Here is a 206464-nt window from a genome sequence, read left to right on the forward strand (position 1 = left end):
TTCAGATCTGAGCGAACTATCCCAGCCGCAGCAGCCCCTTATATAGGGCTGGCTGCGGCTAGGCAGCCAATGAAGGCGATTTGAGTTTGCCGCTCTTGGCAGGGCCAATCGCGGCAGCCCGTTTACGGGCCAATTGCATCAGTCTATGGCGACCAATCACGATCGGCTATTTGCGGGCCAATCAGAGTTGCAGGCTTTCGAGCCTGCTAGTCCGGAACACCCCTCCCCTCTCGGTTCCGTTTAAGGGGTGGAGTAATATAGTCTTGCAGGTAGGCAGGTCTTCGCACCTGTCTACCTGACTTACGCAATTCCAATTGTCCATGTTCAAATTCGGGTTCAGATGGACTGCTTGCTGGATCTAGCAGGAATGGTGAACCGGTGCCATGGTTAGGGCTCTCCTCTGGTGCCCCCGGGGTGATAGAGTCCTCAGCTTCATTGCTACTGCCATGGCTCCCCGGGCTCACTGAACCTGCCTGGCTGCCGTTTCTTGGTGAAGCGTTCGACTGCCCAGGCCCAAATACAGCTGGTGAGTGTTGCAAGCTATGGTGTGGTGATCTCGGTGTTAGTTCAGAATAAACAGGTGTTGGTTCTAATTCTGAGTTCACGGCTTCCCCTCCCCCCCTGGTGTCAAGGTTAGGGTCAGGGGTGGAAGTTGTGGTTAGTCTGGAGTGTAGCTGGTCAATATGGCGTTTCCACGCTCTGCCATCAGTGGTGCGTAGACGGTAGGAGTCGGGACCCGTAACTTGAGTTACTTGAGCAGGAATCCAGAGGGGATCCCCAGAAAATTTTTTCGCAAATACAAGGTCTCCTACCTTAAAGGCACGGTGCTTGCTGCTGGAACCCAGGGGCTTTTCCGGGATGTAGGCAGGATGCAAGCTGTCTAGAGGCGATCTGAGTTTCCTGGCCATCAGGAGTTCAGCTGGGCTCTTGTTGGTGGTGCTGTTTGGTGTGATGTGTTGCAGGAGCAGCATTCTAGTGACTTTGTCGTGGATGTTACTTTGTTCCATTTTCTGCAGGGATTTCTTTGTGAACTGAACCATTTGTTCAGCCCTACCATTCGCCGCTGGATGAGCCAGCGATGTGAGTGCGTGTCGGATGCCCCGTTCTGCTAAATATTGTTCAAAGGCTAAGGCAGTAAATTGGGGCCCATTGTCAGAGACCAGGACATCTGGTAGGCCGTGTGTGTCAAAGAGTCTGTTCAGTTTTTTGATGATTGCCTCAATAGTGGTTGCTTTCTTTTTATTGACCTCAAGCCAGTTAGAATACGCATCTACAGTTATTAAGAAAGTGTGGCCTCTAGTAGGTCCCTCAAAGTCAATATGAATGAGAGACCAGGGACCCCTGGGTGTTTCCCATTCTGCTGGTGGAGCTTTTGGTGGGGCTGAGCGGTTTTCCTGGCATCTGTTACAAGAGGCGACCCAGGTTTCGATTTGTTTGTCCATACTTGGCCACCAGGTGTAACTTCTTGCCAGCGCTTTCATAAGTACAATGCCCGGGTGTCCATCGTGTAGCATTTGCAGGACGTTTTTCTGTAGTTTAGTTGGTATAACAACTCGGTCTCCCCATAATATGCACCCTCTTTGTGAGAATAGCTCTGTTTGCCTGTTTTTAAATGGCTTAAATATTTCTTTAGGGTCGTAGTCTGGCCATCCCCTCTCCACCCAGCCAAGAACTCATGCCAAACAAGAGTCTCTTTTGGTTTCAAAGGCGATGTCCTGGGCCGTTAGTGGAGGTGAGGGAATTGTCTCGATTTTAAGTACTGGGAGCGTGGGAGCTGGGTCTTCCTGTGGCTCGGGTAGTGGCAAGCGGCTCAAGGCATCTGCGTGAGGAATAGATTTTCCGGGGCGATACTTTAATTGATAGTCGTAGGCAGCTAGAAATTCCGACCATCGCGTCATTCTGGGGGAGAGAATGTGTGGGGTAGGTTTGTCGCCTGCCAGAATGCCAAGTAGTGGCTTATGATCCGTGATAATAGAAAATGGTCTCCCATAAACATATTCATGAAACCTTTTAATTGCAGAGACAATAGCAAGGGCTTCCTTATCTAAGTGGCTATAGTTTCTTTCTGTTTTTGATAGAGTTCTTGAAAAAAATGCAATTGGTGCCTCTGAGCCGTTTGGTAGGACGTGGCTCAGGATGGCCCCCACCCCAAATGGTGAGGCATCACAAGTGACCGTCAAGGGGAGTGTCTCGTTATACTGAATTAGTACTGCATTAGAGATAAGGAGGTCTTTTACTTGCTGGAAGGCGTGTTCCTCCCGACGTCCCCAAATCCAGGATGCCCTTTTATCGAGTAGTCTATGAAGGGGCTCAGCAACAGTCGCCTTCTGAGGTAGGAAGATGTTATAGAAGTTAATAAGTCCCAGGAAGGCTTGGAGGTCAGTTTTGTTTTTGGGTCTTGGGGCATTTTTGATAGCTGTCAATTTCTTTTCTGTGGGGTGGATTCCTTGCTTGTCAAGGAGGTAGCCAAGAAACTCCACCCTTTCTGTGCAAAGCTGGCATTTTTCCTTCTTAACCTTGAGGCCAGCATCTTTGAACCTTTGTAGGACTGTTCTGATTCTCTAATTGAGTTTTTGTGGGTGCTGCTATTAATACATCATCAAAATAGGGCACGACCCCTTTTATACCTTGTAATAGTCTCTCCATCAGGCTTTGAAAGATGCCTGGGGCTACGCTTACACCAAACTGGAGCCTGTTGCATTTGAATGCACCCCAATGTGTGACTATCGTTTGGGCTTCTGCCGTCTCAGGATCGACTGGCAGCTGTTGATATGCTTGGGCGAGATCTAATTTTGCGAATATTTTTCCACCCCCAAGTGAATGCAGGAGATGTTGAACGACTGGTACTGGGTAGGCGCTCTGCTGTAGCGCGTGATTGAGGGTGGCCTTGTAGTCACCGCAGATTCTTATGGACCCGTCAGGCTTTATGGGGGTGACAATTGGTGTCTCCCATCGGGCGTGGTCAATGGGTTCTAACACGCCTTGTGCAATTAATTTGTCCAGTTGCTCGTCAATTTTGGATTTGAGAGCAAAGGGAACTTGGCGTGGCTTTAGGTGAATGGGTGCAATGTCGGGGCGAAGATTAAATGAAATAGGGGACCCCTTGTACTTGCCTAGGCTTTCGTTGAACACTTCTTGGAAGTCATGGATGAGGGCTGCCTCCTAGTCATCGTCTTCAGTATGATGGATGCCAGCCATTCCGATTCCTAATGGTGCGAACCACTGAAGGCCTAATAGACTTGGCCGGTCTCTGTCTACGATGGTGAGTGGTAGAATTGCATTATGTCCCTTGAAAGAGACCTGGAAATGGCGGGTACTTGCGACTGGAATCCGGTTGCCTTGATAATCTTTCAGTATGAGTCTCTGACTGCTGAGGTCTTGGCGTCGGATGTTGGGAATCAGCTGCTTGAGTGTTTTCCAGGATACCATGGATAGTGATGACCCAGAGTCGACTTCCATGATGCACAGTTTATTTTCAAGGGTGACCTTTACACGTATTTTTTTAGCGTCAAGTGATGAAGTGTGGCCGATGGTGATGGTTTGATGAGCCTCCTCTCATCTGGGTGTGCCATTGAACCTTCGGGGTCTGCTGTACTGGTTCCACTGGTTGCTAGGGCGGTCCCTCTGTGTGGTGGAGTTGCCATCATTCCTCTTTGGGCTGCTCCCTCTCCGTCTGGGGCTGGAATTTCTCTTGTTTCTGCATACCTTCGCAATATGCCCTCGTTTCTTGCAAAAACGACATATGGCGTCTAAAAATCTGCATTCGGATCGAGAATGGTTTCCCCCGCATCTGGCGCATTGGTAGTTGGGTTTACAACCCCGCTGGTCCCGTTGCTCACATTCTGACCGGAGTCTGTGGACTTCTTCCTCCTCACTATCTGAGGATGACTCGATATCTTCATGATGGGTGGTCGATGTGTACTTGTCTGAAGGCTTCCCAGCATCGTTGGTGGGTTGGCGGTTGGTTCCACTGGTTCGGCGCAATCGTGCTGCTGATTTACGAGTGGCTTCAGCTGCGGTGGCATCTGCTATGGCATCTGCAAGTGAGATGTCTCCCTTGGCCATGATCTTGCTCTGGACAGTTGGGTCTCTGAGGCCAAGGATGTATCCGATCTCTCATGGCTTCTTCGAGATTGGCGAAGCCGCATAATCCGCCCAGGTTCCTCAGGTCTGCCACGAAATCCCCAACGCTCTCACCTTCACGCTGGTCCCTCTGATAGAACTCGTGTCTGCGATTGAGAGTTGGTACTGCTGGGGCATAATGGTTGCGCAGGATGGGAGCAAGGGTGTCCCAATCCATGGTCTTAACCTCAGCTGGCTTCGCTAAGGCTTTAGCCATCTTAAAAATGGCTGGCCCACAATGGGTTAGAAAAACGGCTCATTTCTTGCTGGGCGTGGCATCTTTGAGGTTGTTGGACTCTAGGAACATTTGAAATCTGTCCATGTATGAGTCCCAGTCTTTGCTAGCTGGATCGAATGGGGTGGGTGGTATAGCGCTGCTGGCCATGTCGCCGTCGTTGCGCTCTGTCAGCCACGTGCTCCTTCAGCTAGTTCAAATCAGTAGACTTCGTTGCCTCCGCATCCCACCCTCGTCGCCAGTGTTGGATCTGGGAGGATGGTTCAAGAACGGAGGCAAGACTCAGATAGCAACAACAGCTCTTTATTAGTGACTTCAGATCTGAGCGAACTATCCCAGCCGCAGCAGCCCCTTATATAGGGCTGGCTGCGGCTAGGCAGCCAATGAAGGCGATTTGAGTTTGCCGCTCTTGGCAGGGCCAATCACGGCAGCCCATTTACTGGCCAATCGCATCAGTCTATGGCGACCAATCACGATCGGCTATTTGCGGGCCAATCAGAGTTGCAGGCTTTCGAGCCTGCTAGTCCGGAACAAAAGTCATGCAAAGTTCTCCAGAAAGCAACGAAGAACATAAGGAAATAGTTATTCTTTTGTTTTTTTTTAAAGGAGGATTGGTGTTTAGCTTGGAGAAAAGAAGAGAACGAAGGACTGATAGACAAAATTGGGGCATAATTATTCAGTTTGTTCCAGAAGACATGAAACAATGGATTTAAATTATGAAAAAGCAGATTTCTATTGGACATGAATTTCCTGCCAATGGGGAACTTCTGGTGGCATTTCTTTCGACGATGGATGAGAGATCGTGATCATGCGCAGCTTTGATCCATGTTTTCCTTGTTGGAAGGGTCCCCACAGGGCCGGAGTCATCTGACCCACCTTGGAGGAATGGGAGAAGATGGGGACACCACCAGCTGGGTCGAGGGGAGCCACATCTCCACTCCCTAGCTAGGTATTATTCCCCTGGAAGACAAGGAGAAATGGCAGGCTAAAATGGCTGCCCTGAAGATAAAAAGCTGCCGGGACCCTAAGTTTTGTGCTAGAGCAGTGAAGTGGTGAGCAATGTGTAACCAGATAAAAGAAGTGAATTTTTTCTTAATAACCCCAAGAAGTAGAAAGAAAGTGCCCTTGTGCAAAAGTATCACAGCGGCAAATAGAAAATAAGAAGAAAATACAAGGTAAACAAAATTGGAGTATAAAAAGTTACAACAAAATTAGAGACTAAATTTTGAATAATATAAATTGGCATTAATTAGGCATTGGATAAAATGCTGAACTTGCCTGGAATTGGTTATTTTTAAGAAAATTAATCTTGGAAATGGTTGGAAATTAATATTTAACATAATTAAAAGAGAAAAGAAAAGAACTTTGAAAAGTGGAAAGTGATACAGAGTGCCATCTAATGGTCAAAGACATTTTTACCCCTACAAAATCTTATGGAAATTTACTGGACTCATAACTGTTATGAAACAAAAGATAAATAAAATAATAAGAACCCCAGAATTAAAAAAAAAAAACAGGGAGAAACTCTACTAGGAGGATATACAATTGCAATTTCCTGGGACAGTTGGGTATTGATTGTGAAAGAGAGAAGGATTAATAATGGTTAATAATATGAGTTAATATTATATAAGATTAATGGAAATGAAAATATGACTAAGTACAAGTGTTATAATCTGGAAACATGTTGCTGACGTGAAAAGATGTATAAAATGTAAAAAATAAAAAACTTTTTACAAAAAAAAAAGAATTTCCTGACAATGGGATCTATTCAGCAATGGAAGAGGCTGTCTTGGGAAGGGCCTGTTAGTGGAAAAATTTAAATAAAGGTTGGATGGTTATCTCACGGGGATGCCATACAGGTAGTCCTTGACTTATGACCAATCACTTGGTAACCATTTGAAGATATGGCAGATTCAAAAAAGGTACTTATGACCAGATTTGAAGTTTCAAAGGCTGCCCCTGCCCCCACAGTCACATGATTGCATTTTGTGCAACTGTTCTGCGTTTATGACTGTTTGCAGTGTCCTTTGAAGGTGTGACTACAATTTATGACATTTCTTTTTCCATTTTTACTTCTGGTTTCCAGTCAAAAGCACCCATTGTGAACAATGGGTTCACGTAAAGGGGAAAAAAAGGTACAATCAGGTTTGTCATGAGATGACCTGCTTAATGACCAGCATGACTTACAACAGCAATTCTGGGATCAATTGCAGTCATAAGTTGAGGACTATTTATAGTAGTGGATTCCTGCACTGGACAAGAGATTAGACTAGATCAGTGACAGTGAATCAGTGCTGCAATGTTTTGAGTGACATGCCAGTGTTTACTAATACCTAACAACTATTCTTGAAAGCAGGCTCTATTTTTGCAGAATTTGCAGAGGCTGTAGGAGCTACGCAAGAATGGGGTGTGCTCTATCCATGGGCTCTGGAACTCGTATGGCCTCCAGAGTCTCTGAAAATCACACAAGAATGGGGCATGGTTTCACATGGCTTTTGGAAGCTGCAGAGGCTGCTGAAGAGCCCCGTCCAAAGCATTTCAAGAATGAGGGCCTCATGTGACCTGGAGCAACCTCCAATAGGCCATAGCAGTCTGTCAAAAGAAAGAGAACCCCTTGGAGGTTAGGTGAGGTGTGTGCTAGATCCTGGGGAGCACTGGGCTGCAGGGGCAGTCAGGCTGTTCTCCAAGACTCAGATATCTTGGGATACAAGATGGCCTTTTTGAAGGTGGTGCTGGGGCCCAGCCTTGGCACTGCCACTGAGTGTCACTGAGTGGCCTAGATAAAGAACTGGGAGAAAGAAAATTGTTTCTTTTTTATTGCAGGGAGATGAAGTGACGTGGCAGCAGAGTGAAGTTAGGCATTTCCCAAATGTTTGACACATCGAGCCCAAAGGGTTTGTTATCAGTGGATTAGATAGTCTCAGAAGTTATGTCAAATACCTACTTTCTATGATTCTATACTATAAATTACTGAATTATAAACATGCTTTTAGCTTCCACCTAGAACATGCCACCAAATCTATCATCTATAGTCAGGCTTTCTACTACAAGGATCCCCAATTCCCAGGTCATGGCCCATTCCCAGGCCTTGAGCCCTTTGGAACTGGGCTGTGGAAATGGTAGGCCAGCACGTGCATGCATCCCCACTCACTTGAGCAGTGAGCAAAAGTGAGTGTGCATACTCCATTTGAGCGAGTGGTGGCCACGTGTGCCTGCCGCTTGTGCAAATGGAGCTGCGTGCGCTTGCATGCTGCTTTCACAGAACCATCCCCATTTCTTTTTGGGGAATTCTGTTATACTATAGCCATATTTGTTTTGACCCACTTATCAGAGTTGCTCAACTGATGGAATTAAACCAGGCATTCAGGAGACTGAACTTCTCACCCAATGAGATGGATAGACGAATCAGTAGAGACAGATGAATTCCCATTTAGTAAAAGATAGAACACGAATGCCAACAGTAATCTTCCATAGCTCAAGCCACTCAAATGCTTTATTAATAAGCAAACAACCCATACAAAGCCATGGCACTTTCTCAGGTACTGGGTGACATACCCATAAATACATAAGACTAGAGGCCCTTTTACATAGTTTCCCCCTAATGTGACACATTTGATCATCTGCCTGTACAGCCCCTCTGGATTTTATGCAGGACAAACAAGCCAAACTTTGTGCAAGGCAATTAATGGTCACAAGTTCAATATCAGTACTTAAAACAAGGACAGAGTGATAGCAAAGCATTTTAAGCTCCCAGGATATTCCATTACAGATCTCAAAAGTGCTACTTTGGAGTAACAAAATTTTACCAGCAAAATTGGGTGAGAAACGGCATTCTCAGAGGGCCACGCTAAGACATTTATAACGCATTACAGCCGTTAATTGATCCGATACTTGTCATTTATCTCACATGAAAACTGCAATCTGTGTAACCACCCTACTTTCCCTTCAACTGTCTTACTTAAGCTTAGCTATTTCACGCATTTGACGAAGTGAGTTGTAGCTCATGAGAGTTGTATCTTTCAGTAAAATTTGTTAGCGCACAAAGATGCCACTACATACTTGATTTTTGTATGGTTAGCGCGCATGTGTGAACCTGGCCCCCAGTAAGAATGGATAACTCTTATATGTGCTAGCTGCCATAGCCAGACTATACAAACATGATTGTTAAATAAACACAACTACCAAAGCATAATGACAAAGATGCACACATGTGTGGATACACATGTGTGTGCGCGCGTGCACACACACACACATACTTTCTCTCTTTTCAACATGAACTTGCAGTCAGAAAATTTATAATGTGATAACATAAATTGTCTTTTCCTGGCAAAATCTTTTATGTCATCAGTGTTAAATACTGTGTATACTAGCTAGTACAGTGTTTGAGCTGGGCCATCTTCATTACCTTAAAAGAAAGAAAGAAAGCAGGGCCTGATTCAATTCCAGCTCTGGAAATTAAGATTTTTGTACATTTTCAGACTTTCTCAAAAGATGCTGGCTGGATTGAAGGATAGTGATTTTCTGTGTCATTGTACAGTAGAATCAAGAGTTACTTGTATTAATATAAAATACAATTCTTGATGATTCATCAGGAATCATCAAGACTTAATTGTAACTGTTAGTTCTGTATTAACATTTTGGGGAAATGATGGAATATTTCTTTAAAATGTTCAATAGATTTGTATTTTTATTGTATTTTATTCTTATTGTATTCATATTTTTGCATTGTTTTATTTTTGTTAATATTGTAAGCTGCCCAGAGACACTTTGAGATGGGTGGCAAATAAATTTACTAGAATAAAAATAAATTATTATAAATGAAATAGATACTGTAAAAATACAAATCTGTTACTTATTTTTTATTTATTGATATCAGGGAGAAAATTTAGGTTTACTTCCAAGTTTCTGAATGCAAGCCAGCCAGACACAGTTTGATTCTTGTTTCTGAGTAAGTTCTATTGTTCAGTGATTTTTGTTTCAGAAGAGATATAGCACTGTTGTTTTTCATCTTTTTTAACACACGCTGCCCATCAGATGCCACTTTATCACATGAATATGATTTATGCTGTGGCTATATTGAAATTAATTTTGGAATTATGTTAATTTACAATAGATTAAGTTGCCAAGTTTGCTTTCTCAATAGAATTCTTCCAAGTTTTTAAGATATTAAATCCTTATGGCCAATTCCTTGCTTGCATAAATTGTTACACTTCAAAGTGACAGCATACTAAATCTCTTGCTTTATGACTTTCTGCTATAGTCTTCAGTCACACATATACACTTTGTACTGGTTATATTTATGCAGGAGAGAAACTTACATCTAGACTGAGAGCTAGGCATGGCAGCTAAAAGAAATTGTTACATTCAGATTCAGGTTACATTCAGCTATCTTTCTTCTTCTTCTTCACATATACACTACCAAGAGCTCCAGATTTTATTCTGCTCACTGCTAGTTTTTCATATTCCTCTGTTAATGAAGGTCAACATTTAATACTCTTTGCAAATTATTGTTCATAAAATCACCAGAAAGTGAGTTCAACTTGCAAGAAAAATTACTTTTTGTTATTTTTTTTTTAGTTGTTGTGCTAGAAGAGTAATCCTATTGAATTTCATGAAACTTGGACCAAGATAATTGGATATTAGATTATAGCCTTCTGGTCAAATGTGCTGTCTCAGCAGCTAACATTTTTTTCTTGAACATTCAGTGAATATAATCTCTGGCTGGTCTGTAACTACTCATATTGAAATTAATTAAGTTTTGCTGTCTTTACTGGAACTTACCATTAGTATTAATCAAACTGGAATGTAGCACCCTACAATACCTCAACTTACATACAATTATTACCGAGTCCAATAAAAACGTATTCCTTTATACATAGATAGGTGTACATTTAGGGAGTGTTACATTACTTCAAAGCATCTTTTCAAAACCAGAGGCAAACAATTTTATCTTGGGATCTCAGTGGCCTTCTGGAGAATAATTCATACAGCAGTGCGTCAAGAATGATTTTGGAATTTAATTAGGATTGAGTAAATATTCTGAAGTAGATAAACAGGTGGCTTAGAAATCTAGCATAGATGGGATAAAGGAAAAAATATCAAAAATAGAATTGTATCATATAGTCATCCACTGGGAATATTTTCAATTTTGTATGCGTTATATTGTAAGCAATAGATCCAAGTATAATTGCAGCTGATGTACCACAGAGCAGTTGTTCCCAATCCAGCTTCCTGTAAATGTGGTAGACTGCAATTGCCAGAATACACTTCTAAGTCAAAGGCTGCCAATTTATTTTGTTTATTTATCAAATTAGATAAAGTGAAGTTTAATTTAAATTCTGAGAACAGCCATCCAAATGATTGAGGAAGGGTGATATTCCTAACGTAGATGATCGTGATATTTGGTGATCCAAAATTCATTGGGGAGCCATTTAGATGGCAAGCTGTATTCTTGTCAATAAAGTTTTTCATTGTGGGTTTCCATCTATTAATAGATTTGGATCCAAGTCAATCAGCATTTCTGGATAGTCAGCTTTATCATTAACCCTTCTGGATCCCATGTAAAACAATACCCCAGATTGAGCCAAGCTGTTCTGTTTTCAGATCTGTTTTTGTGACTTTATAGAACTTGCAAGAAACCACCAATGCTTGCTCTTTGTGTCTAATATCCAGACACAGAAAAATTGACAGGCAGGCAGGCAGGCAGGCAGGCAGGCAGGCAGGCAGGCAGACGCCTGCTTGCTGGCCAATACATACATGCCTCATCAGCCTCTCAGGATTTTATTTAAGAATTTTCAAAGAATTTAACACAGTTTAACTATTTATTGAGAAGGAAGATTGCTAGAATTTTCTATGTTCATCACAGGGGCCAACTACAATACTCTTAGTGCTGTCTTACCATGGGCTCCTTATCAAATGTATGTTAAGTATGCAGTGGTGGGATTCAAAAATTTTTACTACCAGTTCTGTGGCTGTGGCTGTGGCTTGGTGGCATGGTGTGGCTTGATGGGCATGGCAGGGGAAGGATACTGTAAAATCTCCATTTCCACCCCACTCCAGAGGAAGGTTACTACAAAATCCCCATTCCCTGCCCACCCACTAACCTGCTTTCCAGCTCCGTTCTCCTGTGCAGGGAAACGAAAGAAGACCCAGCCGATCAGCTGGGACTCAGGAGGCAGAGAATAGATAGGGGTGGGGCGAGACAGAGGAGGTATTTGCTGGTTCTCCAAACTACTCAAAATTTGCACTACCGGTTCTCCAGAACTGGTCAGAACTTGCTGAATACCACCTCTGTAACTATGGTCGTGCAAATCAGATCTAGTAATAAAATAAAAACTTTATGTGGTTGTTGGAGTTGATCAGGATGGTATCTCTAAAGTGGGCCTGATTCAATTTACACTGGTAAAATGTGTAGACAAGTGCTCAAGTTAGTCTGAATTGCTCAAGTTAGCCAGATTTGATTTAAACAATGATTTGTCCGTTTAATTTGCCAAAACCATAAAACATTTTGGATCAGTCCAAATCAAGCCAGACCATGGTGTATTTGCACAGACCAAGTAGGCAGGCATGGATTATGAGAGAGCATTCAGGACATCTTTTCCATAGCATTGGGCTGATATGGAAACCCTCTTATCTTTTCTTGCTATGTTTTGCAGAGATTTGTCAATAGTACCATTTGGAGATTGGGAAAAAAAGGGGGAGGGAAATCCCTCTCCTTGGATATGCTAGCAGATTAGCAGAATGTAAGGAAAAATAGCCTGTCTGCAACATCAGGGCTAAGGATGTAATGAAGTCCGTTTTTGGCCTCCCGGGGCCTTCGCATGACCCGTTTTTGCCTCCCTGACCTCTAGAAGCACTCTGTTTGCCAAAAATGGGCCATTTTTGGCCTCTCGGGCCTCCAGAAGGTGGGTGGGGGCCGGTGGGTGGGCGAGGCAGCCTTGTGATCCCATGCAATCTGGATTAATGGCTTTGGCGGGCTGTATCTGACCCGCAGGCTGTAGTTTGAGGACCCCTGGCTTGGTATGATATTTATCATTTACCAATGATGGGGGCAGCACAGTGGGCTTGTTGGCTGGAAAACTGGCAGTCCAGGTTCAAGAGCTGAGTGATGGGGTGAGCTTCTGTCCTGGCCTAGCTTCTGCCAACCTAGCAGTTTGAAAGCATGCAAATGCAAGGAGATAAATCGGTACCACTTCAGAAGAGAAGATAACAGTGGTCTGGGATGTCATACTGGCCACATTTACTGCGAAAATGTCTTCACACAGCACTGACTCAATGGCTTTGAAATGGAGATGACCACTGCCCCCTAGAGTCAGCAAAGGGTAGCAGAGTAAAATCTGCAGGGTCACCTTTACCTTTACCTTTAGCAATGAAGGCTACTTGGAAGAGATTGTACAGGTTTCCTATCATAGAAAAGAAACTGCTCACCTAGAATAGTAAATGAAGTTCTGGTCCAAACTGCTGTCCTACTGTAGCTCAAGGACTACATATTAAACTGGAGGTTGGTCCCATTGTCTTCAGAGGCACTTACTTCAAAGAAAAAGTAGAAAGATTCTTTGCTTTTGAGGATGCAATATTGACTAATGGATGTACATATTTTTTTCCATCATGGTCATTCTGTTGGCTACTTATTTTTAGCACGCAGTGCCTTTTTATGATCGCTTCATGTGCAATTTGTATGCAGCGATGATGATAGATGAAGTGCATTAGACAATTTGTAGACACACAAATATCCAAATGTACGTCAACTCAGATATGAACGAGATCAATTTCTCTCCTGCTTCCTAAAAGAAGAGGGATGGGTTGCTTAATTTCTCTGCTGATCAGTCATGTGACAAAACACTTCACCATAAAGCTGAATGTGAGCACAGATACACCATGTAATCTAAACCTCTCCATCAAGAGCCTGCATAGAATTTCTTTTTTGCTATGACATCTGCTGTGTTTGTAGCCTTTTTATAAATACCAGGCAGTGTTTTCCTTGTTGCTATGGTCCTTGTGGAAATGTAATGCAGCCAGAGGGAACATGTTCTTGTTTCCTTTGAATGGTGCAAAGCGAGTATTTGAAGGGGCTACATTAGACAAATATTAGCTAAGGCAAATGCTTCTCTCTGGCTACTGCTTCTCTGTTCATATCTCATTAAATTAGGAGTAACCTTAGTTTCATTTAGCAATCTATATATATACATTTATTTCCACATTTCTGACTTGCCCCAAAGAGCAATAGATTTCAGAATGAGGTAGAATCAATAAATGCTCAGTAGAATAAAACTGCACAGTCACCATACGCTATAAAAATGTTGTCCACTGTTATTATTACTGCTATTTAAAAAGTCAATATCCACAAACAACATGGCAAATTGCTCATCTTACAATCATCACATTTTTGTCATTAAAACCCAGTTCTTAACATAAGGTGGAATCTCCTGGAAAATATTTTCAAGGCTCACATAATGAATTTTTTTGCAGTAGCATGGTAAAAAAATTGCCTTCTTTGAGTATCTTTTTTTAACAGATCTAATTTTGTTTGGTGGAGGGATCTACCTGCCAGGTTCTAATTGGCTTTAAACCGAGTTTCAAATTAAAATGCCCTCTGAAATTTAAAATCATAACTTGGCTTCTAGAAGAAAGCATTCATTCCGTAACTCAGGGACCATAGCTGAGTTTGTCCTGCACTTCTTCAAAATGTTCAAGGTTTATTATCCTCTGGCAAACCATGGAGGACTTTTAATGGTATTATTGGTGCCTTGAATTTAGGTCAGTAGCATGCTAGCACCCAAAGCAGTTGTTCTGAAACCAGTGTTAATATATTTTGTAAGCTGTATAAACCTCGACGGAGTTTCTAAGTGTCACATTCTTCATTACTTACAGTCTCTGTCTTATTCCCCATAAGGGTAGTAGAAGTCAAGCACCGGGAAATCAGGGGATCCAGGCCATTCAAATATGTATAAAAGTTTAGTGTAAAATTAAGCTCTCTACAAGAATCTGAATTACTAAGGGTCAAGGCTGGAGTTAAGAATAGAAGGAATTCAAGATGGACTGGACTTAGATTTCTTATGTATGCAAAGGGACTCATGACTCATGATGTATTTGATTCCTCCTTCAGGCTCAGCCTGGTCATTTCCTACAGTAATTTTACTAATGCATTGTTGTAATTTGGATGGCAGTTGTCAGGAGGATTAACTACCTACTGAAGCCCATTCCAGCCTGGAGTGCTTATAATTGGCACATGAAGATCTTTGACCTTGTAATAATATATAGATGAACCCAATCTCTGACTTGTTTTTTTTTTTCAGTAGAGGTGCAAACCATTATAGTAATTTCTAGACTTGAATATGAAATTGCAGTATTGATTAGGAAAGTAGGATTCTTGTTTAAACTACAGAGTCTTATGTTTTGAGTTCTTTTCTTTTTAGTTCAGGTGTCACAAACCACCATAATCATTCTGTACAGATTGTACTCATTGTCATTGTTGCTCTTCCCTGCACTCCTTCTAGCACCTCAGCATCTTTTTTGTATTGTGGTGACCAGAACTGAATGAGGCATTGCCAGAATGATCTCACCAGTGTAGTATAAATCACATCCCACGGTCTTGAGGCTATTCCTTTGTTGATGCACCCTATAACCTATTCGTATGATGAACAGCTAAGAGAACCAGGTATGTTTAGCCTAATGAAGAGAGAAGGCTCAGGGGAGAGATGATAGCAGTCTTCCAATACTTGAAGGATTGTCAGAGGGAAGAGGTATTGATTTATTCTCCCTAGCACCTGAGGGCAGCACAAGAAGAAATGGGTGGAAGCGCATCAGAGGGAGTTTCAACCTGGAAATAAGGAGAAATTTCCTGACAGTAAACATGATAAACCAATGAAACAGCTCGCCTCCTGGAGATGTGGGTGCTCCATTGGTGGAGGTTTTCAAGAAAAGAGCCTGGTTAGTGGTTAGAGTGCTGTACTGCAGGCCACTTCTGCTGACTATCGGCTGTTCAAATTTCATCAGGCTCAAGGTTGACTTAGCCTTCCATCCTTCTGAGGTGGGTAAAATGAGGACCAAGATTGTTGGGGGTAAGAGGTGGGTTCCTTAAAACCAGTTAGAGAGGGCTGTAAAGCACTGTGAAGCAGTATATATAAGTCTAAGAGCCCTTGCTGTTAGTCTGGGATCCTATAAGAACTCCCACTTGGGGAAGGGAGTTTGACTAGAAGACCTCCAAGGTCCCTTCCAATTTCTATGATTCTATGCTTTCCTGTTTTCCCAGGCTAAGCTCAGTTTTTACTCACAGTTGTCACATATTTTTTTCCAAGGTTATCACTAGAATCTTCTACGTAGGCACATAAAGTTACATTCAAGACTAATCAATTTTTTTTTGGGGGGGGGGGAGGGACTGCTGCTATTTTTAGTATCTGCATTTCTAGGCATGTGTATGTATAGCTAGCAATGATCGTAAATTTTTGAAAGGGTTGCTTGCGTATGGGGTACGTATCTAATTAGGATGACTGTACCAGTTACACTTTATCTTATGGAACGAGGTTGGCTGTTACATTGCTGGGTTTGAAGAGTAATTTGATTTTAACTGTGTGAAATAAATGGCATTACAATATGCAACACAGCAAGACCTGAAGCCAAAAGCCTGGAGTGCTTTCTCAGCGAGATAAAAGAGGAAAATCAGTACATGCAACCCTTTTGGCCTATTAGAATTATTGTTTCTTCTTTTCTTTCCCCTCTTTAGAAAGAGCATTGATTCATTGCTACTGTTGATTTAATTAACTGGGTTAGTGCCATTTGGGTTGGCAGCCTGTCTCTTTAACTGGGAATTAATAAAATCACTGTCATCCTAGACACTGATCTGTCTAAATTTCTCATTTAAAAAAAAGGCTTTAACCAAGGTATTGTCACTATGGTACTCCATGACCCTGCAACCAACCTCTTAAAATACCAGGTTATTGTACTGGTATTTGATCTGCACAATTTTTTAAAGAAAAACCTTCTCCGTATAGATTTTACATTTGAAAGACCAGAGCAATGAGGCTGATAGCAATTTTAAAACCAGATTGCATATCTAGTTATAAATGTGGATAAGCTTATTCCATTTCAGACACTAATGGATATTTTGTGTATAGATAGGCACGCACAAAAAGGCACTGAATATTGAAAAAAACATTATTTACCTTGCTCATCCCTGCCCCCAGAATAAATCAAGGCTGTTCGAGAAGAAGTATGGTCTCATTTTCTCAGGTTTTCTTTTATAGTTAAAAATCATTTGTTTAATTCTCCGTTTGCTAGCTTCATTTTTCACATTTTGGGGTTTGTTTGGATTTTGTTTTATTTTTTGCTTTGATTTATTTTCTTTTTTTCCATTCATTTGAGTGGTAATCCAAGCATCCTATTCTCTTTAAGTTCAATGTTTTTTACCTAAGTGATGAAGAATTTTCTGTATAACCAGATAAATGTTAATATCAATGACTGACTGAAAGGAGAGCCGTTTAGGGCACCAGGCTAGAAAGTAGGAAACCATGAATTCTAGTCCTGCCTTAGCCCAGAAAGCCAACTGGGTGTCCTTTGGCCAGTCACTCTCTCTCCCACCCCCCAACTCACTTCACAACGTTGTGGTTAAAATAGGCAGGGGTGGGCTTCAAAAATTTCAGCAACGGGTTCTCTGCCCAGTTGTTGAGTGGGCGTGGCCATGGTGAGCATGGCCTAGTCAGCCTTCTGCATCATGGTGGGGGGCCGTTTTCACCTTCCCCGAGCCTCCACATGGGCCCTGCACTTACCTCGCATCCAAAGCAGGCCTCAAGGAGACTCCTGGGAGGGACAGGAAGCGGTGGGGCGGGGCTGGAGGGGCCAGCCAGGGGTGGGATTTGGCAGTTCTCTGAACTGACCATAACGTTAGCTATGGGTTCTCCCAAACCTGGGCAAATTCGTAGCAGCCCACCCCTGAAAATAGGAGAAATTGTGTTGAATATGTTCAGCACCTTGAGCTATTTGTAAAAATAATAAAGGTGGGATACAAATAAATAAATAAACACGTGTCAAGGTGCATGTGTCAAGGTGCATACAGAATTTGTTTGGGGCATTATATTCACAAAAATTGTATTGATGCACCCCTTGGCAACCGTTTAGGCTTTTCATTTTTAAGACGTGTTAATACCTCTTCCATGTGTTTCAGAGACATTCTTGATAAAGGCAAGTGGTAGATACATTTTGCCTAATTTCGACAAAGCCCAAGGCATGCCCAAGGGTGATCTTGCAAGTGAGTGACAGATCTCTAACTTTACTACTGTAAGGTGTGATGTCCCAAGTCATTCAACAGTGTTCTCATGCATGCTGTATTTCCATAGTTTAGTTCAGGGCACATTGGAAACAGTTTCTATTTAGTCTTGATATTTGACATTTCATGAGCATACTTTTCTTTTACTCATGGTTCAATGGCTTTTGGAATAAAGAGAACATATGTGTATATTCCTTCCTTCCTTCCTTCCTTCCTTCCTTCCTTCCTTCCTTCCTTCCTTCCTTCCTTCCTTCCTTCCTTCCTTCCTTCCTCCCTCCCTCCATCCATGCCTCCATCCTGCTGTGTTCAGTATGTTTTAATGCTTTACACTAACTGAGGATATACTCCATGATAGACAGGCTAGAAATGTTTTAAGAATACAAAAATGAACATTATTCCTAGTGTAATCATTTAGGTCCCATAAGCGACAATAGCAAAGGAAGAGCTGCTGACTCATAATTTATATGAAATGGTGAGACGTGAAGCATAAAATCAAAATCAAAACCATAAAATCAACATTAGCACTATAAAAGACAGGGATGATCTAGCGGCCTTTGCTATTTGTTGGTTTCAATATAATAGTTACGATGTTTTAAAAAGTTTCATCTTTAATACGCCACAAGTGTCTACTGTATGAGGAAATTGAGTGTATATTATAAAGTTCAACAGTGTTTGCTACGTAAATCATTCCTGAATTTGAATCTCAATCAGAGCCTTCACAGTCCTTTCTCTCTCCTCCCCACCCTGTTATGGTAGGGAGACAATTATATGGGCTTAATTGATAGGCCTGTTGTGATCCTATTTGTGATGTGAAAAATAACGAGAAAAATATTGTTGGATCAGGTCAATTGCCTGCCTAGCCTGGTGTTTTGTTTTCCACAGGAGCAATCTAGAGGGTAATAATAATTATAACAGTAAAACATTCAGCTGGTTCGCTATCCATGTGCTGTAGAAATTATAAACACAATGATGCATAGTATTTTCATTTGTGAAAGCATTTTGATTATATGAAAACATAATGTCATCCCCAAATAGGTTCTAGAAATAGAAGTTTCAAAGCAAACAAACAACCTGTTTTTTTTTCATAATCTATCTCAGAAGCTGATTGCGCTGCAAAACATGCCTTCTCTTGTTATGCTTTAAAGTACTAGCATAGCATTTATTTAAAGTCAAAACCAGCTGCTGATCTGATTCTGAGATCCAGCTAGTATCTCAGGAAAGAAAGCATGAGAGAGCAGACATATACACTTCCCTCTTTCAGAAACTTCATCTTTGGCTGCGGAGCTGAAATTCTAGGGTTGACGTCAAGATTGAATTGGCACTTGCCTTCAGGACTGGCAGAACAATTAGCTCTCTCTGTAGATTGCTTTTTTTTTGTTTGCACACTTAATGTTGCCGGCCCCTTTGGCCGGCCCTGTGGTTTTCAGCATGCCCTGCCTTTCTCCATCTCTCTCTCTCTTCCTTTCTGAAACCAGGCATGCTGTTATCCTGAAGGAGTCAGAGACCAGGCTGTGTGGCATTGGCTGTGTTTTTCAGCTAGTTAATCTGACAGTTGCCTACTGTGCTGAGTTGCTAGGAGAAGGTGAATAGTCGCAATTAGAGCATGCTCCTTCAGTGGCAACCTGTAGAGCTCTAATTTCCTTTGTGCAGGGGATGAGTATGCGGCTGCAAAAGCTGGCTTGCGCTCCGTCTATGCATTCAGCACATTTGTGCTACTTCTGTCCTCCGCAAAGCAATTCAGAGTCAACTTGAAAAGGCATAAGTGCGGGCACCAGGCAGATGTTCCTTTTCAGAGGGCGGGCTCGGATTTGATATTGGCCACCTGCTTCCTGATTGCATCCTTGCTTCATGAACAGCAGAGTGCAGGCTTCCATCTCTCTCCTGCACCACCTAGGCAATTGCAGTTCTTTTGCGATGTCCAAAAGATTCCGGTAGATTTTGAAAAACAGATTCAAACAGCCAACGACGTGTTCCAGTGCACAGAACTCTGGCAGTTAGTCTGTAGCAAAGGCAAGTAATGGGAAGTATGTGGATGCGTTTCAGGGGTGGGGGAAAGTCCTTCCACGGTTGGCTAGTGATACATTTCCTGCCTCAGTGGATTTAATCTTTGGGGAGATCAGAAGGGCTGCCTGCATGTGGGGCTGGTAATTTGGCTGGCCAACTGAATAGGCAACTAAGGTAGAAGTGCTTCTCTGCTCTGCAATTCTGATTAGGTGTCGAGAGAGAAAAACGGAGCAACCATCTAACATGTACGGATCTTCTGGCACGTGTGCTGGGTGGCAGGAGCTTTTTCCGTCCCACTGCTGAGCCTAATTTGAATTCAGTTGCTTGGGCCATGGGCTCCACAGGTCCAGAGGGAACTCAGAAAATGGACAGCACTCCTCTGAAGTATCCAATAGGAGGTCATACAGAGAAAATGTGGCAACGCCTGAAAGGGATGTGAGTATCCTGCCTTTTCTCTTTATTTGATCCTTTCTTTCTCAGAAAATTAAAAAAAAAAAAGAACTGTCGGATTTCGGAAACACGACTAATGCATTTCTGGGCAGAGCATTTCAAATGAAAGAGCAAGAATCAATAATGTTCTTTGTTTGGTAAGCCAAGCAAGAGAGAATATTGCATAGGGAAGCTGGATTGTATTTTTAATATACATAAAGTTGGTGATGGAGAATAAAGCCTGTAGCATGTATTTTCACAGTTAAGCCTCTTGATCAATGAGATGTGATCATTTCCCCATCACAACTAGTGCACCGTATCTTGGTGTCGGACCTATTAGTAGCAATCTTGCTAGAAGAAACTGGCCCTTTTGCAAGGAAATTGGGATAGTAGAAACAGAAAGATGAACTTGAACAGCATTTAATCCTTGAACTATGTATACTGTAAAACTCCCTTCCTTCCTTCCTTCCTTCCTTCCTTCCTTCCTTCCTTCCTTCCTTCCTTCCTTCCTTCCTTCCTTCCTTCCTTCCTTCCCTCCTTCTGCTAATCTCAGAAGTTACTTCGTGGATTCTGTTTCAAAACAGGCTTTCTAAGTGTTTTTTTTCCCTGGTGGAGCTGGATGGGGAAGAGGATACTGAAGTCACAGATTAAGGGAAAAAAAGACTTTCCATGAGTCAGTCACATAGGCACAAAGTAGAAGTATAGAACAAAATCAGGGCAAACTGGAGATGTTGGACAAAGGACCAAATTAACTTTTTTGGGATGGGGGAGATTGCAAAATATGCAGAAATGGCAGTGTTCTTTTCAGTATGGAAAAGAGGAAGTGCATAAAGAAAGCAGAAATTGGGATATTTTATCTCAAGAAAAGCTCATGAAGAAAAACAGCATACATTTTTTGTGCTATCTGCCCAATAGTGGGTGGTTTGTGAGTGCAGATGAAAACAATTTTGTTTCATACATGTTCTGATTTCTAATAAAGCAGCTGTTTTCAAAATGTGGTTTGGGAAACCCCTGTGAGTCCCCAAGACCCTTTCAAAGGTTCTGCCAAATCAAATCAATAAATATTTTAAAATTTATCAGGTTGAATTTTTAAGGTAGAAAATATTGGTACTGGTAGCCACATAAACTAAGACTCCTTGGGATCTAACATTTTTAAGAATATAAAGGCGTAAGAATCAAAATGTTTAAAAACCACTGTGATAATCTGTACTTGAGTGTAACTTCAGATCAAATCTCACCACATATCACCTTGCATGAACCATTTTTCAGTGGAACTATCAAGTGTGGAGAATCACAGCTATGGATCCAAACTACGGTTTGTTAGTTAGAGGAAGTCCTAAAGCTATAAGTATCAATAGCTCATTTACATACATTGTTACAAAGCATAAATCAAAAGATTCTGTGATACTCTGCATATTTGGAATTCCATTCCCAGTTCTGACATTGGGTTTGAGATGGGTTTTTAAATGCTGACTATTATAGGCTGAGACACCTTGTACCAATGGAAAGCAAATATATGTTTGAGGAGTTCAAGATGCTTCCAAAATAGTTTCTTACTAAGTAATTGCATTTTCCCATTCACAGAATGAAAACTCAAAGCAACACAGCAGCATATTTATAACTCTCCCTTGTTTTTATATCACATTTTCTATCTTCTTTCTTACTGCAAAATACTATGTAAAATAAAAAATTAAGATTAAATAAAAATTGCGTGTATAATAGGTAAAAATTAAAGGGAAAAGCTATAGATTATTTTTGGATTGGCATCTCTATGAATCCATTGCCAAGCACCCTTCGATTTGGTGTTTTAATGAAATATAGATTATGTCATCTTTCTTCATCTCCATTCTGTTCTTCTGGAAGGAGGAGAGTCATGGGCTATCTTTCCCTCTGTTTCTTCTGTGGCAAGTTCCAGTGAAGGCAACAGAAACAACAGAACTTAATCTTGGGAAAATATATACCCCAACCCTCCATAGTATGCCAAATAAAGGGTGTTACAATAGGCTGATGGATGATCTTTTATTGATTTAATTGGAACATATACCACGGAAAAGCTGGGATCATTGAAAAAAACAATAAATCCAATGTTATATTCTCCCCAAAGCATGGACTTTGTCAAGAGGTGCATGTCCATGTAGAATCCAAATATGTTGGACTTCCCCTCTTAAAGTTCTTATGAGTTCAACACAAGTACATCACAACAGTTCTGCTGGATCAGACCAACACCATTGTAATGCAAGTGCTCTGTCCTACAGCAGCCAAGCAGATGCATCAGGGAAACTCACAAAGGGCAATAACTCTCTTGTCCTATTGCACCATAGCAACTGTTATTAAAGACACGTAGCCTTTGATTCTGGAGACAGCAACCAAGATGATTTCTCATTGATAAGCCCTATCCTCTCTGTTTTCATTGGAACACAACTCACAGTTTGGGCTTCATTATAAGGGCAGCTAGTCTGTGGTGCTTCGTGCCCTCTGGATGGCATCTTTTGAGGACACAAATGCACTACAGTAGCTGATGTAGACATGTGTCATTGCTATTTGGTTGTACATACTGTACACCATAGTTAAGGTGTTGGATTAAGACTGAGGAGAGTCAGGTTCAATGGAAATTTCCCACAAATGGCTTCAAATGCCTAGAAGAAAGGCTTCAAGTCTCATTAGTATTTGCATTTTGAGTATTTTTCAGCATTATCATTATTATGTTGTATATCCATTTTACCATAAAATCTTTAACATATTCATCTTCCAGATTCATCTTAAGTAACATTTTATAAACCTTAGTCCAATTTAGATTTATCTTCTGAAAAAAACAGAACTTTTTAAATCAAGTTTAAATATTTAAAAAAATCTATAAACCAACCACAATTGAACCCTACACTTACTAATTGTTTTCTTGTTTTTAGTTTGAATGCCTCTTCTTCAAATATCAACAAGTCGTGATACAGTATGTCATTAAGTTCTAGTAACATCTCCTTTTATGTAATGCTTTATATGGTGATAACCATAAAGCTATCTTATCAGCCAATCTTCTTTTGTACTTCCACCATACATGCCCAATCAATTGCCTAATAGAATGATTTTTTAAAATCAGGATTAGTCTTATATCATAAATAAGCATGCCACCCAAATCTCAAAATAAAACCTTCAAGATCTAACAACCTTGAGTTTTTCAAAGTTATCCATTCTTTTTACAGGCTTTGTAATACAAACTAAAGCAAGCCAAGACCTCCTTTTTCTTTGTCACTTTGTAAGAGCAAAATACTTACTTGGGATAAAACGAAGGGAGTTCTCTTATATGGGCTGCCTCAATCACCTAGACAAAATTGATTATTTGATGAGGTGCCATCAATGTCAGTGTCTACTCTTAGTGACCATGCAGATAGAGTTTCTCCTTGATGATTTGTCCCTAACCTGGGCTTTCAAGTCTCCCAGTGGTGCACCCATCTGGAGAATAACCAGATATTAATTTAGCAAATAAAACAAATAATTTATTAGATAAAAGTTTTGTGTTTAGGAATTATGAGTTATATAGTTGAGCCGCATAAATATAAAGAGGTAGAATAACTTTTATTATGGTATGATTTTCATCCCAAAGGTGCTTTCACAAGAGGCAACTGGACTTTCTAGTTTTTCTTTGAAAAAGTTTTGCTTCTCATCCAAGAAGCTTCTTCAGCTTGAATGAGAAGCGAAACATCTTCAAAGAAAAACCAGAAAGTCCAGTTGCCTCTTGAAAAAGCACCTTTGGGACAACCATGACCTAGATGACTGTAAATCTCCATAGACCTTATGGTTTTCACTTTTCCTAAAAATATGAACAAAAGAAAACCCTATTCCTTCTTTCTCTCTTTCTGTCTTCTTCCTTTATTCTTTCTTCCCTTTTCTGCAGTGTATGTGTGCACTGAGTCAAAAGAAACATTTTCAACGCAAACAGTATGTCTCTTTATTGCTGTTTGCTGTCCTATTATTTCTGAGCTTTGTTTCAAAATGGTACACTCTTAAACTACACACTGTATTCTTGAAAAAAGAAAAAATTATAAATGTATAATATAATTAAAACAACAATCCATTCCAATTCAATTCTATCATTAATATTAATATTCATTAAAATCTTAACATTTTGCATGTTACTTTTCAAATAGATCTCATACTTCTATGGGAACAATTATGAACTTTCCATAGTTAATCCCCCCACTTCACTTATATTTTATAAAACATTGACTGATTAAAATGTTCCCGTTCCTTCCTAATTCAATTTTCTCATTTATTTTATTTCATTTATTTTATTCACAAACATTTCACTAAATTACACTAACTATTTTATTCCTCTTTTTAATCATATGTTGTTTCCAATTTTCTAAAGTTATTTCTATTACAAATATAACAATACAATCTTATGTGCCTTTACAGAATCCCTTTTACAGTTAGATTTTCACCCATTGTCTCTAAATGGGTCCTGTTTCTTTATATCTTGCTCCGGACCTTTGTAACTTCTTTTCCTTTCCTTCTTCCCTCTCTTCTTCTCTCTCCCCTTTTTACCCCTTTGTCTCTCTACCTCTATTTCCCTCTTCTGCATTCCCCTTTTCTGTTGCTTTCCAACATTATATTTATTTTTCAAATTATTTTTCTTTTCTTTGGTTGTTTTTTTAAGTCTTAAGTTCTCCATTCTCTTTCCCCCCTTTCCTTTTTCTTCTTCACATAGAGTTGCTTGTTCATTAAAGATGGCTTCTTCTTTGTCCCAGTCTTCTTGTTTTGCAGTCTTTTCTTGTTATTTCTCATAGTTCCAGATCTCCATTTCTAAGAATTGGAAAACGAAGCCAAAAGAGCCCTTCCCTTCTTGTGCATCTTCTTTGTATTTTTTAAGTTCCATTTTCAATTCATCCAAAAGTGATGCCATTGTAAAATTTTTAAACAACCACCCAATTAGTTTTAGTCATTCAAATATAATAACCAAAAATCCAAAAGTCACCAAGCAATCCAAATACACACAAGCTGTTTCTTTTTACACTTTCTTTCTTTTTTCACTTTCTCTTCCTAGGATTAGTATTTAGTTGCAAAGTTTCAGTTAAAATGTATCTTTTAGAAGTCTTATTGAAATTTTACTTTAGATTCTTTTAAAGTCCAGGCAGTCTCCTCCCTCTTCCAGATCCTGCCCTTATTCTTTTTCTCTCCCCTCCTGCTTATAGAAGAAAAAGTTTTTAACGTCCAGAAATCTTTATTGTCCCTTTGGCATTTAATTGTATTTTCAGCTTAATTGCCTATTGATGCCAAAGCGGATTTTTCCGATTTCTTATTTAGGTCTCTTAGCTGTCAGTGTAAGGAAGGAGAGAGAAGAAAAAAAAGCCAAACCTTTCCCTTTTCACTATCTTTCGCTGCTTCCGACTCTTCTTTGGGAGCGATGTTATCTTTTGTAAAATTTAAGTTCCAGGCTACCGTAGTTATTGCTTTTTCAACTTAACCCGGTCAGCCAAAACTTTCACTTCTTATCTTCCTCCTGCACGTTCTTTTACACTTGAGTTCTTCTTTGAGGTGGCCATTTCTGACCACCGCTCCTACCACCTTCGCGAAAGGGAGTTTGGCCAGCTGAGGAGGAGAGATGCGGCTCTCCTCGACCCTGCTGCCAGTCTCCCCCCTCTTTGCCACCTCTAAGGGGTGGCTTAGCCCTGAAACCAGCTGGCTCGGGGTGCTCCAGCGGTGAGCCCAGGCAGAAACCGCAACTTCTGAAGAGTAGCTCTTGAACTAGTATGACAAGGAAAAGTGGGAACAGACATACAGAATGTCAGAATCTTTACAATAAAGTATCAATTTCTGCCTCCAGTGGCCATCAAATGGGAGTTACTGTTTGCTTTAGCTTTTCAAGGGCCTCAGTTGAAAGCTTAAATTATTTCCTGTGTGTGTGTGTGTGTGTGTGTGTGTGTGTGTGTAAAAGTAAAAGTAAATTTGTGGATTTTTAATTCTTGGAAAGTATTTAACCACAAATCAGAATAAAAGCAACTTGTTGTTTTTGTGAACCATTTATGAGATTGGTTGCAAATAAAATAAAGGGCAGCCGGATCATGTAGATTTTTCTGTGGGTGAAATTGTATTTCCCTTAATAGCAATAGCACTTAGATTTATATACCACTTCACAGTACTTTACAGCCTGCTTTAAGCAATTTATAGAGTCAGCATATTGCCCCCAACAATCCTCATTTTACCAATGTCGGAAGGATGGAAGACCGAGTGAGCTTTGAGCTGGTCAGGATTGAACTCCTGCAAGTGGTTAGTCCTCAATACCAATAATGTGTCTTTAACATGTAGGCTTGCTTAGTTTCTCTAATTATTTTTTTTGTCTAATCTTTTTTTTTCTGTAGGTGAAATTTAAATTTATCTTGTCTTTCTTCTGAATAAGTTACAAGATTAAAAAATAAATAGTTAATTCATAAAGGGAGTTTGAGTCTTTTGAAGAAATGAACAGAGGTTCCAAAGCTGCAAACAGAAGTTCCCTTGAGCGAGGTCTGCTTGATTACTTTTTGACAAGAGTGAGTGTAGTTTATACAAAACATATTGGCCAATGTTATTAAATTCAGCAATCTACCTTGCTTTTCTCCAGTCTTGACGTATATTGGCTTTTTAAAATTCATGGTAAATGCTCATTAATGTAAAATACAGTTTTTAAAGACACAGAAATCATCTCTGCATCTAGGTTAGTGATGCATAATTGCTTGAATGTTAGGGCATAGCGTTTTTGTGTTGTAAACTGACAAGATTTCCTAGTGTAAGATTCTGAACAGATCTGATCCCATCTGATGAGTGTGTGTGTGTGTGTGTGTGTGTGTGTGTGTGTGTGTGTTTTAATTCACTGGCAGGATCACTAAACATTGTAGGTTTGCATGGCCCCAAAACCCAAGGTAAATCCTGCCTTTCCCAGCTTTTTAATCAAGGGAACAAATGACCAATTGGCAATCTTATCAGTGGTTAGCGATGTTAATAGCAGCTGTGTCCTAATATCAGTTTCCTCCCAGAAGTTCTTCAGTTCCTGTAATAGAGGACAATTTGATAAAGTAAGGTGGCTTTTTAAAAAGATTTATTAGCTAGCCAGGCACAATGCCATTTTGTCCTCAACTGCAAATGGGCTTAAACCGATTGTTTAATATTTCAGATTGCAGTTTATTATACATTGTGGGGAAATAAAAAATGTTGCTATCTTAAATGTCTAAAGACTTTACTGCTATCTATAGAAGGCCAATCTTAGTTTACTACTTTATATATGTAATTAAATCTTAGATTTAGTCCAGATAGATTGCTTGTTTTCGGCAGACCGGGTGATTTGTATTGTACCTGGATTTTTATTGTTGTTTTAAAAATCAATGTTGCTTTTACAATGGTCATAGGAATTAAAAATACACGATTCTATCTTATCTAGATTGAAATATTCTGTTACGATTTTATGAAACTTTCACTAGTCTCTGATTTTCACCCCAAAAGCATTATGGATATGCATGGATTTCTGTGCTCATTTTTCTGCCTGTACAGTCCTAGTCTGTACATTTTTGAAACTTTCCAGTGTAAAATATGGTATGTATGTATATATTGTAATGTACATATTTTTGTGCGTATTTTCATCAGTGCATTCAGAGTTTCAAAATCAGCATGTGCATCTGAAAATTACTCTCTGGTGAGGAATTCGGACATTTGTACTCATTCATATGGGTATAATAATGTTTCTGAATATTTCAATATTAATTCAAATGCTAGTAATTTATTGTATAATTGATCCTTTTTTGTGGGTAGTTAATTCCCCATGTATTTCAAATAGCTGTTCTTTTATAGTCCTTTGCTAGTAACTAAAATATTAAAGATGCATAATTAGCGATGAGTAACAAAGCTCCTCACCTGATGCTATTTTCTACAAAAATTTCCTTACAATAATCCTGAAATATGACAAATGCCTTAAAGGTATCTGAATCAGCAAGAACTATATCTCTTTCTCTTTCTCTCTGCCTCTCTCTCTACCCCACTCCTCTGTCTCTGTCTCTGTCTCTCTCTCTGTCTCTGTCTCTGTTTCTCTCTTAGATTAATTAATTTTATGCATCAGGTTGATCTAATGATTTGAATCAAGAATTCGAATCACCTACTGATTATATATACATACATTTATATCCATCACATTATTTTGTTTTAGAATAAACAGCATTACGAAAAATGAAGAAAATAAGTATAATTAATTTTAAAAGAATTTAGAAAATGAAAGGTATGATATCAGAACAAGAGATAATACCAAACCATTTTGCTATGACTTTCTATATCTTTTTATATCTGCAAACCATCTTTGCTTCCACCATCCACTAGTTTCATACATTGTCTCATTTGTTAAACTTTTCTCTCTTTCTGAGGATCTGATCCACTCTATCCATCCATAACTTTCTTGGTCTTCCCTTATCCTTCAGACAGTTCACCTTTCTTTCATATATTTTCTTTCTGATTGGAATTTCAATCATTCTTCCTACATTCTTCCTAAACCGCATATATTCATGTACTTGCTCTATTTTTCTATATTGATATCTAATTTGCAAACATTCCATTTTTTTTCCATCAAACAAAAATAACCAGAATTCTGTTATTTTAATGTTTAGAGCTGTATTCCTTGTTGCATCATATAATTTATCTAATATCTATTGCAAGTTGTTTCGTTTTCATACAACAGTATAGCATCATTGGTACACATACTTTCACATTCCCCAGATTGAACTTTTCTTTCAATCAACAAATATTTAATACATTTGTTTCTCAGATTCTACATTTTTCAGTCACTGCTGAAGGTCAGATATTTGATTTACACAATCAGACTAAAGATTCAAGCTGAAGCTTTGCACAGCACTGAAATATATGTTTCACTGCTAAAGATTTCTATACCATGGCAAATGTGGTATATTCTATAAAGTTTAAGCATGGCAGAAAATGACCAGTCCTTCAATCATCTTTCCTAGCTACATTCATAATGTTAGTTATGTCCCCCCCCTTCCCACCCCCCTCTATAATGTTGAGTATCTTATTGACTAATTTTAGGTGATGTTATGCTGAGGGAAATTCAGCCTGGGTTCACAGAGTCAGGCTATTAAGTCTACTGAATGAACACAATCGCTGTGGCTTGTAAATCAGTTTATGGCTTATTATTTTATTGAATGTCATTTTATTTAATTATTTATTCAATAAACAATGGTTGAATAAAACATATCCAGCACAATGGATGATCCATCAAAAGTATCTTAATTTTAACCATGGGTTTGATTGCAGCTTAGAGCAAACATAAAATGCAGTAGATGCATTAAGAATTGTTAAAATGAAGTATACTAAGAATTAAACCCCCACTCTTCCCCTCCCCCCCCTCCACATACATCATGGGCAATATCTTAAGTTTTTTGACCACATTCTGTGAACACCCCCAGTTTAAGTCACTCCCATCATGGACCAGCAGCAAAGGCAGATGAAATAGTATCATATTTAGGTATAAGGTCTTTGGTTTAATTGATGGACTGTCAAAGGAGAAAATCACAAACAAATAAAAGACAATCCACATCTTCTAGCAGAGATCAATTATTTGTCTGATTTGGTATAGTACATTCATGCAGGGTGCCTCATCTTTGCGTTGGTAAACAGCATTGGATTGCATCTGCAAGAATTGGCTCCAGATAGGTAGACCTGGTGAAAAAATTTAAACAAACATCTCCATCAAGCAAAAACTGGGGTGCAGGAAACTTCCATAGTGCAGTGTGGCACCCTTACACTCCCATCTGTTCTTCTTTTTAAGTATCTGCAGCATATCCTTCCTGCCAAGGAGTCACAGTATACTTTGCTGCTGCAGCTTTAGCAATTTAATTGCTAGGCATGCTATCCCTGCAGTGCTCTTTCCAAGTGTCACATCGGCTAGCTGTTCAAAATGCACCTTTTGAAATATCCTTATTTTTCTTTCAGATGTGGCTGCATTTGTACAATTGCAGTTAAGTTTTCCTTGTGTTGTTTGGCTTGTGGCAGCCATAATGATTGGGTTCATATGTAACCCTAGGCAATAATCCCTAGTTTTGCAAACCACACACATTAAACCAGAAACAAAGATTTGATGATGTAGTGGTCAGCGTCAAAGGGTGAAATGCCTTTGTAAGTAGCCTGTTTGCGGGCCTTAGGAGGTTCAGATGAAAGGAATTGGCAGAGGAAAAGAATTGATTTGATTTATAGTCAAAGCAGGCAATGGCCAAGACCCAGGATACCACACAGAGAAAAGGAGGGGAACAAATAGAAGAGAAACAGACTTAAAAGCACCCTGCAAGAACAGAGACTGGTGGACTAGGACTGATCCTGGGGATCAGTTGAATATATCTTTAACATGTTTTAGTGCAGGCTGTGATAAGTATTTCAAAGTCCAAAGCCAGATAAAGTTTCAGTAAACTTTGGCAGTGTCGCTATCTACTTTGATTGGATGTTGGTTAAAAAAGACCCAAAAGAGCTATCAAAAGCTTTTCAGATTTTTACTTCAGCTTCTTCTGCAGTGACCTTACTACTCCCACTGTGAGTCAAGCAGAGTCAATTATGGCCCAAAGAACTGCTTTTGGGCTAATTGAGGAGATTGGCATTCAGCTGTTAAACTTTTGCTGTTATCTGCCAGAGAAATGGAGCTGTTCCTTCTTCCACTTACTAGCTCAAAACCCAATACAGTATTCAATTGGCAGTTAACTCCGCCCCCCCATTCTCACACTTGATCTTTCTAACGCAACCTCATTATTCTTGTTCTGATACGGATATCTTTCGCTGTGCGAATGTTTATGTTGCCTTACAATTACCAAATTTGCAGTGTGCATTTTCAGATACCTCCAAAACCATTTGCCTCTTTCTTCCCTACCAATGCAGTTTTGCATAAATCAGCTGGATAATTGTGGACTAGAGCACTCAAGCATATAATAAGACAAGCACGGTAGCACTTTATAGTTTTGTGCTTTTGAATGGGATGGGCAACCTGGGATCTTCATGTATTTTGTGTTTCAGTTCCCATCAGCATCAATCAGTGTTACCAACATCAAGGGACAGTCAGCAACATATTCCAAAAATTCGGAGACTAGTAAAGTGTCACCTGCTGATTTACATGCTAACCTGAGGATATGTTTCATGGAACTCAACAGACTTCTTTTTGAATGGATGCATGATTGCCTATTATCTTACTTCATATTATATGGATATGAGTTGCTAGAATATACAGTATCAATAGAGGTTACTTTATACATAATTCTGACATTGAGGTTTCATGCCGTATAGGGCTATAAATAGAAGCAGAGAGTTAGTTTTCTGCTATCTAATGGATTTCTGGGATTATTGCAGTCTAGATCTGGAATGCCTAAGAAAAGACCAAGATAGCAATAAATATTGCCATAAATAATGCTTAATGCTTATTTATGGCTTCTGATATAAATGTCTTCTTTATTTATAAATAAATTTTAAAAAAGTAGTTTCTGCACTTTGCGATTGTGGTGACATGCAGACAACACACAAGGATTCCTGCCCTTCATCCCTAATCAATGACCACTTGAAGATCTCATGGCAGCAGAACAGAATGCAATCAAGGTTGCTAGTTTCTGGACAAGACCTAATTAACTTGAACATATTTCAATCTTGTATTTTATATTTTAAATTTTAACCTTGATACTTCTGACACAAATAAACATACATATTAAGCACATTATAGTGGTAGGGAAGTGCTTCACACAAAAAAGCCTGATACACAAATACTGTATACCAATATGAATTAATTCTCCTATTGTGATGTTTGCTGATCTTAAAATATGGCATTCCTAAATGAAAGATTAGGAGGTTATACTAAAGTATAATACTATAAGTATCATAGTAGTTTCAGGCTAGTCACAAATCATCTTCTTTTCAATAAGATGTTTAGATGATCATAGCAAAATGCTAGTTTTAGGTTCATTGACCTGCTTATTTGTAGGCAAACTTGAGCTAAGATCAAGGATGGGATTCAAATTTTTTAACAACCGGTTCTGTGGGCATGGTTTAGGTGGTGGGCATGGCTTGGTAGTCATGTGACTGGGTGGACATGGCTTGGTGGTCATGTTATTGGCTGGGTGTGGCCAACACAATATCACTCACATCGAGGCACGCATCTCCTCCCCTGGCCTCTCATGACTGTGGGGATGCTGCCATAGTCATAAGTGTGAAAAATGGTCATAAGTCACTTTTTTCAGTGCCATTGTAACTTTGAATGGTCACTCCGCACAAGCAAAGTACCAGCAAAGGAAGGAAAAAAAACTCCAGAGATATTTCTGAGACAGGAAGTCTAGTCCTGCCAAGAATGTAAAAAGGGTTAACGGACAGGCAGTTTCTGTAAGCAACACCAGAATGTTTCCTTCCTGCCTTCCTTACAGGATTAGGCCAGTAATTTCTTCTAACAATCAGTTCTCTGAACTGCTTAGAATGTTAACAACCGGTTTCAGAGAATAGGTGCAAACTGGTAGAATCCCCCCTGGCTAAGATCCTTTCCTTTGATGTAATTCTGTGCCCCTTCTGAGATTTATGAACAAGATGGTGGATGATGAAAATGTGAAAGCAAACTGTGCCAGGGAGAACAACTGGCATGAGCACAGCCTGATTTAAATGAGTATTCAATTTCAGTGTATTCATAAATATTCAGTTTTATGTATCATAAGTATTATGATAATACCTCATAAGTATTACCCTTAGACATAAGACAATACTTATTATCATCTTTTAACCTTTCTTATTACCTTCTCCCATCGGTATCTTATGATTATATTACCTTGTTGTTTGTATGCACACTGAGAGCTTATGCACCAGAGACAAACTCCTTGTTAGTGAGACAAATCCCACTTGGCCAATAAAGAATATTCTATTCAATTCAATATTCACTGAAAACAGCATGGCAAAGACAATATACTAGGTGCAGTTCACTTGATGTCTATACAAATGCAGTTGATTTTTCTGGTATTGTGCTTTTCCTCCAGGTCTTTGCAAACCAACGAAGAAGCTTCGAGGCTGCCAAAGACACTCAGTATTATGTTTACTCTACAAGATAGTGTCTCCTTGCATCAAAATATTTACAATGATAGTAAACTCTTACACTTTCCCAATTATTAAAAAAGAGTACTATTGTTTTGCATTTTAGACTGTCCATTCTACCCAGGTCCTATCTTTGAGGGAGTTATTTTCCTTCTTCATAAAACTGTTTTCTCTTCCAACACAGTACAGATTAATTCACGCTGTAATCAACACTTGCATCTTCCAATAATTTCCAGATTTTATTTTATCACCATATGCAAGAAACTAATTTTAGGAGTTGCTTTTGCATTGGCTATTGCTTCATGCAATTTGATGCAAAGTCCATTTATTTGATGCCAGAAACAAAAACTGTGTGTTTTTTAAAAAAAGGATTACAACTGAGAATCGACCAAAATTATATTTTAGAAATCAATCAAGTAATTTTACCAGACGTTGTTGCTTTTGCTAAAGATGTTTGTAGATGAATTTAGCATGATGTGCAGCATTTATTTATTACACATTTCCATTCCAGCAGATATTCTGTCTCTCAAGTATTAAAGGAAAGAGTCAACAAAGCAAAGCCTTAGCAAAAACAAAAAACAAAACAAAACAAAACAGAGGAGCAGTTAAAAGAGTAAAGATGGCAGTCACATTCAATCCATGCAGAATTTTCTGTGTTGTTTAGTGTCTGAGATCGTTCCAAAACAGGCAAGTCTAAGGGTGGCTTCTTTTTGGAAGGGATGAGCTTTCCTTCCATTTCTCCCTGCATCAGAAACTCTTCCCCCCTCTTTTTTTGGCATCCTCCCAAATGGGTTTGACCACAAGTTGTACCACTGCCAGCCCGCATGGTTTGGATTACAAGAATATACAGCTGATTCTAACTAGGATAAGGAAAAAGAGGGGGAAACCAGAGGTGGTATTCAGCAGGTTCTGACCAGTTCTGGAGAACCGGTAGCAGACATTTTGAGTAGTTCAGAGAACCGGCATATATCAACTCTGACTGGAAATTTTACAGTATCCTTCCCCCGCCACGTCCACCAAGCCACGCCCATAGAACTGGTAGTAAAAACATTTGAACCCCACCACTGGGGTTTCCAAACTATGGGATTTTAGGAACAATGCAGGGGTGGTGTTAGGGATACACCCTAGCAGAATCTGCACGGCAGTCAGGCAGGCAGGCAAAATATGTGAGATAAACATTTTTGTAGCTTACACTCAGTAAAACAGATACACTGCTAGTTAAATAGTTTATTCCAGCAAGAGTTATAGCATAGTCAAACAGTCCATATATCATTCACTAATTCAGTCTGTCCGGGGATTATTCAGTTGCAAAGTCCAGTGTCGAAAAAGAGGTCAGTAAACTTACAAATATCAGTCCAGTAATATATCTCCTTGCAGTAGAGATATGAAGAAGTCAAACCTCCTTTCTTCCTTCAGCAGCAGCATCTCAGCAGTAGGGAACATGCAGTTAGCAAATCATCTATCCCTCAAACCAGCAATCATCAGCAATTGTCAGCAATCCAGCAGGTTCTCTTGCTCCCTCTTATGGCGGTTTCACACCGCACCCAAAATTACATGCTTTGCAGTTTAAAGTGACACATATATTATTTTACCCAAACTACGTTAGGTAACCTATGTTATTCCTAACAGGTGGGATTCTACCTGTTCGGGTAAATTGGATGTTAGGTTTTCATCGGGTTCACCGAACCAGTATTTTAATCAGCTGACTGGCCCTGCCCACCCTGCCTTTCCCCTCCCAGGAGTCTCCACATGGCCCATTTTTGATTAAGGTAAGTGCAGGGTCCCCGCGGAGGCTCTGGGAGGGGAAAATGGGTCTTCCAGAAAGTCTAGAAATTGACCTGCTTCCAGCTTCCAGTGGGCCTCCAGAGCCTGGGGGAGGCTGTTTTCGCCCTTCCAGAGGCCGGGGGAGGCCTCCAGACCCTTGGTAGGGTGAAAAACAGCCTTCCCAGAAGTTCTGGTGGGCCATGCCCAGCATGGACATGCCCACCCAGTTGCTGGGATTTTTGAATCCAACCCTGGAACGATGTCCTAGAATGCCATCAACCATGGCAGCAATAAGTCAATGGATGGAGAGGTGCCATATGTCTTCCTTTGTAATGGGACTCCTCTTCCATCTTACAATTACTTTTCCTCTAGATTCCACTATCAATACTTCAAACCTTCCTCACCCTTTTTCACCATCTGGAAAAGGGTTTCTTTTGCTTCCCACTTCCTACCCTCTACTTTTAATATCTTTCTAGAAAGTGCAATGCTGCCACTTATACTGGCATGCTCCAGCCAGCCTCTGAAACCTGGATATTTTGCCAGGTGTTGGATACCCAGACGAATAGAACATTGGAAGTTTTAAAATGGGATATGCCTGAGAAAGGCCTGGGTGGATGGGAAACCTATCCTACATGTGGCCTTTGGTTCCAACAACATTACTTGAATGGCTTGGTAGGGGACACTCACCCCAAAGAAGCCAAGGCCAAATGAAGGAAATAGATGAAAGTGGATACAAATTTTACATTGTTTCACCTTGCTTTTGCCCAAGTCAAGACAGCATATATAAAACACCTTCTCCCATTTCCCCCCACAGTAACCGCCTTGTGAAGTGGACTAGGCTTAGAGACAGAGAGTGACTGGCCAGGATTCACCCAGCCAAAATTCATGCCTAAGGAAGTCCTAGAACACAGAACATCCCAGTTTCACCTTAATTACTACATCAAACTGATTCTCAAACAATTTTCTGTTGGTAAACCAGCAATTTTTGTGTGACAAAGTTACGTTATGTTGGAACCAAAGGCCACATGTAGGATAGGTTTCCCATCCACCCAGGCCTTTCTCAGGCATATCCCATTTTAAAACTTCCAACTTATTATTGTTAACTGTCAACGTGCATTGCAACAATACAGTGAGATACATTCAATGTTATTGCACGCGTATTTAATAATTTCCTCTACTGCCACATCAAACATTACAACACCATGTTGACTGCATCGGAAATTCCTGGAGTGATTGTGCATCTTTGAGATATAAGATTATAAACTACGAATGAATCATTCATATGTTTCTATATATAACATATTTGCTTTTTTATTAAACAAAACATAAAAACCAAAACTAATAAGAATTTTTTAAAAAGATAAGCCAAGAACAAGACTAAAAGCAAATTAAAAAGAAAAACTTGGAAGCGCACATGTGAATACATGCCAAGCATCCATACCATTTTAAGTAAATCAATTTGTATAGCTAATCTAGAAAAAAAAAAACCTAGAAAAAATACTTACTATGGATAATTTGTGCTCAAATTTGAACACATTTATCCTTGTTGTAGGATTTTCAAAATTTGTTGTAGTAAATTTTTCATTCAAAGCAACTCCTGAGATTTTAAATACCTCTATCCAGTGAAAGAAATGAGTCAATTTTATATTTTTTCACAAACAAAGGTGCCCCACTCACTTTTCATCCACAATTCGGTTCAGGTTTAAAGGTGTTGCTCCCAGCATGCTACTCAAATGTTAGGTGCAGCCCTCCTGGAACTGACTATTAGCACAGCTTAAAGGATGTGGATCCTCTTGGAGATGTCCCAAAAGTGTATTTCAAATTGTTTACATAGAACCAGCAGGATGACGCTGAAAAATGTATCACTAGATTGAATAGTGTAAGGTATGCCTATAACTTAGGCTGATACTAGGGTGTTACTAGGAGATGCAGATCTCTGGTTTTTTTTATTGTGATAACAATAAAACGAGATCCATAAACCTTCATAGGGGAAAATAAAATGCTGAGGTATTTCTATACCTTTTTTTATTCCCAGTTATTTTATACATACGAAATAAACCACAACTGCATCTGCCTTCTATAAAGTCCAACTGAATCTGATCCAATAGTGTTTACTCTATCTTGGGTTAACAGTTTAATAGAGTTGGAAGGGACCTTGTAGGTCATCTAGTCCAAGCCCCCACTCAAGCAGGAAACTCTACACCATCTCTGACAAATGGTAGTCCAATCTTCCCTTAAAAGCCTCCAGTGATAAAGCTCTCACAACTTCCAAGGGCAAGCTGTTCCATTGGTTGATTGTTCTCACTGTCAGAAAGTTTCTCCTTATTTCCAGGTTAAATCTCTCCTTGTTCAGTTTCCATCCATTATTCCTTGTCTGGCCTATAGGCGCTTTAGAAAATAGCTTGACCCCTTCCTCCCTGTGGCAGCCCCTCAAATATTGGAACACTGCTATCATGTCTCCCCTGGCCCATCTCTTCACTAGTGTAGCTATCCAAGGGTTCAAATGGATGCCCCATTTCTTCCTGTCTGGGAGATGCTAGGAAAAAATGAACGAGGGACCTTTGTCAAGAGCCACACATACTGTGTCACTGAGTTGCTGCTTTTGATTCCTATGAGGGGGGAAAAAAGACAAATGGACAGTTTGTCTCTGGCAAGGTTTTCCTTGCTTTCAGGTGTTTACTTTAGTTCTATAGGACCTCGGGGGACACTAACAGTAAGCTATGCTTACTGTCAGTGCTCTGTTCACGCACTGGGGAGCTTGCTTACGCTAGCTGTCAAAATCAATCATCATGAAGAAGAGCAAACATCTTAGTGAAAAGATGTGCATTTGGACAGTTACGTATTGAAAGTTGCTTATAACCTATACCCTATAATAGGGAAACATTTATTTAACTGAATAATGTATAGGGCTGCATATATATATATATATATATATATATATATATATATATATATATATATATATATATATATTCTTAAGTTATCGTGGGTACTTACATGTATGGTATTCAGCTTTGTTCGGGTGTTTTCCCACGTCATTATAGTTGTGCTTTTAAAGTTGTTGCAACGTTTCGGCAGAATCTCATCTGCCATCATCAGGCTTCTGTATTGTGTTCGTCTGTGAGTCGGACTTTCACAGCCGTTTCAGTTTAAATTTGGACTAGCCCAATGTTGCCAGCCAATCAAGACAAAAAAAGTCACAAAACAGACAGAAGATATTAGAAACACCAATCAAGCAGAACACAGTAAACTCCAAGACCAATAAACACAGACCAAGACTCCCAACCAATCTGGATGAAGAAAAAACCATTCTGGCACAGCAGTAGGCTAGCCCCAAATTTAAAACTGAAACGGCTGTGAAAGTCTGACTCACAGACGAACATAATACAGAAGCCTGATGATGGCAGATGAGATTCTGCCGAAACGTTGCTACAACTTTAAATACACACACACACACACACACACACACACACACACACACACACATATTCATTTAATATCTTCATACCACCTTCATAACATTAAAAAAAGTCTCTAGAGTCAAACTTAATTCTCGATTTTATGTAATTTTCTTGGCAATAAGGGTGAAGTGATTTGCCACTGCCACCTTCTGGAAAGATTTTCTGATTTCCTAACTTAGCCTACAATCCTAATATTCCCTGGTAGTTTCCTATTATCCTAGCCCTGACCAAGACATGATTAGGTTCCAGATGCAGACAAGTCTCTTTCTCTCTCTCTCTCTCTCTCTCCCTCCCTCTCCCCCCTCACCCTTTCCCCCTCTCCCCCCTCTCCCTCTCTTTTCCTCCCTCCCTCCCTCCCCCCTCTCTCTCCCTCCTTCTCTCCCCCCTCTCCCTCTCTTTTCCTCCCTCCCTCCCTCTCTCTCTCTCTCCCTCCTTCTCTCCCCTCTCTCCCTCTCTTTCCCCCTCCCTCCCCCCCCTCCCTCCCCCTCTCCCTCCCTCCTTCTCTCTGCAAAATAAGGTGGCATATATAATGTTCCTTCCTCCTATAAACCCCATAACAACAACCTGATGAAATGGAATGGGCTGAGTGAGAATGACTGGCCCTAAGTCACCACATACCATTGTAAGCAAACATACCATCTTCAAAACAAATGATTAAACAAACAAACAAACAAAAATTCTCTTTCATATAAGGAGAAGCCATCTCCAAGATTAGAAGGCTTAAACAAAACAAGAATGTTTTGTTGTTTTAAAGCTACAGAGGTAATAGCCCTAGAAGATATACTATCCAAAGTGAGGTTTTAGATAAGCTTTTACACTGAGGGTTTACTGCTAAAAGAAAAATATGGGAGGGTGGGGTAGAAATGAATGAGAATAACACCAGTAGAAACATGCTGTTGGCACCTGTACGTGTTTTCAAGGTCAACCAGAAGCATTGGGACCAATTGTAAGTTCTAAGGGAACTGGAGGAACGTTAATTATCCTCTTGGGGAGTGCTACATGCTGATTGTATAAAGCCGTTCAGAAACAATTTTCTTGCAGTCAAGGGTTTCCTCCAAAGAGGCTGGTAGGAGTGGAGTATTTGAGGAGTAATCTTTCTTTTTAAATATACCATGTAGAGTTTGATTCCACCTTGTAGAACCTCTACGTGTGAATTCGGTTAATGAGAAGATTCATATTAAAATGTCAGAAGCAAATTTCTGGGCAAAATTCTCCTTCTTCTGGCTGCTGTCTTAAATGCTAGGTAAGAAGATCTCTCACATTCGTGATTTGATTGTGGAAAAGAAGGCTGATCTCATATCTATTACCAAGTCCTAGGTCTGCCCAGAAAGAGAAGTGGTCTTTTCAGAGTTATGCCTGGCTGGGTTTCAAGGGTAGTGCTCTCTGAGAATCTGGCATAGGAGTGGTGGCATACAGTGATGGTATTCAAAAATTTTTTTACTACCGGTTCTGTGGGCATGGCTTGGTGGGCATGGTGTGGCTTGGGCATAGCTGGGTGGGCATGGCAGGGGAGCGATACTCCATTCCCACCCCACTCCAGGGGAAGGATACTGTAAGATCCACATTCTCTCCCCACGCCACTAACCTGCTTTCAAACTCCTGTAAAGGGCAACAAAAGAAGACCCAGCCAATCAGCTGGGACTTGGGAGGCAGAGAATAGATGGGGGCAGGGCCAGTCAGAGGTGGTATTCTGAACTACTCAAAATTTCCTCTACCAGTTCTCCAGAATTGGTCAGAACCTGCTGAATACCACCTCTGGTGGTATAGCAATTGTAGTCATCAGGGATCAAATAAGATGGTTGCAGTTGTACCAGCCTCCCTGCTTGAGCATCTTCAGATTAGTGATGGGATTTAAAGTCTTGATGGGACTTCAAGCTGACCAAATACAAGTTACAGCTGCTATTAAGGCCTGCCTTATAGTAAGGGCAGCACAGTGGTAAAACTTCTTTCTCTTATTGCATCAGCAGATTATTGTCCTGGAGCCCTGTTTCAGGTGACATCTTGGGCAAATGGGGCCCAAAAACACCTCTTTCAGGGACATGCAGAAATACTTGCTCAGCATCCAGTGGACAAAAATCACTCAGGTTTCCCAATTGGACACTGGCCTTGTTACAGGCCCTGAGGAGGCGCCTAGAGTGCAGTCTTGCGCAATTATTTGGGAACTGTTTGAACCTGTTGCATCTGAAGAACTGGACAGGGTACTTAGGCTTGCAAGCTCAACCACCTGCTCTTCAGATCCGTGCCCAGTTGGCTTTTGAAAGCAGCCCTGGGATATTGTGTGAATATTGTGTGAGTCCTCGTGGTGATTAATTCTACTTTGAGCATGTAGGAGTTATTGTTTTATCTCTTAAGGAGGCCTTGGTTCTTAAAGGAGCTATTGGCTGATACCAATAGCTCCTTTAAGTTAAAGTTATCCTATTGGCTAACTTTCCCCTAGTATCCAATCTCCCCCTTTTATTGATGTAGAGTGAAAAGATGGTTGTATAACAGCTTCAGAGGACTTCAGACAAAGTAGATTATCTGGATCCTTTTCAATCAGGTATGGAGCAGACTTTTTCAGACCTGGGCATGGATCAGAAGCAGCATTGGCCCCAGTTTCAGATGATGTCTAGCCTGACGATGAGGATGAAGATGCATGATAATAATGTTGATAATGCATGCATCTATCCTTGCCTTGCCTGACCTCTCAGCAGCTTTTGCTACCCACAAGTATGTCCAATTCAAAGTGACCTGTAAAGCCCTATATGGTTTGGGATCATGTTATTTGAAGGACTACCTCTCCCTGGTTTTATCTGCCCATCCCACCATATCCAATGAGCATGTTATATATTCTGTCATTTTTGCTGCTGTGGTCTCCCCTATAAAATCTCCTCCCCCCTCCCCCTGAGATGAGGATGGCCTCCTCACTCCAAGGGGCTCCAAAGATCTGGTTATGAGATCTGGGATCTGGCCATGACAGCAGGCCTGGGGATCCCAGGCGACTGGTGAACTACTGAGGTGGCTCCATTACTATTAACATCACTTTGTCTATTCCTGTTTCAGCTGTTTTTTTTTAGTTTTAAAAGTTCGTAAAATATTTGTTCATGATTTTAGATATTTATTGTTTTAGTTTTGTTGGACACTACCCAGTGTCACTTGCTTTTGAGGGGCGGGGGGGCTATATGAATTAGTTAAGTAAATGTAAATAAATAATCGTGCAGTTTTTAGGAACTTGATGTGAATTTTGACTTCATTATTGAGCCTTCTTATGTAATTGAACTTTATTTAATGTTAGGGTATGTTCATGTTATATCCTGCCAATTATGATTGGCATATGTTTGAATTGAAAAGACTTTGCTTTCTAAATCTGCCCAGACAGTACTTCTGTCTTTTGAAGTTGTTGCCAAGATTAACATTTTTCACATTTCCCCCCCCACGATAAATTCTGTCACTTGAGCAAACTAAAATGAAGCAGGTAAATTAAGGAAGCTTTCAGAGAATTAGCCTTATATGTATAGACTTAGATTCTTTTCTCTTAGAAGTTATAATAACAAATAAATTTTTTGTTTATTATTTATTTTATTTTGTTTATATGCTACCTGTCTCGCAGTTCAAGGCAACTCTGAGAGGCTAGTATGTAATATATAAGAGAAAATGCCATACAGTTTTGTTTTATTTCTCTTGCAACTGGAAAAATTAGACTCAGTCTTGTTTTTTCTCCCAACTTTTATTTGAACTTTTCATCCGTTTATTTCCTCATTGCTTCTTTTATCTGATATTCCAACTTCTCAAACTTGAATCCTCCTGTTTTCACATTGGGTCTCTTCTCTTTTTATAGTCGTGCTTTTTTGTGTTCATTAATAATCACCAAACAAGAGAGTAGAAGAATATACAGAGGTACTTTAAATTTCTCTCTGCTAATTTGTATACAGAAAAAATATGTGTATGATTTCTAATTTACAGAATTATGGAAATAATTTACTAGAAATTTCATGATATTATCCTGGTGTGAAAGTTTCAGAATACTTCTAAACAGGTAGCTGCTTTCTTGGCCTAATGTCTAACAGAAAGCAAAATCACAAGGTATCACACGGTTTAGCATCAATCCTATAACTGTGTACGTGCGTATCTATATCTCTGAGACACAAAATTACAAGAAAAAAGAAAACAGGGTTGCTGTAGGGGGAAAAGGAAGATGGAGGAGGTATGTTCATCACCTTCAATTATTTATTAACAAAATAACAAAGGTGGGATTTTTAAAAAAAATCTGAAAAAGAGAAATTTTTTTAAACAGCAGTGGCGTTAGAAATCTATAAGCTCTTGGGATTCCCTGTCGGAGTCTGAATCTGAAAAGGATGATGAACAGCCATCAGGGAGAAGGAAAGTGGCTCCGTTGGCTGTGGAGGAAACTGGGGAAGGGCAAAGTCAGGCTGGGCAGAGCAGGAAAGAGGTAGAACAAGGGAGAGGGAGTTCAGAGGAAGACCGAGTCCGACCCCCCCCTTCATCCTAAGGCATACAGCGAAGAATGGAGGAGAGAACAACATGGGTTGCATGGCTTACAAGGGAGGAAAGGGCCCTGATTCCCTTCACAAGGCACACCTGGAGAGGGAGTTTAAAGGAGAAATGGTTAGGAGGGGCATTTGTCAGGAACAAACATTGAGTTTATCTAATGTTGGCTGCTGTTATCTTAGTTTCTGGCATCCTCCTAACTGGTTGGATTTATTACTGTGTTACTTCACTTCTGGAACTTCTTAGCTTGCCCTGCCGGATTTATTACCTTATCTTGCTTTGTTGGATTTATAGTTTAAAGTTTTCTGTTTACGCTGTTTTGGATTGGAATATCTGCAGCCAAATACGATTGCAGGTTCCTGTGAGAGTTTTTCTCCAGACCGGAAGGTAACCGGAAGGTTACCGGAAGGTAACCAGGACATTGGGGGCAAAGTTGGAACTAATGAAGGAACTCATTCTTATTATCTGGCTGGGTTGCCTTTGTGCCATGCCCCGGGTCATCACAGCTCTTGTTGCTTGAATGCACATGGATATATAAAAGTGCAACTAAGGCAAAAAAAAAAAAAAATAACCAACAAAACCTTTATTTAGACTCACTTGATGATTTATGCACCTGCTTTCTCAATCTACAGGTCAACATGATAAAAACCATGCATTCCATTGTTAAGGTTTTTTGTATTTAGACTGGAATTAGATCAGGCTGCTTTTCAGTGAGAAGAAGGATAAACAATATGTTTTGACTTGGAGGGGGGTGGGGTTGTATCCTGCCAGGGCACAACCAACTGAGATTAGCTCAACAATCCTATACTTCAACAAACCATGGCTTAATGTGTGAACCAGAACTCTAAAACCTACTTCAGTATGTTTCAATAAAGTTCTATGCATGTGTCTGAAATACAGTTCTTTTTTCCCACAGAATATTTTTTTTAATGCCATGGGTTTCCTTCCCCACATGCCATTGTAAAGACCAGACAGACTTCTGATATTTTCTGATTTCTTGATACTTGACTGAATCCCATTGACAAATGAAGGGTCATTAAAAAAACAAAAAGCAGAGTTAGCACCTCCCATTTTCCAGTGTCTTCTTCACATACTTGTTTAAAAGTCATGAAACAGGCTTCTTTGTAAAGGAGAAGGAAGGATCTCATTTTCATGAAATCTGAATATAATTTTAGTTTTAAACAAAATTGCTCCTGGATTGTCAAGGAAAAACAGTGTATATTTCTTGAAAATGATTGCTTGCTAATGGGAAGGTGAACAACCTGCTTTGTGTACATGTATTTTGCATTTTACGAATTCCACAGAACATACATACAAAATTAGTAGCTGTCTGCTGTTTTAGAAGCATCCTTCAATGTCCAATACCTTTGATATCCTAGATATCCAGTGTATTATTATATCTGAAGGCAACCATCGGTTCCTCCTGGGTCATTTTTTCAATTCCTCCAGGTAACTTGCAGTGGAGGATCTTTGATGGTCTCCTCCTCAAGACTTTCCAGGTCTGATCCTACTTAGTTTTTTATGTTCAACCAGGTGTTGTCACCTACAGTACCTGGGCTAGCATATTTTATAAAAACCTCCATAGAGGTCTCTCTTTCATAATGTAACAGTCCCGGAACAGTAAAAAGCTCACCCTTAGCTTACATCTTGCCATACTCACCAATATTCACCAATACAAGAAAAAGAAAAAGCACACTTTGGCATTAAAATTGCGCCAATGTAATTTTGTGGGTGACTGCACTTACCAGATAAGCCATGTCAATCTGAGAAAGATACAGAGAGGTTGTCTGTGAATATCATACAGTGCAGTGCCAATGCAGAGAAAATTGGTTGTTGCAGATACTAGTGTCATTGGCAACCCTACACAGGATGTTGATGCTTTGCTCCGTCGTAGTTCCAGGAAGTATGGCTGCCAGATAGGATTCTTGGATTCTTGTGGGATGAGCAATGAGAAAGAAAAGAAACTGCTTGTCCTAATAAATAATTTTAATATACCTGATTTGTGAAAGTCAATCAAATTAAAGTGTGCATACAGCCAATTACTGTTGGAAGAGGCTGCAATTCTACTACATCCACCACTGACAAGTGTATAATTATAACAGCTTGGAATTATAAAATCCACCCACGTGCAGCACCCAGAAAGTACATATGACATATGAGATACTCTGAGAACAAGCCACTAGTATATTTTTAAGGAAAATAGGTACGCAGTGTTTTAGCAAATGATCTATCCAAATCTTATTCTCAATAGTAAAGTTATGCAGAATATTTATTGATTAAAAAAAATTATATAGCTATCCATCTTGCAAAACGAGCTATTCGGGGCAGCAAACAACAAAGTTAAATATAAGAGTTCATTATTATTAAAGAAAAATTATAAAACACAACTGAAAAATATTGAACAAAGAGATGTTAATAATATCAGAGCCTCCTCACTAATTCTCCAATAGCTTATCATCCTCAGGCCTGATGTCACATCCAGATCTAAAAGGATCTTCAGAAAGTCAAGAGTGATGGTGCCACCTAAGCTTGTGGTGGGGGGAGTTCCATAATTCTGAGGCCACAGCCAAGAAGGCCCATTGCCTAAGGCCTGCCAAATGTAGCTCCCTAAATGATGGAACCTGCAGCATTCCCCCATTCTAGATCTGGTGGGATGAGAAGATATAATGGAGAGAAGAACGTCTTTCAAACAACCTGGTTCTATGCCATGTAGAGCTTTACAGTCAAATCCCTACTATGAACTGGACCTGGAAACAAATTGGTAACCAATGTAACTCGCAGAGCAGAGATGTAATGTGTGTTCCCCAAGAATCACAAGTAACAGTCTGTGCCATTGCATTTTGCCCAAGCTGAAATTTCTGGATATTCTTCAGTGTATCCAGAAGTGGAGTACATTACAATTGTCTAACTGGGAGATGATTAGGGCATGAGTGATCATGAGTAAGTCCCCTTGATTAAGGGACAGATGGAACTGGCACACAATACAAAGTTGTGTGAAGCTCTTCCTAGCTACCTGCTCTTTGATCATGAATCATGAATCCAGGAGTACCCCCAGATTGCACATGGGGTCTGTTTGGGGCAATGCAACTCTATCCAGAAACAAAAATGGCATAGTTTCAGAACCAAAGGGTCTCTTGGAATCACTCAAGCTTTAGTTGAAGCCTGTTGTTTCCCATCCACACTCTTGCACCCTCCAGATACCATAGCATTGCTTAAATTGCCAGCAACAGAAATGAACAATTGCGTGTAAACAGCATGTTGATGATACCTCACCCTAGGTATCTCATAAGAGAGAAGATTCCTGCAGTAGGAATCTGCAATAGGTCGAGGGTGGTACCTCTTCTCCATAATCACCACCAACTGGAATAGTTGCTGGAGAAAGGAGTTTAACCAGCCCAGTACCATGCCACTCATTCCCAATCTTCTGAATTGATCCAGAAGGATACCATTTAATAGCAATAGCATGTAGACTTATGTACCACTTCATAGTTCTTTTTGGTTTGGGTTACTCTATTTTATGCTTTGAGAGCCTCTTAAACAATTTTATTCTTTGGCATATGACAAAATATCAAATTTTTATTATGTAATGTCTATGCTCAACATGTTCCAGAGCATTTGGTACATTTTTGTGCATATGTAGAGAAAGAGAGAGAGAGAGAGAGAAAGTCAGGAGAAAGCTAGAAGAATTCCAATTGGCTGAAAGAGTTCCTGTAGTGTTGGCAGCAAACCACAATAACACCAGAATAACAACGACTGATAGTAGTGTTTGTTAAGGTGATGAAGCAAGTTATTTTTTATCCCCCACTTTCTCCTCTGCAGATGCCCATCCCCATAAATGCATAACACAACCATATATTTCTTCAAGCTTATGCAATAATTTTACAGCATTCCCACTTCAAAAGAACCCCACAATGAAAAAATCTGGAGAAAATAGAGCTGAGATTGAAAAAGAAGATAAATAAACATTAAAGGAATAAACATTATTCCTTTACTCCCACGTGGTTTGTAGAGAAAAACAAGCAGTCTTGATCAATGCACTGCATGTGACATCAAGAGATTTGAGCAATTTCCAGCAAAGCTGTACTGTTCTGGACCATTGGTGCTGGCAGCTGAGAAGCAGACTATATCTTAATCAGATTCTGGGACTTTTAGGGAATTGGAAGCAGGATCATCACTTAGTTGCCAGTTTTAAAAGTCTCCTCATTTCCTGTAGCTCTTTAACATCAATAAAACATAAGAGAGTTCTTCTTCCTTCCTCACTTTTTTTGCTTTCTCTCATACAAGTAAACAAGTTCAGTAAAAATGGAAAAGCTGAAATTGTTTATTTCTAGGAAATCTCTCAAGAGCAGAAGTGGCAATGACAAAACATGACTGGCTCTTCATCAGTGCTGCATTAGACGAAGAAGAACATTGAATAATTTCTACATTCATATATGGATATATAAAGGGAGAGGCTGTATCATTTTGCTGACAGTTTTGGGGAGGCAGAGAGAAAAATGATGATTGTTCAGTGTTTAGTTTCTAGAATGAAAGCAATCAGGTTCATAAAGCGTTGCTTTGATAGCTGGGGATTCATAATAGGACAATAAAAATGGTATTATGCCATTTAAAAGCATTTGACCTTTCAATATTTACTCAGATATCCAATATTATTCTGACATAAGTACTTTGCCTTTGAGTAACTGTATTGAGAGAAAGTAGGAGAAAGCAAGAGGGTGAAGTGATTGTGCATCAGGGGAGAAATATAGCTGATTTTATATAAAAAGGAGTCCTAACTACAAGTCAATCAGTTCCGGGATAAATCATATTTAAAAAATAATAATCTTAGGATATTTTATACCCAATTAATCCCTCTGTGAGAGGTTGAACCTTTCAACCCATCTTTAATACCTGCATCATTTTCAGGCTGCATCAAATTGATCATGATAGTGTCATGGTGAGTTTATTTTGCAACTGGGTTGGCAACGCCAACCTCCACTGGACTAACAAAGAACTGGAATCAGATGAAAAGCTAGACTTGAGACCTGGTTCTCAGGATTCTGCTAATCGGTAGGTTGTGGTAACTGTAGGTACTGGGAACTGTGGATTAGAAATCTCTGGAGTGGCAGGTTTCATGGCAACATTTGGCATTCAATTGCAACTTTGCAGACAGATGATCACTGATTTCCTGTTGGATAAGTGGGCACTCCAAATCTGATTAGACAAAGTGGACATGCTCTAAGTTCCATTTATTAAATAATTCTGTCTTGCGGGATCTAGAAAGTATGCCTTCTCTTTTGCAATGTCTGCCCTCAGGAACTTCATATCCCCTGAAATTCACCAGGCCCTACTCTGCTGATGTTTCATAAGTCCTTGAAGACTTGGGGGTTCCCTTGGATACGCGGTCTGAAGCTTAAGTGAATCCACTGATGTGCTTGTTGTGCTTTGGGCTATTTGAATCAGCTGCCTTTATTTCATTATTAATTGTTGTTTTTATTTGCTTTAATGTTTGGTGCGCCACCCAGAGTTGCAATTGTGAGAGGGCCATTTATTATATGTAAACTGATGTAATCAATCACTGAAAAATAAATGAGAAGCTTTGCTGCCAAGAAGAATGCAGCCTTAACACAATAATTGACTCCTGCTCAAGCAGAAGAAGTCTTCTGCTCTTCTGAGTTAATTGATAATTGGCTGCTTGCTTGGTGGCTTTACATGGCTGGGATACATTTATATAGTGGTCTTTTCTCGGCTGCCAAGTGCTGTTTCCTGCCTTACTAATTTTAGTTCAGGTATTCCACTGCTGTATCGAAACCAGTGATGAGAAGGCCTGGTGGGGAAATAACTGTTTTTTCCCAATTTTTCTGGGTTTATTTTCCTCAGGCCTTCCCATCTCTAATCCCAACACACTAAACTCCAGAGTGGACACTTGGATCTTAATGAAAAATCCCAATACTAGTTTCAGAGATGATGTATTGGGATCTGTGAATCAAACACCAAACCCAATTGAAATTTGCCTTTCAATCTAAAGATTCAACTCAATTTGAAATTTGGTTTGAATAATCAAATGAAATGGATTTGATAAAAGTGTTTGTATGTGAGCATGTGTGCAAACTGTTATGTCCTGAGGACTCCAGGAGTTCTCACTCAGGTCCACTCACTTTGTGTGGGCGTTATTCCCCCATTCCCATTGGTCGGTTCTCCCCAGCAGCCAGCTATAAAAGCAGGCTGCGGGGTCCAACTGGCTGCTGATTGCTGCGAGCCAGTTCCAGGCTTGGCAAGCACGGTCAGCCCTTTATTTGTAAAATAAAGTACTGTTGCACTCATGCTCTGGTTCAGCCTCTCATTGCTCAAACTTAACACTGGCGACGAGGATGGGATGGCTACCAGAAGCACCTTGCAACCGCTGAGTCACTAGCCACCGATCTACAGCCCAGAGAGAGCGATCGGCTGGCGACAAGGGAAACGCTGATCCACAGCCAGAGAGAGCGGTCAGCTAGCGAAACGAGCGATCAAAAAGAGCAAACGCAGATCCGCAGCCAGAGAAAGCGGTCTGAGTCAAATAGTTAGAAGCGTCTGTAGCTGCTTGTTAGCCTCGCTACGGGGAAAGTGAAGCACTGCGAGCCGCAGCCGCTCTGCATTTGGCGCGAAATTCAAACGGGTGTCATTTGAATTTCGAGCCAGTAGGAATCACAGCACAGCGCTGTAGAGAGTCACTAACGCCCACTTTTTTGGCGCGAATCAAGACACCTCCAACGGCTAGCAGCCAACGTGGTAACCCAGAGAGAGAGAAAGAGAGGGTAGCAAAAAACCTCTCCAGAGCTGATATCACTAGTAACTCACGAGCGTTCGTAGTCCCAGAGAGATTCCTCCCGCAGGTAGCCCAGCCGTTCCAGCACCATGAGTTCCAATCCAGTATTCCCGGCGTTTAAACCAGACGAAGAGAAGTGGGAATCGTATAAGAACCGTTTCAATCATTACATCGATGCGGTCGGCCTGTCGGATGCGGGAGAGCATCGGAAAAAATCCTATTTCCTAATCTACTGCGGAGCCACCGTTTACGATACCGCTGCAGCACTCGTGGCGCCGAGAGAATTAAAAACGCCCGTGGTCCGTGGTCCTCACAAACCACTTGGTCCCAGGCCTTCACAAATCGCCAGGAGGTTCACGTTCGAATGAGGAAGCAATCAAGTAAGGAGACCATCAACCAATATATGGCCGCCCTCAGAACAGCAGCCCTGCACTGCGGGTTTGGAACATACCTGGAGGACATCTCCTCGATCAATTGGTTTGTGGGGTCAAGGATCTCAACCTACAGAGGCGACTGCTAGCTAAAAAGACCTCAACCTCGCGCAAGCGTAGAGGAGGCCCTAGCAGCCGAGCTAGCAACGAACTCAGCCACCGAAATTCAGGGCCCAAGCGCCAAGCTAGCAGCGTTCCCAGTCCATTCCGAAGAGGTGGAAGCGGAGGAAGGCCACAACGATGAGAACGATGTCCATCGCCTCACCAATGACAGACGGTCGCAGGTAGGGGCCAAACAAGAATACACGGTCCACCCAAGCACATCACCCTGTGCCTAGCCTGTGGGGATCACATCAAAGGGCCACCTGCAAGTTTAAAGGAGCCGTTTGCAACAACTGCCATAAGAGGGGCACATTGCGAGAGTCTGCCAAGCCCCCAAAGCGCTGCACAAAGACCCCGTCCTCGCACTCGGGACCACAGAGGCAAGTATTAAACTGTCGCACGCACCGCCTTGCCAGGCGTACTTGCCACTCTGTTAGTAAAATTTTCTCTCCGTTTCCCTAGAAGGTAAACCGTGCCACATGGAGGTTGACACAGGGTCAGTGCTCTCAATAATCTCATGGAACACCCTCAAGAGACTCCACCCCAGCCTATCTACTACCCGGCTTCAGAGATGCCAGTTCGGTCTGAAGGACTACCAGGGGAAGGCCATTCCCGTGATCGGCAGAGGCAAGTTCTTTGTCAGTTTTAGAGCTTTTAAAGGCCACCTACCTCTAGTGGTAGTTAACGGCAATCTACCCACCTTATTGGGGCTCGATTGGTTTCCCCACCTCGGCCTAGGGTTAACAGGAGTCCATGCTGTCTCAACCTCAGACACTGACTCCTTATTCGCTGACTACGCAGATGTGTTCAGCGAGGAGCTGGGGTGTTATAATGGAACCCCCATCTCATTCACCGTTGACCCCCAGGCAGTCCCAATCAGATTAAAACCACGTAGAGTTCCATTTGCTATTCGACCAAAACTAGACGCTGAATTGGATAAACTACTAAAACAAGGGGTCATTGAGCCAACAGATTTCGCCAAGTGGGAGACGCCCATTGTCACACCCCTCAAAAAAGATGGTAGCCTGAGAATTTGCTCGGACTACAAGACAACAATCAATAAATATTTACAAGTTAGCGCCTACCCGTGCCCGTCATTCAGCACTTATTGCACACATTCGAACCGGGCAGTATTTTTGCTAAATTAGACATGTCTCAAGCATATCAACAGTTCCCTGTTGATAACCAAACAGCGGAACTTCAGACCATCGTCACTCACAGGGGTGCCTTCCGATGCAAGCATCTCCAATTTGGCGTAAGTGTTGCCCCGGGTATTTTTCAATCCCTCATGGAGCGGATTTTACAGGGCCTCCCTGGTGTAGTACCCTACTTCGACGACATCTTGGTCTCGGCCAGGGACAGACCCCAACTCTTCCAGAGAGTGCGAGCAGTGTTAGAGAGGTTCAGACAGCATGGCCTCAAGTTAAAAAAAGAAAAATGCGCCATTGCCACTAGACAGGTGGACTTTCTGGGTTATAAAATTGACGCCTCTGGCATTCACCCCCTGGAGTCCAAGGTCAGGGCGATCCACGAAGCTCCCACACCGACCTCCAAAACGGAGCTACAAGCTTTCTTGGGACTCCTAAACTTTTATGCATCCTTTTTGCCCCATAAAGCCTCAGTAGCCGAACCCCTACACAGATTACTAGACAAAAAGTCACCGTGGCACTGGGGGCACAAAGAAGACCAGGCGTTTAACGCCGTCAAATCACTACTTACGTCAGAGGCAGTGCTCATCCAATTCGACCCCAACCTTCCTTTAGTACTGGCAGCAGACGCATCCCTTTTGGAATTGGGGCGGTCCTTAGTCACCGACTCGCCAATGGCGCCGAGGCCCCCATCGCCTTTTTCTCCAGGACGCTCTCGGCCACGGAGCGAAATTACAGCCAAATAGACAAGGAAGCCCTAGCAGCTGTTGCAGCCGTGAAAAAGTTTCACGAATTCCTTTTGGCCACTTCTTGAACTGGTCACCGACCATAAGCCCCTCCTGGGCCTACTGGCCGGCGACAAACAGACACCTCAAGTCCTCTCCCCTTGGATGACAAGGTGGACACTTTTCCTAGCGGCCTACTCATACAAACTTATCCACCGCCCGGGCAAAACTCTATCCCACGCTGACGCGCTCAGTTGCTGCCCCTTACCCGCTCCGGCTGAAGACCCAGCTCCTGTCAATGCCATTTTTGAAATCACCCAGTTGGACCTGCCCATCACCGCCCTTGACATCGCCGCCAAAACCAAGGCAGACCAAACGCTCGCCCAGGTGCTCGACTGGGTGAGGAGGGGGTGGCCGGGAGGCAATGTTGATAACAAATTCGCACCCTTTAAGACTCGCATGCAGGAGCTGTCCAGTTTGCAGGGTTGTCTACTGTGGGGCACTCGAGTGGTCATCCCGACCTCGCTGCGTACCCGAGTCCTGGAAGCGTTGCACGAGGACACCCGGCATTGTGAGAATGAAGGCGTTGGCATGCAGCTACGTGTGGTGGCCGGGTCTAGACGAGGACATTGTCAATTGGGTAAGTTCCTGCAGCATTTGCCAGGAATCCCGTCCTGCTCCCCCATCGCCACCCCTACCAGATGGGAGAGCGCCAGCGCCCTTGGTCTAGAATCCATATCGATCTGGCCAGCCCGTGCATGGAAAGATGTTCCTAGTGGTCGTGGACGCTTATTCCAAGTGGATAGACGTGGCGCAGCTATCCACGACCACCACACTAGCAATCACCAACGTGTTAACGCGCCTGTTCGTTACCCATGGACTACCCGACTCCTTGGTCTCCGATAATGGCCCACAGTTCGCATCAGTAGAATTCAGCCGTTTTGCAGCCAACCTAGGCATTCGCCACATTTTCACAGCCCCATTTCACCCTGCGAGTAATGGGTTGGCTGAAAGGGCCGTCAGGACCACCAAAGAGGCCCTCGCTAGGTTTGGCAGAGATGACTGGCACCACAAACTCTCACGGTTCCTGATGAGCCAGCACTCAACCCCCTGTGCAGTCACCAATAAGTCCCCAGCGGAACTTCTGATGGGCCGGCGCCTGAGGACTGTATTAGATAGACTGCACCCACAATACTGCCCTGACTCTCCCCTTGCTTCCACTTCGGGGTTAGACATTTTATGTTACAGGAGCCGATATTCGCAAGGAATTTCGCTGGGGACCCACTTTGGATTCCGGGCGAGGTCATCGCCGTCACCGGGCCGAGATCATATAGAGTCAGGCTGGAGGATGGTCGCGTCTGGAGGAGACACATAGACCAACTCAGAAGGCGCCTCAGCAACCTCGCAAACAAGAATCCAGAGTCTCCAGTCAAAGGGGAACCGTCCCATCCGCCACCCAGCCACACCGCACCCAGTGACCAGTCTGCGCCAGCGGTCGTTCCGGTCAGCCCAAACTCGGACAACAGCGCCCAGAGAGTTGACCAACCGGATCCAACCCACGAGAGTTTGACTCCAGAAACCAACCCGGTGGTTTCCGAGGATGCCCAGTCCAGAGAGAGTGTTGGCGACACTATGCCAGCTCAACCGTCACAGACTGATACCGAACAGTCAGACAATGTTCCCGAGTTGCGCCGCTCCGGGCGCCAACACAAACCCCCCATCTACCTCAAGGACTATGCGTGTTCGCATCTGGGGGGAAGGGGTGTTATGTCCTGAGGACTCCAGGAGTTCTCACTCAGGTCCACTCACTTTGTGTGGGCGTTATTCCCCCATTCCCATTGGTCGGTTCTCCCCAGCAGCCAGCTATAAAAGCAGGCTGCGGGGTCCAACTGGCTGCTGATTGCTGCGAGCCAGTTCCAGGCTTGGCAAGCACGGTCAGCCCTTTATTTGTAAAATAAAGTACTGTTGCACTCATGCTCTGGTTCAGCCTCTCATTGCTCAAACTTAACACAAACCATCATGGAAGTGTTCAATAAATTTTAAAGTAGGATGCAACAGTTGTATGGTAACGGGCACATTGCAGTTCAACTGTAATATGTGTAAAAGTTTTACACCTAGGCAAGAAAAACCAAAGGTACAAGTACAAAATAGATGAAACCTGGCTCAGAAAAGTAACCTGTGAGAAGAACCTTGGAGTCCTAGTGTATGATCACTTAAATATGAGCAGTAGTGTGTGGTGGCAGCCAAAAAAGCTAATACAATCCTTGGTTGTAAAAACAGAGGCATAGAATCAAAATCACCTGAAATATTAGTACTGCTTTATATAGCCTTAGTAAGGCCACACCTGGAATACTGCATCCAGTTTTGGTCACCAGATTACAAAAAAGATGTTGAAACTTTGGGACTTCTGGTTTGAGCTTCTTCAGCGACAGACTGAAACCTCATCTCTGCAAGGCTTTGATCTGTGCTCGCCGCTGGAGCACCCTGAGCCAGCTGATTTCAGGGCTAAGCCACCCCGTAGAGGTGGTGAAGAAGGGGGAGACTGCCAGCAGGGTTGAGGAGAGCCGCATCTCTCTTCCCCAGCTGGCCATTACTCCCTTCCCGAAGGCGGTTGCAGTGGTGGTCAGAAATGGCCACCACAAAGAAGAACTCGACCAGAAAAGAATGTGCAGGACAAAGATAAGAAGATAAAGTTTTGGTTGACCGGGTCAAACAGCAAAAGCAACAAATAAGGTACCCTGGAATTGAAACTGTTAAAAAACAATAACATTGTTCCCTAAGAAGATTTTTAAGCTGCGAAGGAGAGAGAAAAAGGGAAAAGATTTGGTTTTCTCCTTTTCCTATACTGATAGCTAAGAGACTTAAGCAAGAAATTGGAAAAAAATCCACTTTGACATCAATAGGCATTTAATGCTGAAAATAAAAAGTCAAAGGGATAATAAAGATTTCTGGATAATTAAAAGCTTTTGAAAACAGGAAAGGAGAGAAAAAGAATAAAAGGGTAGGATCTGGAAGGGAGGAGACTGCCTGGAATTAAAAAAGAACTTACAGCAAAATCTCAACAAGACTTCCAAAAGATACATTCTAACTGAAATATCGCAACAAATCCCCCAGGAAGAGAAAGTCGAAAAAGAAATAAGAAGATATAACTTGGGACTATCTAGATTACTTGATGATTTCTGGGTTCTTGGTTATTGTTTTGAATGACTAAAATCAATCGGGTGGTTGTTTAAAACTGTTTAAAATGGCTCCACTTTTAGAAGAACTGAAAATGGAACTTAAAAAGTACAAAGAAGATATACAAGAAGGGAGAGGTTCTTTTGGCTTTGTATTTCAGTTTTTAGAAATGGAGATTTGGAATTATGAGAAACAACAAGAAATGCCTGCAGAACAAGAAGATTGTGACAAAGAAGAAGCCATCTTTAATGAACAAGTAATCTTAGATGGGGGGAAAAAAGGAAAGGGGGGAAAGAGAATGGAAAGTTTAAGATTGGGAAAAACAACTCCCCCCCCCCAAAAAAAAATAGAGTGAAAAATAAGTATAAAATCAGAAAGCAACAGAAGAGGGAAATGCAGAAGAGAGAATTAGAACAAGAGAGACAAGGGGGTGAAAAGGGGAGGGAGAAGATGAGAGGGAAGAAAGAAAGGAAAAGAAGTTATAAAGGACAGAAGCAAAATATAGAGAAACAGGGCCTATTTAGAGATAATGGGTGAAAACTTTATGGAAAAAGGGATTCTGAAAAGGTACATAAGATAGTATGGTTATCAGAAGCAGAAATAATTTTAGAAAATATGAAACAATGTATGATTAAAATGTCTGATAAAATAGCTATCATAATTCAGTGGAATGCTTGTCAATAAACAAATGTAACAAAAGGTATATTTAATGATTTATAAAACATATGTGAAGAGAAATAAGGGAAAAATTAATTATGGAGATTATATTAGTTTTTAAGGAAGTATGATATTCAATTGAAAAGAAGTGTTAAAGATGTTAAGATTTTAATGATTATTAATGATAGAACTGAACTGGAATGGAATGAGGGTTTATAATTACATATATTTACAATCTTTCTTTTTTTTTTAAAAAAAGAATATAGTATGTATTATAAGAATGTACCAAGCAGAATTGGATTGGAAGTTATGTATTATGTATTATATTGAAGGTCATAACCTTAAGGTATATATTGAAGTTTAAGTAAGAGTTGAATGGATGTAATTAAAAGATATAAAGGTGTCATACTCCAATTAGTAATTACAGGAGAAAATTCGTTTAATGAGAAAAGATAGTATGAAATTGAAACAGAACAGACAAAAGTATAAATATAATGATTTGAATTGAGATGGGATAACCAAAATAAAATTGAGAAAATTAAAAGAGGGGAAAAACTATATAGAAAATGTAAAATAGTATAAGATATGGAACAGAATACAAAAAGAAGCATGAAATTGAGTTTTGTGTCTGTATAAAGAAATTCAACCCGGGACCATGCTATTTTCAAAAAAGATGTTTTACTTGTATTTTGTGTGTGAAAACCCAAATAAAACTTTATTTAAAAAAAAGATGTTGAGACTTTGGAAAAAGTGCAAAGAAGAGCAACTAAGATGATTAAGGCCCCAGGGACAAAAACATATGAAGAACTGTTGCAGGAATTGAGTATAGCCAGTCTGGAGGAAAAAAGGTCTAGGAGTGACATGATAGCAATATTCTAGTATTTGAGGGGCTGCCACAAAGAAGAATTTATTAATTTTGGAAAATTGATAAATTTATTTTCCAAAGCACCAGAAGGCAAGACAAGAAACAATGGATGGAAACTAATCAAGGAGAGAAATGACCTGGAATTAAGGAGTGACTTCCTAACAGCGAGAACAATTAACCAGCGGAATAACTTGGCTTCAGAAGTTGGAGGTGCTTCATTCCTGGAGGCTTTTAAGAAAAGGCTGGACAGTCATCTATTTGAAATGGTATAGGTCTCCTGCTTGAGCAGGGGATTGGATTAGAAGACTTCCAAGTCCCTTCCAGCTCTATTCTGACTGATTGACATATTATCCTCCTACTTTAGAAGCTACATTGGATCACCATTGATTTTGGAGTGTAATTCAAGAGGATGTGATTGTAATTTTAAAGCCCTTTGCAGTGAAATCCCATAGGAAAGTTTTCTCCAAGTCCCTATGGGAACTTGTTCATATCAGCAACCCTCCCTGCCCCCCCATATACATCCTACCTCTCTGAAAAAGGAAGTCAGACCCATTCTTGCTATTGTTCAGGAAAGCAGTCAAGACCTGGCTGTTTTGGAGGGCTTTTAGGATGGGATGGACATTTGAGTGCCTATTGCTAAAACAGCACTGTATGACTGTTGCTTATTTAAGATTATGAAATTGTTGCTACTTATGAGGTTTGGTGATTTGGATGTGTATTTATTTCACCTTATTACTGTAATGAGGATTATATGCCCCTCCATGCAACTTTTTTTTTGCAGCAACATATAAGCCTTAGTAAATAAAAATAAAATAAATTTGGTAGAGGAAAAAGTACATTGCAAATTGCTGTTAAACCAGTGATCTGAAATCTTTTGTTGATTTCCTGGAAAGATCAGTCTGACACATGTCTGAGATTGGAAGAGAGTAATTTTATTCCAGTTAAAAGAGACACATTCTAAGAGGAGATGAAATCTCTTTGATCCTCTCTAAATTATGGAGTGACTTATTTTCCACAGTGTACCTTGTATTAATCATGTTTTTAATTGACCCCTATAAAAACTTGCTATATTTTATTGAAATTAACTCTATGCAGCAGACATTTCCATAGCTTAGCAGTCCATATAAGACCCAGAGTAGAATTTCAGTCACATCATCTTCAAGACTTCTTTTTTTCCTATTCTCTGAGAAGCTAAAACATATAATCTTTTAAGGTTATAATGCTGGCAGTCACACATTTTGGATATGATTCAGACCAAACTAAAAGTGCTTACCTTTGCAAAGCTATGTTTGCTGATTTGGGACTTTATTTTGTTGAATTGAATGACATATTCCACTCCCCCCCTCCCACTGAAGAAAATCCACTTATAAGAATGTGTAGACTCTTTAGTTCAGGGGTCTCCAACCTTGGCAACTTTAAGACTTGTGAACTTCAACTCCCAGAATTCCTCAGCCAGCTTTGCTTGAAGTCCACAAGTCTTAAAATTGCCAGGGTTGGAGACCCTGCTTTAGACTAAGAAATGATAAGGAGTGATAGAGTGAAATTGCCTAGAAGAAAAAGCAGTAATATGTTCAAGTTTTCTTTCATGGGTGGTTTGCTACACTATTGCTATGGAATTTCCCACTAATATTTTTTGAACTCCATGGTGGTATGAAAATACTGCCATCACTTTGTTTCTAAGAAGCTTCAGGGTCTCTTCTAATTTCTGCTTGAAAATGACAGATACATCAACAAGTAGAAAACTGCCCATCAATGTTTCTGGAACTGAAGTTTAACTAGAAGTACAGATGCTTTTTGCATGAAGCAAAAACCAAATTGAATCTTACTGGGCTGTAGAAGATTATTTATTGTTTATTTATTTATTTCTCACCTTTGTTATTTTTGTAAATAACTCAAGGCACAAAGATATCCAACACACTTTCCTCCTGCTATTTTCCCCACAAATGAGGTAGGTTGGGCTGGGAGAGAGTGACTAGTCATCCATCTGGCTTTCATAGCCAAGGCAGGAGTAGAATTCATGGCCTCCTGTTTTCTAGCCTGGTGATTTGTCTGCCTTTTTGTTTACCCTCCTTACAAAAAAGATGGAACAACTCTGCTGATTGGAGGGTACAGCTACATATTCCTTGCCTTCTCCCATTTGTAAGATGTCTCAGCTATTAGTTTTGATGATTTGTGAACATCTATTTCTCTGCTGCTTCCTATTCAGCACCCAAAAATTACACATACATAATGAAACTACAATATGAACTATGATCATCATTCTTCTTGATAATTAAGAATAATACCTGTGTAAAAATACAATCCATTGAACTGAATGGACTTATTTCTATAAACAAAATGTCTCATCTTTCCAAGATCCCCCTCCTTGGGCAATTAAATTAGGTTGAATTTAAAAGGTTGGACTACTATTAAGAGGATGACTCTGTTGGAATACCATAGCCTGTGATATATTGGGACATTCTAAATTACTTTGGGAATTATATATTCTTCTGCCAAGAACCTGCCTTCAACTCAGTTCTGGGAACTGGGTGGGATGGACGGGTAGAGTTTTAAATGTCCTTGTTCCATATGTAGAAGGCTGGGAAACTCTAGACCATAGAAGATAGCTGTGTATAGTCATCCATAGGAAAAAAGTTTTAGGAAATGTTCTGTCTTTAAGCAGGTCAGGCAAAAATGCCAAATACTGTATATAAAGGTGTTCCCCTGAGGGGAAAAATGGTCTTCAGATCTTTTTCAGAATATTTTTCATTGCAGAGAGGGTAGTTTGAAGATAGCAACTTGTCCTCTTTGATTAAGATTAACATCTTTGATGTTAAGAATGTTTCTGAAAGCAAAATCTTTCCCATTTATAAATGAAAGTCACCTTCTTCAAAAATCTACTCTTATCTAAATTAGACAACAAGTGATTTATCATGATTGCAAACCAGCCACATGGTAGCAAATCCGTGGATGCATACACACACAAGATGTAGAAGTGGTGTTGGAGAGTGGTACTTGAGCTACCTGGAGCAGATGTGTAAACTCATGCCAAGACCTAAAACAAAATCTCTATAGCAAGAAGCCTAACCAAATTTAACAATTGGTTGATGCAACCTTATCTAGTCCAACTTACTAATAGCTCTCTGGCTGACAAAAGGATTGTGCTTCCCATTTTGAGCTCCAGAAGAAATCATTATTTCACACCAAGAGCATTTCCATATTTTAAAAAAGGCGTAAAAATCATCAGTCATCATGTGTCAGTAATAGCATGTGTGCATTTGTAATATTTACACAGCAAGAACTATACAAGCATATTAATATGTTGACTCACAGATGGCACAATAGCTTTTCCAGGGCTGGCCCTACAATTTTCTTAACCATTGAAGCAGTTGCCCAAAAGCAAATATTGAGAGCTGTCTCTCAGATTTTTCTGTTTGGGAATTAAATTTTCTTGATACACAGTTTATCCTCCACTCATTAAATTACCCTCACTCTCTGTAGTTGTGGTGATAGGCATCCCTCCATCTCTCTGACAGTGCTGATAGAAGATTCAACTGCCCATCTATTTGTTTCTAAACCAGAAATTGGAATGTGTAATCTTGTCCTTCCCTTAATTGGTTATGAAAAATTTACCTTTTCCCTCCCGGGAGATGTTTTATGAATGACAAGAGAAAGCAATATTGGAACTTGTCCAGCAGTTGCCGCTATGAAATAAAGCTTTGTAATATTGTAAGACTATCTTAGGGACCATATTGTCCATAATGAATCTGACCATCCCAACAGAATGTCTAAACATCTAAACATATGCTCTCCACATGCATGAGATAAGAGGAACATGAACTAGAAGGCAGATGTATTCTGTGATAGCTTCTATTGTAGAGTAGGACGGAGGTGACCGTGAAGAAAAAAAATCAACTATCATCGTGCAGAAAGTAGAGTTCCTGACTTGTATCCTGCACCATCTGTTTCCTGACCACGTAGATAGTCTTTTAATGGTCTAAATTACTTTTTGAGGATAGAGGCAGGGCATCTGATTTTATATCGGTTTTTATAGTTAGATTCTACTGTTAGATTTGAGGTAATGAGGAGATTTCTGTCTGAGATTCTTCTGTGTGCTGTCCAGAGTTATATAACTGAGGTGGCAAAAATGTTGCTAAATGTACACATTCACAAATATCAGAAATGATTGGAAACAAGCAGTGGTTAGCAATCAGGCCAGTAGTGGGATTCAATTTTTTTTTACTACCGGTTCTGTAGGCGTGGCTGGTGGGTGTGGCAGGGGAAGGATACTGTAAAATCTCCAGTCAGGGGTGGTATTTGCCAGTTTTCCAACCTACTCAAAATTTCCGCTACCGGTTCTCCAGAACTGGTCAGAACCTGCTGAATACCACCTCTGAGTCAGGTTAAGATTATGGAAATATGATGTTACTGGCAAAGTGGCAGATTTGAAACATTTATCCTCTGCTGAAAGCTATTATCTAGCAACTGCCTGTTTTACATTTTGGGGGTGGGTGGGATGGAGTGATCCTTATCTATTTACAAGTTCATCTGTATGATGAATATTGTGAAACACAGTGGGTCTTCTCAGATTCAAATTGTAATCAAATTCTAATCTCAGAAGAAAAAAATTCTGTTTGCATTGAAACAAGAGGTATTTTTAAAGTTACATAATTTTCTTTTCAAATATTTTAGGGTAAGTCAATAGATTTGGAAGAAGAACAGACTGCCAAATTTTTATTTAGTAAAAAAACCTAGAACGTGCAACCTTAAAAAAAAAAAGGACACTTAAAAAAATGATATGCACTGAAATACTTCTTAATTTAAGGCTATTGTATACTTATTTCAGTATCAGCATTTTTATAAATAGTTAGGCAGACATATAGCACAAATTAAAATAATATATTTTTTTAAAAAAGAACAACACTGCTGACAGACCATCAGACCTGATAAAACAGGAAGCCAGAAGATTTTGTATGTCATCCAAGAGTATAAAATTGTTCAGTTTTATGTGTTATTATGTATTTGATGCTAGGGCCTGGAAGAAATGCTTGAAAGTGCTTGTGGGATTTCCTGCCTGTGCTGGTTGTGGTATTATTCCAATGGCCTTGAACTCAAATAATCACAAATACAATTTGTTACAATTGAGTGGAAATAATAATAATAATAATAATAATAATAATAATAATAATAATAATAATAATAATAATAATAATTTGTACATCCTTTTTTGGTAGCCTTGTTTTTCTGGTTTTGCTTTGTAGTAGCATTTCATTACAGTGCGGTTCTCTGACATAGTATATTTCTGCCGCTTCTGAGGTTGTTCAGCTTCCAGTAGCCCTGCAGGGCCATGCTCTGGTTGCTCAACTATGGGATCCATGGCCTGTAGCCCACTTGTCGATGGATGCCCAGGTTCCCCAACACCCAATACGATCCTTGTTAACCCAGGCAACAACCGAGCCTGTATAGGCCTCGTTTGGTTGTGTTTCACCATGATTCATTGCATGGGTTGTTGGGTGCATTCAGTTCTGCTCCTCGGCCAAGACTTCTCTGACATGGTTGGACCCAGGGGTGGGTTTCTACTGGTTCTGTCCACCCCTGTAGAACCAGTAGCTCTGAAGAGCAGCAGACATAGAACTGGTTCTATGTCTGCTGATGTTTTTGCCCACCCATCCACCCAGGCTCTTACCTAACCTTTATTTCCTGATTTTTTTTCAACTTCAACTGCCGTGCGAGGCACAGCTGCAGTTTAAAAAGCAGGAAAAAAGGGCTTTTTGAAAGGCTGCTTCTCTGCACATAGCATGCTGATGACGATTTATAGGTGCACTCCGGCAGCATGCAGGGAAGTACATCGTAAATCACCAAACCTCATAAATGACCAAACTGGTAGTTAACCCTGTCAGATCCAACCCCTGGTTGGACCTTAATCTGCCAATACATCACACAGTCCTAAATGCTTGGGAAGTGTTCGACTAGTGGTTTGTGATATGAAACCCAGAATAGTTATCTCATTTGCTGTGTACACTGTTGTTTTTTGTTAATAATAATAATAATAATAATAATAATAATAATAATAATAATAATAATAATAATATCAACAAGAACTGGTTTATTAGCCTGGTTTATTAGCACTGACGCCTTGGACCAATGGATACAACATCTAATAAATTTTAAAAGAAGAAAATAAAAATTATTATATTATTATCTCTAGTAAATGTACTAAATAAAAAACTTTTAACCTTAAAAACTTATATATACATTTTGTATGTGAAACTTAGTTGCTAGCACCTCTCATCCCACATTCATTTACATTTTATGTTGATAAGTGTTTAAATTCAGAAGCAGTGTATTTGCCCATGTTATACATTTAGTTAAGCATTCTAAATATTGCACATTTTTTGACTGAAATGGGATAGAGGTAGGGCATCCAACTGAGATGAGATTAGGGACGTTAGGAACATATTGGAAAAATGAATGAAATTTTCTCCATCTTTCTGTATGCTTATTTTCATTGTTCTTCCTTACCAGAGTTTGTTCCCTCACACCTTGGAAAAAGCAGTGTCTATTTTTGAGCAATTTCTCTTTGATTAAATAGAAACAATCCTCATTTCCAACAGGGTCCACAGAAACCTTTTACTTGTTTCCCTTAGAAATAATTAGCACTTCTGTGGCAACAATGGAAAGTTTAAAGGAATAAGAAATAAACAACCTTCCGGAAAGTATTGTAACATGACTCTTCTAAGTCCAGCTACTTCACTATTGGTGGCAAAAAGAAAAAAGAAAGGCATCATGAGTGGTTTGAGCTATGCTTCTTTTGGTATGTTGGAGCTCATATGGACACCCAGCTCACTTTCCTCTTGTTATCCATCCTTTGTACTATGGACAAGAAACCTATTAAATTGTCAGTGTGATGAGTTCCTTGGATGCTGCCCCAGTTATCTCTTCAGGTGTCAGCTTGAAGGAAAATGAATCAGTTCCAGGCGAGCCTGGAGAGGAATTGGTTAATGGCTCCAAGCAACCATCTGAGAGGGAATCGGCTCAAACACAGTTGCAGTAGGACAGCCCCGAGGATTCAGGTGGGGAAAGCATGCAACTGTCGCCAGTCAGTGAGGAAGAGGAGGAACTGCCTTCTGCACCTGATCCAAGAACACATAGGGCAGAGAGAAGGCAGGAGCAGGGAAGGTCAGCCAGATTACTTGTGAGGAGAAAGCCTTGCCCTTCTTGATGAGCTGCATCAGAAGCCAGCTATTTAGCACAGCAGAGAGGGGGAAAGTGTTACTGGGAACAATGTATTCATTTTCTAGCTTTTTTGTGTGTTTTCTGGTCATTGCAATTCTTGCCTTGCTTTGGATTGACACTGTGCCTTAGGAATCCTCTTGTATTATGGATTTAATTTTGCCTGGTGGTTTTATTTTGATTGGGAAACTTTCAAGTGCCTTGTGGACTCCTTGGTCATTGCTCTGTGGACTAGCATTGGTCAGCTTGTGAGTGGACTTAATTGGGACAGTTCTGGGGTTTTGGTGAAGGGAATTATAGGAAAATATTAATAAACCCACTAAAGCACAGTTACACGTGAGTGGGACAGCATAGTCACATACTGATACGCAGTAGTAAAAGATGACAATCAGATGTTTCATGCATTTAAGGCTAAGGAAGAGAAGGAACCAGCAGTTGTCTTATTGATAATAGAGCTCTGATTACTGGGGATAGAGTTTTATATGTATGGGTGGGGGGTGTATGGAGTGAGGATGGAGATAAAGCCTTCTTTCATTCCTTGTTTTTCAAAACAGAATTTAACAAGTGTTTTGCACAAACCAGAGTGAACCAACCAAATCAAACTTGCAGACCGCAGGCCAGATGGGTCATGTGCTGGCCCTGCCCCCACCCCCACCCGGTTTAGCGAAGGGGAAAAAAAATCCTGATATGTCACATGATGCTGTCATGATGATGCGAGTTTGACACCCCTGAACTAGATAATACCTCTTTGGTGAGTTAATCAACTAATCAAAAAACAATTAGTGGCTGAATCCAGAGGTGGGTATTCAGCAGGTTCTGACCAGTTCTGGAGAACCAGTAATGGAAATTTTGAGTACTTTGGAGAACCGGCAAATACCACCTCTGACCGGCCCCTCCCCCATCTATTCTCTGCCTCCCGAGTCCCAGCTGATTGGCTGGGTCTTCTTTTGTTGCCCTGCACAGGAGAACGGAGCTGGAAAGCAGGTTAGTGGAGTGGGGAAGGAATGGGATTTTGCAGTAACCTTCCCTCAGGAGTGGGGAGGGAATGTAGATTTTACAGTATCCTTCCCCTGTCACTCCCACCAAGCCATGCTATACCCACCAAGCCACACCCACAGAACTGGTAGTAAAAAAAATTTGAATCCTACCACTGGCTGAATCCATCTTCTGAACAACTCTTCACTTTGGTGATAAAATACCTAGTGATCTCTTCAGGTGTGATCAATGGGAGGGTGCTGAAAGAGCATTCAGATGGCTTCTGCAGCTCCTGGAATAACAAAAACAACAACAGGTGTCCACTTCACACAAAAGTGAACTTAAATTAATGGCTAGCTTCCTCTCTCCTCCTCCCACATTTCAAACAGTCTTAACAGTTACTTCTGGGGGGAAGCCATTTGCCTGCAAAGGTCTTCATTTTCCATGAAAATTGCATGCCATTATTTTTGCAACAAATCATCTCCACAAGCGTTATAGCTACTTGTGACTACAGTGACAAGAGTAGGCAAGCATAGCTGTGATTGACCTGGATTGTTTGCCTGCTTACAGATCCTTGCAAGTACCACAAACAAAGCCAGCGAAACTGACAAGGATTTCAGTTGTTCGGTTTTATTTTGAATGACCGCTTTGAAATGGGATTTCCCCAGAGGCATTGTTTAAGCTGAATGTGAGGGGAGAGTAATGACTGCTCTGGCAATGTGAAGCAATAGTTAGTCCCAGTAGGGAAATTGTCCAGCAATTCCCTATTTTAAACATTTTACTAAAAATGCCTGTTTGGTTGAAGTCTCAGGTACACCACAATAGAATCAGAAATAAATTGATCTCTTCAATGCCACAGAAGTCTTGGGAATCATGGAGATTTTGGTGATGTTTACAAACTCTGAGACCTTATAACAAAGCACCTTTGTCCTTAATGCAGTTGCACTTAAATCCTACCTCTATTCTGTGAAGCAAAAATAGTTAAAGACTTGTATTACTTCTAGCATTTTTTTAAATTATGCTGCTCTGTGACTGTAATAACGATTGAATACTTTACTTTTTTTATTGTCCACCCCCCTATCCCACTTTAATGTAGGTAACAAAGGAATGGTGGAAATAGGAAAGTGATTCTTACTTATTTCTTCTTCATTTTTACTACACAAATTTTACATCTGCTATTTATGAAGCTTACAATCTTGTAGGCAATTTAGATGGCACAGAGTTACTGTCAATGCAAACCATGGCTTACAGTTCTCCCCTCTCCCATATCTAATACTTTTTAACATTCCTATTCTTTCTTGAAGTAAATGGAATTGAAACCTTCTCTGTTTTGCCCTCTCAAAGAACTGTAAAACCCTTCAGAGTAACTTTCACATTAAATTGGGTCATGTAACCATTGTGTTATCCTACTCCCTCATGGACACAGAAATAAGAAAGCTTTATGGAGTTTTAACTACAAGCAATTATAATGATCAGTGAACTGCAACTTCCAAATGGATGGACTTAGGAAACATACAAAAAAAACCCAATCCCCATAATGCACTCAACGAGCCTGAATTCTGTTCACTCGGGCCAATAACAACATCCCCGCTGGCTCCAAACCAAGGAATCCCATGTTTTGACTTGTGTGTATCCCAGAACAAATATAGCATCCTCTTAATTCTCAAGGGGACCTATTTCTCTGGTCTGTTTTTCTCAACATCATTCTTGGTTATTTCTCAATTCATCTTCATCGGTAATACCAAATATACAATGGTGGTTAGAAATAGTGCTTATAATGTCATTGAAAAATAATATTATCTGAGAATGAGATCCTACCACTGCTGACCCAGAATTCTCTTTTGGTCGGGAAGATGAGGTTGTTTTTTTTTTGAAAACAATTTTATTGTTTTTTTAACAGACAAACAAAACAGACAAAACATAAAAGCATCAGCTCTCTTCCATACTTATATACAAACAGTGTGTCGGTTGGTTCATCAGTTTTGTGCATTCATTTTGTAGTCTCAATTACAATTATGTTACATAATAACTCTTATTATCAATCCAAACTTATATATCCTCATATCATTATTTTAAAAAAAACATTTGACTATACTTTTATTCATTCATACTTTATGAGATAACTATAGTTTAAGTAATTTATTCTATAACAAATCATATAATCATACCAATTCTATCCTAAAAAAAACACTTTATAGATGTAGTGTCAAGTAGCAAAAGAGAAAAAAAACAACAAGGATATTCCTTATTACCTAACATTCTAAATATTCTATTTCCAAAAAAATGGAAGATGAGTTTTAAAGTTAATTAGCTAATCAATAACCTGAGCCATTCACCTCAGTACTGTAGTGGTCTTTTCTTGGGATTCTCTCACTGTCCTCTGGCATCTCTTGGTAATGCTGGGAATTTACCATTGGCCAATATTAAACTAGAAGTGGAGGACTGGTGATATTCTTGTTGCTGTCAGATTCCAATTCTTATCCTCTCTGATTATAGAGGACCATTAAATCCCTGGGTAGACAATAGTGACTTAAGATGCATGACTTGGAAAAGGTATATTGCAGTTATACTAACTCAAAAATAAGCCAATGGGTTTGATTCTCAAGGTGCATGCTTAGTTTTGCTTTGACTGAGCTTGACTTACTCTTCCCTTCCTTTGGTATCTGGAATTTCAAGAACTACACACAAAAATTCTCAAGCCATAAATCACCCAGCACCCAGGCATTTTTACAAAAGTTTATTTATGTAAATATATTTACAAAATACACAGGGCTGCCCTTGAAGAACACCCAAAAGCTTCAACTGATCCTAAATGTAGTAGCCTGGGCAGTTTATGGGTATACCTCAGTATGGACATGTAACACTTCTGCTTCAGAGATGCATTGTTTGACAGTTTGCTTCCAGGTACAATTCTAAGGGCTGGTTGTTTCCAATAAATCCCTTCGTAGCATAGTGGTTACTTGAGGAATTATTTATCTCTCAGTGTACCATAGTGGCAATTGGGTGGGGAGGTTGGGAGGTTGTTAGATGTTCCAGGTTCCTTCAGTTAAGTAATTGAGCCTGGAAGCATGCCTTGTCTATAGCAACACCTGCCCTCTGGAATGAGGTTCCATCCTTGGAATGACCCCTGTCCTATTGGTGTTTTGAAGGGGCCTGAAGACTAGACCTTCGGCAAGGATGACTGAAGCCTCCTTTTAACCTAGATTGTTTTCCTTCACTTACATCTGATTTTGTCATCCTGCCATCTCTTTTGTTTCTAGTTTTTCTAGTTTTAATGCTTTAAATAATTTGTAAATTACCCAGAGTTGCTGAAGATGTAATATATTTCTTATTAATGCTACTACTATTTTTTGTATTATTGCAAATGATATCTGAGGATCTTGGCTTCCTTCAATGATGTTATTTTGCAAAAGCCCAGCACGCTGGTCAATAAGAGGCAATGGATCAACTCAGCCAAATGCCATTGTTCAGTTACTGAGAGTTCTAAATGAATTAGAAGGAATGGGGCATATATTTAAAAATAGAAGGAAAAAGCCCCAAGAACTAAATCCAGCCATGGAAATATGAACATTCCTTCAAGAGAATCAGCCAAATATGATCTGACCTATTGTGGCAAAAAGCTGTATTGTATACTTGGAGATTTATTTTAATTGACTTAAATATAAGCATAAATTCTTGTCTATATGGTAATATGGTTATGCATGATGAAGGTAATAAGCAGTAATTAAGATGGGTCCTGGTTTTATTATTTAACTTATTTTAATTATATTTATTTTATATAGATGCACATAATATATAATAAATTAAATTAAATTAACATAATATTAATGTTCAGTATAGAGAGAAAGGTAGCATAAAGTAAAGTGAATGAGGGAATAAATGAATATATTTATAAGGGGGTTGACTCATCCTTTTGAATAAATCTATCAGGGCTGAAGAATCTGTAGGGAAAAAAATGAAGAGATTTGAACTATTAATCTTGTTTCTTTCCTTTTCAGTGGTGAAGTAGTTAGGGAAAGGTCTTCTCCATTTACTGTCTGATGGCAAGAGAATTATAGCTAGGACAGATAATGACCCTAATATTAATTAATAATAGATCCGCATAGATGTCACTTTTTAAAGAAGCAGAATTGCATTATTACCACAAGCAGCCGCACTAGAAATGCCCAGACTGAAGATATTATACTTTAGCCAATTAATCAGTCCTATGACATAGCTCTCTAGATGTGTTCAGTTACTTCTGTAAGCATTCATATTGACAGATGGTGCAAGAAAAATCAGAGCTTAAAGTCCTTTACAATTGTTCATAACTTCACTGCACAAACACTGGAATGGCTAATACTGTGTAGGCTTCCTTCCTTCCTTCCTTCCTTCCTTCCTTCCTTCCTTCCTTCCTTCCTTCCTTCCTTCCTTCCTTCCTTCCTTCCTTCCTTCCTTCCTTCCTTCCTTCCTTCCTTCCTTCCCATAGTGCCTGAATGAGTCATTGTTGCTTACATTCAATAGTTTCCTCTTTGCAAGCTTGGGAAGTCATTAGGTTAAGCTTCAAAGTGTTTTTTTCATTTACTGACGTCAAGACAAGGAAATAAATTGAGATGGTCTTACACATTTATGTGCTTCAAGTTAAATGTAAGCTTGGGAGTTAAATTGTAAGCTCGGGTAACCTTTTGGGACACGTTTCTTTCTTTGCTTTTTAGCTGATAAATACCCATGGAGACAAAACAAATTTACAGTGAAGTACAAATGAAGAAAAGATAGAGCGCTGAAAAATCATGAAGATATGTGTAGTAGTGTTTTTGCCTGCTACCAATTATGTATCACATGAATTTGTTCATTTGACTGACTGGTTAAAATGTCTGCAGTATTTTCTCATAATTAAAAACAACCTCAGAGTGGGATAGATTTGTCTGAAAACTGGGGGCCATTACTGCTTCTTGCAGTAAGAAGTTTTACAACTCAATAACTCAGAGGAGAGGAAGTTATGCCAAAGTCATATATATGATATTGTGCACTTCTGCACCAGAATTCTTTGACAGCTTGAAAGCTGTTCTGTACATTTGCAGTCAGTGGTGTTGAAGAACTGGGATGATTTATCTCCAGTTCAAATGCTGTATAGCTTAAAATGTGATGAAGCTAGGTTGTAGAATATGGGGCTCGGCTTCCCCATTGGAAGGAGCCATGCTCCTTATCAAGGTTCCTCAGCTTCAGGACTGCAAGGGAAATGCTAGCTGGATGGCTTTGCAGCCCCTACTCAATGCCTTAACAAAACGCACAGAAGTAAAAGTAATAAGACGTGCAAAACTGTATATCCTTTTCATTGATTTTCAGGTGATACAACTTGACGTATTTCAGTTTTCCTATACTCCCTCATCTCCCCACATTCCCCCTGCCCCCAGCATAGTTCGGAAAAAGAGTAAAAGGGTTTTTGTTATTGCAGATCTTGTAACAGTTCAGGGTAAGGTCTATAGACAGTCTCAGTCATCCAGGTCATGGTTGTCCCAAAGGTGCTTTTTCAAGAGACAATGGGAGTTTCTTGTTTTTCTTTGAGGACGTTATGCTCAGTGGTGGGATTAAAAAAAATTTACTACCAATTCTGTGGGCATGGCTTGGTGGGTGTGGCAGGGGAAGGATACTGTAAAATCTCCAGTCGGAGGTGGTACTTGCCGGTTCTCAAAATTTCCACTACCGGTTCTCCAGAACTGGTCAGAACCTGCTGAATACCACCTCTGGTTACGCTTCTCATCCACGAAGCTTCTTCAGCTCTGACAGGATGGTCATTCCTCACCATCCTATCAGGGCTGAAGAAGGTTTATGGATGAAAAGCAAAGCGTCTTCAAAAAACCCCCAAGAAAGCTCAGTTGCCTCTTGGAAAAGTACCTTTGAGATGTTTAGGGCAAGGCTTTAACTCCTGCGCATCTAATGTTGGTGAAAGACTTTGAAATCTGTATATACTGTATATGTATAGATAACAACAAATAAACAAGAAGTATTGTGAACCTTACCACTGCTTTAAAAAGAACAGAATAAGGATCCCAGTCCACACATTTCTATTCCCCACTGGAGAACAGGGAAAGTAAAATAAAATTTGAATTTGCTACTTCAATGTTTCTCAGCCTTAGCGACTTTAAAGCCTGCAGACATCCATTCCCAGAGTTCCCAAGCCACCATGCTGGCCAGCGAATTCTGGAGTTGAAATTCACACTTCTTAAAGTGGCTGAGATTGAGGAACACTGTGCTACTTTTTGGCTGTTAGAAAAATAATAATCCAAACCCTACATCCTGTCTGCTTTCCCCAACTGTCCAGGCCTCCAACCCCAAACCTCAAAGACATAACAATTGGAAGAGTATTTCATGTTGGACTCACTAGGTGGCGCCCTCTTCAAGCCCTGTTTTACTGCTTGCTTCTAACTATAGAGCAAAATTTAAGCTTGCTTCTTCGGCTTCACCAGCAGTTGTTGCTCTAAGCTTTCATCGGGCAGGGAAAAGTTGATAACTTTGGAATCATTACCTCAGAATCCTCGCAACACCAATGAAGGATTGCCTTCCTCAAAAAGATCAACACTAAAAATTTTCCCCACAATTCATCAGAAATATATGCTCTACTTGGCTAAACATTGGAGCCCAAACAATACATATAGATCCGTTTTCGGTAATTTTCTGTGGTTGATCTGAATTTTGGCCAATTCACTGACTTCTAGAGAAGACCATGGCTGCCAGATTTCATATTTGTATCTTCAGATAATCAATTCGATAAATAATTCACTCTAGAAAGGTACATTACATATTGGCAGAACTGTTTATAATGAAAATACCTCAACGAAAGGACATTTTTGTGTACCTTTAATAACAGTATTGAGGAATTTCAGGGCCATGGAGAGAGATATATGAGAAGGATTGTTTGTGGGCATACGTACGTATAAGAAATATGCTTCTATGAGCATGGCTGATTTTAGTTCAGGCTGTTGTACCATATCACTTTTTGAGGGAAACAGAAAGCTATTGGGAACTGATTAATATGATCTGTGATACCTGATAAGTGGCTATTTATAGTCATCTTTTTCATTGATTTGTATTCTTCTTCGTTCAGTGGAAATTAGAAAAGGCAAGAAAATATCTACTTACAAGAGTTCATTTAGTGACCACTCAAAATTACAACAGCACTGAAAAATGTGACTTATAACCATCTGTGGGCACACACAGTTACTTTGCAGCATTCCCATGATCGTGTGATCCAAATTTTGATGCTTGGCAACCGGTTCACATTTAATGATGGCTGCAGTGTCCCGAGTTCATGTCATCCCCTTTTGCGACCTTCTGGCAAGCAAAGCCAATGGGGAAGCCACATTCACTTCACAACTGGGTTACTAACTTATCTATTGCAGTGATTCACTTAGCAACTGTGGCAAGAAAGGTCATAAAACGGGGCAAAGCTTAACAAATGTCTCACTTAACAACAGAGTGAGCCCAGAAATGTTGGGTTCAATTGTGGTCATAAGTCGAGGATTACCTGTAGACATTTATGGTAAAAACATAATCTGGACACTAAAAAAGTAAAAGATGGAACCTAATATCAACATTAAAAAAAGTAAGAGATGGAGTCTTCTTTGAGTCAGGCTCAACTTTTAATGTACTAATGCAGGAGTTTCCAACCTTCTGGTCCTCTGCCTGGTACTAGTCCTTGGTGTGTTGGGAACCGAGTCACACAAGTGGCGGGCAAGCATGTGAGCACATGAAACTCCATTTGTGGGCACACACATGAAACTATCCTCTCTGCCCACTGCTGCTGCTGGTGGTCCACAGAGCCGGAAAGATTAGGGACTTGCTATCCTAATGAATACATCCATGTTGTATTCTTGGTTTTTTTTTCCTCTTCAGATTCAGAAGTTTTATTAAGAATGCTTTCTATTTAGTTTACTTTATTGTCATTGTACCTCGTATAATGAAATTAAATGCCATCTTCAGAACTATAAAAATTAAACACAAAGACACATCCTTTGCATTCTATACAATTGAATTGAAAACTCCTGATATTGCATTAATATTGCACTGTACAGTAGAATTCAATATAGTTACTGCTCTGGGATAGAAGTTGTTTTTCAGCCTATTTGTCCTTGTTTTTATTATTCTGTACCGTCTGCCGGATAGTAATAGTTCAAAAAAAAAGGGGTGCCCAGGATGAGATGGATCTTTGAGAATGTGTTGAACTTTCTTAAGGTAGCGGGAGCTATAAAGCTCTTCCAAAGAGGGGAGAGGGCAACCAATGATCTTCTGGGCAATGACGTTAAACCTCTGGAGTGCTGTCCTATCTGCCACTGTGCAGTTAGCAAACCATACACAGATGCAGTAAGTTAAGATACTCTCTATGGTGCAGCGGTAGAAGGTCACCAGCAGTTTTTCATTCAGTTGTTGTTTCCTGAGAACTCTCAAGTAGTATAATTTTCTTCCCAACTTATAGTTGTACTGCTTTCCTTCCAAATATTAACCAAGTCGCACCTCTGAAATCAGTCAAGCTTCATAAGATGCTGTAACAATAAGAAGGCATTTCTCAAGTTCTACCTATAACTTGGTAGCAAAACAAATATGTGTAACTCTTTAGTAGGGGAGGTGATTACAATTATATTATATTATTTGTAAGGAAGGCATTTGGAAAAGAGCTTCAGCAAAGATCACAAAATATAGACTGATATTGAAAGAGATGCTTCTCCACAAATTGGAATCTATAGCAATTAAAGGCTTTGAAGGTAATCAGTATCACTGATTTAGAAGTCATACTCAGCTTGCTGGCACTCAATTATATATACACCAAAATCAGCTCTTGTAAAATAATTCTAGAGCTTTATCTGCTGAAGACCAGGCAAAGATACCATAGAGAGAGTGTGAGATTGTTTGGCATAATCCATAAGAAACAGTTGTTACACTTCTGCAATGGTGGGATTCAATTTTTTTTACTATCGGTTCTGTGAACGTGACAGGGGACGGAGACTGCAAAATCCCCATTCCCACTCCACTCCAGGGAAGGTCATTGCAAAATCCCCATTCCCTCCCTACCACTAACCTGCTTTCCAGCTCTGTTCTCCTGTGCAGGACAACAAAAGAAGACCCAGACAATCAGCTGGGATTTGGGAGGCAGAAAATAGATGGGGGGAGGGCCAGTCAGAGGTGGCATTTGCTGGTTCTCTGAACTACTCAAAATTTCTGCTACTGGTTCTCCAGAACTGGTCAAAACCTGCTGAATATCACCTGTGCACTCCTGGGGATTATCTTCTGTGTACCTCCACAGTGAGAGGAGGTTATGGGAAGAGATCTGGAGAAAGTTCCAGTACAGGGGGAAGAAATGAGGTTTCTCCATGTCTGCTCCTCAGAAGATCTGACAAACTTAATCAGAGGGTCAATCGAATGGCTAAAAAACCAGTGATTCTGAAATGAGCCTTTCCATCCTGAATTCAGGTTGCAAGATTATCTTCTTCAAGAACCAGGACACCCAGATCTTGGGTTTTTATTTTGTTTCTTGTGAAGGCCTGCGGTGGTTGCCATTATTTATGATAATATTGATGCTACCAAATTAGATTTTGAGAACTTAGAATTTAGAACTTAGACTTAGAACTTAGAATCAATGTTGACTCCAGGCAACTGACCAGACAAGCTTCTGCAGTTTTCCTAGTAAGATTTCAGAGATAATTTGCCCTTGCCTACTTCCTAGGGCTGAGAGAGAATGACTAGCTCAAAGCCACTCAGCTGGCTTTATGCTTAAAGTGTCCAAGTCTCCTGATTTCTAGACAGATACCTTACCCACTGCATCAAATACACAGTAAGTGATTTCTTGTGAGATGGGTGGTTGTATAAATTTGAAAATGAAAGATGATAGATATAGATAAATTAAATGGCTGGCAGGCAGGCAGGCAGGCAGGCAGGCAGGCAGGCAATGCGTTATATTTAGAATTATTCACTTTTCAGTTTCTAAAAGCCATAACTGAGATGCCCAATCTAGCTTCTAACCGGGGGCTATTCTGAAATGTAGACACCATGATTTTAAAAAAAAATCTTTCTGCCTTCAGCCTCCCTCACTTCACTAAGTGTAGCAGCGTGAGAAATGGAGTGTGGGTGTTTGCTACGGATGGCTATTAAAATGTTTCCCAAAGATGATTTCAGGGCAACTTTAAGAAAAGTTGTTTCTCATTGCCACAGGAGTCATGGCAGAAGTCGTGAACTTTCAGAGTTCTACATGGGGGAAGTATTAAATTACCCTTCCACAATCAAAGTGTGACTTGCTACGTGTTCAGGTTTTTCAGCTGTTGTTTACTGTATCTCAGGGATATATTTGCTGGGTTCATTTAACAGGTCACCTATCACAAATATCAAGGTTCATTAGGGAGACCACAATGCTATTTTTAAGGAAAACTTTCCAATCCCATTGGGTTGCAATCAAGTTCCACTGATGTTTGAGGCAAATAATGTCAGACTTTCTTCTTCCTTTAGGGTTATTCTCTGGGAGAGGGGCTGAAGCATGGCCAGAATAACATCAGACACCCCAGTTAATGTGGGCTAATTTTGTTTTAAATAAATATATTTTTAAAAATGGGGACCAAACATGCGCAATGCCTCTTCTCTTCTTTGTGCAGTCCCATCCCCCAACTCTTCGGATTGGAGCCTGGGAACAAAAAGTCTACCCGTTGTACAACATGACAAGGTGGTTTATACTTGGGTATAATCCCCTATACAGGTACATGCGGGAAAAGTAAGCTGGCAGATCAAGGCAAGAGGTACATGAAGCTCTTCTCTATGATGTGTGGATTTTCTTTATATGGCTGTAGCTGCTAAAGAATGCCTAGCAGCTGCCTCTACTAAATCCAGTCCCAAGGGTATGGATCCCCTTCATTTCTATAGGACTATGAAACCAGTGATGGGAAGTATTGTGGAAGTATAATTCTTCCCCATAGGAAGTCCTCGTCTGTCAATCACACGTGGGACTGGCAACTCGGTCATTAAGTGAGGCAGTTGCTAAGTGAAACACAATGTGCACACAATCTTCCCTCAGCTTACTTTTGCTTTACAACAGACCACCAATGCAAAGATTGGTTGCAAAGGTACTTTTTTAAAATGAAGACTGCCTGTATTTAAAGAACTGTAACTTTGTAACCCCTTTGTCACCCCTGTCATAGAAAGTCGAATATTCTGAAATAATTGTTAGCGGTCTTAGAAGAGCTCCACCCTTTTAGTTTTTTTGGAAAGCCATCAAGACCTGGCTTTTTAACCAAGGTTCTGCAAGAGTGTAGTACAGAGATCCATAGTATGGAATGAGGGCAACTGGACTTGCTGTGAGGGGACAATTAAGGCTCAGTATTTTAGTTTTATTATTTTCCTTTTTTTAACAGTTGCTGTATGGACATTGGTTATGTTGCTGTTATAAGCTGCGCAGAGTGGCTTAAGAAGGGTGACTGTTTAGATCATCTGAACAAACAAATAAATAAATGATCTATGTTTTGCCACATGGCCAGAATGAAACGAAACATCTGACTTTGCCAATAAAGAAGCCCACTCCATTTTAATTTTTCTAACTCAAGGATAATGGCTCCTTGCTGTGTAGTTAAGATCCCACCAGTTGCAAACATCAGACTGTGCTTTGGCTGACTGTGGGCTCTGAGGTTGTGTGGGTGCCAAAAATTATGAGTGGTAGTTTAATGCACATAGTTATAGTCACCCATCAGCCAAAGTGAATAATAGCCAGACTGTAAAATAATTGCAGCAATGTCTTGAAGTGAAGCCAGGAATGGAGATCAGAGCCATCCGTCTCTGTTAATTTGTATACAGTTCTTACAACAGCATAGAAACATTTAGAAAACACTTGCAGAGGTTTACTCTGAAACAGCTGGACAACTTTTATTTTGAAGAAAGGGGAGGATTTTTTTTTAAAAAAAGGAAAGAATGAAAAAGGGAAGCCTCCCAATGGACTAGTCTAGTTCCACAAAGCAAGGCAGCCTTCAAGTTGAAGACTTTGACCAGTGCATTTTTAGAAGAATTCTCATGCCTGGAGTAATCTAGCAGAAGTTTATTTTTTTCTTTTAAGAGAAAAGTCGGTAAAAGTTCTTCATTTTCTTCAGGCAGCTGAAATCCTTCCAGGGGACTCTTCTCTGCTTTGCTCAATTTGTCTTCGGTCTCTGTGTAACAGCCTGCATGTTTTGGTGCTGCTCAGACTCTATGTGGTCTCTATGGCCTCATTTTACGGGACTGTCACACGGAGGGAGGTTTTCCCCAGCACCACAAAAAAACCTTGGTGTGGTCTCTTCAGCACAGTAGCTAAGAACAAGTTTCCCGATTGCTCCCAGGTTCTCCCAGGAACGCTTTTCAGGAAGTGGCTGTTCCTCCCCCACACTTAAATGGATGATTATGTTACAATTAGGAAAAAGCATCTTCAGAGACCTATCTTTAGGTAAGTGGCATTGTCGTTCCTCTGGATGCGAAGTTATTTTGAAGGGAACTTTTCACAACTCTTCCTGGCTTTCAAATATGAAAGCAAATAAGAGGCTTTCAGGAGCAGGAATCTGAAGTTAAACTTGCTCTGCCTGCTTGTTTGTGTGAGCGTGTGTGTGTGTGTGTGTGTGTGTGTGTGTCTGCCTGCCAGCAGAGTTTCGAGATGGACATTTTCATGCAAGTTGTAGTAAACTTTTGGAGGCTTCTGATACAAGATTGGAATTGAAACAGCAGCAACCTTCTGCCTAGCCAAACATCATTAACTTTATCCCAGACTCTGAGCTGGGATTTTGATGTTTGTGAAAATTCCCTGGAAATGAATTTATTCTTTTTAAAGCTGGCCAATTGCTCAGATACATTCTCTGTGCCTTACTTTGTTCAGACTCAGTTTAACTGAATGGGCCAGAAATGTAATATCTATTCATATTTTCTTGGGCTTCGTAAAATGCAGAATTTTTAACCAGACTTCTAGGAAATATTCTTCGATTGGAGTCTTAATAGAATGCTTGATTTGGAAACTAAATGCAACTGTTTTGCTTTAAAAAAATCAGCTACTCAATAGCATGGTCCTATTGACATGTATTCAGCTGTACATACTACTTATCCTAATAGATTTTAGTCCCTAGCAACTATTTTCAGATTTCAATCCAAATCATGATGATGTTCTCTTTTGCAAAGACTTCATGGCGGTGATTTTTAACGTGTTTCTTCTCTTCCCTTCCTTTCCCTTCCCTTCAAGTCAAACTTGACTCCCGGCAATTATTTGCCATTGCCTTCTTCCTCAGTCTCAGAGGCAGTGATCGGTCCAAGGTCACTCAGCTGGCTTTTGTGTATAAAGCAGAACCAGAATACAAGTTTCCCTACTCCAAGATCCACACCTTAATCATTAAACCAAACTCACTCTCTAGATTCTTTAGATTCCCATTAGAATATGCTTAAAATCCCATCTTAGAAACTAAATAAGGTTTACTTCTATGTAGACATGTGTAGAATTGTGTCATTATGCAGCATAGCTTTATGCTGTATTATATCGTAGAAAGTGATCATCACTTCAATCAAACATCAGGACCAATTTAAGAATTTTCCTATAAATCCAGTCTAAATATCAGTAAATACTCTGAATATATTTGATCTTTAAAACAATTAAAAAAAGACTTCTAAAAGTTATTATATTTGTATTATATGTGTATCATCTACTATATTTGATGATAAATGCCATTATATTTATACTCATCCATGCCATTTGGTTTACTCTCCTGTGATTATTTTTGGACCAAATGGTTTTCCAAAGTAATTATACTTCAGCCTTGCCATTGTACTGTGATAGTTGTATCATTTATCTTAGAGCTGTATAACACGTCTCAGAATAATTGCAGCTACTTCTATAAATGTTTTTAAAATTCTTCTGGAACGGATGAGGTTGCAAGTAAGAAATCTTGATCCTGAAGGGCTGATCAACAATGATCAACAAATATCAGACTACCTTAGTCCCTGGAAGAGTATGTTGAGTTGCATCTAGAAAGGACAAGAGTATCTATCCAAAAGTTAAATTCCAAAGGTAAAAGTGATTCTATTCTTGTTGGAACATCTTGGATCTTGTTGACTCACTGTTGAAGAAAATGTTCAGGATAGGATGAAATTTAATCTAGGCGTTACTATCAAATATATTAGATGATACACATAAAATACAAATGTAACAGCTTTCCAAAGGTTTGTGTGTATGTGTGTGTGTGTGTGTGTGTGTGTGTGTGTATTCATTTTCAGCATAAAAAGTTCTATATGTTTCATACTGATTATCACATGGTAGGGTTTTTTTTTCTTTTTTTTAGACCTGTAGTATTTAGAGGAAGAAATAATGTAATTTATTTGATGATGCCCTAACATTTATAATTTAGAAATATTTTCATCAAAATAAATGACTATAAATTTTAGTAGACTTTCCTTTCAACTCTTTCTTTAGATCTGTAACTCCTTTTATTGGATTGAATGAAATGTCTTCTGTTCCTAGAGGAGACAACTTCTAGAATGTCCATTTCCCCCACCCCCCCAAGGAATTCAGCAAAGTTTCAGGATTAACCCTAGGGAGAACGCTGTCATTTACATGCATTTCCCTTAAGATAATCGAGTAAAAAAAAATTCTGCACTGATATCCAAAACATGGAAACATCACTTTTTTTTGCAAATGTCTACTCTATTGAGCATTCACTTAGAGGTTAGTTCATTAACTTGTGTTTTGAGTTTCATTCCATTTTTTTTAAAAAAAATGTAGAGCAAACAGGGATGAGTACATGGAAGGAATGGCATATAAAGTCATACTTCAACTTCATATCCCAAAGGTGTGATTCTGGGGTTGTGGTGCTGTTGTCAAAAATCAGTTGTGGAAAAAGAACTTATTTTTCCCTTGAAAGAATTGCAACAGAAAGTAATAATGCTCCTGAAAACGAACAAAGAATTTAGGAGTACATTGGCCTATACTATTTTATTAATTAAAACTATAGATAATAGAATTTTACATTTGAAACCAATTTGACAATTTAATTCAAAGATGATTTGTTTACATTTTTATTTGATTATTCAAATAAATGGTAGAGTAGAGTAGAGTAGAATAGAATAGAGAATACAATAGAATACAATAGAATACAATACAATACAATACAATACAATACAATCTATTTTATTCTATTCTATTCTATTCTATTCTATTCTACTCTACTCTATGCTACTATGCTACTCTACCATTTATTTAAATAATAAAAAAAAATGAAACAAATCATCTTTGAATTAAATTGTCAAATTGGTTTAAAATTGCTTCACGCAAAAAGAAAGTATAGCTCAACCCACCAAAAACATAACTGTAAAAGACAGACCAGAAATAAAAGTTAAAATAAGCAAAAAAAAAAAATAGTAAGAGAACATCTGTCTGATCTTGATGAAAACAAATCACTGGGGCCTGATGGATTACATCCCAGAGTTTTAAAGGAGCTGGCAGAGGTCATCTCAGAACCACTGCACCATATCTTTCAAAAATCCTGGAGCACCGGGGAACTACCAGAAGACTGGAAAAGAGCTGATGTGGTTCCCATCTTCAAAAAAGGAAAAAAAAAACAGACCCAGGAAACTATAGACCAATCAACCTAACATCAATACCCGGGAAGATACTGGAAAAGACAATAAAAAAACAGATCTGCCTACATCTAGAAACAAGTAAAGGAATAACTAGCAGTCAGCACGGGTTTGTTAAAAACAGATTATGCCAAACCAATCTTATTTCATTCTTCAACACAGTGACTAAATTAGTAGACCAGCAAAATACTGTGGACATATATTTAGATTTCAGCAAGGCATTTGACAAAGTAGACCACAACCTACTTCTTAGTAAGCTAGAAAAAAGTGGAATAGATAACACAACCACCAGATGGACTCGCAACAGGCTGGCAAACCGTACTCAATGAGTACTCCTTAATGGGTCTAAGTCTACATGGAGGGAAGTAAGCAGTAGGGTGCCACAAGGTTCCGTCTTAGGGCCAGTAGTCTTCAATATCTTCATTAATGACTTAGATGAGGGAATAGAGGGGGAACTTACCAAATTTGCAGATGATACTAAGCTGGCAGGAATAGCTAACACCCGAGAAGATAGGCTCAAGATCCAGATGGATCTTGACAAACTAGAACACTGGGCCATATCTAATAAAATGAAATTCAATATAGAGAAAAGTAAAGTCCTACACTTAGGCAAGAAAAACCAAAGGTACACATATAGATTGGGTCAAACCAGGCTCAATAGCAGTAACTGTGAGAGGGATCTTGGAGTCTTAGTGGACAACCAACTAAATATGAGCCAGCAGTGTGCAGCAGCCGCCCAAAAAGCTAATGCAATCCTAAATTGTATTAACAGAGGGATACAGTCAAGATCAAGGGAAGTACTAATACCACTCTATAAAGCCTTAGTAAGACCACACCCAGAGTACTGCATCCAGTTTTGATCACCACATTATAACAAAGATGTTGAGACTCTAGAAAAAGTACAGATAAGAGCAACCAGGATGATTAGGGCACTGGAGGCTAAAACATACAACGTACCGTTGCAGGAACTGGGCTTGGCTAATCTAGTAAAGAGAAGGACCAGCGGAGACATGATAGCAGACTTCCAATATTTGAGGGGCTGCCACAGGGAGGAAGAGGTCAAGCTATTTTCTAAAGCTCCTGTAGGCCAGACAAGGAATAATGGATGGAAACTGAATAAGGAGAGATTTAACCTATCAACCAATGGAACAACTTGCCCTCGGAAGTTGTGGGAGCGCCATCACTTGAGACTTTCAGAAGAAATTGGACTGCCATTTGTCAGAAATGGTGTAGGGTCTCCCGCTTGGGCGGGCAGTTGGACTAGATGGCCTACAAGGTCCCTTCCAACTCTGATTATCTGTTATGTTATCTGTTATCTGTTATGTTATGTTTCCCAAAATGTCTGGAATGCCATATGGAGCCACAGTGAACAGATCTCCATGGTAAGGCTGGTTCTTCAGATGAGGCAATGATTATGTCATTAAACTCCCCCTGCATGATATATTTCATTGTTTCAGTTTATCATTTCTTAATATGCTGTAGCTTATAGCATCCTTTTTAAAATGTGACATGTGGAACTGGAGACCATTTTCCAATACAACAGGATTACTCTTTGGAACCAGGGGACAGTGCTTCTTTTAATGGAACCTAAATCACATTTGTTTCTATTACAATCCTGACAATTTCCTGGACTGAGCTGAAAATTACAGTTTTAAAGAATATCTTGTCAAAGAAAAAAGGAAAGGAAAGGAAAGACATAGAAAGTGTTTTTTTTATTTATTTAAAGTTATGGATATTTTATTCAGTCTTTCTGTTTTTTATTTTCTCTGAAAATATATTTGTATCACAATTATCTCTGTGTTTTGTTCTTTTTCCTTTCCTTTTTTGTTATTATTTTAAAAGCAATAATTTCTTTAAAAAAAACAAACCTACACAGCAAACACCCAATCACACTAATTAGAAATCAGTGCTTACATCATCCCTTCAAAACAGTTGATTGTTGCAACTATTGCTCTGGGATTTTTTTTTTTTTTTCAGGCTCAGATAAAGAGCCAACTATGCCCCAACTTTACTCCACTTTTTGGAAAATACTTGAAATAGAAATTTTCATCCTAGACACTGGAACAAAATCCACGAAATTTATGATCTGTCAAATCCTGCTGATTATCTAATTCCAGGAAACTGCATTTTATCTGATGTCCAAGGCATTATCACATATAAAATAATGCAAAACACTTTGCTAATTTAATTCTATTTTAATTTTAAAAAGCTATTTGTTTTGAGATAGAAAGACATCTTGTACAATATTCTGGATTGTATTTTCATGCACATAACAAACAATCCCAAAGCAAAAAGCAAGCCACCATTATAACATAATACTGTTTTTTTTTAATACAAACAAAAACACAATGCCCTTACATGGACTTTACTTCTTGTCTGAAAGGTCAGTTTAAAAAAGAGTTTACAATTACAAATTAGCCAAGAATTGTACCAATGCCCATGTTTTCAGTTATGTCTTAACTTGATTGGTTTTCTTATATGCAAGACATGTAACTAAAGTTATTTAGCTGAAATTAGCTTTGTTTAATTCTTGCTGGTTTTTATTGCAAAGAGCTTAACTGCAGCATTGTTTTAAATATGTACCTATAAGGATGTTACAAACTGATTCCTATTATGTTGTGTCCATTGATAAGAGGACTTGCTGTGCTTTAACAAAGAGTTCAAGACAATTGTTTAGAACAGGGGTGTCAAACTCATGACATGGCGGCATCACGTGTCGTATCAGGACTTCCCTCCCCTTCACTAAACTGGGCATGCATCCTTTTGACACCCTTGGTTTAGAAGATGCTTCAGTTATCTAGAGGTTAATAGCTCCTGGAATGACTAACATGCTTGGATAGGTGTTGGATTTTGGAAGGAAGCAATTGAGACATTGAAACACAGGCAAGGAAGAAAATTGGCATGTATGTTCTGTGGAAGTTGGGAAAAAGTTATATTTGAGAAGAATTGAACTCTACTTTGTTCGTTTTAGTTGAATTGCTACTTTGGAGGTGACAAACACGTATCTACACTATTTTGTCTCTAGCACTCTGCATTTGGGAAAATCAACCTACCTTGGTTAATGTCAGCATTTTCTCCTTAGAATGTGTAAAAATCTGCCCTCCTTCAAAAAAAAAAAAAATGAGCTCCTTTTTCTATTGCTCCCTTTTGTTTCAGGGAAGACAGACTTAAACAAAATTATCAATATCTTTTTTAAGGGAGATACTGATAAGTTTTCATTTAAAAGAACTCTCTGGCCACTCTTATATGTAATGAATACTCCAAGAACCATGAAATACAAAGCTGGCACCTTGTTTTTAAAGAGCAGAATACTATAAATTAGCAAGTGTGATTTGGTCAGCTCCAATGGTGGGATTCAAATTTTTTTACTACCAGTTCTGTGGGCGTGGCTTGTTAGGTGTGGCAGGGGAAGAACACAGTAAAATCTCCAAGTCAGAGGTCGGATTTGCCGGATCTCCAAACTACTCAAAATTTCCACTAGCAGTTCTCCAGAACTGGTCAGAACCTGCTGAATACCACTTCTGGTCAGTTCCTACGTTAAGGTGGAGCTTCTAAGAGGGCTGCAACAATCTCTCCCTTGCATAAAAGCCAATTTCATTGCTTTGCCCAAGGAGCCACCAATTATACCTTGCTAGGAGCTTGCCAAATAAGGAAAACGGGAAGCAAAATCAGGTACAAGCCAGACCACTGTTTTCCCCCAACTCTGTATTGTCTCTAGACTGTCCAGAGGCTTGCAAAATTTTCAGAATGGACTTGTCCTTATGCCAGAGATGGAACCTGAGGTCTTCTGCAAAAGAAGCATATGCTTCGTCGGTCAGTTGTGTCCCTTTCCTTAAATCAGAGGCAGGAGGGACATCCGGAGACCCCAGGGTAGCACGAATCCCCCTTTTGCAAGCCATGGAATTGTCCCAACCATTGCTACTGAAAACCAGAGTGCAGTTTTCTGCAATTCCAAAAGAGAAATGCATGAAAACACAAATGAATGCCTGAACTAGAGTTAAGTTTAAAAAGAAAGAAAGAAAGCAACCCAAACAGCTGACTCTATTTCCAGGTGTGCCAAGTTTGGCTCCATGGAAGATTTGACTTTCTTTAACATCTATGACCACCAAAAAATGTGCTCACCGTCACCTTAAGGAAATAATGAAACCCTAGTGCCATTTCTTTGCATTTGTAGTTGCGTGTGTTACAGAATTACATGACAACACGGCAAATTGTCCTGTGAAACAGATATGGTGACTCTCTCAAAAAAAGACTGTATGTAGTGGGGCCTTTTAAAATTCACAAAGGAAGGAAAGAATAATAATCAATCGACGGGTAGCATAATAATGTGATGATCTCCTGCTAAGGGCTTGGTAAATAAAACGAAGGAAGGTACAATATAAATATTTGAACTGAATCTATCTGCAGGCTATTTGGTGTGGAAAGGATTGCAAAATCCAGTTGAACTATACTGTCGACTGATCTAAGACAGAGATAACAGCAGTTTTTAAAGGAAAAGGAGCCGTGTAAGGGAATGTCCTTCATTTATTTTGGCATTTCCAACTCTTCAGATGTATTTAAACAGCTGCCCAAATATTTGCATCCAGGCTCTTCATTGTTCTTCATGAAGATGAATGGCAGAACAATCTCCACTGACATGCAAAGCAAAATAATAGTTTCAAATAGAATAGGATTTTATGCAAATGGGCAAAATAATAAAGCAAAATAGAGGCTATACCTGTTTTTGAAATGGCAACATTAACAACTATGGAGCACAAGATTTGTTAAGCACCAGGTGTTCCCTTGGGCTTGTTTAAGAAATGAATGCTTGCAATGACATTTATTACCTCAAACATTGTACTATGCCAATATGGATAAATTTTGGAACTAGTAGATGTGTTTTTTTAAATATAAATATATATACATATATATATATATACATATATGTACATACATACATATACACACATACATGTGTGTGTGTGTGTGTGTGTGTGTGTGTGTGTGTATATATATATATATATATATATATATATATATATATATATATATATATGCCAATTGTTGAGCTTGGCTAGTGATGACATACTTAACTGGATTGAGAATAAAGAAAAAGGAATACACAGATTTTTTATATTTTGACTGTGAGATAAATCAATTCAACTGCTGGAATAGAGTTTGCTAAAAACTAGCACTTTGGTGACAAAAGTCCAGTTTTTATCAAAATTATGAAATGTGTATTGTGATGTCACAGTACAAGCTCTGCTCTTTGTGTACACACACACACACACACACACACAGAGAGAGAGAGAGAGAGAGAGGACTCATTGACACTTGTGTATCTATTATTCTTTCATTCCAAAACTCTACAGGTCTTTCATATGGGTACAGGCCTCTTCCACTCCAAAAAGTGGACGAGTATCATCAGTAACTAATGACAGTACTATATAAACCAGGGGTGTCAAACTCTATTTCATTTAGGATTGCATCAGAGTTGTGTTTGACCTCAGGTGGCCAGGGTTGGGCATCGCCAGCTTGACATCTGTTTTAGCCCATGACAGCCTCCTTGCAGCCCTCTGCCAGCAAAAACAGAGCTCTTTTTTCTCTGGCAGAGGCACCACAGGCGGGTCCTTCACTGTTTCCAGGGTAGGTCCGTGGGCCAGATTGGAGTGGGATGCGGCCTGTGGGCCTTGAGTTTGACACTCCTGGAATAAAAGTTCCTTATTCAGAATCAAAATGGCACTGAAGATCAGTTCTAGGAAGCAAGAGAGTAAAACTGTTGCTCTCTGCTCAAGCTCTGGATTTCTCAAAGGCATGTAACTGAGCACTATGGGAAACAGATAGCATCTTATGTTCATTTCATTCTCTCATTCCTTCCATATCAGAAGATCTTATGGTTCTCTTCCATAACAGGAGATGGTTTACTTCTGCTAAAGTGAACAGGAAGCTCTTGTTCTATGAGTATTTTACAGCCCCTGCTCACAACTAACATGGGGACATTACATATTAATCAGGATTCATTGGATGTATTTAAGCCTAACCTTTAAAGTGATTGATGAATCCATGTCTCATCCAAGTATGAGTCATTAAAGGGAAAATAATATACCATGGGAAAAATGAAATCTCAAAGGGTTAGGTTACAATACCGTAAGGGCTATGGAAACGACAATAAAACTTCTAAAATGGTGCCCATGGGTATGTGCTTGTGTGTACGCACAGACATACATGCACGTTCATATATAAAACTGTTGAATCAGCTAGAACTCTGGCATACTTTAAATCTTAGGGATTTCTCCTTTTATGTCCATTTTTAAAAGTTAATCATGGAAAAAATGACACATGCTGTCTGGTCACCTAAGAATGGTTCTGTTAAATGAAGCATTTTAAAAGCCTGGAAAGTTATATATAGCACAGCACAGGGCATGAAAGAAACCTACATACAACTACCAGTTGCTGCCCTCTGAGGATGCAAACATTCACTACCAAGATTTTTGTAGTGAAGGGCCTAGAAAATCATTAGCAGGGAATATAATGCTATTAAAACTGGGGGGAGGGGGGGAGAGGAATTCATCCATTCTGTTTTTTCTATAGAGTTCAGAGTTCTCCCCCAGACTCCCAAATCCCAAGCATTTAGTCTGGAGTGGACAGGCTGTTGCTTATGCGAAGGCTGACATTTAATAGTGGAGAAGACCGTGTATGACCTTTCAGATGTTGAGCGTAATGCATATTAAATATGCCTTCTTTGTTGTGATTGGAAAGAGATGTGTGACTTTAAACTGGACAGCTTTCCTTGCGAGCGTTGAAGAAGGACTAAAAGACTCTGAACTTTTGAGGCAGTTGGGAAACAATTTAAGTAATAAACATTTATTTCATCCCTTCCAGGTTAATAATATGTATTTTTAATGCAGATTATTTTTCCCTTTTTTTTTAAAGAAGCAGCAATAGATTGTACTGTGAGCCATGTACTTTTCCCTGGGTCTTCTCCCATATCACGGACCAGTAGATTGTCATTCGTCTGTTGTTATAACTTTGGCTAAAGTTTCAGCCACTCTGGAATGTCATGAATTGTAGTAGCTCCCAGATCGTTCTTGGGATCCCAGGGGTTGAGGTTCACATGGCTAATAGGTGCTCATGTTAGTGCAAGCTGATATACAGGTCAGTTAATTTATACTTAATCTTAATTCATACTTAATCTTGATTCTAATCTACAGTACATTCAGTGGTAAAGTGATTCCTTTGGGAGTGAATTAAATGATATGTCATTTAATGGGTTTTGCCCAAGAGTACTATTAATGCATTGAAGGAATCCTTGGTAAATTAAGAAGTTTTGATCTTAGGGATTCCATTAAGAGAAATAGCCAAGGAAATAACGATGTTTTTCTTTTACACCTCTTTCCTATTTCTTCATAATTCTTTTTAACAGCCTTCCATACTCATTTGTAAAATTTTGGAACACATTCTCCAAATTTTGGGGAAGGGGGAAGGGCTAGGTGCAGTAGGAATGGTGGCAGTGCAGAAATGCCCTTTTCGTTCTTTGAATTTTATCCATAAGTAAAAGAGAGCCTTTGGACCCAGTCTCTTGCACAAAATAGCTATCTTAGAGTGATGTGAAAAAATACAGTGTTGTGGTAAACTTAAATTAGTACGGGCCACAGGACCATGTGCTTCCCCCATTATATTTCATAAGTGGATTGTAAGTATTGTTTAAAAGTAAACAGTACAGCTATCACATGAATATTCTGTGGAAAGAGTTCACAATGTTTAGACTATCAGCTTAGAGTTGGAATCAGAACGTCCCATGAACCTCCCTCCCTCCCTCTCTCCCTTCCTCCCTCCCTTCCTTCCTTCCTTTTTTGACAAGAATTGTGTATGAAAGGCCTAGAGAGTTACAATATTCTACTATTATATGTCTATATGCACACACACAACACCTATGTAATTTTTTCCTTGATAGAATTGGATCAACTGTCTCTTATTAAGGGAAATGGACAAATACAGGCATACAGGTTTGTTGCATTCATATTGGAGATGACTCTAGTAATAATTTCACACAATTTCATACTTAAGTGATTTATGGTAAATTAAAAGAATTAGGCTATGTGTTTTCTCTTCAGCTGACAGCACTAGAATTTTGCAAATATTCATCCTTGCTGAGCTAGATTAAAAAACAACCGTGAATATGCACACCAGGGGAATCAATAGCTATGGTACAGAAAACAATCTTTTCTAGTCTAGTTCCCATGTTATGCTTCAATTGAAATTAGCCCAGCTCATTATTTGACCCTATATTAAGTACAAGGGTGCAACTGTTCATTTCACCCCCTTGTTCAGCAGATGTGGATACCATTTTCATTGTTACAACTCGCTAGGTGCTTTGAAATCAATAAATAAAATGCAAAATGAAAACAATAGATCAACCACTATAACATAATTTATTTAAAAATGCAGAAAAGAAAGAAACCCATCAGTAAAATCATACATACTACATCCATGCAGGAAGGCATGAGTGAAGATGTTCTTCAAGAGGCACTTAAAAGATGTTGCCATAGTTGCCTCATGAATTTCAGAACAGAGTTACTACAAGAAGGTACACAGTCAAACCTCTCCCATTGTAACACCTTCAAAGTGTCAATGTCCCAAGCAAATAAAGTTCTTCAGATATTTTTTTGCGGGCTCTTCACACACTATGCCAAAGCAAAATTCAGCTAAGGCACATTGTACTTTAAGATGATAGGCAAACCAGAGTTTCAGACTGAGAAAGAAGCAGTCTGGAAATTGCCTGATGAGGTTTTGTCCCTCCTGGATAGGTCTTGTCCCTAGAGCTTCTTTACCAAGAGATTAACAGCTATTCTCCCTGTCTCCCATATTCTAGGGGAGTTTGAAACAAATGGTGTGTGTCATAATTAGTTGAATTTGTTCATGATCTTCACTGGGTTGTATTTTCATGTTACACTGAGCCCTAAACTATCTACAGATTAGCTTCGTGGGGCACACTAAGCTAAATTATGCTTGGCTAGCTGTATATATATTGCTGGGCTGTACCATTGTGACTGTGCTTACATATTGCATTAAGCTATAGCAATAGCACTTAGACTTCTATACTGCTTCACAGTGCTTTACAGCCCTCTCTAAGCAGTTTACAGAGTCAGCATATTGCCCCCAACAATCTGGGTCCTTGGTTTATATATTATTTTATAATATGATTTGATTAGTTTTGATGGGATGTGTGTGAGGGGCTGATGTCAGGAGACAGAGGAGAGAAACAGAAAATTAGTTTCTGAAGAACTATCCATTCTAATCCAGAAAGTCCAGGCAGTTGTTGGTAAAGGCTACCCCGAGGCATCAATGCTGTTACCAGACTCACAGACCCAAACTGAAAACCCAAGAGCAGCACTGGATGGAAACATGTACAAAAGTTATTTCTTTATTTAAATCTAGAGCTTCACCCTCTCCATAAACGGGGACCCTGTGGAAAATTCAGGGGGAAAACACAGATTTTGGCAAATCTCTCTGTCTCTTTCTCTCATTTCAAATTTCTGAATTGCTCCCAAAGCTGTGATAGAGTTCAGATTCAAAACACACACATCTACTTACTTTGGAGCAAAAATGACAGGGATTATTTCCTCCCCCAAATTTTGTAGCCTCTTTAATTTATATTATTTCCCTTCTAAAAAAATAAGAGATTTTAAAGCACTTATTGTAAAAAAAAAAACAGTTAAAATGGTTTAACATGCAAAGAGCAATAGCAAGCACACATAGTTAAGCTGAACTCTTTGTGAAAATACAGACACCACTATATAATTTTATTGGGAACAATGTGGAAGCCACTGTCTTCTGGGATTTTTTTTTCTCCCCCAACTTCTTTCAGTAGCCAACAACTTTGTTAATTTGTAAGTTTTGCTTACAAGTATTAACTAGGCCCAATGCTGCTAATTTGCTTTACTCAGGTTAAGGAAACTAAGTATTTGTACTTGCTGAGCCCCTATGAATAATAATCAATAATCAATAAAATGAATTATTTGATGCAACAACTGAATGAATCAAATACTTTAAAGTTTTCATTTGCCAACAGAATACTGATAAGAAGGGTGATATTCTTACCCAGACCTGAGCATGTTATACACACACAGACACACACGCACATGGGCCATGCCTGACCCTTTGTCCCTGTCTGGCTTTTATTTTGAAGGCAACTGCTATTTTTATTTTCAATTTACATATCATATGTGCGTGCATGCGTGCCTATGCATCTTGACAACACTCTTGGTCCAGCCCTCCACAGCAGTCCCAGTTTCTTTTACAAGGCTTCCATCCTTCCATAATAACTTAGGTTGAAAGACTATAACTTTCCCGATAAGATTCATGGTGAACAGAGTAGATAGATTTCAGAGTAGATAGATTTGTGGTGAACAGAGTAGACATAGATTTCTATTCTGCTCACCATAAATCTTATGTAGGGAAAGCTACGGTCGTTCCACCTAATCTAATTTTTGCCTGTAGTTTTCACATATAACTCTTAGTTTCACTCTTTAGCTCAGACCTGCATGTGAGAACTTGCATAAATTAGGAGGTTGCACAATTATGCTTATGGTAGACTGATATCTATACAACAATTAGTGAAGTTGCAATTCCAATCTTTTAAACTTTTTCCAAACTTAGAATTGAGTTTAAAAGAACCCTCCTATTTTTCTCCTTAAAGAGGTGAGATTTAATCTGCCTTTGGATCCAACATTTTCTAATATGCCATATGTATCAACCCTATAAGGTAGACTAGACTAAGAAACCAAAGCCATACATATCTAGATTGCTTTTATCATAACAGCCACAGTAATACAATATTGCAAGTTCCTCACTTTATCTTTGTGTAAGCAAAGGGGAATGGCTTGTCTGAGATGTTTTCTCAAAGTAGTTTCTTGGCCTGGGCTCAAACCCTGCTTATCTGGCCATTGCCTTGGTAGTGACTCTTCCTCCTGTCCTCCCAGGCCCTTGGCATCATGTTTATGTTACAGCGAGAACATTTGTTCCCAGATCTGCCCCCATGCTTTGCTGTCCCACACTCAAATGAATGCTGACAATACCTGGTGGTTCAAGCAAATAATTGTGTGCAGATTCAAAAGTGTATGTGGGCTCTCCAACTCATATTCTGTTTATGCTATTAGCTTTGAAAGACTTACTGCATCATCTGGCTGAACTCATCGGTACTGCAAAAGCAGATTACATTGGCATTTTTCAGTCTCACTATTTTGTTAAGTGAGAAATTGAAGTGAAGCATCTGTACGCTTCATAAAACACATGGTCTGAATTAGGTCTGTGCAACACCATTTCTAGAAGGGTAGGAGAGGCTTTAAAATGTAAAATTAGATTTTTAGGGCTCTTGTGCATTCTGAGGATGACAGGCTACAGTTATGTTGTTGAATCCATATCAAAACAAATCAAAAATATTTTGTTAAAAAGAGCATGAAAAACTTTGCCACTGATGTCATTTCCTAATATTTTTATTCATGAAACTACACTTGATCTTTGCCAAGAGGCAAAGAAGTTAAGTTTGCAGTCCCTGCACACAGTTATGACAGAGATAAATCCACAGTGTGATGCATCCTTGAGGAGGAATGCATAGGATCACCCAGGAATTCATAATTAAGACAGGGATGATCTCCCAGCAAAAATCAAAGCCAAGTGCAACTCTCTCCTCAATCCTTCAGTCTCTCCATTACTGGAATGTGTTAATTTTCAGTGCAAGAGGAACAAAGAATTATTAAATACATGAGAAGTCAGTTTAATTGTATTTTAGAAATTTAGCCATACAATATTTATATCTGTTGCCATAAAAAAAAAGATTTTGTTTAAGAGGATAGAGTGTGGAACTTAATGCAACTTGTTTAATTTCAGGTATTTCCCTCTAAATTAATCTGATTGCCTCTTGGCAATGTATCACATGATCTTTATTTAAACCAGGGATTGTTATTATGTTCCTATGTCACAAACTCATACATGCCCACATTTATGCTTCACTTCTCAGTACAGATTAGCTTTCTAACTGGGTAAGTATTTAAAATCCATTTAATAGAAGCATGCTTTACACAGATTTTGGCACAAAGTACTAGGGAAGCACTTACCCATACAATATTACAAATTCATCCAATCCTCGCTTCTAATTCCAAGCTTGAAAACAACAGCTAAAGCAAGGCATGAGTGAAGGAATTATTTTATTTTTAGTGTAGCAGTAATTTTAGCAAATTTATATAGCTGCCCATCTCACAAAATATGATCCTGGGTCATTAAAAATCATAAACACAGAAACGTAAATGTAAAAAACCAACATGGCAGGAGAACAACAGTCACTTGACATCATATTGGAGGCTCACGATGGGATCCTCAAGGATGAGGGAAGAATCCTGTTACGAGAAAGGTATTAGAAGATGGGGACAATCTCACCTTGGGGGACATGATGTCCCAGAGGGCAGAGGCCACAACCGAAAAGTCAGGCCATTTGGGTCCTGCCAGATGGAACTGCTTAGTAGATGGGACCCACAGGATGCCTCTTCTTCCTGACCTAATGGGGCAGCTAGATGTAACCAGGAAGAGACAGTGCCTCAAATAATCGGCTTGTGATCACCAGAAATTCAGCTTGAGTCAAGGGAGACATTTTTATATTTTATTAATTATAATAATGAAAGTCTGAAATGCATTATATGGAAAGAAGCAGAAGAATGTTATTAGGAATGTATCAAACCCAATGTATGAAGGGAATTTTTTGGGGGTCAGGGGAAAAGAAAAGCTGGAATCATTCAGTGGTTTTTTTTTCAAAAACAAAACCATTTTTATACATAGTTCCTATTGTTCTATAAATTTCATTTTCTTCCCATCTCCAGCACCCATATAGAGATCTGTAGAGATCTGTAATTCTGTGCCAGCTACAGAGGAAATTATATATATATATATATATATATATATATATATATATATATATATATATATATATATATATATATATATATATGTGTGGATCTTTGGTTGTTCGGTTTTCTCCCGAAGATTCAAGTATCTAGGCAACGTTCGATGAAGTCTCATTCATCATCTTCAGGCTTCTGTCTCCGGCTCTGTGTTTCTCAGAGTAATGTGAGATTGCAGCTGCTTCCTCCTTTTAACTGCCAGTGGGGTGGGACTTGATTGGGTGGGGCTTGGCTGTGTTCTGATTGGGTGGGGTGTGTTCTCATTGGTAGGGGGTTTGGCTGTGTTCTGATTGGTTGGGGGTTAGCCGTGTTCTGATTGGTTGGAGGCGTGTTCTGTTCAGGTGGGGGCTTGGTTGTGCTCAGGTTAGTCTTAGTTGCTGGGGATTTGAGCTGGAGAGTTGTGATCTGGCTGTTTGGCTTCTAGTTCGTGGTCCTGCTGCATCTTCATAGTGGGTGTGGATAGTGGATGCAGCAGGACCACGAACAGAAGCCAAACAGCCAGATCACAACTCTCCAGCTCAAATCCCCAGCAACTAAGACTAACCTGAGCACAACCAAGCCCCACCTGAACAGAACACGCTCCAACCAATCAGAACACGGCTAACCCCAACCAATCAGAACACAGCCAAACCCCTACCAATGAGAACACACCCCACCCAATCAGAACACAGCCAAGCCCCACCAATCAAGTCCCACCCCACTGGCAGTTAAAGGAGGAAGCAGCTGCAATCTCACATTACTCTGAGAAACACAGAGCCGGAGACAGAAGCCTGAAGATGATGAATGAGACTTCATCGAAACGCTGCCTAGATACTCGAATCTTACGCGAGAAAACCCGAACAACCAAAGATCCACATATATATATATATATATATATATATATATATATATATATATATATATATATATATATATATATATATATTGAAGTGAAGAATAGGTGCTTGTGTGTGTGTGTGTGTGTGTGTGTGTGTATAAACGCATGCACACATGCACACACACAAAGCACAATCTAACTTTACTTTACCCCTGTCTTCTCATGCACTTTTCAGGATGTAGTGTTCCATCTGAACTTTCTCAGATGAGAAGGTTTATAGTACACAGAGAACAAGAACTGCATGGGAAAATGCCTTCAGTAACCTTTTTCCCGTTCCTTTACTTAACTGTGAAAAATGTGTCTGCCTTGGCCTACGATTATTAATTGCTTAGCTGCTATCTTGACATGGATATGCAGTAGAGAATGGCTTCACAAAGTGACATCACAAAGTTTCCAATTTCAAAAAAGAAAAAAACTATAGGAAAAAGTTTTTTTTAAAAACCCAACAAACATCCCATTCCCAATAATAGAAAAGGGAACGAGTCATTTCCATTTCAGTTCTACAATCTGGGAACTTGCTGAGATTTAACTTGCTCTGCCTTGCATTGCGTATCCAGTAGACTCCTTGGTTTACTTAAGGCTCCCTGCTGCAGTTAATTCCCTTAAAATATGTTTCCCAGTAAGTCGTAACAGTTTTAATAGTTACATATTAAGCTGATTCCTGAAAGTTCAGACTTGTTTTTTTTAGACTGACTAAAAATGGAGACATGAATAGATTTATGGTACCATATCACACAACTCATAAATTGTTCCCAGTGCATCTTTTCTCTTCTATAATGGTGACTTGGATGTATCCCTGAGTTGTACTGAACCCACAACTCCTCTGTGCATACAAATGACAAGTGAATGCCATGAAGATGCTAAAATTTGGAGTACACTTACTCTCATGGCAGAAACCCAAATTCAGTTTACATAAAGGAATATCTTTTCACACGTGCTCCTTCTCGAATGATAGGATTTTATATTAGTTTAGTTCATTCATTTGCTCACACTATCTGTATACTGTTGAATCAGTAAAGACTAAAGTAAATAGAACCAAATAAAAAGTCCATGTTAAGTACTGTTAAATCTAAATTGCAGCCAGTATATCTCTCATTTATTCATTCCTTGTGAAATGAGAGTCCCTTCTCTTAACAGCTGCTGCTCATAAAGGCATAATGAGCCATCGCTGGAGCGACTTCCTTTCCCTGTGGAATGTCTTTCCCAGGGAGATCCACCTGGCGTATGTTTAAATGCCGCATCAAGATTTACCTCTTCTGTCAGACATTTAATTTTTAAAAGTTTAGTTAATTTTTCTAGCTAGCTTTTAAATTTTCTTTTGATTTTTATTGTCAGTTTTTCTTTTCTTTTAAATTTATCTTTTTAAGTGTGCACATTATTTGAAGACACCCATCAGCTGGAAGGAATACACACTATATGCACGGATGAAGTCAAATATATGTGTCCCAGGATACTGCTGCGGCATCCAGTTTGGGTTGGCCACTGGGACCAGAAGTTTAGTCTTCTGATCTTTCAGATTCGTGTTGGAGCTTCTCTCTACCAGAATGTGTCATAGCAGCTTGCTTCAGCTTGAGTCTGAAACCTCAGAAGACTAAACCTCTGGTCCTGTTGACTGACCCAGTTTGGATCCTGGAACGCTACATGCAATTCCATATGGATGGATAAACCCATAGCCATAAATAATGATGGGTTTCCCAGTAGCTGAACCCAGCTTTTCTGGTTAAGCAATGTTTATCTATGGAACTCTTTATCAAACCATCCCCAAGGAGTCTTGGCACAGGCTTTTCGCAGTTGTGGGCCCTTTATTTTTCAATATATCACCCAGATAGGCTGAGGTGATAGTAAGACTGTTATCCTTTTGGAATTAGTCTCCTTCTACACACACACACACACACACACACACACACACACGGTGTGTTTATCTTGCATGTGGCTTGTGATCTCTCTTTCCTTGTTTTTATATTTTGGAATGAAGTTATGCACTTGTTTTCTTCATCTCAAAAAATAATTTCCCTTGTTTTTTCAAAAAATGAACAGACATTAAATCTCTCAGAGACACTCCTGCTTCAGCCATAGTTAAATAAATCTGCTAAGGGCAATAAGAAGCAGTAATAGACTCAGTAAAAGCAGTAGGTTTGCCTGACTGGAATGATGAAAAGGACTTTGAAGCCAGTAAGACATTGACCTAAGTGTCAAATTAGTCTCTCTGCTGTAGCCATTTGCTTGCATCTGATGAAGATGTTCCTACAGGAAAGCATCTCAGAAAGTCCTCTTTCTGCTGGCTGAAATTGAGGAAGAACCTTCTTCTAGTTCCCAATTATGGAATTGAGTGTTAACTGTCTCTGCACTGCACTTTCAGTCAGTATCACAAGGGAATATTTCTATGTAATAGGGTCAGACACGTCTATCTGAGGTAGATCAAATGCATGCCTGGTGGGGAGAAACATCTGGCCTCCATAAAATGGAAAGCTATTACAAAGATAATCTCATGTCTTTATGTGATTTGAGCTGGAGGAGCAATTCAACCAGTAACTCATCTTAAGTGTAAGGACTGCATGAGGAATGGCATTTTCTGTTTTGTGAGGGATGAAACATATGTGCTGCATTCCAATTAAAATTTTTAGGGTATACAAGACTTTTGAATGCTGGAAGGTGTTTTTTTAATTGACTTTTCTGTCATAAAGAGTAATGCTGAATGAATTATAACTTGCATTCTTTGCCTTTTATCTTCTGCATCCTGAATGAGAACAGGGCTCCATGTCATCAATTAATAGTGAACCGAGAGATGCTGATAGATCACAAGATGGATATGGCCTCTGCGAAGCCACATCTTTTTACCTTCCCTATTGTCTGTATTTTGTTTAAAAATTATTTGTTTGGAATGATGGACCTAACCTCAGGTCATTCTTGCCTCTTGACCAGCATCATCTTGACTCCAGTTTTATTAACGTGGAGCTGACATTGGCTTTTAAGAATGAAATTTACTTTGAAATTTCATGATTGCATCACTCTGTTCCAATAACTGTGGCAGACTCTTTGCGGCTGCCTCCAGCTTCCTTAAACAAACCCTGAGAACTGTTTATACAGCATGAGCCTAGGTGCAGCCATGATAAAATCTCTTAGGTGAGAAGAATTTAAAAAAGAAGGCTTTTACCATGTTCCCCCCAGTAAGAAGCTTTTAGAAAAAACAGCTGGAGGTAGATCAAATAAACAGTTAGACATATGGAAATCATGTAGCAAGCCCGTAGAATAATGCCTTCAAAAATCCATAGCTTTTTATGATGCAACCAGTCATATGTTGACATCTTTTAAAAAATATTATTTTATATTAAAGAAAAAGATAGACTGCTTCATGTGAAGGAAATAAATCAATCTCCAACTTGGATTCATTCAACACTGAGAAACCTAAACAATTCAATTTTATATACTGTTGATTTTATGGGAAAGCAATAAAAATATGTTTTACTGTTCTATGGAGTACTTCAAATATATTTCACAAACACAACTAAATTGTTTGTTTTAAATTCATACCAAGTTTAACTAAAGAAATTTAAGCCTGTGCCTAACTTTCTTAACATTGATATGCAGATACCAAATTTTTCATCATTTGGAATTGCCTTGGCTCTTACACTTTCACTAATTTTAAATATCATTTTGGGAGCCTTATCCCATTTGCTTCATACATTTTCCTATGTCATGCAAAAAACAGATATATTTTTACATGCTTCTTGGCCTAGGATTCAAAGATGCTTTGTTCTAATAGCCTGTTATGGTCACTCTTGGAATTTTGGACAGATAAAAAAGCTTTTGTTTTTAAACACTGCTTCTTTTTTAATTATTCCAATTTTTAAATTTTAGATTACAAGCTGTCCTATGCTGGCTGTGTTTCAGCTCCAGCATATTAAAAGCTGGGTCAGAAAAAAATGAACCCCATATATTGAAAATAAAGGATTAGAATGCCTCTTTCTTGTTTCCTCCTGGAACTTTGGCCATCAATGCTATTTGTTCTTTTGATGTTGATGTGCAAAACAAGGACACTGGATTTTTGGCAAACCATGGATGTAAAATTTTCAGCTGGGATATGTGTCATATGCCAGCCCTGTGTTTCCCTTGAATTAATCATCTCCTGTATAATTAATTAAAGAAGATGCTATTTCTCATTGCTTCCTTCATATTTCAATTTCCTTTTCTTGATTGCATTCACAATTTCCCTGCCTTTATCCATTTTGGGGGAGAAGCTTCGTTTCATTACTTTTCAGTAATGGTATTTTAAACCATCTTCTATGGTATTTTAAACCATCTTCTATAAAGTTGCATTTCAGAGGCTTCTATTTTCTTGATTATGACTTCGTTAATTGTTTATACTCCATGTGAAAGAATCAGCAAGACATAATTTATTTAGTTTTTTTATTTATTTGATTTATCAATCACTTACAAAATAATACGTATAAGTATAAACATGAGGAGGAATACAGAAAATAAGTACAATTAAATGGGGACAATAGGACAGGGACGGGAGGCACAATGGTGCACTTATGCACACCCCTTACAGACCTCTTAGGAATGGGGTGTGGTCAATAGTGGATAGTTTGAGGTTAAAGGAGTAGGGGTTTAAGGATGTAACAACAGAGTCAGGTAGTGCATTCCAGGCATTGACCACTCTGCTGCTGAAGTCGTACTTTCTGCAATCGAGTTTGAAGAAGTTTAGATTAAGTTTGTATCTGTTGTGTGTTCTTGTATTGTTGCGATTGAAGCTGAAGTAGTCATTGACTGGTAGGACATTGTAGCAGATAATTTTGTGTACTACGCTTAAGTCCAACCATAGGCGGCGTAGTTCAAGATTGTCCAAGCCCAAAATTTCAAGTCTGGTGATATAGGGTATTACGTTGCGAGCAGAGGAGTATAGTACTCTTCTCGTGAAATACTTCTGGACTCACTCAATTGTATTAATGTCTGATATACAGTGCAGATTCCAGACAGATGAGCTGTATTCGAATATTGGTCTAGCAAAGATTTTGTATGCCCTAGTTAGCAATTCAATATTTCCAGAGGAGAAGCTTCGTAAGATTAGATTTACAACTCTTAATGCCTTTTTGGCAATGCTGTTACAGTGAGCTCTGGTGCTTAGGTCATTAGATATGAGTACTCCTAGGTACTTGACAGAGTGAGGGTCATCAATGAGATCATATCCACCTAGTTTGTATTTGGTGTACTGATTTTTTTTTTACCAATGTGTAGGACGGAGCATTTGTTGGTTGAGATTTGGAGTTGCCAATTGTTTAACCATTCAGACACATAATCAAGGTCACTTTGAAGAGCAGTAGCATTGTCGGTGGTGTTGAATAGTTTTATATCATCCAGGAAGAGGATGCATTTGCTTATAAGGTGATCGCAAAGGTCATTTATATAGAGTAATAATAATAGCATGCAATTTCTCAACAAAGTTTCCATCTTAATTTTCTACTGCAAATATTTATTTTTTCAAAGTGCTACTATCATCTGCTCAATCTTGGGGTATTTTTTTAATTTCCAAAGTATGATCTGATTGATCATTCAGATACAGTCCAATTATTTATATTGTGTAGTCTCTGCATTTGTTTTACTGTCAGCATAATATTTGGTTTAGATATTTTATTTTTTAGTAATGACCATTTGTTTATTTCTCTCTGATTTATATGTATTTCATATTATTATTTTTTATCAACTGATATATTTCAGTAAGTAAGGTTGGTAAACATTGCCATTGAGTGTATCAGCTGCCTAGAATTAGTTGTTGGTTATTACACCATTAATCTTTATGCCTTCTTTATATTTTTCTAAAAAATATTTAAATCTGAGTAGATATTAAATAGCAAAAGTGATAATATACACTATTGTCACTATGTAATGTGTATGTATGTATTTTATATGCCACCCGTCTGGCTAACATGCAACACTGGGAGGCTTATATATAACATTAAAACTTTAAAAGTTAAAGATAAAACTAATAAAAGCAAAGAACCAGAACACATATTTGATTGGCTTTGTTGCTTTTCTGACTACTTTATCAACTGCTGTGTGCATCCACTATAAATGCATTTATCTCTATTGTTCATCCTCTACTACCACTCTAACTAAGCAACGTGTTACATTCTAGTCAGTTTTCATAGTTAATCATATTCTCATGCACATACGCACAATGTTTTTCTAAAATCAGTAATTTTTCTATAAAGAAGTTGGTTAGTACATAATGCATTCTTTCTGGTGCTTTCCAGAGCACCAGAAAGCAAGACAAGGAACAATGGATGGAAATTAATCAAAGAGAGAAGCAACTTAGAATTAAAGAGAACTTTCCTAACGGTGAGAGCAATCAATTAATGGAATGGCTTGCCTTCAGAAGTTGTGGCTACTCTATCACTGGAGGCTTTGGAAAAGAGATTAAACAGCCACTGGATTACAGGTAGTCTTCAATTTACAACAGTTCATTTAGTGACCGTTCAAAGTTACAATGGCACTTGAAAAAAGTGCTTTATGACCATTTTTCACACAACCATTGTGGCATCCTCATGGTCACATGATCAAAATTCAGATGCTTGGCAACTGGTTCATATATTTAGGATGGTTGCAGTGTTATGGGGTCACAGGATCAGCTTCTGCGTCCTTCTGACAAGCAAAGTCGATGGGGGAGCCAGGTTTATTTAACAACCCTTGTCACTATAACTCAACAAATGCAATGATTCGCTTAATAAGCATGGCAAGAAAAGCCTCAAAATGGGGAAGATTCATTTAATAAACGTTTCATTTAGCAACATAAATTTTGGGCTTGATTGTGGTCATAACTCAAGGAGAACTACCTGTATAGGCAATTCCAAGCAGGATTGTTTATTGTGAAATCTTAGCTGCCAATATTGGCCCTCATTCACTCTGAATTCTTCCCAATAATCTAGAGTGTCGTATATGTGCAGATCCAAGCAGCATGGCCTTTTGCAATTGATAGATAGAAATTTTTGTCAATGTACAGATTTTCTAAGTACCATCCAAGATTTTTTGTTGTGGTATCCACTGGGACTACAACAGCTGGTTTATGCCATAATCTTTCAATTTCAGTTTTTCAGATTTTGATATTTTGTGATCTTCTCCAACATTTTATCCTCTATTCTACAGTCTTCTGTTATTGCCACATAAGCTATCCACAATTTCTTCTTTTCAACTACAGTTAAATCTGGTGTGTGATGAGCCAATACTTTATCCATTTGAATTTGGAAATCCCACAATATTTTAACCTGCTCATTTTCTCTAACTTTTTTTAAAAATTGTTCTCACCAATTTTTCAGTACTGGCATATGAATCATTTGGTGACTTGGTTATGTCACTGTTTATAATCAGTTTGTGTGATTTTGTTGTGCAATTATTATTATTTCCAGAATAGTATGTTCTACCATCACCACCATTCATCATAACTATTTGCTCCCATCCTCTCAAATATGTTTCACTTGTTCCTAGGGTAACTGTTTGCAATTTGGCCATCTCTTTCCATATTCATGCCTTCCATATAATGTTTTAACATTCCAGGTTGCAATCTTCAGGGCTCACAGAAGATTTTCTGCATTCTCTTGACCATCTACAGTCTGCCAGGGACTGAAAATAATTGGATCCTTATTTTCAGCCATTGAAGAGTTGCCTGGGAAAATGTAGTATAGTGGTTTTCTCCTGCCTTCTGTATTTTATTCTATTTTATTAAATTTGTTGGTCACCCAACTCAATGCGAGATCCAATACAACATTGGGTGATGGTATTTCATCCCCACCATTGTATATGCCATTACTACTCTTGCGGATGTTACACTTCTACTTGTAAGATGCTATTAATAGAATAACATTACTTGCATGGTCAGAAATTGTCCTTGGAGATTTTGGTCAGTCTGTGACATTCCTCATACCTTGCTGTGCTTTACTGTGTGTTATTCTGCTAACATTTTGTGTTAATGTGCTACATCCTGCTTAAGTTGTGACTCATTGTTCACAAGCTTATACTGCAGCTTATCGCTTTATCGAAGCTACCACAACATCTTCAAACTAGTAAGCATAATAATTTAGCCTAAAGCTCAGCTCTAAAAGTAGAGTGATTTTCTTTTTCTTTAGTCTTCATTCCTAAAGGCATAAGGCAGTAGCACATTAACTCGAACCATTTCCTTGACTTGTCTGCTGGCTGGATTATCTTCTCAGTTCATACAGAGCATTGGGCAGATATCTCGGCCTGTTTCCTTGTGTGAGTTGAAATCATGCCAGGTGTCTGCAAATCACTAAATGTTTTGTTTTAATTTTCTCATTGGTGGCAAAACACCTTCAATGAAATTCCCCCATGGAATTTAACATAAAATTATCTAGATTATGTAGATTTTATTAATATAAAATTTTCTATAAAATAAAAAAGTTTCTATTCACAACAGTTTATAATGTATCCAGACTTTGTGAGCATATTCCTCCAATTTACTATATATAATATTAGTATAAGAGTTAATAGAATCAAATAAATAAAGTTTTCAGTTTTCTCTTGGTAGAGAGAATGTTACATTAGAATATTACTACAGGTCTAGCCATTGTATTATTGAAAGGTGGTGGCTCAGCTCTTGGCTTATATCTGCTAAGAAGTTGTTATGATCAAATTAGATTCTTGTAAAACAGATCTTTGAATTTGATTTGAAATGTTTTAGGAAACAAATGATTATATCTAATCATTCTAATGCTTACACTGTATGCTGATCTACAATAAATTTGACCAAGTTAATGTCAATAACAGGATAATACATGATAATGAATATGGTTAGCCATTTTGTAAAATTCTGTAAAGCTAAATTTGAGCAATATTTTATGACTTAAAAATGTCAGCTGAAATCAATGGAGTTTGTATGACTTTTGCTGGGAGAAAAATTTGGTATTAAGTATTTATTTATTTATTATTTATTTAGTCAAACGATTATAAGATAACAGGTATAAGTAAACATAGTTATGAATACATGAAATGGATATAAGAATAATAAGAAAAATAAAAAGAAACAGTAGGACAGGGACTGTAGGCACGCTGGTGCGCTTATACATGCCCCCTACAGACCTCTTAGGAAAGGGGTGAGGTCAATCTAAGACAGTCTAAGGTTAAAGTTTTGGAGGTTTGGGGAAGAAACCACAGAGTCAGATAGAGTATTCCAGACATTGACCACTCTGTTGCTGAAGTTGTATTTTCTGCAATCAAGTTTGGTGCGGTTTACCTTGAGTTTGTGTCTATTGTGTGCTCTTGTATTGTTATGGTTGAAGCTGAAGTATTCATTGATAGGTAGGACATTGCAGTATATAATTTTATGTACTATACTTAGATCGGACCGAAGGCAGCGTACTTCTAGGTTTTCTAGGCTTAGAATTTCAAGTCTGGTGGCATAAGGTACTCTGCAATGAGTAAAATAAATAAACAGTGCTTGCAAAATAGAATGAATACCAAGAAATATAGTCTTGGTAAGAAAGAAGCATTGTTTTAAGGGATTTAATAGGTCAATAATGACCCAGTTTAGTGTAGTGGTTAAGGCACCGGGCTAGAAATTGGGAGACTATGATTTCTTGCCTTAGGCATAAAGCCAGTTACTTGACAATGGGCCAGTCATACTCTCTCTGTTCTAGGAAGCTGGCAAGGGTAAACCATCTCTGAAGTCTCAAAGGTGCTTCTTCAAGAGGCAACTAGACTTTGTTCTTCCTTGAAGACATTTTGCTTCTCATCCAAGAAGCTTCTTCAGTTCTGGATGACTGAGAAACTCCATAGACATCTCTGAAGCGTTGACAAGAAAATTGCAGGACCTGGTCCAGACAGTTTCCGGGAGTGAAGACTGACTTGAAGGCACAAATATTAATTAAAAAGTGTCAATAAGTGTCAATAACAATAGCAATAGTAGAAATTACCTTTCAGACCTGCTATTTAAGTAGAGTTTATGCTTTTTAAACAATATTTAAAGAATATTGGGAATTCATTGAAAAGTTTTATAAAAAATATGATATTAGCAGAAAATAAAAGAAATGGTAAAGTCAACCCAGTTATACTGACTGAGCAATGGGAGTCCAGCACATCTGGAGGATGCCAATTTAAGGAAGATGGCAATAGAGTTTCCTTCCTTCCTTCCTTCCTTCCTTCCTTCCTTCCTTCCTTCCTTCCTTCCCTTCCTTCCTTCCTTCCTCCCTCCCTCCCTCCCTCCCTTCCTTCCTTCCTTCCTTCCTTCCTTCCTTCCTTCCTTCCTTCCATCCATCCATCTTCCCTCCTTTGTGAATATTTTGGTTGTAGTCTTTCCCAGTAGACATACATATTCCCAGAAAACTTGCCTTATGAATATCTCTGTCCAGTTTTCACATTGCTATATATACTGTACTAGTGAGATAGAGAGAATGAAGGACTAAATCAAGATTGGATGATAAACTTTGTCATTGATTTGGTATTTGAAACATCTCTGTGATCTAAACATAATATTTTGGCAACAATACTAGTTGTGCTCTTTTTCTTTCAGAGCAAGTAGCTTATATTTTCATATTAATATTAACTGTAAAGAATTTCAGCTATTTGTCACTCCTAAGGACACTGTGATGAGCCGGGGCGTGGCACAAAGGCAACACAGTCAAATAAGCAAGGAGAGTCCCTTTATTATCTCCAACTTTACCCCCAATGTCCAGGTAACCTTCAGCTGGAAAAAAACTCTCCCAGGAACAGCCTTTAAGCGGAGGAAACTCAGTCCGAAAACAAAGTACATGCAAACTATAACAAAAAATCCAAACAAACCACACTGCAGTAACTAACTTGACAGGGCAGGAGAAAGAATCGCAGTCTTGAAAGTAAACACAGTTGGGAAGACACCAGGAACACAGATAAGCCTCGACGATACCAGATAATTCATGATTTGCTCCCAACAACTTGCTGTGTAAAATTGCCTTTTTAAATACTGTGTTCCCAGCTGCAGATAATGAAGGGAATCAGGGCCCTTTCCTCCCCTTAAGCCACACAAGTCACCTTGCTCCCTTCTCCGTTCCTCTCTGTGTGCCCTAGGATGAAGAGGGGGTGGGCCTAGGTCTTCCTCCAAATCCCCTCTCCCTTGCTCTACCTCTCCCCCATCTGCCCAGCCAGACTGTGCCCTTCCCCAGTTTCTTCCACAGCCAATGGAGCCACACTCCCACTCCCTGTCAGCTGCTCAGCCTGCTCAGCCTCCCCGTTCCACAGCCAATGGAGCCACACTCCCACTCTCTGTCAGCTGCTCAGCCTGCCCCTCCAAGTCAGATTCTGACAGGGGCATGATAGACACTATATTAAGAAATATGATTGTTTTGTAAGACTCAGGTTCAAAGAAACCCTTCTGAAGCTCATTAGTAAACTAACTAAGATGAAATTTAGCCAGCTGCATTTTCTTATGTAAGGGAATATACAATTTTATTTAATATTTTATTTAATCATGTTTGCTTTGAGTATTTCAAATCAGATGTTGCCCTGAAAATTTTAACAGATAGTAAACAACAAATGGCCAAACTGAGACCAGAGAATCATTGTTCACAATTCATGTCTTATGGAACTTGTGTGAACACAATATATCATCAGGAGAGACATTTTTTCCCCACTTTAATTTTCCCTTCTTAATTCCTGGAGGGTTAATTACTGTTTAACCATAACCTTTATTTGCGCACCATTAGGTAAGCAAACCCAAGTCACTTCATAGATAGAAGTAGAAATGTTGCTGTCACAGAGCTGTACTTGGCTTATTCCAGTAACCCCCCCTGGAAAAATCAAAGTTTTAACAAGAAATCTGGGGCTGACTTAAGATATTTTATTGCACCATCGAACAATTACAGACCAACAATTACAAAAGTTTGGAATCATATAGCATTTCTAGGCAGGCCCTCAGAGCCTTTGATCGCTTTGCCTGGTATATGAGTTTAAAAAAAGGATAAAAGAAATATGGATTTGTCCATCCTTGCCATATTTACTATATTAAAAGATTTCGTGTTTGGAATAGGAACTATTGGCAAGGGATTCTCCAAGTTGGAATTTAAAGTCTTAGTCATGGGACTTTGTAGATGGTAGAAGCAGCTCCACATCATGGGTACTATTTCAACTTCAGTTTCCTGATGGCTCAGGTGAACTTAGCCTCATGTACAATGATGCCGATAAGAGGCCTTCGGTTGTAAGGCTTTAAAAACCATTGGGATTTGATTAATTTTTGTGTGTCACTTTAATACAACCTTGTTTGAGAGGCAAGCTGAAAGAAAAAAAGGGTCAAGAAAGTATATTATGGTATTACATTTAACCCAGTTAATCATTTAATCAACCCTTGCTAATAAAACCAGCTTCATCTCCTTTTAAAAAAAGCCTTCTAGAAAATGTTAAGTACTTGAATTAATATGCGCAACAGGGCTGGTAAATCATTTCCATATCAGGGTGCATGTGCATCCATGTATGTGTGTGTGTGTGTGTGTGTTGTGTATGTGTCATATTTTGAGCAATTCTCTGCCTCCAGGAGAAAAACAGCTACTTTTGTTTAATACTGGCCAGCATTTGCATTAATAATTGGAATCTGACTAAGGGTGTGACGTTACTGTGCTATTATTTCTTGGTGGCCCAGGGAGTGAGAAGAAAGAATACAAGGGTTCATTATTCATAAATATACCTCTTCATAAATATACAGATAAAATATTAAGGGAAGTGGATTTAAAGAACAGAAAGCCTAGATGTGTTTTATCTTTTCTTACTTAATCATTTTTACATGATTTCAAGAAAAGAGCAGAGAGAGCAAGAACTGGTAGAGGCTCTCTGTCTTATTCATATTTACCCAGGGGTGGGGTCAGGGGGGGACACTATTTAGATTTCAGCAAAGCTTACAATTGAATAAGCATCCAATAGGTTGCAGCTTTAGATAAGTATGACCAAGCTCAAAGAATGAGGCTTGGAATAGTATTCTAGTACAGTGATGTATTAAATGCTGGAATGAGGATCTGTTTTGTGGCAATCTTCACACAGACTACTCGGAGATAAAAATGCCAGTACTGAAAATGTCAAGCAAAAAGCATGGAAGTAAAGGTGAGATATTTCTTATGCTGAAATTCAAAAGCTGGTCACATTTGTGGCTCAAAATCTCATGACTGAAGCAAACTAAAATACTAAGATGGAGACCCAAACAGTGTGCGATACCACCTATGCAATTTGCTCTCACTTTGGTAGTTTCTTAAAAAGTAGAAAATTGTATGGGGATCACAATCAAAATGTTGATGAAGGGTAGAATTTAAATGTGTCCTTCCCCCTTCCTAGAGAGAATCTTGACCACCTTGATGGGACCCTTCCCCCCTCTCATCTATCATCTGCACACACACACACACACACACACCTCAGAAGGTTAAATGCTCATAAAACATACAACAGAATGCATACAGGCATACATATACACATTTAGAAACCTATTACCAAGGGTATCTGTTATATGTATAGGTGTGCACATCTTCATGTGTATCAGAGTTCCTGGGAAAGTCAGTGATAGGTGTGGAAACTCTTTACTATAGGCCCCTTGAGTATCAGTTAAAGAACAATCTTACATATTTTGAAATAAAACATCCATGTCATTACTTCTCTTTGGGAAGGTTTATTGTGCGTGTACTTTCCTTGTGCTTTAATAGCCTGATACACAGATAGGGAAAGCTTTTTCTGTCCGTTTGTCTGCATGCCAGGAATAGCTTCCTTTGCTAAAACTTTTTGCAGTGGGCTGCTTTTCAAGGTACAGGAGCAATGCCAATTTTTTTTTTTTTTTTAGGAAAGAAAGAAAAAAAAGTTGGAAACTGACATTCTCCAGATGTATTAATGGAAAAATGCCTAAATACATACTGACACGCTGGCCCTTTTTTAAAAGGCCTTGGGATCTTTTCTTACTTTTTAAAATTTTTTTCTTTCATGGCTTGGTAAACATTCAATGCAAATTTTCAGTTTGAAGAGAAATACCTCCATTTTTTGAGTGTAAATGAATCACATTGTTCTAGAATGGTGCTCATTTCAGTTGATGAGAAGTCCCAGAATTAAAATAAGCAGATAAAAATCCCGTATGCCTTGCTTTAAAATACTATTATTTACTATTTAATTGATCTCAAAGCAACAAGGATAATGGTATAACAAATGAATTATCCCTTTCTTTCTTCCTTTCTCCTTTTATTTCTCTCGTAATGACAAAATGCAAACATGGCTAATTTCCCAGACTCTTTCAAGATAATTTTATGTCTACTCAACAGTGTTAGTGCTTGTGAAATAGGAATTTGTGCTTTGGCCCAGGAAACATATCTAAACAAAGTTTCCTAAAATACAATAAAGTATTTATGAGCATAAACAAACATACATATAATTTGACCTAGACTGAATGAACAACATTCTGAAAAACCAGTTTAATAGTATGGAGTAATGACTAGACAACTAAACAAAAATGATAAAGATCTCCAGTTTAATGAAAAGAAGGACTAGTGTGACATGATAGCAATGTTTTAATATCTAAGGAATTGCCAGAGAGAAGAGGGAGACAACTGGTTGATGGGAGAAGAAGCAATAACAGAAACTAATCGGGGAGAGAAGCATCCAAGAACTAAGGAGAAATTTCCTGACAGAACAACTAATCAGTGGAAAAACTGGCCTCCAGATGTTGTAAATGCTTCAATACTGGAAGGTTTTAAGAAGAGATTGGACAACAATTTGTCTGAAGTGGTATAGTTTTTCCTGCGGAGCAGGGGGTTAGACTAGAAGACCTCCAAGGTCCCTTCCAATGCTGTTATTCTCTATTCTAGGTTTAAAAAGACATAGTCATGGGGACAATGTTAGGGCAATCATGCTATCTTTGAGTATGGGTGAAGGTTGGAAATGGTGATTTCTTTAATTTTGTAATTATGTTTTCAGAAGAAAAGACATTTGATTAGATTTTGTGGCTCAGGTATGGACTGCTTGATTGTTTTCCAGTACTGCGTTCCTTGACAGAGGTATGGGAAATATAGGGGAAGGGCATTTGCAGCTCCCCCAATAATTCTGATTCTGAAAATAACATTGGTCTACAGTTGCGTAACATTTTTCATTCTTAAGAATCTTTTAAAATTAAATCTTTTCATTGTCCCTAACCCTACCTTTGCTTTGGGATTCCTATCCAAAAATACCGGTAAGGATACTGTGGATTATTTTAAAAGCACCGCAAATTCCTTGTGCTCTCAGATAATGCAGGAGAGAAAAAAAGGAGATTGCAGCAAGGTAGAGAGCTTTCTTTCATTCAGGGCCTAATTATTGATACATTGCAATAATTACAACTTATTAGTCCCTCTTCAGAAGTTAATTGTTAGCATTTGGTTTAGAGAACTGAATATAGTAGGTGGCGCCAGGGGTGGGATTCAAAAATCCCAGCAACCGGTTCGCTGCGCAGTTGCTGGGTGGGTGTGGCCTGCCAGAACTCTCCAAGGGTCCAGAGGCTTCCCTCAGGCCTATGGGAGGATGAAAACAGCCTACCCCGGGCTCTGGAGCCCCTCCAGAAGAAAGAAACAGGCCCATTTTGGGACTTCCGGAAGGCCCATTTTTCCCCCTCCCAGAGCCTCCAAGTGTACCCTGCAGTTACCTGTATCGAAAATGGAACGCGTGGAGACCTCTGGGAGGGGAGGGGCAGGGTGGGAGGGGCCAGCCAGTCCATTCAAATACTGGTTTAGTGAACCAGATCCAAATTTAACATCCAGTTCACCTGGACCAGTCCAAATCAGTAGAATTCCACCCCTGGATGGCACCCCTAATTCAATCTTGCAGGATATCTCCAGTCACTAACAAATACCTGAAAGAAGAATGTGGACAAGATCTGGTTCAACCACTCCTCTTTCATTCTCCTGTCACATTTCTTGTTCTCTCTGTTTTATGTCCTCATGCAAATGCGTCATCGTCTTCAGTAAAGCCACTCCTCTTTTATCAACCCCCTCAGTTAGCAACCGTTCACGAACACATTGGTAATAAATTGTACTATGCAGGTAGAACTCAATTTATTTATTTATTTATTGAATTTATATTGCCACCTATTCTCCCATGGTGACTCAAGGCGGCTTACGGAATATAAAACCACATTTAAAACGATAAAAACTAACAAAAAGAATCAAGTACATTAAAAAAGTACAATATAACAAAATCACCATGTTATGACCATGGTTGAGTCCAAAATTTCTGTTGGTAAGCAAGATCATTATTGAGTGAGTTTTGCCCCATTTTATGACCTTTCTTGCCCCAGTTATTAAGGGAATCATTGCAGTTGTGAGGTGAGTAAGATGATTGCTAAGTGAATCTGGCTTCCCCATTGACTTTGCTTGTCAGAAGGTCACAAAAGAAGATCACGTGACCCCAGGGCACTGCAGCTGTCATAAAGACATGCCAGTAGCCAAGCGCTCAAATTTTGATCATGTGACCACGGGGATGCTACAACAATTGTAAGTGTGAAAAAATGATGATAGGTCACTTTTTGCAGTGCCTTTGTAACTTCAAATTGTCACTAAATGAATGCTTGTAAGTTGAAGATTGCTTGTAACAATTTTTTTAAAAAAACCATCTTCCCGTGACACACTACAGGAAGTCAGGCTCAATTGTGGTTGTAGCTGGAGAACTAACTTTCTATACAAGAAACAAGAGTTTCTTGTATAGAAAGGACTTGTTTCTATACAGGAAACTCTTTGATGAGAAACTGCTTAAAGTTTAGTCAGTTTCAGGTAGAAACCTGAGGGGCTGGAGGGTTTTGGTCAACTAACTAAGGTCACAGAGTTGAACTTGTTAATTTGCAATTAGTGCTTTCCAGGGGAGCACAGTGCTTTGGAGAAAAGCAGTTTGGGAAGAAATAGCTTATTTAAGCAATCTCTTCACTCTGAGAGGAAGGAAAAAAACAGTGGGGGGAAAGGGTCAGGCACAGGACACTTTAAAGAGATCTCTACCTGAATGAGACAGCAAGAACCAGCCCTCCCTCCCTCCCTCCTCCCTCCCTCATACACACACACACACACACACACACGATTTTGCTTAGCAATTATTTTGCTTAATGACAAAATTGCTGGAATGGAACTGATCTGCTAAATGAGGATAGGGAGTAGATACATAGCTATCATTAACTTTAAGGCCTACCGTAGTCACACAGAAAGATCAGGATGAAGGGTTATGTTTAGCACATCCACAAATATGTCCCTTCTCTGTGTATTTTTACAGCAGAAAATTATTGTTGTAATAACTATATAGGTAATGTAAATAAATATGTAAAATATTACAATAAATGTAAAATAATTAAGTAATTAAAATACACCTACAAAATATATTAAAAGAGTTTGGAAAATTTTGAAATCAAAGCTTAATGAGCCATGATGGTGCAGTAGTTAGAGTGCAGTACTGTAGGTTATTTTTGCTGACTGCCGGAGGCCTGTAATTTGGCAGTTCAAATCTCACCAGGCTCAGGGTTGATCCATCCTTCTGAGGTCAGTAAAATGAAGACCTAAATTGTTGGGGGCAATAGGCTGACTCTGTAAACAGCTTAGAAAGGGCTATAAAGCACTGCAAAGTGGCATATAAGTCTAAGTGCTATTGCTATTAATTGTGGAAACATAATTAAAGCAATTAATACCTGCACAGTCCCTGTTATTTGATATATAGCATAAATTATTGACTGGACCCAGATGGAATTTGATAATTTGAATCAGAAGACAACAAAACTATTCACCGTGCACCACACTTTGCACCCAAAAAGTGATATTGATTGGCTGTATTTGTCCAGAGTTCAAGCAGGCAAAGGCCTCCTACAGATGAAACAAACTGGAAGACAGTCAAGAACTCTTACTGAAGACAGTCAATCAAGGAAAGCTCTTTAAAACAACAAAAGTGAAGGCTGAATATAAAAAAGAAACAACTGAAAACTAATTTGTTAATTGAAAGAACAAGCCAATGCATAGTCAATACTTGAAAGAAAAGCTGATAACAATCCCATATGGAATTGGTTAAGGTCAGAAATATTAAAGAAAGAAACTGAAGGCTTTATTTTAGCAGCTCAGGAACAAGCTTTGCCAACTTGGCAAGGTGAAAAATTCAACATGTATCCTTTGTAGTAAAAACAATGAAACAATTAACCATTTGATCAGTGGTTGTAGCAGGATTTTACAAATTGACTACAAGCAATGTCATGACCGAGTTGCCAGCATTATTAATTGATAACTTTGCAAGAGGTTTGGATTGAATGTAGTAAAAACTCCTGGGACTATCAAATTAAGAATGTTTTGAATGAGTAAGTTAAGATCTTGTGGAATATTAAGAACTAGACAGGCATCTTGTTCATAATATGCCTTATATAACAGCCATTGAAAGGGGAAAAATATGGTTCATTGATGTTTCTTTTCCAGTTAATGAAAAAAAAAATACCAAGACTTGCAGATCAAAGTCGAACTCTTATGGAAAAAGAAATGTGTTATTTCTTATGATTGATATTTTGAAATATCTGGAAATATTGAATTTATCAGACCTGAATATCCTAATTTTACCCAAAAAAATAAGATAAGAAAAGAAAGGAAGAAGAAAAGAAATGAGCACCCTGCTTGGAACTATGTATAACCTTAGATGCCAACTTAATAAATTTTAGGTCCTTGGTTAGGACTTGAATTATTAAGTTTCCACCAGTTTTAGGTTGTGAATCCAACTGTACATTATCCACTCATTGTTGATAAGAGTCTGGTTACAAAAGTTGCAGTACCTGGACAGCAGAAAGAAGAGGAATAACTGGAGAAAATCACAAAATATGAAGATATTTAAGTAGAAGTAGAACGACTGTGGCAAAAGAAAGCAAAGATAGTAGTAGTACCAATAAAATAATAGGCACTGTTGACAATTCTAAAACATCTGGAGCACTATTTGAACACAATTGGCACTGACAATATCACCATCAATCAATTGCAAAGAGCAGTTTAATTGGAACAGCTTATTTCCGGTAATGATACCTTTAATATTGATAAACAGCAACTCCCTACCTATCCCAGGTCCTTTATAAAGACTCAATAGCAGGACAGAAATGCCTAATCTAGTCTAAACATCTGGCTTGAATCCAACCATAACATTTTTTAAATATGTATGCCACCTGACTCTCAATGAAGCTCACAACTATCCGACAAAAAAATTACAAGAAATTACATTAAAAATAAAGGGGAAAACAAGATGGCAAGCAGGTTGGAATGAGGGCTGTCACTCTTGGACAAAAAGCCGGATCTTCATATTTTCTAAATACAGCAGAGTGGGGGCCATCTGGATCTCAAGGAGAATCTCATTGCACAGAGCAGATGTAGTTACAGAGAAGACATGCTTTTAGGATGGGGGTAGATTACGTTGTTTAATCAAAGGAACTTGGAGAGTAGCAATACTGCAGGATCAAATCATCCAGGCAGACATTATGGGAGGCAAATGGCCCTTGAAGTAACCAAGTCCTATGTCATATACCCATGATGGGGAACCTATGGCACGCATGCCGGAAGTGGCACCCAGAGCCACTTCTGCCAGCATGTGAGAGGTCACCCGGAAGAGGTCCATTGTACATACGCATGCGCCGCACACCCAACAGCTGATTGTCGGGTATCTGGTGCACATGTGTGGGGTGTGGGGCTGCGTGGGAGATGCATGCGCACACAGAGATGCACAAATTGTGGGGATCTCACGCACATGCACAGAGGTGCGTGGTGCACGGGGGATCACATGCGCATGCATAGAGATGCATGGTGCGCACAGGGAGAGGAGCCCGCAGGCATTGCCTTCTGGGTGCTGGCATGTGTGCAATTTTCGGCATGGGAGCCCAAAAAGGTTAGTCACCACTGTCATATACTATGCTATATACAGTTCAAACCTACATAACTAATGAGCAATAGAATCTGAGAGAACAAGAGAAAATTATAAAAAATGATACTCACTGTTTCTTCTATGCTCTAGTCCAAGGGTTCTCTTGTTGCAAATTATACTAAGGGAGTTTAGCTTTATAGTTGTTCATAGGACCCAAAATTCCACTATATATGGGAGTTTGGAAGTTGGAAAAGTAAAATAAATTAGTTTTTTTCCCTTTCCTTTTGGTTTACTTTAGTTTACTTAAAACTAAGTTATCTTTAAAAACATAATACCCAAAGCTTCCTTTGTCCAGCATTACATACAACCAGGGCCAAAGGTGGTATTCAGCAGGTTCTAACCAGTTCTGGAGAACTGGTAGCGGAATTTTTGAGTAGTTCAGAGAACTGGCAAATACCACCTCCGACTGGCCCTGCCCCCATCTATTCTCTGTCTCCCGAGTCCCAGCTGATTGTTGGGTCTTCTTTTGTTGCCCTGCACAGGAGAACAGAGCTGGAAAGCTGGTTAGTGGGGTGGGGAGGGAATGGGATTTTGCAGTAACCTTTCCCCAGGAATGGAGTGGGAATGGAGATTTTGCAGTCTCCGTCCCCTGCCACGCCAGCCAAGCCACGCCCACCAAACCATACCATGCCCACCAAGCCACACCCACAGAACTGGTAGTAAAAATATTTGAATCCCACTACTGACCAGGGCCAACCTACTGACTGGTGTTCAGTCACCTGGATTTATTTCAAAAGAGAAAGGTCCTTGGTATTATGCCAACATACTCCTTTACAACTTGTGAATAATGGTAACTTGAAGGGCTGTAGGAAAAGCTATCCTAACGATGAACAATTCCAAGATATTCGAGAGTCATTTGTTTTTATAATATTTTGAAAGACTATTTTAGCCAGCTTTTCCAATGGTGCAGAGATAATAGATTAGGGAAAGATAAAAAACAGGGTTCTATGCGCTACTCATTCATGAAGCTTTTGCTGTTACAAAATGGAGCTGGAGTACAGATCCTATCACATTCGCACAAGAGTGCTATTTTTGGTCCAAGACTTAAAAGTTGAAGGTCAAGCTCATTGTTACACTGGACTAATCTGCAAAGTTCAGAGAGTGTTAGTAAACCCTGCCAGTATTAATAAACTGTCTGTAAAGTTGACAGTTTGTTAATACTTCAAAGTAAAAACAAAATGGAAACTGATATTTCAGACTTGAACTAACTATATACTCATTTTATATATAAGAAAGTTAATTTGTCTAATATATCAACCATTTTTAAATTAAAGGGTTTAAATTAGTTTCTAGATACCTGTGAATAGATGCTGCTATAGCAGTTATCAATCCTGGATTGCTTTTGATGAATTTTCTGTGTGGTGAAGGCTGCCTGATGTTTTCTATTGTATCTAAAAACCCTTGATGGAACTTCAACTAACCTTGTTATGATGGTCAATTAACCTTGCAGTTAACATATGCTAAGCCATGCATGAAGATAAATTCATCCACTACAGGAGGAAGACCTCTTCACTGAAGGTTGTAGGTCATAATCAACCAAGCTGATCTAGTGAGAGTGGGCAGCTAGATGTATTTCAACTTCTAGTCTAGAGCTAAGAGAGAGTGATTACTCCATGTTACCCAGCAAGTTTCTATAACTAAGAGAGGGCTAGAAATCAGTCCGTCTAGCTTCTGTTTCAGTGCCTTTAACCATTACACCAAACAGACACCTGTGAATGTGTGTATATATACTTTTTCTCCCGTCCCCAGATAGTCTCCTCTTCAATTATTGTTTTTTCTCCTTTCTCTCTGGGGAGCGGAGATGCTGAATTTTGAAAGGAACACAAAAAGTACTCTTGAGAGTGTGTGATACAGCAGGAAACTGCAGCTCTTTCAAAATTCTGCTTCTCTACAAGTCTAATCAGGGGGATCCGGAAAGGAGAATCCATAGTGTCAACATGGTGGTGCCTCCAGGGCAACTGAATCCCTACCCCTTTTAACGTGCACGTGGGAAATGCAACCCTGGTTAAACAGGAACAAGGCTTCAATCGTCCAGTTGCATTCATTATTTTGAAAATGTGAACATTATGGTTCAAGAAAAGTGTCTCCTTAGAAGGTATTCTAAGACTGATTCTGGTCCTGTGGTGTTCCTGGTTCCTATGACGGGCCATCCTCTTGTGTAAAGGCTGCTGAGTTTTTTCAGTGTAGAGCTCTGAACACCCCTCACTGCACTGGACTGCATACACTACTCTTCTTACGTTATGGCATGACCTTTAGAGTAGACAAGCCTCTGTCTTAGTGTGTTGGTGGATTTGAAGAACACGGGTATATGGGTGTTTTCCAAATATCTGTTTTAACTTCTCTGATACACCAGCCAGGTTCTTCCATTGACTCTGAGTTGCAAGTCTGTCTGCCCTTCTTTTATTGGATATATCATGAGAGGAATGGCTTCTTCTCTCTTTGTTTAGTGCAATGCATTCACTTTTGATCTTCTGATAAGAAAAAACCAGAGTAGCAGGATTTTCTGAGCATTTCTCCAGAGGCAACAAATTCGTCCAACCTAGCCTTTGCCCCATTTTCATGTCAGTGTATGAGTGTCTCGCAACTGCATTCCTCATTGTATTATACTCCCCCATAGAGGTGAAACATGCTTCTATTGCTGGTCAATGCAGAAGGCTGAAAACCTCTGCTAGCTGATGCTTGTTCTCCCCTTGTGCAGTTGGGATTTGCAGCAAGGAAGAGGAAAAGATCAGGAGGAGAACAAAGGTGCCTTTCCCACTAACTGGGAAAGATGGGCAAAGTGTCATGTTGATTTGGCTTCAGGTGACTCTGAGGAGCAAAGAAGCAGGAAGAGGTAGGTGATGCTGCAATTGGGAGACATTCCACCTCACAGCGGTGAGAACATCCTATAAACCTGCCTTTGCAGCATTTCCACATAAGCACAGAGACAGCTTGTGTGAGATCCTTGCAAGCATCAACAGTGTTGTGTGGACACAGCAACAAAGTTCGGTCTTGAGTAGGGAGGTGGTTGTGATCAGATAAGCGGGGCTCGAGCCCATTCCAAGAAACTAGTTTGACAAAATGTTTCAGATAAGCCCCTCCGAAGTTCACACGAAGATAAACCAAGGAGGAAGGAAACATGTTCAGACTTGCAAGGAAACATATTGACAGACTAGACCACTTGGCTGTATCTAACAAAATGAAATTCAATGTAGAGAAAAGTAAAGTCCTACACTTAGGCAAGAAAAACCAAAAGTACACATATAGACTGGGTGAAACCAGGCTCAACTGTGAGAGGGATCTTGGAGTCTTAGTGGACAACCACCTAAATATGAGCCAGCAGTGTGCAGCAGCAGCCAAAAAAACCTAATGCAATCCTAAATTGCATTAACAGATGGATACAATCAAGATCAAGGGAAGTACTAATACCACTCTATGAAGCCTTAGTAAGACCACACCTAGAGTACTGCATCCAGTTTTGTTCACCACATTATAAAAAAGATGTTGAGACTCTAGAAAAAGTACAGAGAAGAGCAACCAGGATGATTAGGGGACTGGAGACTAAAACATACGAAGAATGGTTGCAGGAACTGTGGATGGCTAGTCTAGTGAAGAGAAGGACCAGGGGAGACATGATAACATTCTTCCAATATTTGAGGGGCTGCCATAGAGAGGAAGGGGTCAAGCTATTTTCTAATGCACCTGAAGGCCAGACAAGGAATAATGGATGGAAACTGAACAAGGAGAGATTTAACCTGGAAATAAGGAGAAACTTTCTGACAGTGAGAACAATCAATCAGTGGAACAGCTTGCCCTCAGAAGTTGTGGGAGCGTCATCACTTGAGACTTTCAAGAAGAGATTGGACCGCCTTTTGTCAGAAATGGCGTAGGGTTTCCTGCTTGGGTGGGGGGTTGGACTAGATGACCTACAAGGTCCCTTCCAACTCTGATTATCTGTTATCTGATATTCTTACTATATCTGTTATTCTTACTATAAATGTTACACTAAAGTTAGGCCTGATTCAGAGTATTTTGTTTCTTGGTCTGGCCTGCCTTGTAGGGCTAACATGGAAATAAGAATAGAGCTTGTAGGGTTTTTTTTCATTTTCCAATAAGGATGCACAAATTTATTAGCAATGCAATCTCATTTAGTAAATCAATTGATTTTGTACTCTGGCTTTACAGCTAAAATTGGCCAAAAATTGTTCAGTTAGTTCCACTGCCTAAATGAATGAAAGATAATATGTTGAGAGTCTTACACAAAAATGGAAATTGCTAAGGGACAATAAGACAATATTCTCTTTTGGTGTCATATTAGCCATCTGTAGAAACAACATCCTAGAGGAGCAATTAATACTGTAAAACAGTTTCTTCTAACCTTTATGACTTCTATTCTTTCACACATGTGTACACCAGATCCCTTGAGGCTTTCTCATTGTTGTAGGTTGAAAATATAAAATACATTTAATAATGCAGACACTTTGCTAGAATAAATTGAACTAATTCCATGACTGAATGGATCTCTGCCTCGTTACAGAACACATGGGAGTAAAATATGGAATTATCAGTTACTTCTTTATCTAGTGAAAGCATTCAGAAAGGTCACATTTTTTCCTAGCACAATTCTAATATCCATTACATCTTGGTTCTACATGAACAATCACTGTTCTACATGAAAAACTGCAGGCTTATGTAGCAAAGTGGACTGAACAGTTTTGATCATAAAGAGAATTTTGAGAACTAAATTATCTATTTTTTCACCTGGTAAAAGATTGCTTACTGTATACAGTTCACTGAGAATATTCCATGCTGTTATTGTTAAACAAGTGTTATTATATAGTTCTGTTGGAAAACAGTTTGGGGATCTCAAAGACCAGAGTGCAAACACTTTCTGGCCCAGTAAATGTTCTCAGACTAGCTAGACAAATTGTAGCTAGTTGAAATCCAATAATGCTTAAAGCCCCACAGGTTTCCTGTCAGTTATCATTGACCTTTGGCCCTTTCCATTTGCTCTGGAACATCTTGTTTTCTGCTACATCTTCATAATGTTGCATTCATCTTGTCATCAACCAATAGGTGAGACAGACTTAGGTTACCCTTAGCTGCACTGATGTTAAAAGTAATCTTTCCCCTCTTACTCAGACACCAATCAAGGACAAGCTCATGATATATAAAAGCTTTGTCACTCATTATCTTGGAGGAAAGTCAAGTGACTAGCAGTGACTTGAAAGAAGCAGTAGAGCCAGACCTGGCATCAGCAGTGGAGACAGCTAGTTTCATGCCAGCCTAAATTTCTGCCAATTCAGGAATGGGTGGAGAACACGTCAACTCAGCACTGACAACCTGCCTTATATAGTAAAGAAGGGTAGGATACCAATGGAGAAACCTCTTTCTACACATTTAGGAGGTTTTTTACTTGTTTGCTTTTCCTAATCCAGTAGTAGAAGTAACTGCTTTGCCTAGTCCAGTATTTCTTGTATTCATTGGCAAAATTTTGCTCCATAAAATCCCACTATTTTGTGGATGTACGTCCACAACTTTTTTATACTTTTTTATACAGCATAAATACACTTAGTTGACTACTATAATGTTCAACATGAATGTCATTTGAATTAAAGTTCCAGGAAGTTTAAAAAAAATACTTTACCAAGACCTTTTAACTTGAGGGATAGATGATTGATAGATAGATAGATAGATAGATAGATAGATAGATAGATAGATAGATAGATAGATAGATAGATAGATAGATAAGAAAGAAATAGAGAGAGGTTCAGCCATTCATAGAGTTATTCACTGTACTTCAAAGTTGATTCATTTATTTCTTGGTTAGTAATGGGCTCTTCATAACCCCAGCAATGTGCTTTCAAACTATCTTTAAGACAGGAAAACTGCAGCCTTTAAAGTGTTGTGTTGCCACACCTCAAGAAATGAGGCCAGCAAAGCTGTTACCCTCATACTAAGGTAGGGGCAGTGGGTTTTTGTTGATACTGTTGTTGTGGGGAGAGCAAGGATCAAGGATAGGGGCTCTTTTCTTTTCTGCCTCCATCGCCTGCACACCCTTTTCTGGTATGAATTCCTGACTGCCTCTCACTGTGTTGATCTCTACTTTTGCTGCTCTTGACATTAGTGGGAAGGGCAACAATTGCCATGTTCAGGGGTAACAGACAAAGAGTATTAACACATTTTTCACAGAGATTCCTCCTGGAATGAAATACAATCAAATCAGGGTAAATGGTTTGTTTAGTTGGCATCAAAATAGAAAGGGAATTCCATAAGCAGTCCTCGTTTAGACTGCCCCATTGGGAGTCCTCACAAATGTGACATCATCAAAACAGCATTACCCCTTTTAATAACTGGTCACAGGCATGGTAGTATGTACTTTGGAAGCAGTCATCCCTGCAATTTTATTTTATCATAATGCGTTGATAATTGTCACCCTTCTCATTATTCTATTTGCTAAAGAATAGGGGTTATTTTTACATGATTCAATAAACAGATATTCTACAAATGTGTGCTTGTTAATTTTTAATATGGAACCTTATAATATGGAATACTTACAACCTATACAAATAAAAACTCTTTTGGGATCCTCCATCATTTTTTAAAAGTGGAAAGGCATCCTAGGAGCAAGGAGTTTAAGTGGTCTAAGGATTCCAGCTGAATTTGTGGAAATCCTGCACTGTCTTGGAAAGTGGATTTCATTCTCTCAATCCCTTACTCCAGAAGGCAATGAGCTAAGTCTTTGGAAATACAGAGTTGTTTCCTCTCTATAGCCTTAAAAAATAGAATAGCCAGGTCAGCCAGATGAGACAGAATTGACAGTTCTGGATACATGTTGCCTAGCAACCAAATAACACTACAGAAATATGTACTGAAGCTGGTTATGAAAGAAAAGATGTAGGTTTTTTTTCTATCTTCTATAACTTAGGCATAAAGTGCTTTTGCTCCGTTTATGTACCAATAAAATGTATCACGTTTTTAACTCTGCGTATTCAGGAAGATCCTATTAACATCTCTTCCCACAGGTTTTTTTGGAGTTTTAATCGTATGTTGAAATGTTGGTTCAGTTCTTCTCCGAAGCTGGTGTGATACAATATTTGTTCAGTTATGCTTATGCCTGTGTAATTATCATTTGCATGTTTGGTTCTTTTTACATTGGATTTTTTATTATTTATTTACTGTTAAACTCTCTTGAGCTCGGAAAGATAGCAATAATGTGTTTTATACCACACAATGTTTTTATACCATACATTCCAGCATAAAAAGAATGTAACCCATAGCTTAGTTCAGTATTTCTCAAGCTTCGCCACTTGAAGAGGTGTAGACTTCAACTCCCAGGATTCTCCAGTCAGTCTTGCTGGAGAATTCTGGGAGTTGAAATCCACATCTGTACAAATGACCAAACTCGAGAAACACTGGCTTAGTTGGTGTGATGGGTGAGATGATGTAGGACGAGAATTCTGCAATCTTGCTTGGCTTGTGGGTGTACATGGCCAAGAGCCTTTTCCAGCTATGCCTCTTGGGAACTGATGAATTGTTTTTAAAGGAAATAATTGATTCTTCCTCTTCCTGACAAACTGTTTAGTGCATGCAGCTTCTGTTCCCAAGAGGGAACTTCCAGGAATTTGGTAGAATACATGGTATCATACAGGGGGTAACGCATTTCTTTAAAACTGATTTTGTTGTTGTTGTTTGGTATATTGTCTGAAGTGACGGAAAGAAAGAGAAGAACAAATATGGATAACAAGTATGAGATCTAGAAAATTAGACATTGTTGTAGTTTCCCACTCCTTTCTACCTACAATGTAGCTTGCTTGTTTGTTCATTTGTTTAAAAAAAATCATATGACCACCGACTCACATTCAGGGACTCTAGGTGGCTTACAAAAAATAAAAAACCCAATATACAGCCTTAAGAACAATAACTTCCCATGCTTATCTTCCTTCTTTTTACATCAAAGTTAATTCTCCTTTTAGAGAAAGCGAGGCAGCCATCTCTCAGGTAGACAGGAACAAACTGAAGTGTGTATGCCACACAGTCTAAAATGCTTTATACAGATTATACTATAAAGTATAATCTGAGAAAGAATGGAATGGAAGAAGTACCATCTTGTCTGTCTTCTGAGTACAATGTATTGGGATGGCCCAATGAACCAGGTCTTCACCAACCCCCCTGAAAGCTTTGATGAAATGTCCCCAAACCTCTCAAATGATAGCTATTGATAGGCAGAAGTTGAAAGCAAATACATAACTTGAAGTCAATCACACTAACCATACATGTTATCCAGGGCTTTTGTTAAAATTTATAACTCTCTTCTCTAGAGTCTTATCGTCTTTTTTTTTTGTAAACTTCAACACCAGACTCCAACTACTGATAGAAACCCAGAAGAGCACCTGCAATAATACTGTCCCATGCTCTTCCCTCTATCTTATCAAACAGGCTCAAAGTCCTTGAAAAAAAGTCTCAGATCTTTCTCAGCTTTGTCTGGTCAAGAGAAAAAAAAAAGAAATAGAATATTTCCAAGCCTCTATTTGGCAGTGTTACAAAGTTTCTTTTGGTTTCACTTTCCCCTTCCTTTTCCAAACAAGATATAATAAAAATTAATTAAAAAGAGGAAAAGATATTTAAAAAGATGACTAGAAGGGAGTCTCTAATCTAAAATATTATAAAGTCAAAAAGGAGAGAATAAAATAGGTAGAATAAAAAAAAAAACAGTCCAGTTTCAAAATATAAAATCATATATAAAAAATCCGGCAAAGAGAAAAAAAAAGTATTACTTTGACTTCCTGTTTAAAGATCACCACTCAGTCACTTCTGTCTAAAATTTTACAGATTCTTTCTTTTCCTTAGGGTGTCCTTTCAAATCTTAAAGTAAAGAAAAAAATTCTCACCAAACTGGCACACTTTCTCTTTCTGTTCTCTTCCGTTTCGGAGCTGTCCCAACGTCAGCAGCTTTAATGGCTGCCTCTTTGCCACTGGCAAAAAGAGCTTCTCCTGGATTTACCAGGGACTTTGCAATATCCCTGGGATTGACAGGATGCGCTCTTCACTTTCACCATCTCTTCAGGATGGTTTAGATCCGTTTGGACCATCCAGGAGCAAAGATATCGGCAGCGATCTCAGACCTCTGAGATCGCATGCTGTATCGTTGCAACGCCAGCTCCCCCCTCCTCCCCGCATGGGTTTGAAGTTGGTTCCACAGAAAGAGTAGTGGAAGCTTGGAACCAATTTCAAACCTATGGGGGAAGAACAGGTTTCAAAACAAACAGAGTAGATGGGAACTGGTGGATACAGAAACACTGGAAAATAAATCATAAGCAATATAGGAATGCACTTGTATAGCTTTATTCTTGAACACTGGATGTTTTTTCCCCCTTGCTAACAGAAGAACAGTTCTCTTTCTTCCTCTTCATTTGGACCAGAATTCTGACATGCTGAGAGCGTTGTACATGTTGGATTGAGCTTGGATAGGATTCTCTAGCTACCATTGTACTGCTTGCCCCACCCCTCAAAAACTTGCTATTTTTGATAGAATGTCTTTTGCATAATAGACATTTCAAGCAGTGGGAACATTAGGGTCATTTGGCTAGTTACAAATGTTAAAGGACTCTCTTATGGGCCATTTACAGAAGGGAAGAAGGAGAAATGATGCAATTAAAAGATAGAATCACAATTTTGAAACTTTAAAAAAATGTTTTAACATTTTTATTACTTGGCCTCAAAAGGAAGAGACTGCTATGGGACTATGAACATATGAGCAGAAGAAGTTAGTAGTAGAGAAAGAGATAGGTGTGTGGAAAGAACAGTAGCCATCCTGTTTTGGCAATGCCATAGTGGCTTATCCTGGGGTTAGCTGTATGACTGCAAACCCTGCAGGAGCTCAAGGGATTATCTGGCTGCAGCAGCAGATTAATATTTAAGATGCCAAGAAAAAGAAAGAATTAAGGACTATGCACAAGCAGACATATTGAGAAATTAAGGTTAAGATGGAAAGTTTAAGAGTCGCCATAAAAACAAAATGACATCTGAGTAAAACTAAAAAAGAAGGGTCAAAACTGCATGTAAAGTGTGAGCGGAGAAGGAAAAAATGTGACAGGCTCTCGGCACACAGCATTAGCAGCCAACAGGAGCAAAAAGCCACCACATCCTATAAATAAAAGCTCTCGCAGTCTCCACAGTGGCTTTTTCCCACAGCCTTTCTCTCTCTCCCTCCACTGCTGTATAGGTTGGTAGCAAAAAGCTGCAAAAGGCAATCAAATAGTACTTGGTGCAGCAAAGTGGAAAAAAAAACACCCACAGGTTAAATATAAATGTTATAAGATGCAAAAGGAAAGAGAAGGATTGGGCTTACCTGATTTGAAATTGTATTTTACAGCTTGCTGTTTGGTCTGGAGGGGAGCTGCTGAGAAATGGAAGGCTTTTAGAGTTAGAAGGAGGTGATTTGAAATTTGGGTGTTATGGATATTTGTGGTATGATAAAATCAAGGTTGGGGTGGTTTGCACTCGTGTTAGAAACACTGAAGCCCACCCAGGTTGAAAGGATTCACCATTGCCCTGGGGATACCCAGTTGGGGGCTCCTTTCATGTCCCTGGCAGGAACTGGAGTGGACAAGAGCTCAACCCCTCCCCATGGCAGCTCTCAGGTCTCAAATGTGGACTTGCTAACCTCCTGCCCAATGTCTCAACCATTTCAGCCACCATGCTCCCAAGCCAAAGTTAATGTAGAATTTAAAGATCACTTAGTTAGACGTAATATTTACAAATCCAGGTGGTGCCCCAAAACTTCATTGTGACATTCAGAAGAGGAAACGTTTTACAGATGAGAAATAATAGGCAAAAACAAATAGTTAACATACCGGGCATTACTAGAATTCTGTCAAAGGAAATGCAAAATTAAAATCAAGACAACAGCTGATGGCAGAAGGATATGGTTGTTAAAGTTTTTCCAATTTCCAGTTATTAGAAAGATTCAGAGTAGACAAAAGAATTAATGGCATTGAATGTTCTAAAGCTGCCTTTGAAATAGAATACATATGATGAACATGTGATTGCTAAAATGTGTAGATTTTTTATTGCAATTTGAAACAGAAAAACAAGTACAAATGGCAATCAAGCTATAGTAGTATCTTAAATAAAGTTTAATGGCATTTTTCATCCTGCTGTCTAATGCTTTTACGATGTCAATCATCTTAAATTTTAGCTCTTCCAATACTCATCTAGCTTAAATTGACAGCTTTTTACAAGGGCTAAATGTAATGGCAAAATGCTTTGAATACTTAGCTTAACATCTTGGTTAATTTAAGCAAATCAAACTTTCCAGATTCAGTTATTTTTCAGCATACCTAAAAGTGCTGGGTTATTCTTTTTGTATAGTTGCACCATTTACTGTAATTATTTCCTGAATAATTTTACTAGCTCAACATGTTCATGTAAAAAATTGTCACAAAGTTCAATTGAGTCAATAGAGATGAAAACTGCAAGAAAAGCACACTTTCCCTTTGACAATGGGCCAGGGGTTTTTCAGATTTTTAAAAAAGAATGGCTACAAATTTACTTTGAAATAATATTGTCTTTCTAGAAAAGGAAGGTCTGTCTCTTACCTTAAAACAGTATTGTACTCAGATTTTAATTTGTATATTTCCAGCCACATGCTAAATAAATAAATAATTTTATATTCCCGATTTGAAAACATACATAATTCAGTTTTAGCATGTCTATTTTGGCATAGCTTGAGGGGCTTCTGTGAAGAAATCCAAGTTTGACTCCAGTTTTGAATCCAATCCAAAGCCAGTTCTGAATTAACAACATTGACTGCTATTATAAATGTATTATAAAATTGATGAAAATTTTTCTCTAGAGAATTGTGCTTAACTCTAACATTTAATCTAATTGCATTGATCTTCTGTGAAATATAATTAATTACAAGGGTAATTAATTAGTAATTAGTAATTAGTAATTATTGTTAATTATTAATTATTAATTAAGCATTATAGAAGTGAAGATAGTTTGTTTAGCTCCCTTGCTCCATTGTTACGTCTATCAGTCAAAAGTATCAGAGTAGCAAAAAGAACAACTAAACATTCCGTGATCCATTCCAATTAGTTGTTTTCACCTAATCCACATTTCTGTTTCTATGATGTTTGCCAAACTCAAGTTTTGTCTTCCAGAAACAATTCATAGAAATGCAGGCATCTAGACTTCCGGTTTGAGCTTCTTCGGTGACAGACTGAAACCTCATCTCTCCGAGGCTTCAATCCATGCTCGCCTCTGGAGTGCCCCAAGCCAGCTGGTTTCAGGGCTAAGTCACCCCATAGAGGTGGTGAAGAGGGGGGAGACTGCCTGCAGGGTTGAGGAGAGCTGCATCTCTCCTCCCCAGCTGGCCATTACTTCCTTTCCCGAAGGCAGTTGTAGCGGTGGTCAGAAATGGCCACCACAAAGAAGAACTCGACTGGAAAAGAATGTGCAGGAGGAAGATAAGAAGAGAAAATTTTGGTTGACCAGGTCAAACAGCAAACGCAACAAATAAGGTACCCTGGAATTTAAACTTAACAACATTGTTCCCAAAGAAGATTTTGAAGCTGCGAAGGAGAGAGAGAAGGGAAAGGATTAGGTTTTTTTTCTTCCCTTCCTTATACTGATAACTAAGAGACTTAAGCAAGAAATTGAAAAAAAAATCCACTTTGACATTAATAGGCATCTAAGCTGAAAATAAAAGTCAAAGGGATAATAAAGATTTCTGGACATTTAAAAGTTTTTAAATGCAGGAAAGGAGAAAAGAAGTGCAGGATCTGAAAAAATGGAGGAGACTGCCTGGAATTAAGGAATGGAACTGTAATTAAAAGGAACTTACGGTGAAATTTTAACAAGATTCATCAAAGATAGATTTTAATGGAAACTTGGTAACAAAATAATAGAACCCCAGGAAGAGAAAGTGGAAAAAAGAAGCAAGTAGAAACAGCCTTGGATGGATTATTTGGATTATTTTGGGATTTTGGGTTTTTGCATCTAGATGACTAAAATTAACCGGGTGGTTGTTTAAAAGTTTTTAAAATGGTATCACTCTTAGAAGAACTGAAAATGGAACTTAAAAAATAGAAAGAAGATGCACAAGAGGGGAGAAGTTCTTTTGGCTTCGTGTTTCAATTCTTAGAAATGGAGATCTGGAACTATGAGAAGCAACAAGAAGATTGGGACAAAGAAGAAGCCATCTTTAATAATCAAATAATTTTAAGTGGGGGGGGAGAAAAGGGGGGAAAGAGAGTGAAAGGTTTAAGACTAGAAAAAACAACCAAAAGGAAGAACAATTTGAAAGATAAGTATGATATTAGAAAGCAACGGAAGAGGGGATTACAGATGAGAGAGTTAGAAGTAGAGAGACGAGGGGGTATAAAGGGGAGGGAGAAGAAGAGGGGGAAGAAGGCAAGGAAAAGAAGTTGTAAAAAACAGAAACAAGAAATGGAGAAACAGAGAAAAGATATAAGGATTGTAATCATAAGCTTGTTTAGAGATAATGGGTGAAAATTTAATTGCAAAAGGGATTCTGCAAAAGTACATAAGATAGCATTGTTATAATACAAATAGAAATAATTTTAGAAAATATGATGATGGATAAAATATTTACTGTAATGCAGTGGGATGTTTGTTAATAAATAAATGAATTAAAATGATTGAGAGAATTAAAAGGGAACATTTTTAATTATTAATAATGATTTATAAAAATATAAGTGAGAAATATGGGGAAAAAAAGAATTAACTATGGAAAGTTTATAAGTGTTCCCAAGGATATATGATATTTAATTGAAAAGAAATGTAAAAGATGTTAAGATTTTAATGCATATTAATGATAGAATTGAATTGGAATGAAATGTGTGTTTTATTTACATATATATATAATTTTTTCTTTTAAAGAATATAGTCTCTATTTTAAGAATGTACAAGCAGAACTCGATTTGAAGTTATGTAGTATATTGAATGCTGTAATCTTAAAGTTATACAGTGAAGCTTAAATAAGAGTTTGAATGGATAAAATTAAAGGATATAAAGGTGTCATACTCTGGTAACTACAGGAAAAAATTTGCTTAATAAGAAAAGATAATGTGAAATTGAAACAGGACAGACAAAAGTATAAATATAATGATTTGAATAGAGATGAGATAATTAAAACAAAGTTGAGAAAATTAAGAGGGGAAAAACTATGTAGAAAATATAAATTGGTAATAAGATATGGAATAGAATATAAAAATGAGCATGAAATTGAGTTTTGTGTCTGTATGAAGAAGTGATAACATGCTATTTTCAAAAAGGATGTTTTATTTGTATTTTGTTTTTGTGAAAACCCAAATAAAATTTTCAGAAAAAAGAAAAAGAAATTCAGGCATCTAGTAGCTGGAAAGATTATAGTTTTACCATGTAGCTTATTTAGGCCTCCTAAGAAATCAGTGTACCTTCCATTTTTATCAGCTCTTTACTTAAAGAATAGAATGTGTTAGAACTTTTTGTTGTTTTCTTATGAAGTTTTTTTGAATGAATGAAAGCAGTGATGTTTTTCAGAACAATCAGCTGAATATTCATGAATAATACCATTGTTTTTGGAGGAAATAGCTTTCTGAATATTTGTAGTGCAGGAAGTGAATTTGGGGACTTTGCTGTAAGGAATCCATGCTGGGATGTACTCAGGTCATAATGAATATGACCAGGATTTGTTCTTCTGTGGAGTTCTTGGTGGCCTCTAATATTGGTTGGTTGGTTGCAGACATTTTACTACCCAGCTGGATAATATCATTAATACTATTGATTGTGGGGTTTGCTCCCTGTTTATATACTAACTTGCTCTGCCAGTGGGTTTTTTCTTCTTGGAAGAGATTTCTGGTTCCTGCCAGCTAACATTTCTTGGCTGATGGGACTTGCCCAACTTGCTGGACCAGATTTAGACAGGTAGAAACTATTAGGAAAAGATGGTCTCTTAGGTAACCTGGTCCCAGTCATTTAGGGCTCGACAATCAGAACCTTGAACTGCACCCAGAAATATTAATAACCAATGCAGATTATGCAATAGTAATGCTACATGTATTGTATATCCAGCATCATTGCTACCTATGCAGCTGAATTCTGTACCAGTGGCAGCTCCATGAAGGATGCTTTGTAGTAGTCCAAACAAGAGGCATGGGCGATGGTGAGCAGAACCTTGGGTCCAGGAATAGGTGCACCTGGTGCACCACCTGAAGGTGTACAAAGGTCTTCCTAACCATGACTGAGTAGGAGCCATGAGTCCAAGAGTATCAAATAATATCAAATGCCACTGAGAAGTCCAGAAGAGCCAAGGTGGATGCACTATTCTTTTCTTGCTCTTGCCATAGTTCTTCAGATTAATTTTTGTTTCCTTCTTAGCTTTTTCATTGCCTCTTTTGAATGGTGTGAAAATGTTTATTTCTAATGTCTGTTGATGGCTGATTTATCTAAATGCCAAGCTTTCGGGTGTTCCCTACTGTTTTTTTTTTATTTAACTTAATCTAGGATGCTCACAGTTTCCCATTTGAAGCTAGGGTGAAACTTGTCCATGTGTTGCAAGATTAAGGAGTTTTCATCGTGTCTTCTGACTGTTAGTTGGTGTCCATGGATGTGCTCTGCAAGTCTTCTGCCAATCTGTCCTAGACAATGGCTGTTCATGAATTCATGTTTTCTTTAATTCCAAGGTGGTCTTTTATCATATAATCCCCCGTGAACCTGTTCAGGATCCCCATTAGGAAGATACTATGAGGACGTTCTCTCCTCTGGAGCCTTTTCAGATGAGAATGGGGAGGGAACTGGGAAGGCTGCAAAAGGATGATAAATTATAACAGAAAATGAAAAAGGCAACAGCCTCCATTCTCACCTTCCTGTCCTCAAAATAAGCTAATGCAAGTGGCAAAATAAACAAATAAATAAATAAATAAATGCTCTGAAAATGGGAAAGTCAACTGAGGCTTATTTCTCAAGGAAGAGAAATTTCAGCATATAGTGAATGCAAATGCAAGTGAACCCTTGTAGTTAAACAATAAAAGAAAGCTCCTCTGACATTTGTATTCCTGTTTCTTCAGCTGTCCCAGTGCCCAATTTCTTAATTTTTTTTTTGTGCATATGTTATGGATACATTTTGTTTTTCTGGCATGGTCAGTTCCTAAATGCCTCATTTTAAATGGCATTTCTGATCATTTAATTAGCTTTGTTGATAAGAGTAATCATTCCGAAACCTTAGAGAAGTTCTTGCTGGTTTTCAGAACACAAAATGCTCCCCACTGGCTGGCCTTAACCAGCTCCACATGATGTTTTCACTGATATGTCATCAAAGTTTATTAACTCAGGAAATGACAAACGCCAGCAGTGCCCCCTTACTTATGCATACCTTTTTTTTTTGCACTTTTGCATATTTTTAAAACCTTAGCTTTAAGACTCAAACCTATCCTTAGTTTATTTTATTTATTTATTTATTTTATTTGTCAATCACAAGATAATAGGTATAAGTATAAACATGGGTAAGAATACAGGAAATAGGTACAAATAAATGGGGACAATAGGACGGTAGGCATGATTGTGCACTTATGCACGCCCCTTACAGACCTCTTAGGAATGGGGTGAGGTCATGAGTTGTTTAGAACCTTTTTCCCCCTCCTGTGTGATACTGTAATCCATTAACATCCAGCTGTACTCTGTTAGTTCTAATTCAATAAATATCTTATTTCTGTAGTATAGTAATAGTAATCTCTCATTACTATTTCAGTTTCAAAATGTAGATGGGGAAATGAATGATTAAACAATCCCTATATCTAATTCTAGGGATGTGGTGGCTCAGTGGTTAAGACGCTGAGCTTGTTGATCAGAAAGGTCGGCAGTTCAGCAGTTTGAATCCCTAGCACCGCGTAACAGAGTGAGCTCCCGTTACTTGTCCCAGCTTCTGCCAATCTAGCAATTCGAAAACAGCTTAAAAATGCAAGTAGAAAAATAGAGACCATTTTGGTGGGAAGGTAACAGCGTTCCGTGTGCCTTCGGCATTTAGTCATGCCAGTCACATGACCATGGAGACGTCTTCGGACAGTGCTGGCTCTTCAGCTTAGAAACAGAGATGAGCACCACCCGCAAGAGCCAGAAATGACTAGCATATATGTGCGAGAGGAACCTTTACTTTTACCTTATATCTAATCCTCTCTGCCTGTGGGATCAGAGAGACAAGAAACATTTTCTTCTTTATCTGCAGTCTCTCTTCTTCTGAATTGCCTACTATGCTTACTTTCTGTTTCTCATTCAATATTTTAAATCCATGCTTAATATTATTTTAATAATAAATGGCTTCCATTTGCTTTTTACTTTAACATCAGTTGTGAACTGCCAAGCTCAAGGATAAAGTCCCTATTTGATGTTAGCTACTTCAGTCTTGATTTATTGATCTCCCCAATAATATTTTGATCTGATAAAATGTCACCACAATCTGAGTGTACCCCTTCTTGAAAGACTGGCAGCTGTAGGTAGCACTCATAAAATATGTTCTGAACCACATGTCAATGGAACATAGGTATAGATACGGTCAAAACAGAAGGTCCACAATTCCTTTTGAACTTTATGTGTTTCATAAACTCCACCTATCTTGAATCAGAATTCATTTCCTCCATCCACCTTGTCCATCTAACATAATCACAGACATTTATCTTAATATATTTTTCTATAAACAGTAGTTTCAAAGTAAAGGCTAGGACTGCAAACAATTTTTTAGAGAACCAAGATTATGCATAGGTTTTTCTGCAGATTTAAAATGCAAAATGGAGAACTCACTGAGCAAGCAAAGTTGCAGTTCAGCTGAAGAGAGGGAAGAGTGGAGGAACTGAGGACCTGGAGACTGCTGATATACTGTTGCTGCTGCTATTTCCTGATTCTTATTTGTTGTCCCTTGACTACTCTGATTAATCACTGTGCTTCTGATTGCTGCTGATGTGCATGGGACTTTGGAATATGGAGCATATAGAAAAACTCCAAACAATTACAAGTATTTGGACAGTGAGGAAAGCCTCATGGTGATCTACAAGGAACAGGCAATGCTTGGCCTCCTGTCTAATGAGAACTGTAAACCGAAGCTATTGGAAGTCCACGTTTGTGTCTTTCTTGGAGGAGAAGTAAAAAGGCTTTGAAAAGATAGGTTCTACACTACACCTTACCCAAGGCAGGTCAGAAATTCTGGAAAGGAGAGGTGAATTAAATGCTAGAGATCAAGAAGAAAACAAACAAAAGCATGTTTCTCTGAGATAGAATAGAATTAGGAGGTACCCAGTGCCAATGGAACTTAGTATCAGTGTCTTGTTGTAGAACTCAAACCACAAATATCTGGGCAGTCTTACCAAGCCCGGTTTCATAGAACAGGGCTGGAGATTTGCACCCCCACCCATGGGTCAAAGAAGCTCAAGGGCCATTTTGAGGAAGAAGAAATACAGTATGATGATAAGTCGGTGTTGAGAGAAAGACTTAAGACTGCAAGCACAGAGTTAGAATGTCATGATGGGATGTATATTGTCTTCCCAGGTACCTATGTCCAGGATTTAGGAGACAGATTGGCAAATTTCTTCAAAGCCTAGAAAATTATCCCTTCCTATTAATTCATATGGGATGAATGATACAACCAGAAGAAACCATGACGATTTCTCAGGAGACTATGAGAACCTGGAGAAGAAGGGAAAATACTGGAAACACAAGTAGTGTTTTCATCAAACTTTCCAACTGAAGATCATTGTACAAAAAAACTAACAGTGGAAGTGAACAACTAATTATATAGATGGTACCACAATGTGTTCCTTGACTATTGAGTTCGTATTGGTAGGCTTCTGGCAAGAGATAAGCTATATCGTAAGAAAACTAAATAGGATGTGTTTGACAAGTGTCTCACCAATTTCATTAGTAGGGTGTGATGACCCGGAGTGTAACACAAACATAGCAAAATCCAAAATGTAAATAAATGTCCTTTAATGCCTCCAACTTGGCCCCACTGTTCAATAATTCTCAGTTGGAGATAAAACGTACTCAAAAATAGTCTACAAAAGCAAGCAATACAGTCCGAATTTGATGAGCAGATAGAGGTGAAATAAAAAACCAAACAAACTACAATGATGAAATTTCCACAACGGAACAGGATAAGTAATTACCAAATTCAAGGAGATAACAAGGCACAGTCTGTTGGAAGGACGCCAACCAAATTAACTTCAGCCCAAGATAAAACACACTTTGCTTCTGGAAACACTGTGTTGTAATCGTCTCTCTTATATACCAGTCTCCCCAGCTGCAACCAATGAGGAGGATCATGGCCACTTCCTCTCTCATAAGCCAAGCTGTTTCCTTCTCTGTTCCTCCCTGTGTATCCTAGGATGCAGAGGGCGATGGGCCTGGTTCTTCCTCTGACTGTCCATCCGGCCTCTGCCCTTCCCCAGCTTCCTCCACAACTCTGGAGCTACACCTCCACTCCCTGTTGGCTGTTCCTCCTCTCCCTTGGAGTCCAACTCTACCAAGGGCATGTCAGTAGGGCACTGAGTAGAGCAAAAGGGAGAGGTCATGAAAATCCAGAATCATACATGTTACCAAGAACTAGGAGAAAATACTGGGGGGGAGGGGGCAGCATGAAAATTAAGGGAGCCACTGAAATTGGGAGTAAATTACAACAACGGAACGTGTAGGAAGCATTACTGAATCTCAGATGTTCCTACACCAGATGCACAGGCTATCAGAAACAAACAGGGAGAACTTAAATCCCTAACACAGGAGAATCTTTATGATGTCAAAGGCATCACTGAAACTTGGTAGATGAAACAGGAACATTGTCTTGGAAGTTATTCAAAAAGAACAGATTCGATAGAAAAAGAGAAGTGCTGTACATTACAACAAACAACCATGTCCCCTCACTACCTTACCCAAACCCTATAATAGAATAATAGAGTTGTAGAATATTAGGTTTGGAGTGGACCTTGGAGATAATCTAATCTAACTCCATAGCCAATGCAGGAACTGCCTAGCCTGCCTCTAGAGTCCAGTTCTGTCTATTATAGGCTGTTCCATGTCTAATAAGATAAATAATATGGGTTCTAATTATCTAATTTCTCTTTAGCCATTTAGCTGGACCAGTTAAGAGTCTGAGGTAGAGACAGAATGTATAAATATATAATAGCAATCGAACTTTGAAAATATGCAGAATGAGTAGTTTATTTCTGTGGATGAGGGTGATTAGTATTATATAGGCAAAAACTAATGGAATAATGGAAATGTTAATCTGTTTTTTTTTATTTATTGTATGTCACTATGTTGCTTTTTATATATTATGATTGTGCTGAATTATTATTTGGCTTTTAGTTTGCCCCAGGTTTGAAGGACAGATGTCTTCAACTTGGGATAGTTAAAAAGAGAATTCCAACTTTTGTTCGGAATTCAAAGCAGGGGGGAAATGGATACTCAGACTTTTGGCAGTAGGTGAATCTTTCCTCTGAACATACTCAAGTGGTGCAATAAAATTGTGCAAAATGTTATTTCTTACAACCCTCCCCCACCATATGTAGTGAAGTAACCATTGTAAGAAATGAAAAAAAAAAAAGTACAGAAGGCCCTTAAATAAACAAAAAAGAAAGAAAATAGAGTAATGGCCAGTGAACAAGGGAAAGTGTCCTCTCTTCCCTTCCAAAATCCAAGATGGAAATGGTTTTATTTTCTCTAAAAGAGACAGAGAAAACCATGCTCCATTTGTACATAATAATAGCTCCTACAAATGGCAGGCTCTCAATCTGTTCTGACGTATTATCACTTTCTCTTTCTGCCCTTTGGTCCCTTCCTAGTAAATTCCAGGAAACATTTCAGACCAAACATTCCGTAGAATTCCACTATCCATAGCTGAAATTGGCAAACGTGATGTTCAAGTGAAATTTAGAAGGTGTCTGTTGTATACATGGTGTTCAGGGTTAGATTATTCAAGTTTTGTCATGACTTATTATTCTATTCATCTAAGAATGTGATGGAATTCATAAGAGTTTTATTCCAAGCTCTTTTTCACTGTTCAAATATAGATTTCAATGTTGTAAGAACAGTCTCAGGTTAGATGAATTGCATGTTTAAAAAAAAGAGATTTTCTAAATTTCAGCTATGCACTGAAGTACATTTTTTCACAATTGAGATTATTAGTGTTAAAAGTTCAGATATAACTAAATGCACAGTATTATAAGATTTTTATGTTATCAATTAATCTACCTGAAATTTTATTGCAGGGCAAATGAACTGAAATGCCATTAAAATGGTATAAAATTATAAAATTGTGAATGTATTTTGTCATAAAATGGAACTTAATCCAGAAATATTATTCATGTTTTCTGAGTAGAAAAATTAGCAAACTGAAAGGTGGAATTGCACAATAACTCAAGGTTAATTTTTTGTTTGTCTGGAAATGGTTTCTCAAGCTTTTAAAAACAAAGATAGTTTTCCAAAATACAGCTTTGTCCAAACTAAAAACAGTGACTAAATTTATCTGGGGCTAGGGTAGATCCTTCCCATAGAATTTCTTTTTTAAAAATAATGATCTCAAAGGCACAATTATAAAAAGAAATGTTTATCACATGAATGTACAGATATGTGTACACACACTGTAGATCAGGGGTGTCAAACTCACATAATCAGGGCAGAGTCATTTGACATATCAGGACTTTTTTCCCCTTTGCTAAACTGGGCAAAACCTGTGACACATCCGGCCCAAAGGCCAGGAGTTTGACAGCCCTGCTGTTGATGGTTGTGGTTCCAGGCAGAAGCATGAGGATTTTTTCCCTAACTTTACTGTACTTTACTCTAGGCCTACTGACATTGTTGACATTGCTAAGTGAAAACTTTTTTGTAGGTGAGAATAATGAATCATAGCAAAACCAACCATTGTTCAACATCCAACACTAAGTAGCCCATTAGAGATCAAATAGATATATATGGGCAAACTATTGCACTCCATGAAATAGTTTATCCCAAAGTCAGTGGGATGGCTTTGGGAAGGCTTTGGGAGCACTCTTGGTTCTCTGGATTCCTCTGCTGATTTCATGGAGGAAACATTTTAAGGAATCATGTCTTGCTTTATAATCCAGTGATGCCCAAGGAATCTTATAGCTTGTTAAAATCTACTCAGCAATCCTTGATTAGCTTATGGCAGATATACTCTGCCCTTGTTTATGTGATCCAATTGATAATTGGGGCATGGGAGGAAGCACTGTGCAATTAGGACCTGGTAACCTTCCCAATTCTACACTGTTGTTCATGTGAAAGAGCAGAATCAAAGTCTAAGCTAGCAGTCGCCAACCGGTGGGGCCGCAGCCCACTGGTGGGCCATGAGAAAATTTTGGTAGGTCACAGAGAAATCTCAACCCCAGAGCACCCGCACAAAGCAATTAATTCAGGCTACGCAGAAACACAAGGGCTGCTCAGCCCACATGGCCCGTGGGAACCCTCCCCGTCCATTCACTCCTTACCCGGCAAACTTGCCTGCTAAATTGCTATTTTTCCTTTCTCCAACCATCATCTGTTCTGCTGTGCCCGGAGATTTAGATTAGCTAGGAAGCAGGAAATGGTTGGATTTCTTGCTTTCTAGCTAGTCTTTAGATCTTCGGCTCAGCACAGCCAAACCTCCCTTAGGACTGAAGTTTTGCTTGAAAGCAAATTCAGTGCAGACTCATGGCAAGCAAATTTGAGAGAGTGAGCTAGCCGATGGCAGATAGATAGATTACTGAATGATTTCGTGAGCAACTCAATCTGCCTGATTTGCCTGATTTTGGGTAAAAGTTACTCTTTTTTATAAAAAAATTCAATATTTACATGCATGGTGTGTTGTGGGTTAATTTTGTGAAGTTGCTTCCTAGCAAATTTTATGAGTTTGCTTGCAAGCAAATTTTATGTGACAGACTGAGCTAGTCAATGGCAGATAGATAGATCTCTTAATGAATTTGTGATTCTGTGAGCAACTCAATCTGCCTGCTTTGCCTGATTTTGGGTAAAAAGTTGCTCTTTTTTTTATAAAAAAATCAATATTTATATAAATATTTATAATATTTACATACAAACCATGCCCAGCCAGTCACATGACCACCAAGCCACACACACAAATTAGGCCACGCCCACAGAACCGGTTGGTGGTCCCTGGGATCTAAAATTATGAGTTTGGTGGTCCCTGAGGTCCAAAAGGTTGGTGACCCCTGGTCTAGGCTACAAGTTTCCTTAGTTCTTTCTTTTGTTGAGATAAATAGGAAGAGCCATTCACACAAAGGATTAGTACTGCCAATATCTCCACACATTTTACTCTTAAAATGTAAAGTAAGATGATGTCTCCACCCGTTCCATCTATAGAAAGAAACCTGACCAATACAAATTTCTTCAACACTAGCAGTGAGACAAGAGTTTTCCCATGCATGACGTAGCAGATCAGCTTAGGTGGTTATGCATTTGCTACCAATCTCCCTACCAAGGGCTTAGGGGAAGAATCGAGATGTCCCTACCATCACCTCTAGCAACTGACCATATTTGGAGATATTGCTTCCCTCTGTCTTATGGTAGGGCTGGCTTTTGCAGATTTACTCAGGGAAGTTGACCTGCAAACCTGAACTTTGGTCCTTTATATTAATAAATAGGCAGAAAGTGACAGTGGAAAGCTTCAGTGATATGGTACATCTGACAGTTGGAATATTAGGAGACATTGTGTAGATTTTTAATATTTCGTCTACAACATTTAATCAAGCTTTCTCAAATACTGAGCAAAAGTCTAGTGGAATCCTGGAGGAAGGGCTCGTGAGGCTCATTATTTTCAGTTAATTATTATTTTCTATCTAGGCATGAATAATGCTGAAGGGAATCCACCAGTGTAGCTTATTTTTTTTCACACAAGACACAGAAATGTAAAACTAATTTTCTCACAGGAAATTAAATGACCTCTAATTTTGCATCTCATTTAAAATGCCCTCTGTACCCCAGATCCTGTATGGTCATGATGCTTGAGCAAAAGTAGAGTTCTGGTCTTACCAAAATTAATAAAATTATACTAATAGTGTGACCCCTACCTTTTGTTAATTTTTTTTTCCTGATGTAAACAAAACTTCTGGCAAGGGTTCCACTTGGCAGAATGTCTTTTGACCAGTGTGCTATAAGAAGGGTCAACAGTCTTACCAAGTTCTTCAGCACCATTGTCCTCCAAATCTTCTTATATTGTAAATTATGATGATTTCTAGTCTACCTATGGGATGGTTTTGTCCAGAGGACTTGTTTCGTGTCGGGATATTTGAGTTCCACCTCTTCACCCAGTCAAAAAAGGTGATTCAGAAACAGCCTTTGAATAGCCAACCCATATATATGGAATATGCCAGGCTCATCTTTTCACAGAGCAACAAAAAATTCTCTTTAAAAGACCATGTGGAGATTAAAAGACGTTGTACAGATCATTTCTAACCTTCACATGTGTTTCTCTCACCTCTATTCAACCATTTATCACCTCTAGGAGAACAATGAAATAGTATAGGGTTTCCCGCCTGAGCAAGGGGTTGGACTAGTAGACCTCCAAGGTCCCTTCCAACTCTGTAATCTATTCTATTCTATTCTATTCTATTCTATTCTATTCTATTCTATTCTATTCCATTTCACCCTATTTTGTATACCATTATTATATATTTGTGTTTTGATTACCATTATATTATAATTTTTATTTAGATGTTAATTGCCTGGAATCTCTAGAGATGGGTGATATATAAATATAGTAAATAAATAATAATAATCCTCAGCTGTGGCAAAGATTTCTAACCTAAGGTGATTGAAAAGTATTTAAACAAAACCCAACAGTTCAGATTTTGTCAGCCACAGAGTAGGAAGCTTCTCTCAGATCGGAAAATGCCTTGGGCTGCCTTCTGTTTTCATATCAAAATGATAGACAGATGAGCAATTAGGGTCGAGAACAAACTAAAATAAACTGAGTCAAAGTGGAGCAAAGCTATCTACAAAGTAGCTTGAAATCGACCAGCTGCTTTATTGATGTAATAAACGAGCAAACTTTCCAACATTTCATGCATAACAATCATCATCATCTGCATTTATCCAGAAGTGGAGTAGAAAAGTCCCTACAGAATAGCAGCAGCCGTAGGCTGGAATTGTAAAAAAAAAAAAAAAGTTAGTTATCAAGATGCTTAGTGCTATAAATGACGTATCTCAAAGGCTCCGTTAACTATATACGTTCTATTATTTCTTGCTGTTTAAAAAAAGTCAAAACAGAAACTCCATCCAGAAAAATTGCTTTGCAAAACAAAATGCTGAAAGACTTTGCACCTGACCAAAATAAACAGAACAAAATTATACCAGAAGTATAAATGAAATGCTAAAGTGACAGCCTGTTTTGTTGCTTTATATAGCTGTGAATACAAACAGTGGAAACACCTGTAGGCGTGGAGAAAATGTTCAACACAGTTGTATAAATATTTTTTTTTCTGGAGAACAAACTAGATCATTTTAGTTCAAGTGCATTGTTTATTATTTCTAGTAAAATACTGGTGATGGTATTTCCAAACAAAGAGATACCACTGAACTTTTCTGCATCCAACAGTTCTGCAGAGTTGCTGTTTGTCAGCTACATCTCGCTAACCTCATATGGGAGGGAAGGATTCCTTTGTTTATTTGTACAGGACTGTTTGTACCACCTGCTTCCTTGGAATCAAGATTATTTGTAATCATATCAGATCCCTTGGGCCCAACTTCTTCTCAAGTTGGTGGTTGTGGAGGAAAATGGGAAGATAGAGCTTTGTATACCACTTCGAGTTCCTGAACTTTTAAAAAGTAGGATATAAACTAATAACTAGCAAATGACATTTAAAATATGGCAAAATCCAAATGCACTGCAGAATAATCAAGCCTTGAAAACCATCCTCAGTGTAGAATTAGGCTGGATCCACTTTGTCCTTCAGGAGACCAAATAGTCAGAAATGTGGCTGTCACTACTAAGAAAATATATTGTTGGAACACTCTCTTTACCAAATCACATTATGAAGTTTTCCCCTGAAATAATGGATCCAATAACAGGGCTTGACTTTGTCCCCATTGGGATAAACAGCAATCAATGTGAGAGAAACTAAAGGATAAAAACTGAAGAAGATCCAAAATGTTTCTCTACCTCATATTCAGTTTAAATTCAATTCACACAATTATATACATAGGGTGGTGCACTCTTTAGTCTCGGCTGTCAGTCATTTGTCAAGACTAAGAATAATCATCACGGATGCGCATACATCTTTAAAACCTCTAATGTTTCTCATTCATTTCTATAGAATGGGTAATTTATAAACTGTCCATGAAATAAATGGACACCATTGCATGCCTTTGGTGAAGGAAATCTACATGTATCTGGTTGGAGAATGTTCAAACTTGCAATATTTACTTTACTTTTACTTTACTTTTACTTTACTTTTACTTTACTTTTACTTTACTTTTACTTTACTTTTACTTTACTTTTACTTTACTTTTACTTTACTTTTACTTTCTTATTTTATTTTATTTTTTCTGCACCGTCAGTCTCACCCAAGTGACTGGGGAATCTATAACAATTTGAGTAAATATGTAAAGATTTTGTCACTAATTACACTTCAGGGCTGTTTATTTTGCATTCTTAAAAGGGCTGTTGGTTTTTGTCATTACTCATGTAAATTTTTGTTTTCAACAGACTAAGATGTTTAGTGAAGCAGCTGGAGAAAGGTGATGTGAACGTAGTTGAACTGAAGAAGAACATTGAATATGCAGCATCTGTTCTGGAGGCAGTATACATTGATGAAACCAGGTGAATTTTTGGAACTACTTTGATCTCCATTCATTCCTCCTATTATCTTTTCAGGGACAGCACTATGTTTTTTAAAGCAGGGGTCGCCAGCCTTTTGGACCTCAGGGACCACAAACTCATAATTTTTAAATCCCATGGACCAGAGACCCTGGGAAAATCCCAAAAACAGTGTGCAGGAAAGTTCCCTACCCCCATTTTCTTACCGATCGATCATTCTTTATTTGGGGTCACAGGATACCGTCTCCAGCTCCATTCTCGGGGGAGAGACTTTTGGCTTCATGCAAGGAAAGCAGCAGAAGTAGCAGAAGTCTTTTTCTCCCCCAAACTCCACCAGAAATGAGTCTTTGTGAGGGCTTGTTGTGCCCGCACAGCCTCTTGGAGCAGGATGCTTTGCAGGCTCCCAAAGACCTCATTTCTGGTGGAATTTGGGGTGGAGTTTGGGGAGAGAAAGATGGCTGCATGCTTTCCTTGCATGCAGCCAAAAGCAGAAGAAAGAAGAAGAAAGAAGCAGCCCGGTGGCCAGGCTAGGCATGTGGGGCATGTGGACGAGTGGGGCAAGTTCCCCCCTCTGCCCTTCCCCCCTCACTACCTCATGTTGTTCGCACTGCAAGCTACACAAGCCTTGTGTTTCCATGGGCCATGTGGTGGTGCAGCTTTGTGTTCCCACGCAGCCTGGATTAATTGCTTTGGGGGATGCTTTGGGGGTAACATTTCTCTGTGGACCACCAACATTTTCTCACAGACCAGCAGTGGTCCCCAGCCCATTGGTTGGCAACCAATGTTTTAAAGGTTTGTAGGGTAATACAGAAATGCAAATAAGGCAAAGAATGCAATTATGCTATTTTTTATATAGATATGTTTTGAATACTTACAATAAATTATTTTTTGTGCATCATAAATAAGGTGTGTTTTTTAAAAAATAAAAAAAAAATCCTGTCTAATACATATCTGAATTGTACTGAAATAATTTCACAGCCAGTTTCTCATTTCTCATTTATAATTACTTGAAATCAAGTTTAGGATGGCCCAGGAAACAAAATCTTCTTAGATGCCAGATCAAATTTGACCTAAGTTGTACATTCTGATATCTTGATCTTTAACATTTAAATCAGAACAAAATGTACTTTACACTATGACTGTTTCCAGTGTCACTTGGATGTTTTGATCCATCTGGGCCTATTTCCTTATTTAATTGAAGATCTGACCTTTTGATAATTCAGGCAGTCAAGTTTATTGAATTGACTATTATATACTTGTATGAATGCCTTATGTATATTTACATACTAATCATTATGCTTCTAGAAATAATAAACAGGAAATAAGAGGAATAAATACTTGTGATATATACCTTTATGAGAACTGAAAACTGATTTTAAAAAAGAATTCTATATTATAGTATTCACAAACAGTTGCATTCTGGAATTTAATTCTGCCCCAGTGAGCACTGTTCAAATATGGTCTGAATTTCCATAATCCCTTACTTTTGATGATAAGGTAGTTTGCAAGGATTTTAACTTTGAGTCAGAGCTAAGTCAGAACTATAAGCACAGCAGCATAGCAGTTAAAGGCTGATTTAGAGTTGCATGCAACTGCCAGTAACTGTCGCCACATACCTAGACTGCAAAGGGGTTGATGCATAAGTTGTAGATGGTTGTAGACAGGACAATGCAAAGACCTTCCAAATCCCAACTATGGAGATGCATGTCCTGCACACTGATTGGCCAATCTAACTTCTTGTTCTATGCTTTGCTGTTTGAGTATCCCCCAGACAGAACATTAAAATTCACAGACCTATGAATGCAACTGCCTATGAATGACAGACGCATAGGTTCCTTCCCATTTGCTTGACCCTTCAGAACAGATGGGAGAGCCCATTGCTCATGTCACAGGTAACAAAATAGTTACTGGACTCTGGGACAAAATGAGTGCTTACTGAATAGAATCTGAGAAGAAGAGGAAGTTGGTACGATAAGAAGTAGTTTCTCCATCAAGAGATACTTTGGGAAGAAGATAGAAGAGGGAAAACAATTGTTGGGTAATTCTTGTTGATTGACCATAAGTCTGGCAATGAGAAAATTAGTATACTGAATAGTAAAAGTATTGGAGATAATTGCATTCCCTTTTACAGGGTGTCTATTAATCAGAACAAATAAGTGTGACAGAAGGATCAATTTCTCAAGTCGTAGCATTTTCCTTAAATTTTGTTGTTGCTCATTTATCTTTAGCATGGCACAAAATATATTTTAAGTGGAATAGATGCATTGCATTTAACAAGAGTTGATTTTTAATATCAACCTTTTAAATTTTTCATTTTAGGATTAGGTTGGAAGAGAGTTTCAAAACCCTGTCACCAACATGTGGCACTTCAAGACTTGGAATGTTCCATGTCACTGGCCTTTTTTTAAAAGAAAAAAAACCCTATTTTTTTCCACATACTAAAACTATTAAAATATTTTCTGGAATACAGAAAAAACATTTAAACAACAAAACAGGTTTCCCAGTTGATTTGGGGCAACAGTTGGTAAAAATAAAAGCCAGAAAAACAAACATCTAGCATTTATATTAAAAGATGGCGGTTTAATAATTGTGGGATATGTGGTGAATGTTGAGATGTTTACTGGCAATTCTTCAGAATTTAAAAGACCCAAGGGAAAATGTTGGAAAATACTGACATTATAAATACATTTCAAAGCAGAGTGTCCTTAATAAATATTCAAAGGTTCATTCTCAATTCCACCATTAAACCATAGACAATATTTATGGTAATTATTTGCATATAAATGCAAATCTAAGTATTTATTATAAAACATGTTGATATTTTTACTTGACATAATGACCATGAAATAGTGGCATTCACCTGGTGTCTGCCATTACTTAACATATTAATGGGAACTTTCTCCTTGTAAAATAAGAATTCTTGGCAAGAGCAAAGGCACTATATAAAACATTGGGCAAGATTTTCCTTGACTGTGTTGCTCAAGTCAGTGTTTTCCATGCAGTGTTACATGAGCCACAGGTGATACACCGACATATTAGAGATGAGATGTAACTCTCTTCCCCAAATCAGGAAGGGACCCAAGAGAAGGGAAGAAGGGCAGGGTCACTCAGCTGCAGCTGAGTGCTCTGTGGTTAAGAAACTAAATATCTCGGCAGAAGAAGCAACTTTGGAAAGGTTTTGGAATCAAAATAAAATATTGGTTTGGGTTGAACTGGGTTGGTTTGGGTTGAATTAGGCTGAATTGGATTAAGTTGGGTTTGGGTTTGGGTATTTCACATTTAGGGAAAAATTCTCCCACAAACACTGCTTCAGCCCCAGTTATTCCTCCTTCATTTTATGGACACATTTTTTGGTTTCTGATGGAGAAGACTGTTTCCACAAAGATACATACTGTTTCAGCCCGAGTGAGCAATAACTCTTATTCTCATTTACACCTATGCTGTCAGCTGCATTATTGTGAGTTTTAATGTCCTTATTGTTTATTGTTAACTGGTAAATAGAGTAACAGAAAACTTTGAAACATGTATATGCCCTTTTTAAAAGTGCCCTTTGGATTTCCATCTTTGTGAAAGACAAATACTTCAGTACAGTTATTGGTGGTAGGAGTGAAATGTGAAAGTTTAAGTACGACTATTTTAAACTAAACTGCTATTTTTAAAGTAATCCACAATAATCTCTGTTTACTAATTCCAGTAATTCAGTGCCCTATAATAAACCAAATCAACAGCTTAAGCTTTTAGATAAAGCCTAGGTATGAGCTTGCTATTTCTCAAAATGTTAGAATGACTAGTTGTTTCACCCAATGTTCAGAGCCATGCACCTCACTATTCCTCATCAACCTTAACATGTCTTTTCTGACAAAGGATGAGCCTGGAATTCACTTTTTAAATGATGGAGGAAAGGGAACACCAGGCAGGAACATAGGATAACTGCTGGAGCGTAGAGCAGGTTCCATCAGTACTGATCTGTAAGACTCAGTTATAGTTTCTTGAGGGATTGGAATAACTCTACAGTGCCACGTCAGGTAGTAATCTGTGAGAATGCACTTTACTCCAAATCCCCTCAAACATAGAGATCGCACTCAAATGGGAGATGACAACAGTGCTGCTATTCCCTTGCAGAAAACTTTTCAGTATAAATTACAGATGGATTGGTATGGCTTATTTACTTGGAAATGAGAGCTGTAGAACTTTTTCCCCAAGGGCTGAGATCAGTGGTGGGATTCAATTTTTTTTTACTACCAGTTCTGTGGGCGTGGCTTGGTGGGTGTGGCAGGGGAGGATATTGTAAAATCTCCAGCCAGAGGTGGTATTTGCTAGTTCTCTGAACTACTCAAAATTTCTGCTACTGGTTCTCCAGAACTGGTCATAACCTGCTGAATACCACCCCTGGTCGAGATTATAGTTGAGCAGTACTTGGAATGCCATTGTCTGAAGTATGTCGAAGGTCTATTACATAAAGAAGTAAATGTGTAGGATCCCACATCTCACTGAGTAAAAATAGATGACAATTAAATTATTTGACCAGCCTAGACCCCATTAGGCATTTCTGAAATATATTTCACGTTTGTGTAGAAAGTCATAAATAGCTTTTGAGTAGAAAAATCAATAATATCTGATTATATTTTCTTTTTGCTGAAATTTAGGACGAAATGGGATAATGGAGAGCATTTAAATTAAAATAGTTCAGAAAATCAAATATAATATTTTTCATTAAAAAGTTTAAGATTTGGAATTCTAATCAACTTTGTATTTTACTCTTAAATCAAAAATTAATCTTTAATAACATTCTTTTTTGTACACTAACTTCTATTATGCATATCAGAGTAACTCAGCATAGTTCTGGTTCAAATGTGGACATGCCAATGTATGTTTGTTCAAGTGAGGAGAAACTTGTAAACAGCACCAAATATTGCATTAACTATATTAATGAGGACAAGCCTGTTATCTCCCTTTTATTGCAGTAGCAATTCTTCCACCCTGTTCAGATAAAGGAAGCAGTCAGATCTGTTTAGAAAATAGCTATTGATTATGAATTTTCTCATTTTAAATAGCTGAGGAAAATAGCTGTTAGAATAAATCATCAGCATAGTGGGGAAAAGTTGCAATAATTGCAGTTAGGTTATTATATACATAAAGGTGTAAGATTCAACATTGCCTGCATGGAAGAATGGATGTTGAAAATGATGGAATTTGCTGAGATGACCAAATTGACAGCTTTGATCAAGGAAATGACATTATCTAATTTTTATGCTAATTGGAAACCCCTTGTAGACTTTTTAAGGGAAAAAATGAAAGGAAATTATGACATATGGCTTTGATGATTAGAAAAAATAGATATAGAAAAATATAAGGCAAGCTTGAACCATAGGATAAAAATTTGTATCTATATCTATAACTGCTGTAAAGAAAACCAAAAGCTACTTCTTTATCATTTTTTTTTCTGTATTTTTGGCTTTTTCTTCTATTTTTTCTTCTCTTTTATTCTAAATATTAGCTTTGGTTAGTTTTTATCTTTTAAAAAAAATAACAAATATTTTTTAAAAAGAATAAACTGACAGCCATTTTTATTCTTGACTCTTGATGTTTGCAAAGTGATAAGGTGTTTCTCCAACAATACGGCCTCCACCAATAGGAAGACCAAGCATGTTTTCTAGGCATAAAATCAAATTAAGCCCCTCCCCCCAAATTTAGGCCTAGTTTAAAACATGCAAAATGGGCAGAAGGGTGGGGGGACTTGCCGTTAGGAGCGCCCCGCGGGCAGCAATTCCTCGCCACCAGCCGCTCCTAACGGGTGATCATGGCAAAGTCCAGAGAGCTCCCTACTCCCACCAAACACCTTTGCTGCAGACCCAAGACCTTTGGCACCTGCCGCTGTTGCTTTCCCTTCTTCCCATTCTGCCACCACATTTAGAGCTGCCGCTTCTGTGTTTGGAGCTGATGCCACCGTTTGGAGTGCTGCTGCCATTTGGAGCACCGCCGCCACGTTTGGAGCTGCCGCTTCCGTGTTTATAGCTGCCGCCACCACTTGGAGTGCCGCCGCCATGTTTGGAGCTGCTGCTTCCATGTTTGGAGCTGCTGCTGCCATTTGGAGCTGCCGCTGCTGTTTGGAGTGACGCTTCCGTGTTTGAAACTGCCGCTGTGTTTGGAGTGGCGGCGGCGTTCCAAATGGCGGTGGTGCTCCAAACAGTGGCAGTGCTCCAAACGCGGAAGCAGCAGATCCAAATGTGGCGGCGGTGCTCCAAATGGCGGCGGCACTCCAAACGGTGGTGGCAGCTCCAAACATGGAAGTGGCAGCTCCAAACATGGCAGTGGCACTCCAAACAGCGGCGGCAGGTCCAAACGGTGGCAGCAGCTCCAAACACGGAAGCGGCAGCTCCAAACGTGGCGGCGGTACTCCAAATGGCAGCGGCAGCTCCAAACAGCGGCGGCAGCTCCAAACACGGAAGCGGCAGCTCCAAACCTGACGGCAGTGCTCCAAATGGCAGCGGCACTCCAAATGGTGGTGGCAGCTCCAAACACGGAAACAGCAGCTCCAAACGTGGTGGCGGAATGGGCAGAAGGGAAAGCAACAGTGGCAGGTGCCAAAGGTCTTGGGTCTGCAGCAAAGGTGTTTGGTGGGAGTAGGGAGCTCTCTGCGCTTCGCCATGATCACCCATTAGGAGCGGCTGGTGGCAAGGCTGCTCACGGGGCACTCTAGATGAGGATGAAAGGGGGGGAATTAAGTCACCCCCGAAAAGACGGCCCAGCCGTTTTTTCGGGGTTAAAAAAAATAAGGCCCGGCCTTATTTTATGAGAAACACGGTAGGAAGATTTTGTAGGAATTAGTGTTTTGATAATTAATACTTTAACAGAAGCCCAGTGTTACTTCTGGGTTTGTTTGTTACCTGAAGTAGGGAAACAGTAGGAGCATGCACACTGATCCTTCAGCCATCATGGTGCATGCCTTCCAAAGTAAATCCAATTATTTTGGGCCCTGAGGCAGAAAATATCACAATATTTCTCCTGACCCCTTCTGTAAAAATGCACTTCTAAGAAATAAAAGAGTAAACAATTTGCTGCCCTTTCATGACAACTCTATTCTCTATTGAATCCCTACCTCACTCTTTCCAGTAAACAATATTCTGGTTACTCTGACACAGTGCTTTGTATTAGTTTTTACTATGTTCATTAAAAAGTCAATAAAATTATTTTTTTAAAAAGAAGTACTGTACATGGGTGATACAAGCAGCATGATGAGCAGAAGTTTGTAAGACTATCTGTTTGATTTACTGAGGGACTTCATACAATGTAAACACAAATATGTCTATTGGCCAAACAAAAACTCTTGTGAAAGTTATCACATTATTATTTTTTTCTTGCAACCAAGTAAGGCAAGTAATAACATTTAATTCCTAATAAATAGAGCTAGGATACATTTCAGTCTTGATCAGATGCTGAATAATAATCCATGTAATTTTTATATCAACCTTGACTCCATGCTTTCAGAACGGTGTCCTTCAGAATTAACCCAATTCTGAAGGACTCCGTTCTGAAACCAGGGAGTCCAGGTAGACAAGGAAACATGGGCTAATTAACTGGGGTTTCTCTTGATATTTGGCAATTTAACTGCAAAGATTTCTGCTCCCATTTTTTTTTTTCAAAATTGCAAGTGAATTTGTGGGTCATACTAATAACTAACCTTATAATAATTAAATATCGCTGACAGTGTTTCTCACATAAAATAAAATATCTGTTCTATTACTGCCCTTCAATGAGGACTGTATATTATCTGCCATGCTATTTTAGAGAACTGTAGCAGAAAGCCTGATTTACAATAAAGGACTCTGGAAATAATTTTCATGAAGGAATAGCCATTAACAAAGGAAAAATTATAACTCAGTCCTAGGAAAATTGATAGCACAGGAAAGAACTCAAAATAAGCTGAATTGATTCTGTTTGGTATAAGACGCTGTAGAGAGAGACTCCGACAGATTTTCAAGATTCTGTTATTGTACCCTCCAACAATAAAATATGATTCCTATCATCTTTTTATATATATATATATAAATTTTATTTGAGTTTTCACAAAACATAATACAAGTAAAATTTCTTTTTTTGAGAATAGCATGGTCCCAAGTTATCACTTCTCCGTACAGACACAAATTCAATTTCATATTCATCTTTGTGTCCTATTCCATATCTTATTACTATTTTAACATTTTCTCAATAATTTTTTTCCTTCCCTTAGTTTTCTCAATCTTACTTTTAATTATTTTATTCCTTTCTAAATTCAATTATATATATTTTTTCTAAGTTTCAATACCTTTCTAGTCATCATATTTATACTTTTTTCTGTCCTGTTTCAATTTCATATTTTCTCTTCTCATTAAACAAAATTTTCCCTTGTAGTTACTAATTGGAGTATGACACCTTTGTATCTTTTAATTTTTATCCATGCAACTCTTATTTAAACTTCAATTTGTGCCTTTACAATTATAACATTGTAAACAGTAGAATTCTGCTTGGTACATTCTTAAAATATGCGGTAAGTTCTTAAAGAGAATATATATATGTGTGTGTGTGTGTGTGTGTGTGTGTGTGTGTGTGTGTTTATGTGTGTGTGTGTGTGTGTGTATGTGTATGTGTATGTATGTATGTATATGTATATGTATATGTATATGTATATGTATATGTATATGTATATGTATATGTATATGTATATGTATATGTATATATACGTTTTCGCGGGTACTTACATGTATGGTATTCAGCTTTGCTCGGGTATTTTCCGACGTCATTGTAGTTGTGCTTTTAAAGTTGTAGCATGTTGGGAGATCTCATCTGCCATCATCAGGCTTCTGTATTGTGCAATACAGAAGCCTGATGATGGCAGATGAGATTCTGCCAAACGTGCTACAACTTTTAAAAGCACAACTACAATGACATGGGAAAATACCCAAGCAAAGCTGAATACTATATATATACATATACATATATATATATATAACAATAATAAATAAAATACTTATTCTATTCCAGTTCAGCTCTATCATTAATATTAGTTATATTAGTGACATCTTTAACATTCCTTTTCAATATGATATCATACTTCTAGGAACACTTATAATATTTCCATAATTTTTTCATGTTTCTTTCATATTTCTCTTCACTTAAATTTTTATAACACATAATAATTAAAATGTTCCCCTCCTTTTCTAATTTCATTCTCTCATTCTCTTTATTTCATTTATTTATTAAACATTCCATTACATTACAATGAGTATTTTATCTATCATTTTAATCACACTTATTTCATATTTTCAAAGTTCATTTCTATTTCTAAAATAACAAAACTATCTTATGTACCCTTACAGAATCTCCCTTTCAATTAAGTTTTTACCCATTATCTCTGTGTCTTGTACGTTTTTCCCTGTATCTCTATGTCCTGGTTCTGTCCTTTATTATTTCTTTTCCTTTCCCTCTTCTCCCTCTTCTTCTCCCTTCCCTTTTTGACCCCTTCTCTCTCTAATTCTGATTCTCTCTTCTGTAATCCACTCTTCTGTTTCTTCCTAATGTTATAATTACTTTTCAAACTATTCTTTTTTTGGATTGTTTTTTCAGATCTTAATTTTTTCACTCTCTTTCCCCCCTTTCCTTTCTTTTCCCCACATAGAAATACTTGGTCATTGAAGATGGCTTCTTTTTTGTCCCGCCCTTCATGTTCTACAGGCATTTCTTGTTGTTTCTCATAGTTCAGCATCTCCATTTCTAAAAATTGAAATATGAAGCCAAAAGAACTTCTTCCTTCTTGTGCATCTTCTTTCTGTTTTTTAAGTTCCATTCTCAATTCTTCCAAGAGTGTTACCATTTTAAAAACTTTTAAATAAGCACCCGATTAATTTTAGTCCTTTAGATCCAATAGCCAAGAATCCATAAATCACCAAGTAATCCAAATAATCCAAAGCTGTTTCTTCTTGCTTCTTTTTTCCACTTTCTCTTCCTGGGATTCTCTTATCTTGTTACAAAGTTTCAGATAAAATGTATCTGTTAGGAATCTTGTTAAAGTTTCACTGTTAATTCCTTTCACTTCCAGGTGGTCTCCTCCCTTTTTCCAGATCCCACCCTTTTGTTTTTTTCCTTCTTTTAAAAGTTTTTGAGAATCCAGAAATCTTTATTATCCCTTTGACATTTTATTTTCAGCTTAAATACCCGTTACTGTCAAAGTGGATTTTTGCCGATTTCTTGCTTAAATCTCTTAGTTGTCAATAAAGGGAAGAAAAGAAAGAAAAAAACCAAATCCTTTCCCTTCCCTCTCTGATTTGCAGCTTCAAAGTCTTCTTTGGGAACAATGTTGTCCTTTATAATTCAAATTCCAGGGTACCTTATATTCTTGTTTTTCCAGTTCAACCTGGTCAGCCAAAAACTTTCTCTTCTTATCTTTCTCCTGCACATTCTTTTCCAGTCGAGTTCTTCTTTGAGGTGGCCATTTCTGACCACTGCTGCAACCACGTTCGGAAAAGGGAATAATGGCCAGCTGGGGAGGAGAGATGCGGCTCTCCTTGACTCTGCTGGCAGTCTCCCCACTCTTCACCACCTCTGTGGGTTGGCTTAGCCCCAAAACCAGCCAGCTCAGGGCACTTCAGTAGTGAGCACAGATTGAAACTGTGCACAATCACAGATTTTGGTCTGTCGCCGAAGAAGCTCAAATCGGATCTCATGATTCCTATCATCTTTGTGGGGTCTGTTTCCTCATCCTTAAAAGATTAAAATATGCCAAACTTCAGATGTAGAGTTCTATTCATACATGTTGGCACATTTTATAAGGAGTACAGTAGATGTTGGCTCTGTCACCATTTTGCTTTTGGCTCTGTTCCAAATTTCAGCTTCTATTTTGAACTTATTTGCACTCTATTTATGGCTCTTGAGGTTCTAGTAAAAAAGCAAAGTACCAAAGTATGTAGTTCCACAAGTTTGAAGTGCTCGTTCTTGAAACAAATACTATAAAGGTAGATGAATCCTTGATGTGAATTGATATAAAGTAGCATTCTGTGCAGGGGTGTCAAACTGGCGGCCCATGGGCTGGATGTGTCACGTGCAGCCCACATCCGTCCTAGCTCCGCGAAGGGGAAAAATGTTGCAATATGTCACGTGATGGCATTGTGATGTCAAGAGTTTGACACCAATGAAATAGTGCAGTGGTGACCTGCGCTGTTGTACATTCATGGGGAAAGAATGTTACTATACAGATGCTGAGACATAATTCCAGTTAATTAAGAGTTTTGAATGTTTGGTACTTATTGCGTGCTGTCTTCTACATATGCATTTACAGGAGGTTGTTGGATACAGAGGATGAACTATCAGATATCCAATCAGATTCCGTTCCACTGGAAGTGCGAGATTGGTTAGCATCTACCTTTACAAGGAAAATGGGAATGACGAAAAGGAGACCAGAGGAAAAACCAAAATTTCGAAGCATCGTGCATGCTGTACAAGCTGGGATCTTTGTGGAAAGGTGTGTTTTATTCCTTTATTGATTATATGACAACAGGTGAATGTGTTACCAACTTCATCATCCTGATAAAGAGCCACAAGAAGCAATAAATAATTATTTTACTTTACAGTATTTGAAACTTGGTCTTCTTTTTCAAAACTGGTATTAAACAGCTAAAGTCACAGCTTGGATGCTAGCAACTGAGTATGAAAAAATCTGGACTCAAATATCATGCCCAGGGTGTTTTTTTTACATCAAAATTAAGATTAAGCATATAAAATATGTAACTATACAAATATCTTTGTGTAAGTGTTGTTTAGGAGAGCCAATTCAGTATAGTGGTTAAGGCGTCATACTAGAAACCAATAGAATGTGAGTTCTACCTTTGCCTGAAGCACAAAGTCAGTCAAGTGATCTTGGACCAGTTACTCTTTCCCAGCCCTAGGAAAGAGTCAATGGGAAACCACTTTGGAAACTTTACAAGGCATTTGAAAGACTTATTAACCCTCAAAAGGCAAAAGAAGTCTTGTTGAACTCAGTGAGGAATATTTAAGATAATGCTTATAAAAGTGCACTCTGTGACTATAAATTGCCATCAGACTTACTTAGGAATATGTGCCACTGATTGCATAAATATATAGAGTAATTCTCATATGCCATGTTCACACTGAAAACAATAGTATGAGTTTAAAACTCAGTAAGAGATTAGTGGTTTGCGTTTTTAGCGACTAAGAGAAGAGAAAAATAGTAAAAGAAAAAAAGTTAACTGCTAAGCAAGCATATCCTGATTCTGTTATTTATGGATTTGCTCAGTCATTTGTTTAATCCTCATTATAATTAATATTTGAAAGGTCTGCAATGCTTGTGTATATGAAAACAGAATATAATATTCTGCTTAAGTTATTCTTTGCTAGGCTCCTCTAGCAATAAGGTTTGATTGAAAGGGGATTAGCATTCATCCATTGATACAGATACAGAATAGATCTGACTGATTGACGGCAGGTTGAAAATCTATCTATCTTGCTTTGGAGAAAACAGTATTTCATGCGGTCTTAAGAGTTCTCTATATATGTATACGTCAGCAGCAGACTTCAGGAAAAAAGAAATATATGAGAAAGAGGAAATGAAAACAAAGCTAATTTCGACAGATTCCAACGGAAAAATTCTGGTTTTACAAATTTGGATTAAGTCAACCCCAATTCTATTATTAGTAATTTATGCCCCTAACGATAATCAAAAAGATTTTTTTAAACAATTACATGAAAAAATAGTGGGATTAGAAAGAAGGAATATTCGTATCTTGGGGACTTCAATGCCATTGTAGACCATCAGAAAGATCAAAGTGGGGGGAGGGGAGGAAAAAGAGAGAATTACCGAAAACATGTGAGGAAATGATGATTGAACTAAATTTGATAGATATGTGGAGAAAATTAAACCCAGAGAAAAAGCAATTTACATTTTATTCCAACCCACACCAATCATGTACACAAATTGATATGGTGTGGATAAATGGTGAGCTAGCAATGAGTTAAAAGAGATTGAAATTTTACCTAACGAATGGGCAGATCATAATCTAATTCAGATTGTGTGGAAAGGTAGGAAAAAGCCAAGGAAAGGGTGGACGCTAAATACACAGCTAATTAAAGAGAAAGATTTAATGAATAGACTTAAGGAGGAATTGGACAACTTTCTAAAAGAAAATAATAATGAGGCAACTATGAAGCAGAATATTTGGGACACAATGAAGGCAGTAATAAAGGGCACAATGATATCATATACTGCCAGGAGAAATAAAGAAAAATGTGCCCAACAAAATAATCTAAATCAAAGAATTAAAGAATTAGAAACGCAGTTACAAAATACTCCAAAGGATTGTAGATTGCAAAACCAGATGATATTAACTAAACACAAATTAAACCTGATTGAACAGGAAGGAATGGTTACAAAGTTGAATATAGCTAGACAGATATTCTTTGAACAGGCTAATAAACCGGGAAGATGGTTGTCCTATAAACTCAAAAAAGAAAAACAGAAAAGATTAATTTACCAATTAATAGATGAAAATGGGGATGCCCAACAGGGAATAGAACAGAAAAAAGAAATTGCACATAAATATTTTGAAGACCTTTATAAAAAGGAAAAGGAAAATGAGGATATGATAAGAAACTATTTGGGTGAAACAAAAGACAAAGTAATTGGAGATGAGATGAAAGAAATGCTAATTAGAGATATTACGTGGTCTGAACTGAAAACAGCAATAGAAAATCAGAAGAACAATAAAACTCCAGAAACTGATGGGATTCCAAGGGAACTCTACAAGGTAATAGGAGAACAAATAGGACCCCTCATGGTGGAAGTATATAATGAGGTTTTACTTGCAGCTAAAATGCCAGATTAATGGAAAGAGACACTGATTTCATTGATTCCGAAAGAAGATCCATGACTCATACAAAACTATAGACCAATTTCTTTGTTAAATACTGATTATAAAATATTTACTACAATTATAACGAATAGACTAAAAAAAATCCTGAATGAATATATACATAAAGATCAAAACAGATTTCTTCCCAATAGACAAATTAGGAACAATTTAAGAATAGTGTTAAATGTTTTGGAATACTACGAAGCCCATCCGGAAAAATAAATAGTCCTTGTATTCTTGGATGCACAGAAGGCCTTTGACAACTTAAATTGGCAATTCCTAATTCAACAAATCTACAATATGAATTTAGGCACTAAATTTGAAAACATTGTGACTTCAATTTACGCCTCACAAAAGGCGAATATTATAATTAACGGAGAATATACGCACTCAATAAAAATAGAGAAAGGAGTTAGGCAGGAATTTCCATTATCTTCCCTGCTCTTCATATTATCTTAGGAAACACTGCTCACGTGAATTAGACAGAACCCAGGAATAAAGGGATTAAGAATTAAGAAAGAAGAATATAAACTGCAGTCATTTGCGGATGGTATGGTCTTTTTCCTAGAGGATCCAACTGAAACAGGTCAAGAAATGTTGAAAGAGCTAGATCAATTTGGGAAAGTTGGAGGACTTAAAATTAACAGGGAAAAAATGAAATTAATAACTAAAAACCTAGCAGAAAAACAGAAATTAGAACTGGAAAAGGCAATGGGACTAAAAGTGGTAAAAAAATTAAATACCTAGGAATCTGGCTGACGGCTCATTGTAAAACTCTAATAGAAAATAATTATAGCAAATTACTACAAACGGTTTAAAAAGACTTAGAGTTATGGGTTAAATTGCAAATCTCCCTATTAGGGAGGATTGCTACAATTAAAATGACCATTCTCCCTAAATTTATTTATTTGTTCCAAACAATACCAATAAAAATACATAAAAAACTACTTTGTGGAACTTAAAAGGATAATCGCAAAATTTATTTGGCAAGGGAAAAAAAATGAGGATAAATTTAAAAGCAATGCAAGATATGAAGAGCAGGAGTGGCATGGCACTCCCAAATTGGGAATTATACCATAGTGCAACCTCTTTACTATGGCTGAAAGAGTGGGTAAACTTGTCAAATAAAAGAATACTATTCCTAGAAGGCCATGACTTACAGAGGGAGTGGCATGCATTTTTATGGGACACAGGAAAAACCAAACAGAATTACTTCCACAGACATATAATTAGAGACTCTTTACTGGCTAATTGGAATAAAATAAAGAAAAAACATTATCTAAAAATCCCAATTTGGATCTCGATGATGGAGGCAATGATACATCCAAATAATTTGGATCTTAACAAGATGATAAAATACAAAGACCTTCTGGATGCACGAGGAACTTTAAAACCCTGGCAAGATCTCCAAGAACAAGGGCTACGAGTAGACCGGTGGGTTTACCTGCAAATTCAAAATAATAAGGATAAGAATAGTTTCGGAATTTACAGTAAGCTACAACAATTAGATAAAATCTTACTAGGTCCAGATAAAAAAAATATAACCAAATTTTATAACCATTTATTAGAGATAGAATTAGAGGAGGAAGTACTCAAAGGCAATATGATAGTTTGGAGTAGGAATATTGGATGTAGCATTACATTATTAGAATGGGAAAAGGTCTGGATCAGGAATAATAAAATCACAAAATCAGCAACATATAAAGAAAATGCCTCTAAAATGTTTTATAGATGGCATGTCTCTCCTTCGAGAATAGCGAAGATGTCTCCTAACATGAATCCAAATTGCTGGAACTGTAAAAAGAAACACGGAATATTCTTTCAGATGTGATGGTCCTGCACTGAAGTCCAACAATATTGTCACAGAATCAAAAAATGGTTGGAGGAAATAATGGTGGAGCAAATTGAATTAAAACCAGAATTCTTCCTATTAGGGATATTTAATAGACAATTCCCTTAAAAAGCCAAATATATAATATTGCACATACTGCAGCCAGATTAGCATTTGCACAGTGTTGGAAACAAGCTGACATTCCAACAGAGGAAATTATTCAGAAAATAGCAACTGTGCAGAGATGGATAAATTGACCCTAGCACTTAAGGATAAAGAATCATCAGAATATTACAAAAGCTGGGAATGTTGGTATGACTGGATAGAACAAAGATAGAAAATATATTAATAAATATTGTTAAACTGTAAAGGAGGTAGTAATTACATATTCGCATTAAGACTTACTTGTAAATATGACACCAATAATGATAACAAATAAGGAACCACAAACTGTTGATAGAGGAATTGCTTGCGTTTATTTGTTTATTTTTTGTGGTTTTGTTTCCCACTTTTTTTCTATGTTGTGTATGTGTTTGTTCGTTATTTTAGTTGTATATTTAATAAAGTTTTTTTTTTAAGTGTTCTCTATATATTATGTCTGCTTTCATGACACTTAATAGGAACTGCTCCCAGAGAATAAAGACCATTTTAACTGTGAAGTCCTGTAATGCCTTATTTCATATTTCTTTCTTATAGAATGTATCGAAGAACATCTAGCCTGATTGGTTTGGCTTATCCAGATGAAGTAATAGCAACTTTTAAGGTTAGTTCAGTTCAGCTTCTGTACAAAATACACTCCATATCTCAATAAATTTATTGGGAGAAATAGGAATCAGATTTTTCCCCTTCCTATATAAATTGCATGGAAAACAATGTTCAAGTTCTTAATCTGGTTTCATAAGGAAATAGTTATAACATTGGCATTTCTATATTTACTTTAGTTTTGCTGCAAACACAGCTATTATTCTGCATGTTTATCCATTTCATAATGGTTATAGTGAATTATCTGATTTCAGCTGTTGCTAGAAACAAACATGGCTAACAGTCATCTCAGCAATATGATTAGTTCACATTAAATTTGGACCATGTACCTACTTAGACCATGAAAAGAAAGTAAAGTAATTCTTGTCTGGATTAATAGCAATAGCACTTAGAATTATATACTGCTTCACAGTGCTTTACAGCTCTCTCTAAGCAGTTTACAGAGTCAGCAAATTGCCCCCAACAATTTGGGTCCTCATCATTCATAATCAAATGAAATCAAGTTCATTATAGCCCTAAGGCTAGAATATCATATAAAATTATTGCATATATGTGTGTATGTGTGTGTGTGGCAGATAAACAAAGTGTAATAGAATCTAAAATAATTTAAGAACAAAGATAGTAAAATAAATCCAAATAAAATACTATTATAAGAAGTTGGTTTCAAATCTAAATAATGGTACTGCTGGGATTCACATTTTTTTACTACCAGTTCTGAGGGCGTAGCTTGGTGGGCATGGCAGGGGAAATGATACTGTAAAATCTCCAGTCAGAGATGGCATTTACCGGTTCTCTGAACTACTCAAAATTTCCGCTACTGGTTCTCCACCTCTGTTCTGTTGCTGCACAGCATTTTGGAACCATCAGTATGTCTCTAATAAACTTATTTTGGACAGTTTCAATAATATTAAGCTTTGCAGAGGAGCCAATTTGGAAGCAGTAAAGAAGCTGAGAGGCTATCTTAGCTCGAAAGACCGTGCAGACTGCAACAGCATTCATTATTTTGATAGATATTCCTGCATCCAATTTACCTATTGAATAATAACATCTTACAAAAGCCATGCAAGTAGGCTGTGCAACACTTGCTAGATAAGGAAGCAAGAAATTGCACTCCAAAGTATTTATAGGTGTGCACTTTTTCATCTGGAGTCCCATTTATTTTCCATTAGTGACTTTCATGATAATGCCAGGTAAAATAAGATTTTGGTTTTCTAATAATTTATTGATAGCATTTGTCCTACGCAAAATAAAGCTAATGTCCTATGTGCTTCAATTCCTCCTATGAAATAGACACAATAACAACATCAGCAGCATACAATAGCCCTGGAATTGCACAATCAGCCAGAGTGATTGGATAATGGGCTGAAAGAGCAAGCATTTTAATTATTGGATTTAGATATAAATTGAAAGTAATGAAGCTTATATATAACTTTATCTTACACATCTACATGTTAGGATTGCTTTAGATAAATGTCCCCAAGGAACACATCTAATTTTCAGGATTAATCAAAACATTTCCATTTAACTACATATATGGCAATTCCCAAAAGACTGTGATTGTGATGCTTTTTCTTTTTAATTGCAAGGTCATTTAGACATTATTTCAGCAATAAGGCTTTTCTGATTTGAAAGTTATTGCTTTAAGTGCTCATTACTGTTATGATTAACATTCTGGATTAGAATTCATTTGCAGAGATGGAGGTTCATTGTGTTTCTACTGTTTCCTTCTCCATTAACTAAACTTTTGTCCAAGTCATAACTTCTGCACCAAAAATGCTAAGGGTTCTCAAATAGAAGAAAAAAAAAACCCAGCAGTAATGGGATTCAGCCAGTTCACACTGGTTCGGGTGAACTGGTTGTTTAATTAACACACTCACACACACACACACACACACCGCTATCAAAGTGGATCCTGGGCACTGTGCTGCGATGGAGAAACGGGCAACTGGGATGAGGAAAGAGAAGGCCGCTTTCCTTCTTTCTTCTCTTGTTCCTCTTCTTTCCCTCATGCCAGCCATTCTATTGCCTGCTTCTCCATTGCAGCCCAGCACCCAGGATCCACTTTGACAGCAGGGGGGAGTTTTACTTTAACAACCGGTTCGCCCAGGATTATGTTGGCCGTCGCAGGAGGCTCATCCCACATATGTGGTGGAGATGGAGGAAGTGTATGGGCCATGCCTCCTATGGCAGCCAACCTGACCTTGGACGAACCGGTTGTTAAATTAATTGAATCCTACCACTGCCCAACAGGCCCTGCAAATCTATTTATTTATTTTATTTTATTATTTATTTGTGTCAATTGCTTACAAGATAATAGGTATAAGTAAAAACATAGTTGTGAATACATGGATACATATAAGAAAAATAAAAAAAATAAAAAGAAACAATAGGACAGGGATGGTAGGCACATTGGTGCGCTTATGCACGCCCCCTACAGACCTCTTAGGAAAGGGGTGAGGTCAATAGTAGACAGTCTAAGGTTAAAGTTTTTGAGGTTTGGGGAAGAAACCACAGAGTCAGGTAGAGTATTCCAAACATTGACCACTCTGTTGCTGAAGTCATATTTCCTGCAATCAAGTTGGTGGGATTAACCTTGAGTTTGTATCTATTGTTTGCTCTTGTATTGTTATGGTTGAAGCTGAAGTATTCATTGACAGGTAGGAAATTGCAATGTATGATTTTATATACTATACTTAGATTGGACCAAAGGTGGCGTAGTTCTAGGTTTTCTAGGTCTAGAATTTCGAGTCTGATGGCATAAGATATTCTGCAACAAGTAGAGGAATGGAGAACTCTTCTTGTGAAATATTTCTGGACTTTCTCAACTGTACTAATATCAGATATGTAATGTGGGTTCCAGACTGATGAGCTGTATTCGAGTATTGATCTAGCAAATGTTTTGTATGCTCTAGTTATTCGTATAATATTACCAGAGAAAAAGCTACGTAAGATTAGGTTAACAACTCTTAACACCTTTTTGGTTACGTAGTTACAGTGGACTCTAGCACTTAGGTCATTAGAGATGAGTACTCCAAGATCCTTGACAGAGTTTGGATCGTCAACAAGGTCTTGACTATTCAGCCTGTATTTTATTTTCTGATTTTTTTTGCCAATATATAGGACAGTGCATTTATTAGTTGAGATTTGAAGTTGACATTTGTTTGACCATTCTAATACATAGTCAAAGTCTTTTTGAAGGGTAGCAGTATTGTCTGTGGTGTTGAATAGCTTTACATCATCAGCAAAGAGAACGCAGTTGCTCTTGATTTGATCACAGAGGTCATGTATGTAGAATATGAAGAGAGTTGGTCCTAGAACACTGCCTTGGGGGACACCACTGTTGACAGGTACAGAATTTGATAGGATGCTCCCAATTTTGACCATTTGTTGTCTATTTGACAAGAATGCTTCTATCCAGTTATGCAGGTGTCCAGAGATACCGTAAGATTTTAATTTTAGGAGTAGTTTGTTGTGTACCACTGAATCAAAGGCTTTACATAAGTCTATGTAGATTGCGTCTCTTGCTTTGCCCTGATCGAGTTGTGTAGTCCATATGTTTTTGCCGTGTAAGAGTTGCAGATTACATGATAGTTTTTTCCTGAAACCAAATTGTTTATTAGAGAGTAGGTTGTTTGTTTCTAAGTGGAGGAGGATGGATTGGTTAATAACTGATTCCATGACTTTACAGGTGATGCAGCATAAAGAGATTGGTCTGTAATTTTCAACTAGGCTGGGGTCTCCCTTTTTGAAGATGGGGATAACCGTGGCTTGTGACCATAGTTTTGGCAAGGAGTTGGTCCTGAAAGATTTTTCAAAGATTATGCTTAGAGGTTCAGCTATGGCAGTGGGTAGCTTTTTTAAGAAGTAGGCACATATTCCATCCGGTCCAATAGATAAAGATGGTTTTAGTTTGCGTAGTGCTTTTTCAACATTGTCTTCTGTAAAATTGGTGTGTATTAGATCATTGTAGTTGTCTGTGGTTCGACTAGGAAATACTGGGCATGATCCATTGCTCTTTACAAATACTGAGCCAAAGAATGTGTTAAAGAGGTTGGCTTTAATAGTGTCATCGTTGCAGTCCTTACCATTAGGTCCTTTCAGGGGTGGGATGGACCTTGAGTCTTTTAGTTTGTTGTTTACAAAATTGTAGAAAGCATGGGTGGAATTGGTACGTAGAAGGTTTTTTTTTGTTTAATGTGATAATTGGTGCATTCACTTTTTATCTAGTGGCATAAATTTTTGTTTCAGCTTTTGAAGTTGGCAACGTGACCAGATTTGTTTTTCCACCAAAGTGATTTCTTTTTGGATTGAAGCTTCCTTATTGTTATGGGTAATTTGTTTTTTCTGGTTTTGGGAGTTGTTAATGGTACATATACCGTGTTTCTCATATAATAAGGCCGGGCCTTATTTTTTTTTGAGCCCCGAAAAAATGGCTAGGCCATCAGATGGGTGGGTAGCGACAGCTTGGATGTTGACCTCGGCGCTGGTGGGGCACTTCGTATCGGGGTCAATGCAAGCAGCACCATATCCGGATGTGCAACAAAAGTACTTCCTAACGGAAGCCCCCACCACCATTCCCCCCCATTTCGCATGTTTTAATATAGGCCTTAATTTGGGGGAGGAGCTTAATTTCATTTCATGACTATGAAACATGCTGGGACTTCCTATTGTGGGAGGCCGTATTGTTGGAGAAACAGGGTAATTTGATGACTCTTTTGAGTTCAAGTAAAAATATGTTGTAATGGTCTTCTACATTATTGCATCCAGAGAATAGAAATTGCCAATCAAGGGATGAGAGATCATTGTTTATAAGATCATAGTTGCCTTTTTTGAAGTTATAATTGAGGATTCCGTCGTTGTGATGATTTTTGCAATGAAGAAGGGGTCTCCTGTGAGAACTGCTGCTTGTTAGACTGCACATGTGTTCAGCAGTGAGAAGAAGCTGGAAAACAGGGGAGCCAGGCTCCTATAGATATATAATTGGTCTCAACATCATATACTACTAATCATCTTTCTTTTCAGTGCTTATATGGCTGAAACAGCATTGGCCATACATAAGAAGGAAATGCTATCTCCTGAGCAAAAACACCTGGGTGGGGAAGGAAACCTTTGGAAATGGCCTAATAGCAGCTGAATATATTGTCACAGAAGGGTGATTGGCTTTTTATTGCAGGTCCCATGTAGAGGCAAGACAGAATTATATCTTCTTCTGTGAAGCAAGTAACTCAGTGAATAATATAAAATAGAATATCGGTAGTCTTTGACTTTTGACAATAATCAAGCCCAGAATTTCTGTTACTAAGTGAGATAGGATAGTTGTTAAGTTACTTTTGCCCTACTTTATGACTTTTTGCCACAGTTGTTAAGTGAATCTGGCTTCCCCATTGACTTTGCTCCCCAAAGAGTCTCAAAATGTGATCATATGACCTCAGGACATTGTAACCGTCATAAATATAAACCAGTTGCCAAGTGTCTGAATTTTCTTGTTGAGGATGCTGCAATGGTTGTAAGGGTGAAAAATGGTCATAAGTCACTTTTTTAGTGCCATTGTAACTTTGAATAGTCACTAAATGAACTTGTAAATTGAGGACTCCCCAAAAAAGTCTGAAGAAAAATTCCCCACCCCGTTTTCCTACCGATCGATCATTATTTGGGATCGCAGGACACCATCTCCAGCTCCATTCTCAGGAGGAGAGAGAGAGAGAGAGAGAGACTTTTGGCTTCATGCAAGGAAAGCAGCAGAAGTCTTTCTTTCTCTCCCCCAAATTCCACCAGAAATGAGTCTTTGCTGGCACAGCGTCTTATGAGGATTACCTGTATAATCAGGCTTAAGCATTTCTAGATTTTTAAAGGAGGATATTTTAATAGCCAATTAATGAATACTTACTGAATGCAAAAGGCTTAGGTGTACCAAAATCATACCAACTCTCTCTCTCTCTTGTGCATGTGTACAAACCATTAAGTAGATTGGTGATACACACACACACACACACACACATACACAAAAATTGCTGAAATAGCACTTTGTATAATCTAATAATATTTAAGCAAATTATGAAACTATCTGAAAAATATTATATGGAAAAAAAATCTAAAAATCCATAAGCATCTTTCCTCTTCCTTATTTTTTAGGCTGTTGACAAATGGTCATTTGATGTATTTTCCTTAAATGAAGCAAGTGGAGGCCACAGTCTGAAATTTATGATGCATGAATTGTTTACTAGATATGATTTATTGAGCCGTTTCAAGGTGAGAAGCTTTCTCTACAAATACATATTTAAAAAACAAAGTGTACCTGGTCTTTCTTACTTCCTCAATAGCCTTGGTAAGTGGACATTCCCCACCTGTCTTCCCCTTCCCTCTCATATGCCTCTCTGGCAGATTTGAAGACACATAGCAATCAATAAGAGAAAAGGAAGTCCATAAGTAGTGATGTGCATTTGCAATACATTCTCAAATAAGAAAAGAAGTTAGTAATAGCACTTAGACTTATATACCACTTTATAGAGCTTTACAGCCCTCTTTAAGCAGTTTACAGAGTCGGCATATTGCCCCAACAATCTGGCTCCTCATTTAACTCACCCCGGAAGGATGGAAGGCTGAGTCAACCTTGAGCCTGGTGGGATTCAATCTGCCAAATTGCAGGCAGCCAGCAGTCAGCAGAAGTAGCCTGCAGTACTACACTCTAACCACTGCGCCACTGAGGCTCTTAGTTAATATGCATTCCATATGATTGCTTGCAATAGGTGGAATAATTTCTAAAATGATCAAATAGCGCAGAAAGAATGGTGAACCTGCTCCATCTATGCTATGCTTCTGGGCTGTCTTGCTAAGATGAACTTGGGGAGTGTAGCCTTGCCTATGTATCATGCAAGTTCAGCTGTCATGAGAACGAAGGAGCAGAATAGACACAAGTCAGCATCCAACATCTTCATGTGTGAGAAAGCTTATGAATGAATCAGCTCTAACATTGTCATGAAACAGAACCTGACAAAGAGCAGCATCTCTTAGTCCCCTTTCAGGTGCTAAGGTCCAATGATGGGTCAGTGCCTTGAATAAGAAGCTATGGTGGAAGCAAAGGATGGGAGGCAGCATTTTAAAAGGCCAAAGGCCAGGACTTTAGACTGTAGAAATGATTGGGGAGGGCTCTCCTCAGTAGTTAATTCAAGTGAAGTTCTGTAGGCTTTATCTTAGATAACAACACTTACTGTCTCCTCCTGTTCTTGTCAGGAAGATTATTTTTGTAGTTTTTGAAAGCCCAGCTGGAACTCTTTGGCACTCTATAATGATTGCATAAAATCATGACTGGTTTATTTCTAGCTTGTTCCATTCCAAAAGCTTGGGAACAAAGATATGGTTCTCTGCCTGTTTGGTGTGGTTTGGGTTTAAGCTATGGTATTGGTGTGTTTATTTGTTTATGATACAAGGGAAACATTGTTTTTTTAGTATAATTTGGCCATTGGAGGAAGAAGAAAGGGATTGCCTTTGCATCCAGGTGACTCAACCAGTTACCCTAATTCTTGTTTCCTTTGTCAGGAGACAAAGATAGAGATAATGTGAGAAAAAGATAGTGAGGTGACTCACTTCAGTTTAGCATAATGGCTTGAAAGTGATAGAACTTGGCCATTGGGAACTGGAAATATTCGCATTCCTGTTTCATCGGGGCAAGTGCAAAGTTGTCTTCAGACTATTCATGTACTTCTTCTTTTTTTTCTGGTGACATTTGGAGGCTGGACTGGCAAAATCGATTATGGATGAAACCTTTGTACCTGCATATTTTGCAGACATGTTGATCTTGGATATTCCTCCTTCTCCCCCATCTTTATTTTGCTTTTTGTTTTTTGACTGTTTCAGATTCCTGTTCCAAGTCTTATTTCATTTGGAGAAGCTTTGGAAATTGGCTACAGCAAGTATAAAAATCCATACCACAACTTGATCCATGCTGCTGATGTTACCCACACTGTACATTGCATCATGCTTCTGACTGGGATCATGGTAAGGGCAAAAGCTACAGTGTTAAGGTTCCTTTCTGGGAATATTGCTAAGAATGTGAAGAAGAAAAAAACCTATACAAGAGTAAGCTGTAATGCTCCCTTGAAGAAATTTAGGATTGTGCAAAACCTTAAATCTTAATTGGCAAGGGTGAACTATTTGTATTACAGATGATGGGTTTTGTTTTTCTTGATTAGCACTGGCTCACTGAACTGGAAATATTAGCCATGATTTTTGCAGCTGCAGTTCATGACTATGAACATACTGGGACTACAAACAATTTCCACATTCAGACCAGGTAAGCACGATGCTTATTAATTGCAGCAAAACTCTGATCTAGGAGCAGTCTGCCAAAGGATGGATTTGTAGAAGATTTACAGGTGAAGCATACTTACGTTAGTAATGCCAACAGCACACCGCACAAGCCTCTCTTACAACAGTTGCTGAGTTTTCAGAAGACAAAAAGAGTACTGAGTAAGAGCAAGAAGCAAAAAGAGACAAAGTAAATGGAGGGAATTAGCTACTGAGACAAAATAAATTGAGAGGATTGGTTATTAAGTACTTCAGATCTGCACGGTTCACAAAGAGAACAATTATTCTGGGTTTCTGAATGGAGTTGTCTGCCTCACTTAAGAGTGGCTTCCCATAATGGGTGGCTTATTTTTTTTTCCACGTAGTTACATTCTACCATTCCTCCCAGGGACCCATGCAGCAATCCTTGAAATAGGCTAACAAGGCAAAGAGAATGTGACTACATGTAGTCCTCAACTTACGAACACAACTGAGCCCCAGATTTCTGTCATTAAGGGAGTAACCCGGTTGGGAAGTGATATTGAGTTGGCCACGCCCACCCAGTCACATGACCACCAAGCCATGCCCACCACCTAAGCCACGCCCACAGAACCGGTTGTTAAACAATTTGAATCCCACCCCTGCTTCCCATGTTTCTAAATCCTGATCCTCAGCTGAAGAGCCAGCACCTCTGAAAACTGCACCATTCTGGACAAAATTAAGGGATAATATTTTAATATCTTCTGGCTACTTAGTGTTTTGAAACTTTTTTCTTTTGCAAGAAAAAAAAAACAGGGAAAAAAGGGGCAGGCACAGGACACTCTGAAGAGAACTATATCTGAATGAACCAGCAAGAACCAGCAGCTCTCTCTCCCTCTCTCTCCCCCTCCCTCTCCTTCTCTCCCCTCTCCCTCTCCCTCTCTCCCCCCTCGCTCCGTCCCCTTCTCCCTGTCTCTTCCCCCCATCCTTCCCCCCTGCCCCTGTCTCTTCCCCTTCCATCCCTCCCCCCTCTTTCCCTCCCTCCCTGCCTCCCTTCCCCTCCCCCTCCCCCTCCCTCCCACATCCCTCCCTCCCTCTCCCTCCCTTATATCTAAAATATATAAAACTAAATAAGAATCAGAAAAACAGAAAGGGACAGAGAGAAGGAGCAGATATGACAGAATCATTCATTTGCCAAGAAATAATATACACAGAAGAATTCTATTACTCCTTTGAAGAAATAATAATAAAATCTCTTTCATTATATCATCTCTGTTTATTGTATGTTTGGATCATACCTCTATGTCTACGAAGCATCTAATTGTTAACACTTCCACTGCCTGTGATATTATGGACCTCTGCAAAATAGATTCAATCTAATGTTCTTATCAGGGGAGATGGTCCTATTCAATCTATGTATTTGAATGAAAATGGAAGAAAGAAATAATACCATTTTGCCACCTACTGTAATAGCTTCGTTATAATATAGAAGCCCTACAGGAGCCAGAGTCTGTAGTCTCACATCCAACGGGCAAAGTTTTCATTTGGTTTCATTGCCACCAGCCATATTTCCACTTAACTAAGAGAACAGATGGATAATACTGTAGACAGGTTGTGAACTTCTGGCTTATTAGTTCCCTCTCTGCATTTAGGTCAGACGTTGCTATTCTGTACAATGATCGCTCTGTTCTTGAAAACCACCATGTTAGTGCTGCTTATAAGATTATGCAAGAAGAGGAAATGAATATTCTGGTGAATCTAACAAAAGATGAATGGAGGTAAGATTGATATCCTGATTAAGAACATCATTCATTCATCATTCATAACAATCAGAAATCTAGTACTTATTGACTGACTACTATGTCTTTATCAAAGCATGATATTATATCTTCTAAGGTTGATGATCTGTATCATGTGGACATTTTTAAACGTCCTACCACTGCTGTTTTTCAATAAACGAGTTACTCAGATGAGACGAGAGGCAATCAAAATAAGTTTAGTATTGTCTGGGATATAGTATTTGTTTGGTGAACTACTGTGACAAAAAGAAATCAGGATTCTGGTAGCATCTTTTCCAACTAATAAATTTCATTATTGTTTTTTTTTAAATATATATTTATTAAAATAAATTAATAAAAATAGTTAATCAAAAAAGTTGCTACTAGGTTCCTGATTTTGATAGCAGCTTTTAGGACTAATAAATTCTTACATTTTCTCTTACAAGTCCTACCGCCTGAATTCTAGTCTCAACTAAGGTAGCAGTCCAGCTAGTATCCTTGGGCTAGTTACACACTCTCTCTCAGCCCTAGAAAGAAGAAGGCAAGGGCGAACTACTTCCAAAATCTTGCCAAAAACTTCAAGGCCTTCTCCAAGTAGTTGCCAGAAGTCAACACTGATTAAAATGGGCCTAAAGAAAACTTACTTTTAAGGCATAAGCCTTCATATGCTTATGCTCACTTCATCAGATACATAATGTGACTTGACTTAGGTGGAATTATGAGACATAGAGAGGGAAAGAGAAAGAGAAAGAGGAAAACAAGGTAGTGAAGGTTTAGCTAGAACATTCATTCATTCGTTCAAATTTATTACAGCTGCCCAACTCCCATGGACTCTGGGTAGTGTGCAAAATTTAAAATGTGATCCAAACGTCATCTTTCTTGAAATGGCCATTGATTTGCTTCTTAGGAGCGCATAAAGTGACATAACCCTAATAATTACCTCGATGTTATTTCTCCCTGCTTGCATTTGGTATCATCCGCTGCTTCAACAGGGGCAGGATTATGGATTTTCAGGTGGACTTAACTGAATCTGGCTAACTAGCCATCTGTCAAACACTGGTTGATATTTGTTGTTGTTGTTAATCATGAAGTTGTGTCCAATCCATCGCAACCCCATGGACAATGTTCCTCCAGGCCTTGTAACTTTTCTTTATTATATAATGTTCCTTCGAAATCTCTCTGATATTTATAATTGAATGTAAAAATAATTCATGGGTGGTGACTGTACTGCAGCTACTTAAGTTTGCATTACATTTATCAATCTTTCTAGATTGTCATGAATGAAGGCAAATAGACATGTCCCAGGATAATGTTGCAGGATCCAATCTGGGTTGGTCTCCACAACCGAGGTTTAGTTTTTTGAGCTTCCGGATTCATGCTTAAAAACTTTTCTCTCACTTTTTCTAGATTGTATTGGATAAGTTGTAACTAAATGAACTTATACCACCCTCTTTATATCAATAGTTATTCTTTTTGCTTGAATGTTTAAAATAAAACTGAAAAAATACACAATGTTTCAATTAATGCTAATGTGACTTTATTGTTCATTTCCCTCAAAACATGTAAAATGATGAAGCACAACACATTCATTATTTTATGTTAACTGTTATCTGCTAGGTTTACTTCAGATGCAAAGGGAAAATTTCCATCCAGATTTACCCCAGAATAACAGACAAATCCATCGCATCCAAAGATGTCTGGATGCACCATTTAAAATAACATTAATTTTACTTTATTTGCATCCATTTAAATTATTTACATGATGAGATTATGCCTTACATCTTTTATAATGCATTTTATGTAAATAATGCAAATGAAATCATTTACATATAATTCATGTAAATCTGTCATTGCATAAATGATATAAATAATTATACAGTACATACACATATAAATAAGGGAAGGAAGTTTGCATTTAAAAATGCTCAGAACGTCCTTCTCCCAAATAGCCAATTAAATCAAGGTTTTACTCTGTATCTTTCTTTGAATCCATGATATCTAAAGTATAGGAAATAGTTTTGGCTGAAAATTTAAAACAGTAGATGAGAAAGCAAGACACTTTAAATGTGGATGCTTATTCACATTTAATCTCCAGGGTTTAGTTATGTCAACAAAACCATTCCTAGTAGATTATCCATGTCTGCACAAATATCTTTTCCATCTCTTTTATTCTGCCAGATTAAAAAAAAATACTCCCAGAGGTTTATATCATGAAATCTAAACAGAATTAAAATAGAATTTAAAATGGTAATAGAAATAATAAATATAGATGTTTAAAATTGGATATGTATCCTTAAGATAACAAATGGACTTATAAGTGCATTTTTTCTTTTTCTGTAGCGTCTTCTGTTTATTATGATGATAAGTTTGTCATTGCGATGTAGTTTAATGTGAGTTTTAAAACACGGGGGAAAGAACATTTATTTGATTTTCCTATGAAAAAATGCATTTTCCTGTAAATAATTCATTTTAAATGCACTTTTCAGCCCAGCTGCACATAATCTGGAGAGTTGCACAGTCTGAAAAGTGATGACATTTGATCCCATGTATTTACATGACAACCATGAATTAGTTCAGTTCATTGAAAAAGGCAGAGCCAGTGAAATTCTCCCACATCCCCAATGAATATCACGGCATGTTCAACTGCAGTCTCCTGTTACAGCTAACTGCAATTCTTCGGGGTATAAACAGATCATCTGAAGAGAAAAAATTGCATTTAGTGTAGAAGAGGATAGAGATTGTAAATGGAATGTTTGGATTAAGAGAAATTAATTTGTAGCCATATTCCAAAGAATTTCATTACATCCTATCCTCCACTGCATTACTCCTCTCTCACACGCACTGTTGCACGTGCCAAAACTTCAACCACAAGTTACTCTAGCTGCGCACAGTCATTTAGGAATAGCAATCCATTTAATTCACTAACTTTTTAAAACATTGATTCAGAAATCAATCAGTTTTCCAGCAAAGAACTTCCTTAAAGACTCCCTGCTTAATGGTGCTTACATGTCACCATGAATAAAAAGTAGATTTTATGCTGATCTTATTCAAGAGGGGATTTTAAAAAACAGAAAATCACAGGAGTAAAGGGTAAAGCTGAGATTTTTAGATTAGGAGAGAGATTCTGGCTGCTCTGACTCAAAAGAGCACATCCATGACATGATTATTTTTTTGCAAGGGGTGCTAGAATATGTTGAAATGCTGTCTTATCTTCCTCTCTCTAATACACACCACCACTACCATTAGCAACAACAACTACAAACAAGTGGGAGAGGACAACCCTTTGGGTTTTTGTCTAGAGATTTGTGGCTGGAAGTAGAGGGAAACTTTCTGCTGATAGCCATTGCCAGATCTCATTTACCAATGCTTAGAATAACTTTACTTTGGAATAACTTTAAATGTCACTTTAAATGTACACTAATTGACTTACATTAAAATGAAATTTCACTGCACACAGCTCTCAAAGGATCACTATCTCCAATATACGGTACATAAACATGACAAAAAAATTATGCATATACCATCATATATTATATGACACAGAGAAATAACACAGTCTAGTTCAGATGTACTCATGTACACAGTGAGTAAAACAAATCTAGCAAGTTTGCCAGATGGATGGCATTGGGAAAAAAGCTATTACAGAAACTTGTAGTCCTGCTTTGAAACCTGCTCCAAATGCTATTTGGTTACATTGCACTTCCTTTCCTCTTAAAATGTACAGAAAAAAAAATGACCTTGGGAAAATATGCCTGAACATACATGGTCCTAGAATATTCTAAAATCAAACCACTTCATATTACTTACTGACCAGCTCAGGCAAGATATGTAATAAGCTAGTATAAATGCAAGATAGCATAAGCTAGTATAAAATAACCCAATTTTTATTATCATAAAGCAAATTTATCCTGGACATTTAATTGAAAGGAAGTTGCCCGTTGCTAATCAATGACAGATGCTACAGTACATGCTTCTCTGTTTCCATAGAAAATATTTCTTTTCCCAAATGTGTTTGACAAATCAAGGTGTTTGGGGAAGATTGTCACACACAGAGTAAACACATTTCTATCACAAGTTTAGTTGCTGTACTCTTTCATCCACTACATCTACCTCCTCAGAGAGGGCTCCAACAGGGAGCCCTTTATGGTAGGGCAGTGATCCTCAAGCTTTTCGACTTGGTGGACCAGCGGAGGAGGGAGAGGGGATTGTTCCCTGCAAGGGGCAGGTACACATACTCATAAACACAGCTCCATTTGCACAAATGGTGGGCATGTGTTCCCACCACTTACACAAGCTTCACACACGCGCCCACGTGCCTCTCACACAGCCGTGGCCTGGTGGGGGGGGGGGGTTGGGGAACCCTGCAGTAGGGTATATTTTGGAAGAGGACCACATCCTCTAATTACATATTTTAATGTAGATCCAGATAGTTTATGTCTAGAGTTGTTGTTTTCTATAGGGTGGTGGTGATGTTATTGTGTTACTGGAACAAGCCTAAAATTTGAGGTCCATTTTCCTTCATTTGGAGGGAAGGTGGGATTTTTAGGTTGATTCCTCTGTTAAGTTCTTACCATACTTAATTACTTTTCTTTTTGCTAGAAATTTAACAGAACCAATTTCAGGCCACAAAAATGGCCTAGACATGGACTGTGAGGCACAGACTGCCCATTTCTGACCTGTTGGTTGCTTCTGTCGATGTTATCCAGTAAGATGTTTGGATAATGATGGCAGAATTATAACCATGTATAAATCTGCTCATTGCCATTGCAGACAAGTAAGCCAATCCCATTGTATCTAAATCTCTGGTCACTATTTTGAAAAGACTTGAAATAAAATTATAGATAATAATAGTATTAAAATTATGTTTGTAAAGCTGTCTAGCACAAAATTGCAGATTACTTACTATTCATTGTTTCAAGTAATGTTATCTCTTTCCTAATTTTGCTGCTGAGAAACAAATGAATCAGAGCAGTACAATCCACGTGCCTAAGTACAAAATTAATGCCACTCTAATCACTTTGATTGCCCACAGGGAACTGCGCAACCTCGTTATTGAGATGGTTTTATCTACTGATATGTCTGGGCATTTCCAGCAAATCAAGACGATGAGGCACACTCTTCAGCAAACAGAAGGGTAAGTGGCATGTCTTCACCTTTCCTTCTGTAGCCACAGGCTGTGTAGTTTAAATGGCGTCCGCAGTCTGGAGCAAAGCTTATCTTTGCAGAGAGATAATGAGAAAAATGTCTTTAAATTGACAGGATAGACAAAGCCCGAGCCATGGCCTTGATCCTCCATGCTGCTGACATCAGCCATCCGTCAAAATTGTGGGATCTGCACTACCGATGGACAAAGGCCCTGATGGAAGAATTTTTTCGACAGGTACTTCTCTCCAATGTATTTATAAACATTTCACAAGCCATGGCAGATAGCGCTAGCACCTAGACTTATATACTGCTTCACAGTGCTCCAAGTGGTTTACAGAGTCAGCATCTTGCCCCCAACAATTTGGCCCCTCATTTTACTGACCTCGGAAGGATGGAAGGCTGAGTCAACCTTAACATGGTCAAGATTGAACTGCTGGCAGTTGGCAGAGTTAGTCTGCAATACTGCATTCTCCGCACTGTGCTACCACAGCTTTGGCACAGTGGTTAGGATCAGTCATTTCCTCCATTTTCTTTCCTAACTGTTTTTACTCCAATCTTTTAATAGCCAATTAAAAGTGTAAGTAATGTCCTATATAATATTGACATAAATTATTGAAATCATAACAAAAGAACAAAATACAGGAGCAAACAACAGTTCAAACCTGAACTTTCAGTGTGAAAGAGACCTTTTCCCAGCATCTGAAAGTTGACATATTAGGATCAGGAAGGCAGGGCGGCTTCTATCATTGAAAAGATCCCCTCCCACTCATCTCCCATGTGATGATGGATATCTGGAGAAGGCTTTGCATGGATGCATGAAGAAAAATACAATCCCTTGAGCTGTTTTCAGAAGTGGTTATACTCACACTCAGATTCTAAGAAATGGGTGGGATTTTTGGAGGTGCCAAAAGAAACCCTTTGGACACTTTGTTTGTCCCAAAGTAATCAAACTAAACCCTTTCTTTTATTTTGGAATGGTGCACATTATTTTTATAATCCAGCACAGTGAGGTTTCAAAGGGCGCAGATATAGCAATCATTATTAAATCAGGAATTAGCATTGCTCATACATACATGTCACCTTTTCCATTCCCTTCTGTACTAGGTTTAATATTTAAGCATAGTTTCCTTCAGGCAAAATTCCCAATTAAATGCAAAATTATGGCGTAATGCAGCTTGCTGCAACCTGATGCTCACCAGAAGAACTGAAATTGTAATTCCCAGACCGTCCAACCAGCATGATTATAATGCACGGAAGACACCAAGTTTTGGAAGCTAATTAATTATTAAATTCCAGCTGGATAAACCAGGCCTGGAAATACAAATCAAACTGTAATTTTAAAACATGGTAACCAAATAGTCAGGACATCACTGTTAACAGAAAACAGATTTTTGAAATTTATTTTTATTGCATTTAAAATAATAACAGAAAAAGAAAATGAACAAAACCCTAAAATAATGCAAATACATGCACTTTCAAATAAATGGCACATAAAAAGTGAAAAAAATAACAGAAAAAAGAAAGAAACTAAGTATAATACATCATTATAACAGTTAACAGTTAAAATTCTGTATATACTTATTGAATGTAAATATTATTCAAGTACATAAACATTTATTTCTAATCCATTTATATAACTATCATTCTTCTACTATACAATATATTGTATATACTATACTTTGTATAAATGGGTACCTTATTTCATTACACTTGCCCATGCCAAGTCTACATTATAAACAATCTGCACAAATATAATCTGGTCTTCAATCCATTGAACAAGTGGAGCCATATATTTTTCTTTCTGATGCTGCAATATCAATCTTTTGTCCAATGTAAGGGCACAGAGAATCCATTTACCTTGTCCAGAAGTTGATAGAACACAAAACAACAACAAAAAAAATCTCAGTTGACATACTGAAGAGAGTGTGTTGAAGGACATATACCTTGAGTAATCAAGAGGTTCCATCACTCACTGTGACAGATACAGTTTAAGAGTTCTACTGCAAGCAATGAGAAAGGGACAGGCTTACTTACCAGTTTGTGTACTTTTCCTCCCCGTTGCCCAGGGTTGTATTGCCAGATGTTTGGTTTTTAAATACTTAGGAACATATGTATATAGTTGTAATGACTGAAAGCTCACTCTTCCTTTCACTTTGACTTTACTTTCACTTACTTTCAATTATATGTTGAGAATCATATGTTTTCTTCCCCTGACTTTAGGGAGACAAAGAGGCAGAGCTAGGGCTACCATTCTCTCCACTCTGTGACCGGAAATCCACCATGGTGGCACAGTCCCAAATAGGTAAGGGTTGGTTTCTTAAATTTAAAACAAAGTCTTACAATGAGAGAAAGAAATGCTCAACAGAACAGGATTGGTTTTGTTAGGCAGTTCACGTTTCAATTATTTTTCAGTATGCATTACTCACGGAGAATAGCATCACTGGAAAAATAAGATAGGGGATTCATAGAGTTTTTAACTAGTGTTTTGGGATCCCAGCATGTTTTCTCAATTCTTGGCACCGCTGCTAGTGTAGATGAGGAAGGGGCTTCACAGTGTACCTTTCTCATTCACAAGTGACTATCAGTGTCCCTTCTTAGTTCATTTTTACAGCACTGAGTTAGACTCTGTCATGCGTATAGGTTGTTATATTACTCTTTGGATGTTATCAAAACTAATTTTCCGTCACAGGTATATCGGTGAATCAGTGATGTGAGAGAAGGCACTATTGCAAATGTACAAATATTGTGGCTTAATGATGGTTCTCAAAAGAGCGTGGCTTCCTTCCCTATAAAAAGCTGCTTTCATGAGCCACTTTTCTCCATAGTCTTTTCTAGCTTTTGTTCTTGTAGGGTGGATAGACATCAAGTCACAAAACAAAGACAAATAAGCCAGGGAGCAGAACTTCATTCTTCCCAACGCATTTTGGAAAATACACAACCAATTCTTAACATGTATGAAGAAACTAACAAATAATTGCAGGATCCAATCTGAGTTGGTCCTCGGGGAACTTCTGAAACTCTTTCCTGAGGATGGGATCCAGCATGGGTCCAAAAGCTTGGAAGACTAAACCTCTGATTCCAGGGACTGACCCAGACCGGATCCTGCAACATTATCTTGGCACACATTGATAACAAATAGCTTGTTTTTGTCCGGAATGGTATAGTGTCTCCTGCTTCAGCAGGTCTCAGGTCCCTTCCAAATCTATTATTCTGTTAAATAAGATTTTACATTATCATAAATATATTTATCATATAAAAATGCATTCTATTGGTACTGTAATTATTCCCTTTCTAGATGAAGAAAACATTTTCCATCAGTTTCCTAACAGTCCTCCATAAGAGTTTCTTTTTGAATTGATTCATAAAATGTTCGATTACTTCTGGACCATGATGTATCCCATGGCTTGGTTCTGGGATATATTTGTATAGAATAGGGCTATGGATGCTTCAAAAATGATGAATAAAAAGTGCTTCAGATGCCACGGGAGTGCAGTATTTCCCTACTCCTTACCAATGTGTAACGATATATTTAATGGGACATTTATTTAGCATGATGCAATGCCCTTGGAAGACAAGAGGAAGAGGTTTTGCCTAAGGAACAGTCAAATAAGAGAGGTCATAGCCCACAGGTTCATAATAGACAGCAAAGAGACTCAGAAAGGAACTTATGTTAGACTGTAAAAAAGACGGCAGACAATTTGTACTATTAGACTTGCAAGATTATGTGACTGTGGCCTTAATTAACTCATCTGGCTGTGTTTCATGTCTGGGCTACCTTGGGAAACTGAGTCAACTGACACATATCAAGAGAATGTAAAATATGTACGTAGATTATGATTATTGACTCTTAACGAATGTATCTTTTCTTTTATGTATACTGAGAGCATTTACACCAAGACAAATACCTTGTGTGTCCAATCACACTTGGCCAATAAAGTATTCTATTCTATTCTATTCTATTCTATTCTATTCTATTCTATTCTATTCTATTCTAGAATGTACCATTCTATGTTGATTTCCATTTTTCACTTGTTAAGTGGAACGTACTTTAGTGCTTTGACAAGTGTTTTCTTTTATAAATAAAATGAAGACCAGACAAGAAGCACAAGTGCAATGTTTAGTATTGCCATCTCTGAGCCCTTGGGCTGAATTCTGTCTCCAAGGTTTATTTCTTGTTTCATTCACTAATCTGACAGAACATTGTCAACATGTTGTCAAATTGCACCAGCAACACATAATAAAGAGCCATTTCAAATATAAATCCAATCACATGAATGTTCAAAATCCTCAAGTCGAAATTGTCTGAATTCATTTCCGTCATGTGATTCTGGGCTTAGAAACAGTATGAAAGCACTTACTGATGACTTTGGGTGGCAACAGGATAGGACTAATGTGCCCCTTCTAATGTTGCTTAATCTCTCAGTGGGTTTCAGTACGATCAGTCAAACTTCTGAGTCATCTCCAATAATTTAGGTGGGGGAGGAGACTACGTTGCAATGGTTCTCTTTCCTGAAGAGATGAATTTAGTTGTTTGTTGTAAGGGAGGACAGCTCAAGCCCTACACACCTTAATTGGGGGTTTACATATTCACTACTACATATTCCCTATTCCCTGTTCAACATCTACATGAAGCTTTTGGATGAGTTTGTTGGGGTCATTGGTATGCTGATGATACCCAACGGGATATCTTGACCCTGGTTGAGTGATGCTGCTGAAGTGCAGGTGCTTGAAAGCTGTCTGGATGGGAAGAGGTGAAGACTCAGTTGCAGGAAGACAGCCTGGCTCCGAGTTCAAAGCATAGCTATTCCCAGTGAGATACTATCATCACTTTAAACAGGGTAGCGTTCCTCCAGATAGGATTTGGTTTGCCGTTTGGAGGTCTTCTTAGTTTTACAACTCCGGTTTGAACAACTGAAAGATGTGGCTGAGAGGGTCTTTGCTCAGTTCAATTTATTACTGAAATGGCAGGCATTACTCACTGTCACTCATGCCTTTGTCACCGCTTGATTGATGACTATTGTAATGCAGTATTATGTAGGGCTGTTTTTGAAAAAGCATTTGGAAGCTACAGCTAGCCCAGAATACAGCCACTTAAGGTGGGTACTCCCTGAGGCGCTCATGTAACACCTGTACTCCAAGAGCTGCCCTATTTGTACCTTGTGTGCAGGTGCAATCCAAGGTCCTGTTTTTCCCTTTAAATCCCCTCAGGGTCTGAGACATGCATATTTGCAGAAGCATCTTCTCTCAATATGATCCAGCTTGGTTTGCTAAGTATCTGTCAGAAGGACAAGATTAGCAAGGTCATGTAACAAAAGAAGCAAGGCTTTCAATTTAAAAAAATTATATATTGTAGGTATTGTATCATCATCTTGAAAGCTTGTCCAAGTTTTTCTCTACCACATCTGATGCCAAAGACAATCAAGGCAGGGCTCTTTTGAGTTTCTTTCTCGTGTCTGCCTCCTTCTCAGGACTGAGAAATCTTTTTTGCATCTCTGAATGGCTCATTGTTCCCCTCTCAGAACAGAAGACCTTCTTTCATATCTTTCCCTCAATTTAAAGTTGTCATCCTTTAGAGCAGGGGTGTCAAACTCACATTGTCATGGTGGCATCATCGTGGGGACGTATCGGGACTTTTTCCCCCTTCACTAAACCGGGCGTGGGCACAGCGAGCGCATGACACATCCAGCGCGTGGGCCAGGAGCTTGACAGCCCTGCTTTAGAGCCAAGGAGACATGCCTTTCAAACTATTACCTTCTCCTCTGGAAGAAGAGATACTCCCAGTGTGCAATCTGGCTTTTCTTTCTCCTGGCTTTTTAGAAGCTGGTGGCAACCTGGTCATTCCATTGAATAAAGCAAACTGGATTGTTGTCACAGAATTTTCTCTTTCCCTTTCTATACGATTGTTAATGCTTTGTCATGCCTCTCCCATTACCATAGGAATACTTTTAGTTTCTGGTTCCCTTAATTGTATGTTTGAACCCCAATTGCTTAGTGGGGAATTTGTATGCAGTTAGCCTTATACAAGTAGTCTTTGAATTACAACCGCAGTTAGGACCAGAGGTTCCATTGCTAAGCAAGATGGTTGTTAAGTGACTCACACCCAATTTTACAGCCTTTTTTGCTACCATTGTTAAGCAAATCACTGCAGTTATTAAGTGAATTATATGGTCCTTAAGCAAATCCAGTTTCCCCCAGTGACTTCCCTTGTTGAAAAACAGCTGGGAAGGTCACAATTGGTGATTATGAGATCCCAGGATCCTGCAGTCCTTGCTAATACATGCTGGTTGCCAAGTGCCTGCATTTTAATCACATGACCCTGGCAATGCTGAAGTAGTTATAAGCAGGGGTGCGATTTAAATTTTTAACAACTGGTTCTGTGGGTGTGGCTTGATGGCCATGTGACTGGGTGGTCATGTTATTGGCTGGGTGTGGCCAAGTCAATATCACATCAAGGCACGCATCTCCTCACCTGGCCTCTCATGACTGTGGGGATGCTGCAACAGTTTTAAGTGTGAAAAATGGTTATAAGTCACTTTTTAAAGTGCCATTGTAACTTTGAATGGTCACTCCACACAAGCAAAGTACCAGCAAAGGAGGGGAAAAATACTCCAGAGACGTTCCTGTGACAGGAAGTCTAGTCCTGCCAAGAATGTCATAAGGGTTAACAGAGAGGCAGTTTCTGTAAGCAACACCAGAATGTTTCCTTCCTGCCTTCCTTACAGGATTAGGCCAGTAATTTCTTCTAAGAGCCAGTTCTCCAAACTGCTTAGAATGTTAACAACCGGTTCTAGCGAATAGGTGCGAACCTGTAGAATCCCACCCCTGGTTATAAGTGTGAGGAAGATTGTAAAAAAAAAATTCAGCGGCATTGTAACTTGGCTAAATAAATGATTGTTAAGTTGAGGACTCCCTGTAAGCCCTGCAAATGAGCAAGCAAGCAAACAAAATGCTGGTTAACAGAAAGCAGAATTATCTGAGAGTCAGCCTCATGGAATTCAGAAGGGGATGCAACATAAAAACTAGCTGAGTTGAGGGACAAACGTAACAATTAAATGAACCCTGATTGTTACGCCAACTCTGTGCTTTTCTTCCTTCAGTGCTTTTTTTCAGAGAGAAAATTTGCAGAATAATTAGTTGATTAAGAAAATGAAAACCTGTAAATACCAAAGGTTGAGTTCTTCTTCAACTTTTATGTTGTGAGTCAACATAAAAACCACAGTCCTGGATCTGCAGCACATTAAATTCAGAATAAAACAAGTACATTGAGTTGGAGGCAAGCTATATCGGATGCCATTTTAGATTCATGTCTGCTGAACTCCTTCTAACACCTCCCTTCTGCGCACTATGAGCATAATACAACTAATCCCACTTAAGAGAGCTTACTAGATGGAACAAACAAAATTATTGTCTATGGACATTCCCAGTCATTCCAGGTCATGGTTGTCCCAAGGTGCCTTTTCAAGAGGCAACTGGACTTTCTTGTTTTTTCTTTGAAGATATTTCACTTCTCATCCAAGAAGCTTCTTCAGCTCTGACTGGATGGTGCGGAAATGGAAGGATTTATACTCCTTACAGAGAGTATCACTGAGGCCACCTGGAGGCTGGTCTATGTCCTCAGGGTCATCTGAGTAGTGCAAATGGGTGTGGAACCTTCTTGGCTGCAGAATGTTTTCCTCCCTGTTGCAGACTACAGGAACCATTTGCACTTCAGTTTGAGATGCAGACAGCACAGGCTCCTCCACAACTACCTGTGCCTGTCTTCAACAGTGAGAGGACACAGGGCAGACAACATCCTGCAGCCAAGAAGTCTCCACATGCATTTGCCCTACTCAGGTGATCCTGAGGACACAGATAAACCTCCAAGTGCCCTCAACGACTCTTCTTTTTTTTTTCCATTAAACTTTTGATTTTAATGATCTCAAAATGTGTGACAGATTTTGGTCATCTTGTTTCCATTTTAAAAAAAGATTACTGATTTTAAAAACTAATAACTTAGAAACTGCCATGAAACAAATGGTCCACAAACATTCCTTTCCTTCTGAAGCTTTTACGATGCGTTGTAATTATTAACCAGTCTTTTGCTCTTAAACTAAATGGCCAATTGAGACAAAACGTTCTGAGACCACGATTCCACCACTGATTAAGACCAGCTGTCCGCAAGGAATATAAATCCTCCCATTCCCCACCATCCAGTCAGAGCTGAAGAAGCTTCTTGGATGAGAAGTGAAATGTCTTCAAAGAAAAACAAGAAACTCTAGTTGCCTCCTGAAAAAAAACACCTTTGGGATAAACAAAATGGTTCAATTTTCAAAGAGTTTGTTGGTTGAATCCAGAGTAATATCTAGTGAAGTTCTAGCTATTGGCAGCATTTGGAAGGGAAGGGGCCTTTGCTATTTTTTTATTTCCTGGGACTCCTCACCCCACAAAAGATGTCTAGAAGAATAGTGGTGAGAGGAGACAGGAGAAATTAGTGAGATCTGTCTTGCCGTCCATCCCCCGTCCTTTTTTTTTTTTTTTGCACAAAACAGGATCTCAGTGCCCTTCCATTCCTACAATGTCCTAAGTATTTCCTGCTTATATAAATGGTACTATTGGGGATTCCCTTAGATGGGCTTTCTGTATTCTCCTCTCCTGCCATGGATTGAAACTGATCCTTATTTAGTTTCCCCAGGGCTAACATCCCCTGTGTCAAGTTTTTCATTCTGACTGAAGCAGTGGTGGGATTCAAATGTTTTTACTACCGGTTCTGTGAGCGTGGCTTGGTGGGCCTGGCAGGGGAAGGATTCTGTAAAATCTCCAGTCAGAGGTGGTATTTGTTGGTTCTCTGAACTACTCAAAATTTCCATTAACAGTTCTCCAGAACTGGTCAGAACCTGCTGAATATCACCTCCGGACTGAAGAAGCTTTAAATGTTGTCTCTTCCTACCCCACCCTTTCTATTGTTCTACAGGTTTCATTGATTTCATAGTGAAACCAACATTTGCTCTTCTTACTGATTCCATGGAGAAAATAATTTTTCCTCTCATAGAGGAAGCATCGAAGTCCGAAAGTTCTACCTTTGTGACAACACCAAGGTTTGAGGTTTTGGGTTTTTTTGATGTTGTTCTTAGCTCCTTGTTTTCCTCCTAGACAATTTTAATTTTCAGAAACTGCAATGATCCTGATATAGTACTGCCATCTAGTGGCAATATTTGCCATTGTTATTTCTGGATTGTATTCTACTCAAGTCTGAAACTGAATTTATGAAAGGCAAAAGACAGGATGTGTTGTTTATTCTGATTTTGTTTATTGTAGAGTAGTAGGCTTACATCTAAATTGTTATACACAAAATGTTAAAGAAGGGATTGGGACTCACATATAATCTCAAGACTGAAATTACAGAAGAAAACTTTTTACCGTGTGGATTATTTCCCCTCTTATTATAATACTATAAACATTGACTTCAAATAATTTTATCTGTCATCATCTGAAGTAAAAGGTGCATGTTTTGATTTGATATCATGGAATACCTTTGTTGCATTTTAAAGAAGGGGGAACGACTACACAGGAGTTAGCAGGTGCCTTAGTTCTTCGAATCTAGTTTATTTAAGCTTCAGTGCTATGTATTCTTTGCTGGAAATCAGTATCGTTGAAATCACTGAAGTTTGTTTCTAAACTAGCCTTTTCCATTTGTAGTCCTCTGGAAATATTAGTTACAACTCACCTTATTTCCATACATAGAGGGGAACATGTTAGAATGGTAAAAGCTGTAAAATGTGCATAGGGTTACATCACAAGAATGAATGAATTGACTTAGTTGAATACTGCATTCTGGAGTTATGCAACGTTTTGGAGTGTACCAAAAATGTTCTGCTTTTGTATTTCCAGGCAGTAAAGGCATCGTAATTCTAATCTAACCTTTTCCCGTCTTTGTAGTGAAAATAGTACAGGAAGTACCAGCAGTGATATACACAAAAAGATAAGTATAAAAAATGCTGCATGTGTTGGTGGGACCTGCTCAGAAAACGCTTTGGCAATGGTGGATTTAAGAAGCTTTAAAGACAACCTATTCCAGAACATACAGGAAAACAAAGACAGGTGGAAAGATTTAGCAGAAAAAGGTATGTTTTCCCTTGCCAGTTCACCAATATTGTCATGTAATTACATCTTTCATCTGTGCTTGTTCACAAGACTAGATTTGCTAACCGTCATAAGGATGAAGGAAAATAAATAGCTTCAATATAGCAATTATTCACCATATGCATAGTGAAATAGGAACGTTCTTTTTTCTTTCTTTTTTTTCTCTTTGTTTTTGTAGAATTGTAGTCAAATTGCTATTTGTCCAATATTTCAAACAATGGCATTTGTATGATCAAGCCACTGGATGGCATTTATCTACATCTTGTATCATGCATATCAGAAATAGATGAAATTGGAATTGGAATGTAGGTTAGAGAAATGTGCTAAGCATTAAAAGATATAAATTTAGTAGACCCAAATGAATGTTCTTCATTTGGCAAAATTGATCACATACATAGTTATCATGGCAATAGTTGGCGGGTTATTTGTGAAAAGGATGTTGAGACTGGAATAACAAGCTGAATTTAAATCAGCTGAATATGCTTTTAGGGTTGCCAAAAAAACCCAACAACAAATGCAGTTTAAGCAACAGAAATAAAAATGTAGTTTTCAAATCATAGGAAGTTAATAGTTCTATATCCTGTCTTGCACCAGCTCCACTTGGTTCCTATGCTGGGATTCAAAGAAACTAAAGTAACGGATGGAAAGAAGGTCAGAATAGAAAGAACAAGAAACTAATTTTACATGAAGAGACTGAGCAGGACTGAGGGCAAAGTTATTGGGGCTGAGAGGACAACCAAGGAGAGAGATGACACATATTTTCCTGAAAATAAGAGTGGGTTTTATATTTGGGGGGGGGTCCAAAATAAGCACTAAGGGTTATTTTTGCTCATTTTTGCTTATTTTAGCTGGAAAGCACCAAGGCTTATTTTTGGAAGATGTCTTTTTTCCATGTACAGGAGGTCTACTTCTTCTGCTTGCTCACAGCCCTGGCACCAGTTCAGCCTCCTGCTCTGTTTTATCTATGAGCAAGCAGAAGAAGAATGAAATTTCAATTTCTTTGTACACATGTTGTACATTGACAATAAATATTTGATTGAGTGATTGATTGATTGAAAAAGAAGTGGGCCAGTGGCCACATGGGCTCCTGCTGGACAGGATTGCTGGTTCTGCTGCCATGAGGATGGATGGCATGGCTGTGGAGGTAAGGTGGTGCAGGGAGCGTGGGACAGTTCCACCTCCCCACCTGCCTTGCTTCACCTCATGTTGGCAGCACCACAAGCAACCAGACAGAATGGGCGGATGGATGGCTGCGCTGGCTGTGCTGGCTCTTAAGTAGGGCTTATTTTGAGAGGGTAGGGTTTATATTAGACACAAACATGAAATCAGGATAGAGCTTATTTTCAGTATAGGTCTTATTTTCGGGAAAACACTGTAGCATTCCTCAGTTATTTAAATTATTTAAAGCCAGAAGAAGCCAACAAGACAGTAGCTGACATCTTTGAGTGCATGACATATAATAAACTGTGGGAATGCAGATTCTGATTAAAAGTTAGGAAACACTTCTTAATAGCAACAGCAATTTTACAGTGAACGTTATCAAGTGAGTTGGTAAGATTCTCCTTTGCTGGACTTTTTCCAGGCTAGGCAACAGGTTCAGTCATAAGTGGTTTAAATATCCTGTGCAAGTATTGTAATTGCCTGCAATGATATGCAAGGGATCGTATAGGTTTCTGATCCCTGATAGGGGTAACAATGTCAGCTACTTTTTTTTCTTTTCCCATTCAACACATTTTAAGTTATCCTGCTGTAAGAATACTGCAATTAAGCCAATGAATTTTTTAATACATAAGTCTTAGAAACTCTATTTGGTTCTAGTACTAGAAGAAAGTCCTGGGCTGAGAATTCTTTAATTGAGAATAATTATTAGGATTCTGCAGAGCTTTAAAGAACTGGTTCAATTGACAAGGAATTTGCTGAAATCACCTCCCGAATCAAATATTCAAACTGAATCTTTTCAATTAGTCCTCCAAACAGTTTCTGGGAGATTTCAAGGCAGTTTGGAGATCCAGTGGCCTTTCTTGTTCTGCTGCATCCAATAATTTTGCAGCTCCCTTTTTATAAATGGAAAAGATCTGGAAGGGAAAGAATGCCATGCTTAGAGTGACAAGCTGTTTTATACCAGTGCAATTAGTTGGCGAATAAATATTATCCTTGAAAATCCTGCTTATCGGATTGCATGGTGAGGAATAGTTGCTCCGTTCTCTGTGTCTCTGTCTCCTCCAAGAACCTCCTAAGGTTCATTGAGCAAATCAGTTTGCTCACTGAGAAAGAAGGAAAGAAAGAAACAAAGAGATTCAGACAGTTTGCACTGTTCTTTTTCCTAATCTGCTTTGCTCTTTCTTGTAAACCTCTAACTTTGCCAAGAACGTACGTAACTTTTATGCTTATGTTCCATTCATTTTCAAATCAGTTGTCTGACCTTCAGTAAAGTCCCTGTTAATCTCTGTATGCCGTCTGCAGTTCTTCAGCTCTTCCATTCCTCTGCATCCCCAAATGAAAAACAAATTCCATCTCCTCCAAATCCTTTGTCCAGATCTGTTTTACCTTATAAGTGAGTTAGTTTAACTGACAGGAGGCTTTTTTGTGTGGTGAGTCTGTGTGTGTGTGTGTGTGTGTGTGTGTATATATATACGTGCGTATGTAAATGACAGAACTTGTATCGTCACATCCTGATGCAATTATAAACTTCCATCCGATCTTGGGCACAAGTACATTGGGGTGGAACCTGCCTCCTGATACGACTGTGGAATATGTCATGTTGACTTGATCTTAGTTTGCTGATGATGCCTATGTGAGCAAGTCTGAGACAGTGTGCTTGCTGTTCAACCATCGGGTATAACATGAAGTATTTCATATACTAGTTTATTATGGGCACAAGAGTAATATTCTCCACGCACACTTCTCAACTTTAAAAAGAAACCCGTTGCACAAGCAACATATCATCTCCAGAAGAGCCTAACCTAACCAAGGAACTATATTAATAAGCCTGCCAAATCCGAAAAGGAAGTCAATCAAATGTGGTGAATTCTTCCATCTTTAGTTAATTTTTGGAACAGTTTTTGATCATAGTTACTTTTAAGCGGAACTAGAAGTTGTTTGCTGGACAATTTACATTTGTTTTCTTCCGCCCTCCCCTTCATCGTTCTTTTTCAGGACAAGTAAAATGGAAAATATTTCTAAAATTTATTGCCACGAATTCCTTGAAATTTTCTTCCTAAAATGTTGCAGGGCCCTTTAAAGGTTCTACTGAATTGTTTGCATCCTTCTCCTTTCAAAAATAAAGCAGCTGTTGGCATTTTTATGCTTTTTCATTGTAACCCGTAGTCAAAACGTTCATCAAATCAACCCTCAAATCAGAATTTAAATAGAATGTTGTTGCCAGCAAATCATAAATTTGAACTGAATTGGGCCATCAAACTGGATCTTGATTGGGCCATCAAACTGGATCTTGATTGATTTCCATGACATCTATTTTGAAATGTAGGCTACAACTCTAATCACATTGAATTGGGCCTTTTAAATGTATTCAGAGGAAAACAGTTGAATCTGGATGTGTTTAAGGCAAGCTAGACCCATGCCTCTTTTCCTCCTGAATTTTCTTCAAATGAAATAACTGTTTAAGTTGTAATAATATGCGAGAGGGAAAAATATTTGCATTCATACGAAATTGAATCCAGCTCCTATTGTATGTAGGAATTTTTTTTCCCTATAAAAGAGGCCTCTTTTGCAAGTACTGTAATATACAAAATCTCAAGAGAACTCATGGGGAGGGAGGGGGTTTCCCACTGGATCCCAGAATGTTACTTGGATCCCTGATTATGGTAAATCATTAAAAAATAGATAATATGGAAGTTGTGCACCTTTGTATTGTTGTAAACATGCACAGTGACTCTTTTCCATTTTTTTAAGCCATCAGAATCAAGAAAGCAAACCTCCCTTTCCTGCAAATTATGAACACAATTTTCACTGTTCTGACCACTTCATCTAAAGTGCTTCCCTTTCCTGAACAGGGGCAAATTCAAAGCATAGTGCATGCATTGGTGTGTATGCACATATGTCCACACATTTATGTCAGTGTGTTAAATAAGTGGATAAACGATGAGATCTTTGGGCCGGACGCATGACGCACTGGCCATGCCCACGCCCAGTTTAGCAAAGGGGGAAAAGTCCCACTAAGTCACATGACGCTACTGTGACAACATGAATTTGATACCCCTGCTTTAGGGGATGCTCTCCTCTCACAAACATTCTGAAAGAGAAACTCTGTAGTATTTTTAGTACTTTGCTGTTGGCTATGTAACTGTATTTGTCAGGAGTTAATGTCCAAAATTATTGGAAGGCACCAGGTTGGCTGAAAGAGGCCTTTGATTTGGAATCCAGTGTGTTTGATCTTATGTTAGTAACTGAACATGCTAAGCCCAGGGCCCCTATCATATATTTAAAATAAGAACAGCAGACACGTCATGACAGGAAATCTAATATGTGTGTGTGTGCATATTTCTGTAGTAGAAGAATTTGTCCAAAGAGGTGTCAGGCAGGAAAAAAAGCAGAAAGGTCAAAACAGACATATCTCAAACCTGCTATTAGAGAAAGAGCCAAAAATATATAAAGTCAAAAGAATCAAGAAAGTGGTGACGCAACAACCTTTTTCAATTCACTCATCCCACATCTTTGTAGTCCTTCAATCCCCTCAGTTGAACACGAAAGAATCTGAGGATATAGATGAAAAAAAAATGCATCTGAACATCCCACTCAACAAAAAAGCCACCAACTCAGCCACCTAGCATTCATTATTGTTTGTGAATTCATAGGACGTTGTGTTGTTTCAAGCCCAATTATGCCATAGGCAGAGGTACTACCCCCCCACCCCCACCCCAAAAATCAGTGTTACTGCCACTTTTATCTTCATGCCTGAGCCCTAGATCCAGGGGTGGTATTCAGCAGGTTCTGGAGAACCGGTAGCGGAAAATTTGAGCAATTCAGAGAACCAGCAAATACTACCTCTGACTGGCCCCGCCCCCATCTGTTCTCTGCCTCCCTAGTCCCATCTGATTGGCTGGGTCTTTGTTTCGTTGCCCTGCACAGGAGAACAGAGCTGGAAAGCAGGTTAGTGGAATGGGGAGGGAATGGGTTTTTGTAGTAAACTTCCCGTGCCACGCCCACCAAGCCATGCCATGCTCACCAAGCCACGCCCACAGAACCGGTAGTAAAATTTGTTTAATCCCACCACTGGCTAGATCTCTTCCCAAATTTCCATTCTTAATTCGAACCCCCATGCTGGATTTGGTAGGTGGCTATGCAGAAATGAACCTTTAGGTGATGACCTTCCAGCTTTGTCATGCATGTCAGGTATTTAATTTGTTCCCTTTCAAAATCAAGCAAGGAAGGTTTTTTTTCCCCTCCTGGGATTTCTCATCTAATTTATTTGAAGTTATTTGTTAATAATGTTATGCTGCAATGGCAATTTTTATCTATTTTTATTTCTGTAGTTTTTGTTCTTGAAAACCATGTTGTACATTTCAACTATTCATTTATCTTTAAAAAAAAAAAACCTATGAGGTCAAACTATTGGTAAATTGCCCTGCAAAACTTGGCACTGACGGAGGAATATTTCCTACAGTACAAGCAAATTTGTTACAGTGCTGTTCTCTTTTAAAATTCTTTGCATGCCCTACTCCCAAGGGTGCATAAACTGGTTTTTATATGTTACTAGTTATCTGTGCATAGAGCTCAATAAGAATTTTTATTTAAAAAAATGATGAAAATATTTAGCCGAGAATATTTGGAAGTAAGTCCCATGGACATCTAGAAGTAGATCTTCTTCCCAGAGAAGTAAATGACTGCAGGTTTGTCATTTGTTGAATGTCAAATCTTTTGAGACACCATGATAAGCTTTTCTGGGTAAATAGTAAGGATTGCCACCTTTTTATGGCTGAACCATTCACTTTCTATTAGAAAATACCTCCCCTTAATTGCAGGCATTTAATATCATTAGAATCCCATGGGCCAAGTCATTTGTACTAAAAAGATGACTTGGGTTCCATTGCTAATTTACATTAATTTCAGGAGAAGCTTCCCTATAGGAGAAGTTGAAGAATATTGCATTTCATTATCTTGGAAGGTTATGTTGCTTGCATGGCATGAGAGAAGGCTCTTGATAATGCACTATCATAATTAGCTTGGATTAGAACTAATAAAAGCATCTGGATGCATTCTGGAAGGAATGTCATTATATAGCTGGTCTCCAGGGAAATAATTGCTTGTAGATAGAAATCAGTCCTTTATAGTGTACATATTTATGTTTAATATATCCTAGTAAATTTAGGATAAGGCACTGGAACTGACATGGCAAGGTGATTTACACAGTCTTAAATCTATTTGATTACTTTCAGTGGAACAAGGGAAAATTACATCCTCCAAATAATTTAAATGCAGCAACAGTATTTTTTTTTTCAGTTTCCTCGACTCAGGCAGCTTTCAGAGCTATAGTAAGGCGAGGAATGGAAACCTGTAGACATTGTCAAAGTATTTCTTGTCTATATAAACACTGGGGGGCAGGTCTGACGAAGCTATTTTTAAATAACATGGATAAGCTATGACATGTACTCAAGCAAGACAGGGAATTTAATTTAACTGACACCCCTTTAAATAACGGATACCTTTCAAATCCCAGGAAAAAATATAATCCAAATAGTATGCTGACAAAAAAGTAGTTTAGGGAATCTTTCTCCTCCTTCCCCATTCGCTTCTTATGTAACTTACACGGGCAAATCTATGCAATTCAATCAAAATGTGTAAGGGGTACAGGGGATGGTCTTGAACAGGAGTGTCCAACTCATGGCCCGCAGGCCAGATGCGTCACGTGCTGGCCCCTCCCCCGCCTGGTTTAGCAAAGGGGGAAAAAGTCCCGATATGATGCCTCTGTGACGCCACGAGTTTGACACCCCTGGTCTTGAAGGATAGAGGGAAAATCTACTCCCAAGACCATGGTCAGATAAATAAGACTTGAACCCAGCTCAAGAAAGTGGTTTATCAAAATGCCCCAGAAAGACCCCCACTCCTGCCATTTTCATGAGAAAGAGGGAGGAAGGAAAGCAGATTCAGACCTGTGAGGTGCCAATGCTATAGCTGTTTGTAATAAAAGGTTTCCATTGTGTCAGTTTCTGTTTTATCTAACTCACTAACTGGAACAAAGTGTTCCAGTCTGAAGTTCTCCCATTTAAGGCTCCAACTCATGCTGCCAGATTCTTTCAAGAACTTCATCCTGTCCTATGTTTTCTCCATGGAAGAAGGCGCTGCTACTTCAGTGTTCCCCTAACTCTGTTCTCAGGGGGCTTTTATTTTTCTTTCCCCAAGGATGAATTCATTGGGCCTCCTGTGGCCACTGAGTTGCATGACCAGGACTACATTCCAAAGAGTGGGAGGAGTCTCAACAAAAGTATGGATGCAGCCAGGACAAAAAACTACATTTAATTTAAATTCAGGCACATGCTTGCTCCAATAATTACTTTTCACCAGAGTTCTAAAAGGGTTCACCTTAGTAGGACATACCAAGATGAAAGGAATAAGGTTCACGAATTTCAACAGGTGAACGTGTTCAGTTAGAAGCAATATATCTACATATACATATACATTACAATTGATTTTATTTGTCAATCGCTTACAAGATAATAGGTATAAGTAAAAACATAGTTATGAATACATGGATACATATAAGGAAAATTAAAAAAATAAAAGAAACAATAGAACAGGAATGGTAGGCACCTTGGTGCGCTTATGCACACCCCTTACAGACCTCTTAGGAAAGGGGTGAGGTCCATAGTAGACAGTCTAAGGTTAAAGTTTTTGGGGTTTGGGGAAGAAACCACAGAGTCAAGTAGAGTATTCCAGACATTGATCATTCTGTTGCTGAAGTCGTATTTCTTGCAATCAAGTTTGGTGCAGTTTACCTTGAGTTTGTATCTATTGTTTGCTCTTGTATTGTTATGGTTGAAGCTGAAGTATTCATTGACAGGTAGGACATTGCAATATATAATTTTATGTACCATACTTAGATCAGACTGAAGGCGTCGTAGTTCTAGGTTTTCTAAGTCTAGAATTTCGAGTCTGGTGGCATAAGGTATTCTGCAACGAGTAGAAGAGTGGAGAACTCTTCTTGTGAAATATTTCTGGACTTTCTCCACTGTATTAACATCAGATACGTAATGCGGGTTCCAGACTGATGAGCTGTATTCAAGTATTGTCTAGCAAAAGTTTTGTATGCTCTAGTTAGTAGTGTGATATTACCTGAGAAAAAGCTACACAGGATTAGATTAACAACTCTTAATGCCTTTTTGGATATGTAGTTAGAGTGGGCTCTAGCACTTGCATCATTAGAGATGAGTACTCCAAGGTCCTTGACAGAGTTTGGGTCATCAGCAAGGTCTTGACTATTCAGCCTGTATTTTATTTTCTGATTTTTTTTGCCAATATGTAAGACAGAGCATTTATTTGTTGAGATTTGAAGTTGCCATTTGTTTTACCATTCTGATACATAGTCGAGGTCTTTTTGAAGGGTAGCAGTATTGTTGGTGGTGTTAAATAGCTTTACATCATCAGTGAAGAGAACGCAGTTGCTCTTAATATGATCACAGAGGTCATTTATGTAGAATATGAAGAGAGTTGGTCCTATATAATGCATATACAATACAATATGTACAACATATTATGTATTGTAATATATGTTGTATATATTGCAATATACAATACAATATATGCTCAGCACAAGGCAAAAGAGAAAGACCTGTACGTGGATTAGAGGGCCCACAAAAGTATATGATGCCATCAAGAGAGTAAAAGAATTGAAATAGAAGTGGGCTGGTCACATAGCAAAAAGAATTGAGGGCAGGTGAACCAAGGCAGTCTTAGGCTGGATCCCATTTGATTAAAAGCATCCACAAAAGAGACCTAAAACAAGATAGATCAATGACATCAGCAAGTGTTATGAGCCCAATTGGCAAAAAAAAGCTCAGGACTGCATTGGTTGGAATCATGCAGAAGAGGCCTTCTGGATAGACAATGGCTAAAATGATGATCCTATACATATAAACATATGCATACAGGCAGAGACTTTCTAATTATCTTTCCCACAGCTTTGCTATGATTTGGTTAGCAGGGAGTCTCTTCCCTAATAAAAGAGAAGTTTGCAGTTCTTTAAATAAAGGTCTCTTGAATATTTATCTCTTACAATTTCCATACTTTTCTGGGGGCTGCTCAAAAAGCTTTTTGTGGAAAGCCTCAGATTGTGCCGAAAACCTCAGATTGTGCTCCTCTGCTCTAACCAATGAGCCACACAGGTCACATTGCACCAAATCGAAGATGAACAGCATGTGGACCCTTTTATAGCCGTTTCTGTTTTTGAATTTCAGGGGAGCCTAATCTCAGTGAGAATTCTGAAGAGCCAATGAAAGAGCCAGAACTGAGCAGCTAGGACAACGGTACCTTCATTGTTTCTGCTCATTTTCAGACCAAGAGGTAAGTTGCCCTAGTTCTTCTCTAAATATGGTTACCTTCCTTTCCTTCTCTATGCTTCTGAAAGGAAGAAGAGTTTTCTTTGTTTCAATAACAAATCTTTACTATGAAATATATTATCATTGTGGTGCATGTATGCCTACAAGAAAAAGGATGAAACTAGGGTCAAGATTTTCCATCATCATCATCCAGGCCCTGGCACCGTGATGGTGAACCACAGGTGGCATGCAGAGCCATTTGTGCGGCCATGTGAGCCACATCCAAATGTACCTGCACTGTACATGCGCATGCCTCCCAGCTGATTTTTGGCCCATGTGAAGCCATTTTCGCCCTCCTAGAGGCTCGAGGGAAACTTCTGCAGCCTTTGGAGGCTGAAAAATGGGCCCATTTTTCAGCCTCCAGAGACTGCAGAGGCTTTCCTTGAGCCCCCAGGAGGGCGAAAATGGCCTGCCCTGGGCTCCAGAGGCCCTCTGGAGGCTAAAAACAGGCACTTCCTGGCCGAAAATCAGCTGGGAGGCACACACATGTGCAGTGCAGGTAACGGGGTTGTTGCACGCACATGCGCATGGGGGTGGGGCGCATTGCATTGTGGGTGCCAGCACACACATGCGCGCGTTATCGCACACGGGCGTGCTTTTGACACACCACAACAAAAAGGTTCGCCAGCACTGCCCTAGCATCTTATAATCCGTATTAATATTCGCTATATTTACACTTTATGCTATGATCCATGGTAGCAACAAAAAAATAGGTAATTTGGCAGCAACTTTTCCAACAGAAACATCTTACTTCATTGCTCTAAATTTAACAGATGTCATGAACTCACAAAAGCTGATGCCTTCCAATGAAATTTGTTAGTTTGAAAAGGTGCTACCAGACTCCTCCTGTCAGCTGGAAAAGATGCTGGTTTTTATGCTTGTATGTTTTGAGAAAATGAATGCAATTCATGCCTCAATGCCTTCTGCAAATGAATCCTCTCAGTATTTGAGCCAACATCAGTTCCAAGCCCAACCAATCTTAAAGGTATGCCATTCAAGGAGGCAGCCAGATGATGCCTGGAGGGCTCTTACCCAGGATCCCAGCAAGCCATCTCCTTTTCAGTTTCTCAGGACAATTTCGCCCCCCATATTCCTATTTCATGCTGCTCTCTTTCCAACAGGCTCTAGACCAAGTTGACACATCATGCTGAGTTACGATATGTTTTGCTTCATTTTGGTTTCATGCCAGAATTAAAAAAAAAAAACACCCTGCTTTTCTCAAAAGGCCATTGTAAAGTAGAGCAGAGTTAACGTGAACCATGAGGCCAAAACTTCAGTCTTGCAGGGTGGCTCCTGTTTACAATTCTGCCCTTATTATATCTTTGTTGTACCTCTTATTTGTTAAGTTCTCAGTTTACAAATGCAGTTTTTTTCTCAGTATGGAGTGAACCATATGCACTAAATTACTTATACCTTGTCTCTTGTTAAATGCCTAAAGATTCATGCAAAAACAAATATCCGAAATTTCTCCTCTCTAATACCACTGCAGGATGAACTGAACAGCAAGAAAGTGTCTTCATTCTACACAAGGCTGCTATCTCTTCTACAATTCAAGGCATTGATTGCAGCTATCAAGAACTTATTTGATTTCTTCTTCAGTTCTTCTATGATCCTTTAACATAGCTGGAATACATCTTCAGCCAAAATATTTGTTAGACACACACACACAGCCATTATGGAATGACTGCTGAAGGGAGGAAGTGCCTGATTAGCAGAAACTTTCTGGAAGCTTCCTCTGAGCAGATTACTTCATTTGGAGATGATTAAGAGGACTGTGGACTAGATCTCAAGGTGCAATTAGTGTAGACAGCTGCAAGCTGCTTCTCTGCTGTCTTGTTGATTAATAACATATCCAGATGTACAGATTTTTGCTTTTATAGAATTATGGGGTTGAGGGTTTAGAAAAGCTGCACTAAAACATACCAAGAATTCTAGAAAGCCCCTTGAATAAGTAGTGATGGTTTTGTAGGTAACTAATGAGGTAAACCTCTGGTCTTTTACATAACCAGCCTTATTTCTGAAGGGTATAAAAATATCTGTTTAAAACTAGTAAAACACGGCTACGTCAAATTGTATGAGAAGATCAAATGCTAGTTGCTGGGTCAGACTCTTGGAAGAAGCCATGACTTAGCAGCTAAGCATGTAGGGGGTCCATAATGCAAACTCTGGTGCCAGAGAAAAACAACTTGAGACTTCAGGGTTGTGTGAAAGACCACAATCTAGGAGCTTGTAGAACTGCGGACAGCTCAAGTCAAGCTCACTAGACTAGGTAAGCCAACGCTTTGTTTCTTTTTAACACATTCATATTGCAGACCTCCTTGGTAAATATGCCAAGGAAATACCGCATTGAATTTTTAAATACACCTGAAGTTGTTTTCACCCTGTAGACAGAAGCCAGCTGGAGCCTTTTCTCTTCTTCCCACTGAGGGAAGTAGCAAAAACCAAGAATTGAGAAGCGCTCTTCCTGCTTATTTCTGGCTTTCTCACTTTGGAGCTGGTTGCTCTCCACGCTTTTGGGAGGCTAAAAAGCAAGAGCCTCAATCCCATTATGAAACTCGTGTTAAAGGGATCGCCGAAGCCATATATGAGCTGTGCCTATTAGATACCAGCTAGCTGATTTGAAGGAAAGCTTGGGTGAATGGATTGAAATGATAATAATAATTTAAAAAGCATGTGGCAACTCTTTCTGTCAAAAAGGCAGAGCTTGTATTTAGCATTGACTTTGTGCGCCATATACCACAGTGAAACGACCTTTGGAAGAACAAAGCTGTCTGAAATGTTCTATGACAGAACTTACACTTTTGCTGAAGTGTTTTCTCTCTTTTTACCCTGTATGTGAATGTGCCTATGTATGTATACGTAATCCTGAGTATAATATACCCATACGCTGCTACTATCAAGTGGCGCCAAGAATTTGGATGATTCACCGTGTCTTCGTGCTGTCACTGAATTATTTTCCCATGATTAAAAATAACCATTCTCATGAATGGTTTGCATCGAGAAGCTTCAAGAGATATCTATCAACCCATAGGAATATATTCTTTCATTAATCCTAGGGATTTCTCAGGAAAATACTTGTAGACTTTTCAACCTGGAGCCCCGTGTGCAAAATGGAGATGTCTACTTCTTCTGGGGGGAAAGGGAGTTTCTTGACATCTTTTCCTTGTATGGGACTATTCAGCAACAGCAAAGAGATCTCTAGTTTTATTTTGGAAGCCCTCATATAATGCCTTAATTATTTAGGATTAATCTTTTTTTGCTCACCTGCATGCTTGTAGTCATCTCGCCCACCGAGGGTAGGGCAGTTCAAATTAAAGCTTTGCCAAGCATGAGGCTTCAACAGGAAGAAAGGCCATTATCTTCTGTCAAATATGATGCCGTTTGAACTGTAATTCCATATGAATGCCATCATCTGGTAGATGTACTGTGGGTTTCTTTAAAAGCATTTGTTTTAGCACCTCTTGGAACAGGCTCTTTGACAACAAGAAACATTTGACCTCCTATCATTCTCAGAACACCGAGGCCAATCTAGTAGGAGTATACATTTTGTGGTCTTTGTTTTACACTTTTGCAAAGGTTGTATTTAGTTTTATGCTACCAATGAAAAATGATAGCAGCTACTGAACATAATCTCATAATTTTGATATATATATATTTTTTGGCAGAGGAGAAGCAAATGCAGTGAACTCAATCCCATTAAGATCTGTTTTTGCAAAGTTTGTTTGGGGTTTTCCCCCTATATGTTGCCTTATATTGAAAAGGTCATAATTTCAATTGGGACAAATATTTAAAACAAGCAAGGTATGGATAGTGGCAAGTCTTAGAATCCTAATTCGAAACCATGCTCTTCCATTTCATTTGCTTGTCAGTAAAACAGAAATACTGTGAAAATCCCTGACGCACAACATGCTTATTAATGTTTGGGACTAGAAAATGGGGAGGAGGGTACCCATTCTCTACATATTTTCTTTGTTTTGTTTTAGTTTTAGGCTGTTTTTTTAAACACTGTGATGGGCTTCAGTAAAATAAAGTTTTTCCTCCACAGGTCTTTTAAATTTCTCTCAACATTAATATTGAATTGGGACCACATTACTTGTTTAGTTTCATAATGATTTTTGCAGCATATGTCTTGTCTGATCTGGTCTTTTCTATACACTTATAGTTAGTGTACATTGTCCTTTCCAGAGCCACCTAGTATGAGTTGTGCAATAAGTAAATTTGTTCACATGGATTGCCACAGGTCTGCCATGTTTAAATTTTGGGGAGCATTGTGGGAACTTAAAATGGTGGCCTGATCTTTTCACCTCGCACTCCTCAGAGTATAGCTGAATAGACATAGGGGTATACTTTCCAACTTTTATTTTGTATATATTTATCTTGAGATTTCTGGCATACTTGTATAATATAAACATGAATTGTAATTTCAGCATTTTAAAAGAATTAATTTTTAGTGTGGCAATCCTCATGGAACGTATGGGGGCCTTTTTCTGCTGTAGTTGCCTATGATAAGATGTCTAAATAAATTATATTGGAAAGCAAGCTTTGTAAAATATTGATTGTGTAGAAATTTTGAATTAATATTATGAAAACTGTTTGGTCACTTCCTATAACTATGTTTAGCGATACTGATGTCCTATGAACTGCCATTGGTTTCTGTAGCTTGTGGTTCAGTAATTTCCCAATGTTACTCAGTCTTATGTCTTCACTTTATTTTGTACACACTTCCTCAGTTATTTTGAATGTGTGATGGGTGTAGGCAGCAGGTGCTGGATCCTCCCTAATACAGGTAATCCTCAATTAGTAACTGCCTCATACACTGACCATTCATAGTTATGACAATGATAAAAAGTAACTGTGTGACCAGTCCTTGCATTGACAACCTTCATAGATCTTAAAAAGAAGAAAGCTGAAGTAAGATCAGTCATGGTTTCACATCGACTCAATGACAAAGTTTGGTCACTAAATGAGGGCTAATCGTATTTTCCTCCAGCCCTGTGGTTGAGGATCTAAAGGGAGGTTCTTAATACATCCTCCTGAAAAAGTCTGGAATTTTCCATATAGCAGAGGGAGTATTCCTATTGTTAAGAAACACATTTACACATGAGTAATTTTTCAGACCTTTGATTACAGTGCATAAACATCGAAAGGAACCAGCAAGCTTTCCTCTTTCTTCTGCAGATGCAGCAGACTTCTGCTCCTCCTCTGTGATCCTTCAACAAAAAGGGACTATTAATGTTCCTTCTCAGGGCAGGATTAAGGCCCTGAGGAGAGCACAACAGTGGTGCTCCCCCACAATCCTTCCACTGCTTAACTAACAAAACATTAAGAGCACTTAGCAACAACACTTAGACTTATATACCGCTTTACAGTGCTTTACAGTCCTCTCTAAGTGGTTTACAGAGTTCAGCATATTGCCCCCAACAATCTGGGCCCTCATTTTACCCACCTTGGAAGGAGGAGAGGCTGAGTCAACCTTGAGTTGATCAAGATTGAACTGCTGGCAGTCAGCAGAGTTAGCCTGTAATATTGCATTCTAACCATTGCACCACCATGGCTCTAAAGACTCAATTTGGTTCTGAGACCCAAAGTTGAACATGGCAATGAAAGAAGTAAGGACATGATAGATAGAGGGGGAAAATCTGTGTTGCTTCCTTTCTTCTATGTACCTTTAACATGTGTTTATTTTGTTTAATGGCTAATGCTATTCCTTCTCCTCCTAGAAGAGAGACTGTTCTAGAGGGCAAAGCTGGTAATACACATGCATACTTGATAAGTATGGATATACTGAGGCAGATCCCCAGTACTGTACTGTCAGAATGAGAGAGAGCATCTAATACATGCATCAGATTATGTATTAGATGCTATCGAATTTGCACATCTATGAATACAGCATTCCCAACTTGCATTCCTGCTTGGGGTGAAGACGAATGGACTGTGACCTCTCTTCAGTGCTAGGATTAAAAATAGGTTTGAAGTGTGGATTTTTTTTCCTAAACGCAAGTGTTCCTATGTCATCAAAATTTGGAAGTCTAGTTTAAAAAAAAAAACATAGCCAACCAATCCTATCAAACCAAAGCAGTCAGAGACCTCAGTAGAATGCAGTTGTCTCTTTTAAATCTGACTAAACAAAAAGAGAAAATGTATCTGTCCCACTCCACTAAAACTAAATCCAGCACTGTCTCAGGGGCCAAATATATTTTGATATGATCCACTCATAATATACAAGCTTGTAGGACATCTGTGAAGTTTAAAACATTTGAGAGGAAGTTATGCAGAAACTGCAAAGGGGAAGAGCAATCTCATCATAGGAAGGGGGGCAGAGGTGGTATTCAGCAGGTTCTGACCAGTTCTGGAGAACCGGTAGTGGAAATGTTGAGTACTTCAAAGAACTGGCAAATACTACCTCTGACTGGAGACTTTACAGTATCCTTCCCCTGCCATGCCCACCAAGCCATGCCCACATAACTGGTAGTAAAAAAAATTGAATCCCACCACTGAAGGGGGGCATGGAACAAAGGCAAGGAGGATTGTGCAACTGCTCTCTGAAGAGGGCTTCAAACATTTGACCCTGGTCAGGGTCAAAGGTCATTCTGTCCCTTGATGTTTAAATATGATTGTTGCAAAAATGCTATTATTTATTTGATTTGTCTGGCCACCTGCCTCATCTAAGTGACTGGCAACAGGATTTTTTTAAATGATCCAATAAAAGCAAGTTCAAAAATCAATATCCAAATATATAAAGATGCATTCCATTTAAAAAAAAAAATCATAGTCAGTGGCAGAATCCAGCCTTACATCAGCTGATCACAGGCATTGTAAAAGACCCCGACCATTCAATGCTAGACCCACACCCTAGGCACTGTGGCAGAACCATGTCTTGTTTTGCCAAGTGTCAGGGCAGCGATACGATGCCCAGGCAATTGGTTCCCTTGGATCCAGACAGAGGAAATAAGCAGCCCAGTAAATAAGGGAATTTTAAGCTTTCTTATCAGACAAACAGAGTTAAAAGCCTGATATAAAAAAAACGGACATACCAAGCAAGGTGATGCCCAAATCTCTTACAGTTTGCCAGGAGCTCCTTAATAATGATAGCGCAGAGATACCTCAAGGGCAGCCAGTCATCACACTACCTAGTGCTCCGTTTCATGTAGAAGCTTTCAACAAACAAACAAGGTTTGTATCAATACCTGGAACCAGTGGAACTCTTCCGGTTTGCCAGGCTTCGGTGACAGCAGGGATACGCTTTTTCCACGATCCCTGCTGTGCTAGCCGACTTGGTGCCTCCGATCCTGATGGATCTGGAGGATAAGGCTGCCCTGTTGGGGTAGCTGAAGATAGGGGGGATCCGGACAGAGGTTGAGGGGCATCGCAGACCCCCTCCCCAGCAGGCAATAACCCCCTTTTCTCAAGGCGGTGGAGCGGCGGTCTCAATGGCCGCCATGAAGAAGCCGGCAACTGGATTAAGAATGTGCAGGAGGAAGAAGAAGGAAGTTTTAAAATGAAAGTTTTTCTTGGCTGAACCGGGACTTTAAGGACATATCTAATACCTGGAAAATTACTATTCTTTTTGGATGCTACAATGTTTCTAATGGAGGTTCTCAGGGGCGAAGGAAAGTGTTGAAAGATAAAGTTACTCTCCCTCCCTTATGGAACTAACAAATGGACATGGAAAATCTGCTCTCTAACAGAAGGTAAAAATTTAAAGCCCTTTGTTACAAGTGGGAAGGGAGAGGCTTGGAAAAAAAAATATTCCAAGACACTGTTGGAGGAGTGAAGCATCTTCAAAGCGAAGATAAAGAGATTAGAAGCTAACTGCAAAAAAGATTTAAAATACAGATTGGGTTTTTTTTTTCCCTAATTGACTTTACCCCAGGAAGAGAAACTGTGAAAGGAAGAAGTTTGTGCTTTGCCTGGACTGTTTGATGACTTTGGGACTTTGGGATTTGGGGGAATTGTTTTAAGTTTGGAAATATTTGATTGGCTTAATAACAAGAAGAGGATACAGAAAAAGAAGAAGAAAAAGTTTATAATGGCTCTACCTCTCGATGAACTAAAAAAACTAAAAAAACTAAAAAAACAATATCTAAAAATAAGGAAAGAAGGCAAGGATGCTATGGGAGAAGCCCTTTGTTTTCTAGATATGGCGCTTGCTATGTGTCAGCAAATTAAACAACAGCTGGAAGAAGCTGGAATTAAATAGTGTGATTAAGAAAGAAATGAGAAAGAGAGGAGGGAAAAGGAAGGGCTTAAGACATAAAAAAAATCTATGAAAGAGAAAAATAAGATGCAAAAACAATATAATGCCAGAAAGCAAAAGGAAAGAAGAATGCAACAGAAAGGGGATGCCAAGAAGGCAGAGGTTTGGAGAGGAGTGGTAAAAAGTCTAAAGAAAGAAAGGGAAAAGGCGGGGAAAAGTTATAAAGGTATAAAACAAGATGGGAAAAAGAAAATCTTTTTTAGGGACAAAGGATAATGTATGATTCTTTAAAAGGGGGGGGGGATTCTGCATAGTACACATGATAGTATTGTAGCAGTTGTATTTGTATTAAAAATAGAAAATTAGAATTTTATAAGATTTAATAAAAGATTAAAATATTAAGGTACAATGTTAAAATGTTTAATAATGAATGATTTTAAGTTTTAATAAAATATTAAAGGAAATGTTTAAAATATTAGTTTAATTATAGAGTTTAATGGGCTAATGTGTTGATTATTATAGATTTATTACTGTAGTATTTGTTTTTGAAATAGTAGAATGTACTAAGCAGAATCAGATTGGGACTTAGGTGTTATTTCGAATTTCAGTTTAGGGGTATGATAGAAAGGCATCATACTCTGATTAGTGATTTCAAGAGAAATTATTCTTTTTTTATATTGGGAATGAGATAGATGTAAATGGAAAAATGGACAAAAGATATAAAAATATTGTCTTAAAGTATGATGAAATATATAAGTGGGGAGGAGTTATATAGAAGATATAGAATGGTAAACAAGATAGGTAATGGTATATAAGAAGAGCATGAATTTAATTGAAGTCCATACAAAAAGAGGTAATCTGGGGCCAAGTTACTTTTTAAAAGGAAGTTTTATGTTTTTTGTGCTTTATGTGTGTGTGTTTAATTGAGAATTAATAAAATCTCGGAGGAAGGCCAGATGAGAACAACTGTAAACAAGCCAGAGGAAAATATAAATGTGATGATTGAATAGCAGATAAACTAGAAAAGAAATGTGATTGAATAAGAGTAAAGAGAAATAATGTGAAATTTGTTAAAGGGAATTTACGTGTCTATATGGAAATGGGATAAATTAGAAGAATGTGATATAAAATAATGTGTTACCTGCCTTGTAAAGATTTATAATGGTAAAGATTTTTAAAAGAGGTTTTATGTTTTTAATGTTTAATGATGTTTTGTTTTGTTTGTTTGTTGTTAAAATCAATAAAATTTGCTTAAAAAATAATAATAATACCTGGAACCAGTGATGGGATTCAAAACATTTTACTACCGGTTCTGTAGTTGTGGCTTGGTGGGTGTGGCAGGGGTAGGATACTGTAAAATCCACATTCCCTCCCCCCCCCCCATTAACCTGCTTTCCAGCTCTGTTCTCCTGTTCAGGGCAACAGAAGGAGACCCAGCTGATCAGCTGGAATTCGAGAGGCAGAGAATAGATGGGGGCAGGGCCAGTCAGAGGTGATATTTTGAACTACTCAAAATTTCTGCTGCTGGCTCTCCAGAACTGGTCAGAACCTACTGAATACCACCTCTGCCTGGAATCATGATTTCATGGCCCTGTTATGATCAGGACTGCAAGATTTGACTTTGATGGAATGGCACATGAGTCTGAATGGGAATTAAAAATCCCAGACTTTCACAGCAAAAAAAAAAAAAAAGCTTTGCAATTACATGAAAATTTCTCTCCCAACCCCTCTTTCTCTTTTGTTCACCAAGCAAGAGAGAAAAACAAGCAGGCTAGCTCTACATGAATTCTAAACTCCTTGACTTTTGGGGAATATGAAGAAGAAATCAAAAGATGTCACTAAACTTCTCAAAATAATGATGGTCTTCTTCTTCCTACTTTCAAGTTGCTTTTCAGTTTGAGGCGATGCATAAGCTATAGAACCTTTGTGCAAAAGAAAGAGGAGCAGGAGCAGGAGAAAGGAGAGAAGGAAGGAAGGAAGGAAGGAAGGGAGGGAGGGAGAGAGGGAGGGAGGGAGGAGACTCTACGTGTGGCCTCGGTGTAGTCTTACTAAAGCTTTACCACTCTATAAAGCCTTAGTAAGACCACACCTAGAGTACTGCATCCAGTTTTGGTCACCACATTATAAAAAGATGTTGAGACTCTAGAAGAAATACAGAGAAGAGCAACCAGGATGATTAGGGGACTGGAGACTAAAACATATGAAGAATGGTTACAGGAACTGGGCTTGGCTAGTCTAGTAAAGAGAAGCACCAGGGGAGACATGATAGCAGCTTCCAATATTTGAGGGGCTGCCACAGGGGGGAAGGGGTCAAGCTATTTTCTAAAGTGCTTGTAGGCCAGACAAAAAATAATGGATGGAAACTGAACAAGGAGAGATTTAACCTGGAAATAAGGAGAATTTTTCTGACAGTGAGAACAATCAACCAATGGAACAGTTTGCCCTCGGAAGTTGTGGGAGTGCCATCACTCGAGACCTTCAAGAAGAGATTGGACTGCTATTTGTCAGAAATGGTGTAGGGTCTCCCGCTTGGGCGGGGGGTTGGACTAGATGACCTATAACTCTGATTATCTGTTAAATCTGGAAGAAGAAGAAGAAGAAGAAGAAGAAGAAGAAGAAGAAGAAGAAGAAGAAGAAGAAGAAGAAGAAGAAGAAGAAGAAGAAGAAGAAGAAGAAGAAGAAGAAGAAGAAGAAGAAGAAGAAGAAGAAGAAGAAGAAGAAATTATTATAGCAACATCATTTATTATAACAATAACATATTTTGATGCTCCTTGATTCAAGATGCTTAATGCCCCCTGGGTTGTTGCTTGAAATATGCTAAAGTCAGATGTGAAGACTCAATTTGTTCTATTTGCTATATAAACTGATGTGATTATTTCAACCAGGTAGCTAGAGCAATCAGAGATGATTTTCTGATTGAATGTGCACTTTATCCCTCAGTGAGTTACTAACAATGAATAGCATCTGTGGCCTTCCTGAATGACTTTCTCACCTACTGAAGAAAGCTTTGCTTTGAAAGAATATCTCTGTTGATTCTTAGATATGTAACAAATCAGAGCTAACTGTTGTGAAATGATAACAGTATTTTCAATAAAAGCTAAAAGCAATTTTTTTCCATCACATAGGCACGCTTGTATTTTGCCAAGCATCTCTAACCAAGTTTCAAGTTTTGAAATGGAAGTGACTCTGACAAACTCCTTTTCTCTTAGAGAAATGACCTTGCTGTATGAAAATATTTATTTCAAATGTCTTCATCTTCAAGTTCATATCTTACTGCTTCTTAGCCACTTTGACTATGTAAAATGATTAAGTTATCATTAAAGAGAGGGATCACATCACACTCATGACAGAAGCACCGTGTTCCAGGTTGAAAGAATTAGCCGATGACATCATTGTTGCCCAGGGGATGCCAAGTTGGGAGTTCTGTTTATGGCCTTGGCAGGAGCTGGAGCAAAGGACAGGAGCTCATCCCACCATGCAGCAGCACTCAATCTCACTCAGGTCTCAAACGTGGGCTTGCTAACTTCCAGTCCAGCATCCTAACCACACGAGCCACTGGGCTGCAGCAAGAGTGGGATGAAGCACATTTAGAAATCATTGTGAACAGCCTGTTCTCTCCCAATTGTATTATTCACTTGCATAAAGAAGCATTTTCTTCCTCACATGGATCCAGTGCAACATTTACATCTCTTGCATAACATCCATTTCAAAAAGGACGCCATGTGGGGTATTCTTTCCCACCATTTAATTCACAGCATAACTGGTTTACTACACACTGATTCAGCTATTCTCAGATTGATTTCATTCACCAAAGGGTGGTTTCAAACTGATCAAAAGAAATGAGCTGACTGTCCCACTTCTGTTCAGCTGTCAATCTATGCCATGCAAATAATGCCTTTTCTTTTCGTTTCTTTTGCATTGACTGCAGTATTGATACATTTGGGGATCCATTTCTGTGCTACATTGTGGGCCTGCCCATATGGGTATGGGAAAGAGAGAGAGAAAGATTTGCATTATAAGGAGGGTCATTTTGAAGAGCTAATTAACCTTTCACTGTTTCCTTCTTCCCCAGATGGGATCTCCAAAGGCAGTTGGCATTTTCAAAAAAAAAAAAAAACGGGGGGGAGGGGGAGAAGGTTATGATAATTGAATGAGCCAAAGAAGGTGCACATGCTCACTTCCACTCAACTGGTTCTCCAAAATTCTTGCCAATTCACAAGCAGAAATTCTGATCTGCATTGTTTTGTCTTGTGCCATATTAATGCATTGATTTCTTCCCTAAGATGCTGAATTAAAACCTCAGACAATGTTCTAGCAGTTCAGTTGTTACAGTGCTATGAAGAGAATTATATCTTACTTAAGGGGCATCCCACCATAATTTGACTAATTGCTATAAGTCCTAAAACTTTGCTGGACTTTCTAGGTGTATGTGTGTATGTGTGTGTGTGTGTAATTATGTATAAAGAAAAGCCAGCAAATCATCATCATCTTTTAATGATCCTATAATCCCTTATGGGGTGGAATCTGGGCAACTGAATAGAGCAGAGTGTTTACTGGCCAGATGCCCTCCCTGTTGTCAACGCGGAGTTATATTCAGCAGATGTATCGTACCCATAGAGAGAAATATCTGCCTCTACCTAGGGTTGAACTCACAGCTTCCTGAATTTGAGGCGAGAGTTCCACCTCTAGGCCACCGCACTACTCATAAGAAAAGCCAGCAAAAGTGGCCAACAAATCTCCAGTCATGACCCAGTGAAGTAATACTGAAAGTTAATCAAAATAAAACTAAGTTTGCTATACAGTTTGCATATCCTGCTCTCCTAAAGACAAGCAAATGATTCTATAGGTTAACATATGTGCACTCAGCAAATGTAGCTTGTAAATCATAATATATGGCTTGGCTGTTGAATAAACCTAGGCAGCTGTGATTTTTCAGCAAGCTGTGGCTAATCAAAGCAGGATTAATAAATTGGATAAACACAGCATTGGTGACCCAAACAACAAAGCATCCCCAGGGCTGACCAGAAAGATGTCTGGTAGTTCATCACAAAAGAGAGCTGCCACACATACACACACACATCACATTTTAATTACCAACACTTCTTATTGTCATGTGCTATAACATAAGTTTTATCCTTAGGATACCAAAAGATTAGATTTAAATTATAACTGGGCCAAAGACAAAAGGATTAACTTTGGAAAATTGATTGTTTGGATTGAGTTCAGAAATAAACTAGGAAACTGAACAGCTGCGGAAAGATGGACTCCAACACCCCCCCTTCTCCCCAGGGATCTGCACCTCTGCTATATAACCACCATATAACATGGATGTTCTTTTATTCCAGTCTGCATATTTCAGATTCAGTTCAGGTGAATTGCTAGAAAAAAGATATGAGGTTTGAAGATAAATTAGTGCTGGTTTTCAGTATAGCCTCCTAGCAACCGAAGTGAGCCTTTATTGGAAATTTATATTTCCAAGAAAGACTCACTAGTATGAGCATATTGCAAGCTATGGATTGGCATCTTGAGACTTGGCCCATAGAATTGCCAAGAGTCAGACTCAGTTAAATGCTATTGTCATTTAGTAGCACAGGTTCACAAAGAAATGCCCTCTCTCACCCCTCAAAATTTTAGGAAAGGAGAAAAAATGCATCCCTGCTGCCTTTGCCAAGTTTTTCACAACTCTTGGATTTGACTTTGTTTTAATTTTACTAGAATACTTTCTTTTAGTTATCATCCATCACCTTGAGAACCTATATTAGCAGAAACACCATTGCACACATGTAATAATTACAGTACATGTATACAACTTTGAAGTAATTAATTTGCCTAAAATGGGACAAGTTTGGGGGATGATTACAGAGAGTTTTCAGAGCTAGTATTTTGAAATCTGAATGAACCTAACAGGCTTGTCAGGCTTCCTACAAGTGGGGAAATTGTAGGT

General features: G+C 38.7%; 1 protein-coding gene across 4 annotated transcripts; it reads left to right on the forward strand.

Moving 5' to 3' along the window:
* The first annotated feature begins 19067 nt into the window (after positions 1–19067).
* Positions 19068–196862, forward strand: PDE1A (phosphodiesterase 1A). 4 transcript variants are annotated; one of them, XM_087919855.1, is made up of 17 exons: positions 74615–74707; positions 75519–75659; positions 77223–77326; positions 140867–140980; positions 152289–152471; positions 157403–157469; positions 163601–163717; positions 165323–165463; positions 165658–165758; positions 167383–167508; positions 172541–172642; positions 172768–172888; positions 174874–174955; positions 181604–181727; positions 182569–182753; positions 192183–192288; positions 193813–196862. In XM_087919855.1, exons 3-16 carry the CDS (start codon positions 77274–77276, stop codon positions 192242–192244), a joined length of 1578 nt encoding a protein of 525 aa, XP_087775981.1. In that variant the 5' UTR covers positions 74615–74707; positions 75519–75659; positions 77223–77273; the 3' UTR covers positions 192245–192288; positions 193813–196862. The 4 variants fall into 4 exon arrangements, with proteins under 4 accessions (XP_087775980.1, XP_087775979.1, XP_087775978.1 ...); XM_087919854.1 differs by lacking the exons at positions 74615–74707; positions 75519–75659 and adding an exon at positions 19068–20057; XM_087919853.1 differs by lacking the exons at positions 74615–74707; positions 75519–75659; positions 77223–77326 and adding exons at positions 19068–19628; positions 19832–20057.
* Positions 196863–206464: the final 9602 nt, after the last annotated feature.

The sequence above is a fragment of the Pseudonaja textilis genome, chromosome 1 (assembly GCF_049901715.1).
Source record: "Pseudonaja textilis isolate UNSWEBS1 chromosome 1, rPseTex1.2, whole genome shotgun sequence".
Classification (NCBI taxonomy): domain Eukaryota; kingdom Metazoa; phylum Chordata; class Lepidosauria; order Squamata; family Elapidae; genus Pseudonaja; species Pseudonaja textilis.

Excerpts from the sequence above, each read along its gene's own strand:
- PDE1A (XM_087919853.1), top strand. The coding sequence starts at position 19,954 with ATGGGCTCCACAGGTCCAGAGGGAACTCAGAAAATGGACAGCACTCCT. Across the intron at positions 157,470-163,600 it reads AAGTAATAGCAACTTTTAAG|GCTGTTGACAAATGGTCATT; the intron begins GTTAGTTCAGTT and ends CTTATTTTTTAG. Across the intron at positions 165,464-165,657 it reads TGCTTCTGACTGGGATCATG|CACTGGCTCACTGAACTGGA; the intron begins GTAAGGGCAAAA and ends TTTCTTGATTAG.